Source organism: Equus asinus, chromosome 6 (genome assembly GCF_041296235.1).
Source record: "Equus asinus isolate D_3611 breed Donkey chromosome 6, EquAss-T2T_v2, whole genome shotgun sequence".
Classification (NCBI taxonomy): domain Eukaryota; kingdom Metazoa; phylum Chordata; class Mammalia; order Perissodactyla; family Equidae; genus Equus; species Equus asinus.
Window position 1 is genome coordinate 95,946,736 of NC_091795.1, and position 282,642 is coordinate 96,229,377.

Consider the following 282,642-nt stretch of genomic DNA (forward strand, 5'->3'; position numbering starts at 1 on the left):
CGTTGAACAAACGAGTCTAAAACATTGCTATGGTTGTTGTTTCAGATGTGCTTGCTGTATAAATATTCTCATCCAAATGATAGAAGAATAATGACAGTTCGTCTCTGCGCAGACTACTCGCGTCTCCTCCTGGGGATGGGGTGGGGTGGCGGCTGCCCGATGTCCGTGCGGCCTTTTGAACCAGCGCCTTCCCCACCCTCTGCCCTGTCCAGTTTTCTTTCCCTTCTCCCACTTCCCCCACCCTGCTCTATGTCTCTAGAAGCTTTCTTTTGAGGGAAGGCAGCCAACATTCATCAAACTCTTGACACAGCCAGACTCTGTCCCAAAGACTTTTTCCACATCCTTCCGTTGAGAGCTCATAACTCATGATTTTTTGGTTCCCATTTTGCAGATGAGCAAACTGAGACTTGAGGAGCGTACAGCGACTTGTCCCAGGTCATGCAGTCAGTCAGTCAGGGCTGGGGGAGCTTAGGGACAGTTGTTGGATGTTGGAGCCACTGGCAGCAGACAGAATGGCTGGAGGGGATGTGTGTGCACAAGAAATTGTGCACGCATGTCCACGGACACGTATATGCCTATGTGCACATGTGTGTGCTTGTGAGCTCATGGTGCGCCCATGTGGGCGCATGTATGCATGGAGCTGGGCTGGGTTGGGCAAGTCACCCTGTGACTGGAGATGCCACAGGAGCAGGTATTGGGGCCAAGTGTGGAGCACTGGGAACAAGGTGCTAAGGAGTCTGGCCATTGTCCTGAGGGCATGGGGAGACAAAGTGGCATTTTTAAGTGGGAAAGTGTGTGGTCGGGAGTGTGTTTCGGCAAGCTCACTCTGAGAGCAGTGTGGAGGATGGATTTGGGGGTAACGGTGGGAGGGGAGGACCAGGGGAAAGATCCCAGTTAGGAGGCCGTGGCAAAAAGCCAGGAGAAAGCTGCTGACGGCTGGTGGTGGGAGGCATCCACAGGGGAGGGCCTGGGTGCCCACCAGGAAGGAGGCAGAGTCTCTAGGACCAGGGAGCAAACTGGATGCGGGGCTGAGAGCCAGGGCCGTCCAGCATGGTGCTCAGGCTTCTCGCTAGGATGTTTGCATATGCACTGAGACCCCTCCCCAGGGTGGGGCACAGGTTGGGGAGGGGGGGTGGGCTTGGGGGCAAAGGGGCTTTGAACCCAGGTCTTTGAGGACTGAAGTACCTAATTCTCTCCATTCTATTGTTCTGAAGCTAAAGAATTGGGAGTGAGCACCCCATCCTTGGAGGTATTCAAGCCTAGTCAGATGGCCTCTCAGTGGGGGGTGTTTAGAGGGCTTCCTGTCCTGGGAGGGCAGGTGGAGGATGTCTTAGCCAGCTCAGGCTGCCATAATAAATTACTAATGACTGGGCAGCTTAAACAACAGAAAATTATTTCTCGCAGATCTGGAGGCTGGAGGTCCCAGATTAAGGTCTGGCGTGGCAGGGTTTGGGTGAGATCACAGAGGGTGATCTCTGGTCTCTCCTTTTCTTTTAAGGCCACCAATCAAACTGGATTAGGGCTTCACCCTTATGACCTCATTTACCTTAATGGCCTCCTAGAAGTCGCTTCCCCAAATACAGTCACACTGGGGGTTGGGGCTCCAACATTTGAATTATGGGGGGACACTTGGTCACGGGTCCTCAGAGCCCAGGACCTCTGTGAATGGAAGTCCCGCCTGTGTGTGCACTGGCCTCTGCCTGTGGCACTCAGCAATTAACTGTCCTGCGGAAGTCACTGTGGGCTGACAAGCTGTTTTTCAGCCCCCTGTCATTGCCAGTTGATGCATCTAATTAGCCCTGCCCTCCAGTTGACAAATATCAGCCCCTTCAACTAAAAGATGGTTTCCCCCAAGTGCTTCCCCTAGCAGAGCTAAGTATTAGTTATCTCCCTTTATTTTGCGATTATTCATGGGTGTCAATGTCACCACATTGAGGAGTGAGAAGTCAGCGCTGGGAGACGTGAAGAAGTGCTAAGTTGTGGTGAACTGCCCAGTAATCCTGGAGCACGTGCGGAGGCTACTGTTGGCCGGGGAGCTCGGGCCTGCTTGTTACTGGGTGCGCCCTGAACTGTGCCCGCTGCATGGGCTGCCGTCCCAGGTGGAATTGCAGGGTGGGAAGCAAACAGCAGCAGTTTGCTCAGCCAGGAAACTCAGGTGAGAGGCGCTCCCTTCGAACCAGAGTTGGAGGTAGTTTGTACATGATTCATCGGAGAAGGCAGCTGTGGTTCAGGAAAAAACATCCACAGAGGACCCAGGATGCTCCAGGCAACGTGCTGGCATGGAGATAGAGGAATGGGTCAGAAGATACGGGTTCATGCCAGAAAACATCCTTGGGGATGCGTGAGTTTGTGTGTATTCGCGTGTGTGTGGGCATTTTGCACCTTGGTGGTGGTCCCTAAACTGATAGAGAGTAAGAGAAATAGTGTCCTTTGATGAAAGATCCATTTCTCTGTGTGATGTACCTTCTTGGCACACAGGGTTCATGAACTCTCTGCTCATTGGTTGAGACCTGTGCTGGACCGGCTGCAGCTTGCTCCCTCAGCACTGGCATGTGTGTCCCTTGGAAAGGTGAGGGAGGTGGAGATTGGCAGTGTGAAGCCTGGACCCTCCAACCTGGCAGGCGGAGAGTACGTGCCAGCATTCTAATAATTTCCAAGACAGGGAGCAGGTCTGTAATTATCCTATCAGGTCATCTTAATTAGAATGACATAAAATACTGTCTAATCAGCCACTGTCCCATCTTTTAGAGACTTGTCATAGATTCAAACGGAAAAGCTTTCACTTCCTTGGTGGTGCACTTTTGGACTCTCAGCTGGTGTCCTCTCTCTCTCGTCCCTTGTCAAGTGACAGGACATCAAGCCACTGGCCTGCAGTAGGGCTCAAGCCTGTGTGCTGGCCCACCTTGGTACCATTTGCCTTGCAGGGGGAGAGGCAGGGGTGAAGGTAGCCTAGGGAGAAGCCAGGTGGGGTTTGGAGGGAAGACCAGTGTTCCCCCTAGCTCACGGGGCTCCTCCTTTCCCAAGAGAGAGTGTCATGGAGGATGGAAGACCCCCACTAGGAACCAGGACACCTGGGCTTCAACCCTGGACAGCTTTCAAGTACCAGGCCCACCTGTGAATGTGGCCTGTCTCTCTGACCCTCTGTTTCTTCCTCTGTGAAACGGAGCTGGTCTGTGAGTGGAGGCCAAAGAGGGAGGTCAGGACAGAGCAATGGTTGTAAAAACAAAGCTTCTGGAAACCTCCTTGGTCCTCAAGCTGGACTGAGGGGTTTTGCTGCTGGAACCAAAATAATAATATGTCCCCTTGGTTTGTACATACAGTGATATCAAACGCTACTAATGGCAAAGGACCCTAAGTCCTCCACTCGCCGTGGGTGGCACTCGTCCGCAGTGCCCCAGGGGCCCTGTCTGAGCCCCGTCTTGCGTGTCTGCAGGGGACTCAGGCTTCTCTGAAGATTCTGGGGAGTGAGCGCCTACCCCCATCTGGCTCACCCCAGTCACCTCCAGCCAGGCTGCCACCTTGGCTTTCCCACTAGCGGTCACAGTGTGTGTTGGCCCCACCCCCTCCGTCCTGCCCCTCTCCAAGAGTGACAGAGGCCTCAGTGTCCCCCAGGCTGCAACGTTCAGCTGGCTTCACGGAGGCTGATGACAGGCCGGGAGAAAGGAGACGGCGTCTGCTCGTGCTCCTGGTCTGTACCAGCCCTTCAGTCTCCTGCGCCTTCTTCCTATGGGACTGACGCCGCTCTCTTCCTCCAGACAAAGTGTCCCCTCCACACCTCCTGTGCCTGCCTTTGAGCCCCGGACACAGAGCTGTTAACGCCCGCCCCCGCCCACCCCCCCGCCCCGGAAGAATCTGCATGTGGGGTATTTCACCTTGCAGGGCTTCCCCCAATGCTGGGGAAATACTCGCCTCGCATCTGCATGAATCGAGGGTAATGTCAGAGCAGGTCTTTCCAGGGGACCGAGTGCTTGCAGAACGCAAAGCCGGGCAGTTACCAAAAATGGACCACTAAGTGAAAACCAAACTCACCTATTTGGTGTGAGGTCTCCGTATAGAATCGGAGGTTCTCAGTTTTAAGTTTCTCTTCCATAAATGTTTTAAATTGTGGCAAAATACATGTCACATAAAATTTACCTTCTTCACCATTTTTAAGTGTGCATTCAGTGGTGTGGAGTTTCCCTTCCACCATTTTTAATACTTCGTTCCTTGTTCCCACCTGACCATTCTGCCTTCTTCTAGGAGGAAGAACAAAATGACCCACTCGCCTATTTTCAGTGGCTGTGTCTGTGCTCCCACAAACAGCGCCGTTGCCCTCAGGTGTTGTCACCTCGGGGACACGTCTGGAGGCCTCGCCAGGTGCAGCTTTGGACTCCGCCCAGGTCTGAAGTTGGCCCCATTTCCTAGCTCTGTGAATTTGGACGGGTGTCTTCAGTTTCCTTGTCCATAAAATCTGAGCAGCGAGACTTCCCTTGGGGGGAGGAGAAAAGGCTAAGACAGTGACGCCCAGAGAGCACCAGCCCCCCCACCCTGGCCCCAGGAAAGCTCCATCTTGCTGTGACTGCCCTCGAGTGGTCATGAGTCGCTTCTTAGCTGAGCAGGAAGTGCTGAACAGGCTGAATCCTGTTAGAGCAGGTTAAAAAAATGAAAGCAACTCCAGCAAGGGAAACTGGGTGAAAACTACCCTGGCCTGAAGCCGATTGCTGACCTCCTGCTTCGCCAGGTTGACAAGGACTCTCCGTTTCCCCGTGTGCCTTCACTGAATAGGAAAGTCCCTGCAGGTGTGAGCTGAGACTCACAAAGAAGGTTGGGAGATAGCAGCCCTGGAAAAATAATTCCACCTATAAACACCTGTGTTAACAAGTGCTGTATTTGTACAGCGATTTTCTTTTTCAAATACTGTTTACACACACCTATTCTCTTACCCCACTCAGGTGTGCGTTGCATGGCATCTGGGGATCTGCTGGCGGGGGGCCAGCCTGCCCGTCGGAAATGTCTCCCCCCTCCGCCCGGCAGCTTGGGCGTGGAGGCCAGGCCTCCCCCTGGCCTGCTGAAGCTCTAGTGCTCCTGGGGTGACCACTGGGAGCACAGCCAAGTCCTGAGGAGTGTCAGGTCTGAGACCTCCGTGTAGCAGGAAGGGCCAACTTGGGACCCCCTAGGGGACAGTGACCCCAGCTGGATGAAAGAGGACACCTGCTCTTTTCCTAGCTGGCCCAGGTCACTTTGCATTTTCACACAGAGAGGAAATTTGAACCCCTCAACCACCTGATGACAACGGCAGCCATCCCGGGCACAGGAAGTGGGAGACACCGAAGATCCGACAATGACACCTTTAGAGATGTCGTGGGCAGGGGAAGAAGTCAGTTCAGTGCAGCTCTTTTTCATTCTACAAGAACTCTAGAATTTGTTCAGAATTGCATCTGACTCCATGGAAGGCCTTTGTGTTAACTCATGTCTTACCCTGGTGAGTGGGCTCAACTCTAACGGCATGGGAGACTCCCAGGGACCTTTGGAATGTCTGATGCTTGGGCCCCGGGCCCAGGGATTCCGTCGCTTGACCTGGAGCAGGCCCGGCTCCAGTGCTTGGAGAGCTCCCACTCGCCTAACGCGTGGGGAGTTGTGGATAGCCTGGGACGCTTGCCTGTTTCTTTACTAGAACCCTGTCGTTTAGAATAGCTGTGCGTTTACAGAAAAGTTGCAAAGATGGCACAGAGAATTCCCGACCCCTTCACTCCACAGTTTATTTGGGTTTTACGAGTGTCTGCTAAGTCTCTTTTCTACCCCAAGATCCCTCCCTACATTTGGTTGTCAGGCCTCCGTGGCAGCCCCTGGTCTGCGACTTTCCTTGCTTTGGACCGCCTTGACGGTGTCGAGGGCCGGGGTTTGTAGACTGCCCCGTGCTGCGGGCTCGTGTGGTGTTCTTCTGACCCTCAGACTGGGATACTGGGTCCTGGAAGGAAGACCACAGAGGCCAAGTGCCATTTCCATCACGTCGTGTGTAGGGCCCGTGCTGTCACCTGACTTGTCACTGTTGATGTGGCCTTGATCACTGGGCTGGGGCCGTGTCTGTCAGGGTTCTCTGCTGTGAAGTGACACCCGCCCCCACCTGTCCTCTCAGAGGCCCGACACAGAGCGTGGCCTGCACCGTGGTGGGAGGGTGGCTCCACTCCCCCCTCTTGGAGGGGGCAGTGTCTACATAAATTATTTGGAATTCTTCTGTAAGGGTGAATTGTCTCTTCTCCCCGTTATTTATGTTTTCAATCATTTGTTTATGTTGGTGTGGAAGCGTAGACATTTATTTTAAACTCTGGGTAATAATCCAATGCTACGTCACTTATTTTGTGGCTCGTATTGACCTGGTTTTGGCACTGCGAGCTCTTTCAGAAGGGCTCCTGTGTCCCTCTGACATGCCTCTGTCCTCTTGGTTTTCAGGCACTTTCTTACTTAAGAAGCAAGGCACCGGCTTTACTGAACACCTGCTGGCTTCTGTTTTAGGCACTTTATTTGCATTTTCATTGTTTAATAATAACCATCCATTCCTTTCGTTAGCACACACTCTCTCTCTTTCTCCCCTACCCAGTTTTCACTCTTGTCCCAGGAGCGGTGTCACCGATAGTGGAGGGACTCGGCTGGCAAGTCAGGAGGCCGAGGATGTACCCCAGCTCTGCTTCTCACCAGCTGGGTGAACTTGAGCAAATTCCTTAACATTCGCCAGCCTCCAGTCTCTGATCTATGACACGGAGACAGCACTGCCTAGCTCAAAGGAGCGTTGTGGGTAGTAGACACCAGTGTAGACAGTGCTTGACACAAGGAGGGGTGCTCATGTAAGTAGCTCAGTCATTCCTGGCCCTGGCTCTATCCCTAAGTGACTGTGTGACCATTGTGACCTCTTTGAACCTCAGTTTCCTTATCTGTAAAATCAGGGGACTAGACCAGACGGTCTCAGAAGAACCACCCAACCGTCCTGAGGTTCCACATGGGCCCAGGTGCACCTGGCTGGTGGGGATGGGAGAGTTGGGGAGAGAGCTAGACAGGGGCCAGCAGCCCAGCCCGTGGCCAGCCCCAGGCTCGTATCAGAATCAATTTTGCGGATCTGCTAATTAGGGAAGATGGCCTTTTACCCTAGAAGACAAAAATTAACCCTGTAAATGTAACCTGCATGTCTGGGCTGAGCAACCTCGCCCACCCCCGCCCCAATATGTGTTTCAGCTCTTAGCATGCCCTGGCTGGCTGGGCACAGGCTGGTGATCATAAACCAGTCCGATCTGATAGAATGTCAAATATGTTTGTTTTCATTGGTACACTACTATGCACGCGTGTTTCATATGTTCTTAGATATCTGTTCTTCCATCTCTTTGTGTCTCTCTCTACCCAGCAGTGGCATTTGTCAGCTTCTGTTGACAAGTGGGATTGGGGTTGGGGTGTGAGGCTGGGTTTCTGGTGTGAATTTCTGAGGTTGGTTACAGGTGCTGAAACCAGGGGCCGGAGCCTGGCAGTAGGTGGGGTGTGGCCCTCACTGCGTTTCCTGTGGGAGCTGGGCCTCAGTCAGTCATGTGGGCCAGTTCACCAGAGCAGGAAAGGGACAGATCAGGAGGGCCAGCTCTGGAAACAGCGCCTGGGTAGGGCAGGGCTCGGGGAGCGGACCTGGGTGCCCACAGCTCCTCTGGTCTGGCATGGGCAGGGGGGACGGGGACGGGCGGGAGGGAGAGTCTGCTTAGAGCAAGTCTGGGTTTCAGTCCCAGAGGAAGTTGGCTGAGTGCCACTCACCCAAACTAGGTCACAGGTTGGGGGGAGCCCAGGGCTCGGGCCTGGTGGTGGGTGCCCCAGCATTCAGGGCTGGGAAGGGGAGTGGAGGAGGAAGAGGGGAATCCAAGTGTGAGCCTTGGTGATGGTGGCCCTGGGGAGCAAAGGGGTCTCAGAAGTTCCAGTCAAGGGGGCAAGAGGCAGCAGGGACAGGACCCAAGGTGGAAGGTCTAGTGGTCTTCCTCTCCTACAGGTTACTGCACAATCTACCGCTCAGGTGTTCTCACCCATGGGCAGAGAGACGCATCTACTAGGATGTTTGTGGGGGTCTTGTTTGTAACAGGATAGAATTGAAACAATGAAATTGTCCATTAGCAGGGGACCTAGGGTATCTGTAATATATATCAACACAGAGTGAGATGCTCTGGGGATACTGGAAAGGAAGAGGTAGGCCTGTAGGAATTGGTACGGAAAACATTGCAAATACGTGTTGTGAGTGAGAAAAGCCAAGAGCAGAGCACAGAGAATAGTAGGCACCATTTGAACAAAAGTAGATCTACAAATGATGCTTGTATATTGTATCAATTAGGATGGGTTCTCCTGCAAGGAATAAAAAACCCAGCTAACAATGGTTAAAAAAATAAGGGTTTATTTTTTTCCTGTAACTCCACATCTGGAGGGAAGCAGTTGCTGCTTACCAAGCTTCTTTTCTGTGCCAGCTTCACGAAACTTGTTGGCTTTTTAATCCTTACACGTTTTTCCTCATGGTCCCAAAAAGGCTGCTGCAGGTGTGAACATCACATCCAAGTACAAAGAATGAAGAAGGGGACCGGACAGGACCAGAAACGATTGTCTTTTCTTAAAATCTGGAAATTGAGAGGTTCTCAGATGCCTCTCTGTTCCCTCCTGCCCCCACCAAGGGCCAACTCACGTCCACATCTCATTGTCTACGACAGGGTCACATGCCCGTCCCCAACCCCAGGGGCAGGGAAGGCTGGGAAAGCAGGTGTCTGGCTCTCCAGTCACTATAGCAAGGAAAGAGAGTCTGAAAAAGCTGTCACATTAGCCAGTCAATAGGGTCTGCCCTGTGCCTGCAAAGGACTTGGTGGGAAGGGTCCCCTGGGGCTCTTGATAGTGATGCCTCTGGGGAACAGGCTGTGGGATCTGAGATGGTAGAGTGGCTTACTTTTTTCATTATATATCCTTTCATGCTCTGACTTTCTTGTTACCATGTGTATGTGGGACTTTTTCAATTAAAAAAACTTAGTAATTAAAATCAAAAGCAAGCATCGTGAAATGCAGAGGGTGCAACGTGCCAGGCTGAGAGAGGCGATTCAGGAGACGGGGTCTGGGGAGAGCCCTGAGGCTCCTTCCTGTCTGTGGGGGCACGGCCATTTATGGGCTCCTGAGGCTGAGTCCGTGGGTGAGTGGGCTGATGAGGGAAGACCCTTGTGCTTGGCACCTGGGGGGTGGGAATGGGGGTGGAGCTCGCCCAGGACTGCACCTGGAGTGGGGAGAGAGGGGAGGCAGGGGCAGAGGGGCTGGGAGAGTCGGGTCCCCCGTCTTTCAGCCGTTTACTTACTGGGTGTCTCAGACTTTCTAGCTGCCTTGTCTTCCAGAGGGTAGTGTTGAAACCACTTTCTCAGGAAAATCCCTTCGTTCCTTGCTCTAGACTGATGCGTGTTTCTAACTCTGCTCACCAGCTGGACATGTGTCTTTGACGACACAGCATGAAGTGGAAATGGGAAGATGGTCTGAATCAGTCCTTGAATCAGATGACTGCGATGAAACTGGAAGAGAGTCACAGAGGCTGATGTCACTTACGCTGGGCAGGAGGGTGGGCCCAGAGACAAGGGAAGGCCAGTGGCGCAGGCCAAGGCCACTGGAGGGAGTCTTTCCCCATCTGATGAGTGGTCTGTAATGGCCCTGTGGGGGGTCGTGTCACAGCTGGACTAAGGACAGGACTTGCTCTGTGGACCAGGGAATCGGAGACCCTGGTCTCGCCCTGGTTTTAAAATTGAGCCCCTGTTCTCCATTCATCTATCTACAGGTGGTTCTTCCCTCCAGAAGTCTAAGACGGGAGAGAATTTAGTATGAGCCCCTGGACTTTTCCTTAGCAGAGGCTCAGTCTGTACCAGGTGTATGTGATTTGCTTGTGTGTGCAAGAGAAAGCACAGCGTCGCGTGAATCCTGATGCTCACGAATAGAACCGCCAGCTGAGGCTGACACTCCAGTGCCTCCCTGACAGTGTATCGGGACCAGTCATAGAGTCAGGAAGGACTTTATAGAGATTCATAGATTTTTCAGGTAGCCAATCCTTAAACTCACAGAGCACACAGATTGTCTAGATCTGAAAACCTAAAGGCAGATGTATCAGTCAGAGCTCATTGCAGGGAACGGAAACCATTCTAGAAATATTAAGTGGAAAGAGTCTTAATACAGAGAATTTTGTCTTTACAAAATGGTTGCAAAGGCTGAAGGAGCAGGTTCTCTGCTGGGCCGCTGGAAGGACTCCGAGAAGAATACAGACCCGGCCCCTGGGAGAGCTGCTGCCTCTGAGACTTCCCGAGAGAGGGGCTGCTGCGGCACCTGCTGCTCCTGGAGAACGCTGCCCAAGGCCCCAGTCCGATCCCGGGATCAGGAAGGTGCGAGCTGGGGAATGGAGACTGTGAGGTTGCTGCTGGAAACCCCGCCTCTCTGCGACCTAATTTGCAGCAGCGACCGTCAAGCTTTGCAGGAAGAGGGCATCTGGCTCACGTCCGCCTTCTACAGGTGTCCTTTGGTGCAAGCTAATTTGCATCCAGAACCCTAGCTGCAAGGAGGCCTGGGAAATGCCTCCCAATTCTTGCATCGGACAGAAGGAGAGGTCAAGTGGGCCATTCGAGAGAGTCCGGCTCACAGGTCAATGCCAGTGGGTGCTGGATGGCTTAAGTGGATTGATGCAATATTGACTCTTCAGGAAAAGTTTGACTCAGAAACGTGTTACACGTTGGGTGGTAAGTTCTGGAAAGCATCCATTTCTCCCAATTTCCACATGTGATACTAGATGCTTCTGGTCTCAGCTCTGTGGTATTTTGATATGTGGCCTTGAACAAGCCTCAGTTGCCCCATTTGTAAAACAGTGATGTGTGACAGGCCTGAAGGTGGCTTCCAGCTTCGGGCTATTTCTCACGGTATCATTTGGCGCACACTTTGGGTCCTGAGCTGGGCAAATCTTATAAGCACTTCTATGAACAGCCACTCTTTGTTCCTGGGGTTTCCAGACATCGAGTGCACTTCCCTGGGGGCTTTTCTGAGAGCTCGTGAAGATCAAAGAGAATTAGGAGGAAGAAAAACTTGTGGAAAGCTTGGTAAAGCCCAAGCAAAAGTGGCTTGTTGCCCCAGCACCAATGTCTGCTGTCGGATGTGGGGCTTCGTAATTTCCAAGGCCCTGTGCCATTTGCTGTTCCCAGCAGTGGCCTCTTTGCGGATGAGGAAACTAGGGCTTGGCCAGCTCTGTGACATTAGGGACGATGCTTCAGAGAGCACATGACTGGTGGGGCAAGGGGGAGAACACATGTCCCAGGGCTCTGCCAGCGATCAGAAAGGGCACTGTTCCCTGGGGACTCCACCAGTCCCTAGCTGGGCTCTCCACAGAGAGGGGAATCGAGGGTTGGGGATGAGATGAGACCCTCTTCTGTCTCTCTATCCATGGGCTCAGTGCTATGCCAGTAAATGTTTAACAACCGACCAAAAAAAAAAAAAAGAGACAAAATAAAAAGCCGTGTTTGCCCATTTCTGTCGTGTAAATACTCACACCATGCCCATTCCAAACTACCTATGAGACATCACCAAGGGCACATCTAGGAAGGATGCTCACATTTGGCTTTAGTGATGTGGGGAGGGCTGCCCTAGGTGGTCCGCCGCGATGCCTATTGGTGAAATCTCTCATTATTCATGAGAGAAGTGGTGGAGAGTGACTGACCAGCCTGAGGATCATGGAGACCGAGGGGAACACAGGCTGCCGGGCTTAATGGGTCCTGCCCCGAGGAGGCAGTGACATCACCCTGAGGCAGGAGATGGTCTGAGCTCATTCGTTGACTGTTCTCCAGAAGGAATGGTTTTCGGGTACCAGCCTAAACACTTCTTATCCACTGCCAGTGACCGCAGGGACTGGTCCAAGGCCACACAGCTGGTGCCTACCCATCCTGAGGCTCTCACCTCAGCTCTGTGAATAAGCCCTCATTTCTCAGAGGCCTCAGAGGGAGGGATGCTCGGCAGCTCTCCTTCCCCAGCAGGCCAGAGGGAAAAAGTAGGGTGTTGACCTGAGGCCTGGAGAGGACCCCCAGACTCTCAGCCCACCTGGAGTCATCTCCGCACTCCCCTGGCCCCGCTGGAAGCTCACTCTCCCTCACCCGTGGCCTGTTCTCCCTCTCTTCCCTTCTTCCAGACCCAGGAAGGAGCTAGTGTCCCAGGGCATGCAGGGGACATTCAGGGATTGCCCTGGGATTGTTGGAGAGAAATCCCTTCCACCACTGTGGCTGAGCGCGGCTGGCGCTGGGCCGGGGGGAGCCTGAGGAGGAAGTACGATGACCCCCGGCCACGCACCTCTGTGGCTTGTCACGGAGGACTCCAACAGGAAGTGACTCTTCACGCAGGGGGACCCATGCGTGCCCTTTGGAACTTGTCCCCACCTCACCCTTTAAAGAATTCAAGCAAAATCACAGAAACAATCCAAAATGGCGAATTGGTTAAAAATACAGATGCTGGAGCCAGATCGTCTGGCTTGGAACCCAGGCTGCACCGGATCCCAGCTGTGTGATATCAGGCAACTGTCTTCTCTCTTCTCCACCTCAGGGTTTTCGTCTATAAAATGCTAATAACAATAGTTAATAAGACCGACCTGTAAGGCTGTTGAGAGGATTAAATGGTTAGAGCCACCGTAACCACGTGGGCTGGTGTGTGTATAGCCCTGACACAGTCGGAAATCAATAGCTATCAGCTGTTCAAGTATTATCGATATTGTAGTTGGTGGCCTCTGAGTCCTGGGGTTTCTTTAAGTCTTTGGGGGTTTTGGCTTGTTTGGAGGGAGAAATTGTGCTTGTCATCCTGCCTGCCTGCCGGGATCCTCCATGCTGGCCCTGTGCAAGCAACGAGGGACAGACACATGCTTAATGGCAGTGATGGTGCGTTCTTTCACGGCAGGCTGGAGGAGGCACCTCCCTGATGTCTCTTTCTCAGCCTCTTGCACCATTGCACCCTTGGGAATATTGCCTTTATGACCCTCCAGGGGCATCCACGGTCTGGGGGAAGATGCTGAGGAGCAGAGTTCCGATGGACCTCGGTTCAACTGGACTTAGAATTCCAGATCTGCCACTACCAAGCTCTGTGACATTGAGCAGGTGAGTTCACCTCTCTAAGCCTTGGTTTCCTATCCATAGCAATGAAAGGAACTGTAGTTATTGATATTAATATTGGTCGTGAGAAGGAGGGAGGCATAACTATAAATATTAAATGAGATCGTGGGAATGTCCCAGGCCCAGGGTGGGAACACAGTCTCTCAAATCTTAGTGCCAAAGTGGGTTATGTGGTTTAGGCAATTATGTCCTTTCATTCTCATAAAAGCCTGTGAGCAGTCACATTTCTTAGTAACCCAGTGTACAGATGGTCTGATGGAGGCCGAGGGCCATGCCACCTGCCCAGGGCCGTAGAGTGCGGCCACTGCTGAGTGGGTGTCAGCCGGGCTCTGCTCCGAGCTCAGAGCTGCCCAGGAGCTCTGCCAGCTCCTACTGTGCCTTTCCTTTCTTTCTGCCATGTCTGAGGAACTCAGCCCAAGAACCACCAGCCACAGTCCTGAATGGGCCCTTTCTTCCTTGAGGACACCTGGATGGAGGCTGGGGCGCCCGGAGGCGGCAGAGTGACAGCAGGTGGAGATGGTTTCTGTTTGCCTCTTGGTTCTCAAGTGTTTCCTCTGATAACATTCATAGCGAGCCGCACTGCTGGACGTTTACAGCCCACCCTGAGGGCCGGAAGTGCCCTGGCCACGGAGGAGAAGAGGAAAGAGGAGGAGGGGATGGATGGGAAGGAGGAGGGGCAGGAATGAGGGGCAGCAGGAGAGGCGGCCACGGCCTAGTGGCTGAGCAGGGCCTGAGCGCACTGTTCCTGAAGGCGTTTAGAAAGTCTAGCTTTCTCCACCAGAGCTTCCTTTGGGCTAAGAAATTCCCGAGACATTTGCAATGTAAAGGGCGGCCGACCTCCGTGACGCAGGGGATGAGATACCATCAGAACGAGAGTATATTTAGAAGACAGGAAATGAGCCCTCCAGCCTGCCCTTGACTTCGAGCAGGCGTTTTGCCTTGTGAGCACCCGGAGTTGACCGAGAGGCTGCAGGGCAATGTGAGAGGAAATCGTTCTGGCTGTGCTGAGGCGCCCATTTCTTCCCTTTTTCTCCTCCCACCCCTCTTTCTGTTTCTGTGCTTGCAGGCTTGGCTGGGGTTGTCCCAAAGTGATGGGGAGAAATGACATTTTGCTGGGAACTGAGTCATTTTGCTGGATTTTTTCAGCCATGTCCCTGATTAGTAAACCTGTCTCAAGAATGGGAAAATGCACGGGGCTATTTTTAAGTGTTCTCAGCATCAATGATCCTAATTCCTAGAACAGACATCAATGGCCTTTCTAGTCTCAAGTGTAGATAAACACTTAGCAGCTGTGTGACCTTTGGCAAATGAGCCTTGCTGAGTGTCAGTTTGCTCATCTGTAAAATGGGGCTAACACTCCCTCCCTCACAGGCAGAGGATGAAATGATTGTGGGCACCCACTCCCTGCCTCCTTGCAGTGTGTGGTGCCTGTGGGCATTCAGTATGCTGAGGGTTCCTCTTGTTATTTCTACGATAAGACACTGTTCCAAGACCAGCATGGGGAGTGGGTGAATTCGCCCATGTGCCAAACACAGGTGTGTTTATCAGTTTAAAATCCACCTTTGCTCACCTAGTGGGGGTATCAAACTGAATCTTGTGCTTAAATCGGCAGCCAGGGGAAAAGTTGGCAGCTTCCTCCAGTAAATCAACATTTGCCCGGCTCCTCTGTGCCAGCCCTGTGAGGGCAACTAGAGGGAGAGAGATGCCACACGGCCATGGCCGGGGGACTCTGTCCCAGGTGGAGATGGACGCACAAATGATGACAAGAGCAGTGGTGAGAGTGGTGAGGGCAGGGGGCACCTAACTCAGAATGGGGACTTTGGGAATGGCTTCTCTGGGGATCTCATTGTCTGTTATTGAAATCCAAGGACACTCCAGGATGCAGTGGAATTAGAAGGACGAAGACAGTTAGGGCGTTTTTATAGGTGTGCTTGGTGCAGACGCTCTCTCAGAGTAAACTGTGTGGAATACGTTCCATTCCAAGAGAGACACGTCCATGTGTCTAATATAAATGTCACTACTCTCAGTGTCATGTTCGCTGAGTACTAGACGCCATGCACAGGGCTTTGCTCATTTCATCTTCACAGCAGCTCTGTGTCCACTTGCCTAAGGTCTTATAGTGGAGAGAGGGCAGAGCTGGGATGTAAACAGAGCTCTGTGACATGTCCCTTCCCGTCACCAAGACCCCTACGTGCGTGCATCCTTCCTGACTCAGACCTGACTGGCCACCGTGCAGAGGGGCAATTTTGCTGTGGTCACTTATTGCTCCAAATTGGCTATAACGAGATGGATGTCCTAATGATAATTCCTCTGTTGGTGAGGGCTGCTGGAGGACAAGAGTGTTGCCCTGCGTGCCGACAACAGTTCTCTCCGGAGTGGGACTCCCCAGTGCCCTGGAGAGCAGGGCTCTCTTGTCGCCTTTGTTCTCCATCTCCAACAGTTTTGGGTGGTGGGGTGGTGCACAGGCCTGCTCATTCCTCAGCAGCTGCCTCTGGGGTGGAAGCCTCAGAGCCCACAAGGTCTCTGGTCCCTGGTCTGGCATGGTTGTCAGCAGCTCAGGCTAAGGCTGGGAGACTGCGCCAGCTTCTGTGTGAAGGGCGGGGTGCTCAGGGGCCCACAGGAGGCTCACCTGGGCAGCGTGTGCCAAGAGCAGAGTGGGGTCAATCTGGCTGTGGAATGTCCAATGTGCTTAAAGAAAATACTTTTTTTAAGAACTTCAGCAGATTTATTGCTCCTCTGCAATATAATTCAATGTGTCCTATTATATGAACTTACGTGAAATATAATACACAATTAGGTACACAATAGTGCCCCCTTACCCTCAGGGGATATGTTCCAAGACCCCTGGTGGATGCCTGAAACCACGGATGGCACCAAACCCTCTATATACTACGTTTCTTCCTATTCATACACCTATGATAAAGTTTAATTTATAAATTGAGCACAGTAAGAGATTGACAAAAATAACTCGTAATAACATAGAACCATTATAACAATATACTGTAATAAAAGTTACCATAGACCTTAGCAACCTCAGCGTATGGTTTTTCCCTTTCCTTTTTAAGTTGAGAACTTTCACATTTTCACTTAGAGGAAGTGCTCTTCAGCTGCTCCTTGGCATATCCAAATTGCCACCATCACCACTCTTGTATTTTGGGGTCATTATGAAGTAAAATAAGTGTGACTTGAACACAGCACTGTGATACTGCAACAATCGATCTGATAACTGAGACGGCTACTAAGTGACTAACGGGCCGATAGCGTATACAGTGTGGATCCGCTGGACAGAGGGGTGATTCACGTCCTGGGAATTTCATCACACTGTGCAGAACAGTGTGCAATTTAAACCTTATGAATTGTTTGCTTTGGAATTTTCCATTTAATATTTTCACACTGGAGCTGAAACCATGGAAAGTGAAACCGTGGATAAGGGGGGACTATTGCATTATACTGTATAATTGGTGTCTCGGTTAACTTCCAGCTCTATAGCTTTCTTGCCAGAGGATCAGAGTTGAACTCAAATTAATCATTGTAGCTACTGGTTAGCATTTGTCATGAATTCAGAGAGGGGGTAATGGAAGCTATTGTTGGAAGGAATCATAGGTGAGCTTTGACACTGGGGAATTAGCATTTGAACTATTCACAAATGACCTGGAAAGTCCAGATGCTACAGTCTTAATGCAGTTGAAGTATAGCGTCTCAGGCTTGGGAGGCTGTATGCTGGTGAGGAGGGCCCCCCGGAAGTGTTCACCTGCGCCTCTCAGAGCAGATCAGCGTCTCATGCGTGAAGTGAGGAAAATCATATTTCTCTGCAAAGAAAAAAAAAAAATCCAGCACAGAAAGCTATCTGCTAAGGTGATGCTGAGGGATATGGAGCAGTGACAGTTCTCAGCCAGGTACAAGCCATCATGCAGGCTTCAGAGAGGGGTGATTGCTGGCGATGGCAGGGTCGAGGAGTCTGGAGATTTGTGGAAGTTCCAACATGCACTGAGGCCATTGGGCTTCCATCATCTGAGGACCCCCTGCACCTGCCCAGCAGCTGCCGCAGCCTCAGGAGAGGAGGCAGAGTTAGTGCTAAGGGCTTCCCTCCCTGGCCCGGGCCTCTGCGTTTGGCTTCTTTCCATGTTCTGCAGCCGAGTGCGGGTCCTGGAACGCAGCATCACTTAGAGCACCCGGAGGACCGAGGGAGACCCCAAGGCCTGTCCTGACACTTCCTGGTTGTCTGGAACCCAGGCAGATGCCTCACCTCTGGTGGGGGTGGGCAGTGGAGGGGCAGGGGCACACGGAGAGGCTGGCGTTGGTCCTGAACTCTAAGTCCAGCTGCGTGGCCTCAGACAAGTATTCAACCTCCCAGAGCCTCAATTTTATCTTCTCTCCAGTGGGGCTAATAATATTTCCCTCACAGAAGTGGGAAAGGAGTGAACGAGGCGCCCGGCACGGTGCCTGCCCACAGGGGGACTTGGTAAACAGAAGCCATTAGTAATAAAACGCTGCTGTTGGGGTAGCTGATTCTGCTTCTTTAAGAGAGCTGTCTTGGAGAGATTTTTACATCCTACTGTACTGTACCAAAGAGACAACTAAATTCCTGTTTACATATAAACCTAAACCCTCTTATTCTAACTGTGCCACCACCTTAAAAGACATATATTTATGCTTTCGGTTTTAGCCATTCATCTGTTTAGAAGCAGCACGCTCTTTCAGAGTGATTATGCTAATGCACATAAGGAGTGCAACAATCGCGCTGACTGCACTAACCATCTATTTGAACTACGTTGTACAAATAAGGTGTTATCTTAAATAAGCTCCTAATATAACTCAGTAATCACTATAATGCTTTTTGATGCAATTGTGGTGTTATTACTGAATTTAGCCATGAGTCTCAAATACTGAACCCTTGAGCAAACACCGGCAGTGCCCAGTTGCTGAATTCCCGACCTGGAGGAACTGGATGTGGCTGTCCTTGCAGGCTAGGGAGGGCAAGGGGTGGGCCGGCATTGTGCTTGGTCCCGGGACCAACACCCACAGCAGTAGGTGAAGAAGTGTGAAGGATTGCACCTGCCAGAGGTAGAGTCGTCCTTATCAGAAGCCTCATCAGAAAGAGGAGAAGGAACTATAAATATTGCACAGCGGGCACATTCCAGTGACAGTGGAGATATGAGCAGGCTTGGTCTGACTCACGGAGTGGAATGCAGACCAGGAAGGATTTCAGTCAGCTCCCGTCCTCTCTGCAGGGCTGACCCGACCTGCGTTGCCTCCTGACTCTCAAAGGAGGGTTGGAAAGGGACCGTGGGAACTTGTGGGGCAGGTGCATTTCTCTGGCAAGACTGAAAGAAGCACTCAGATCTCAAAGGAGAAACTCAGTTTATCCTCACATCTCATTAAAGAAGTAAGAAAATAGGACATCCATGTGAAAGTGGGGATTTAAAAATACGACTGTCCTTCCTTCCTTCTTCCCTGCCTCCTCCCTTCCTTCCTTCCTTCTTTCCCTCCTTCTTTTTATTTTAATAGTTGGGAGCATTTAGCTTAAAAAAGGGAAATGAGAGCCAATCTAGGAGAATGCTAGGAATCAAACGAGACGAACTTTAAGGAGAAGGTTGGAAGGACTGGTTAGCCAAGTAGTCTGAAGGCGGACATGAACGGCAGGTTCGCTGTCCCGGCCCGAACTTGTCAGCGCAGTTCTCATGCAAAGAAGGTCCCTGGACTTTTTCCAGGGGAGAAGAGCAGTGTTCCCTGTTCACTGTGGAAAGAGTCCTCGACCTGGAGTCAGCAGGTTGAGTCCATTGGTCACGATGCAGAGGGGCTCAGAAGCTGGGTCCGCCTTTCTCTTCACCCCCCGGCTGCAGAGAGGGACACTCACCTTCCCTCTCTGATGGTTATAGGTGAGCAACCAGGAGTCTGGAGATGGAGGTGCCACCTCATGAACCAGCGTACGCCAGGATCTGGAGCCTCAGGGCGTTTCCATCTTCTAGAACGCTGGTTGGCCTCATACGCTGCAGTCCCCGGTGAATGACACACTCAGGAAGATACTTCTGTAGAGGACAGAGAAAGCCGGCCTGCTGGGTCTATCCAGGGGTGTGGATGTCCGCACCTGGGGTGCTCGAACACTCTAGTGTCAGAACAAGTCTAGTGTCTTGAACACTCTAGAAGAATTGCAGAATGTGTCTTTCGTGGACACATAGAAACCCAAAGAGGCTGACCGAGTGTGGTCTGAAGGTGAGCTTAGGCAGAGGACTCATTTCAATGTCTCAGAACTACCTGTGACTTAATTTAAATTATTGCTGTTAAATTAAACTTCCAAATCATGTATAAAGTCTGTCCTCAGGTAGTTTCGTGTGTCTGGGAGCCCTCTTCATGCTTTCCTTTGACGGGGCCCACCATGCCTTCCTGTCCTGGCCCCAAGGTCCTTACCGAGACAGACCTCATGACTTCGGAATTTAGAATTAACCTCCCGTTTCACAGATGAGAATATTAGGCCTGGTGAGACAGGGCCGAGGAGAGCTTACAGGGTGACTCAAAGGATGGGGGAGGGGCAGAGGCCACAGCCTCAGGAACAAGCACACAACTCTGGCCTCTAACACCAATGTGCTCTGAGATCTACGAAAAGCCACAGCCTCTCTGGGTCTTGGCTTTCTCATCTATGAAATAACATTTTGGGCAATATTATGGCCTGAGTTGTGTCCCCCTAAATTTATACACTGAAGTCCTGACCCCCAGTCCCTCAGAATGTGACTGTGTATTTGGAGACAGAGTCTTTACAGACGTGATGAAGGTAAAATGAGGTCATGAAGTGGGCCCCAATCCAAAATGACTCCTGTCCTTATAAGAAGAGGATATTAGGACACAGACACACGCTTGGAAGACCAAGTGGGGACACAGAGAGAAGACAGCCATCTACGAGCCAAGGAGAGAGGCCTCAGGAGAAACCAGCCCTGCTGACACCTTGATCTCAGACTCCCAGCCTCCAGAACTGTGAGAAATAAATGTCTGTTGTTTAAGCCCCCAGTTTGTGGTTCTGTGTTATGGCCACCCTGGCAAACTCATAGAGACGAGATCATTCCATAGTATGTAGATGGAAAACACAAGCGTTTGTTCCTTGCTGCTGGTTAGTTACCGTGGACCCTTAAACTATCCATGGGCTGTGGTTGGCTGGGAGTTGAACAAATGAGATTGGGCCCTAAGAGGTTTCTGGAGCCTGAGGTCTTGGAATTGGCATTTATCCCTTCAGGAGACGCACTCTGCTGTGCTCTTTCCTCACCACCTCGCTGCCCTCTTGGCTGCCTCTCAGGGCCGAGCACATGCTGGTGGCTTCCTCTGCCCCAAACACTCCACATTCTTGCACATTTTGTCCAACGAGCAGGTCGATGTGACAGCAAGGAAAGCACAGCGACTTACTAAATGGTGTTGAAAGAGCAAAGAGAGAAATTGAAAACGGTCTACCATGGCCAGAGACCAGCCAACCGGGAGTGGAGGGAGTGGAACTCCTGGTTCCTGGCGGTGGGGCCAGAAGGCATTTAGGCAGCATCTCACCGGGACTGTGTGTTTCAAAGATGGGAGTCGGAGGTCCCAGAGGAAAAATGACTCAGCCAAGGTAGGGCTGAATCTAGACCACCCACCTCTTGAGCACCACTCCTGGTACTTGTCACTAGGTCGTACTCATTTGGGAAACAGGAAAGGAAAAAAAAGACTCTTCAGATTCAGAAGTGCCTAGTGGGAGAAAACAACACATTTGAACCCTAAAGGTCTTCTCCAAATGAAATTGCTTGTTTTTTAGATTCATTTTGCTGTCTGAAGGAGTTACTAGAAACAGTTAAACATTATCATCTGCCCATCATGTGAGAATGACCATGAAGGTCGGAGAAAAACACAACATGCTTGTCTTGACTCATCGGAAAGTTACCCTCATGGCCATGCTGTTCTTGTTCTATGGGAGCTGTGGTGTGGGTCACACGGGTACTTTCTTCAGGTGCTCCAAGGTGAGGGCCACAGAGGAGGGGCACAGGGTTGGTGCATTGTCACCTCCGTGGAAGGTGCTGGATGGCTTCCTCAAAAAACAAAACAAACAAACAAAAAGCAATGTATACTCATTGCTGCAAATTTAAAAATGAAAAAAGAGTAAAAACAAGAGAAGAAAAAGAAACTTCCTATATTTTCACAATCAGAAGTTCATTGCTATTACTCTTTGGTGTATTTTGTTTTTTCTATTTTTTTCCTGCATGTTAATTTTCTTACTTAGTTGTAATCATCCTTTGATTGTAGGTTTCAGTGGAGAGGATCTAAGTTTTTCTCATTTCTCATTTTATCTCTCATACTTGTAGAGTGCTTGGCATGCAGTTGGTTCTCAATAAATGGTTTTAAATCAGTTTGTAGAACAATAATATATATCCAATTTTGTAGTCTCCTATTCTCATTTTAAATTATAATGTAGTCTCCCATATTTTTACTGGCTTTTTCTAACTAGTGTCTCTTTAATAAATGCATGTAAAATCAGAGTTTAGTGTACTTCACCATTTCCCTACTGCTGGACATTTAGGTGTTTTCTAGGTTTTCAGAATGCAGTGTATTCTTAATAAATAATAAAGCAATGAACATCTTTGTGCATAAATATTTTTCCCCCATATTCTGGGATATTTCATTTGGATGGGTTCCCAGAAGGCATTAACAGGTCAAAGTATAGGAACATATTTATTTCAAATCCAGATGGCTACACACAATTTTTCAAAACGTTGAGCCGGCGTACACTCCCATCAGCAGGGTAGGAGGCTTGGGCAGACAGAACGTGAGGTCTGGGGTCCAGTCTCCTGGGCTTGAGTCCTGACTTGGTTATATACTTGCAGGTGACTTTGGGTAAGTTGCCTAACCTCTCTGGGCCTCGGTCTCCTCCTTTGTAGAGTGGAAGTGATAGTGATAGCTCATGAATTGTGGTGAGAATCAAATGAGCAAAGTTCGCAAAAGTGCTCCAGTCTGTAAGACTATGAAATGCGAGTTCTCTGGCTAAGGGCCTTGCTGTCAGGCAGGCATCCAGCCTGCAGCATCCTGGGTCAGAGGGGTATAGCATCCCAGGCCTTGGGGACATGGCACCCTGGGACTCAGCACAGAGTGCCCTGGGGCTCAGGTGTGCAGTACCTGGAGTTCAGGTGTGCAGTACCTGGAACTCAGGTGTATAGTACCTGGGGCTCAGGTGTGCTGTACTTGGAGTTCAGGTGGGAAATATCTGGAGCTCAGGTGTACAGTATCTGGTGCTCAGGTGTGCAATACCTGGAGTTCAGGTGTGCATTACCTGGGGCTCAGGTGTGCAGTACCTGGGGCTCAGGTGTGCAGTACCTGGAGTTCAGGTGTGCAGTACCTGGGGCTCAGGTGTGCAGTACCTGGGGATTGGGTGTGTAGTACCTGGAGCTCGGGTGTACAGTACCTGGCGCTTGGGTGTGCAGTACCTGGAGCTCAGGTGTGCAGTACCTGGGGATTGGGTGTGCAGTACCTGGGGCTCAAGTGTGCAGTACCTGGGGCTCAGTTGTGCAGTACCTGGGGCTCAAGTGTGCAGTACCTGGGGCTTGGGTGTGCAGTACCTGGAGCTCAGGTGTACAGTACCTGGAGCTCATGTGTACGGTACCTGGCGCTTGGGTGTGCAGTACCTGGAGCTTGGGTGTGCAGTACCTGGGGCTCGGGTGTGCAGTACCTGGGGATTGGGTGTGCAGTACCTGGGGATTGGGTGTGCAGTACCTGGGGCTCGGGTGTGCAGCACCTGGGGCTCGGGTGTGCAGTACCTGGAGCTCAGGAGCTGAGTCCTGAGGACACCATGTTGTGTGCTCCTGTCCACCTCCTCAACCTTGCTGAAACCTGAGCTACGGCTTCTTCTGTGTTCTAGTCCTAGGGACTCAGTTCACGGTTTGCTCCCCCGGCCTGAGCACACGGCTTCACTGTTCTGTTATTGGCAGCTTCCAAAGCACTGTTTGCCAAAGGATGGCGTCAAGAAGCCCTTGGAAGTAAACAGTGTAATTTCTTTTTCTGATTATATATGTTAAGGTGAAAACTACCCTAACAAATCGATTCCCAAAGTTGCAGAGGCAAAGGAAGAAACACATGCGCTAGACTGAAGTGCGTGGTTGGTGAGGAATAGATCAGAGGGAGGCAGGAAGCCAGCAGAGGGTCACAGCAGGGAGGGAACGTAGACTTTCCAGGAAACGATTTCATTTCCCCTCCCTCCTTCTCTTCTTATCTTCCTTCCTTTCCTTCTTTTGCTCATTTATCCAACATCCACTTGTTGCTGAGAACAAGAGGATTAGAAGATGCAGCCCCTGCTCTTGGAGGCTCTTGGTCCAGAGGAGACATCCGAGAGTGATAGAGCGGTGATAACAGTTGGCTGTGGGCTTCGACTGCATGCATGGGGCGCTCGGGAGCACAGACATAACCAACTCCTCCCAAAGGCATGTGGGGTCACATCAAGTCCCAGTGTAAGGATGTGCCTCTGGAGGCTGCCACATGGCAGGCATGTGGGCTCCGGGAGACAAGGAGAAGGCCTGGTATTGGGGGTGGGTGCTCGGGGAAGTGAGATGTTGGCTGGTCCAAGGGCAAGTTGCATGGCACCAAGTTCTGCTCCTGAAGGCTGAGGGGAACCAGGATCCCCTGGCTTGAGAACAGCTCTCTCGCAGATCCAAAGGGAATGGCAGAGATTCCTCTGTGGCTGTGCAGAGACCGTGCAGCACTCTCAGTATCCAGATGGAAGCTGCGTGGCTGCTCAAATACATTATCTTCCCATCTCATCTGACTCATGCACTAGGAACGGCACTCTCCCGAGTCAGTCGTGCTCTCACCGGGGGCTCCTCCATCCGGAAGAAGAGGGCTGCCCATTTGGGTCTGTACTATCAAGTGTGAGGAATCAGTCAGCTTTTCTTTCTTTTGTACTTTTGGACCTATACTCGACATTCTGTAAAAATGCCCAGGTCCTGTCGATTGCACATGTGTCACAGGAGAAGAGTATCGGGAGCTACACTATGTTGAGCACTCGGTACGCACCGGGCCCTAGACTTGCACGCTGATCTTGAGTTCTCAGGGGAAGCCCACGAGTTAGGGCTGTAACTTACCATTTTACAGAAGCCGATCCAAAGTTCGAAGATGTCAAGTGACTTGTTGCGGATCACAGAATTGGTAGAAGGCAGAGCAGGAATCTGCTCCCAGGTGGTCTGATTCTAGGACAAACACTCTTAGCCGCTGCTCTGTTCCCCTCCCAGCGGAAGAGACGGCGCAGTAGCGTATGTGGCATAAACGGCTTTCAGGGAGTTCTGCTTTGAGGAGCTGGGGTTGTAAGGCCCAACTCTGGAATTCTCCCCATTCATCACCAAAGTTCCTGTGGGTGACTATTTCCTTAGTTTGGGCCAGGCTCTGGGAACAGAGTCAGATAAGAGGAACAGGCTGACGACTTTCAAATGTCTGAAGGCAGATCAAAATAAAAAGAGATGAAAATAGTTATTGATGGACTGAGATGCAGAACAGAGGTCAGAGGGCGGAAAATATACCATGACAAAATTTAGCACAATAAAAATGAGGAGTCTTATTAATAATAAGATCAATAACAGAAGTGGAGTAAAGAAAAAAGTGATAAAAAAAAAAGAATAAAGTGATGTGATGGGCCAGTTCTAATTCCAGCTGCAGCACACATTAGTGACTTGGGTTATCTTAATTCTTCTGAGCCTCCCTGTCCTTATCTTTAATGGAAATGGTAACATGATGGATAATTCACAAGGTAGTTGTATGGATTAAAGAGAAAATACATCTGGAGGCCCCTAGACTGCTGGCGGACATAAGGAGCTCAATAAACAGTATTTCCTCCTCAACAGGGAGAACTAAGAATGGAATGACCTGCCTCCATGTGTGGGGAACATCCTTCACCGAAAAACTTTAAGACAAAGTTAGGTGACCTCTTGATGGGAGAAGGCAGAAGGAGGAGATGGTAATCCCCATCCGATGGTGCCGAGGGTCTGGTGGACGGGCCGGGCCTCTTACAGGGAGCGGGAGGTCTTCCAAACGGACAAGCAGCTGCTCTCTTGCCCACCTGCTGCCTGCGGGATGGTGTTCCTTGTGTTGAGGGCTGGGCCACATTAAACAGAGGGTTGGAGGGTGCAGGGGTTGGAGCAGGGCTGTGTCCTAGGTGAGGACCCTGGTCAGGGGAGGGGACAGGCATTGGGAGCCCTGGCCTGACCTTCCATCACAGCTGATACCAAAGCATGAGAAGCAGGTCCTGCCCCGATGTCAACGCCCTGCATTCTGCTTGGAGAGGAAGGTCTGAAGGGCAATGACAGTAGGTGACAATGTGTGATTGAGTGGCATTAAGTAAGAAGTCCGAAGTGGGCAGGATTGCTTTGTGTTGGGGTTTTGGGAAATGGATGTGCTCAATGGCCTTGAGTCATTGATAGGATCTGGACACCTACAATGGCGTGAGGCCAGAAATCCAGGCAGAGAGGCTGATGGGTGGAAAGATGCTGTGTTTCAGGGACTATCTGCTTCAGCGAGCAGCGAGTGAGAAAAGAGGCAGGAGAGAGATGTTAGATCCATGTTGTGGGGCCTCGTTTGCCCAGCTCCTCTTTCCTGGACAGCGATTCTTTGGCGGCCAGGCTGGTGTCTCATCCTTCTTTACTTCTGATGGTATCTGGACCAGGAGAGGCTCAATCCTTGCTGTGGGCTTGAATTTTCCAGTGTGCTGGAGAAGGTTTCGAGCAGAAGAAAGAGCCAGGTGATGGGAAGGTTCCTACGGCAGGAGGAAAGGGAAGGATAGAAGTCTGGACAGATACTGCAAAGGGAGGCTGCTTGCCTGTGAAGACAAGAAAGAGGGAAGTGGAGATGATGTCGACTTTTTCCAGGCTGGAGGATGCATGGGTTCTGGGAGAGAAGGGGGGGGGGGCACTGGCATGGGGCTGCTAACATCTACCAGGTGAGTTCCCTGTTTCTGTTGACAAATCAGGAGCCGAAGACGGCACTTTGGGCTGGTTGGGAATGCTGACAACTTTGGACCAACTGTGACCATTGGACGTGATAAGACAATCCTCGAGATAATTATCATTTACTGAGCACCAGCCATGCAGCAAGCACTGTTCAAGGGGCTTTACACACGTGATCTGTTGTAAAACCAGCTCTCAGGGAGGCGGATCAGTTCCTACTCCTTTGAGGAGATGGACAGGAAATGAAGCGGATCACTTGGTGCCAGTGGGCCAGCGAGCAGCTCTGGGACGGAGCCAGAACCACCCTGATCTCCCACCCCGATCTCCCACCCCGTCCCTAGCTCATGTGTGACAGAGCCTTCCTCGTGTTTGGGGGGTCCTGGGAACAACCTCCAGGTTCTGTGACAACCATTCCCTCTACTGCTCAGAGTTGGTCCTCGCACTGGTGGGGGAGCTCAGGGGCCGTCGGCCAGAAGCTGGTCCGGGGAGACGGGCTGGAATCAGCTGTCTCAGTGCCCGGCGGGTTCCCTGCTGAAGGGAGGGCAGCGGCTGCTGAGTGAGTGACCCCGAAGAGACCCTCCGGGCATCTCAGAGGATTCACAGGGCCGATGCTGGGCGTCAGGGCTCAGGGTTCTCTCTCCCAGACTCAGTCACGACGGGTCAGTCAGCCCTGAGTGAGCTGCTGTTTTAGCCAAGCTTCTGAATGGTCAGGGCACGTGTTCGCAAAGTGAGACCGTCCCAGATTCTTCAGGTCCTCCCAGCCTCCCGCCTCTCCCCACTCTAGAACGTCTTTCCTCCACCTTCTATCTAAGGACAGGAAGTATTACTGTCAGCTTGTGTGTTGGGTTGAGTAGGTGTCAGATCCCTCAACGTCGTTAAGCATTTATGGAGTGTCTGCCACTTGACAGGCACCGTGGGGAAAGTTAAAGCTCCAAAGAGCCCACAGAAAACCAAGAGCAATGAAAGTGTTTATTATTCTGGCATAAAGTAGAATGAAGGTGAGGGACAGGGAACTCAGTTTCTTTGTGGTCGAGGCCATGTGAGGAAAGTCTGGAGGGCCCTGAACCTGAAGCTGATGCTACAGATGGACGGGTTTTGAAAGCGCCGTGAGAGTGGGGAAGGGCTTTCCTGGGGGAAGGAACAGCATAAGCAAACTGCAGAGGTGGGCTCGTGAGGGAGGGTGGAGGCCCTTGGGTTGGCGCGTAAGGACAGTGTCAGGAGGTGAATCTGGAAAGGTACCAACTCACGGAAGCCCTGAAAGCCAGACCAGGGATGAGAACTTCATTCCCTCAGCAAAGAGGAGGCAGCGAAAGGTTTTGGTGGCAGTTATAGGTTGTGTTGTCCCCCTCGAAAAAGATATGTTGAAGTCCTAACCCCAGTACCTCAGAATGTGACCCTGATTTGGAAGTAGGGTCTCTGTAGATGTAATTAGTTAAGATGAGGTCATACTGGAGCAGGGTGGGCCCCTAATCCAGTTTGCCTAGTGTCCTTATAAGAAGAGGAGAGAGACACAGAGACAGAGCGGGAGGACGGCGTGCGATGATGGAGGCAGAGAGTGGAGGGCTATGGCTTCAAGCCGAGGAACACCGGTGTCTCAGCTCAGGCGGCTGTAACAGAATACCAGAGGCTGGGCGGCTTCTCAACAACAGAGGCTATGTGTTGAGTTCTGGGGCTGGAAGTCCAGATCAGGGTGCCGGCATGGTCAGGTTCCGGTGAGCACCTTTTTCTGGGTTGCAGGCCATCTTCCTGTGCATCCTCACGTGGCAGAGCGAGCGAGCTAGCTAGGTCTCTGGCCTCTTCTTAGGAGGACACTGATCCCATTCGTGCGGGCTCCATGCTTACAGCCTAATTCCCTCCCAAAGGCTCCCCCTCCAAATGCCATCACATTGGGATTAGGGTTTCAATATATGAATTTCGAGGGGACACAAACATTCAGTCCACAGCACTAAGGATTGCTGGCAAACCACACAACTAGGAAGAGATAAGGAAGAATTCTCTCCTGTAGGTTTCAGAGGGATCATGACCCTGTTGACACCTTCATTTTGGACTTGTGGTCTCTAGAACTGAGAGAATAAATCTGTGTCCTTTAAAGCCTGCTCCTGGGCAGTACTTTGCACGGCCATCCTAGTAAAGGAATACGGTAGAGCACGTCGATGCCACTAATGACCCCTCTCCTGGCTTGCTGCCTTCGCCCCGGGCCCCGTGCCGTGGGGATGGGTCACTTCCTAGTTCACTGCCCACCTCCAAGGTTGCAGGGGGTGGCCACTGACGTTTCCACCTTACCAGCTGGGCCAGCTAGTCCTGATAACATTGTGGGCTGGGTTGTTAAAAGCTTGAATAGTTTTGTTTGTTTGTTTTCTGGGAAAAGATACAGGCTTTGGGAAGAAATGAAACTGTACAAAGAAGGGGATTTTTCCGGTACAGAGTATTGAAGTCACTATGGGTGAATAGGTGGGACGTCCTTTTCAGAGGTACTGAGGCCAGAGAGCAGGGCAAGGAGGAGGCCCAGGTGGTCCAGCTGGCTGCACTTGTCAGTGAAGGTGCCGGGACTCTAGAGATGCCGCGGCCTGTCTGCGTCCCCTTGAGGAGAAACGCACTGTGCTTTTGGCTCTATGTGTTTCTGCTGAGGTCTGTGTAGCTGTTTCTACCCATGTTAGGAAAAACCAACAGAGCTGAGGGGCTGGTTTCAGCTGATGGCTGCAACCTGTTTGCACTTGGCTCGGCCAGCTTCATGCCAGTTGAGGGCGGGAGCTGCGTCTACTGAAAGAGAGCGTTGACATGGCTTTCCAGCACCCTGCTGTGTCCTGCTCAACCTTCCTCACTCCCAACCACCCTTCCCAGCTCCTCACAGCCTGTTTGTTCAGAAAAGGTGGAGAAAAAAGTCACTCTGTCTGGATATTGATAGACGGGCTGGCTGCGTCCCGCACACTGAGGACATTGTTTAAGACTATGCCACCTCTGTAAAAATATTGGTTCTGTAGCCTTGCCAGGAGTTCTGAGTTAGCTATCAACTAGCACTCCCTGTGCAAACTCAACCTGCCTCTGACAGCTTTAATCAGCGTGCAAGCCTTTTAGACTACGTTCCCTGGATTTGTGCACACGTCACCTCTGGGCCCTGCTCCCCACCAGCAGCCCTGGGGGTAGGAGTGGTGGGAAGGTGTCGTCTTGGGGCAGAATTGGGTAATTATAGCGGGATAAAGGGCAGGAGAATTCTTTCTTGAACAGGCTGGGAGAGATGTCATCTCTGTTTCATGCTGGTGTGTCTTTAGAGGAATTTTTAGCCAAAGATGAAAAGGACAAGTGTCCCTGTCGCTGGAGGAGATCTGTCGTTTGTGTTCGAACCTTCGGTGTTTAGATTCTGTTACTTTCATCAGTGCAGTCAAGATTTTGAACCACAGGTATCTGTTGGCTTGAAAAGGAAAGCTTAGTGGTATTTCCTTTGATGTGACCACCTTGGAAAACAGTGTTGCAATTCCGAGGCTCTAAGCAAACCCTGCAATCTGTTTTCTGTAATATAATTCTATACAGATATGTAGACTGACAGGTGAAATTTATCTGGGGATGAGGTTATTTTAGCCATTAATCTATTTGGGATTAGAAAAGATTATTTTCAAGTTCTAAAAATAAATAAAGAGCTCAAAACTTATGTAAACACTAGATTAACATTTAAACAAATTTAAGCATGGCAAGAAATTAGTAATAAAATATCCTGGACCTTTGAAGTAACTGATTTAATGTGTAGAGTACACAAAGAACAATAGTTTGATAGAATTATCAGGTAAATGTCCTCCTGCTTATCCTCACCTCCCCCAAGTTTCTTAAAAATATTTTGAATTATGATTTACAGACGGGAGGAAATTAATCGAGAAGTGTGTGCTTGGAGCAGTGGGCTGGGAAGTTAGCATTTGGACCTATTGCTTCTTTTCTGCTCTTGACTTACTGTGTGACCTTGGCCAAAGCAATTAGCCTCTCTGGGCCTCAGCCTCCATCTATGAAAGAGCGTTGGTTGTCGGATGCCAAACAGGGAGTAAGATGAACGTAATGGCACTAGGGAAGAGAAATGAGGACAAGGCTCAGGGATGTTTGGAGGAAAAACAGCAGAGGAACAAGCGGCTCCCGCTTGTCCCCACGCCTCTGGTTTTGGCCCCTTCTCAGGTCTGGTGTTTGTAATCTGTGGTACCATGTTGATTTGGCCTGTTACTCAAAAATATTGAGAGCAAATATTAACTCAAGATAATGCAACTCAGCAATGCGAAGGCCAAGTAACCTGGAAAGAGAAAATATCACCATATTTTAAAACGATGACACATGATGCTTCCAGAATTGCTCATAAATCCCTGTTTTGTGGCAGCAAGAACACGCTTGAGAAATTAATGCTGGGGTATCTCAGGGCCGCTTTATCATCATGTCAGATCTGTACACTGTCCCCCATTGCTACAAGTCTTCATGGCTGATAAGGTGCTTGTTAGAGAAATGGGAACTAAATTTATAGCTGGCTTTTGTGGAGCCAATTTACATGTTGTACTGCTGGAGCTTAGAACTAAAGGAAATGTGCTCGAAGCCAAAATTGGCTTTGTGGCTCCGGTTTCCTCTGCTCGGCACCACCTGCCTCCAATCAAACTGTCCAATTACAGGAAACAATTGTTTTCTTGCTTTCTGGGAAGTGAAGAAATTCAGCCAGTAAAGGACTGATTTCTAAATGTTTCTTTTTTTCCCCCTTTCAAAAGAAAAAAGAACAGAAAAAACAGCAAATCCACAACATCAACACTGTTTCGGGGGAGAAAGTGTTTCCCTAACGAATTGCATTCAAAGTTCAGAGATCAGGATGATGCAGTGCACGCGTGTCGGTGTTAGGGAGCACAGGCACCTGATCTGTAATTACCTCCCGTAATAACATTATTAGGCATTCGGAAGAAAGGTTCTTCCTTTTAAGATGAGGCGGTAATTAAGGGCTGTGAATTTCACAGGTGAAATCTTGCAGAAAGTACGATTTTGAAGTCAAAGAATTTAGTGATCCACCTCTGGTTAATTAAACTTTCTTCTCAAAATAAAATCTTGTATTTGAAACAATGCAATCGATGGCAATGATACTATTTATCGCTGGGCCCAAGTCTCATTTCTTTAAATTCTCATTTGACTTGCTAAAGCTCATTTCTCTAAAATGGTTAAAATAGCAGCAGAGAAGTTGAAGGGAAAATAAACCATCGGCTACATGTAGATGGTACTTAGCATGCACTGAGCACGGATGATAATTACAGGACAGACTCTCCTCTGGCAGGTAATATTTTAGTGGAACTAACAAACTTCACTTGATGTGTTTTTCTGTCATCTCTTAATGTTTTCTTTTTTAAAATAAAAACAGAACTGCTCAATATTTCACAATTCAATAAAAATAATGACCTCCTGAAAAACACTCATAGGCACTGTTCATCTCTTTCCCCTGCAACGCGGTTATATTTCTGAGGCTACTTCCAAAAGCTTTCACATACAACATTGACTTTTTGCCACGGTCAGAATCCACTTATATCATGGAACAACCCTGAGTTCTCCCATGCAGGGGACATCAGCTCCTAAGAATCACTGTTCTCCTCCTCCGGGAAGCCTTCCTTGGTCAGATCAGCTGGAGGCCATCGCACTCTCTGCCTTGCTCTAGTCCTGTTTCGGCTTCTGTCCCAGGCAGTGGTTTGCTCTTCTGTCCTGTGGAGAAGCCCTTTGGGAATATGAACTCCTCAGGGACCAGGCTATTTCTCTCCCATTTGGTAAAAAGGAAGGAGTGGATGCTTTCCCTCCTATTTTTCTGGGTATTTCCTCTGAGCTCCCTTTGAGACCTTTTCTCTTCTCCATCTCCCCTCGGTAGTGGGGGCACCAGGACTGCATCCTCAGCACCTTTTCCTTTCATTCTTCACACTCCCTGGGTGACCTCTGCACTCTTGTGACTTCACCTGTAACCTGTGGTCGCCAAATGCACTGGCCCGTGCTCTCATCCTTATACCTGACAGAAGCCTTGGCGTTGGGGGGCTAGGCACACAGGCTCTAGGGTTGGGTACCCTGTGCTGAGCTTGGGTCTTCCGCATACCAGTGAGTGACCTTGAGGCCGTTAACTCAACCTCCCTGAGTCTTAGTTTTCTTACCAAATGGCGTGGATCCCAGCGAGATCAAATCCCGTAGTCCTGAGAAGCCCCTCTTCATTCTCCAAATCTTGGCTCCCCAGGTATCATGGCCCAAGGCTCTCCCCGCCTGCATACCCCACCTCCGCCACCCCGGCCTCCTGCTGCCCCGGGGCCGCCTCTGGTTCTGTGCCCGGCCCGGCCTGGTGCCTGTTTTTCTCTGAGTACCTGGAAGGTGAGTTCTCTAGAGCAGGGCCTGAGCATCACTTAGTGCTCCCCCGGTGTCTGGAAGACGCTCAGGAAGCCTTTACTAAATGAACGGATCTGGTTTCAACAACAGATTCTGTGCTCCTTACCCACACCAGGCTCTTTATCCGCGAGAATGAAGTTTGGATACTGAAAATCTACCGCTTCATGGAGATCTGGTGACTCAGGGGGTAATTGTGGGCATGGGGGCTTTCCAGCAACCTAGTTAGATGAAACCACACAGCAACCTTCCCAGCCCACGGGGTGACCTATTTCTCAATTCCTGTCGTCTCAACATCCATCACCGCAGAATTCTGATGGGGCCGGGCCAGTTCACTGCTGGGATCTGATGAGAAAAGGGAATTGAAATGCAGGTGATTGATTTGGGCCTTGAGAATCCGATGGCATTTCATCTTGTTCTTTCCGACAATGGGAACTGGTCTGTGGAAAGGGAGCTTCCGGTGGCCCCTCCTGGGCCTGCCGGAAGTTCTGCTCCATCCCGGTGGAATGGAGCGGGCAGGCTGCCCTGTCACACAGTGCAAGAGATTGATTATCTGGGCTCTTGTGGCCTCTCTGGGTGAGTTCCCAATTAGAATGAAAAATCTCTAACAATTCTGTTTGCACCCAGATCCTCATTCTGCTTTTTAGAGCTGAAGTGAGAATCGAGCTCTGTGAGTCTTGCCTGACTGAGTTCATCTATGAGGCAATCGGGCTGGTCGCTGCCGCTCCTCCCGGCTGATGGGCAGATCTTCCTTCCTCCTCACGCCCTGCAGGACCGGTGGATGGGCAGAACCGGCCTCTCTGGTGGGTTGTGTTTTCTCAGCCCTGCAGCAGTAAGGAGAAGTGGAGACGCTGTAGTGGGCAGGTTTCTTTTTCTCCTCCCTTTTTCTCTCAGCTAGCTCTTACTCATCTTAAGTCCTCTCCTCTGTGACTCCTTTCCTGACAATTCCCGTCCCTCCCCAACCTTCCTCCTGTGACCTCTCTGGCACCCTGGGTGCCCTGTTGGGAAACTCCTCACGTTTTCTGCCTACCATTCATCCTCCCACCAGCCTGACCGTCCCTGGAGGGCAGGCGGTGTGTTGCTGACCATTGAAAGCTCAGGGCACAGTGCTGGGTGACCACTCTGGACGAATTTGCAAGGGATGAAAGGACCACACAGTGGTCATCAGCCCTCTGCCCAGTGGGCTATTAGAATCTTCTGAGGAATTTTTAAAAATAACGTGGTAGCTGGGGCCCCACCCTGGACGAATGGAATTAGAATGTGTGAGGGTGAGACCTGGGTGTCAGCATTTAAATAGCCACCCAGGTGGTTTCACTGCTCAGGCAGAGAGGAGAGCAACTCGAAGTGGCAGAAACTTGAAATGGCTTTGGGATCCGACTGCTGGGGCCTGGCGCTGGGCTTCCTTCCTGGCTGACTTTGGTTTCCTCACTTATAGGGGGGAGGCCCATGAGAGGAGGTTGCTGGGTTCTGGATACTGCATATAAAGTACCTACAAGAGACTGTGCACCTAGTAACTTTTAATCTTGTGGTTGCAAATGCTTGGTGCACATTGCCCTTAAGCCTATAGCATTTGGAGTGAGGCAAGGCTTGGTTTGAGTAGGTTACCAAATATTTGACTCTGGGTGGGCTACTTGACTTCCGTGAGGCTCAGTTGTCGCCTTTGTGAGACGGGTTTAATGCTATTACCCACATCACAGAGGTGTAAGGATTAAACGAGCTGAGATATTCAAGTAGTAATTTTGATAATCAGTAGCTACTTATTATTATTATCAGGTTATTGGATAAGCAGGTGAAGAACATAGGGTGAATGCTGACCCATGTTTACAGAAGAAAAAACAGTTAGATGATGATGTACGAATTGTGGCTGTTTGGACTTCTCTTCTAAAGCGTCTCTCTCTAAGCCTTGAACTTTAAGGAAAAGCTGTATGCCTTGCTTTCTGACCTTCAAAGATCAAAATATTGATGATTATGTAATGCCAGATTTGTAAATTTCCAAGACGCTTCTGGAGTGGAAATACGTTTTCATTTGCTAATTTCTGTTAACAAGGCAAAAAGCTTTCTTAAATAAACAATTACATTTTTAGAGAAGTGTAAATTAAAGCTCTCTTCTTAACTTTGCTAAAGTTGTCCTCCCTCTGACTGTAATTTGCTCTGGAGATCACACTGTCCCTGTAGCTGCTAAACTGTGAAGCTCTGAGCCAGCCCTTGGCTTCAGGTGTTAGATGAGGATGACTGTGGTGGAAGTTTTGTCTGAGGCCAGGAGTCAGACTTGGCAAGCTGGCAGGTGAGCCCCTTGCAGCCCCTGCCCTTCATTCCCCACCGAGGTTGCTGGGGTTAAGGAAGCTACCGTTCAAATGTGGGCAATTCAGCCTTCCAGTGTGAGGATGGATGGAGCAATGGACTCCGGCCATGAAAACCCAATTAAATGCTTAAAAATTATGGAGAAAAATTAGGAATATCTAATTCAGTTGTCTGTTGGCCCAAGAGCTGCTACCTGAGTGGTAATATGAGCCTCCTCTCAGAGGGCACCCAATTATTTCTGTTATTCCCCTGAAGACTTCCGCCAACCAGGTCACTCAGAGGCACTGGCATCTCTCATCCAGGGCTGCTGCCCGTGAATGAACCAGCAGGCGTCTTACCACTGCCATCGTCTGCCTCGAGAAGGCCACTGTCCAAGGCTGGGTGCGACTTCCAGGGGATCCTCAAATTCTCAGCCCTCAGAGGACCAGCAGGTGCCAGGTTTCCCACAGAGAGAGAGGGATGAGGCGGATCTGCTGCCCAGCCTCTCCCCGTGTGTCAAGTGAGCGATTCTGCGGCTCCCTTTCCCTTGGGGCGAAAACCTGGACCAGTTGGGGAAGATGCCACGTGGTCCCCTCTAGTCTCCTCCTGGCCCCTCCCACACTAAGCACCTCCTTACAAGACACAACTCCCTGCCTGTCCAAGGATGCAAGCAGGTGCTGATGTGTGAGTGTAGGAGAGGGAGAAGCGGGCCAGGCCTTAGCTCCGCCAGCTGAAAATTCCCTATTACACACGTAAAAGCCAAAGCAATCTCATTAAGCCACCGACAAAGACAGCATGACTTGGTAATGCCTTCCTAGAGGGCAATTTGGCAATATCGATCAAGAGTCTTAAAAATGTTCGCAGCCTTTTACTCAGTATTTTGACTCCTAGGAATTTAGTCTCAGAAACTATTCCAGTATGTTCATAAAGATCTATGTTCAAGGATTTCACTTGAAAATTCATCTCACTAATACACGAGCAAAATCGGAAATTAGCAAAATGGGAAATTAGCAACCTTAATGTCCAAAACAGAAGAATAACTCAGTTACTTCTGGTATTTACATACATATAGCAAAATATTTTAAATCCATTAAAATCACATTGAAGAGTAGTTCATAGGAAGACATTTACTTTGCAATGTTAGCTTTAAACTATTGCGTATAAAACTGTGGGTATAGCGCGAGCCCAACCATGTAAAAGCATACATACATATGGCATATATTTAGATGCGTGTGTGTACCACAAAAAAAAAGACTAGAAAGAATGCACCAAGAAATGGGCAGTGGCTATACCTGGGGAATGAGACAATTACAGATAATTTTTTTTCTTTTTCATAATACTCTGGCTTTTCCCTGATTTTCTATAGTGAGCATGTATGACCTAAAAAATACTTTAAGATGATTCAAGCAACAGCAGGTAACAGAAGCTCAGTGAGATAATGCCAGAGCTGAGAATGCGGGACGTGTTATTCCAGGTCTCCTTTGTGGGGACCTCCCAAGCCGGGTCTCCCCCTCACACGCCTCCTCCACATCTGATGCTGCAGACTTTGCCAAGGACACAGAGAAGCAAAGAGATGGACTTGTGCTGGCCTGAGCACTGAGCCCCCTGCGGCATCCTGGGGTGGTAGACAGTAGCAGATAGGAGCAGGGCTCTGGATTCAGCCAAGTCTACGCTGGCTTCCTAGTTCCACGACTTATGCACAGCTTCCCTACTTCCCTAGGCTCCCTACTTCCAAGAGCCTTAGTTTCCTCATCTGTAAAGTGGGGATAACAATACCACCCACAGGAATGTAGGTGAGTTGATATACAGAAAGAGCTTGGTGTTGTCCCTAACATGCAGTAAGTGCCCTGTAATTGTGTGTGTGCGTGTGCGCGCGTGCATAAATGTGTTCATGTGTGAATGTTTGTGTGTGTTTTCTCATCTGATAAATGGATCCAAGATCATTTTCACCACTCCTTTCTTTTTTGTTTTTATTTTTTGAGGAAGATTAGCCCTGAGCTAACATCCACTGCCAATCCTCCTCTTTGTGCTGAGGAAGACTGGCCCTGTGCTAACATCTGCGCCCATCTTCCTCTACTTTATATGTGGAACGCCTGCCACAGCATGGCTTGATGAGAAGTGCGTAGGTCCACACCCAGGATCCAAACTGGCAAACCCCGGGCCGCCGAAGCAGAGCACGTGAACTTAACCTGCTACACCACAGGGTCAACCCCCACCACTCCCTTCTTAAAGCTTTGGATTCATTTATCTAAGAACAGGGTTTTGTAACTTACTAGACCTATGCCAGGTGGAGCAAGTCGGTCTCTGTGTGCTGAGAAAGAGAAGGGGGTCACAGCATCTCCAGGAGGACAGAATTGGTGTTTCTCTCCTCCCTGCATAGCAGATGTGGGGGAGGGCTGCTGGTCCACCCTTAGAATCTTCCATGTCCACTCTCCTCACAGCCATGTGGCTGGACCCTGGCCTCCCATGGCTAGGCACACTTTGCTGAGTGGGAAACTCAATAAACAGTTGCAAATACAGTCTCACTCCCCTCAACAAGACAATCATACACTTGAGAGGAAGCTAACATCATCATCACATCACCAGCATCATCATCATCTCAATATCGGGCATGGATGAAGATGAAGTGCAGGTGTTTGCCTGGAAGTTCAGAGCCTGGCATGGCCCACACTCTCCCTTTGCCACTGGTTCCCTCCTTCTGGACTCCCCATGCTCAGAGCTGCCATTTGTGCACCTGACCATACCCCTTTCTGGAAACCACTGTCGAGGCTGTTAGGTGAGCTGGCTGGCAGGGAGGGTGTAACGAGCATGGCTCTATTGCCCTTGACTGAGGCCGTGCTGGGGCTTGTAGGCCGTCCTGGCTGCAGGCGGACGTGCCGTTGCAGAACAGTCTCATGCTTGCGCCGTGGGGATGGTGCCAGCGAGAAAAAGGCAGCATGAGGCCAAATGCAAATTGTTTTAAAACACACAAATGAGCTTGGTTCAGGGGGTGCCAAAGAGTTCTGGATTTGAGCAGAGAGTGATTTTGTGCATTTTTACTGCTATCATGCAATAAAAATGCCACCGTTCACAGAGCCTTTAAGTTGTAGTTTTAGGAGATGCTGTCAAGAAGAGCAGTCCACCAGTTTCACCTGATTTGCCAAACTGATTTTAGTTGGTTTTTTCAAAGTCATGTCAGACCTTCAAACCTGTGGGCTTTCTTTTTCTTTGTGAAATTGTTACTCTGAACATTTAGAATCAATCTGATTAAATGATACTCACCTTAAACCACTCAAAGTGCCATATGCCCCCAGGTAAGTGCTCTCGGATATGTGGTGTTATTCCTTATTTCAAGGAGCTGCTAGGAAAGACGGCATCAGATAAGACACTAAAGGGAAAACACGTGGCTCAGGCCGTAGGTACCATCAGGGATCAGAAAACAAAGAGATGATGTCGTCCACCGTGTATTGAGCGCCTACTCCATCCAGGGCCGCATTCACGGTGGGCGACCTGTGCAGCTGCACAGAGCCCCTTGCTTAGAAGGCTCCTGCCCTTGACTTAATGCTCTGTGTCACTGTTTTGAAATTCTTACTTGTAATGAGACTGGCGCCCTGTATTTTCATTTTGCGCCAAAGCTGTTTCCCTTCCCTTCTGGATACACAGCTGGAGTCCATCTCTCACCCTTCCTTGCAGCCAGGTGGGGTACATGGCTTAGTTTGGTCAAAGGAAGGTGAGTGTCATTTGCATGCCGGGCCCATTAGAACCTCTGGGCACCATCCTTATAAACACATACACATGAACTTGGTTCATGGTGCCAAAGGATTGGCGACATCAGCAGAGTTACTTGTGCACGTTTACTGCTAACATCCAACAACAACGCAGTTATTCCTGGGGTCTAAGCTGTGCTTCCAGGAGATGCTGTCAAGGAGGGCAGGCCAGCCTTATCCCCTTTGGCTAACTGGGGTGTGGCCCTGGGCGACTTTGGAAGCCTGTGTTGAAGATGGCGTAGCTGCCGTCAGCCTGGGTCTGAGTCTCTGAATAACTGCGTGGAGCAGAACAGCCTGTACCCTGCCTTCTCGCCCCAGCCGCTTGGAGCTGCCCTGGGCTCTCACGAGAGCAAAAAACAAACGTCTCTTGTTTTGAGAGAGGCCAGATTGAGACCTGTGGTTTCTGCAGCCCCTGGTGCTGCAAGGCCTCTTTTTCAGAGGAAGGAAGGCTTTCTCAGCAGCCTCCCAGCCCACCCCCTCTCTCGGCTTATTTGCCAGAACTGAGCAATTCCTGTCAAGGGGGAGGGAATTGCGTGATCAGCTTGGATAATAAGGACTTGCTCTTCAAGCCTGGGGAGGGGCCTGGCCACCCGAAGCCTGTGGCTCTCGCTACAGGAACACATATGACCTAAAAAATAGTGATGCATGGGCAGCTGGGCTTGGAGCCGTGGGGACTGAGAGAGACTTGCCACCCGGTGGGCAGCCAGGCAGTGTCTGCCGCAGGGGAGGAAAACAGAGGTGGGGTTTTCTTTTTCCCCAGCTTTATTGAGACAGAATTGACGTATAAGATTGTGTAAGTTTAATGTCTACAACATGATGATTTGATACACGTATATATTTGGAAATAATTACCTAATAAGGTTAGTTAACACATTCATCACCTCACATAATTACAATTTTTTTTGGTGGTGAGAACTTTTAAGATTTACTCTCTTGGCAACTTTCAAGTATAATATATATATATATATTTTAACAAACAGCAAATATTTGGTTTCAAGCTTCTGAAGAGAGAGAGTGACTATATCTTCTATTTCTTTTGGAGCAATGAATTATCCTCTGTCAGTTCTTATAAATTGGAGGATGAAAAAATTTACACATATTACATTGGAAAGAAAAACCTTCATTATAACTGTGAAGTTTATCTGGAATTAAGAACGCTCTGTGGAGATCGTCAACCATAACTACTAGCTTAACCCCTTGATTTTCCCACCTCAAACGGACACAGTGGACACAAAGGGAGCCCCCGGGAACTTGTGATTAATGTGGGCTGTGAAGCAAAGAGTGGTACAGCAGGGATGGAGTTCCTCAGGAGGAGTCTAAGGTTTTGGACAAACTGCTTTCCGTTTTGTGTTTGGTTTGTATGTCAGAAGGAACGTCAAAGGCTGCAAGTACAGTATTGTATCTCGCTCCTTGACTCTAGTGGTTTAAATAACGGGGGGTTTATTTTTCCTCAGAGAACAAGAAGACTGGAGCTAACTAGTTGCCGGCACTGGATCAGAAGCTTGACGATATTAGTGTCAACCTTCTGCAATTTTCTTGGTGTTCTCCTAACAGTTGCAATATGGCTGTTACAGCTCCAGCCATCACATCTGAAGCAGGATGAAGGTGGTGGGGCATTTTGAGCCCTGCTTTGTCCCATTTTAGCAAGAAAATGAAGTTTTCCAGACTTTTGCCCCAAAGCAGTGTCTGGCTTTATTCTCATGGCCAGAATTGGATGACACCCCTCCCACCCCCCCAACCTGACCCCCCGCCCCAGCTACCAGGGAGGCTGGGGAGTGAGGAGCAGAATGGTCCAGACTGACTTAGACCAATCATGGCCCATCACCTGGGCTGGACTATGGCTGCTCTGAACCAAAGTGGGGTTCTTCCAGCAGGAAACAGGAGGAATGGATACGGAATAGGCCATAAATAGTGTATGTTACCATCTGCAAAATACTTTGGGTAAGAGGAATGGTTTATAAAAATAAGGCAGGTGGGACTTGGACTTCTCCCGGCTGGGAGCTGGGAGGCTTGGGGTCTGGAACACTTCCTGATACAAATACAGCCCAGATCAAAGTGAAAACCAGAGCAGAGCTCGTGTCCGAGCTGCCACTGAGGTTCAGAACTGAATCCAGGGTTCTTCTTGCTGCCAATGCTTGTTCAACCGTTAATCCAGACCCCATGACCTTCTCAGGCTGTTATGAGGTCTCTATAGTAGAGGCCAGTAAGCATGGCAGGTTATCTGTCAATCAACTAGATCTCTGATTAGAAGGCTTGACCTTCACATTTGAGTTCTTTATGCCCGACGGCAGGATTTCACTCGCTTTCCCGCGGCCTCCCTTGGTGCTTCCTTCACTTTCTTTGCCTACCTATGTCACAGGGACAGCTCTGTTCCCTTGTCCTCCTCACCAGATCCGTGCCGCCAGAGCAGTGCTGTCCAGTCGAAGTATAATGTGAGCACATAAGTAACGTGAAACTGTCCAGCAGCCACATTTTAAAAAGTGAAATGAAACACATGAAAATAAATTAAAAACTGTATTTTAATTAATCCAATATGTTAAAGATATCATTTCAACAGTAATAATAGAAAAATTATCAGTGAGACATTTTTCACTCTTTTTTTTCATGCTAAATCCTTGACATCTGGTTTGTATTTTACACCTTACACATCTCAGTTCAGACTAGCCACATTTCAAGTGATCAATAGCCATGCGTAGCTAGTGGCTACCACATTAGAGAACACAGTTCTGGAGGACAGACACCATTCTATTCATCTCTCCATCTCTAGTGCCTACAGAATAGCAAGCCCTTAGTAAATGCTGAAAGAAGAAATAGGGCCACACTGCTAGGTATCTTCCTCAAACCTAGGTACCTGGGAGTTCCACCAGAAAGCCCCAGAGCAGTGTGCGTGGTAATCCGGAGCGGGGACTTGCATTCACACCCTGTGGGTGTGGCTTTATTAGCCGTTTAGCCAGATCAACCCATTTAGCCTCTTTACGTCTCTGTTTCCTCCTAGGTAAAGAGAGACAGCAACGTCTATCTTCCAAGTTGTCCAGAAGAATAAATGGGAAGGCAGACACAAAACGTGGAGTACTTGGCACGTAGTAAGCACTTAAGAAGGAGTCACTGTAGTTCTTTTTTTCCTCTCTCAGTTTTATTGAGATACAGATGACATATCTCACTGTGTAAGTTTGAGATGTATGTGGTTATTTTAGGCTGGATATTGTGTGAGTCACACGGAGAAGGTGGGTTTCAGTAGCAGTGGTACGGCTTGGCCAGGGCAGAGCTGGTCCTGGGGTTTGCTGTGTCCTAGTCACGGGACTCTTTTGGTATGGGTTCTCCCTGCTTTGGGAACTATCCTGGGGGGACGGCAAAGCAAGTTTTGGCTGTAGCTGGGCAAGTCACATGCCAACCGTAGGGTTTGGTAACCAAGGGCAAATGCCTAAAGAGGGTGCCCGTTGCTCTGGGTGTTGCTAACTGCTCATTGTCCCTTCACAGCCTGAGGGTTCAGCTTCCCAGGGGAACTTGATGACAGCCAGGCCCCTTCAGAGCGAGGTGAGCACCTGGGTCCCTGTCGCTCACTGTCTTCTGCTCCACTGGGCCATCCTCACACGCTCCACCCCTCCTCTCTGTGCGCCCACTGACATTTTTTCTCTCAATTGACTGCCTTGAAATATGGTTGTTTTAAGCAATGGAAACAAGTGTTTCATTATCGTACCCAGTTTTGAAAAGGAAAAATGGGCAAACAAGCCAGATACATAGTCACATTAAGAAAAGTACAGGCTAACTTTATTAAAAAGCTTCTTTGTGGTATCAGGCAGGAAGTGAAATGGCTTTAAACGGCAAACATTTCTCAATCATTTGATGCACCAGTAATCTTGGCATTCTTTCTCTTCTGTCCCCTAAAGAAAAAAAAAAAAAACAGTGCCCAGATATAACTCAGACAAGAGAGGAGAAAGGGACTGAGTCAGTCATAGTCACAGAGCCCCTCTGAAGGCTGCTCATCCCTTCCGTGAAGCCACGCAGGAGGGCCAGTGACGGACGTGTGTGTGGAGGAAGGTGCGCGTTTTGCTGTATGGTTGAGCCTGGGCTCCCCGATCAATTGTTGCCTTTCTGTTGGTACCACTGGCCGATGGATTCTCTCAAATCTGTCACTGTGGGAAATACCATAAAGGTCAAATTTTGGACTTTAGCTGGTAATTCCATTTTCTGGGGATGGTGAAACCTCAATCCCCACATATAACATTCACTCCTCTTGCCAAACGCCATTGTCCTTATTTCTACTACAAGTTAGTCTCTTTGCACAAAAGATAAAAACACAGAGCAGCATGACTGGTTAAATCTTTTCTTGAAGAAAAAATCGCACGCACTTAATAAGGACCAAACCAATAGAAATGAAAGGGGAAACCAGAAGATTGATGCCACCGATATAGTCTTGCTTAGTCGCACTTTTCAAGACTTATTTATAGATGTCAAACAGGATATGGCACATGGGAGGTGTTCAGTAAATACTCCTTAATTGATTAAAACAAAATATATTTGCGGATCTTTAAGGAAAAAGGTATACTTTTGAAAATAGCAGTTGGTGTTAATCAGTAACCAAAATGGTGCCAGATGGAATCATGGTGATCAGGACCAAAAGTCTGGCGAATACGAAATAGTTTCGAATGTCATGATTTCAGGATCTTTCCTAAAAATTCTCAGAATGATTTCCCACATCTTCTCAGTAAGCTTTGCACTGCTTTGCAGCGTCAGGCGGCAGGCACTAAAGAAGCACCAGCTGTGCCTCGAGGTGTGGCTGGAACTCACATTTCTGACTCGCAATATCATCCTTTCTTATCCTGGCTCCACCCGTCTCCATCCTGCAAAATCCCCCCCGTGCTTGAACCCGGGAGTGGAGGAGTTGGTTCCCTGTTCGCCTGCTCTTCCCCTTGATAGAGAGCTGGTCTCAGGTAATGTAATGGTTTCCTTAGTGTCTGCCTCTCTCATGGGAGCTCCTCAAGGGTGCAGACCTGCATTTATTCAGTTTTACGTCGCAGGAGCTCCCACAGCGTCTGGTGGGCAGTAGGTTATCACACACCGGTTGAATGCACGGAGGGCAGATATACTCCTTGGTGTTCGGGTTAATAACCCAGTTTGTTGCTGGTGTTCTTTGGGGTGTATTTCTACTCTTGCTCCCTGTAGTCCTTTTTCTCCCTAAGATAAATAATGAAACCAGACTTCTCACCTTGCAAAAGGTTAGTCCTGTTTCTAAAGCCATTTTGTGGCCTCTTTTGAGAGGCTAGAAATGTCTCTTATATCCCTGGGGAGAATCCTAGGTGAGGGGTTGGCAGATGTGGCCGCAAACCAAAAGAACTTGCCCTTGAAGTTAAATGAAAAGGGCATTGTGTCCCTTTTCTTTTAATTTCAATCCCTGTCATTGTCACTTGTCTGGCAGGGAACTATGCAGGTTGGGAAAGCCTGATCTCCCCCTCTAAGCTCCTTGTACCAGACAGAGCTTGTGATTTTCCCTCATTGGTTTTTCCTGCTTCAGTGTCCTTGGAACAACATTTTTGAATACGGCAGGGGCGTCCTCCTCAGCGTCCCTGCAGCGGGCGGGGGGGCGGCCCTTTAAGGCTGTGCTGTACTGATTTAGGAAAGTGTTTTTTTTAAGTCCTGACAAGTGGCTGCTCTCTCAGGTGGTGCTATTGCAGAAATGTTAGAAACAATGCCTACTTGTGGAGCCTTGCATGACTTCTTTGGCTCACATTTCTCCAGAGAGAGCTCACAGGCTGATGGCCTGGTTAAGGGCCTTCCTTGTTTCAATCCATCTGATTATTCTAGACCTCAGCAGACCTATGATTCCCTGTTTGATAAAGCCCCAACAGTTAAAGGGGAAGTATTCGTCATCTCGGCACCTGGTTTCAGGAACAAAGTACTCACCTCCCAGCCGAGGAAGCCATTTCACAATAACCTTCGTTCAGGGATGTGAAGAGCTGAGCAACTCAGCAGTGGGGTCTGTCCTGCTAGCCTGGCTGGGGCCCGTGGGGGCTAGGATTTCAGGTGGGCAGGGCTTAGCAGTTGCCACGGAGACCATCAAGCACTTGATGAAAACTGCTGGGATGGGGAGGGCTGAGAAACCACAAGAAGATCGCTGGCCTTCTAACAATTTGTGAGCCCCTAAGGTAGCAGTCAGGCTCAAGCCTGTGGAGGTGGTTATTGGGGGCACTTGATTCTGGAAACAGAGGGAAGCTAAGCATTGTAACTTCTCCTCAGAAATGCATCTGATTTGTGCATCAGGGGCATCAGGATCCCGTAGGCCCCCAGAGCCTAAGGCTAATCTTGTGTGTGCACCTGCTGGGGTGGGGAGTGCTCTGTGCCATATTTGCCCTGTTGGGCCCATACACACGACTTGGTGGCTGTAGGATTTCCTGGCTACCGTGGGGAATCCTGTTCTTGGGTTTTCTGTTTAGAAGCCTAGCAATAGATCTCTCCAGCTTCGAGTACTCGAAAGTGATGATAATAGCAGCTCACCTGTATTGAGGACCTACTGCGTGCCAAAGGCTTTACCCGCATCATCAACGTTAGTTCTTATGAAACCTTTGTAAGGCGTTGTTGTTAACTCCATTATACACAGGAGGAAACAAAGGTCCAAGGAATTGAAAAAACCTCTTTGAGGGCACAGAGCTAAGACTTCACATTAGTTGACAGTGAGTCGCGTGTTCTTCCAGGTGGCGCCCTTTCAGGGCATTTGGTGTGGGAACGCCCTCTGTGGTATCGCTAATAGGCAGTCATTTGTGGGGTTGCTTTGTTGGCAGTTCCTGCAGCCCCTGCCGGGGCACCCTCGTCCACCCCGTCTCCATTCTCGGCAGCCTTCATCCATGTGATGCATCCCCATTCCTTGAGAGGAGCCAGCCAGGACTGTCTCACCTGATAACACCTCCTGGGGGCAAGAGGGTCAGGACCTCAGGCGTTGGCCACCCCGGGCTCTGCCCAGGGCCAAATCCATCAGTCTAATTGGTTGACTCCGGAGTTCCGAGAGAGCCTCCTGTCTGAAGCATAGGACTCTGACTTTGCAAAATGTCTTACAACAGGACCACCGTGGACAGAACTGCACTTTGGTTGTTTTTTAGACCCTCAGCAGACTCATAAGTCTAGACAATCAGGCACTGCTCCGTGACTGAGTTGGAGAGGTCTGGGATGACTTGGGCTGTGTCCAGCTGCCCTGGGGAGGTCACCAAGACCATCATGGGGTTGTCACTGCCTGGTTAGGCTTGGGTTTCTTGACATGGGCTTCTTTTTCCTGTGGGAAGACTCCAGACTCCATGGACAGGCTGGTGCCCGGGGCCTCTGGCTACACTTCCCCTGGCTCTGTGTGTGCTTCTGCCTCTTTCCAAGGATATAGGTGTGGTCGTGCCCCTCAAGAAGGAACGTCTATAAGAGAGAAGAAAAGCCAGAGGCCTCTCAGTTCACCATCTCATCACAATACCTAGCAACACTTATGGCCTTAAAGCTCCTCCTTTCTTCTGGAACTACAATGTTGGGAGAGGGGTTATGGCAGTGGTGGTGGGACCAGACCACCTGCCTCGATGAGGTCTGTAAGGGGAGGTCATTTGAACCGCACACTTCACATCTGCCGGATGAGAACAAGTCTAACATCCATGTTGCAAGGGTGGGGAACAATGCACGTTTAGCACCCGCCACCAAGTAGACACTCCATGAATGATTATTGTTGTTATTGTCATATAACAATCTTATTATATAAAACCCAATTTTTTAAGGCCTTTCTAAGCTCATAGGAGTTGGAAGGGCTCAGCTCCAATGTTCCCTTCTTTTTACCTCATCCAAAAGGATCCCCTCTTTCTCTCCTTCTGCTCTTGGTTGTCTGGTCACAGGCTCCATCTAATACTCACCTTGTAATTGTATTTGAGTATAGACTGTGTCTTGTCTACTTACTAGACCGAAGCTCACAGAGGGTAAGGGCTCAAGACCACAGGCTAGTTGATGGTGCAGCTGGGGTTTCGACACTGACCCATATTCCTCATCCCAGGAAAAGGGGAAAATAGGGTTAGGTACCAAGTCCTAGGAAGGTGCCTGAGGAGTTTTCTCTCACATTTGCTTAGAGACGGGAACTAGCACTTCTGTGCCCTGCCTGGACGTGGGGAGCAGGACAGGCCTCCCAGTCTCCAGCGCACAGCAGATTTGATAGGAACCTACCAACTTGCGGGTGTCTCAATTGCGGGCTGCGTGGTGTAGAAACATCCCCTATTGATACGGGTGTTGAAAGTCCTGATAAAGAGGACAGGCATGGAGGAAGTGCTCAGAGGCTGCTGGGCTAGCAGGAAGCAGAAGCTGTTTCTAGCACAGAGGATGTGGCTCAAGACAAGGTATGAGAAATGAAAGTCAAGGAGGAAGTAGAAGTGGGATCGTAGGTGCCTCGAGGACAAGGAAGTGGCTTTGTTGGCAAAGGTGGAAGGAGAAAAAGTACCGAGGCTCAGCGTTGGGGTGGGCGTGGAAGCCGTTTCTCCTCTTACAACATCTGCCTGAGGGGAGATGTTGGAACCTGGAGGTTAGACGTTTGGCACATGGAGATTCTCAGTCAGCTCTCATGGAAACCGCTCTCCAGGAGAAGTTTAGCTTCTGAAGGCAACGGGACACTGAGTTCAAAGACGCTCAGTTGACTGGCTTGCGCTTGTGCTTTAGGTCTCCAGCGAGAGGTGAGGTCGACGGGGTGAGCTGGTGCCTGGAGCTGCTCGGGAGGCAGCTCTGGGTTTCCTTGATGTTGAGGGGTGCACATGGCCTACCATCCACTGAGCACCATGACGCGCTGCGGTTTACAGATAGGAACGAATTTCGTCCTCAGAATAACACATGTTTTACTGAGATGAGGCCTCTGAGAGTCACAGTATCCAGGTAACTTGTCCAAAGCAGAGTTCAGCTGGCAAGTTGACTTCAACCAGGTCTCTCTGATGCCAGAATCCAGATTCTTTCTGCCAAGTGGCTTGTTCACACGCAGGTCTGGCTTGGAAATTTTTCTCCCCTGCATATGAACAAGGAGCATAATCAGAGGCCATTTTTTGGGGTCCAAGTTCCCTTTGAAAATCAGATGAAAGCTAGGATACAAGAATACATATACCCTACATTTTTAGGTGTTAAGGGCCCTCTGGAGTGTATCTCTGATCCTCAGCTCAGGAACTCCTGAGATAAGGAAAAGGAAGCCAGAAGAATTTGGAAAAGAACGAACCCTCCACAGAAACGGATTGAAACATTGAATTGTCAGTACTACTAGCACATTCTGGATTTGTTGCCTTGATCAGAACAAGCTTAAATAAACATGGCTGTGTTGGCCCAGATAAATGTTTTTCTTGTTTGTAATGTACATGTGAAAATGGACAACTCATTTGAACATTCTGTAGGTTGATATTTTTGCCTACCGTAAAAGCCAAATATAAAATAACTTAAAACGGTATACTGGAAAACTTTATAGCATCGCTTTCCTCTCCTTTCTTGCTCAGGTGTTCTATGCTCAGGTATGGTATTTTGTCCATTTGTATAAGCCATGCAGGGATGACTTCCATGAAATCACCTGGAATGACTGCAAGGTTGTTATAGTAATCTTAAGAGGACTTGCTTTTCATTGGAATATAGTGCTTTATATATGTTTTACTAGATTTATTATTTATTTTATACCACTTTTGAACAACACTTAAAAATGCTCATGCACAGAGAATCATAGGCTATCAGAGGTGGAAGGGAGCTCAGAGATCATGCAGTCAAACCCTCTTCTTTGCAGATGGGGAAACTGAGGCAAAGAGAGGAGAAACTGACAGACTCAAGGCTACTGGTTGAGTTGGTGGCAGAGCTGGGACTAGAACCCTAGTGTCTTGACCTCCTTGAGGGCTCAGTTCATTGCAACACGTGTGTCCCACTGACACTCAATACATATCTGTTAAATGTGTGGTCAGATGGAATTTTCTTCTGATGTCACTCCCTGCTTCCTTCTGCCCCACAGTCCTGGTAGGGAGGGGATCTTTGGTCACACGGGGGAGGGAACAGAGGCTTTGCTTAGCAAAGAGACCCCACACTCATGATGAGGGCCATGGCCATGGTCAGAGAAAGGTGTGCTGGTCTGGGATGTATAGGTAGGACCTACCTCTGCCTCTGGCGATGGGGCTAGAAATAATGGTCATCACCACACCAAGCACTGTGGGGAGCAGCTCCAGGATGGGGTGGTGTCCCAGGGGGCCAGAAAGGCCCAAAGGCATGTGGGGCAGGGAGAGAAGTGAGGTGGACCCTAGAGGAAAGGACTCCCAGGAACTCCCTGAAGGACACCCTCTGTGGTTTGAAAGGTGACTTGATGGGAAAGGGGAAACCATGTGGCTTAGTGTCCTATGCCTCTGTGTGTGTTTGGGACCATTTGGGCCGAAGGGGAGAGCTGCGCTGTCAACATGTATGAAGTGCCTGCGTGAGCATGTTTGGACTAGGCGCTGTGGGAAGTTATACAGGAGTAGAAGTCAGGGTCTCCACTTTCAAGTTTCTTAACCTCAGAGGTTGATGTGGTTAGGCGCCAGATTTAGCTGCTTAACCTTCACTGCTTTGTATTTTCAGACGTTTCCCCCTTTCAATTGGATTAAAACCTGCCTTGAAATTCAGTTCAGGCGATCGCTCTCTGGGCAACCGTGGATAAGGGAGTCCCTTAACTTCTTTGGGCCTCAATTTCCTTGCTGCCCAAATGGAGCTTATTCCTGTCCCCAACAAAGTGGAAGTAACCCACTTTAAAAATTAAACTGTAATTCCAATTAGGGGAGCAAAACACCTGACTCCAATCAGATCACAGTGTGATCATGACCAAGGAAAGAGTGTGTGTTTCCGAAGGAGAGCGGGTCATCTTGGAAGCAGAGGGAAGGGACCCAGGGAGCAGACACTGAGGCCCGTCCACCTCAGGGAGAGTCCCAGCCGGGGATCGTCGCCCTCCCATGCCGACAATGCCCTGTTTTGGAAATAAGTACACCTGACGTCAGGACACATTCAAATCATAAACTGCTCCCCCAGCTCTGGCTCTGAGGTCACTGAGAAAACTTCTGATGATAATTTGGCTTCCTGTGCAATTTGCATACATGGAGCAAATGTTTGGCCATAGGAAGTACGTGCTGGTGCCCTTGGCAGTCAAATTCTGTCTTAACAATAAATTAGCCCATTGGCGGCCTGGTTTCTGCGCCTGGTTTCCTGCTGGGTTCGTGAGTGTGAGTCAGGGCATCTTTTACCCGCACAGAATTCTGAGCCCCAACGCTGCATCCTTCCACCCTCCCCACACGCTCTTTCCTCTGGCTGCGCCTCTGCCCCTCTTCACCGACCACACACAAAGGCTTGAAGCCAATTTCACCTCCCAAGGGATGGCTCTGGGTCTTTGCTCAGCCCCTAAGCTGCATCCTATTGCAGGGTAGGAGGAGGAACTGTGCCCACAACTTGAGCCAAAAGGCCTGTTGGCACTCAAAAGTACTACCTGAATGAGTGAGTGACTTAATCCCTGGGCTTATGCAGACAGATGATGGAAGGCACTGCTCTGTCATTCGGAGGGGTGGGAGTCCCTATCTGAAGTTAGTGGAAGAAGCATTAGGCAGGGGGCTTTGAGGTTCCAGGCTCGGCTCTTCCTCTGACTCTCTGTATGGTCGTGGGAACGTCAATGGGGTCCTTATTTGTAAAACAAAGCAATTGGAGTTGGGACCTTGTTATCATGGATGAAAATGTACAGTATCACAAAGGTTTGAGTACACACTTAATGTTAATCTATAAATTCAATGCAGTTCATGAAACTCAAATAGAGAATCCTGAGATTCACATGCAAGCATAAAGGACCAAAAATAGATAAGACAGTTTTAAGGGAAAATAATATGATGTGGGCCTTCCTCTCTAAATATTAAGACTTATTAAAAGAGCTGTTGTAATTAAGACAGTGCAGTGAGGCAAGAATAGAAAGTGGATCAATTGAAAAGACCAGAAAACCCAGAAACTGACCCACATGGAAGTTGGTCTAGGACAGAGGTGGAATTACAAGTTAGTGGAGAGTGCACGGGTTTGCTATTTGGGACATTTAGCAATCCATACGGGAAAAAGTTGGATTAGATCGTTACCTCACAACATACAAAGAGGTCAATTCAGGGAGAGTCAATACTTACACGAGAAAAGGGGAAATACAGGAGAATATCTTCTAACATTGGGCTGGGAAAGTATCTTAAATCAGATACAAGAAGCAAAAGCCATAAAGGAAAGAGTCGTAAGTTTCACATTACAGTTAAAATCCCTGTACAATAAAGACAGCCAGGTACTGGAGGAAGATATTTTCAACAAATATAACCAATAAAAGACAAGTGTTGGGAGTATATAAATAGGAAAACAGTATGGTAGCTCCTCAAAAAATTAAACATAGAATTGTCGTAGGATCCAGCAGTTCTATTTCGGGGTATATGTGCAAAATAAGTGAAAGCAAAGACTCAAATATATGTTTGTACACCCGTGTTTACAGCAGCATAATATACAAAAGGTGGAGACAACCCAAGTGTCTATCAATGGATGAATGGATAAACAAAATGTGGTATACCTGTACAATGGAGTATTGTTTCGTCTTAAAAAGGAAGGAAATTCTGACACATGCTACAACGTGGAGGATCCTTGAAGACATTATGCTGAGTGAAGTAAGCCAGTCACAAAAGGACAAATATTGTATGTTCTCACTTATATGAGGTCCACAGAGCAGTCAAATTCATACAGACAGAAAGTAGGATGGGGTTGCCAGGCGCTGGGGGAGGAGCAACGAGGAGTTGTTGTTCAATGGGTGCAGAGTTTCAGCTGGGAAGACGGAGAGTTCTGGAGATGGCTGGTGGTGACATGGTGTCACCGTGGACTTAACGGCATTGAATGGCATGCTTAAGCATGGTTAAAATGTGAAATTTTGTGTGACTTATACTTTAGCACAATAAACAAAATAAATGAAGCACGGATACATGTCACAGCGTGGACGAACCTTGAAAACATGTTAAGTGAAAGAAGCCAGTTACCAAAGAACCCATGTTGTATGATTCCAGTTAGACGAAATGTCCAGAATAAGCAAATCTATAGAGACAAAAAAAAAAAAAAAAGATTGGTGGTTGCCTGGGGCTGTGGGAAATGGGACTGGGGGGTGATGGCTAAAGTGTACACAGTTTTTGGGGGGTGCTAATGAAAAATTTCTGGAATTCTAGAACTTGATTCTAGAATTGAGTTTAGTGATGGATGCACTGCTCTGGGAATGTACTGAAAGCCACTGAATTGTACACTTTGAGTGACCTGTATGGTATGAGAATTATATCTCAATGAAGATGTTTCAAAAATAAGAACAGATAAATAACTCTTTCAAAATAAGGAAAGGCAAATGACAATGAGAAAAATGGGCGAAGAATATGATTAGACAATCCACGAGGACAGCAAAGACAGGAGGACAAGCTCAACCCCTGGGAAATGCAAATTGGAGCAATAGTGAGGTTCTCTCTCACGCTTATCAGACTGGCAAAAATTCAAGTCTTTGAACATCCGATATTGGGGAAGATGTGAAGTAATGAGAAGTGTCACACAACACTGTGTGGAAATGCAGATTGGTACAGATCTTTGGAGAACAATTTGGCAATATCTGGCAAAGGTGGAGAGTTGCACCCTTTGACTCAGAAATTCTCCTTCTAGGGACGTGCCCCAGGGAATTTCTCATGCCTGTGCCCGAGAAGTTATGTGCAAAAACATCAACGCAGCTTTTTAGTCATAGCCAAAACTTGGAAACATCCTAAATGTCTATCCCAGGCTAAGGGATAAACAGATTGTCATATAATCAAGCAGTGGGATATTCTACAACAGTTAAAATGTACTCTGTGTGGACTGGATTAATATAAATGAATCTTTCAAGTAAAATATTAAGTGAAGAAAGCTGATTATTGAAAGATCAATGCACACATTTATATAATGTTTACAAACAAGCAAAACAATATTCATATCATTTATAAAAAGGGCTTCAATTATATCTGAACTGTCTTATTTAAAATATCTTTTTCCCTTATCAAATGAGAGGTCTGAAAGAAATATGTGAAAAGGTTAAGAAATACTAGGTCTCACAGGTGTCTGTATGGGTGTATGTTATGTTGTTTGTATAATTTTCTATATTTTTGAAATACTTCATAATTCAAAAGACATTTCAAAGACACACAAACTGCTACAGGATTGAAGTCGAGTACATTATTTTGGAAAGTATATGCTTCCTTGCATTTCATTAATGGTAACCCAACTAGGAAGTCTGCTCGGCCAGAGAGTGAGTGCTCGAGTCTGAGTCACCCTATGCAAACAGTCAAACAGCCAACATTTATCAAACATCCCCCATATGAGCACTTGACAGCATGTCCTGGGTCCTCCCCAGCACTGTTCCTCATGCCTGGCGTAGCACACGGCATAAATGACCGCTGGGCTGGGGAACCAGTACCAGAAGCACTCGATAGTAAGTGTTGACCGAGACCTGAAGAACTGATGGGGGTTTAGAGATGAGGGTTTCTTAAACACCTCTGTGGGCTCTGCCTGTTGGATCAGAAAGCTGTCCTTATGAGATATGCAGCTTCTGCCCATTGTTCCAGATTAAAGTGTAAATCTGCATGCCACAGGCCACTTGAGCAGGGTTACTTACTCTCATGGAGGACACTTCTTTTATTTCTAATTTTTAAAATAAAAATTGTATATATTTAAGGTGTATAGCACGATGATTTGATATGCATACACATAGCGCAGTGATTACTACAGTCAAGCTAATTAATATCTCCTCCTCCCAAAGCTGCCATATTTCTTTTGTCATGAGAGCACCTGAAACCTACTCTCTTAGCAAATTTCCAGTATTCAACACAGTGTTATTAACTCTCATCACGATGCTGTACATTAGGTCTCTAGACTTATTCACCCTACGCAACTGCAACTTTGTACCTTTGACCAACATCTCCCCACTTCCCCCACCTCCCCATTCCTGACCCTGGTAATCACTGTTCTACTTTCTGCCTCTCTGTATTCCACTCTTTTAGATTCCATGTGAGATCACACGTTTATTTTTCTTCCTGTGTCTGGCTTATTTCACTTGGTGTAATGTCCTCCAGGTTATCCATGTTGTTGCAAATGGCAGGATCGCCCTTTTTAAAGGCTGAATAATATTCCATTGTGTGTGTGTGTATGCAAATATACACCTACATAGACATATGCATGCATGTATATACATCTACATATATACACATATGCGTATACACACACACCATGATTTCTACATCCATTCATTCTTGGAAGATACTTCTTTACCACGTGTGCAATCACAACCCCTCCGATTTGTGACTTGGCAATAACAGTGAAGTAACGTTCATTAAAAGAGTAATGTAAAATGCCGTCTGCCTCCCTTTCTTAAAGATGAAAACACTTTCCTCCTTTCAGGCCAGATTCTAAGGTCGGCAGGAGGGCCCCTGCTAAGCTGAGCTGAGCCGAGACGCTGCGCTTTGCCTGCAAGTGGCAGAAAGAAAAAACGAGGGCTTCTGTTTCGCTGATGTGATTATTTTCCTGCTGTGGACAAGAGACAGCTGATGGTTACAGAAATGAGAGAGGAGGCAGTTTTGCAGGGAGAGGTATGTGTGTGTTTGTGTGCCTGCATGTGTGTGTGTGCAGGTAAGTGAAGACAGAATGTTTTCCCTCTTCAAACTAAATTGTCTGATTTTGCCCTCATGAGCATAGCTCGATGCCTGCTGCCCTGTCAATGAACCCATGGCCGTCTTGTTTCTGGGCCATCAGAACATACAAGGCATCGTCTCAACTGAGCGCTGAGGCACCAGGAAAGCCTGCAGCGCCCTTGATGAAGGCCTTGCTCTCCCCGTTTCTGTGCAGAGGAAGTTTCACAATCACCACCTTAGCAGCTGAGATCCACGCGGAGGATTTCCAAGTGTTGACAGCTTCTGAAAAGTGTTTGCTTGGCCTCTAAGTAACGACTGAGAACATATTCAATTTAATGCAGAAAATCTGAAAATAGCATCCAATTAGTTTAGTGTGGAAGACTGTGATAATATTTTAATAATATGGACTTTATGCAAAAATTTGCTTTCGTCTGAGTAATTAGGACTAAGTGAAAGGTTTAATGTGTATTTATTGAGCACATAGTAAGAACAGTGCGTGAACCGAATAACAAGGCAACATGGATGCATTAGGGGCTTTTTCTTTTCAGTTCACTGAAAGTTGAGTCCTTTTCTCATAATGTCTGTCATGCTGAACAATAAGATTGGCTCTAAACTGAAATTAGAATGGCTCAGTGTCCAGCCCAAGCGTATGAGAAAAATCACGTTGGTAGAACACTGACTTCCCTTGAAACGCTTTTGGGAAGACGGTTTCTTTAAATTGGCCTTGCAGAGTCTTTGAAAATATCCTCAGTACTGCAAAAGCTTTCTTTAAGAAAGCCCACAGATCTTTTGCTATCCTTCGTTCTTACCAGTGGAGACAGTGACATACTGCAGAATATGAGTCTACTTTAGTTTTTAATTTTAAAATACTTTGTGTAAAATATTTCTTTCATTTTGGTTCATCTCCCCCCCTCTAAAAAGTAATGCATCCCTGAGAGAATTGGTTTAGTAGGATTTTGCCTCTCTGTTCCCAGAGGGGAATTCCTCTCCATGGATGTCACACGACAGGTAACTGTCAAATGGTAGGTGGGGTCTGACAGAATAAGGGGCGGTGCGTGGTCTCTCCCGGCTGGAAGTCCATTTATAATGGGCTGGTGTAGCCTGACTGAGGCAGGCAGGCAGCCAGCCCTCCCACAGGCCCCAGGGCCGGGATACATTCGCATGGCTGCTTTAAATGGTAGAATCAGTGTCAAATCCACAGAGAAGCCACAACGTGTGACCAGAGTGAAAAACTAGGGAAAAATTCAGAGCCATGTCTCTAGTTCATTCTTTGACCTTAGCAGTTAACATTAATTTCTCTCCTAAGTAGGCGATTTGAATGCAGCTGATCAGAGGATTTTTTTTTCGGTCCCCGTGGTGCCTTTTATGCAGCTTTTTTTTTCTTTTTCTTTTTCCCACTAAGTGCTTAAAGAGGCACGACTTTGAGAAAATAGCCCTCTCTCTGGGATTCATCTCAGCTGAAGTCATCAGAAACGGCATCCAGCAAGGCGGTGGGAATTCAGTAACCGGCCAGAGGGGGACTCAGCTTGTCATAGAGGCGGGGCTACTGTTTCCTGGCCTGACAGTGTGGCCTGACTGCAGAGGGTAGATCCATGATATTTCCCCATGACTTTGACCTGGATTGTCTTGGCCATCTTTGCTCGGCGTCCGAACTGGCAGTGAGGTAGCCTGAGTGAGCTTCTTCTCCTCCCACCTGTAGCGGCGTGCTCCGCCTTGTACCTGGTTCCTAGGTGAGGAGGAGAGGCTGGGCCTTTGGGCCCTGCCACTTAGCTTCTTAGTTGCTCCAAGGGTTCAGCCCAAACTTTCTCCCTGGTCCTCCTTGTAGTTTATTTTTAACACTTTCAGGGGCTCTTCTTTCTTGAAACTCTGTCCTCCTCCCATTGATTCCCTGCTTCTCATTCTCTGACCTCTTTCACTGCAGATTCACTCTCTTTCGCCCCTTCCTTGTTCCCCTCTAGCCTGCCAAACATGGACATCCTATTTGGTTCTGCCCTTAACTAACGTCTCCTTATCCTCCACATTTGCTCCCACTGGATCTCATCCACAACTCTAGGTTTCAGTTTTTATTTCTATGCAATATTCCTCTCCCTCCCTCCTGACCCTCAGCTTCACATTTTTATTTCTCATTGGATTTTTCCATCCAGACACCTTGCCAACCCTAAAACTGAATACCCTCTCCATCCTTTCCTTTCTCACAGCCTCCCTATCCAGCCTGCATGTCATGAAAAGCCAATTCCTGTGGATGCTTCCTTTTCACTTTCTCTCACGTCTCTCCCTTTCTTTCCTTCTCTCTCCTCGCTGTCTCACTAGCACAGCCTGAGTCCTTGCAATGGCATCCAAGCTGCTTCCCCTATTTCCATCTCAGCCCTCTCCTATTCTGACTACTGCAGCTTTCACAGGGTCTCCCCCAAAAGAAGCCCCCTTTTCCCTGCCTGGCTTCTGAACATGTTAAGAACTAAGACAGTGAGTAGAGATGGAGGCATCTTTATTCCTGATGGAGACCACGTGGGAGGATATAGCTTTGGGTGTGTGGGCTAAGTGGCTTGCTGGACTGACTTCAGTTTAGGCCAACTTAGCCAGCCAGTCCTTGCAGCACTGGCCTGAAGCAGGTGTATGCTGGTCCAGATATATGACTGCTGGACAGATGTGCCCTGATGGATGGAGTCAACCCCAGGTATGACTAACAGCCCAGAGCAGCATCCGAGAACTCATGTCCTTCTCAAATCGAGGGGAAAAAGAAGGGCAGAGCTGAACCAAGCTTGCTCAGTTATGCTTCCTAAAATACCAGCCAGATAGATATCTCTATCCCCAGGTGGGCAGTAAGAAAGGCTACCAGGAGGAAGCATCAGGAGAGGGCAAGAGTATTTCTCTCCCTTAGGAGAACAGACTAATCTTATAAAGTACAAGGGCTCATCCTCTTGGTCTCTTACTCAGATACCTTCTAGTCCTCAATTTTTGCACCCACAATTTTATTCTGCAAAAGGAAATAGCTTACAGAACTCTGTTTCATCTAGATCAGTCAAAGTTCGATAAACTTATCTTGAGGTTTTCCTTCTTCATCTTTGTTAAATTGGAGCCATTGAAAGTCTTCAAAGACTTCAAGGACAAGTTCAACTAGTACAGCGATCACTGCAGAGGCTGCAACCCCAGCCATAGCATTAGCATCGCAATTCTGTGTGCCACAGCAGAGTGCTGGATGCTTTAGACATGCCACCTCATCCAATTCTCAAGTGTCAGAAAACCTACCCCAAACTGACTTAAGCAAATATGGAATTTATTGGGTCACGTAATTAAACAGTTTCTTCCACTTAGCTTCGTTTATACAAGCTTGAAGAAGATCACCATAAGGGGCCGTTACATCTTCATTACTGTCTTTACCTGCTCCATAGTCCATTTTCAGGTCTCAAGTAGTCATAAGATGGTTCACAGCGGTAACAACCCAACACCCTCTATAAGATGGTTCACAGGAGTGACAACCCCAACACCCTCTGTAAGATGGTTCACAGGAGTGACAACCCCAATACCCTGTATAAGATGGTTCACAACAGTGACAACCCCACCACCCTCCATGAGATGGTACACAGCAGTGACGACCTCAATGTCCTCTATCGTGACAACCCCAATACCCTCTATAAGATGGTTCACAGCAGTGATAACCCAATATCCTTTCTCCTTATCTTGAGAGGAAAAGCAAGTCAGCTTTCCCAAGTAACCAAACACCAGCCCTGGCTTTATCTTATTGACTCTGATTGGCCTGACCTGGGCTACGTGCCCATTCATGGACTAGCTGCTGTAGCCTGGGAGATGGAATGCACTGATTGGCTTCATTCCAGGCCCTGACCACTTGGTAAGTGATTTACAAGGAAGGAGTTGTTCCTCCAAAGCAAACTGGAGGCCCTATTTGCCATAAGAAGAAGTGGATGCTGGGGGCAGCAATAACTATCATCCCATATAGTAGGCTTCTCAAACCTTACCGTGCACGTGAATCATCATAGGACTTATTAAAATGCAGATTCTCATCCAGAAGGCTCAGGTGGGGCCTGAGGCTCAGAGTTTGTGATAAGCTCCCAGGTCTCGCCCGTGACCCCGACCACACTGTGAGGAGCAAAGCCATGCAGTGCCTAAGGTCATACACCTGCCAGATGACTGAGCCATGGCTTGAGTCCTGGTCTGATTGATTCCGCACTTGGGTACCTTCTGCCACTGCCTCCCTCCTGTCCAACCTGCCCCATCACCTCTGGTGAAAATTCTCTTTTTCTCTGAGCCCTACGAGCATTTTCTGTTTCTTTCAAAGTACTTGTGTTCCATATCTTATTCTAGTTGTTGGGTAGGTGGTACAATGCATTGCGAGTAACCATTGCTCACTATTTTCCCCTTGAACTTCGCCACTAGAATCCATGAAAAGGTAGTACAGTTGGGCCACATGTGGTTGTAATGAGGTCAGGGCAGAAGCCACCTGCGGGTACTGACAGCAGATTCCTGCCTCGGAGACCGACCGCTGGTGAAAAGATCTAATCAACCAATCAGCAAGGACATTTGAACCCCTCCTACCGTTCTGTCTACACCTGCTCCTCTTGGGCAGAACCCAGAAAAATAAAAAGACATGAAGACATGGGCCCTGCCCACTCTGATCCATGTTGGGAAGCCAGAATAATCCACTTGGAAGCATGGAGAACAAAACAAGACAGCCTTATAATTAAATGCTAATTTGAAGGACTGGAATTGATCTTGGATCCAGAGGCAGAAGAGATTCAGGAGAGCTGGAGCAGGCTAGAAAAACTTTATGGAGAAGGTGGGACCTGAATTGAAGTTGGAAAGATGGGCAAGATTTGGAGCAGGGCAGAGGGCCTTTTAGGCTGGGGAAACAAATAGCTCAAAACACTGGCTTCTTCATGTCTGGGAGACAGGACATCTCTGTAGCGTTGTTTGGGTTGGGCACTCTGATGTCATGGTAGGTAACCTCCATGGCTGCCAAAAGTGACTTGATATTTATTCAGACTTTAAAATAGACTGGCCTATTACATCAGGTGTAAGGAATCTCATCTGGACAGTGACTAGATTTGAAGGGTCCAGTTCCTTTGCGAGTTTTTAAAATTCAATGACTAAGCCAATGAATCAAAATTAGATTGAAAACTGAAAATTAATTCAATTTTTTAAAAATGATGTCTAAAACAAGTGACCTAGGAACACAGGGAGAAAAGTACAGCAAGGAAGAGGGACAATTGGCAGTAGCTTTCTTTATTCTTTGATTTATTTGTTCATGCACTCGGAGATATTACTGGCCTCGGAGACCACAGTTTTTATTGAACTTGAGCCACTTCAGACCTTTGAGGAGATAAGGGGGAAAATAGTTCTGTTTTGGGGGGAGGTGAATCTCAAGGCTGCCTGCTCGCTGACTCAGAGGAACCCGGGTTCCTACTTTTGTGGAATCCAGCTGCAGGCTCGCTTATGTTGATCAGGACGGGCTAGCTTTCATACGGTGGGTTTCCTCAGGGATGAAGGAAGAGTGAGGGGGTGGAAGAGAATCAGGAACCAAAACAAACCTATTAGCTCTTAGGGACATTCAAATTGAAGAACTGTAGGGGAAATAAGAGGCTCTCCCAGTCCTTGCGGGTCCAACAAGAGATGTTTACTGAGCACTGAGCATGGGCCAGGCGCTAAGCTACATATATCGCAGGGCACTGAAGAATGATGCTTATCTCACCAACAGCACAGCATAAGCAGTGTTTCAAAGACCAAATGAAATCACAAAGTAGTCCAAAATCACTCCCTCCTTTCTCATTGCTTTAGGGAATCAGTAGTTGAGAAGGACACTTGGATGAATTTGGTGTCTGGGATGCATATGTGTGCACGTGTGGAGAGTAGTGGAAAGAAACCTGCAGGACGGGATGGGAGGACATGACATTTCTAAGGTGGAAGGGACTAGTGCAACTACAAGAGCCAAATAGAAGTTTGGGGCCCCACTGGTTTTTGAAAATTCCATTTGCAAGGCTAATGTGGTTTATGCCACTGATCCAAATATTATGCAACTCATTGCGAAATTCTGCCTGGTTGAGTCAGTGTGTTTGGCAGTTGTGGCTCAGGTGGTGAGGTGGGTGGGATTTAAGGCCCAAATGTTGCCTGCAGGCCTGAGTTGGAACCCTGATGTCAGTCCAGAGTCAGAACTCCATTAGGCCAACTTGCGGAAGCTGGTCTGGTCACAGACTGGCGCTGGAGTAGGAGCTGACGGGCTGTGCAGGGTGTGGGGCCTGGGCTGACGTGCTTCCTCCTTCTGGCTTGGCATCTGCGTGAGCATGAGCATTTCACATTGATGTCCTTCGTACACTCTACTGTGTCATTTAGTAATGGTGTGAGCAAAGTAATAATCCTCATTTCAGTATGAAATATGTCGTAAACACAAAGCTAACCTCTGAAACCAGAGGAGCAGGCAGGCAGATAAATGGCAAGTCAGTCTACAGCATGGCTGGTCACCCAGTTCCCACCTGGAGTAACAAATCCGTAGAAAGGAAAAAGTTACTCAAGTCGCCTCTTCATCCCATTAACTTGCTTGCATGTCACATTTAAAATGCATTCATTCTCTCAGCTGGAAATCAGGATTTTCAAGTAATACACTAAAAATCAATCAGTAACTAAACATTGCAACGGTGGGGCCAGGATCCCTGGGAGTTCAAAAGAAATAACATAGAAACCAGACAGAAAATGCAAGGTATTTTCCTGTGGTGTAACCCAGCACTTAATTTTTATGCTGATGATATAATTATTATTCAGTGTTACTTAACACCTGGAAAATTGACTTTATTTTACTTGTTAAAAGAGGGTAGACTGTGGGAAGGAGGTGGGGAGAATGGCTCACAGGTCTTAAGTGGAATTAAAGCTGTTCACTTACATCAACAAGAAAAGTAACAAGAAAAACACCCACCAGCACAAAAGGCTGGGGAATCCTATGAGATGCTAAATAGTATAGCAGGTACTAAAGGATAAATATTTCTAGCAAGTAAAAGCCAAGAAGATAAATACCAGGTCGGCGGCACCTGTTGTTATCTAACCTTTTAGGAATGCTATCGCTATTTTCCTGTTGGTCGGCGCCTCCAGCTGAGGAAGGAGATTGTTCCGTGGGGAGATTCTGTTGCTGTCGCTTCTGGACATCCCCTTCCACGAGGCTCTGGCTTTTCCGTTTAATTTCACATTATGGATTTACCCCCCGTGAGGAAAGCCATTAAAACCTGGCTTGGGGCGTGTAATTGGATTTATTTTCAGTTATTTATTTAATACACTTAAATAGGTAAATGAGACCCTACTTATTTCTCAACACTTCTTTCTGCAAAGACTATATATAAGCATTCAACAAAGTTAGTCAAGATAGGAAGGCGTGAGGACTTCTGGCTGCGGCACAGACCTGCACTGGGGTGCTCAGCCTCACTCCCTGTCTCCACCCCCTGGGGCTGGGACTGGAGCCGGGCTCCAGGGTCCAGGCGCGCGGGGCAGGGACCCAGAAGTTTTGCGGAGAAAGGGGCGGGGGGTGGGAGGCGTGAAGAGAGGGGAGGGCGCCCAGCTGCCATGCAGGTGCTGCAGTCACCCCGGGCGTGGGTGCAGCCTGGTGACCGGCGCCGTCGCCCCACCCCCGCGCCGCCACCCTCGGCATCTTGAGCCCCCGCGCCCCCACCCCGGGCCCGACAGGGACCTCCAGGCCGCCCGGCGTGCCCCAGGCTGCCCCCTGTACCCGGGCAGGCGCGGGGCGGTGCACTCCCACCAGCTCGGCGGGTGACCTCGGGCTAAACTTCCTATCAGTCCCCAGCGCGCGCGAGAGCGCCCGTTGGACTGAGTTCTTAGAAACCCTCTGGCCACCAGGACTCAGTTTCCCCTGTGGCCAGTTCCGAGGCAGCGCAGCCCCGGGGCTGGGGAGGCCAGCGCCCCAAGCTCGTGGTCGACGAGGCTGCAGCTGGGGCCTGGCCCGGCGTCCTGCCGCCCCTGCCAGGAGCCCCTCCAGGGGCCCCTGCGCGGGCGCCACCCACTGCAGTCCGGGCGCGCCCCCCTCCTTATTCCCGGGCGGTTCTAATGAAGTCTGAAAAGCATCACCAGCAATACAAGTTTTTAACGGCCTGCGTTGCCCCTTGGCCCGAGCAGTGAAAGGACCCATTGCCCACCTCAAAATGAGCAACGAAACAGCCACGGGCAAGGTCGCTGCCTCGGTTGACAGCGCTCAGCCGGGCTGCGAACCGCGCGGTTGAGGCTTGCTCAGAGGAGCGGCCCAGCCCTCCAGAGCCTGGCTTTGGAAGATCACAGAATCTCAGACCTGCTACTTTACCAACAAAACCCGCTTTCTCTGCGGTCCCCCTCCCTTTGCGCTCGCTGAGAGTGAGGCTGCAGAGCTGGGAGGTGGGGGTGGCGGGAGGAGCGAGGCCTGCAGAAGGCGGGGGAAGGGGGCTCTGCGTGAAGGCACCCGCAGCCCTGATAGGGCTTTTCCGGGAGCAGGCGGTTGAGTTTCAGAGACCAGACTGGTTTCGTTTTCTTGGTTGCCTTCATCAAGACACCTCACTCTTTGACATTTCCTGCCCAGAAACCTTTGAACCATATTCTTTTTTGCTGATTGTGTGTCGTGCTCTCCAGTTCCATTGCCTAGCACTGTGCCAAACCGTGAAAGGTGGAAAGGATGGAAGCCAGAGATTCAATGATATTGGACGGGTGTCTCAGGCCTTCAGGCACCTTTGAGACATGGCGATGCCCTCCCTATGCCATCAGACTGGCCGGGGAGAGCCTGACCTAGTTTAGAGAACTCAGGGAAAATATCCTAATGTCCTCCTTGGACAGGCTCTGCTGCATAAACGCGTCTGTTAGCCGGTTGCCCCCTGCCTTTTAGATCTGAGCACGTCTCCGTGAGTAAGCGTCTCAGCACTTGGCCAACATCGAGAAGCTTCCACTGAGCTCTGTCAGTTGTGCTGTATTTAGTATCTGGGTCAAGACGGAAAACAGTTTTTCTGTTAAAAGGTTCTTTACGAGTCATTAATGAGGACATACTCTGCGGTGTTCAATGAAAATGTTAAACCCGTGCTGACGATTGGACCTGGGGGAAATTCCCACAGAGCTTAGGATGTTCTCTGGTCTACCACTTTTCACGGACACCTCTGCTGTGATTGTGGGTGGCATCGTCTCAAGGTCTGTCCTGGTAACCTGTCTTTGTGTCTTTCCAACCTGGAGGTGGCAACAGGGACTGGGCCTTTGCCCCGGCTGGCATCTTTCCTGTGTTTGTGTGAACATGGTTCGCTGAGGGTGAGTTGGCCTGATGCTCCGCTGCCTCCAGTAGTGGCTTCTAGCCTTGGAATGTGGTGGAGGCAAGAGGCAGCCAGGCCTAGCGTCCAGCCAGCGGCCTCTTTTTTCATATGCTTTGGCCTGAGTATGGATGGCCTCCGCTGACAGGATGCCTGGGTTCAGCAGGATGTGTCGAGAGGAACTCCTGTGAGGTGGTGCTAGGGTACTAGGGACCTTCAAATGCAAATGGCCCTAAGAGTGACGGCAGAGACATTGACTTCCCTCATCTCCATAGAGGAAGTACCCTTCTTCTCCCTATCAAAGTCCCAATTCTCAGTATGAAGATGCGTTATTATTCTGGGCATCTTGAGGTTGGGTACCATGAAGCGCCATATTGAATGGAAGAAAGATGGAATGAGTAAACCTCCCTGAGTGAGGTGATGTGTGGGGATGATTGGATGCTGCTGCCTTAGAAAGGGCTGTGGCTTTTGACAGGTTGTTTAAAATGTCTATAATGACAGTTATGCTTCCAAAAATTCTCTTCCTTTACTTTAGAACTCTTTTTGTCTTCAGCTCAGCATCCAGAGCTGCCCTGTTCTACTTCTTGAACATCTGTCTTCAAAAGCATAAACTCAGGAGCCAGACGCCTAGGTTGGAATCCAGGCTTTGCTAATAGTTGTGTGACTTAAGTGTCTTTGTGCCTCAGTTTCCTCATTTGTCAATTGAGGCTAATCGTGATATCGACTTCATAGGGTCGTTGTGAGCATTAGAGTTAATGTCAGTGAAGCCCTTGGAATGGAGCCTGTAGACTAGTCGCTATGGAAGTGAGGGCTCAGCTATTACTCTATCCCTGTGTTGTTTGGCTAAGCCCTCGATCTTAATCCAGCTCTTGATGTGGGACTTGGAACTTTCTTGTTTAAAGAGAGAGAGAGAGAGAAAAAATGTAATTGACCTATTTCACTATTAGACCAAATGGAAACCATTTGCTAATGTGCTTTCTGGGGTTCTCAGTTACTTAATGGGTTCATATTGGAATAACTGGATTAACTTCATGTGAGTTTCTAGGTCTTTAGACAGTTTGGAATGGTGAGGCTTGAGTAGAGTTCTGGAAGAAACTGGATCTGAACACTGGTACCGTGAACTGTTTACCCTGGCGGGGGTTCTACTGAAGGGAAACTATTCCAGGAGGTGTTGGTCTGGGCATAGTCAATACTAGCTCCAAGTTTATATAAAATGCAGTTTTAGCAGGCTGTCAGTCAAAAACCCCTCAGTCTTATGAATATGAAAAATGAGAAAGTGTGGTAGTTATGTCAGTTTGATTACTCAGTACCAGTACCTGAAAACAGCACACCTTGTCAAAGGTGAAATCTCTGGAATACCCAGATGGAGCCAAGGGCTGGGCAAAAGTCTGCTGTGTGCTTCTGACCAGTGTGAGTGCTGGGCAGCAAGTCAGGCTGGGACACATCCGGCAGGATGTGCATGGGGCCCCATGCAGCTGCAGCTGTTCTCACTCGGACTGTCCCTCCGTGCTTGGAAGCATTCTCAGGTGCAGTTCCTGCTGATGTGTTCTAAAATTCTTTCTCCTCCTGGAAGCCCCTTCTGGCAACAATTCTGAGTCGAGAACTCTTGGGAGTCTGCATTTTTAACATCCGGGTGAGAATTGCGGGAGCAAGTGCTGAATCAGGGAGGGTGATGGAAACCCCTGGTTTGCGCCACGTACATAATGGGTCATAACTCAGAGCGGTTGTGCTACAGATTCAGTCTTGGTAAGACAAGTGGTTTGAGTTGTTTTTCTAGAAATGGAAACAGGCTTGCTCTGAGTCATACCCTTGCCAAATCGCTTTCGTTAGTCATCATTCACATTTCCTAGATAATCTTACACATGTAGGCTTCTTTCAAACACATCTTCCTCCACGTGGCCTGTGTAGTGACCACTATTGTGACCTGGTGTCTCCTTACTAACACTATGCAAGCTGGTAAACCCAGATGGATGTCAGGTGGAAATTTCACAATCTTAAAAATGCTATTAATGATGATACAGAAGAGAAGGGTTTAAATGATGGCTGCTATTTATTGTACAACGACTATACAGACGCACTTGCTAAGGGCTTATGTCCCCTATCTGCAATCTTGGTAAATAGAGAGTGCTCTCTGCCGGCTACAGATCAGGACAGGGAAGCTCGGGGAGGACACAGTCATCTTGTGGCTGCCTTCAGAGTCAGAGGAAGTGTTACTGACACGCCATTAGTGGGTTGTGTTCTCCCCCTGGGAGGGGTGATGGCGTGTGCTCTCTAGTCTCCTGTGTTTCTGGATCTCCTCTTCGTGGCTGGCATTTGAAACCTGACAGGGTCTGGGGGTAAGAGTGTGGCAATGAACAAGCAGTGTGGTCCCGCCATGGACCATGTGAGGACTCAAGCTGAGCTGGCACCTTGATTTTGGTGAGGTAGAGTCACATTTGAGCTATTGCTCTTCGTTACTGTTCCCTGCTCTTCTACTTTGGAAGCTAGGCGTTCATTGCCCCAGGGGAGGTGAAGCACAGCAGAACAGGGAACTCAGTTCTTGGCTTTTGAATTTCAAAAGAACTCAGGGTATGAACAGTACATTTGGAAGAACACTAGCTCAGGGCCAGTTTTTGTTCCATGTTGCCCTAAGATTAAGTAAAGGTTCTGGAGGTTGGAGAAAGGGAGAAGAGTTCTGGGGAGGTGTCCAGAACTCTGTCTTCATCCACACACCCCTCAGTAGTTGTGGGTCCTCGGTGGGAGGGGCTGGTGAAGGGTTCCTATAGAAACGCCGGATATGTCTGAGAACTCCTAGAGGACTCTGGTCACTCCTGAAATCCCCTGGGTAGAGCCTCAGAAAATAGCCTTAATGCAGAGTCTCCCTGGTCCGAGCAGGTGAAATATTTCATCAGCTGTTTAGGTAGACAGGCCTGAAGCAGCCTCCTCACGGGTCCCCCCTTGTGCCCACTCTCACCCGCTTGGAGAGCAAGCAACAACACAGAATGTTGAGTTTGTGGCCAGAGAGGCCTAGGGGGCCACTGTGCCTGAAGAGGGCCCACCATTGGGACAAGGAGGATGTTGAGGTAAATTGCGTGAACTGACACCAGGAGACCAGACGGAAGGAGAATACTGATAAATGGCAAGAAGTGAAGGCCGCGTGCACGCATGCTCCAGCCCCACTTCGCTGTCCTGGTACTAGGTGCTCCAGGCCTCAGAGTGATCCTATAGAGGAGAAAATGAGACTCTGAAATTAAATCCAGTTGTCAGAAAAATATGTAAACTATGTTTCTTGTGCACTCAAATCTGTAGGCCAAGATTTGTAGCCACTGCCTGGGTTAACCAGCCGTGGCTTTGCCCTCAGAGAGGCATTGGCAATTAGAGGTCTTCGTCCTGGGGAGGGTTTCAGGCATGCCTTTAGTGACCATGCTGCAAGGTCATGGGGAGAAGGGTCATGGCAGGTTGGAAGCCTGAGGTTTTGCTTCTGACTTTCACCTTTACTCAGAGCCACGTTGATTCACCATTCTGCACCTCAGTTTTTTCATTTATAAATTAATATTGGGTTAAATGATCCTTTATGTACCTTAGAGTTCCAATTTTGTAAGACCACAAAATTAAATTAAAACCAGATCCAAAATTCATTTCAAATGGGGAGAGGAAAACATCACATGAGCTCCCTCTCCCCCCTCACTTATATTATCAACCAACGCACAGTCTTTTCATTTAGACCCTATTTTGTGCTTACTTTTTATGGAGCCCTGTAAACCGTCACTTAAAGTGTGTGGACAAGGTGATTTGGTCCCGTTCTATCCCACGTCTCATTGGTGACATTTCTCTTAGGTGACTGCCTAGGAATTTCTGATATTTGCAGTGGTGCTTGGTCCTCTAGCATTCTGCACCTGGTCTTAAAATAGGCACATACTTTATCATGTGCCGACCTACTAATGTGAAGAAATCTCCAGTGTCAATGAGGTTTAAAAAGGGAGCCGCAGGAAGAGCACAGTGTTCTTGACCCTGGTGACAGCCATTAAGTTTGCAGCCTTCCTCATGTGAACATCTGTCCTTGAAGGTAAGCTTTGTTCTTTTAAAAGAAGCATGGAACTAGCAAGACCAAGACAGAGAGTTTTTGGTATACGAGTTATTCCCAAAACAAGTACCGTTATGTAAATCAGAAGATGTATGAATTCTGACATTTCATATTTTCACTAATGTCCTAATCATTGAATGCATATGTTTATTTAGTCCCAATGAATGACTTCATAAGGACGCCAAGACACATAGTTGCACCTCCATCCTGTGGGCTTCATTCTATGCCTATGTCCTACAGATGATAATCAATAGTTTAAGAGTTCAATGATACAAAAAGTGACTTTGCAGAAGTAGTGGTACTTTCTCCTGTGATTGTAATGGCCATCTGCCTGCCTCAATGCAGTATTCAGTGCCCATCTTCTGTGCTCCTTTGGCACGCTCAACTTGCCATTTCATGTCGCATTTCTCACCCTTTCCTATGATTTCTGTTGTCCACTTTCCACAACAGATGGTCAGCTCCTTTAAGACAAGAATGAGGTCTTTCGTTATTGTAATCCCACTGCCTAGCAAAGGTTGAATGGGTGGAAGGATGGCTGGGTGGATGGGTGATGGGTGACGAGCAGAGGGAGAGAGTAAGAGAAGGAACAGAACCTGAGTGACCATTATTTGGCACAATGGACTAACATCAAGTAGTGCCTGAAGTTAAGCTGTGCAAGTGAGCTGTGTGATCAGTGGGAAGCAATCTATAGAGCAAAAGTACTGCAAATAGCTAGAATCCCTGATTTGCATGCAAATTTCAAAGAAGATACAGACAATTCATCCTGTAAACAACTTGCCTGCCCATGATGATGTAAGGCATATTTGTCCATTTACCAACTTGATCACTGAAATGTTTTAGGAAGTCCGGTTTGGTTCATTTAAAATAGAAGACCAATTATAAGAAGGACGTCTGATTTGAAACTCTGCTACGCTTGTTTCAAATAGATCAAGTTCATTATTGTATAGCAGTGGTTCTCAAACTTGGTTATACGTTAGAATCACCTGGGAAGCTTAAAAAAATCCTGATTCTCAAGCTGTGCCCTAGACATTGTCTCAGACGCCCTGGAGGCGGGACCCAGGCATCAACGGCTTTTAAATCTTCCCAGGTGATTGCAATAGGCATCATGACCACTTACCTGGCTGTAATACATATGACGATACTAGACTACAAATTGCAGGAAGGAATCGGTCCAGATATGACAAGAATTTGGTCTGGAGCTTAAAACTGGATACCTTGAAAAAGTATCTTCAAATAATAATAATTTAAAAGCTCATATATACTAAAAATAGAGTGAAAATGTTCTGCAAGTCAATTTTATTGTTTTGAATTCATTATTAGCTAGAACCATTGTTTTATACCCAATTTAATTGGATTTCATGCACTAAACTGAGTTTTCTCTGTGCTTGGAAGGGTGAAGACTTTTCCAGCACAGTGTATACATAGCGTGCACGGGACACAAGACGGTTTCCTGGCTCAGCTGCCACTCACTTTGGAAACCACCATCTCAAATGCCACCGGTGTGGCAGGCCAAATCTTTTAATGCCACTTCCACCCCTGGGAATTAAATTCATTCCCAGAGAAAAGGGATTCATAAATCCTGGGCCTGCCTTCCAAACAGCAGTCTGATTTCACCAGGGTGATAAATTGCTCCTATCAAAACAGACATCAAGTCTCCCAGGGAAATAATGGGTTCCAACAGTCCCGAGGGGAGCAGCTTAAGCGCCTATGAACGGGGGACTAGTGGTGAAAAACCGTGTCTTGGGAAATCAGTGACTATGTTTTTTTTGAACCTCTCCTAAATTGTAAGAGCTACAGAAGAGCAGATGAAAAGGATAATGAAAAAAATCCATCATAAAAATGTCCCTGGGAACCCATTTGTTTGAGGGTGTGGGGTTGGGCTGGGGTTGGGCTGGTTGGCGGAAAGGTGTGTAGGGTTCTGTTTTACAGAATCTCTCGGGCTCGATTCCTGGGGTGGGGTTGGCAGCTGTCAGGAAGAGGTGACTTAGTGCTCTCGGAGGCGCTCCCGCCTGAGAACGCCATCCTGCCTACCGCCCTAGTTACCTACGGTTCTCACGTTACTGTGAGCCAAGTGAGGGCTCTGGTGAAAATGCAAATGTTATCTGGACGGAAAACCCATGAAACCACTACCAGCGAGGAACAATTTATCTCAGATCATTTTCCCCAAAGAGCCAATTAGCCTCTTAAGTGGGCCTAGAAATAAATGGAAGAATGGAACTTAGTTATTCTCTTTTCTCAATTTCATAACACACTGTCTTGCTGGACCTTAGACCTAGCTGTACTAAAACAACAGACTTTTCCCCAACTCACAGTGTGTGGCTGTTTCTTTGGGCTGGAGATCTCTTGGCTGCATCTTCCAGGACCGGGCTCAACACTCTGGGCAACCTTTCGGAACGTCCCAGGAGTATTCTCCGCTGCTTTCACAGCTCTTTGCATGTCCTCTAACATAGAGCAGAGAGCAGTCGTGTGAGCGCACGGGAGACTCATATTCACTCCTGCGTTCATTCAGCAGGTACTGATTGAATTCCCACTATGTGCCAGGCACCGTGCCATGTGCCCAGGATAGAAGAGAGAGCCCAGACAGATCTGTCCCTGGAGATACCCAGATCTGTATGCTTTGTGTCGAATTCCAATGGCGCTGTGGGCTCTTGGGGAGCCCTGGATCTGGGCTGGTTTGCTGCTGGAGGAGGGGCCCGGGAGCCAGCTCCCCTTGCTGGGGCCTCACTTTCTTCATTAGTGAGAGAGTTGGAAGAGATAACACTGCAAGTTTCTTCCAATTCTGAGATTCTGTGAACTGGAGTAATCTAAAACAGGAATATTTTTTAAAAATGTGATTTCTTGGCGCTCGCCTGGTGATGCAGCAGTTAAGTTCACGGGCCCGGAACCTGGGTGTGGGCCTACACGAGGCTCATCAAGCCATTCTGTGGCAGCGTCCCACATACAACATAGAGGAGCATGCCACAGATGTTAGCTCAGGGCAAATCTTCCTCACTCCAAAATAAATGAATAAATAACGTTTTTTAAAAAAAGAAAAAAATGTGATTTCTTTTGTCTTCTTAATTACTAAAGTAAACTACCTTCTTTGTGGAAGGTTTACACATACTGAGAATCAGAAGGAAAATAAAATCATCATAATTCTACTACTTAGGAATAATAACCATTAACATTCTACTTTGATAATCAGTTTTATTATTTGTTTATTCCTTTAACGAGGTCAAACAGTGACTTTGTTGTTTCCCCGTTAATTCCCACAGGGATGTTTTTCCGTTAGTATGGCGTCCCCTTCAACATGATGTTTGTGGTTACAGTTACTACCACTGCTACCATTATTATTATTACTCTTATTACTAAGTTGCATTTTTCAAGATTTACAACGTGTCAGGCTCTGTGCTGAGCGTCTCATGCATCCTGGGCCCTCTAATGCCCCAAGGACCAGATGAGGCAGGTACTGGTCCTGCCAGTTTGCAAAGGAGGATGTCGAGGGTGACGGTGCTCACACCCTTGTAAGTGGGTGTCTGGGCTGTGGAACCCAGATGTCCATGGGTCACACGACCCATCACTGCACATCTTGTCCGTGTCTGAGCCATCCCCTGTTGTCAGCCCTTGAGATTGTTTCCAGTTTCCCACAGTTATAATCAATACCCTGATTAAATCCTTGTGGCTAAAAATTTACACAGCATCCATTCTTATTTGCTTTAGATAAATCCCAGCTGTCGAGCTGCAAAGTCAAAGGCCCTGTTAACTCTTGAATATATGCTGCCGAACTGCTCCTCTTTCCATAATTAGGGGTGTAACAATTTCCACTCCCCGCCAGTGGTACTTGAGGTGCCCCAAATCCGGTAATGAGCAGAGAAAGGGAACCAATGCAACGCTGAAGCAGAGATGAAAAGATCAGACACATCCCAGGAGAGACAAGGATGCCAGGTACGGAGGGACGCTGCTTACCACAGACCCACAGACTCCCAGTTTTGTTGGTACCAGGGACCCTTGATTTATAGCAGGTAAAGGGACAACCCTATAGATTATGGATTTCACCTAGCCACATCATCTAAAGTTACTGATATTAAACAAATGCTGACTTTTTATTTGCCTTTAGTTAAAAAAAATAACATACGCCTTTATTGTCTTTCTCTACCATAGCCAAGCCTGATGCTTATGCCAACTTCTCTCATGTAGAAATGTCAGATGAAATTCCAGTGCCATCAAACGAGACCTTTATTCCTCCACCTGCACATTATGACTTTAATAAACACGTTATCAGCTCATGAAAATGATGGCAAACAGGTGACTGAAGGATTTGATAAGTCAGCAGCAAAGATTAACAGTTCTTTTCAGAGAAAGCTGTGAGAGGTTCCCCCATTTAAAACAATCGTGGCGTGTGAATTTACAGCACTTAAATCATTATCGGCAATTAGTCCTTGTCAAAAAGGTTGCAGCTGGCTTCAATTACAGGTAAGATTTTTATAATCTGAACCTAGTAGTGCGTCTGATAAGTAGGACTCAGAGGAACACCCTTAGGGAGATTCACAATTTGAGAAAAACTTCAAGGCGTTTCAAAATTTAAAAATTCATTATTTTCAGCAATGCTTTGCTATTGACATCTATTATTAGGCTCTAGAAAAATTTCCATAGATTTCATCCTTCAGCTGTTTTCTTCCCTAACAGAAAAATTGCTGATGATTAAAAAGTTGCTTTTTAAATTACAAAAGCACTACATGCACATTATAAAAAACGTTCTGAGCAGCAGAGGATACAAAATAAAAATAAGTCTCTTTCTAGACATCCCTTCAGCCTTGGTCCCCCATGCCCTAAAGATAAGCACTTTTGCTTTTAATTCTTCTAGAAATTACCACCACAACTTCATCTAGAATTATTTTTACCCCTGTATCTTGATCAGTCAACTTTGGACCGTGTGTATTAACTAGGAAAGATAGAGAAATTGATGCCTTTCAGACTCCTCCATCTCTCTTTCATATGTTGACTTGCTGATTTATGTATCTTTCAGGTTTTTCTGTAGCTCAAATCTTTAGGTAATATGCTTATTTATTTCTTTATCCATCAACTTTAGATTTTTGCCATTTTAGTAGGTGTATAAGTGGTATCTCGTTTTTTAATTTGCGTTTCCTTGATGACATGCGATGTGGAGCATCTTTTCATGTGCTTATTCGCCATCTGTATGTCTTCCTTGGTGAAGTGTCTGTTCTGTCATTTTGCCCATTTTTCAGTCGGTCGTCTCTTTTCTTATTGTTGAGTGTTAAGTATTCTTTGTCTGTCTTGGGGAACAGTTCTCTCTCTGATATGTCTTTTGCAAATATTTTCTCCCAGTCTGTGGCTTGTCTTCTCATTCTCTTGACGATGTCTTTCACAGACCGGAAGTTCTTGCTTTTAATGAAGTCCGGCTTATTAATTATTTCTTTCGTGGATCATATCTTTGGTGTTGTAGATCTATTAACTTTAGATATTATCTGTTGATTCTCTGTTAAGAAAAATGAGGAAATTAGCATCTTTATAGTTCTCATCTTTCTTTCCTCTTTGTCCAGCTATGCCATTATATTTTGATATTATATTTATATGTTTTACTGTAACCATAATGAACTTTTCTGTGTTTCTAATGACATTCTAAAAATAAAAAGTTAAAAAACAGCATTTATATTATAGTGCTTGTTTAATATTTTTCACTGGAAAACAAATTAAGGAAAAGTTATTTCTATGTTACTGAACTGGTGCTATTTGAAGGATAATCTCCTAAGAGTTAAGAGTAAGTGTATTTTTCTTTTCCTAAAAGAAATTGGGGCACCTGTGAATCTGCCTTATATTTAGGCCATGGGTGTTTTGCACAGCTCTCTTCCCCTCCCTGTTACACCCTGGTGTTTCTTGTTTTCTTTGTAATTTTCTTTTGTCTTTTGAAGTTTTGGTAACCATTGATTGAGGGCACACATGCATAGGCATGCCTTTTAGACTTTTCAGGTTCTCTTTCATACAATATAAGTAATTGGATTTGTTTCTCTCTTGAAGACCTTCTTCATGAGGTCTTACTTTCTCTTTTAATTGGTCCTTTGCTTTCTAGACACACTGCACAGCTGTCAACCTCGGATTTCTTTCCAATGATCTCCTCCTTAGTTCACTGTGAGCTAAATTTTATAGCATCTTGTTTCTTCAGTTCCTTTTTCTTTTTGCCAGAGCGTAAACTCTCTGTGCCATAATTTCTTCATCTATAAATTTAGGGTAAAAATAATGTCATAGGGTTGATGTGAAGATTCAGAGTTAGTACATGCAAAGTGCCAAGGAGAGTACCTTGCAATTATTTACTGCTCTGCAATTTTTTCAGAAAGGGAAGTAAAACTTTCTGAGTCCTTCAACTCTTAAAATATCTTTATTTTTGACCACCCCACTTGGTTGATAGTTTGGAATAGAATTTTAGTTTCAAAATAACTCTCCCTTAAGGTCTTGACTGTCTTTCTCCTTTCTTCTCCAAATTACATTCTATTGAGAGGTCTGAGGTCAGTTTAGTTCTTGTCCTTTGTGGTTAGTCTGGGTTTTTCTTCATTCTAGAGGCACCTAGAATTCTTATTTAGTCTCTGGAATCCTGAAATGTTAACAGAGTGTAAATGTGTTTTTTTATTCCCTTTCACTCATCCTGTGTGGCACTTGGTATACCCTTTCTATTGGAAACACCAGGTCTCTCTTTAATTTAGAGAATATTCTCCTGTTTTATTTCTCTATTTTCTGCTCTTTATTGTCTTTGTTCTCTGCTTCTGGAAATCTCTCCAAGGATGCCTCTAAAATAAAAAAAAATTTCTATTCTTTTCCAATAACTATTTCTCTTTTCACTAGGATCAGTTGCCTATTTCTTTCTTTGAAATATTTTATTTTTTTTTTCTTTCTTAAATACCTGGTGATTTTTGGTTGAATCTTCATGAATGAAGGACTACGTTGGTGAGCAAAGGTAGTTGATGTGGTTTCCTTTGCAAATGTGTTGGTCTGTAAAGCAGAAGCATCTCCCTCTTGACCCGGAAGGCTGCCTGCAGGCTCTGCACACGTGGGCAGTTCTGGTGACAGATGTGGTTCCCCAGAGGTACTAGAGCAGAGAACAGGCGGGCCTGGGACCTTCCACGACTGACACTGTCCCCAAATTATCCCAATTCCTCAGAGTTAAGAAATGCATCAAGTAAAATAAGAGCAATTGTTTCGTTGTTTCATCGTGTAAATCCATGCGTTAACTGAATTTTATCTTCTTTCATTGTTGAGGGGAGAAGGCAGCAAAGCACGTGACAAGGGACTGCATTGTAATGAAGAGATTAGACAGACAATTCATAGAGCAGCATAAATGTTTATAGAGATGAAGCACCGCTGCCCTTCTCCAGTCACGATTGCCTACGGTTCATCCATCCTTTTGCTGTTATTGACGCTGACACTGTGATGGGCCTTCACGAGGACCCCTCCATTTGTTCCCAGCGGCATCACTTATTCAGATCCTCTTAGCTGAGTCAATGTGATAGTCTCTTCCTACCTGGGCCCCATCTCTGGGGTCTCTTTACAATGTTCTGATCCTCCTATGATCACTCCTAGTGTCAGCTGTCACCTCCGTGCTGATAAATCTCCTTCTCTATCCCAGGTCTCTCTCAAGTTCCACATGGGGGTCCCACAGGCTTCTCACACTCGGTCCCAAAGCTGCGGTTGGCATTTTTCCTGCTCTCCTCTTTCCAGGGTCCTAATCTGCTTTGTGGTTCCCTATCTATCCAGTTGCCCAAGTCTGAAGGCAGGACACACAGAGCCCGTTCATCTCCTACATCCCAGTAATGACATCATCCTGTCTTTCTTAGGCAGTTGGGGCTGCTATAGCATGGTGCAAATACCATGCACCGGGTAGCTTAAACAACAGAGGTTTATTTCTTACAGTCTGGAGGCCAGAAGTCCGAGATCAGGGTGCCAGCAGGGTCGGGTGGAGGCCCTCTTCCTAGTTTGCAGATGCACACCTTCTTGCTGTGTCCTCAGGTGGTGGAGAGCAAGGTCATCTCTCCTGTGTCTCTTCTTGTAAGGGCACTGATCTCATCAGGAATGCATTACTCTGTGTCCATTACTCTCTCTGGCTCAGGCGCCTCTGGCTGCCACCCCAGCTGTGTTGCCCGATTATAACTGTGTCCCCCTTGCTTCTGGTTAAATGCCACACTAGCCTCTATTATTTCAAGATTCCATCAGCCCATTTCCATTAAGGAGTCCAGTTCTGTAATAACAGGATGGCCACCTCTGAAATTTTCAACAATGCGCCTCTCAGCAAGGCTTTTTTTTTTTTTTAATCAATTTGACAAATTCGGAGTTTCCTGGGCTTTCTTGGTGAGTGTGGTTGGTTGGTTGGTTTTCTGACCTCACTGATATATCTCCTCTGGAATGCCCACTTCCCTGAGCCTTTTCCTCCCTTCCTCCTCCATCTGGGTGGCCCCCCTGGCATTTCTGCTTCCTCCATGTGGACCATGGCTTTCTCCAAGTTACTCTGAGCCATCCTAGCAGCATGTTAGCATTGCCTGGGGGCCTTGCTGAGTTTAATGCTCTGTATTATGAAAGAGTTCTCCCACATGGATGAACTCTCCCTCTTGCACAGTTCGGTTACGCCCATCTTCGTCCAGCCCCACGTGTTCCCCTGGGTCCTGTCAATACCTCCTGGCTGGGTCCTACAGCTCCTTTCCTGCCATAGCAGGCCCAGAACTTCCCCAGCTGGGTGCTGCCGTGACTTGGACATCCTCATTATTGGTCTATGAGGGAGGGCAAGTGGACTTGTTTCAAAAGACAGGAGTGGCTAAAGACTAGACAAATGAAGGTAAAGACAGACAAGATTTGAAGAAACTAATAAATAAATAATTAGCCTTTGTATCTCATAGAACTTTATATATTTTTTAACATACAATCAATCCTTTCATTCTCATTGTCAAACTAATAAACAAAATCACACTATTCTCCATCACTTGCCTTAGGAAAGACCTTGGAACAATTTCTTGAGACATGACGCATGACACGCACCAATCCCACTTCTGATCCCACCCCAACCCTACTCATTCCACCCTTTCTGTTTCCTCCCTCCCTTTTCCCCTCTCTCCTTGCCTGCCTCCCTTTCTTCTTTCCATCTACATTTATTGAGTGCCTACCCCATGCCAGGCACCCTTATAGTTGTGGGATCACAGAACTAGAAGGTTCTGTTTTGTCCTTTTCCATTGGCCTCACCGGTGTGGGGATGAACTTCCGAGAATTTACGATTTCCAGAAGCATGCAGCCATGGTAGCTGTCTTTTTTTTTTTTTAAATGCAAAAGCCAATGCATATAGCAATTAATCTTTGTTTACTTGAAACTTTCACATTCAAAATGTTTAATTTTTGCATCCAAGCTTCCTGCTTTTTTGTGCACTGAATAGTGCGCTATGCTTCTAATTACTTAGCCTTACTGAGACTTTTGAATACTGCTTTTCTTCTCTCCCCTTCCTCTTTTTCTAAGAAGTGCTCATGGAAAGCAGAATCCTTATTTTCACTGGTTTGATGTCACTGTTGTGTGGGGTGGTCTCTGTTTGGCCCCCTGCTCTCTCTTCTCTGTGTTTGTACAACTATAGTGTAGATATGGTCTACTCAAGATTCCTACTGGCAAGGATCTGCTTTTTGTAACCAATCCTTTCAAGCCAGATTTTTTTTTTAATAACAAAAATAATTTATAAGAAGCCTCCCCTGGGAGCAGCTGTCAGGCCACACAGCTTGTAATTACGAGGGATGTCTGAAGCGGTCACTCCACTTTCACGTGCTCCAGCTGATCTCTTTTTAGACATGTTGCTTTAATTAAGTTTGGACACTCTGGGAAATAGACAGTCTTGCGTTAATGTTATTGGGAAAGTAATGAAATAAACCAGGTATGAGGTTGCCTGCCCTAAGTGTTTGACCCATAGAAGGAAGGCTTGGTAGCATCCTCGTCTTTGAATTGTCAGGGTTTGGCACACACTCAGGGCTCTGTCGTGAACTGGAGAAACAAAAGAATGGATGATTAAAAGAATGAGTGGGTGAACAGTAGGTGTGCAATAAATGTTGTTTGCATTAACTGTGCAATTACAGCTGTACAGCATGCAGAGGCGTGCTCTGCCTGCCTAGCACTTCCTCCATTTGGTTAGAATTTCACTCACTTAAATTTCCCTTCCTTCCTTCCTTCCTGACTCTGTCCTCCTTCCTTTCCTTCTTTCCTTCCTTCTTTCTTTCCTTCCTCTCTTCCTTCCTTCCTCTCCTTCTCCTTTGGACCAGGATCTGTCTGTGAGCCATGTGCTCCCACATATTGAACCATTCACTTTAAAACTCCATTAAGAATTCCTTTCTCTCATCAACCATGTCTGCACCCTTACCTTTATATAACATCCCAAAGAAGAGCAGATTTATTCATTAGGTACTGTAGGGACCATGCCTGAGGCCCATGACAAACTTTTAGAGTCCTATGAAATGTTTTAACTTTTTTTTGGAGTCAGTATCGAAATAAGAAACTTTGGATTAAAGTATCTTAATATATAATATTCACATATTCATCTCTTTACTAACACATAAAAAATATAACTTTTAATATTATTTGATAGAGGAAAGGACCATGGAGGCAAAACTGCCAAGAGCTCATGAAAGTCATAATGAGGCTCAGCCCCAAAGGCTTCCTATCTTTTGATACAGCCGCTGGTTCTTGATCCTGGCTGGACATTGCAGTCACCTGGGAAATTTTCTTAAAAGGCCCAACACCCTCCCCCCCCTTAGGGATTCTGAATTAATATGTCACAGATCGGGCTCAGGCATTGGCTATTGAAAAGCCCCTCAGATTATTGGAATGTGCAGTCAGGGCCGAAACCGCTGGTTTAGGTTTTAGGTGCTTTCAAACTCTCTTGTGTAGGTAGCGGTCCCCTGGGGTCTTGGTGACCTGCAGATTCTGATTCACTTGGCCTGGGGAGGGGCCAAGAGTCTGCATTTCTACCAAGCTCCCAGGTGATAGTGATGCTGCGGGCCCACGGCCCACCTTCCAGGAGTGGAGGTCTAGCGTATGGGCTCTGCACGGAAGGACCATGCCATTCTCTGCCTGTAGGCCCTGTGCCTTCGTGACTCTATAGCTGTGATTTATTGAGCACCCACTATTTGCTAGCCGCTAGGTGTGTTTTGCACACTATTTCTAATGTTACGGCCACCTTATGAGGGAGGTGTATTATCCCGAGTCTATGCTGAAAAAAATTGAGGTTTGGAAAAGTTAAGACTGGAGTCCATGATCCCAACGAGACTAAACTGGTGGTGCTGGGACTGGAATCAAATCTGAGCAGCTCCAAGTCCATGGTCTTTCCCCACTGCCATGTTGCCTCCAGCATCTTGCGTGGTCTCCCTTGCAGAATGCTGAGCACCTGCAACCCAAGGGTCATGGCATTCCGGCCACTGTTACAAATGAAGTAACTGTAGTTTAAAGAGTGAAAAAAATAAAAGTCAGAAAGTACTTAGTTAGTGATATTATTTTTCATGTTTCCTAACTCCAGCCTGCTTTGCCTCCTAATGCTCAGTCAATGCCCCCACCATTGCTCTCATGGCATCACTTGCCTGCTTGTATTCTGGCTAAACCACTTTGGTGGCCCAGGGTTCACAGGTTTGGATCCTGGGCGTGGACCTGCTCATGGCTCATTAAGCCATGCTGTGGAGGCTTCTCACATAGAACTAGAAGGATCAACAACTAGGACAGACAACTATGCACTGGGACTTTGGGGAGAAAAAAAAAAAAAGAGGAAGATTGGCAACAGATGTTAGCTCAGGGCCAATCTTAAAAAAAAAACCAAACAGTGACGATCTAAATGCTTAAAATATCAGATGCAATTGTTTTCAAAGTATGCAACATTTGAATACATTTTCATTAAAGTATAAATTCACAAAACAAAATTCAAGATATTAAAGTTATTTTTACATATGTTTTCAAAGAGTGGTTTTTCTTCCAACTTATTTAAAATTATCTGTTTAAAAACAAGGTGTAGATTATAATTCACGCATTTTGACAATTAACATCAAAATTATTTTAATATAACTGAAACCTTTAATTCCTCTTTGAAAAATAAATTGAATCTTATTATAGATTTTAATAGCAATAAAAGCCTTCGCAATTCTGGTGTTCAGTATTCACTTGGCTGGCCATGTAAAGAATTATATTTATGACTATTGTCTATATCTTCATATATACAAACGTAAGAGTAAGAGGAATCATTTAAAATTGCACAGTGTTCCTCAGTCACCATGTACAACCGCTACCAATACCACACTGCTGTGTGTGTCCCTCTGCATCTTGAACTGGGAGATGAAGAGAGGAAAATCAAAGGATAGTTGGCACCTCTAGGAAGCTATTGTAGACGTGCCCTTTGAGAGGATGGACGAGAACATTAATCTGTCTTTTCTCTCCCCCAACTGCTTCCACTGCTCCATCCTTTCCTTCACTTCAAAGCAGTGTGGGTATCCAGCCCTCAGACCTTCATGGCCTTTGAATTCATCTCTCTTGTAACTCAAAGAGATAGGTTTGGACAGGTGTCCCAGGTGTGGACAGGCGCAACCTCGGGGCCTGAACGGTGTTATCAAGGGAGCAGATGTTCAAGGATGACGTGTTAAGTTCCTATTGCTTCTGTAACAGGTTACCCCTACTGGGTGGCTGACAACAACAGAAAGGTTGTTGTTGTAGAACTGTTCTCTCAGTTCTAGAGGCCAGAAGTCTGAAATCTGTATCACCAGGCCGAAGTTGAGGTGTTGGCAGGGTCACTCCCCCTCAGGACGCTCCAGGGGAGAATCTGTTCCTTGCCTCTTCCAGCTTCAGGTGGCAGTTGATGTATCTTGGCTTGCGGCCACATCACTCCACTCTCTGTCTCCACGCACACAGTGCTTCCTCCTCTGCACATGTGTCAAATCTCCCCCTGCCTCTCTCTTATAAGAACCCTTGTGATTGCATTTAGGGCCCACCCTGAAAATCCAGGATAATCTCCCCATCTCAAGATCCCTGATTTAATCAAGTCTGCAAAATCCCGTGTAAGGTAACATTTAGAGGTTTGAGGGATTAAAATGTGGACATTTGGGGGGCCATTATGCAGTGTTGAGTGCCAGATCGTGAGTGACAAGGTGCTCGTGTGTTCTTTATTAACTTAGATTTGTTTTGTATTGTGGTATGTTGGATCCTAAAACTGGGTCCTCCGCAGGAGCTCCTCTTCCCTCTCGGCTGTCCTGAGTGCAGTGTTGGCTGCCTAGGCTGCGATCGCTCAGTGGTTTGGACAGTGCCTGGCACACAGTAAGAGCTATGTAAATGTTGGCTTTTATAGTTAGGACCATGTAATGTCGATGATCCTACTAGGCACAAGCCCTTTCCAGGTATCTCTTTCTTCACTGCTTTCAATCCCCTCTTGGGACTGCTTGTTCCCAAGGTTACATCGCTCTGTTTTCTTGAATATCTGTGGGTCTTTGGGAATCTGGAAGCTATCAGAGTCTGAGCACCACTTCTGGGAGCCTCTCAGGCACATGCCCAGGAGCACTGGGAGGCTCTGGGAACCACCCGCTCTGACATACCCCTACCCCAATGCTCTGGGCTCCTGCTGCCTGCTAGGACCACCCCCCCCCCCCCCCCCCGCGACCACCACTCCCCACCCTCCGGGAAGCCCAGCAGGTCCTCATGCTCAGATTTTCTGCAGGCACCTTGAGTGTCTGCTTCCAGTGTGTCTGGAATCTGGAATCGATTCTCTACTTTCCTGTCCACTAGCAAACTACTTTTATTTCCACTCTCTCACACTATTATCTCTTCCATAAAATTCAAAAGTGTATTTTTATTTTCCAAATCCAAGAATTAGCTCTTTTCTTCCCCTCTCCAATATTGAGGCAATATTCCCACTCTAAGGCTGTGGCTGTGTCCACGTCTGGCTGCTTGAGTGGGGTAAGGAGCTTGAGAAATGCAGAGAAAACCACTTTGGTTAAACTGCACCCTCTCTGCAAGTTCTTGAACTTGATTTGTGAGCCCACACAGCCTGACCTCTTCCCACGTGTCAGATCTTCTACCACGCTGCCACACCCACTCCTCTCAAGCCAAACCAAACTGTTCATGGCGTCTTGAATGGGGTCTTCCATTACCTCTGCCTGGAAGGCTCATCTTCTATCTACTTGCTTTTTTTTTTTTTTTTTTGCCAGAAGAACCAGCTCTAGCTTCTTTGCTTCTGGAAAAGCAGGATTGATTCTACTTTCCTTTGAACCACCACCACCTATGGCAGGAACAAGCTGTAAACGTAAGAGAATAGAGCCCTTGAGAAATGGAAGGGTGTCTGGAAGCTTAGCACGACTGGGGCTCCCTGATCCCCGGTCTCCGTTCTGCTGGTTGCATGTCTCTGAGTTCCAGCTGGGACAGTCCATTCCTCTCAGTACCTCTATGTTGTCCAAAGTACATAGGTGGCCACTGTCCACCGGAACCTGCTCTGTGAAAGGGTGACCTCAGTGCCCGGAGCATGACCTTCCCTGCCCCGGTAGATGCCACACGCCCTCGCATTGGCACAATTGAACCACCGCATGCCGGGCACCATGCTGGAAACAGAAGCTCAAAGATGAGGGAGACTTGGTCTCCGCCTCAAGAAGCTCGTGGTTTGGTGCAGCGTTTCTCAAACTCAACAAACGTAGCGACTCCTTTTAAAAGAAAAAAAAAAAAAAGAATCTCAATCAACTGGTGTTATTTTAAACAAGTTCTATTTGTACGAACACAGCTAGGAGTCGACCTTTTTCTGCTTTTGGCTCCCACACTTTTAGAAATCAAAACAATTTTTCTGATTAGTTGTGAACCAAACCGAAACCCACTGAAGTTCAAGCTCGTGTGATGATGTTGCGCTGACGTGAACGGTCGTGGTGCTGGCAGTGGGGCCAGGCCCTGGCGAGTGTGGCCGTTGCTTACTGCCCCGTCTTGGGTGACTCAGCTCTCCCACTGGATCTTCTATTTGAACTGCTGTGACACTTTGATTCATACAGCGGTCTGTGATGTCGTCTGACCTTTTGCTCTGCCCAACTTCATTAATCGTGTATCAAGTTGGCCTCTATTCTTTTCTTGTTAGCCTGCATCCATTACAGCACAGCTATTAGCACCAGCCCCATAAACACAGGAGTGACCTAGGTGACGAGACAGCCTGGTCATTAGGAAATTTGCCAGGTGGTGCAGAATACACAAATATTAGTGTCTTCTTTTAAGATGATGATCACAATGAAAACCGAACATTTTAACTTGTTCAAAGAAAAGCCACAGACTGTGGAGAATACATCCAGGTATGTGACTCTGGGAAATTCCAAGCCAGTGACTATATCTCACGTTTTCCAGGTCGATTCCCATTTCAAACATTCTGCTTCCATGTCTGTCTGTTTGCTACGCGATACCTCTCGGGTTTTGGCTTGAAGGACTGTGGCCCCAGACCCAGTGCTGACCACCAATCTTGGGTCAGCTGTTTTGTGCCTCTGCTCACACCCTTCCCTCCATCCTGGGATGCTCCTGTCCCATTATCACCGTCGAAATTTTCTCAGCTTTCAGGGAGGCCAGCTCAGATTCGCTTTCTTCCAGGAAGCACTCACAGCCCTTGACTTGTTCTTTCCTATCATGACACTGACCATGAGTGGCGGCATGTGATCTGTCCCCCGCTCTCTGTTATATCCTCCTGGTGACTTGCTCTGAATCCCCTCTGCACCCCACAGTCCCTGGCAGAGTGTCTGCACACACCAGGTGCTCAGTACACCTCTGGAATTCAGCTGGATTTGTGGGTCTCTCTTCTGCATTGTGAGTCAATCGTGGAAGTGGTGACAGGCTGTTGTGGGAACAGGAGTTGCCGCCATCGTGTCCCTAGGCTAGGTTTCATAAAACTTTGCAACACTGACATCGTGAAGAAGACTCAGGAAGATTCTTGAAAGGGGCAGATCTGGCACAAGCTGTGTGTGCCGGTGAGTGTGATATGCCTGTGAATGTGTGTGTACGTGTAACCGTACCTGCAAGTAGAGGTGAGGATGACAGTGGGACATTCTTCTCACCCAGGGAGGTGCCCCTCCCCAGCTCCCCCCTTTTCCTTCCCCGTGCTGTCTCCTGCTTCCTCCTGCGGGATTACGATGAATAAATGGGCGATAGGATGCTCTGGAGGAACTGTTCTCATTGGCACTGTCATTTAAAATGAATTGTGTGAAACGATTTCCTGGGTGAGCTCCTCGCCCCCTCCTTTGATGTGGGACACCCTAATCACACCCTCAGGGGTTGCCAGACACGGGGACTTCTGAGCATCTCTCATTCCCAAGTGGTGTGATTTCATCTCAGACTATTTGCAATGCTCCAGGGTTGTTTTATGCTAGTATAAATAAATCAATTATTTAAGGCAATCGCTTTGATCATTAGGAGCTGCTGGTTGACAGTGGAAAACTTCAGCTGTTCTCGGAGAGGCCCCTCTCCTCCCATGATGCGGTGTAGCCCTGCCCTTGAGGGCCACCTTTGCCTCCTGGCGCTGTGCTGTATGCAGCAGTTTTGAAGTCGATCACTGGCGCCCCTCTGAACACAGAGCACTCTGTGGGCTGCATGGAGTTCCCCAGGTGACCCTTCATCTGGGACGTGGCAGTGGGTGGTCTATGTGGAGTGGACACAGAGTGCAGCCGTGGTCCGGCTCCTTCAAAGGAGCTATGCAGGCAGGAGTGCGCATGTTTTCTGAAACCACACTTAGACTAGTTTGGCGAAAGGAATTTGGGGGTCACTTGGGAGCTGTATAAATTAGCATTTATATGATATTGATGCTGTACTAATTGCTCTTGCAACCTTTTTAATGCAAATTAATCTAGTCCTGTTTGCATTGTCATGTACCCAGTGTAATACCTTCTAGCCTTTCTATTATTGTCAAAGCAATTAGTGGTGAGCCCGTTAACGAGTAACATGTTTCACATCTGCTCGCCATGACGCACCAGGTGTCTTTCTAGGGGAACAAGATGGTTCTAACACTGTTAGGGTCCTTTTAAAGTTACAGTCTCTCCCAGAGAGAGGGACATTTGAAAGGTGCTGCAGTGACAACTGCATGTGGAATCTGCACAGGTGGCATCGGCCCACAGGAGGCTGTGAACTCGCTAAGGCCATCGGTGGTCTTCTTCCTTGTTCCATCTCCTCTCTGCTTTCTATTGTGGACTAAACCCTGAGCTGTTTGAGCAAGTGGCCAAAGTGGGGCCTGAATCCTGCACGCCGCCAGCAGCCGTGTACTTAGCAAAACGTGTTCCAGTATTTGTAACCCAGCAGAAAAAGTGAATGGAAGCTCTGTTATCACAAACCACAGCTTTATACAAAGCACCGCATTGCCCAATCTGTCTGCACCCCACTGTCAACCCTCATGGGACTGTCTGGAGGGGGTGCAAAGGCCAAGGGGGCCAAGATCTATGGCTGGTTGGAAACTCCCATTTCAGAAACCTCCCAATGGTGAACCAACCAACCAACCAACCAACCACCTGTCTTTATTTAAAATTTTTGATATTTGCTCACCGTGGATTTTTTTGCATTATTTCTTTCTTGAATATTGCATTGAAAGGAGCTGGCCCTGTGGCCGAGTGGCTAAGTTCCCATGCTCCGCTTCAGCAGCTCAGAGTTCATCTGTTTGGATCTGCGGCATGGACCAATGCACCGCTCAGCAAGCTGTGCTGTGGAGGTGTCCCACATAGAAGAACTAGAATGACCTACAACTAACATGCACAACTATGCACTGGGGCTTTGGAGAGAAAAAAAAAAAAAGGAGGAAAGATTGGCAACAAATGTTAGCTCAGGGCCAATCATAAAAAAAAAAATGGTTAAAAAGATAAGCTTCATGTTAAAAAAAATGTTGCATTAAAAATCATTTATCTTGAGGACTGAGATTTCTGGCCCCTCCTTCCGTGGTGTCTCACTGGCCTCACCCCAGTCGTGGTCCCAAGCTGCTGAATGAGTGACTTTGTTGATTTTGTGGCAAGGATGAGAACCCTGGTTTAGACAGAGTATTGCAAGAGGAATTTGGGATTCTGGATCTGCCCTGGACCTCCCACCTTCTTATACAGTTGGGAAAAATCCCAACATCTTCATTACCTTTGAAACTGAGGGGCAGGTCATTCAGCTGGGTAGCTGGTGACAGGGTTTTTTAGAGGTGGCTATTTTGAAATCTTCTTAGATATAGCTGGGGTATTATAAATAATAAAAATAATTCTTCACATAAAATTTGAGCCATCTGAACACGCGTGATATTGAAGACAGACTTTGGATGTAGGTAGTGTTTGGATTTTAATTTGGCTCTTCCACTTTTTAGTTGATGGATCTTAGATGAGTTATTCAAGATGATTGAATGTCCATTTTCTTATCAGTAAATGAAAATAATGCCTATTTATAGGGTTGTTGTAAGGATTAAATAAAACGATTTAGGCAAAGAATCCTGCATACATTAGACTCTACAAATTTCTAGTTCCCCTCTTATCTAAAAAGACCTTGTTCACAAATGAATTTTCAATTCAGTGCTCCAACAAATGGTGCTTTGGTCTTTCATTTGTTGTATCACACGGTTAGTCGATTCTAGTTGCTGGAGGTCACTGTGTTTCCCCAAGATCGCAAGCCCTGAGATTACAGCACAATCTCCCACTACAGCAGGACCTCCAGCACAGGCAGAGATCTCAGCTATTCCTGCAAGAACTCCCAGATCCTTATGGTTCGTGGCCCTCCCTTCTCTTCTCCCTGTGGCATCTCCCTTTATCCTCCTTTCCTGCTCAGGCTCCTTTGCGTGCACAAAGCTTCTTTCAGGCTTCAAGAGTGGCTCTGTGGGGCACCCCAGTGCTGGGGGAGGAGGGAAAACCTGTCACCACGTGAGGTGGTCCTCAGTGTGTTCAAGTCACTCTGTGTTCTTTGCAGACGTAGGAGGAAGCCACTTGCCTGGTTTGGGAATGTGGGTACGCTGCTTACTCTAAAACCGAGTCCTGTGTTCCAGGACCCCCCTTGGGGCACATACTACTGGCCGGTGGTCCCAGCCTCCATTTCCAATCCCTGTTATCTTTGCTACCTACAGCTAGGAGTGGCCATGTGGCACAATGCTGGCCAAAGAGACAAGAGGAAACAAAGTTTGCTTAGAGTTCCTGAAAACTGCTACAGGGTTGACTTCCTCCTCTTTCTGATGGAACGAACGCAGGTGTGGTAGGTGGGGCCGTTCTCACCAACCGGAGACCATGAGGGAAAGGCCACAGCAGTCTCAGAATGGGGCCACTGAACCAGAAAAATACGTCCCTTATTTGTTTAAGCCACTGTGGTTAGACTTTCTGTCACTTTCAGCCAAAAGCCTTCCTCTCTGGTTCACCACCAACTCCTGTAATCCAGGTGCACCCAAGAACCTCTGGAGGGTGACCAGGAGACAAGACCACTTGAGCGCTCAGATGGAGCCCGGGGTCCCGGTCTTCTCTAAGCTTTGGGTGAGCACCCTGGAGGCCCTTTGGTTCCTGATGTAGAAGAGCTGTGGAAAGTCCACCCCACCTGTCAGCCAGACCTGTCCAGGCATGTTGGTCACAACTGCAGACTCTGCTTGGTCTCCAGCGGGGCCTCCTGCTTCTGGGATTGCATCACAAAGCTCTGGATTGGGAAAAGATGTGGTTTCAGCAGGGTAAACACTCAAGAAAGGGGCCAAGGTGGGCTTCTCTGATGTCATCACTAAATATGGCCAAAATACAGCTTTGTTGCAAGAAATTCTTAAAAACCTACCCCTATCCATTTAAAGTTTGTTGACGAAATGGCACACAGTAACTTTTGTAAAATTGGAGGAAAGGGCGTGGCAGAGACAGAAGTTATGAACTGCGATTTTCAATGAGGGTGCTTTCCAAGTGGATCGAGTGTGTCGGAGGGAGAGATGTCGTATTTCGCCTACTTCTTGGCCACACCAGGTGCTGGGATGAAGGTAGTGAGGCTGGGCTCCTCAGGCTGCTTGTTCAGTTGCACTTCCTCTTGGACTCTGTGGCACTGCCTGGCCCTGGGGTCCCTCTGGCCTCCTTTGTCCCTCCTTCCAGCTGGGTCCTGCCCATCACCAGTTGTTGACAACTGAGCTGATCACTAAAGTCTCCAGCAGGTGAATGTATAGCTGATGTATATTCAGTTTCCCAAAGATCCTGTAAGATTTAACCCAAAGGTGGGAACAGAATTTGAGGCGCCAGAATAGACTTAGTTGGGCTGGGGGCTGATGAGCATTGCTGAGTGGTGGGAGAATGGCACCTTTTATCAAATGGTAAAATGCATAACGCTCTTCAGAAATCTTGGGTATATGCAAGGGTGACATATGATTATCTAGAATAGCTCCTGATGAATCTGCTTTTTAAGAAGCTTTAGACAAAAACAGTCTTCTGTAGGTTGTGGCAACTGTGGGGATGCTAATTTTATGATGAGCCATAAATTGATTGACAGGAGGCAAAACAATAACAGGGTGGAAGACACTTGGCTCAGAGACAGAAGCTGGCAACTTAGAGGGGATGAGTGAGCGGCTGGCCGAGGTGGCTGAAGGTACTCAAAGCAGATACCAGGAATAAGTGTGAGGAGGAGTTCCAACCAGGCATCAGAAGGCTTAATCAAGGGCTCTGGTGGGGCTTGGAAGAGCAGAAAGGCCTGGAAGTTGACCTGGCTGCACGCTTGAGTGGGGAGCCTTGTTGAAGGGCTGTCTGGGGTTGGACGCTGGGGAAGGATGTGCTTCCTGAGTGGAGGCAGAGGGACCTATAGCTCAGGCACAGAGACCCATGATGCCGTGACTGCCAGAGAGCTCCAGAAAAAACCTCATTGGTCCAGGAGAAGTGGCAGAATGAGAAGAAGAGCCCAATCTCTGGCTTTGCCAGTTTCATCTTTATCCCCAGAGTTGGGCTACCTTTGAGTAATTTGTTACTTGACCTCAACATCAAGACTCAAGTGATTGCATCACGGGGGTGGGGTCTTTTCACTCTGCTGTCTCCAGGTGAAGCCTGATGCTTTGCACATGGTGCCCCCATGAGTGTTTGCTGACTGAATGGAAAAACTTCCCTTGGCAGACTGGAATGGGCATTGGGATCTAAGAGAGGAGAAGCTCTTATTTCTCCCTCGGTGGCGCTGGAGGAATTCGCCTCTGGTTTGGGAAATTTCCTGCTGTAAGAGTCTTTCTGCCACCAGTAAATTCAACCCTCTTGTGACAAACAGGTGAGAGAAAAGCATGTCACTTTCCAGGCAGGACCTCTGCCTGTGGGGCTGCCACCCCAGCCGACAGTTATAGAAATGAAAAGGGCATGATTTGGGCACATTTTCTCAGGCGTTTTCATGAATTCTCTTGGTTGGGAACATTTGGACCCCATTCCGAGTGTGGTTTTGAATTCACTCGAATTTTTTGGATCTACTTTTTAAAGTGGGCCCCATTTGTAGAGTTGATTTGCAAACTCAGACTGACCACCCCCTGCCCTGTGGGCCCCACTGTATCAGCTTCCCTCGGAGCACCAACACGTCCAATTCGCTTTGCTGTCCTTGTCGTGTGGTGGCCCCGCCGACAAGACAGGGACATCTTTTTGCCACCCACACCTTCTGCAGCACCTAGCACATAGTCAGCACTCATAGACACCTTGCTGAAAATGCCTTCAAAGCTGAAGACTCCTCTAAAGTGCATCTTTCATATATGGTGGAAAGCAGATGCTTCAATTACCCAGCTCTTTCAAACCAAGAAATTCACCTTGACTTCAACTGTCTCTGTGTCTTACGACAAAATTTATTTTTGACTTGAAGCATATGGATAACCACCCTCCCCACATTGCCCAAATAAACAGATCATTGGTCTTTCCAGGTACAGTGTAGTCTGTGTGTGACACTGCGTGAAGAATTCACAAAACAAGATGTGTATCTAACTATAATTCAATACTTCCCTTTGGCTGTCCCTCCCCTGTGTGCCTGTGTGCACGCCTGTGCACGTGTGTGTGACTGGATGTGTGCGTGTGTGTGTTCTGATGGCATCCATGCACATTCCATTACATGTGTTATGTGGTACCTCTCTGCCAGGCTTGTCCCCAAGCTTCTTGCTGCCTTGGGTGGAAGGCCTTCTCACAAGAAGCAGGATTGTGCACAAAGGTTTAGAAAATCCTGGAAGCCTGCTATGGAAAGAGAAACGAGAAGCCGTATTTGTGTTCAGCAATGTATTGTAGTAACTAAAATATTTTTTAAATGACAGAAAGTTGGGTTACAGTGTGAATCTAACAAATTAAATCAATTACCAGTTAGTGATTACCTTCTCTGACGGGTTAAAGGTGAATCAGGAATGGTATCTGCTCCCAAGAAGCTGACACTCAATTAAAGGAGGAAGATATAGATAAATATAGACATGTAGAGACAGATAAAGAGGAAGAGAGATAAAGTGCTCATTTGGTTGAGTGTTTATGTAGTGCGCCAGGCGCTGATGCCTTAACTACATCATCGCCATGAATCTTCACGACCCTCCCGTGGGGCAGGTATGATGACTATTGCTTTTACACCTGAGTAACTGAGGCACAGAAAGGTAGCGAAACCTGTGAAGGCATAAGCAGTGCATAAGCAGGAAAGCCAGGATTCAAAGCCAGATTTGCTGACTGTGAAGTCAATGGCTCTCCCCATGTGCCATATTAGCACTGTGTCATTTGTACTTCCTGTTTAGCTTGCTCATCTCTGTAGATAGCCCAGGATGTGGTTGACCAATTGACTGAGGAAGATACTGTTGGAGAGGTGGCCAACATTATAGAAATTTGGGGGCCATTGGAATCTGTGTTTCTGGGCACAAGGAAGCTGGCTTTCTGGGTGTCTTGCCCACACAGGGCCAAGAGGAAGCGCGGGGAAGTGGGAGAGCGCAGACAGGCCCCTTCTCCCTGGTGGCAGCACCACGAGGAGGTCCTGGCATGGCAGAGGCAGAGCCAGGCGCAGATCCTCAACTCCCCACTCCACTTATTAAACACACCCACACGCTGGCAGGGTAGGAGTTTCAGAGGACTTTCTTAACAATCGAAGCACAGTTCAGAATCCAGTTTAATCTGAATGTGGAGGGTTAGAACCTGGTCAAGGTAGAGGAGTGATTCACACTTTGGAAACAGAATGAATCAACCACATGAAGTTATGAAAGGTTAAAGACTGATTAGTTTTCAGTTAAAATAAGATTTGGAGTCGGAATACAGGTTCTTTGGCAACAGATGTCTTGGGGAGGGTGACAATAGAAAACCTGAGTCAGAAAGGAATTAAGGCCAGCTGACAGCTTCGTTCAGCTAAGTGGAAACATAAACTCTGTATGAAAAGAAGGCAGCTAGAAATCCTTTCGTGCTGTGGTCATGCACGAAATCTTCCCGCTGTATTCCAGGGGGTCTCCATGCTAGCCCACCTTGAGAGCATCTGTTCTTGGTTCTCCTGCAGGGATTGTGTGTGATGCTGGATTTCCTCTTGCTGGAAGACGGACTTATTGTCATGAACAGGTAGTGTCATGTAAGAAATGTCGTTGCCGTGGAGGTGATTACAGATGTTTGAAGATGAGGTGGCAGTTGAGAGAGGCCACCTGAATGTGGGGCACAGCCTTGCACGATGTAAAAATGCCTGAGAAATCGCAGATGTGGGTCACGGGAACCGGAAGCTCGCTTGTCCATTCAGCTGAGGGACTTTCCACTCTGGGGGACTGATAGCACCTTTGCAACTGCCTAGTATAGCTGACATTTTAAAATGATGTCTAGATTCCACAGGGCTGCAAAAACTGTGATGCAGGTGGGCTGCTGGGCAAAAATGTGGCAGCCCTGATTTGCTACTTAATTTCTGAAAGCCGGGAAGTTTCCACGAAAAACAGAACATGGGAAAAGGTATATTCATTCATTCATTCATTCAGCAAAGCACTATTGAGAGTTTAATTTGTTCCTGGTTCCTGGAAAGATGCTGACAACTCCCAGTGACACAGGCTTGGTCCACAGCTAGTCGTGGAGAAAGACAACTAGACACACTATGATGTGAAGTGTCACCTGCAATGGCAGGGGCTTGCACAATATGCAGGCAAGTGGCAGACATACTGATGCTATAATTAGAATAAGGGGACCAGGGCCTCAAGGGGGCCCCCATGTAGGAGTCATTGAGCTGAGTCTTCCAGAGTGCACAGGTACCTGGAGGGGGTGGCGAAGGATTTGCCTGGCATGTGCAATGTCCTGGAGGCTTGAAACAGCCTCCTGACTCAGGGATGTATTCTGCTCAAGCTCTTGCCTTTCTGAGATTTTCTATTTTGCTTGGATTCAGTGCCATAGACACGGGATCCGATTATTCTCCTAAGTTCTAGTCTTGCCTTCCCAATTAGATTCACATCTCCTATAGGGCACAGAGCATGGGATTGGACACAAATCCCAATGTGCTCAGTGGCAGAGCAGTTGGAAACGTGTGGATCTGCACTTTCAAAAATAAAAAGCAGCTCTGTCAATAGCTTCTTATTGGGGACTGATATGGAACACTGTAAAATGCAGTTGTTGGTGTTCATTAGACATAGCGCTCTTCCTTTCAGATTGAATGAGATGACACTCATTTGCAATAATTCAGGGAACAACCAGTGCCAATTTTAGACTATTTTAAAGAGTCACAGTAACACATCTAAGATAGAAACGTTGCCTTTTAGGAGTCTTCAGGGAGCTGCGATAGTGAATATTTAACAATGACTTATTTCCTGTAACAATTATTTGCAGTGAGCGCTTTGGATGTGTTGAAACAATGTATTCTCTGATGTGTTTTGACACTTCCCCCCAAATACTGTTTATAAATTTAAATTGCCATATGAAAGAAGAAAAGGATTACTGGGCAAACTTAAACTTCAGCCTAGTATGAATGATATCAGATCAGCGAATTCCGAGTTAATGAAATGTTACCTTAGCTCCCATTAATAGGTTTTGCTCTGTCACAGTGTGAAATGTGCTCGGGGAAGGAGAAGCAGTGGAGGCAACACTTTGGAGCATTAATAGATTGGATGCAGCCAGTCAATGGAAAACAGAACTCAGGGAGCTTTGGTTTCCTCCACAGGGCACACCCGCAGCATCCATGAATCAAACATTAGTGTGCTCGTGCAGCATCGGAGCGCACAGCTGCCTGCTTTTTCCACAGTGTCTCCTCTAAGGAGTAGCAGAGTCCTGGCCTTGTTTCAAGGGAACAAAGGACTTGCTCAGGATCTGTAGATGTGCTGAGCCCAGAAGGCCTGCCCACCAGTGCTGTGTGCCCTGTGCAGGCTGCCTGGAAGCCGGGGGTCCTGGCTCACAGCTTGGCAATGGCCTCGCTGCAGGGCAGAGGAGCAGCTCCTTCTTCCTACCGTGAACATCTCGACAATGCCTTCCTCTTTAATCTTCGCCACCAGTAGCATCATACCAGGTGACTGTATTAGGGCAGAGAAGTGGGATGGTGGGAAGCTCCTTTATTCCTTTAGGTTTGCATTTGGCGATGGGTCAAGAGGACTTGGGTCTATTTTTTATGAAGGATCCAGGAGTAAAAAATTGGTTGGTGAATAGAAGAAAATGCTGCAAGATAACCCTCTTGATTTTACTTTTAAAATCATGGTCTCTCTGACTTCAGATTTTTTAGGGTGATTTACTTGGGGTGGGGGCTGGGTTGGAAGAAAGCCAGGCTCACATTACCTGTCCTTGAAGTAACAGACGAGCAGTGCTGTGGAATCAGCCAGTTCTGAAGTTCCTAAGGAAGCTTTGAAGTTGCCAGCGCATATGTTATGTATCCGTTTCTCACCTCTCTTTCAAAATCACCTGATTGGAATACAAATTATTTTTGCGATGCAGAGACACTTGGACATGTGGAGCAAAGCTTTACTTTTATGGGCTTATTTTTAAAGGGGAGAAGCGCTGATGTGTGCCAGATGACAGTCACCTTTGAATCATCTGGTTGCATCTCTAGCCAGCTTGCACACCTCTTGCTAAATGTTTTCCTGTTTGTGGAAGCATGCTGGTGTGTTGAAAGAATTTCACAAGAGTGCTGGCCCAGTTCTCTTATAGTTCTTCCCATATTTTATTGCCTGCTTTTGCTGATAAAAAATGCCTATGTAATTTGGGTTGAAACTGCATCAGGGAAGAGTGGAAGAATGGAGTCCAGAGAGAGCTTCTGTAAACAATACGTTTGGCCTTGATAAGCAAGCTGCCCTTTGTCCTCTGCACTTGAGGATTTAATTCACAGAGCAGGTGACTCAGAGTTAGGTGACCATGCTCGCTCATTTGCCTGGGTGGAACTGGTTAACATCTAGTTGGCCAGGTGTCATTTGTAATAATTTTTCGCTTTGCTCTGAAAAATGTCCTGGCTTAGATATCATATCATATCATATTATATTATATGGGCTCACAGATATTTTGAAACACTCAGAGTTTCTCCAGTCTCTACACATTGCGTTTACTCTGCATTTTCCAAGATGCATCTTTACAGCTGGTCCTGTGTGGGAAAATAATCCCATTCATTTCAAAGTCATGCATGGTATAGTGACCACATTTGTTACCCCTTGATCCTTTAGAAAAAACCAAAATGTCAAAAAGTCTTGGCGTCTCTTGACCAGGCTTCAACTGTAAACTTAGAACAGGGAGGTGTGTTTCGCCTGTTTCTCGTGCCCTTGAACGCCTATGCTGTGCAGGATCTTTGAAGCAGTATTGAGGGGGGTTGAGAATGTCCGGATGTTGGGGTGTGTCCGGGCAGCCTGCCTGACAAGTGGCTCTCCAGAGCTCTTCCTTGCATGAGCAACGTTTGTGTGTCGCTGGGATGTGATAACAGAGCTTGTTATTCTATCCCGCCGTCTGTTGCAGTTTTAGGATGCAATTTCCGCAGATTCCGTGAGGAACGTTGCATCACAAAGGCCTGCTCTTGCAGGGCCTGAGGGAGTTTCCCCCACGCTTTTATGGCTCCGCGCTGAATGAACTTTTCTTGGCTGTTTCACCCGTCAGCCTTTAAAGTCCACTGGTGAATGTTGGTTGGCTTTCTCTGCGCTAAACTGGACCATTCAGCGGCAATTATAGTCCTTAATCACCATGAGAAATTTGAGGGAAAGGTAGACCTTCCAAAATGCTGTCAATGCAGCAGCAGGAGGTAAGTCTGGCAGAAAAAAGGAGGGGAAACTAAGGTCTATTCTATTCTTGTGAGACAGTAGGTGGCATATACTGGAAAGTTCTACAGAAATAAAGCCAAAAGGAAAAAAAGAGATGCCACATTGACTTCTCTCTTTGCGAGTATTGTTTATTCTACATGGTTGGCATTTGATCCATTCATTTGCGGGATAATAAATCATTAATGCAATGCCTACTTTAGACCAGGCAGTCCTAGGCATTATTCCAGAGACTTCTAGATAATTATGAATGACTCTGAACTTCAGGGAGCTCTGAGATGAGTGGGGATGACCAGCAGTGAACTGACCCTCAGGGAATAGTCTCTGAAGGGGAACAGACTTGGGGGTCCTGAAGGCACAGAGGGACCCCCGTCTCAGCTGGGGAGGTCCTGGGAAGCAGAGGATCAAGCAGGCAGCCAGCTGCAGGAGGTGAGGGCCGGCCAACGCCTGTCTTCCAGGATGACATGCCTCGGGAATCAGAAAAAGTTCAGAGTGGCCAGAGGAAAGGTTCTTACGGGAAACCTATGGAGGATTCATTCATTCATTCATTCATTCATTCCACAGGTGTTTATTGAGAGCCTGCTCTGGGCTAAGTGTGTGAAGCACACATTCATGAAGATGAGGCTGGATAGCAGGAGAGATCATCAAAGGCCTTAGATGCTGATGGAAGGAGTATAGATGTTCTGGAGGGCCATGAGAGCCCTGGGAGGGTTTACCCAGCAGGGTGATGGGATTACACTTGTGAGCTGGCTGTCGGGAGACCATCAGAGGGGAAGCAGCCTGGAGGCAGAGGGGAAGGACAGATGAAAAATGATAAGGCGATGGGAGCCGGAGTGGAGAGGAGGTCACCCACCAAGAAGTTTTGAGTAAATCAGATCTGTTTATTGGATGGAAAATGAGGCAAGTCTAGGATGACCGTCCGAATTCTCTTTTGGGTAACTGCTGGATGTTATTCACCCAGATCAGGGAGAAAAGAGGAAAGGTTGAAGGAAGTCGCTGAATTCCGTTTTAGACGGGTCTGAAATATTTGAGGTGCCTGTCGGAATTGTGGGAGTTACCGGGTGATGTCCACAGGCTGTTGGATTTTCAGGGCTGGTCACGAGGAAAGAGAGATGAGCTGCAGATATAGACTGAAAGCTTATCCGCTTATAAATTATGATGGAGCCATGGGTGTGGATGAACTCACTTAGTAATGAAATATAAGTAATAATAACTAAAGTTTGTGAGGACTCAGCTGTGCTCAGTGTCCTATGAGTCATGCGCCTGTTTTATCTTCAGTAGGACCCTATGAGAAATACTGTTCTTAATCGTTCCCATTTTACAAAGGGGGCATTTGAGACAAGGAGAAGTTAAATAGCTTGCCCAGGGCTGCGCAGCATGTTAGAAAGGTGGGCGGCTGGGCTTGGAGTTTGAGGCATTCAGAGGAGAAGAGTAGAAGGACAGAGGTGCCCTGCAGGATTCTGAAAAGGAAGTGCCCTGATGAAAGCTGAGAGGCAATTGTGCAAGCCCGTGGGGTAGAGCCCATCTCTCTTGCCTGGCACTCCCCCGGGTTCCTGGTCTGGTTGCTGCCCCAGTAAATGCTGAATGCTGATGCCCTCTTTGCAGGACAGAGGCCACAGCTCCAGATACCCCTCGTCTTAAGAGAGCACAGAATGCTGCTCAGGGGAGTGCTGCCCTCAGGCCATGAGATTTCCTCCTTCAAACCAGCAGTCCATGGAAGCAAGCTCTGTACCTGCCTTTATTCTCTCTTAAGACCCAAGAGTTCTGCCCAAACTCACCTTCCATCTTGGCTACTGAAATCCCGCTTGCCTTGGAGGCTCATTGCAAAGGCAGCTTCTCCCTACGCTCCCCTGGGGGCTTTGTGGGACCGAATAACTTATCACCAACTCTTTTCCACAGTCAGTTGTGTTTTTGTCTTGATATCTTGGAGGGCAGAACCGATACTTTATTTATTTGTGTGTCTTGCATGTAGTAGGTGGTTAATAAATAATTGTATTAGTAGGTATTCTATAGATGGATTTGAATGAAGGGAGAAAAGGTCCTGGAAGCCTTTGCTTTCTCCCTTCACTTTCCCCTTTCTGGATGGTTTTGCAACACCGCTATCCTTGCAGGCTGCCTCCTGATATTTCTTTGTTCGCTCTCTCTCTATTCCCAGAGGTCTTTACTGCTTCCCCGTTTGGGCCTTCCTCCGCCTGACATCGGTTAGAATTAGCTGTGTCTCTGTGTGTCTGGGATGCCCTGACTGTGAGGCTGGGTTGAGGGCTGGGTTCTTATTCTCCTCTAAGTGCCAAGTCCGGTACCTGGCGCTCAGTGGAAGCACGTAAGTGGCAGCAAGGAGGGATGGGGTTCCAGGCCCTGGAAACCCCTCGCCAATCTTCTCTTGCCCACCCCCGTGCACACCCCATTCTCCCTGGGCCAGCCAGCTGCACCCTTTCATCTCAACCTAATGGGGAGCAGGTGGCCCAGCCTTGCTCCATGTCCCCTCTCTGCTGCTTCCTGGTCTTCCAGACCCAGGCTCACACATGATGTTGTGATGATATGAGCTTCAGCTTTGATCAAAGCTGAAAACTGCAGCTGAGACCTGAACTGGCTGGTAAATGAGCAAAGACTACTTCAGCCAGTTGGGCTGGAGTCTGCAAATAGGCGGTGCCAAAAGCTTTTGCCACAATTACAAGTCAGAACCTTCTGAGCTCTTCCTTAAAGAGGACACACGATGGGGGAGCTAAGGGGTGTGTTGCAGATGTAGGGTGATATCTAGAGGCCTCCCTGTGACCCAGAGGAGAGCAATTGCATTTGTCATTGTTGACTGTCTGCCAGTTTGCTCGCACTTGCTCACTAGGAGTGGAGGATGAGGTAGGAGAAGAGAAAAAGAAAGGGAGAGAGCGAGTGTATTCCTGTTGCTTATTTCCAATGTAAACATTACAAGCAAGCTCATTAGGGTAATATTTTCAGTGGAAACACGTACTTCTGCTGGACACAATGCAAGAATTTTTTGCTCATGGAATTTTCACTCAACAATAGGGAAAAAAATTGTTTTCACACAGGCAGTTTTGGCTTCAAATATGGATTTGACAAGTGTTTCCCCAAATGCCACCAGGACTGAAGTATGCAGCTGCTATGGAAATTTCAGGACTCTCAAAAGAACCCCAAATGCATTTTAAAAAAATTTCCTAAATCACATGTTTAGATTGTGCTTTCTATTGTTGCTAACAACATTTGAGTATGATCGTTAGAACTTGGCGATCTCGTCTGAGAGACCTTAAACATCATCGAGCTGCCTAACTTCCTGCACTTTCTTTTAGCATCATGGCGAAATACAAGTAGTAGTCGGGCTGGTTTCACATCCTATTCGTTGTCAGTTTTACTTTCTGGGCCTAGGACATTGATGTTTGGGTTTTCAGAACAGAAAGATGATCTTGAAGATGAAACTCATCTATCTTCGTAACATTTTTTTTGGAAATCTCCCCACTCGTCTCTGTACCCCATGTCAGAAGCCATCCAATGTGTCTCCCCCTTGTCTGATGTGATTTCTGGTTAGTTTAACGCAGCTGTGATAAAGCACGCCCCCAAAATCAAAGAAGGGCGGTGTCTCCTACTCTGCGTGACAGTGTTTTCAACTCGGCCTGATGACGCCTGTCACTAAGGGCTGGGTGTAATTGATTGGCTCATGGAAGAAGAGAATTATGTGACCCCCTCTTATGATGGTGCTGGGGGACTTCCATGGGGCCTTGAAATTCTGTCAAAGATGACTCAGCTCTCTCATGGTTATAGTTTTTGAGCGTTTTTCACTTGGGCTTGACAATGGTTTTCTCTCTCAGTTCCTTCTGGTTAATCTTATTATCTTCAAAATGTAAAACAGCCCTGCTTGATTTTAAAGTAATTTACATGCTGGAGATTTTTTTTAGGTGACTTTCTGTTACGATGACATCCGGCAGAGAGAGATCCTGCTGACTTCTTGAGTCCATCCTGGGATTCGTTGGCAATTCAGTTTACACACATCAAAAGTCTATATAAAAGGCTCCCTCGATAGTCACGTTAACTGATTAGTATGGCTTTTCGAAGGTAAATGGGCAACCTTGTAAGGATAGAAACGAGAGGTCTCGTTGGCTTTATAGTCTAAGTACGCGTCCCCAGTACAGTAAGGAGATGGTAGGATTAAAGAGCAGCCTGAGAATGACTTTCCACTGTGAATTTTCCTAATTTGTAGTGTTGCGCCTGTAGAACTTTGACTCAATTTTACCTTTTTCCAATCACCTGAATTGGCCTTGTCACTGGAATCTTATTTAACATAACTGTATAAATCAAATTCCGCTCTCTTTTGACAATTAGGGGTTGGGAAGTTCACTTCGGTTAAATTGGGAGGTGGCAAAATCTGCAGCTCATAGAAAAAGTTCCTATTGTGAGGCCCAGGAATTACTTTTAGTGAATTGTTGATTACGGGGAAAACTGAAAGTGGGAGTGATGACTTTGAACATAAGCTTGTGTGAGCAGACTGCTCACTGCTGTGGACAAGACGGTGGGTGTCAGACGGAGGAGATAGAGAATATGAATACAAGTGAAGTGGACGACAGAGGAGTGGCAGCATGAGGCTGGCCATAGGAAGTCCTGGAATGTGGCCAGACCAGCAGCCTAGAGCCTCTGGACATGAGCTTGGGCTGGGGACAGAGAGAGGGAGGTGGATGGCATGGCAGGGCCAGAGGGAGGGGCCCGTGAGGGACAGGGCCTGGGAGAGCTCATGAGGTGGAAAGGCAGTGGATGGCCAGCCTCACAGGCTAGCTTCAGAAACTGGGGCCACTTATAGCAAAGACTTCGGCTCAAACACAAGTTTAAAATAATTCACCCCTAATCAAAGACGACATTTTTGTGAGCCCGGAGGGGAAAGGTGCTTACCCATCCTTACTGCCTCGCCCACTGATGCTACTCATCCTGGAGAGGGGAAAAGGGCTGGAATTGACAGCAAAGGACGGGCATGCTCAGAAAAGAAACAGAAGGGGGAGAAGTAAGAGGAGATGGTCAAACCAGCACAATCAGGCTGGAAGAATGGATGTGGCCTTAGCACAATGGGCAAGGAGTGGAAGGAATGCTTAATGGAGTTCCAGTGTGAGAATTTGCTGCCAGGGAGAGGATCTCCTTTTACTTCTTCTCGTAGGCCTGGTTTCTGACATTGTTGGTCAAACTGTGATTTAATTGACGGAGAGCCCAGACACACTGGTGCTGTGAAGCCGCTCTCCAGCACTGCAAACGTTGTTGTTTCATTGAAAAGAGAAGCCTGGGCCAATTTCTTTTTGAACTTTTAGGGCTATAATTAGTCTCCCTCTTGGGTACTCCCCTAAGATTTTCCTTTTCCCTTCTGATTTCCATCATCAGGCATGCTGGGTATTGGGGTTAAGTGAGTAACTGAGTTTGGGTTGCTTCCAAAGTGATGGATCCAGGGCTAGTCTCAGTGGGAAGAGCACACGGGTTTCACACCAGATGCCCAGTGTCGGGTCAACAGTCATTGGCTGTTTTATTCCTCTCCGTCTACTCCAAGTAGATGACGTCTGAGCCAAACGGCAGAGCAGAATATACGTTAGAAAGGGAGACTGAGATGAAGCTTCCAACCAGCAGATGCTGAGCGGAGACCCTGGATGTCTCTGCCCTCTTTGGGAATTTCGTTATGAGCTGACTCAGAGAGGCTGCCCATTCAAGAATGTGCTGATCACCAAGGGACCTACAGGCAACAGGGCCGCTTACTTCTAGGACAAGTGATGAAAGACTCTGGGCGAAATTATGATTTACAGTTGCCAGTTGGCACACAACCGGGAACCTGGGTGGAGGGGCAGGTGGGAGGAGATTTGCTTTAATGAATTTAAGCTTTCTCTAAATGGTGTCCGAACAACATACTGAAACAAGCTTGTGAGAGTCGTGGAGGAAGGGAGAAGCTTGTGGTTAAAGTGAGTCTGCAGTCATTGAAGGGAGACCTTCTCCAGCACCGCGGTTGGGGCCGAGGTCACCTCTCTCTCCAGGGAGTGCCAGGGAGCTTCAGGGGTGCAGCCTCCCCACCTGGAGCAATGGCCCCGCCTGGCCAGCTCGCCCAGGGGTCCTGTCGCTGAGAGTGGTGACTGCTGTGGATGTGAAAGACAATAGCCTCTTTCCTCGTATGCATACTTGGCCGCACATTCGCTTCCAAGAAATGACTGAACTCTGTGGGTGGGTGGCTGCAGGCCCAGAGCCCCTGAGTCCCTCTGTGGACAGGCCATGCATGAAGATGAAAGAAAGTCCTGGTTGTAGCGTCGTCCTGTATTCTTGTCTGTGGGCAGCCAGTGGGCGCTGCATTTGGATCCCCAGTTCAGGAATGGGGCAGCCCTGCCTCTGTCCTCACTGCAGGGAGAGGGCAGGGGCCCAGACACAGGGTGGGGTGCTCCAGGATCTTTGGGGTCCAAATGCACAGATGCACATGCTGAGGTTTTGCTAGAAGGGCAGGCAAGAGGGCTTCACTTTCAGGCAGAGTCCAGAGCAGCTATCATTTACCAGCCCCGCTCCTTGTTCTCAGGCAGCCCCCTCCTCTCCTCTCTGCTTGGCTTCTTTCAAACCCAAGTCTGCATCAGGCCCCTTACTGGGTGCTCTGGTTTCCGTGCACTTTCCTGTCCTCAATAAGTCCTCTCCAGTCCACAGAACTTCTGGTTGCACTCTGCCTTCCAGCCCTGCTCCCTGTGGGTTGCAGATAACCCCTCTTTCAGCCAAGGCCCCAAGAAACCAGCCAGCTCGGCTTCCCCCAAACTGTGTGTGTCTGCCCTGTCTGCAGTTGCGGGAGGTGGAGCTCACAGTTGGAGAATGACATTCCTAAGAAATCAAGGTGAAAAACCCATCCTGTGGTTTGTTTCCAGGCTGATCCATAATACTGTTAAATCAATGTAGTCAGAGTAAGAGGACATTTGTGAGGTAGCCTGGAAGATGAACCATGTCTTCTAATTTTTCCATGGGACATTACAGTCTGAAATGAAAAATATCAACAAACAAATGCACTTTTAGGACAGGGTCTTTTTGGACCACTTAGAATTTTCACAGTTAACTTTGACCCGAGAAAGTATTACAAGTGCAATGTAAAATTCAACAAGGAGAAACACGCTCTCCCGCCCTCCTAAGGCATCTACTGTTCCGCCTCATAGCTGGTTTACCCCCCATCCATCAAGACTTTACATCTTTGCAATCTTGGTGCTGATAGAATATCGTATATTGCTTTTTCACTTAGTTTTGAATTCTAACCTGGCTTGATGTCGTTGGGGAGTCCTGGCAACCGTCACTCACAGCCAGTGAATGACATGGTCCTGAATGAATGGGCCGTGATTCCCTCAGGTCATCCGGACAGAGTCTGTGAACTGGGAGGTGCCTATCGTTAGAAGTTTCAGTGATAGCATCATTCAAAGTTCTAAAAGGAAAGGAAAAATTAGATTTTGAGTCAAGGGAAGAGGAAAAATCAAGGTGTCTGGGTGTGTCCTCAGACCTAGTCAGGCCACTCGCAGTGTCAGCCGTCACTGCTAGAAAGGGCTGTGGAGTCTGTGGGGTTGGAAGGGCGGGCTCAGGGCAGCTGCACGATAAACCTGGGATCTGGCAGTGTCTTTTGGTGGGTTTCCTCCCACCCGCCTTCCCTCCCCCATGGTAGATGTGAGTCCTTGCTTCTTTCCCCACTCTTCCCGTCCCAGCCTTTCCCCCTTCCATTTGTGCATCTGGGAATCCAGGCTGTACAATGGGGCTCTTAAGGAGAGTGCGCATGCGCCCCATTCCCCTTCCTCCCTGGCTCCATCTGCAGGAATTGGGAGGGAGCTTCCATAGGACATGTTTGCCCAGATCTTTTCTGTGACTGCCTAAGATATTGCATTATCTAGTAGCAGAAACTTGGCTCCCCCCTTTTTTTTTGGTGAGGAAGATTGTCCCTGAGCTAACATCTGTGGCAATCTTCCTTTGTTTTGTACGTGGCACACTGCCACAGCACGGCTTGATGAGCAGTGTGTAGGTCCGCGCCTGGGATCAGAACCTGTGAACCCCAGACTGCTGAAGTGGAATGCATGAACTTAATCACTATGCCACTGGGTGGGCCCCAACACTGCCTTTTTGAAAAAACATAATTTGGGTGCAGAACCTTGTATGAGAATATACACCCAAGTGGCATTTGGGGACCATCACTGTGGATATTATTTTCTGATGAACCTTATTTTCTTGGAGAGAAGAGCTGCTTCCTGACATGTGAGGAGCTGATTCTGGCGACTTCGACATCTTTACCATCTAGGAGCGCTCACTGTGATTCTGGTCCTGTACCCTGAAGTATGTAGAAGGCAAGAAGAGTCCTTAGACATGAGATTTTTAAAAAAATTTTATTTTATTTTATTGCAGTAATATTGGTTTATAACATTATACAAATTTCAGGTGTACATCATTATATTTTGATTTCTGTGTAGATTACAACATGTTCACCACCCACAGACTAATTGCAATCCATCACCACACATATGTGCCTAATCCCCCCTTTCATCCTCCTGCCTCCCCCCTTCCCTCTGGTAACCACGAATCCAATCTTTGTCTCTTTGTCGTTGTTTGTTGTTGTTTTTATCTTCTGCTTATGAGTGAGATTGTAGGATATTTGACTTTCTCCCTCTGACTTATTTTGCTTAGCATAATACCCTTAAGGTCCTTCCATGTTGTCACAAATGGCCAGACTTCATCCTTTTTAATGGCTGAGTAGTATTGCATTGTGTACATATACCACATCTTCTTTATCTGTTTGCCCCTTGATGGGTACCTATGTTGCTTCCAAGTCTTGGCTATTGTGAATAATGCCATAATGAACATAGCAGTGCATGTATCTTTACGCATTCATGCTTTCATGTTCTTTGGATAAATACCCAGCAGTGGAATAGCTGGATCATATGGTAGTCCTAGTCTTAATTTTTTTTTTTTCTCTTAAAAGATTGGCACCTGATGGGGCTGGCCCCGTGGCCGAGTGGTTAAGTTCGCGCGCTCCGCTGCAGGCGGCCCAGTGTTTCGTTGGTTCGAATCCTGGGCGTGGACATGGCACTGCTCATCAAACCACGCTGAGGCAGCGTCCCACATACCACAACTAGAAGAATCCACAACGAAGAATATACAACTATGTACCGGGGGGCTTTGGGGAGAAAAAGGAAATAATAAAATCTTTAAAAAAAAAAAAAAAAAAAAAGATTGGCACCTGAACCAACATCTGTTGCCAATCTTGGTTTTTTTTTTCTTCTCCACAAAGCTCCCCCCTGCTCAGCCCCAGTACATAGTTGTATATTTTCAGTTGTGCGTCCTTCTAGTTGTGGCATGTGGGATGCTGCCTCAGCATGGCCTGATGAGCGGTGCCATGTCCTCGCCCAGGATATGAACCAGCGAAATCCCGGGCTGCTGAGGCCCTAGCACGCGAACTTAACCACTCGGCCATGCGGCTGGCCCCCCTAGTCTTAATTTTTTGAGGAATCTCCATACTGTTTTCCATAGTGGCTGCACCAGTTTGCACTCCCACCAGCAGTGTATGAGGGTTCCCTTCTCTCCACATCCTCTCCAATGCTTGTTATTTCCTGTCTTGTTAATTATGGCCATTCTGACAGGAGTGAGGTGACATCTCATTGTAGTTTTGATTGTGTTTCCCTGATAGTTAGTGATGTTGAACATCTTTTCATGGGCCTGTTGGCCACTAGACATGAGATTGTAGGAGAACCCGGGGAGAGAGGGATAAGAGGAGAGCTTTGGTCTAGGGAGGTGACGGTTCAGCAAATTATTGTTGGATAGACTTGAGGTGAATTTGGAGTTGAGAGAAGTGACCAAAGGTGGTGGCTGGTGGACCTGACAGGCACTGTGCTAAGAGCTGCATTTGGGTCCCCTCATTAAGTCCTACCAACGGCCTGGCGAGGCCACTGTCATGATCCCAACTTCCTGTTGCAGAAATGGCTCTCTAGAAAGTGAACTGATCCTTCCACTGCCCAGAGGCAGAGCTGAGCTTCCACCCGGGGTCTGGGTGACTCTGTTTGAAAGAAAGATTCTGCCAGCAGCTTCCTCCTGTGTGCTGAGGGGGAAAGCAGGGAAAATAGGTGAGAGGAGAAAGATCTGTGGGTAGGCAATATGACTTAGGGCCTAAGTGGCTTGTCTATTTTCAGAGGGTCTGCTAATTCCCACTCTGCAGAGCCTGGGAATGTCACACAAGCCCTAAAACTGAGACCCGTCAGCCCCCGTATCTCCTGCAGTTCCATCTGGTTCACAGAACAGAGCGCACAGCCCAGCTCTGCTTTCTGCGTTGCTTTCAAAGCAATTAAACAGGATTGAACTGTGGTCCCAGAAACAAATAATTTAAGACTGATTTCCTACCGAACAGGTAATGTAATTTACGCACTATGCAGAATATATCTCATATTTTTAAGTACAGAACAAAATGAATAAAGTCTGCTTAAAATTTCATAAAGCCGCCTTGGCATGCATTTTAAGATGTTGAGCTCTGTACTGCAATGAACCTAAATTTAGAGACGAAAAATTAGAACAAAGCTTCCTATTTATTACCTCACCACTGCAATGAAGGGCTGTATTTTGGGTTGGTCTCTGGATGGTTGACACACATTATGTTTCCCATTGAAACCGTAGAATTTACATTTTCTTGAGTATCCTGCCTTTGATTAACTTTCTTGTACAATAGTCCCCCATTATCCACGGTTTCAGTTACCCGCAGTCAACTGCCATCCAAAAATATTAAATGGAAAATTCCAGAAATAAACAATTCATAAGTTTTAAGTTGTGCACTATCCTGAGTAGTTGATGAAATCTCTCACGGTCCAGCTCTGTTCTGCCCAGGATGGGAATCACCCCTTTGTCCAGTGGATCCACACTGTGTATGCTCCCTGCCCGTTAGTCACTTCCTAGCCGTCCGGGTTATCAGATCGACTGCCGAGGTATCCCAGTGCTTGGGTTCAAGTCACCCTTATTTCACTCCATAATGGCCCCAAAGCGCAGGACGAGTGATGCCGGCAATTTGGATATGCCAAAGAGAAGCCCTAAAGTGCTTCCTTTAAGTGAAAAAGTGAAAGTTCTCAACTTAAGGAAAGAAAACAAAAATGGTATACTGAGGTTGCTAAGATTCGCGGTAACTTTTATTATGGTATATTGTTATAATTGTTCTATTTTATTATTGGTTACCGTTAATCTCTTACTGTGCCTAATTTATAAGTTACACTTTATTATAGCTATGTATATATAGGAAGAAACCTAGTACATGCAGAGTTCAGTACTATCCGCGGTTTCAGGCATCCACTGGGGGTCTTGGAACGTATCCCCCACAAATAAGGGGTGACGACTGTGTGCTCCATTTTAGGAGCTGTGTTTCCTTTTCATCCTATTCCTTTACTAAGTGTCTATTTCCGAGGTTTTACACTTTTCCACGATGGAAACAACATGCTCTCACGGTGAGCCTGTCCATGTTCTCAGGTGTAGCGTGAGTACTGGCTGCTGGTTACTCTCATTGAGGGACACTGGAAGGCTTATTTTAAAAGCATTTCTCCTTGTAAAACTGACACACAGAAAGGCCTTCATGATGGTCAGTCCAGTGCTAGAGGAGGGGCGGCCTGCCCTGAGGCCGAGCAGCTTCCTTACTTCCAAACAAACGCTGAGAGCCCCAAAAAGCCAGACTCAGAAACAGCCTTTCCGGTGACTGACCGCAGAGTGAAGGATAACATCCGCTCAACATCCCATGCTGCAAGGGGGGCTCAGGGCTGCAGGAGAAGGAAGATCCTGAAAGTGGGATGTGTCTCCACCGGGAGCCAGTGCTTAAATTTTAAAAACCATAGAAGGTGATCAAATATCTGAAGAGGGTAAAAAGGGAGGATGAGTCATTCATTCATTCATTCGTTGTATTTAAAATATTTGCCTAATGGTTGTTTAGGTGATACTTAGATAAAACCAGAGTTTGGATATTTATAGGATTTTAACTGCAATTCCATTCGTGGAACAGTCAGCCGTTAAGAGCACGGCAGCCTTTGGGGTCAGATGGCACGTGCCTTTCCTCGCGGGCCCTGGTCAGGTTATTTCGCATCTCTAAGGTCTCAGTTCTTCTGCCCTCAAGTTGCTTGTAGTCAATGGAGATAAAAGAACCAAACAATGACACAAGTAAAGCCTGTAAAATCGCAACTGAGCAGTGCTTAGAGAGGCTGGAGCAGGTGCTCTAAGAGGATGTTACAGGTGCGGGGAGCGAGAAAGCTTCCAGGAGAGGGGATGCGGAGCTGATATCTGAAGGACAACGAGGAACAGCCGAGTGGGGTGTGGCGAGGAAAGGGTATTTTCAGCAGAGGCAGCAGCGCAGGTAAAGGCCCTGTGGTCAGAGGGAGTGAGGCGACAGTGAGGGACTGCAAGGCCTGTGTGCTTGGAGGGCAGAGGGTGAATGAGAGGGACCAGAACACAGAGGGTCTTGTACGCCAAGTTCACAAGTTGTGTTTTACCTTAAGAGCACTGGAAAGCTGGTGATGGGCTGCAAGCAGTATGCGTTCCTGTGTGTGCACGTGTGTGAGTATGCAGGCAGGCTGAGGTGAGCGTCCCATCATGACTCCACGTGCATTTGGTGGGATCCCTGTGGCCACAGGTCAGAGAGAGCCGAGTGGGTATGGGACGTCTGCTGAGCGTCTACCGCAGTGGTCCAGGGTAGAGAGAGTGGCAATCTGGGCAAGGGCGTGGTATAGGGATTGAGGAGAAGTGGATGGATTTGAGAGTATTTTGGAAGTTAACCACAGGGTTGGGTGGCGGTTTGGTTACAGCCCGTTGGGAAGACTAAAGGGTAAAGAATGACCTGCAGGCTCCACCCACAGCAGGGTAAATGGGGGTCATTCCCGAGCCAGCCAGGGAGCGCTGGAATAGAACAGGTCTAGGAGGGAGATTACGGACTCAGGGTACGTTTCAGGCCCTGGTCTGAGTTGCCTTCGAGATGTCCTAAGGAGAGGAGAGCCAGGCAGTCAGAGGGGTGTGGAATACAGAGAGCTTCGGGCTGGAATCCTGCATTCTGAGTTGTCCATGCTGGGAAGTGGTTGAGGCTGAGGTGTGGCCAAGCTTTCCCAGCAAAGAGCCCAGCAGTGGAGGAGAGAGGAGCTGGCCTCGGGCCTTGAGGACCCCTGTGGTGACTGGTTTGGGGAGGTTCTGTGGAGATGGCAGAGGAGGTGACATGAGAGAGGTGGCAGGTGAATGGAGTCAGAGAGGGTTTCCCAGGTGGGAACGTGGCGGGCAGGGCTGAGTGCTGCCCAGGAGTTAAGTGAGATGAGGGCGAAACATCTTTGATTGGATTTGGGGACACTGAGGTCGTTGACAATTTTTGATCATACTAGGATTTTGTAGAACCCTAACTTTCAGGTCATATCAGAAGAGAACATTTCTGACAGAGGCAGGATTAAATGAGATAAGCTCAGCTGGTGCCGGTGTGTTCAGAGCACTCAGGTACAGAGAACTGGTACCTCTTATCCTCTATGAGGAGAGGTCGTGATTGGCGTATCAGAGTTTCTTGCCCTCAGGCCTGGACAGTCTGTGCAGATGATTCCTGGTTGTGGGGGCTGTCCTGTCCCTTGTAGCATGTCTAGCAGCATCCCCGCCTCTACCCATTAGATGCCAGTATATCTCCCCTTCTCCAGGAGCGACAACCGAAAGTGACATTGTTAAATGTCTCCTGGGGGCAGAGGGCAAAATTAGCCCTGGTTGAGAACCACTGGTTTAAATAAAATAATTTTTAGAAATGAATTTGATATGCTCATAGTTCTTCTTACTTTTCTAAAGAAATAGCTCTAAGGGTTTGGCATCCTTGCAATGGCTACTATGTCACAAATATAAGTCAAAGGAGGAGCAAAAAATCATTGACTTAGCATCCGAATATCTTAGCCGCCACCAAATATACAGCTACTGTGAGAAACAAAATTAAAAGTATGGATGGGCCGATTCTACACGTTTCCTGATTCTTTAGGAAGCATGAAAGCAGACAGTGTATGTAATACAGGAGCCCGCTCTCCCCAGGTAGGCACAGGCCACACCTGGGGACACAATCTGCCAGCTGACCCCCCCTCCTCCCTACTTTGGGGCTTATGCTTTGCAACAAACTTTTGTTAACATTTATGAAGCGGCTTAATGCCCTTCCGTCTCAAAAAAAAAAAAAAAATCTAAATGAACATCAGTAACAGGACGGCGCCCTATCTCCTAAAACGTATAATCCCCTTTCTGGAGTTGGCCAAGTTTGCAAAATAAATCTCATCCACTGCCACACACTGACTGGAGTGTTTATCTTTGACACCCTGTGCTATTGAAATTCTTAACGCCTTACAGCTGACCTCAGCAAACAAATTTAACAACCTAGTTAAAACCAAATAGTTTTATAGAGATGCTGTAACTTCTTTTTTAAGTTATAGCAGGACAGATTTAGGGAGGCAGACAATAAAAGTCCTGTATTTGCTCATGTACTATATATCGCTGTAGAACATTAATGCCTAACACCAACCTGAGCGGCAGCCGGGACGGCTGGGCTGGGCTGGGCCTTTAGAAGCCAGCGCTCCCTTCACCAGTGTCCTCTGGGCTGGAACAAAGGGCGTTTCAACTTCCTGCTGTATGATTTTTTTACCCTAAATGAACTATAACAGGAATTCACGGATAGACTCGGATAGGACGCTGTGAGGAAGGGAGCACACCTTCCAACAGGATGAGATAGAATTCTTTTTCTTTTCCTGGAGAAGCCGTTGGTTCACACCAGAACAGGTGCTTTAGACTGTTCAGGGCGGGCGGCTCACGCAATAAGTCTCCTGAGCCCTGGGATGGGGCGTCAAGACTTCGCCTTGCCTTTCTCCTTCTCTCAGCTAGTCTGAAGAAGCCTGTCTCTTTTTGTGCCAAGAGGTGTGGACTTGACATCCTACCTCCTAGCTCAATTTCTGGGTTGATTCAGCCTCATTAGGTTACAAATACTGAGCATTCTGTATGGAAATGATGGAGAATCTGCTGTAGGATTATAATCCAGAATTCCTAAGGAAATGTGAAGGGAGGGAAGGAAGGAAGGGAGAGGAGGAAGGGTTAGTTTTTTCCAAGTCTCCACTTTGCAGCCATGGCTCACAAGGGCAGAGTTCTTCCAGCGTCTCTAGAGTGGCATGCAAGAAGTTGTCCTCATTCTCATGAAGACAATTGAAACCCCCTCGTGGGGTCATCTGGACCATGAATCTCTTGGTGGGTGTGTTAGTCAGAGTTCTCCAGAGGAACAGAACCAACAGGATACACATAAATCTATAGGAAGGTATTTATTATAGGGAATTGGCTCATGCGGTTCTTGAGGCTGAGCAGACCCACGATCTGCCTTTGGGAGCTGGGCACACAGGGAAGCTGGTGGTGTAGTTCAGTCTGAGTCCGAAGGCCTGGGAACCAGGGGAACAGATTTTGTGCATTCCAGTCTTGGTCTGAAGGCCTGAGAAGCAGATGCCCCAAGGGCAGGAGAAGACCAATGTCCCAGCCCATGAGTCAGGCAGAAAGAGCCAAGTTCTTCCTTCCTCCATCTTTTTGTTCTACTCAGGCCCTCAAGGGATTGGATGATGCCCCCGCATTGAGGGGGTGATCTACTTTACTGAGTCCACAATTCCACTGCTCATCTCATCTGGAAACAGTCTCAAAGACACCCTCATGAATAATGTTTAGTCAAATTTCTGGGCACCCTGTGATCCAGTCAAACTGATACCAAAAATCAGCCAGCATGATGGGTCTTTTGGGAAAGCTGATTCTAACGATGCCAGGATTTCTATCACGGAATAAAGGGTACTGTTGTTGAAAGGAGCCTTATTGAGCTTCAAATGCAGCTAGCTCGTGGGACGGATAGGGAAACTGAGGCTCAGAGAGATGATGTGAGTTACCCCAATTCACACACTACGTGGGACAGAGGGAGACCAGGACTCTGGTCTTTTGAATCCTAAGCAGTGTCGTCATTGCAGTAACGCCTTGGGTTGATAGTTTGGCATGGTACCCCAAAAAGACAAATGGCAAAATGGCAAAGGAGCTGTGGGACCACCAGGGCCTGGGAGGGTCCACATGTTTCACTTGTGGACATGTGGTTGGCACTCCCTTGTGGCCTGTGACCCAACTGTGAGGTGATAATGTTGCCTTCTTTGTGCCCAATGGAGCCACCCACGCCCTTTCTCTCCTTTTTCCCCCATCTTTGTCTTAGAGACATCAGCCATTCACGTCTCAGAAATTAGGTTAGTTACGTCTCCCAGGGACATTTGCATGTGGAGCCTTTCTTCTCACTGGATTCTGGCATTGATTTGAGTCAAAGCTGAGCCACCTGTGAAGCCCTGAGGCGAGGTTCTCTGTGGAGAGACTGCAGGGTGCTGGTGAAGGGCAGGTCTGAGTCTGAAAACCAAGGAGGCCCTTTTGCATCTCTCGACCTCAACTTCCTTGCTGCTCTCCACTTCCTCCTTCCCTGTGCTGACCTCACGACTTCCCCCAAACCTACCCGGCAAGCTAGAAACCTGCTGCGGGAGCTCTCAGCCTGCAGAGGGGGAAGGGAGCCATGCCGTTTCCTGTTCAGAAAGACGGCGCCCATTGAGAGCTTCTGCAAAAGACCCTGCTAATTGCATTCGGTTCCCTTTCAAAGAGAGGGCTCCTCTGTGCCAGTCCTGAGCAAGTTATCCAGGAAGAAGAAGATCGCCAGGCCTGCTTTTGCCTGAGTTTAGCAGCTGGAGCAAATGCACAGGAAGATGTTTGCAACATATGCAATGATTTTCCAAAGAGAGCTTTAGCTTTGCCTCACCCCGTTTAGGACGTTTAACCTTTGCACTGCAGATGTGAATTTTTCGCAAAGGAACTTCCAATTTGTTAGTTCCTTTCATTCCGAATCTTTTCAATATGTTCAAATACATTTTTTTAAATCAGCAAGTATTTATTGAGCATCTAATACAGGGTACCTATTATGGAGATTCAAAGGCGTGTGGGACACGGTGCTGCCTTCAGGGGGCTTCTCATCCAGAAGAAAAGTGAGGATGAGGCCGGGACAAGTCAAGTGACAGTAAAGTAGCCGTGATTTCAGTAAACATGATTTCCCAGAGCAGTCAGAGGGCCAGAGGTTGCAAGCGCTGTGGTTTCCGAGGCGAGTGGTGTCTGTCCGGGATGCTGGGTCTTCAAACTACCCTAGAGGGATGAGCACAGAGAGGAATCCTTCCGCTGTGCCTGCACAGTGAACGTGCCTTCCACTTCATTTCTTGTTTGCTCAATATTGGGTTCCACCTTATAATTTCAGACTGTTGTATCGTCAAAATAGTCTTGTGCGGAGCTTTCCAGGAGACCAACTCCCACCCTCCTCAGGAGGCTCCCAGGACCTGTGAAATGGGGACTCTGGACTCACCGCTGAGGCCGCTGTGTGCGATGACTGAGTTCACGCATGTAAAGCTTCTGGAATAGCTCCCACTGCCTGGCCAGCCCAGTCAAAGCCAGCTGTTATGGTCACCATTGCCTTCGTAAGCCTCACAAAGACCCTGCAGGATAGGGACTTATATTCCCATGTCACACACAAGGGAGGTGAGAGCCAAGATTGCGAGCCCTGCTCACGTGCATCCTGTGGCAGACACAGGTCTGCTTCATTACCTTCCTCCACCCTGAATTTCTGTCTTGGCAGATAAATCAGCAGCCCGGGAAAGTGTTTAAATAATCACTTCAGTTTTCAGGTTACAAAATGCCCCATTTCATTACTGATGGCCAAGTCAGTGTCAAGAGAGAAACAAGCTTCAGGCGCCTTCACGGTTGTACTCAATTTTGGCTAGAACATCTTTCTTTTTTTCCCTTCAGATCAAGACAGTGCTTTCCCCTGTAAGTACTAAAAGAAGAATTAACCTTTTTTTCTTCCCAAAATATACTTTATAACCTATTTTGATGTCCTTGCTCCGGAAGCATTCTGAAGTAGTTTGGCCCTGGGGCACAAAGGTGCAGTGACAAGGACAGAATGGCCCTTAGGGAAGGAGTCAGTTCTGCTCAGAAGTGGGAGATAGGTGCCTCGGATCCAAGCTGTTCTGGGACTGTCATGCTAACTTTTTATATCCTTCATAGATGTCTCCTCCTGCCTGCTCCCCCACATCTTTGTTGAGGGCATCGCTGTGTCCTGTGCGACCCAGGCTGGAGACCTGGACACTGTTTGACGCCTGCCCCTTGCACTGCGCATCAAGCAGTTGCTGAATTTTCACCCCTCCAGTCTCTCTCTTGGGCTTTCCCTCCCCAGAACCAGCGCCCGGCGGACACCTTCCCTGGCCTTTCAGTAGGCTTGCCAAAGAGAGGGGAGGGTGCAGGAATAAAGTAGATGAGGGGAGGAACCGACAGAAGGACACCCAGAAGACAGCCAAGGCCAGTGGGAGTGAGTAGAGTGGATGCCGTGGGGCCAAGGACCCTGAGGAGAGCCAGGCAGGGTGGGCTCTTCCTAGAGCCCCAGCGTGGTCTCAGCAGTTGTGGCTGGTTGCCGGGGCCCTCCCTTCCTGCACACTGGGGTCTCTGGGGCCTCCTGGACAGGAAATCTCTGTATCTGCCCCCTGACCTGGCACTGGAGCTTGGGCCTGAAATAATTGGATTGACTATAATTGAGTTCTGGGCATCCCACACTTCCTTAGCAGGGAGTACGCAGTTCTGGAACTTCGGATCTGCACAGGTCATTTGCCTCTCCCCTTTCAATACCCTTGTTGGGGACTTCTGCTCAGGGACAGGCTGCAAGGAGACCCTCCCTCGGGCCTCCCCGGGGCCTGCAGTGTTAGTTGGCATTCGGAGGCTAGCTTGTGCCCAGGGAAATACATCGTCTGTGTGTTCCCATCGAGTGCGCCTTGCTCTGCCTGGTGGACGGTGTTCAAAGGAGTCCTTTCACCCAGCGAATCTGCCTAGCCCCCTGCCGGGCAGTATCTTTCAGGAGCTCTTGATTCCTCGGAGTGTGCTTTGAGGTGGGCACTACACAAGACAAACACCAAGCACTTTTCATCTCTAAAATCCTGTGATTCTTTGATTCTAAAAAGGGGTTTCCTTATAAGGAGTTTGCCTAAGGTAAGTGCATCCCGACTGTCCAGGGCATTAAAATGTCCCTAAGTAGTTTCCTGTGCAGGTGGTGACCCCACCGGGACCCCCACGTTAGCTTGCCTTAGGATGGAGGCCAGTTCACAAACTCCTCAGATGCCTGTCTGCCCATAAAGGGTCCACATGGCTTCGGCCCCCTCCCAGGAGGGGGAGCGAGGACTGTCCTGGGAGTGATGGCCACAGGCCTGAGGAGCAGGGCTGATGTCAAAGGGGATGCAATGAGATCTGAAGTCCCATCTGACCTGGGCACTTGTCTCTCTTGAAAGCGGCAGAGGACCTCCAGGTGGGTAGCGCAGGAGGAATCCTCTCCCTCTGGAACATTCTGTTTGTTGCATAGAAGGGCTTTCTTGATTGTTTTAGCCAGATGTGACATTTTTTCAAGTTTGAGGGCCCAGAGAAGGTTTGCCATTTCTTGATCCTTTGGGGCGGGACCAAGTTCTCCTGGTTGAGAGGCTGACCTGAGAGCAGCTGCTGTGTTTAGGTCCAAGCTGCCTCTTCCTGGCTCCGCCCCGACTTCCGGGCCTCAGGGACTTCACTGATGGCAGGTGTCAGGGGACCTCTGAGGCACCCCCACCGTGGACACTACGAGGGAACTGGAATCTTATCCTGCTGTTTGTAAGCCTTGAAGACAAATTCAAACCTGAGCTACATTCTCAAGAGAAAAAAGCCAACCTTGTCCTTGTACTTCACCTCTTCGAGGTACCTGGAGGAAAGAAATAATGATTGAGGCATGCAAGCTACTGAGCATCAAGGGCCCCTAACCTCCTCGTCACCCCCCATGTCCAGACATCCCTGGGACTCCCGTTTCCTGAACCAGCTGTGCACTCTGCATACCCCATCCCCTTCTTCTGGAACTCCCTTTGGTTCAGCCCGTGCCATCTGACCTCGTCCCCTCCTCATTTATTAGACATCTTCATGTAAGCAGATTGTCTCATGGCCGAGAGACCTGCCTCCAGTGTGCACACCCACCACCAACTAGATGTCTGTGGGCGGCTGTTAACCTCTCTCAGCCTCAGTGTTCTCACCTCTAAAAGGGGGCTTTCCAAGGTGATCCCACTCTTGCAGGCAGGCGAATGGCAGGCACGTAGTACCTATAGGAGCTGCTCTTTTCTTGTCCTCAGTGCTCTCACCTCTAAAAGGGGGCTTTCCAAGGTGATCCCACTCTTGCAGGCAGGCGAATGGCAGGCACGTAGTACCTATAGGAGCTGCTCTTTTCTTGTCCTCATTGGCAGCATCTGTCCTCTCCACCAGGCGAGAACTCAGCCCAGTGACCAAGGTCCTGGCCATGTCCTCAAGCCTTTTCTCATGCCCCCAACCAGACTTTAGATTTATGTTCTACCTGGGCTTCAGGAGAGATAATAAAAAATTGAATTAGAAAAAAACAGGGGTTAAATACTATTTATAGCTTCTCAACTGCTTCAACAGTGTCCACCCTTGTTGAGGGAGCTGGGGGTGGGGCTGCTTTCTCAGGCTCGCTCTGTGGCTGCTTTACTGTCCGCATTTCCATCTAGCTGTTTGAACTAGATGTTTCTCACAAAAGCGTCAGCTACTCAGAGCAGGAGGAAGGAAAGAGGGAGGGAATAAATGAATGGGACTGCGTTCATGATGCTTGACCCAAGATCTACAAAGTGATTGCTACACCCAGCTAGCCTCTTCTTTTCCAGTTAGGGTTGATGGTCCTCCACTGTGCAACACTTTATTTTGTTTAATTTTAGGGAACTTACAACTGAAGCTGTCTCAGATTCATCTAGAAGAATAAATTTCATATTAGTTTTTTCTCTGAATGTTGGGATGAAGGTTCTGGATGTGGACCCTGGGTTGGAATCTGCAAAGGGATCAAAGGATGCGCTTTCTGACTGCTCAGCTCCTATTTGCAGCACTGCCTGACTTTCCTTCACTACCAGCCAAGGTGCAATTTAAATGATTGTCCTGGAGAGGAATTCGTTCTCTCTGCCATCCTGCCTCAGTCCCTCCCTCTCTCTTCTGCTCTCTTTTCCTGTTCAGTTCCTATTATGATCTTTCTTTGTCAAGGACATTTCTGGTGATTAAGTGCTTGTATCTGCTGCTCCCCAGCATATCCATTTGGATAGATTTAGGGCAGATAAAAATCCTAAGGATAGCCTGGTTTCCCTTTACTCTAGACAGAAACTCAAGAAAGATTTTTAACTATTGGCATTTGACTTGTTTCAATTATTACAAATTTATCTAGCTTTGAGTTCTAGAGTTCTCTGAAAATCTAGATCTTCTTGGAATTAAAGAAAACATGAGAAGCTGGAGTGAAGTACCTACTTCATCCTTTCTGTTTTCTAGAGATTGAGGACAGCAGGCCATTGGAAGACACACAAGAAAACAAAAGGGACTCGGATCTTGGGCTGGCCCCTGAGTCTGCGTGAACAGGTGATGGTGTTGCTAAGAATTTCTTGCTTTAAGCCAGTTTCATTCTGGATAATGTCTGTCCTTGAAGTTCCTCTGTCAACCTGACTATGTCTGCAGGTGGGCAGAGCTGGGGGAGAGCCTTGACCAGCAGCCCTCCCACCTTGGGTCCCTTTCTATAACCACGAGATCTGCATGGAAGTGCAACTCTCGGTCCTGTGGAAGTGAAAACCGCAGTGGCAGCCCCCTGTGTCTATTTTGAGGTTTCTGACTTGGGACTCCTTTCACCTAGCTGAAGGGCTGGCTCAAAAGTGGACTTATTTAGGACCTTTCTTTGTAGACCTCAAAAGCTTCTGTTTGTAGCCTAATCTTGTTTATCCTCAGAAGATCTGTCAGCATTAAAAGCAAAGCTGTCTTCAACTACAGTTTTCCATAACTTGCATTTTGCCCCAAGTTCTGTGGTCATTGGCCCACCTGCACTGAGTCCTGGTCTTATTGCCAGAATGCAGCCTGAGTCTGAAGACCTGGGATGAAGAATGTCTGATTTGGTGGGGCTGGGCCCCTGGCTTATATCCTACCTGTATCAAGAGAGAGGCAATCTGAAACATAGACAATAATTACTGCTGTCTTCACTCTCCCATCCTTTGGAAGGGGCAGAAACTCAACTTGAAGCAGCTGAAAAGCTGTAAAAAGTATTTAACTCCTGTTTTTCAATTATGATGTTTTGATTTTCCCTTCTGGTTCAGTTGGAACATAATATGGAATTTTATTCGAGAAGAAATGGTGTAACTTGTGCAGCCTGGTTCAGCCACTTCAGATACAACTGTGGTAATATCACTTTCATATTCCCAATTAATTCATTGCACGTACATACACCCCTATATACCTGAGTCTTGAGGGGATCCTCTAAAATGTATGTAAACTTGAGGAGGAGGGGTTGCTTGCTCCAAAGAGGTTCAGTCAATTCTGCTTCCAAATGTCAGCCATAGAGAGAACCAGAAATTGGCTCCATCTCCATTATTGCAGTTGTCCCTTACTACCACATGGTGTCACTGTTGAAGATTGGTCCTGCACAGTCCTGTGGATGCTTGTCCATTATGTGTTGATGCCTTCATGTTCTCCATCCCTGCACAGGCTGCGGTGATGGTCCATGAATGGCCTCCCAGCGTACAATTCTTAGTTCACACAGATAGGCTTAGCCAGGGTTTTCCTGGAGCAGCCCACAGTAGGTGGCCATGCTCTTAGGAGTTACTAGCACAAGCTGTGCCAGACCCAGCCTTCACCAACAAGCCTCAGGCCGTGTATTGAGCCCAAGGCAATAAACAGACTCTCAGTGACTTCCTGCTGAATTCCTCTTTGGGACCCTTGATGTCTTTTCTTAGAGACCTTGGATCAGGCCCACCCCTGTTCTTCCCAACAGGTCTTTAATTTTGAATTTCTGGCTCTGCCTTTTTTCCCCAATTGGATTTGGGCTTCTTTTACAGATCTTTCAACTCCATCTTCAGTGGCCAGTTCCTGATGCCAAGGAGGGAGGAGTTGTTGGCTTTTGTGGGAATGCAAAATGTTCATTAGTTCCTAAAGGGGACACGCAAGCGACTCTTCATTGAACAAAGACGAGGTGTTCTGAAGTAGACTGATGATGTTTTCACCCTGACAAAGAAGGATGTGTGTGTCAGTGGTGAAGGGTAGTGGGTTGGTTGGGTAGCAAACAGTTTTGACATTCAGTTGCAGAAGATTCAAAACCACATAGATAATTGTTTGAATACTGCTATGGAAGACATAATGTCTTTACAAACTCTGTTCAATATCAGAAAAGCCTCACTAGTTATTTGCTGGTAAATTGACTCATATTTCTAAAGTTCCAAAATTGGTTTCTAAAATGTCAGTACTTCCTTTTCACAAGAACAAATCCTTTAAAATTGCTGGTGGGGGGGGGGGGTGGAATGTTTCTTTAAAAAGGACTTCTGAATTTCTAATATTAAAAAGTAGACCTATGTTAAAGGATAATTTTTAAAAAGGGTTAAAATCATCACCCTAAGACAAATAGAAGTGAATGCCTGTCAAAGATTTTAGTTAACAAATTAATTAACGAAGGAACAAAAAAGGTGTGAACAACCAGTTCAAAAGAGCATTCAGAACACATCCAGAGGCCACGAGAAACCCTGAAGTGAATTTACAAATAGACGCAACAGTGGCCAAAATCCGCAGAGCAATAATCGATTGCGTTGCCACCAAACACAATTTGCATTTCTATGGAAAGGGTCATTTGCGTTACTATCAGTTTTCTACAACTATTGCTGTTTGTGCAGCTATTGTAAAATGGCTCAAGGACAGTAAAAGGTGGAGATACCCTAAAAGATCAACTAGACAAGCCACACAGTCATCTTTTTTTTTTTGGTCCATTTCAAAGTCTTACACAATTTTTATAAACACTTGCCTCGTTCTAAGTTCGGAAAAGGGATAATGAATAGCTCATAGAATATCTTAATGATGGCGATAGTTGACTTTGGTACCCAAATTTTAAATCAATAACTGTGTAATCAAAATAGTAAATTTCTGATATGCTAATTTTGGATTATTCTTAGCCACTCTCGTGTTGCACTCTATGTGTTCCTCAGTTTCTGTACAGCATGGTGGCAAGGGTACCAGATTTGGAGGAGGGGTTTCATTCTCAGTGATTTACTTGTTGCTGCAGCTCTAGTAAACTCAACCTATCTGAGGCTCAGTGTTTCCTCTGGAAAACGGGGATAATATTTACTCTGTGCACCTCACCACATTTGTTGGTTACCAGATTAAATGAGATGATGTATGGTGATAAGTACAAAGGTGCGCCTCCCTCAGATCTTGCCAACAAGTGTCAGACCACATGTCCAGTTGTCTTTCTACAGCTGCGCTTGGATGTGTTATAGTCATCTCAGAATTAACAAGGCCAAAACTTAACTCTTGATTCCCACTTCCACTCCGCAAAACTTGTCTTCTAGTCTTATTTATTTCAATTAATGGTGCCACCATCCACCCAGTTGCTTAGTCCAGATACCCAGGATTCATCTTTGATTGTCTGTTTCACATCAAATCTAACACCAAGTCTTATTAGCTTTACTCCCAAATGATCCTTCTAATCTAACCACTTCCCATAATTTTCAATGTTATCACCCTGGACCAAGCCATCACCAGTTCTTTTCTGGATTCAGTTATTGTCTCTTAGTCTTGAGTTGGTCTTTCTACATCCAGTCTTTCCTACCTAAATTCCTTTCCCCCAAAGCAGCCAGATGACCTTTTAAAAAGTGTATGGCAGAGCATATCACCCTTCTGCTTAAAATCTTCCAATGGATTTGTATTGCATTTATCAGAAAAATCCAGGTCATCCCTCCCCCACCCTGCATGTCTTAAAGGCCTAAGTCTGACTCTCTGACCGTTTCCTTCATGTTCCTTTGGCTTCCTGGCTCCAGTCACCCAAGTTTTCCTGTTCTTGACTAGGCCATGCGCATTCCTGCTGCAAGGACCTCTCATTTGCTGTGTCCTCTGCTGAGAACATTCCTTCTCAAGATTCAGGTCTCAGATCAGATGTCACCTTGTCAAAGAGGCCTTCCTTGACCACCTTGTAGGATTTATTATTGCTTTTGTCTGGCTCTCTGACTTTACATTTCAACCTCCTTTTGCTAACCCTTCCCTCCTCTCCTTTTCCCGTTGGTTTTTCATCTACTTCCTCCCTTTGCTTCCATCCTCTTATTTATAAACCATACATAGCACACCACTGTGCTTGCCTATTGTTTGTGGCTTTTACTGAAATAATTTTATATGACTCATTCTTAACTTTAAAGGCAATGAGTAAAATTATTCAAACTAACTTGTGTCTAAAAAGCTGTGCACACCCAACTTACATAAATTGATTTTAACATGTTATAGCTCTCAATGCATGTTTCTGTAAGTCAATGGCTCTTAATGGAAAAATAACTACAGCAAAAAGACGCTTCATTGATATTCTATACATAGACTTTAGTTCCCAGACTTAAAATAAGAAACTCTAGAGCAGCAAATTTCTATTATGAGTGGAAAAATGGAATAAAAGGTGTTCTTTCAAAACAAGCTCTAACTTACCTTCGTATGTTCTTGAACTTGGCCTATTTTCCTTTGCTGATTGCTGCAGTGACAGGCTCTCTTTTACACAATTATTACTTTTTTTCTCCCCTAGGAAAATAAAAAGTCTTCTCATGATGCACGTCCGTTTTAGGATCCTTAAAATAATTAGAGAAACGAGGTGAGATAAATTTAGAAGTCATTAAAAAATTTGTAGAGTGGCTTGACTTTAGAAGAACTTTATACTTAAAATCTTTCTTTGGCGATACTGGCTGAATCAAAACAAACAATTAAACGTGGAAATGAACAGTAAAGAAAGGTGAACATATTGCTACTGGGAAAAGTCATTGTGTAAAGTTTATAAAACGTGGTCTTGTCTGAAGTGTCCGTGGGCTGCTCCCTGTAGCATGGTGAGATGCGTAAGCCTTTCCCGTGGGGTCTGCCATGCATAGTATTGTGAAGTGTGAACACGGCTTTAATTCAGTTGAAGTTTATAAATGGTCTTGCTGTATAATTCAGCTTGGTTTACACTGACTAGACAATATACCGTAATGCAGAGTTTGTGTTATTCTGGAATGGAGCCCTTTGTACTGCTCTGACACAAACATTCTAACCGTCAGTTTAACCTTGGATTTCGGGAATTTTCTCCACATACGCTTCACCAGAAGAGTCTTTGTTTCACTATGAGGAGTTGGGTGCCTTTGGAAAGCCATTTGAATCTCAGAAGTCATGTGTCTCTTGCAAATCTGTGTGTGGATGACGTAAAATTGTGAGTCAAAGAAGAATGAGCCAGAGCAGGAGTTTTATGGCTTAAAATACAGTTCTAGGGGCCATTTTAAAAATATTTTTTTTCCTGGATTTTATTGGAGGGTTTTTAGTTGTGACTGTTGTTTTAAGGTTTTGTTTTTGTTTTCTGTCTCCACCTGTGTTTCACTCTTCTGTTCGTACCTGCTCTCTCGACTGCGTTGGTTGGGAATGCGAGTTTGGCCTCCTCACCAGCCTGTGTCCTCTTGGAGCCCAGGGCATCAGTCTTGTGCACAAGAGAGCAGTTTGGTGCCTTGCTCAGGATCTGGCACAGATAAAACTCCTGGTGAATGTTTACTGAATAAATGACAGTGCATCTCAGTGATGTACGGCTTAGAGGCCAAAATGGAGATTTTGTATTTAAGTACCAAATCAAGTTTAGTCTGTGATCTGAGAAGACACAGTACTGTTCTAATTTCCCTGTGTTTTGGGTTATAATACGTTAATGTTGCTATTTATGTTTGGAAAATGTCCAAAATCAGCACCATAGTGAAGGTACTTTCATTTGAGAATAGACTGAAGGTAGGATGGAAGGTAGGACCAAATAGACAACGTCAAGAAGAGAAGGGGCCGAGTGAAAACCATTAGAGGTTATTTAGGCCGCAAACCACACAGTTCCTCTGAAGTCTGGACGAGAGCTCAGGCTGCCGACTGTAGCCAGCTGTCCTTGCACTCATCATGCTCACTCCCTCAATCCCTGAGGACTGGAAAGTGGGACTTGAAGGAAGAAGTGTAGTGACAGTTGTGGTGTAGTGAGAAGACCACTTTGCTTGCAATCAGAAGGTTACAGAACCAAGATTTGCCCTTCTAGTTGTGCAAACTTGAACCCTTAGCAAAGTGGGGAGAATACCATTGAATTCACAGAGTGGTTTTTCTGTGGATTAAATAAAACAGTGTACGTGAAGACATATCTGGTACGTAAGATTGGACCATGACCTGACTTGGGTGTTGCGTCTTTCATTACTTCAGTGTTGCCTTTTATATTTATTCATCCCCAAGTCCAGCTGGACCTACCAAGGATATGCAACGAACCAGGGCTGCTCCAGGAGCTGGGAATATAAAGATAAGAGTAGCATCCTATGCCAGCCTATGCCGGTGGGGGGCAGGGGTGGTTGGTGTCACACCTTCTTCACCATCCCTAACGCACCGAGACCCCAAGGACACAGGTGAGGCTACAGCCCAAGTAGGCAGGAACCCCCGGTGCTGGTTCTGAGAGGCTCCTCCAGAGAAGCAAGAGATTCTCCAAAATCTCATTAAGAGGGGAGGGATCCTATGATCTGCATGCGGAACAGTATTGCCTTTGTCTGCCTCTCACCTGTGTGGACAACCTATAGATTTAGTAAAAGAGTGTCATTTGATCAAAAGCATCCTGAGCTCCAGTTCAAGATTTCCCCGAGTATGTTCCTTTAGTATGTTCCCTTAGAACAGAACAGTACTCTCACAAGACACGGACCTGGGAGGTGCTCTGTGAAAAAAAGGTGCCGGGGTCAAACAACTGGGAGCATGTTCTTGCTTCATGCCCCTCCTAGGGAGTCAGGATCCGTAAAGGTTTTAGGAGGATACACAGACCTACCGAACTTGTGCTGGTTGCCTCTAGGGGGTGAGATTGGAGTAGAGAAGGTGAGATTATCAATATTTATTTTATAAACCTCTATATTGTTTGTTTACAAGGATCATGTCATTTTTGTAAGTTAAAGAATCCTATAAAATAAAAAAATGTAGTTAAATAAGGAGACCTGAAAAAGATTCTGAGAAGTCCCGTCATAAGGAAACGTAGCACTTCCCAAATGTTTCTGGTTGTGAAACCCTTAAGTGGCTCTCTGGAGCATTCTCTGGGAAGCGCTGCTCTCATAAACATCCATCTTCCCTGACTGCATAAGTCTTAGAAGGACGTAACTTCAGAGTTAGAGGGAGTTCAAACATAACCTATATGCCTCATTGTACTAGAAAATAAAGTGAGTCCCAGAGGCGACATGGCTCAGAGGTGGCAATGGGGTGGGCTCCCCATCTCCTTCACCAGGGAGGAGAAGCCTCCGTGGCCCACTCCTGGGGCCGTGACACGCTCATCATCATAGCATCAGACATCAGCAACAGAGGCAGTGGAAACAGGGGTGCGTCCTGGGCACTCAGAACACCAGCTTGTATCGTTGAGCATCTTTAGCCCTTCTAAACCATAAATAAGTTTGTAGACCTGGGCTCAGGGACCTGCTGTCACTGCCCTGGGCTACAAGAGCATGTTGTCACCCTTTTCTCTCCTGATGCCGTGTCCTCCAGCAGGAGAGTCTGGCGAGGGCTGCCTGCGTCTTAGCTCTCCCAGGCTGGCAGCTGCGATCTTGCATCCTTAGTTCCTTGACACGCTTCTGCCTGGCTTCCCAGAGACTCCACAGACGCTGGACAGAAGCAGGAGGCACAGGAATTGACCTACTTTGAGCATTTCTTACCTAACTCCCCACAGGACATTTCGCAGGAAACTTTTGTGGGTATCAACCGGCTTCCTCTACGAAATGAGAGGGCCGTGCGCCCCCAGGGCTCCGGGCTATTGCAAAGGCCAGACTTCTGCCCCCATCCATGCCCCAGGAAAGAAACTTAAAGGAACTGTGCCTACAAGGGAGGGGACAAGTGGCACAGCTGTATTTCTACAGCCAGCCAAGTACAGGGGGCAAAGCCATAGATTTTAATTTTGTAACTTTGACGTTCCTTAATTTAAAAAATAAAAACAAACAGAACACAACTGGCATGCTTGCAAAAACTGGGTCTGAAGTCCCTGTGGGAATAGGAGCAAAGGAAGAGAGAATGCAGGAGGGGACAGGGGACCCATCAGGCGGCTCTCGATGGGAGGTCACCGCAAGTCATTTATAAAAGGTAAGTGCGCAGTGCCTGGAGAGCTGAGCGCCACACCGCAGGTGTGATTTATGAGGAAGAGACCAGCTATAAATCAAACCCCCTTGTTGTAAGTAGTGGTTACAGTGCAGTGGGTCAATTTACATGCAAAGAGAATGAGGAAAAATTGTGCTATCTTATAATCTATGGATAACATAGAATTAGATTTCAAGCTGGAATGAAGTTTTCCGCTCTTTGACAAGGTGACCTTGCATGGAGTTCTTTGGGGGGCAGTGAACAGACAGTGACTGTTGGGGGTTCTCCAGGTCACAGGGAGGACGGCTTGATGGGCCCCAGCAGGAGGGTCTTCCGAGCTGGAAACCCAGGCCTTCATCCCTGCTGAAGCTGGGTCCCCTGCCGCCCAGGGCTCGCAGAGCATTTTGCTTAGTAAGAAATCTCGGGCTGTCATTGTTTTCCCCACCGTTTTCGCACCTTGCCATATTGCTGCTCCTGGTGCTAACTACATCATGCAGGAGGGAAAGACAGGACTCGAGGCTGGTTCTCCTCGGCTCCCATGTAGCTGGTGATGAGAGAGAAGCTCCGACTGGAGGACACGCAGCCAGCACTCAGAATTTCTATAATATGTTGTTCTACTTATTGGAACACTTGATACCATTTACTGTCTTAACGTTCATAATTATTTCGCATGTGTAGACCTGGTATCTCTCAAGAGATGAAAAACTCCCCGAGAGCAGGGCTCAAACCTGTGGTCCTCTCGTATTTCTCAAAACGCCTAGTGCTTTGTTTGGGAAATAATAGATTCTGGGATGTACTTGTTGGCTTGGATCAAATATCTGTGGAGACTGGGAAGAGCCATTGCATGAATAATCAAAACCCCGGGGTTATTCAAAGCCCTCATTTCAGCTGTGAAATTTGCTCTCTTTCCCCTCAAGCCTTTTATCATAAATACCGCTAGAAAAAAAAAAAAGGATCATGATATCATCTCTTTCTGCTCCTCGTGCCCTCCTGCTGGTATTGAAATGATCAAGAGAGTGAAAAAGCGGCCAGAAAAACGCAGAAAGGAAGAGATGCAAAAGGCTCAGAGAACCACAAACAGAAGGATGGCCCTAGAATGACTGGGACCAACCCAGTCTAAGCACCTGCCTATTTCTTGAGAAGCTATCAAGTCTCAAAGTTGACAAGACGACAGGGGCTCCTTTTGGCTTTCCCGGTCAGTGGGGAGAGCTCATTTTTACCCATTTGCATATGTTTCCATGTTAGGGTTTCAGGCTGACTTTGAAGTTCATTCTTTCAAGGACAGAAGGGAATTCCTAATCGTTACTGACAGTAAAGTTCATGACAGAGAGCTTCATCTGCATGCCTTGGCTGTAGATTTGAGTGTTCTTGGAGATTTTTATTCCTTTTGCTCTAAAAGAAAATCTTTGTTTTGAATACAAATGTTCTGTTTCTAATAAATTTATTAAGCATTATATGCACCTGTTAGAGGGTGGTATGGCCTAAAGATGACCAACAAATTATCAATATTTTCTAGATTGTCTTAATTGCTGGTGGGGAGGACCAGGCCATAGTACCTGTGGGTGGCCACAGTGGATTTCAGCTAAGGCTGAGATAGTGCTGTACAAACCCTCGAGGGGACAATATGAGCCTGACCTGGGTAAAGGGAAAGCCAGGAAGTTTCTAGAATTGCTCATTCCTTCTTTCATCAACCACTGACTGAGTGTGCTGAGAGTATGGTGACTGAGGACCATGCAGTCTGTGCCCTCAAGGATTCCAGGCCTTTGGGGCAGAGGGGCAGTGATAACAGCTGTGTTCAGGGGTTTGGAAAGGATCCCCCAGAGTGGTGGGGACAGGTAGGGAGGGGCCAAGGGAGGGAGGTGCTGGAGGAAGGCAGCTTGTTGGGACAGAGATTTGACTCGCTTTTGAGTGAGTGTTCTCCAGGCAGAGAATGGGGAAGGGTGTTCCAGCTTTGCAGCTGGATGCCAGGATTTGGAAAGAAAATATTTGTGTGAGGTGCGCTGGCAAAAAAACCAAATATGACATAAGATCAAACCCTCTTTAATCTTAAGACATTGATTATGGGCATGTTGGAGGAGGTGCTACACTGTGAATTGCTCAAAAGCGTGACCTCTGGCACCCCTTTTTGTGTACCCAACAGTGAACACTGTCCCTGGCACAGACGAGGGGCTCAGTCTGTGTTTGGGAAGAACCAGTGAACCTCTTAGATTTTTATTTCTTCGTCTCCTTCTTTTAACTCTGAGCCGTGAGCAGCAGTGGAAGACAATGTAGCTGTAGCTTACAATTTAATAGCTCCCTTCGAGATAAAGTTGAGATTTTTAGTCTTTAAGAAAGTTTACTCTGTTTACATACTAATTTTCTCTACATAAATCAGTAAGATTCTTCTAAGGTGACAAATCATTTTGCTAAGTGATCTACTGCGGTGGTTTTTATTTTTGAGAGTGAAAATTTTAAAATACGAGAAGTCCGTAAGCTGTGGGTTCCCTTTGTGCCAAACTCAGAAGTGGAGCACAGGTGTCTGGCTTTTCAATCTTCTTACCTTCTCACACAGAGAAACCACAAACAGGGAATTAGGACCAAAAGAGTCAGGCGACGCACGCACGCACGCTGTGGGCTGACTCCCTCAGCAGGCAGCCGAAGGGGACCCTCGCCTTTCAGAAGAACTGAACCGAGCCCCCAAGTCTGAAAATAATTGGAGCTCCGCTTGTGTTCCACTTACCATGGGCTAGGCGCTCTTCCGGTGCTCTACAAGAATTAACTCATTTAGTCCTCACAACAGACTTACGGGGAGGAAACCATGATCATCTTCATTTTACAGTTGGGGAGTCTGAGGCATGAGGAGGTTAAAAATTCACTCGAGGTCACCAGGTGGTAAATACCAGGGCGAGACTTTGAGTCCTGGCAGACTGTCTGTGCAGGGTGAATGTGCAGACTACCCTACCTCTGTTCTGACAAGGCGAAGTGCTATAAAATACAGGGGACAATCACAACATAATGATGCTAATATGTTTTGTGGTTAAAAACAGTAGAGTGGGCCAGCCCCAGTGGCCATCGGTTAAGTCTGGTGCATTCCGCTTTGGCAGCCCGCGTTCAGTTCCCAGGCGTGGACCTACACCACTCATCCGTCAGTGGCCATGCTGTTGCAGTGGCTCACATGCAAAAAAAGAGGAAGATTGGCAGGGGATGTTAGCGCAGGGCAAATCTTCCTCAGCAAAAAAAAAAACAAAAAACCAACATGGAAATATACAGATATATGACAGTATGTTCTTTTGGTTTAAAACAACTTTAAATGTTTTTATAAGAGAATAACAATTAGAACAGTTCTTACTTTTTTTTTCAACAGTAACTGAGATATGAGTTTTGAGACCCGGAATTGTTATGAGCATTTTAAGGCTCCAAAGATAAGAATCCTTAAGAACTAACCATGAAATGAGAAACGCTGCCAGTAAGCATATATTCCCTTCATATTGATTAAAATAGATTTTGCTTATATTTTGGATAGTTCTTACATGCATAGGATACAATATACAAAAGAGAATACAGTGAAAAGTGAGCCTCTCCTCCATTTCTGATGGAGGTGACGAGAATCAGGTTTTCTTGTATAACCTTCTAGAGGTATCTATGCAGATAAGAGCTTATGTCTCTACATAGTTTATTTTTGGGGAGAGTAGGGCACAAATGATAACTTACTATGTCTAAAGACTTCATCGCTTTGCGATTTGTACCGAAGTTCAATATCAGCTTGGTGCATATTGAATCTCATCAAAGTCATTATTTATAAAAGCATTGATTTCTCTTTATAAAATTTGTATCCAGCCATCTTACTAAATTATCTTCTTGTTTGTAATAGTTTTTCAATGACTTCCTTGTCTTTTCCAAATCAGAGGTCCTTTAAGGTGAATTCCTCTTTCTAATTTTTATGCTTCATATGTGTTTTTCATCAGATTGGATGGGCTATTACTGCTAGAACCGTGTCCCTAATTGTGACAATGGGCGTTTTTATTTTTTTCTTGACTGGATTGGAAGCTACTAGTTTTTCTCTAGTAAGCATGATGCTAACGTTTGGGTTGACACACACACAAAAACTAACTACACCTGTACACATTCTTAATTGAAATTTTTTGTAGATGTTGTACCTTTACATTATATTAAGCAATTATCCACCTTTTCCTGTTTAAGAATATTTATTAAAAATTGCTGAGGCTAGGGGCTGGCCCCGTGGCCGAGTGGTTAAGTTCGCAAGCTCTGCTGCAGGCGGCCCAGTGTTTCGTTGGTTCGAATCCTGGGCGCGGACATGGCACTGCTCGTCAGACCACGCTGAGGCAGCATCCCACATGCCACAACTAGAGGAACCCACAACGAAGAATGCACAACTATGTACCGGGGGGATTTGGGGAGAAAAAGGAAAAAAAAAAAAATTGCTGAGGCTGGCCCCGTGGCCGAGTGGTTAAGTTCACGTGCTCTTGCCTTCGGTGGCCCAGGGTTTCACTGGTTCGGATCCTGGGAGTGGACATGGCACCACTCATCAGGCCATGCTGAGGCGGCGTCCCACATAGCACAACTAGAAGAACGCACAACTAAAAATATACAGCTATGTACTGTGGGGTTTGGGGGAGAAAAAGCAGGGGGGACAAAAAAGAAGAAGATTGGTAACAGTTGTTAGTTCAGGTGCCAATCTTTAAAAAAAAAAATGGTTGGTAACTTATGTAAAATGCCTCTTCATCTTATATGGAGATGATCATTTAATTTTCCCCCCTTTTTCTCCCAAAGCCCCCCGGTACATAGTTGTGTGTTTTTTAGTTGTGGGTCCTTCTAGTTGTGGCATGCGGGATGCTTCCTCAGCATGGTCTCATGAGTGTGCCATGTCTGCGCCCAGGATCCAAACCAGTGAAACCCTGGGCCGCCGAAGCAGAGTGTGCGAACTTAACCACTTGGCCATGGGGCTGACCCCTGATTTTTTTCTTTTGATATATTCGTATGATGATTTATGTTAATAGACTCAATAAATTTTTAATCATTTTTGTATTTTGAGATTACTGTTACTTGGTCATTGTATATTGTTCTTTTACTATTTTGCTAAGGATTTTTCATTGATATTCATAAATGAGAGGTTTTTGTCATGTTCTTTTTGTTGTTGTTAATTAATACTATGCTAGCTTAAAAAAAGAATTGAGGGTCTTTGTTATTTTTCCATGATCTAGAATAGTTTGAAAGAACACTGGAGGTATCTGTTTCTTAAAGATTTGATAGAATTCTCTTGCCAAATCACCTAAACTCACTGCTTTGGGGGAGGTTTTAGCACTTTAACAATTTTCTCTATTTCCTCTAGAATAATTGATCTACTTGAATTCCTAATTTTTTGATGTAAGTTTTGGTAATTTATATTTTCCAGAAAATAATCTCTTTAACTCAGATTCTTAGAACCATATAGAGTTCAGAAAAGTGGTGTTGTATGATTCCTAAAATGTCTCCCCTTATCATTTCCTATAGTGTTTATTTGTGTTTTCTTATTTGTCAAAATTAGGCTAAAGTTGACTTTACGTAAATTCTTGGATTTATCATTGCTATCATTTTCAGTTTTCTAATTAATTAATTTCACATTTGATTCTTACTAATAAATTCCTTCCTTCTGTTATTCTTGGCTGCATTTTCTTATCTATTTTCTATCATCATTCATTGGATGATCTATATATGTATTTTTGTTTTTCTTTGGTTGTTAATATATATACCAGGCTATGCATTTTCTCTGAGCTCTGCTGTAGACGTAACCCATAGGTTCTGCTATGCATCCTTTTCATTATTTCTGCTGTTTTCTATTTATAATGGAATTCCAGTTTTGGTTCCTTCTTTGATTATGAATTGAGAAAGAGTCTTTAAGTTTCCAAGTATAGAGATTTATCTGTTTGTTTTTGTGTTTTAGTTTCATTATTAATTTCGAGTTTGTTCCTTATGCTTAGGGCATTTTGTCTCATTATTTCTACTTTTGGGAATTACTTGAGGTTTTCTTTGTGGCCTAATATTTTGATATAGGTATATTTCTTTCAATATTTCCCAAGGTTTATACATTTGTTCTAATGTTGCTTTATATTACTGTATGGAATATACTTACTCCTCTATTTCTTCAAAATATCTATTGACCCTGTCACTTTTTTCTGGGACATGTCTTTTGATTCTGCAGATTAAAATCTTTTATTATGGAAAAATTTCTTAACATATCTGTTTAAATATACGTATTTAACTCTATTCCATCTTAGGGATACCAACTAGGCAGATGTGGGATCTCTTGGTTTGTCTTCCTTATCTTTCATTTTCTATCTAGTCCTTTTTAATTCTTTGCTTACTTTAATTTTATTTTGATTGTGCTTCTCTGTCTTGTGACGGCTATGTCTTTTCCTCGGTTTTCAGCAGTTTCTTTACTCCTCAGAGCTGGTCCTACTAACTGCAAAGTAACACTGAGGAGGGCAGGCTGCGGGCGTGTTAGCAGGGATTCTTTATGAGACACAGGGCTTCCTGTTTGAGAGCCTTCTTGCCAGTCTTGCTTTCAAAGTCATCCGAAATGTTCAGAGGCAACTCTGCCCATAATGCTGAATTTCTTTGCTGCTTCCTGAATATATGGTGGGCCTGATTGATTTCCCATCCAACCCAGCACATCCTGCTTTCCTTTTGCGCCAGACTCAGTCCATGGGAGCTGCTCACTCCCCACCTCTGCCTGCTGTCCCAGAGAAGGGAGGTGGGATTGCCCCCTAGGGTTGCCACTTTCTCTGGGACCTTCACCCTCTCACCCTTGTCTAAAGTCTGTAGCCATGGAGTCCCCCTCCTGCTTGACCAGTCACTACATTTCACTTCCACTTCTTGTATATTATGGTTTGGGGATGCCTATGCCTCTGAGTTTTGTCAAAACTTGTGGGTGGGTTTTGCACGAGGGTTGAAATATCTTTACTCTTCTGTATTAAACTGGAGGTCTCTGTCGTGTTTTAAAAATATTTGTATTTTAAATATAGAGAAATTCAAATTTGGGAAAAGATTTTGCACTGCAATACATGTAATCTTTTCGTATTCTCTCTTGGCGTATATTTCTTAGCAATTCAAAAATTTTTGTTAAATGCATAATCTCGTATGGCTTATATATTTAACTTTATTGTTAAATAAAATATTTTATGTATGAAGAAATAATGATGTGATTTGTGAGTTCTTATATTTAGTTGGTTATATTTTCCTATATAGATACAATTTTAGTAGATTTTACAGGAAACTCTTTTTAAAAATTCAATTTCTAAGAAAATTGATGTCACATGCTAAAATCTTCAAAATGTTTTACGTTGCAAAATATGTATATTCACATGAAAAAAATTATAATTTCCCTTTGCATGATTCAAATATTAAGGCCCATTCTCATCTCTCTTTTGTACCATCAGGTGGTGCTAAATATGTCACATTCTTAGTGTTAAAATTTTCAGAAATATTATCTACATATAGTTAATGAAGTTGAGGTCTTTGGGTAGATTGACATGCTTATTTCAGCAAAATTACATAAAAATAGCATGATTACAAAGTATAACAGTTTAATATAGTTACATAAGCTGTAGAGATATATTGAGTATCAACAACATTTTTACTGTCTCAGTATGAATAACATCCTTTGCAATGGCATCGGTCGCCTTTGTAAAGTACTCTTTGAGTCCCTGTTCCCACGTTTAACAGAGGAAGGTAACCTTCCTTCAAGACTATTTTCCTCTTGTTCTTTGGTAAGTTAAAGTTTGCTTAGTTTGTTGAGCTAACATCAGCCTATCTGATTTCTCCGTGTCATATTTGATTTGAGTTTATTGCATTAATCTCAACCCTTGGATGAAAAACGCTCTCTACAGTCTGCTTAGCTGCAGAACCTGGACGAGGAGCTTCACAGGCCACAACCTCAGCACATTCTTTCTCTTACATTTACACTTCTGCTCATCACAGAGGTAGAAATGTGACAGATCTTCAAAGGGCAGCAGGTGACATTTAGTGTCTCTTGATTGAATTTCAGAGGCCAGACAGTGTATTGAAGAGTTTGCATGTAGCAGCAACATAATTACTAAATTTCTTTAGAAAGGGGGAAGCAGAGAGAGAGGTCCTTCTTACTGATTTCCAAGTCCCTGAGGAGTGCGTGCGTTTGCTCCATGCTGTATCCTTTTAACAGATTTTCTCCTTAAAAAATAAATGTTCACTTCTTACATTTCAAAAACTATAACTAGGAACGCAAATATTTGGTGATTCTCCATGATCTCATTTTTAGTAAGTGTCTTTTAAGTCGTTAAAGGGTTCACAGCCTCCTCTCATCGTGGGAGGCAGCTGAGAGCTGGACGTGTAAACTGCAAATACGGTGAGTGGCTAGCTGAGCCGGAGGGGAGCCGGTTTAGGGGAGAGTGTGGGCATAAAAAGGGGGTCGTCAGTGTTGCTTCTTACACATGGGTGGCTCATATACAGAAAGGATGGCCTGGAGACTTGCAAATTAACCCCCTTTCCATCTCAGTTTTCATATCTTCTCCAGGGCACTCCCTGGGCCACCCTCTGTGGCACAGCCCCTGTGCCTCTTGTCCCCTTCCCTCCTCTTCTGACTCCCTGGGTGCTTGGTCTCAACCTGTGCTCCCTGCGCCTTCCTAAAGGACCCACCCATCACCCGCAGACTGTGCCTCGCTGATGTGCCCGTGACACAGAGGCCAGACAAGTGTTGCCCCAGCCTCTCCCGCAGTAAATACCCGTTTCACCCCCCTGCATTTGGGCCCTGAGGACTCTGCCGGCCAGGTGGTAAACACAGGGGAGATAGCTTCTCCCTCCTATTCATTCCTGGGGAGACCGAGCACCTGCGGCTCGCACGATAGGGGTTTTATTCCGGGCCTGAGTGCTGGGCTGTCACGGTGGGGAGATGTTCAAGCTCAGTGGCCTCCAGGTGCCCCTGAAATCACAGTCTTGGCAGCTGCCGTCTGCTTGAGCCCAAGGCTCCACTCGCCTGTGTGCTTTCACGAGGAGCTTTTCCAACAGGTGGATCTGCTGGGCAGCCTAGCCAAGAGGAGTTTATCACGCAGCTAGAGAGCATCTGAACGGATCCTGAGGCTGGCCCTTTCCCAAAGGACAGTCGTCATGTGCAGGCCACCGTATGACACGCATGTGGAGATCAGCATTAAAATAAAGCTCATGCCTTTTAACCAATTCTCCCTACGGGAGACATTTCATTCATTCATTATTTTAGTTCTACCAACTTCTCTGGAGTGTTTCTGCACCCTCGGCTTTTTGGCATCAGTCCCTGTTCTGGGCACTACATTTTAAGGAGGAAATGAAGGGATTGAGCAGCACTCAGATTTTACATGGTGACTAGTGGCTGGAGATGAACCCTAGTGGAGGGAGAGAGGGGAGCTGGCAAGGTCTCCAGCTTGCCTGCAAGGGAGGGACTGGATGGCCCCTGGGGTCAATGAGGGCGGCAACTTGGAAGAAGGGATGCAGAGCGCCCCTGAGCAGCCTGGGAGGGATTTACGAGCAGAAGGCCAGACTTGGAAACTCAAATGAAGACACTGGGAGCCGGCTTAGGGTGGTCTGGAGAGGATCAGTGGAATTAAACTTGAAAGCCGGAAAGATTAAGGTAGTTTCAGTTTGAGAGCTTAGCCGTGGGTGAGAGGAGGCAGTGGGAACACAGAGGCTGGAACAGAGTCGGCTGGAGGAGCAGCAAGGCCAGGCCAATGGCCTGGGTGACAGGCAGAGTGGGGGTGGGGCTGCGAGGGGGGTTTGGAAATGCCCACCACTCCGTAGGTTTTGTTCTGTGGAGACCAGGAGTGCCCTGGACAATCCAGGAGTGGGCCATGGCTGGAAGATGGGTATAGCCCTCAGCGCTGGTCCTTTATAAGCTTGAAATAGATTAAACTTTTCTTTGGGCAATTCCACTCCCTGCTCTGAACCCCGGGCATCTGTCACGGTGTCTATGTTAGTTAGCTCAGGCTGCCATAGCAATATACCATAGCGTGGCTTCAACAACAGATATTTGTTTTCTCACAGTTCTGGAGGCTGCAAGTCCGAGATCAAGGTGCCAGCATGGTCAGCTTCCTCTCAGGCCTCTCTCCTCGGCTTGCAGATGGCCACCCTCTCGCTGCTTGTTCCATGGTCACCCTTCTGTACTCACAGGCCCCTGGTGTCTCTTTCTCTCCTTTTAAGGATGCCCATTATATTGGATTTAGGCCCACCCTGAGGACCTTATTTTAATTTAATCACCTCTTTACAGGCCTTGTCTCCAAAGATGGTTGCCTTCTGAGGTGCTAGGGGTTGAGACTTCAACAAATGAATTTTGTGGGGGCGCCATCAGCTCCTAAGAGCATCTCAGTCTCTTGCAGCTCCAGGGGAATGTTCCAGTTAGGGAACTGGCATTCATGCCTTTGTAATCTTGTTAGACTAAACCCTGATAAGTGTTCTCCAAAATAGTCATGCATAATTCCCCATTCTAGGGTTGAAAACTAAGGGATGCATCTCCACTGATAAATCAGGAATGGGATTTCTTTTGATAGGGCTGCAATGTCTCAAAGCCACAAGCGGATCCAGTTGCCGTGGGGTCTAAAGCTTATACAGTGTTTGGTACCCTCTTTAACAAAGAGAATACTAAATAATGAATATAAAATTAGGGATGAAGACAAAATTTGTTTAGGATGGGGGAAATCACAACAAATTTGAATCTAAAAAATGGACAAATACCACAATCGTGACAAAAATCCAGAATAATAGTATATTATTATTAGTTAACTGCCTGACACACCTCCATAATATCTTTTTTCCCCAGGGTTTTTGGCCTGGTGTTCTTTGATTGCCTCTTCATCTGACAACAATTTTGTGGTGTTACTTTCTTTTGAGTGAGTAGAAAGAGAGTTCAGTCTTTCTCCCAGTGCAGCTGATGGATTCTTGTTTTGGATCATCGGCAGTTTAGGGAAGTCTCCTTCAGCGCTGAGGCTCTGCTGGTGATGACAGTGTGGGACCGACTCTGCAGAGCTGCCTCTCAGGGTTGGCCTTGGAGAATTGCAGCTTTTGCCTCTCCCCAGGGAGGGGCTGGTGCATGACTGCCTTAGCAGCTGGTCCTGCTCAGCCAGGTCCCTGCACCTCCCTTGTCCCCAAGTCCGAGCATTGTTGGTGGTAAGCTGGCCCTTACGACTGGGCTGTGACAGTCCCAAGCATGGAGCAGTGCCAGCAGGACAGACAGCTTCTGTTCAGACCCTTCTCATTGTCAGACACAGGGCGTGGATGCATAGCTGGTGCCAGCTTGTGGCAGTGGGTTGGACACTGTGGCCACAGGGCTGCAGCCTGTAGCTTCTGCCCATCCTCACGACCATCAACAGGGCAGAGAGAGAGACCCCCACGCAAGGCTGAGCTGCCTGCTTCCAGGGTGGGGCTGGAGGTGCTGCTTCATCCCCACATCTGGAAGGAGAACATGCAGGGCTTTGGAAGGGGCCCATGCAAATGAGGGGCCCTGAAGCTTACGTTGCACAAGCAGATGACATCTGCTTAGAAAGCCATCCTTGGCTTTCATGACCCTCCCTGAAGGTGAAGATGGATGAGGGATTTTTTCTTTCCTGAGCCTATCACACGGCAACAGAGATGAGATGGGTAAATGTGGAGCTTAGTTTCTGTCTCATGGTAACTGTTCAATGACTGGCAGCTATTATGGTTATTAGTAAATTACCATCTGCTTTAGTCATTCTCCTGTGAGTCTTATCTGAACCTATTAGTTTCCCAGAAACTGCTCATGCTTGGGAGAACTCACAAGGCTGAGGACCAGCAAAAGCCAGGGCTCTCCAGGCCCTGTTGTTGATACCCCATCTTGAGCAGGGTTGTGGATCCTGCTTGGTGAGCAGCCTGTGAATTACCCTGCAATGTCATGATCTGGGTGGTTCATCCTCGGAGTCCGAGTTTACTGAGTGGGTTCTCCAGGAGCACCATGCGAGGTCCAGTGGAGGAGACAGAAAAGGATAAATGGCTCTTGCCCTAAGTGATGACCCCAGAGTTGAGGGCATTCAACACATTCTTAATTTAGATGCTTGGATTGCATGAGACAGAGAGGGAGGGGAGACAAAGCCTGGTCGGTGTCCCTGATGAGATGGTTCTGATGGGCGTGCCCTCCCAGGGGTTAGCATCCTAGGCTCTTCATCCACTGGAACTTACAGGTTGGGGATGCACAATGAAGACTTCAAAAATGTATGCTGCGGGGCTGGCCCTGTGGCTTAGTGATTGAGTTGCCTGCTCCACTTTGGAGGCCCAAGGTCCCTGGGTTTGGATCCTGGGTGCAGAACTGGCAGCACTCAACAAGCCATGCTGGGGCGGCATCCCACATAAAACAGAGGAGGATTGGCAGAGATGTTAGTTCAGGGCCAATTTTCCTCACACACACACAAAAATTGTGTGCTGCTTTAAAGTGTTCCCAGGCCCTTTACTGGTGGGTCCCTTGTCTCTGGTGCACAGTAAGTCACCCTTGACACCTGGCCCTTACCATTTACATCTGACTCTTAACATCTGGGGCTCAGAATGTAAGCTGCACTCTGCAAGCGCTGTGACCCTGCCCTCTTCCGCACACTGCTCCAGCTGAGGTGGCAGGGTCCACTTCCTTGGCAGACGGCCTTGTCCTGCTCAGAGAGAACTTGCACAACTACCCCTATTCCAGGGGTTGATCACATAGACGCACCCTTCTCTCCATCTCCCTGCTCCATGATACTTTCTTCTGGAAGGACTTTGAATGGAAGTATGAGGTTATATACATAAATTAGCAGAGATGCTGAATCAAAGTGCGAATATTCTATACGTCATATTGTTGTCAATGGCAGAGACAAAGTCTTATAAGGAGCCTCCTATAACTGTGTGTCAACTTTTCAGATTGATCTTTAAAAAATTTTTATTAGTTATCTTCCCAAGTCAATACCGGGAGTTACCCTTACACCTGTCTTCCCCTCATGCTCCGTACCAATCAATCACCAGGTCTAATCACTTTCACATCCTTCAGACCTCTGGAATTGCTTCTTGTTTGGATTTCTTATCCAAATCACCTAACTTGTCCCTCTGCCTTCAGTTCTGCTTTCCTCCAATTCCTTTTCCAGGCTTGGGCCAGAGTGATCCTACTGAAACCCCATGCACCTAACACCGTTGCTGGCTTTTCCTAACCTTAGGGGACCTGTGCAGCCCCCAGGAACTCATCTCTGCCTCCCTCTGTGGTCTTGGCTCTCCCCTGCTCCCTAGAACTGGATCCTTTGAGAGGAAAGCAATTGGCCTTCTGGCAGAGGGCCACTAGGATCACCTGATCTTTGGATCTTCTGGAGTTCCTCCTTCTAAAGCTCCCAGGTTTAGGGCATCACAGAATCAGAGGCTGCCTGATGCCTGCGGCTTCCAGGGGAGGCAGGAGAATTTTTGCTCCTAACTGCCCACCTTTGCAGTGAATGTCTCCCCAGGCTTTCCCCCAGGAGCCAAGATGAGGCCGGCCACTCTCTTCTCATCCTGATTTCTCTAACCTGCCCGGAAAGGTCTGTGTTTGGCTCTCTTAACTTTGGCACCCTCCGTTTTATCTTATCAACCTAAACTGGCAACAGGTGTCACAGTACCTGGCAGAGTTGGAGTTCAATGTCAATGCCAGTTTCCATTCAGCCCAACTTCCCATTGGTTGCATGTTCTTCTGCCTGTCTTTATGTCTTCCATAAACGTAAGGTGTGACCTTGTTTGTGCTCATCTGAGTTATTGACCAAAATCTGGATGCCAGCTATGCTGGGGACAGTCCTCTGTGCCTAAGTTCAGACTTTGCTCTGGCTTAACAGAAATCCCTTAATCACACTCACAGGGCTCAGTCTGCAGCCAGCTGAACCTATATTTCTTTTCTTTTCAAGAAAATCATAAGCAATTATGTCAAATTAATTGCTCAACTCCAGAAATCCCGCGTCTAGAGAATAGATAGGTGTCTGATGGAGCTGGGTTTGAATCACAGCTGCCCGACATGGACCTGTGTGAGCCTCGACAAGTAGGGAGTGTTTCCCAGCATTCCAAAGTCTTCCCTCTGGGAGCGATGACCTGGGTTTAGGTTCTGGCTCCACCAATGTTCGGCGGCAAGATTTTTGCTAAGTATTAGTGTCATCGTGCACAGTGGGGTAATAACCCGTGCAAATGGCTCCAGAAATGCAGCCCATAAAAAACACACACAAGTGTTAGCTCTTGTTGTGGTTACAGTTATTATTACTTAACTTCTAAACACCTCAGATCCCCAAGCACAAGATGGGACTATGCTACCAAAAACCCTTGTAGTGCTGCTGTTCGAGAAACGTGGGGAAATGTCCCAGCCAGCATCCAGCCTGGTGTAAATCCTTACCGGTGGTACTGGTCAGCTCACAGCACTCTCCTGAGCCGTCACTGCTGCAACATTATAGGCAAAAAGAAATGGTACCAGAGGGGTGTGGTAGGAAAGGGACACTGTGTGTGCGTGCGTGTGTGTGTGTTAGTGCTCTATTGTAACAGATTTCCTCTTGTGTTTTGAGAAATCTGATGGCTCCTTGATTTCACAAGTTCAATTTTTTCAGTACACGGCATCACAAGCTGGTAATTATATCCTTGGCAATCGGTATTCCCTAAGGATTAATGTTTGATGCCAGCTTTAATGTTAGAGCCATAATTAGAATATTCATTATGCTAATAATGTTACACCATTCCTCTTATGTATATTTATGTATGAGAAGATATGATAATTCTATGTAACTTAGCCGGGGAGCAGGTAGGCTAGTGTACCATGGGAAACATTCTTTTCCTGATCAGCTGAGACAGAAAGGAGGAGGAAATTAACATTAACCTTAACATTGACAGGGGAGCTGCGAGGCACGAAGACCTGGGTTAGGTGCTCTGAAGACGTGATTTTGCTGAACCCGCACAGTTGTGTTCTGGAACATGCATTGCTATTATTTGCATTTTAAGGGTGAAGGAGCAGAGGTTTGGGACAGGGAGTAACCTACTCCATGTCAGAGTAGTTCATTGGTGCTTAGGTCAAGAGTTGAACCCAAAGCCCCTTCACCGCAGTGTGAATCAGGACACCACTGCTCTGCCCAGCTCAGAGGGCCCGGGAAGAAGACCTCTGTTTCCTTCTCCCTCCATTGTCGCCTTCTTCGTGACAGGAGGGATATTTGGAAAGCAACTGGGAGTCGTCTGCAAGAGAGGGACCGAGGCAAACACGAAACACTGTTTAAAGACGTGCAGGATCCCATCCCTTAAGTTCTTAGTAAAGGAGCAGAAATGTGTTAATTAGCGCAAACCCGAAGCAGGGCTCAGCATAACGGCTGGATGCTCCGTCTGGGTAATTTTTAACAGACTTCCAGCAGCGACGTAGTCTTCTCCGTCACTGTGACTATAGGGCAAGGAGAGTCAGGTGAAGGACTGGAGGGAACCGGGAGGGGATTTCAGTCATTCATCTTCCAGGTGGTGAATTCTGAGCACAGGACCTTGGTCACCCCTCAGTCCACACAGGTGAGCTGGAGGCGGCCTGTGCAGCAGGAGGCCCCCAAGTGGGTGTCGGGAGTCCTGGGGCCTCCTTGTGGCAGCCATGGGCAGCTGTTTCACCTGTCTGAGCTTCTCTCTCCCGTCTTGTAAAATGAGACCATGCTCGTGGGGATTCTTTCAGTTGCAAATGAAAGAAACCCAGGTAATCTGAGCTTAAGCTTCTGTCTTTATCTTAGCCTGCAGAAGGCCTTCCTAGAGTGGTGAGAGACTTGGCGGTCAGCACCTGTAGGCTTACCTGTCCCAGTTTAGGGCCCCAGAGAAGAGAGGGCTGTCCTCTCCGAGTACCCAGACCTAAAATCCCCAGGAAGGACCTGGATGGCCTGTCCTGGGTCACAGTTTTACTCATGGGACTGTGGCCAAGAGGATGGGATTCTATGGCTGATTTTTATCAGAAGAAGGTAGGGAGCAGGGATGCTGGGCCGACAATAGCAGTTGAAGTCTGCCAAAGAGAGAATAATCATTGTGAATTCCAAAAGAAGCCAAAATATGTTTGCCTGTTTTGACAGCTAAATATTTACTAATTTCTCCCAACAAAAACTTTCCCCGTTATTTTCTTTCCTCTTCAGTGTGAACAAAATTATTTTTGGAGTAGGAGGGAGTTTGATCTCCCTGTTCAGCATTTCTTCTGCTGGAGATTCGTTCGCTAGCTGGCTGGCTTCTCTTCCCCTGAGCGGGTGCAGAAGGTGACCCCGTAGGTCATGGGCATCTGCCCAGCAGTTGGGACTGCTCCCAGTATGTGCAGGAGGCCCCTGCCTCAACAGAGTGAACTTGGCTCCTCTCTCCCCACCTTGTTAACGTGTATGCAGTGGGAAAAAGACCAACTTTAAAATATTAACTTTTATTGTATAATTCTATTTTCAAAAGAATCTGAAGCTACTTACCCCTAAACACTCACACTCATACATACAACTCACACACACACACAAATGGCAAACCAACCAATCAACCAACCAACACAACAAGAACAACTCAGCCAATTTAACAAAGATGAGATAGAAATAGAAATTTAAGGGAATAAAGAAGAAGGCTGGGTGAAACATAAGGGTGATAATAGTAACTAACGGTGGTGTGACATCACTTTCAGCTGGGGGGTTCTCGGCGGCCAGGACAAAGAGAGACATTTGGTGACCTTAGAGAGTGTACCAGTTCCTCAGGGGCAATAAGGATTGTCCCCCTGAGGTAGGCATTGGTATAGCCATCTTTTCTAGCACTATACGCTAAAGGAGATTTCATGTCTGAATTTCTATAAATATCTATGGATGGCACAAGGGACTATTTTCTCAACTATAGAAACAGGCTGCTCGTGGCAGGTTCTAGCCACGCCTTTTGATAGGAAACATGACAGGAAGTCACGACATTGAGGACTTCTGGTCAGCCTGACCAGGTCCAGACATAGAATTCACTTGGGGGGGTTTGAGGGGCCCTTGTTTCAGAAACCAGGATACAGTTACACGTGTCCGTGATTGCTTGGTTCCAGGCACATCCATCTGGGCGATTGCACATCTCCCCTGTGGCCATGTGCCTCGCTTCCTTTCTGAAATGCCCTGATGCCCTTGACATCCTTCAAATGCCACTTCTGGGGAGGTTCTTGGATTTCTCCCCATCCTAGCAGGTGCAGCTTCCACACGTTTGTCTTCCTGTACACTCAGCCCTTTGAGAGCCCAGCCTGTCTGCAATACGGCTCTCATGGGGCCTGGCATAGTCCAGTACCTCAGCTATTATTTGTCTAATGAACAGATAAAGTCTGAAGGTCTTTAGACAATAGAATAAGAGAATAAGAGACACTACTTAGGCAAATTTCAGGTGAGCTACCATAGGATCTTGAAGTAGATACCGTTTTTAATGCACATGGGGTGGGATGGATAAAAATCTGTCTGCCAGGGAATCAGAAGTAGGAACTTTCCAAAAGACTCAGTATATTTTTGTTTGAGCCATTTGGCTACCAAGAGCTAAAACAGTGGTGATGTTGGAAGAATCCATTGGTCATTGGATGGTATTGATTGACTGCTTACGATAGGTTGGCACAATTCTAGGTGTTGGGGACCCATCAAGGATCAGAAGGCAAATCCCCCATTTCTAATGAGGGACACATGATCAGACAGGTAATGTCATTTCAGGCCGTGATAAATAGTCTAAAGATAATGTAGAGGCGAGGACACTGGGGGCCACAGGTGAGGAAGGAGGCAGCTCTGGTGTGAGAGTCCTGGCTGGCTCTGGGAGGAGATGGCTTTGGAACTGAGACTTGAATGAGGAGGAAAGACGGCCACGTGAAGAAGCAGGAGAGAGTTCTTAGTACAGGGAGGGACATGCAAATCCTGGAGCTGGAATGAGGTTGGTCTGTGCGGGACAGAAGGAAGGCCAGTGTGGCCGGCACTCAGAGAGCAGGAGGAAAAGTGAAGGAGAGCTGGAGGAGCAGGAAGAGCTGAATTACGCAGGGCCTGGTGGGCCCGCTGGTTTGGATTTTGTTCTGAATGTGTCAGGAAATCACTGGAAAGTTTTGAGCTGGGAGTGACAAGATCTGACATAGGCTTTACACAGATTACTGTGGGTGCTGGGTGCAGAACAGCAAGAGTGAGGTGAGAGGAAGGGGGGAGACCGGATGGAAGCAGTGCAGCCGCTCAGGCTAGTGACAATGGCCGGTGGCCGAGAGGAGAAGCATGGCGGAGCAGAGTTCGGTGAGTGGTGGCAGGACTGCTGATCCATTCTGGAGCTCCTGCTCACAGGACCCGCTGCTCCTGTTTCTGCCTAAACTGCTGGTTGGTGGTGGGGCTGTTTCCTGGGGGAGAAAAGGCGAAGGCAGGAGCTGGTTTGGTGGTGATGGGTTTATAGGGAAGGGAACAGGCAGGAGGGAGGGCCACTTATTAGATTTTTCTTGACCACGTCACATTTGAGATGCCTATTGGGCATCCAAGTTGGTTATAACTAATGGGAAGCTGCTTAATTACGAGCGCATCTTTTAAAGATCTTGGAATACACTGTATTCTCCTTTTACGGAAGTCTTAATTTTATTGGATTCTAGGCAACTAAATGCTGCTTCCCTCGTGACTTCATTACCCTTCTGATTCTTTCATCCCTTTCTTTCATTTAGTTTGTTTCCTTTCTGTTGATTTGGAGGGAAAATAATAAACCCTGTCCCTTTCCACTGCTCTCAGCTATGGTATTTTAATACGGCAAATGCTTTCGATGCATTCATTCGCTCGTTCATTCAATCAACAGACTCTGTACTTGGCTAACATAAGAAGTCGAAGAAGGTAGAGACAGAAGGAAGCAAAGAGAATTTGGAGTGAGGTAGAGGAGGCGGAGTGGGAAACACACAATCACGACACTCACAGGCTACCCATGGAGGAGCCACTCTGGGGGACGCTGGAAGGCTTCTCAGAGAAGTGTCTTTGAGGTCCTCCTTGAAGAATGGGAAGTTCGTGAAGAGAGGAGTGCGGAGCAGGCTGGAGCCAGGCTGGAAGAGCCATGGGTGCCGACCTAAGGAATTTGGACTTGAGATGTTGGAGCTGGTCAAAGTTTAAGATAATAACGGAACGACACCATCAGGTTGAACAATATCTTACCTGCTGATTCCACAGAAACCTGGTGTCTGGGAAGAAATTCACACTGCTCTCCTGTGTCCCAGTGGGACCAAAGGTTCCAGAACCGTCTGCCCCTGCAGTCGCCTTCATCCTGGGGACATGGTTGCTTGCTCTCTGGACCCCTGTTACGCTCACCCTCGCTTCCAATTCTAGAAGGAATAAAGCGTCAAAACTACCGTTGGTGGTAAGATTGCTCATTGTTTTCTGTGGCCAAAATAGTGGGGGTTCCATCTGCCAGCATTTCGAAATAAGTCCTCCATTTTTACATCTGGTCGGCCCCACCCAGGCGGTGATGCACAAATGCACGTGTTAATGATATTTTATATTTGTATTGTGGGTGTGCGTGAGTGTTGAGTGTGAGCATGTGAGTGGGAGTGTGTGAGAGTGTGTGTGAGTGTGTGAGTATGCGTGTGTGAGCGCGTGAGTGTTTTTGTGTGTATGTGTGCATCAAGCTGACTACTCTGGCAGTCATAGCCAACCTACTCTGAAAGGACTCCTGTCAAGGTAAAGATAAAATGCTTGCAAAGATGATTCACAGGCAAAGAGAAGGACGGTTTTCGTCATAAGAGAATTTTCAGGGAGTTTAGAACGAGAAGCCTCCAGACATGGTTGAAAGCTGTGTTGGGTATGAAATGAAAACCTCCGTCGCGACCCTCATGTGAAGGGCACGTCCACCATGAATATTTAGCATGATTAAATGCAAGTATTTATTAAAAACACAAGGCCTTATTTTAGACGATTTCTGGGCTTATTGTACTTAATGTCAACCAACGTTCATGTGTACAGCTGGAGCCTTCAGAGGAAGGTTCGAGAGCGGGCATTTTGTGAGGTCTGTACACCTACACACTGCAGATGGTTTCGTCTTATAAGAGATGAAACTGCATTTGGTGGAACTGATTAAATATAAAAACACCACCATCTGCCATTTATTCTAATATAAAATGGTTTGGGCAGATGCTGACATCTTTCGAGATGATTGATTCATCCCTGACAAGAGAGGATGCTGAGGGGTTCCAGCTGCCCACTGCTCACATAGTCCTGGTTTACAGGGCTGGTGCTAACCGGAGCAGTTGGATCTGGACAGAGCAGGTGAACAGACAACGCTTTAGTGAAGAGCAACTGGGAATTTCTAAGCACATTGACTGTCTTCTCCCCACTCCCCACCTCCCTTGACTTCTGGCCCATGTTTAACTGGAAGAATATTCTACATGCACTCTGAATTCTACTAAGTGCCTGACACCCAGCTCTGGGCTGGCTGGAGGAGTCTATTCTCATTTTAGTATTGAAAACTTTCAAATGCTCTATACATATGCTACTGCTGGGTATAGAATTATTTTTGCTAAGTGGACTGCAGAGTTTCACTAAAAAATATATTATTTACAAAGAGGGCATGCCACCTGTGACAGACTGACTTAGAAACAGCTGTGTCCATATTTGCTTGAACACCTATGGCGATCTGATGCCCTTTACAGAAGTGGTAATAAATTGTATCTTTGTGTGGGAATATTTTCCTAACATTTCTTTTAACAACGTAAATACTGTTAGAAAGAAAATTTAGACATCAAGACACTTATTTGGTGCTAAGTTTATAAAATGTCTTTTTTTAATGTAGTAATTGTTAGATATAAAATGATTTTTTTCTCTAATAGAATTAAAGCCAGAAGTGAAGCTAGATTTTTCCCGTCTTATTCATCAGGTTTTTAAATATTTGAATTCTTTATGAATAGTTAAGCAGAGTCATCTTAGACTATTTTTTGGTATTATTTTCAATTAAATGCAGCAAACCTATGAACATCACCGTGCACCTGTGCCGTGATCACATGGATGCACATGCATGTAATTGTGCGTGTTTGTGCAGATATGCTTCCATTTTGATGCTCATAGAAAATTCTGTTCTTTTGATTCAGATGCTCATCCACTTATCTTCTTTCCATTTCCTGTTGTCCATTTCTTCTACTAGCTTTGGAGCCTGGTAATCAAAGTAGGAGGCGCTGATTTCGTCTCTTTCTCTGCCAGCATTTTAAGTGATGCTTGCAGTCAGAGTTACTAGAAATGTCATCTTCAGTTCACATTCCAGCATATCTTCTCTGCTTCCTCTCTTTTCTTCTACTCACACTTCAGTCTTTAAACCACTTTTCATATCCTGCCTACATCTCCCCTGCACTTGACCATTGGGCTTCTCTATACCATTTGTTATCTTATTCTTTCTTATTCCTCCAGATTTGAAGAATACTAGGATTCACCTTTTCAAAGTAGTAGGAAACTCTGATGGGTGGTTACCTCACTACTTAGCCATAGTTAGCCCCACGACGTTTTCCTTCTGTCCAAACTTTCTGTCACTCTGTCTCTGTTACTGGGCAAGGGCCCACTGTCCGATGTGCATAGAAGCCAATACTATGGTACCAGCTTTTGAGAGAAGAAAGAGATTTACTGCATAGCCGACCAGCAAGGAGACAGGAGGCAAAGCTCAAATCTGTCTCCAGGAGCTAAGAGGGGACAGACTTTTAAGGAGATTAGAGTAGGAGTGGTTATGCAAAATGCTAACTTGGCAGAATCTGATTGGATGGTGGGAGTGTAACAGTATAAGTCTGGTATGCTACAAATCAAGGGACCCCTCACTTTTTATTATGTTTCCCTTGCCACTTTCTCATCACATTAAGTTCCATAGTTAAGGAACTTTTCCTAGGTGGCTTGAGATCATCTGAGGACAAGGTTGCCATCTTCTGAGCATGCTCCACTGACACCACTTGCAGGTTTTGCCCCTGCAAGATAACTGTGATATTTTGTTATTGATAGAAATTGATACAATAGGGCCAGTTTGAATTGGTCTATGACAGTTACATCTATCTCTTGGCCCTGTCTCTCACCTTCCCTCCCTCCTTCTCTCCCTTTCTAGAGCATCTGCTTGCTGAGAGCTGGAAACACCCAGAAGAATAAGATGTTCTTAGATGGAGAATTGTGGCCTGCCTCCCCAATTTATATGTTGGAGTCTTAACCCCTAATATATCAGAATTTGACCAGTTTGGAGAGAGGGTCTTTAAAGAGGTAATCAACTTAAGGCAAGGTCATTAGGTTGGGCCCTAGTCCAATCTGACTGTGTCCTTCTAAGAGAACATCTGGACAGAGACTCACCCAGAGGGAGGGAAGATGACAATGTGAAACTCAGGAAGGAGACAGCCATCTGTAAGCCAAGGAGAGAGCCTTCAGAAGGCACAAACCCTGCCGACATCCCGATCTTGGACTTTTGGCCTCCAGAATTGTGAGAAAATAAATTTCTGTTGTTTGTGATACTTTGACATACCAGCCCCAGGAAACGAATACAGAGCCCATCCCTGCCCTCAAGGGCGCCACTGGAAGGGAGATAAAGAGGCAAAAAGCAATCATGAGACAGTGACAGGCACTCTAATGAAGTTCCGTAGAGAGTGAGAGTTTAGGGAAGGCCGTCTGAAAGGGCCAGGAAGGCTTCTTGGAGGAGGCGGCAAGTAAGGAGTTTCAGGCAGACATTTAGAGACATTTGCCCGTTCCCTGGGGCAAAGTAGAAAACATGTGCAAACTGAGGAGGATGCAGGAGAACCATGCTCAAGGATGAGTTTTGTCCAGTCACTCAGGCAACGATGGCAACCCATGTGGTACCTTTTCCCGGCATCCTCCTGTCCTTCACGGCATGACACTACCTCCTGCCTCTGCACCCTCCTCCGTTATGAAGGCCGGTCTCTGTTCAGTGGGCAAGTATACTCGTCTCTGGGATCCAAGTAGTGTTTCAAACCTCGGTTGAAACGTGAGTGGAGCATGGGTCCTGCTGTCTCTTGCTGCATAACTTAGAGGTTTAGAACAATAATATATTGTTATGTCTCAGAGCTCTGTGGCTTGCTTGAGTTCATGGGCAGTCCTCTCTTGGGGTCTCACACACTTACGGTCAGGACATGACTGGAACTGGAACTCATCTGAAAGCTTTCCTGGGTGGGGGGTCCCACTCAGCTTCTTCACTCAGGCATCTGGCACCCAGCTCGGACAGCTGGCACAGCTGCAGTCACCTGGCTCTGCCTCTCCACGCTGCTTTTCCATGTGCTGGCTTGGGCTTCCTCACAGCGTGGTGGTCGAGGGTGTTCAGACTTCTTGCACAGGGCTTGGCTTTCTCCAGAACAAGCCTTTCAAGAGACAAAGGCAGAAACTTGCACCCCAGCCTCAGAAGCATGCGGCAATGCTTCTTTCACATTTGGTTGGCTGTACCAGGCCAGCCACGAGTCAAAGGGCGAGGGCTTCGGAAGGGCGTGAATGTTGCAAGGTGTTTTTAATTAGAGGGTAGTCACCACAAGGATATTTCAGGGGGCAATACTGGCTTCGCGTTGAGTCCCACCCTCCTTGTGGCTAGTGAGGGGACCCGGAGAGATCGTTGTCAAGAACCCGAACGAGCAACTGGCACCACGAAATATATTTTCTTTTCATGAGAAAACGGGGCCAAGAGAGCATTCAATTTAATAATTAGGTCCCCTTGGCCAGAGCCAGGATGACTGCATGGAGATGTCACAGTCCGGAGCCCCCCTAGACAGCCCAACTGGGGCCAAAGTTTACAAGTACCCAAGATCAGAAACACTCTTCTAGCTGGTTTGATTGCTACAAGGTGACTCAAGGAATAAAGAGCTTATTGATAAAGCTATTAAGCCTGCCTTTAACAAAGGAGGCCCTGGTAGCGCGACTGTTCGGCCTCCTTCAGGGGAGAACCTGCAGGCCGTCTGATTCCATGACCCCCGCGTCATGATGGGAAGGCATTCAAAGAAATCCTCTCTGAGGCCAGAGCAACTGAAATGCAAGTTAAGGTGAAAAATTAAACTGGCTGCTAATTCCTTTTCTGTGAAGTATCTTTCAAACCTTAAAAGGACTAAGTCTTCATAGCGAGGAGACTTGTTTGCTAAATCGTTGCAAGAGATGCAAACATCAGCAGGGGCAGGATAGTAGGATTTTAAGTTGCAGGCAGAAGCCAAGGGTGATCTGAATGTCCAGCACGCAGCGCTCGTCCCTAGGGCCCGCCCACCGTGCGACCAGCTCCCAGCTCCTGTTCCTCAGGTTGGCATCACTCTGCCCATAGACTCTCAGATGGGTCTAAGGTTTTCCCTGTGATATTAGTTTTCATTTTCTTTTCCTGTGAGCAGATTTCTTCTGCCATATGCTCATTTAATTCTAATTGTGGTGCATGAACATCTTATGTAGTAAGTGGCCGTGTCCCTGGAGGCTCCACGAAGCTCAGCGCCGTGTGACCCGTGAAACAGTGTCAATATGAGAATCTCGTTGGGCAGGTCCCCACAACTTGGATCCCCCATTCCTCACTGAAAATAGTGCATGTCCAGAATTTTTTTGTTCTTTTAATAGGAAGGCCATACTGTTTGCTCCCAAATTGCATCATGCTTACACATCTGTCAGGAAAAAAATCCGCAATATGATGCGTTTATAGAAGTTCACTTTTCCTGAGTACAGGACCACAAAGTTTGAAACTGGCAAGTCAGGGCTGAAAGAAGGAACGGCAATTTTTAACTTCCTCATAAGCAGGAGTAGGAGTTTCTCAGGCCTGACAAGTTGACAAGATGTTGATGATCCTCGCCAGCAGGTCTTTTCAAGAACATCCAAGGTGTGCTTGCTCTCAGTTGTGCCCCTTGTCAATGGAAAGGTTGGCCTCTGTCTGCTCAGTGTCACCTCCCCGGCACTGCAGGCAAAGGGAGGGGAAGGAGGGGACTAAGAATGACAACCTGCCTCGAGATGCTGAGTTCCTGCCTCAGAGTGGCACAGGGGACTGATTTCAGTTTGGAGTACTTTATGCAGAACCGTTCAATGCCTCTCTGTTCGTAGTTTGGCCAATGGTCCGTCTTCCTTTCCTCTTAGTGCTCCTTGTGTCGCCTGTCCCTCCCGGGAGGCACTCTTGGACTTTGGAGCTCTTTGGATGGACATGCAGAGTTCCTATTGTTTGCAGTGTGGTCTCTGCCCTCAGGAGGGGTGGGTGGTACACACTTTGTTATTCATTCAGCCCCTGGTGGCTCACCGAAGGCTGTGAGTTCAAATCTGTCATGGGAGCAATTTAATATGAAGAGGTGTTCTGTTTTTTTAAATAAACACGAACCTGGGATTTTTGTGGGCTCTCTCAGTCTCAAATCCTCTTCTCTGAAAACTCCTACTCATTCCTAAAAAATCCCACAGCTAGATTTGTCACCTTCCCTGCAGGCTGTGTATATGTCTACATTTTAATGTTCTCCCTCTGTGTGTCTGCTTTAGTGCGTCCCTAGGCCTCAATCGGTTCGCTTCTTTAATCTGATCTAGTTTATTCCCAAGAGCTATGTGTCATCAACCGTGTTGATGTTGACAGACGTTTTTTGTTTACGTTCATGATCATGGACAGAAGCACTTTGAACTTTCAAGGAATAGCCTACGCTAAGAGTTTGAAGTCACTCTTGGTTGTTAAAGCCTTCCTTCAAATTGGCCACAGTGGAAGTATTTACACCACGAACATTGGCAAACACTACAAATTGGAGCTTTTTAAAAAATTTTATTTTAATGGAGAGCCAGTTTGCTGTTGCATCTTTAGTTATGATGGATCATTTTGATTCCCATGGGCTCATATGTACAACTGAGATCAGCCTACAGTTCACGAAACATTGGTATTCTGTGAGACTGTGATAGGCGCTCACTCAGATAAGAGTTTTTGAACAATTAAAGATGGTTTTTTACGTCAAAGAACTTCTTATTGGCTGTAAAAATGATAATGTGCATTGTGAATATTCAAGGTGGGGGAGATATTGAATGACCTGTTTCCCTAAATTATTTAACCAAAGAACCCTCTCCCCCCAGAATACCTTCCTATTATTATGTCACTGGCCCCTGAGAGGTCCTGGTTTAGATTTTTTCTCCTGAAAGTAGTATCTTAGACTTATCTCATTTATTTCTGTTTTAAGCGGGTTTGTGAAGGCTTTCCCAAGATGGAGGCGCCACAGGAATGAAAGGAGCTCAAAGCCTTCAGGGCGTGTGTCCTTCCTCAGTCCGCGTTCTTCCAGTCTTGTCTTTCCCAGTTCTTACTCATTGTCCCTTTTGTAACAGGAACATTCTTGTTGGTAATACACAACCTTTGGAACTTGATGAAAATCTTTTTTGAAAGTCTAGGTAAATTTGTTGCGTTTCTTTTTCCTCAAGTGCTGTTCTCGCTTCTCTGAAACCCTAATTTGTTGGATCCTGCTGTAAGAAAAATGCACCGCGCCCCCCGTGATTGTGCTGGGTGACCACTCTTGATTGCACGTTATGTCTGTGCGTGATGCGCGCAGTGGCTCTGATCTAATCCCACTGCAGCCACGTGGCTTCTCATCTTATAACCGTGACTCAGTGCCTGTGTTTGCACAAGGCTGGGACTGTTCATTCTCCTTAAATTCAGTCAGACAATGGAGGTCATATCAATGTTCTCTGTCAAGCAATTTTTTTTGTATGTTATTAGATTTTTTTGGTGGTCCATTGATATGAATTGTGAGAAACAGAAGCCACGTTCAAAAGGAGTATTCACAAATACCAAGAAAAGATTTTAATATAGAAGTAAGAATCAGAAGAGAACAACTCTGAATAAATACACAAAAATTTTCTCAAGATATTGTTTGCATGGTTCCTGAATTCTGTGCTCCGGCAATTTGTAAGTCTTTCTTACTGAGATTTTACTGAGGGGTGAAGGGCAGAAGCAATGAGCGGCCTGAGACCCCTTATGGATGGCCTAGACAAGTGAAGTTCCAAGTGACAGACACTCACGAGGTCAAAGAGCTGTTGAGAGACAGGACCTCTCGCATGAATATTCACGAGGGGGAGAGCTGCTGCCTGAAGTTCAGTTTGGCAACAGATAAGACTAAAACTAACAACTGAAAATGGGCTTAGATCTGCTGATTTCACTTTTAGGAGCTTGGGTTAAGGAAATAGCGTACAAGGATGTTTACTGGAGCACCATTTATAAATCCAAGAAAATGGAAAAACTTTAATGTCTTGCAATTGTAAAGCATGTTATGGCAGGTGTGTAAAATAAGTACTATACTAATCATTTAAGATGATATTGATTTATATTTATTCACGTAGAAAATATGCATCACATATTGTTAGGTGAAAAAAGCTGTTCATAAAAGGGTCTGTTAGTATAGATACATTTTTGGGGGTAAAATTTATATTTGTACATACGTAAACCCCACAAACACATGTGTATATGCACATAAGAAAAACAGAGACGTTTATATACCATGGTGTTAATCATGGATTTCTTTTATGGGAAGGAACATGGGTTAACTTTCTTCTTTGTGTTTTCTGTATTATCCGATTTTTGTAACATCATGTCTTTGTTATTTTATTTTAAAGACGAAAACAACCCCGAAGCTGTTGGTTCTATCCATCAGGACTGGGTGTCTTTCTGAGGCCCTGAAGTCCCATGCTTTACCCTATTGGGGACTGCTTTCCGCCACTGCTTGCCCAGTCCTGTCTGTTCCTGTGCCAGGGCCAGCCTCAGGGATACCTGAGCTGCACATTCTGGAACTCCAGGGGCCTGCCCCGTCTGCCTATCTTGAATTCTGCCTTGTCCCTGAGTCCAGCACTGGTCCTTGTTTTTTTCTGATTCTTGTCCTTGAGGCCTCACCTTGCGACCTCCAGCATCCTGGCTCTTCCCGTGCTATCTTGTCTTTGTTGGCCTTCCCTGGCGTTAGCTGCGGGCTCACCCTCAGCTGTGGTTGCTGGGGTCCCGCTACTGCTGACAGACCCTCTGCAGGACTCCCTTCTTAGGACCCATCACCCTTCAACATGGTTACCTCGCTGCCCACCTACTGTATGCCCAGGATATGTGCTACGTCCCAGACTGGACTGCCGCTCAGGTGCTGCAGGGGGTCCTGCCCACTGCACTGGTGGCTCTCTTTCCTGCTCAGGCCTGCCCCTTTCTGCCCAGCAACTATATCCCTTCTCAGGTATGAACCCAGGGAGGTTCCACCCCATTAGGCCCCATGGCCCTAGACAAACCAGCTCAGAACCGATGCTAGATAGATGTGTATGTAACTATTGATAGATCTGAATGAACGTACCCATTTCATGAGAATTCTGTTAGAACCAACGAAATATCAGGAAGAGGAAATCTTATATAAGAATCGTTAGAATAGTTGAGGATTTGGTGGAGGCATTCACTCGCTGTCACGTCTTCCTCCTGCCCATCCCCCAGGGGCCTGCCTTCTGATAGGAATTGAAGGAAGCTTTGCCAATGGGCATGGACCTGGATGACTTGGGAGCAAGGGTTTTTCTTTGAACGAGGTCCTCCTGGACACTGTGTCCCAGCCCCAAGGTAGACGGGTGATGCTGGGCAGGTACAATTCATCGTTATTCCACATGGAGTGTTACCTCCTCTGCTCTTCCCTGGCAGGCCTCTCTAAGTGCCAGCTTCAGTCCATGAGCTTGACTTCTGGTCTCGTCTCCTCCGTCCTGTAAAAAAAAATCACTGTTTTTTAATATGGAAACAAGGCCTAGGGGGCTTCAGTGCGAGATTGAAGGTCCCTTGGCTGGTGGGGGAGGGAGGAGGCCAGGTCGAGGCCCGTTTCAGGCCCCTGGGCCTCCCCGCATCCTGTGACTGCTTTGTCTGTGTCTTGTCCCAGCAAGAATAGATTTACTGATGAGTGAGCTCAGAATCGAGGTATTTTTTCAGGTAGGAGATGTAATATGCATGGGCTGGTGCAGAATAAGTGAAAACAAGTGACTCAAAAGGCCCAAACCGGCCTGAAAACCACCATTAATGGGTTCTCATAATTACCAGTATCTTCTCTTTAGTCAAACTGATTGCAGTGTGATTTCCATCATATTGAGATTAGCTTGGAAAGCACACCACTTCTGCTTTTGAAAGGGTAGGGAAGTTCTCTCTTCCACTCAGGTGACTCTGGAGGATGTTGTCCTCTCTTCTGCCATTCTCCCTCCTCACTTTGTCCCTCCATTCATGTCACAGCCAGCCCGGGCAAGGCTTCTCCTTCTGTGCCAGGTAGCTGCCCTTTCCTCTGGCTTGGTCGAATGTCCTGATAAATAACACACAGTCTACAGCTGTTCAAATGATGTGGCTTTTTCGAAGTAACACCTCCGTGTTCATTTCCACCCTTACAGGCTTCATCGCAATAGGCAAATAAGATACGATGGGACATGGTGTTAAACAAAATCGAATGAGTGGGCGGTGGGAACTGAACATGAGCTGTGACTGCCCTGGAGCAATGACCGGCCACTCTCTTCTTGCTGTGGCCAAGATACTCCTCTGGCAGTCTCTGCCTACAACTTACTTAAGATCTTTGTTTTGCTCTGGCTTCCTGCCCCTCCCCCTTCTGAAATTCATTTTGTAGGTCAACACTATGTCTCCAGTGTCAAATAATTGACACAAATGCCTCTTCTTATTTAGAGATCATTTGCAGAAAGGGAAATCACTTCTCTGATGAAGATAAGACTTTACAAATTTCACCAGGTTATCAGCTCTAGAGACGGTGTATTAGAAAATGCATTGTAAATTACGCAAGTACAACGCTTTGTTTGTTAACGTCTCACTTTACTGTGTGAAGCAATTTTTGGCGATTGCAAATGTGGCTTGTTTATTTTGTGTCACTGTGTGGTTTCTGCCATTGAGTGGAGGTCCCTAAAGAAGTCTTAAAGTTAGACGCACGGAGTGAAACTGAACTGTGTGTGAACACCTGAGAAATTCGCATTGCAAGTATAATGTCATTGTCTCCTACTCATCAACAGCAAGGAAAAAATAAAGGAACATCCATAGAAATTTGGAATAGGAGTTAAGCAGACACAGCAAGCCTCCCGCTCTTCCTCCCACTGTCTCAGTTGTTGACCCTGCCACTGAATCCTATCCAGCTCTGTGCCTCAGTTTCCGCCTCTGCCCCTGTATCATGGGATGTTTGGAAGGTTAAGTGAAATAGCATGCATAAAGTGTTTAAAAGAGTGCCTGGCATACAGTAAGCACGCGATTGATGTTAGGTATTGTAATCACTATTATAATTCCACTAGAACCCAGACTCACATGGGTCCTCCTCCTCAAACGGGATGCTCAGCAGAGCTCTGTTTATGTCACACTGGGCCTTCCCTAACCGCCGGCTGCCTCCTGAGCCATAGGGGGCAGTGCCTGGGAACGTATATAACCAAGTGTGGGATGATTTACAAATTGGACATTCACGCTTCTTGGAGTCTGAGGGCCGTAAAATCTGCTTTAAGCAAAGCCCGCTCAGAGTTGTCAGGATAACCTGAATCAGATGCCCTCCAACCATACATGGAGAGATGGGATCCTGGCAGAAATTGCATATATTTTGATCATTTTATACAAAACCTCCCAAATTTTATGACTTGAACCTCGCGTGTCAATCTTATTAATATATACACTGTCAGATCACGATGACGTATTTTGACAGCAACATCTGTCACCCCTTCCATGGCCTATGTTTATTTGGTTAATGTAGCCGACTATGTAGGCTCCCATTCTTCCTGTTACTTTATGTCCACCTTCCCAAACTTCGTGCACTCTCTGAATCAATGCTGCTTCAGGTGGAAGAGGAAGGACCTCTGGCCTCAGCTACTACCTCTAATCACGTGCCCACAACCTGTCTGCCAAATGCGGGATTGCATTACAGTCATCAAAAAACAATTGAACATTCCTCACGCACAAGGCCTTTGGGAAGAGTAAAAGCACGGGGTTCGTAATGTGACTTGGTCACCGTTGCAGTAAGGGGAGAATTATAATAAAATCCGAAGCCAAAGCTCATTTCTATGAGAATGTGCAGCCGCCTCTCGCAAACCACATTTGTACCAAAGTTGTTAACAAGTCCATCTATGGACATGTGTTAGTTTCATTTGTAGTAAGATGATGCGTGGGGCCTTTCTTGTGCAACTAGGACCCATGGGTAGAAAACAAAACTTGTTAAGTGCTCTCATATTCTAAAGAGAGTGCTAGAAGTTGGGGTCAGACACCTCCACAGGCCCTACTAACACCACCCACCACCCTGCCACACACATCCCCAGGCTGTATGAGAAGAGGAATGGGGAGAGGAGGGCAAGCCTGGGGGCTGGGCTTCTGGGGAGCACAGAGTCTGAGGTGGTGGTTGTGGGGCCCTTTCCTCCCTGCCATGGTGGAGGATGGTGTCTCCGTCCTTGAAGTCGAGGGCAAGTCTCCAAAGAAAGCCTCAGAGTCGATGGAAGTGTCTGCAGAACCAGGAGCCCGGCAGCTCATCCCTCTCCTGATGCTTGCTGAGCTCCATAAACCCCTGGGCCCATTCTGGTGCTGCTGTCAAAGTGGATATGGGGAGAGGTCTGAGTTCTCGACACAGGCTCTCTGCATTTGAAGATGTGCTTGATCATATTGACTATTGCCTGTTTCGGTTGCAGAGATTTCTGAAGGCAGAAGGCAAGCTGGACTATAGTGTTATGGGCCTTGGAGAAATACGGGGCTGACCACCACCTATTCCAGCTTCCCAAGGCAGTCAGCAGGCATAGAAGAGAGGACACTAGGGTTCTTGTGGTTCCGTAGGGAGGACCCTGGAAGTTAATGAAGGCACAGGATGCTGGGACTAGCGGTTGGGGCCCCCAGAGAAGGTGTGATTTCCCTTACTTGGGAGGCGAGGGTGGAGCTGAATACCATCCCGAGGAAATGACAGAGACCAACCGTTTAGCAGAGGGTGCACGCAGCAAGCTGGCGACCTCCTCATCTGCCGCATTTGTAACCACTGTGTCCAGCCATGCTGACCCCTGGCTGTCCTTCTTTCCTTGGACGGCCTCTCCATCTGTGTCCACCATTGGTCTTCTGTCTTCATTTAGGATGCTGCTGACAAGTCTCCTCCGAGACACCTTCCTTGGGCACTTTATCTATAAAAGCGCCTCCTGTTCCTCTGAGTTCCCTTGTCCTGCTTTATTTGTCTATATACCTGACAACTGCCCAGCAGTACACTAGCCGTTCATCTGGTCCCCTATCCAGACACCGGGCATGTAGGGTCAAGAGAAGAGTGGCTTTGTTTGGTTCCCCCTCTATCTCCACTGCCTAGAAGAGTGTACAGTGGCGGCAGGTGCTCGATGAATATCTCTTGGATGAATGAATGAATGAGCTGGCCTGATCCTCCCTCCAAGGTCAGGCAGTTAGTTAAGGGAGACAGTACCCAGTGTTAGTTGCTCTCCTTTTGCATCTCCAGAAGCATCATCTGCCTTTCTTGGGCCTGACCTGTGCCTCAGGCTAGTGATTAGGGCTGGGTTTGACCAGGAGAGAGAGTTAGAGGTATTTACTTCCCAGGCCCCTCCTTCCTGGGCTGTGCATGACAGTGGCTGTGTCCCTCCCCTGAAGCCACAATGCCTTCCAGGTGTGCCCTCTCTCATGGCAGGAGCTCCCTCCTCATCCCCCTCAGACCTAGGTAATGGCCTCCTGTCACAGCTAGTTCCTGGTCTTTACATACCTGGCGATTGCCTTAACCTGCCCACCGTTCTGAGAACAGTCTCTTCGTTAAGTTCACTGCCAACCACTTGAATGTGCCATCTCTTTCCTGCCAGGACCTGACTGATGTGCCAGCCTGTTCACTAACCCTCCTTCATCCTGAGCTGACCACAGGAACCTCCCCACCCCGATGCCGTCCTCAGGCCAGCAGCATTGGCAGGACCTGGGAGTTTGTTAGAAGTGCAGAATCTCCGGTTCCCCATTCTGATGGAGTCAGAGCCTGTACTTTAAGAAGATCCGGGTGATCTGCATGCGAGTCTGTGGAGCACTGACTGGAGAGGGGGAGGCGGTGTTGGGTAAAGACGGGACTACGCCCCACCCTGACATGGTGTGTTTGTAAACTAGCAAGGCAGGCTCCTCACACAGCAGCTCCACACTTCTTCTTCCCTCTGCCTCCCGTGGGCAGAGAATGGGGGAAGCTCATCCATTCTGGATTCCAGTTGCCTGGGTTCCAATCTTGCCTCTCCCGTCACTACCTGTGCAACTCAGGGTGCGTTTCTCACCATCTCTGTTTCCCTGTTTGTCCAGTGGGGATGGTAATGGTGCTGCCTGTCAGGCTGGGATGATTAAACCACATGATGCAGAAGAAGCGAGGGAACAAGCCAGGTGGATATACGTGGGAAGGATGAGTGAGGAAGAATATGGAGGTAAGGGAGAATAGTGGGGCAGCCAGTGCCTCATGCCGGTGCCACCCACAGGGTCGCTAAGGAGTGTTGGTGGTGGTGGTGGCCATGTCATTTTGGGTAGGAGCGGAGGCAGTACGTTTAGGTAATATATAAGCTGGAAAATCCATTCGTGTATTTCTGCTCATAAAAACAAGACAGTCACCTGAAATGATAGTCATCACAGCATCTGTATTTGCTTGAGAGCTTACAAGGCCCTTTCAAAGACATCATACAGATATTTAAGAGTATGAGAAGCAAAGCCCTGGAAAACCCATTCCAGGCGGTGCTCAGGAAGATGGAGACCTTTCAGAAGAAAGCTGACTGTAAATGAACCCCTGCTTCCAAGCGTCATTCTGCAGATGCACTTTGATTTCACAGCCATTGATCAATAATTCATTTGGCTGGTGACTGCCGATGACATGATTTAATATGTCCAGCTAAATTATGTTCCCATAGGAACACTCATGCATACCAAAGGAAAAATGACAATCGCCACAGTGCTGGCCCCTAATTGAAGCAAGCCTGCATACATGCCTGGACCTGCTGTTTGAGGGAGAGAAGGGCTTGTGTCCAATCAATAGAGGTGCTAAAGCAGAGAGATCTCCTGGAGTCCAGGATGAGCGAAAGAACTTCTAGCCATGTCACCTCTAACCAGGGGCACCTCGCAGTGGTCGACGTTTATAATACCCACCAGCAAGATCAGAACTGGAAAGACCAAAGTGAGGCACACCCAGGAAAGTAAAAATTGCTTGAGAGTAATTCCAAGTATTTATTCAGACTTTCAGAGAGACTCTTTCAGCATCTTTGCCATCCGTGGGCGTTTCTGCCTGTTTCTCTGTGTCTTCTTTTGGCCTCCCCTTGTTTAGCGAGAGAGATGTCGGTGAACTAGCAGAAGCAGCAAGCACATGTCTGAGGCTACAGTGACGGCAGGTGTGTTACACGAACGAAGTCAAAATACCCCGAGGCTTGGTTTCTAACCAAAAAGGGAAACTGCCATCCAGGAGATTCTGTGAGACGAAGTTAAATACTAAAAGGAGCCGGGATGATCATATACTGTAATCACAGCAGCAAACAGTAGCTGGGAGCACTGGGCTTGACGTCAGGCTGCTCGGGTTCAGCTTGTGACTCCACTGCTCACTGGCTGTGTGATCTTGGAAAGTTACTTTACCTGTCTCTGCTTCGGTTTTCATGTCTCTTAGGCATAATAATATTTTCTTACTCCTATGGTTGTTGTGAATATTAAATGAGCTCTGATGCAATTACATTTTTAGTGCAGTGCTTCATATATACTTACGATCCAATAAATGGTAATAATGTATATTCTTTATCATTATTATTACCAGTGGTTTCCTAATTGGTCAACTTACCTCCAATTTTTCTGTCCCAATCAACCACTGTTTACGCTACTGCCACACTAAAATTCTGGAAGACTCACTCTGATTAAAAAACCCTAATGGCTTCCCAATTCCTATAAAATAAAGATCAGGATTTTTAGAATAATATACAAAACATCCAGACATCCATGGTCTTGTCCTGCTTATCTTTACACCTCTCTCCGGCTGTGTTAGCCTATTCTCAAGTTCTTAAAAGTCCTGCATTTGTCAACCTGTGTGTTCATACTATCCCTTCCTTCCACCCATCCATCCATCCACCCATCCACCCGTCCACCCATACATCCAACAAATACTTATCGGATGCTTACTCTGTGCTAGGTACTATACTAGGCATAGAGGATGCAATGATGAACAAGCAAAGAAAAAACTAAAATTTTGGGGATAACGACAACTGTTATGAAGAGTGTAGCAAGGTCCTGTGGGTGGAGGGTGTTCTTTAGATAGGGTAGTGAGAAAGCCCTCTGTGGGTAAAAGGCATTTGAGCTGAGACTTGGGGAGGCTGCAATGGAAATATCTCGAGTGAGAATGTTCTAGGCGGGGTAACAGCTGATGCACAGGTTTTGCAGTAAGCCAACTGTTGCAGCAAACAACCCCAAATCTCAGTGGCTCAACACGGTTAGTGTTTTTCTTTCTCACTTTAAAACCTAGCGTGTGGGGGGACACCGCTCCACCCAGTCACACCGGTGATGCGACGCCACGGCCTTCAGTGGCTCAGCGTCTTGTGCCTTCCGCTGTCAGATGGGAACAGAGAGAGAGTGTGGATGATCGCAGGGGCAGCGGCTAGAAGGGTCAAATACCAGGCTTTACCCGTTCTGTGGGCACAGACTCTGAGCTGACTGCAAGGGAGTTTCTAAACGTAACCTCTCTGTGGGACTACGGAGAAAAAAGACAGGACTTGGTGACTCATTCTGCTCTCTGTCCCAGGCCTCGAGGCAGGAAGAGCTTGGACTGTTTGGGGAACAGAGCTTAGAGTGTGGTGGGGAGAGTGGAAAGACGTGAGGACAAAGGGAAGGCTGGAACAGGGCCTGCAGCTATTTTAAGGAATTTGGATTTTATTTTAATATCAAATGGAAACCTTTATAAAGAGTTTTATGCCGAGGAGGGACACGGACAAATTTATAAGTTAAAGAGACCTTGTTAATGTGGAGAAAGAATTGAGGGGATGTGTTAGTTCCCTCTTGCTGTTGTTACAAATTACCACCAATTTAGTGGCTTAAACCAGTACACGTTACTGTACTACAGCCTGGAGGTCAGAGGTCAAAAATCTCAGTGTCTGAAGGGCCGTGTTCCTCCTGGAGGAGCTTCCGGGGAGAAGCTCTGTCCTTGCCTTTCCAGCTTCTAGAGGCCACCTGCATTCCTAGGCTCTCAGCCTCTTCCTCCATCTTCAGGGTGCCTCACTCCCACCTCTTGTTCTGGCCTCACATCACCACCTGTCTCTCTGACTAATCCTACTACTCCCTCTATATGAACCCTTGGGATCACATGGGCTCACCAGACAATCCCAGGTGACCTCCCCATCTCAAAGTCCTTCACTTAATCACTGCTGCAAAGTCCCTTTTGTCATGTAGGGTAACATGCTCACAGGGTCAATGGATTAGGACATAGAGATCTTTGTGGGCCATTGTTCAAATGACCACAGGGTGCAAAAATGATAAGACGACCAGTAAAAAGATCGTGGCCACGGTCCTAAGCTCAGACAGTTGTGATGGGGTATATGGATTTGAAGGAGAAAGGCATGGATTTGAACACCGTTTGGGGGCCAGGATCCACAAGTGGTGGTCATTGACTGGTCCTGGGAGATAATGAAGGAGGAACCAAAGAGGGGCCCACGTTTCTTGCTTGGGTGTAATTGATGAAATAATGACCGGAATCATTCAAAGAGTCTATTCAGTAACCAGTGATAAGCAAAAATTCTAAAATTGTCTATAATTTATAAGACTTGTGACAAGGAAAGAACTCATAATTACAAACTGGTTGTCACTGGATCTTACATACTGATTTTTGTCTGAATCATTAATTAGCAAGTGAATCAACAGCTGTTGATATCTCATAAACAAGCTATTCTAATTTATTTTTTAAAAAGTACCATGTAGTTAAAGGGAAGCGCCACAGAGGTGAAGATTGAGAAATATTCCTTAGAATTATTTCTACATTTCAGGGTGTATTTTAAAAATGGTGTTTGTGAGCCACCAACTTGCACTCAATAAGCTACAGCAAAGGTTGAGCTACAATAAACTAAACACTTTAATTTAAAAATTGACATGAAATAAACAGTTGCATATTTTCCAATGTCTGAAACACTTTTGAGATCTTCATCACTCTTCAAAATGGTGGGTTTTGGCCACTACTTCGGTTTTCTCCCTTCTGTCTTTCTCAGTTCTTTTCCGGTTCTCTATTGCTGCATGGCGAACTCTGCTACAGAGGCTGAAGACAATGACCGTTATTATGGATTATGATTGTGTGGGTTGGGATTTCGGGCAGAGCTCCCTGATGATTCTTCTGCATCCTTTAGTGTAGACTAGGATGGCTCAGTCGTGTTTGTCAGGTGCTGGTCTGGTCTGGACCATCTCAGGCAGCTTCACTCACATCCTTGGCCCCTTGGCGGGGTGGGCTGCATGGATGGGTCCAATGGGCCCTCCCTGCCATGTCCTTTCAGGCTTATCCATGCAGCAGGTTAGTTCAGGTGTGTTATGTGACTACTCAAGGCTCCAAGGGATCAAGGCAGAAGCTTCCAGTTCTCTCAAAGGCTAGTCTTGGAACTTGAATAAGGTTGCCAGATTTAGAAAATAAAACTACAGAATGCCCAGTTCAATCTGAATTTCAGATAAATGACAATAATTATTAGTATAAGTATGTCTCAAGTGTTGCATGGGGCATACTCACACAAAAAGAGTTATGTTTCTGAAATTCAAATTGAACTGGGCGACCTGCATTTTTTCTGACAACTGTTGCCTGGAATCACTTTCACTATCATCTATTTGTCAAAGGAGCCACCTGCCAGCCCAGACCCAAGGGGGAGGGCAGAGGACCCACCTCTCTGTGAGGGAAGTGTCAAGGAGTGTGTGGCCTTCTTCAATTCACCACCGACACTGCAGTCTGGGCTTTGGTCCGTTTTGATGTAGGGACTGCCAGTGCCGATGCTCTCCATGGCCTTCCTGAATGAGCTGAGGTGCTTGGTGCCACCATTCACCTCAAATCCCACCGACCTTGGCACAGCAGGCAACATGGCACATAGCGGAAGGATCCGGATAGACCTGTGTGTGAATCCTGTGTTACCTGAGGCAAGTGCCTCATTCTCTCTGAGCCTCGGTTCCCCCACGTGTTACATGCTTATCACCATAATACAGTGGGTTGCAGTAAGGATTAAACAAGGTGACAAATGAATATAAGACAAATTACCAGAAAACAGAACACGTTCTGCATCAATAGCAGCAGCCCCTGCGATGGTAGAAGAGCTGTAAAATGGGAGGATTGAACTTCAGCGACCAGGAAATTCGTGAGCCGAGCAAACTGCTCAATGACTTGCCTTTGCTCTGAGGACTTTGCATCCATGAACTTTTGGCTCCTTTTTGTACTAAACACGCCTGGTCTCTGACTGGGATAAATACAAAAGCGAATGCAACTCTTAGCGCCTTTCGCCAAGGAGTCCCTTCAGGAATAATACTGTAAATATTGTAATATTTTAAAATCAGGCTTGGAGAACACTGATTTTCTTTAGCCCCACTCAAGCCCCTCAGTGGATCCTAAATTGCTATAAATATCAACGTATTTATCTCCTTAACCTTTCAGGTGATTTTATTCTGCCCGTCGCACTGCAGCTGTCCAAGCGAAAACAGCAAAGACCTTCTCTGTGCATGAAAGTGCGTCTCCATGCGGCCCCTCGGGGCGGGGGGTGAGGGCAGACTCTCGCGCCCACCCTGGGCTTGACCCTCCTCGCTCCTGCTCGTTGCCTCGGAGCTCGGCGTAGCTCCCCGGGTGGAGCCTTGGAGAAGGATGGTCAGATTTATTTGTGGTCTAAACATGGATGAAATTAAACATAGGCAAAATATTTGACAAAATGCATTTTGAAAAACAAAAACGAGTTTTAAGGACTGTCACAGCCAATAAATTCACTTAGATGAAGGACTCTATGTGTAATAAAAATGTCCCATTTAAGAAATTAAACGATCTTGTCATTTGTAACAAGGATTAATAGAATTTTAAAATGGAATGAGCTACTGTGAAGCTTGGTGAGTCACAATGGCCTTTCACATTTGCAATATTCCTAAGATTTATTAATTAACACACCAGAAATGATTTTAATGTAACATTATGGTACAGATTTAAACACCCAAATGGAAAATGCTTCTTATTAAGGTTTCTCATCCTTTCTTAAAATTAAAATGCTAAACTAATTAAAACCAAAGGTACTTTAAAAACAGTTTGCTTCCAAACAGATTTTTAATATACACCAAGCCAAGTATGAACCTAGAGGTATTTTTTTGGGGAGATAGAATCAGAAATCTATTAAAAATAGAATTTCTAATAGGTGTTCTAACGGTCTCTTCTCTGTCTGCATGTGTTCTGCATGGCAATAGTGCTGTTTAAGGCAGAATTTGGGCCCAGGTTGTGAATTTCATAAGAGCATTAGGCAAAACTTTCTAAAGCATGTCACACTTTATCACAGTTTTGCTTAAGCTACTCCCAAGATCTTCCACTGCCCTAGCGTAAATTTCGTTTTCTTTGTTACAACCTACAAAGCTGTCTGCAATCCCGTCTCCACCTGTTTTTTCTCCCTCCTCTCAGTGTTGTTGTATTTCAGCTATTTTAGCCCCCTTTTACTTTCTTTGAACGTGCGAAGCTTGTTCCTCCTGTAAAGTCTTTGTATTTTCAATTCCTTCTAGAATGTTCTTACCCTAAGTCATCACATAGCCTATTCCTTCTCACTATTCTGGGTTCTGATTGTCCTACCTAAGATGCTTCTAATCTAGCCCATTACCCTGCATTATTCTCTTTAGGGCACTCATCACACTCTAAAGTATCTTAATGTTGTCTCCTTGTTTATTGTCTGTCTCTTTCAACCAGAAGACAAGGTCCACGAGGTCCTGGTCTGCCTTGTTCCAGCCGGAATCCTCGGTGCCTAGAACAAAGCTCGGTCAACGGCTGTTGAAGGAACGCAGGCACTGTGGCATCCAGAGGCGACAAGAAGCGGTGACTACCAGACAGCTGGGTAGGAAAATTGTATCGGTTTTTAGAGAAGTTGCCGGTGTCTCGTTGTGAGACCTTAAAGAAATTGAGATAAAAGCTTGTGGGCAGGAAGTGGGAAACATACGTATTAATATGCTCGGCTAATCTCTGAATCAAAGAGAAAGACAAAGGAAAGAATGATGACATTGAAATAAGAAGGCTGATAGCAGCGAGGGGCCTGAGTGCTTGATGTTAAGAGATGGAGGCTGACTTTTTTTGATGTTTTTTTCAATCTGAGAATTTTTTTTAAAAGGTCTAATTAATTTTCTTTCTAGGTTTGGAAGCGTTCAAGAAATGCCTGTCAGTGTTTATTTGGGAGTCCCAATTTTCTCTTTCTTCTTATTCCTCATACCTAGTGTCGATTCACATGAACTCACAATTGTGAATAAATGGCTTATTTACAATATGACAAGACTCTTCCATTTTGTCCTGTCTCTTCTCTCTTCTTTGGTGTAAAAGTCCCTCTGGCCTTCTCCATCACCTCTGCTCCCTCTCGCCTTCTGCCTTGGCAGCCTCTGGTACCCAGGAATTTATCTGACAATGTGTTGGTGGATCTTAGAGTTCTGTGGAAACTTGCTGGTGTTCCAGAAGAACATTCTTCAGGAAAACCGCCTTAGAAGTTTGGGTGAAATGATAATATTTTTTTGTATTTTAGAATTGTGTGAGTGTCTTTTTTCCTTCTCTGTCTAAACTACTTTCCTATACTTAGCCTGAAGTCGTGAGTTTGTTGCTAATTTATCAGGATGCTGTAAACCAGCAAGCAGTACATGCAGTCATCAACACGTTAAAAATGAGCCCGGCATACCGAACGGCTCACTGTATGATACCTATTGATAATAACAGTGAGTATAGCTAAACTAGCTAAAGAGAAAGAAAACTTACCAGAACCCTTATTACCTTCTCATGGCTCTACAAGACATAGTGATTATTATAGTTTTCCTTCACAATGGATCTACTGTAATTTAGAAAAAATGCGTTTAAATCAAAGCCAATCTATGTGTCTATATAAGTGTACACCTATACTAAACAGGCAATTCAACAAACACGTCGACTGTGTGTATGCCAGGACGTGTGCACCAGTAGGCAGTGATGCCTGCCCCAGGGGACGTCCCCTGTGGTTGAGAATGTGTATTGACCAGGAATTGTCTCTATCACTTCATCAGCTTTCCGAAATTTTTAAAATATGGTTTCTGATTTCAAAACAGTGAGTAACCACTCTGCGTTCACACGTTATAAAATTTTGCTGAGGAAGATTTGCCCTGAGCTGACATGTGTGCCAACCTTCCTCTATTTTTAGTACATGGGCCCCCAGCACAGCGTGATGGCTAACAGAGCAGCGTAGGTCCGTGCCTGGGAACCGAACCCGGGACACCGAAGTGGAGTACGCTAAACTTAACTGCTAGGCCATTGGGGACGGCCCAGGAATCCCAGATTTTAAGAGTGCAGAGAAGTCCTGAGACCAAAAAGTCTGAGAACTGTTGATCTGTTCGATGGGGTTTTAGCTCAGCTGGGGATTCTTTCTTGTTCACTTGTTGAGTTATTTAACAAACCTAACCGGGCATCTACTTTGTGTAAATTATTTGACTGTTTTGGGGGGGCCAGAGCAATGGGTGATCCATTGCTCCCTCCTTCAGGAAGCTGACTGCGAGTCTGTGTGGATGGAGGGAAATGGCCCTCTGTCTGTTAGGAGGTTGATTACTAACACTGTTGCCCACTTTGCAGCATGATTTTCAGGCCGCAAAGCTGGTGGATGAGCACTTGTCTTTCCGGGGAGTGTGCATGACAGTTGAGACGGCGACACTGGTGACACACACGTGAGCAACTGCTATTTCTGCTTTATCTGCTTGTGGGTCAGCCCGAGTGTTCTGGGCTCCTTCGTGGTAGCCCTAGGTTAGCAGTCCCTTGCACAGAAGGCCGAGGGGTGCACCCGTGTGACGCTGACCACTGACCACACTGCCAACAGATAACCATCTCCATCCCCCGCTCTGCCTGGAACTAAAATTGTCAACAGGGCTCTGAACGCAGTTTGGGTTCTGCGGTCTTAGGTTGGTAACTGCTTTTCTACACTCTGCTCCTCTTTGAAACAAGCGCTTGCAGGACGGCCCTCAAAATAGCTGCCCCTGAGGTGGAGTTTTCTGCTTCTTTTACCACTTGCGGTTCGAGAGGCCATCTCTGTCGCCAGAGAACTACTCTCTCCCCTCGGCCTGTTGGCAGCCTCTCTCTCTCCGGTTGAATGCATGACCCAGTTTGCTTTCCTTTCAATGGGTAGCAAAGGGGAATAGGAACAAAGGAGCATTTTCAATAATGTGAGGAAATTCAGGACCGGGGGAGACTCCCCGCTGGTTCAGCCGCTGGGAAATTTCGTCTTGTGTCAGTTTACACTGGATTTTCTAAATGACTTCCAGAATTTTGATAGGCGCCTCCCTATTTGATGAGTGACATCATTTTATGGAAAGTAGTCATAGGAGAGGACTGAGCACAGAAACAGGCATGGAGTTTGGACTAGTTTTTGCTTTCCTTACTATTCAGGATCCTGTCTCGGGGGGGAGTGTGGTCTGATAAATACAATATTATATTGCAGCAATGTACACCTCTCTTCCCATTCTCAATACAATGATAATAGTAATAGCGATAATCGTTTGCATTAAGGGTTCAGCAGTTTGCACTTAAGTCTTTTCGTTTCATTTTACCTTGAAAGCAGTACCAGAAATACAGCAAACCGCACAGTGCCTCCCCGGTGCCAGCCTTGTTTGAGCACTTCACTGACAGTGACTCATTCAGTCCTCCTCGTGACCCTGGGAGGTACGGTTCATTCTCCCCCATTTTACAGGTAAGAAAACTGAGCCATGACAGGTTAAATGTCTTGCCCAGGTTACATAGCTAGCGCTGTGGTGGAGCAAGATTCCATTTTGCTGCCTACATCCCAGGCCCACAATTGTAACCATAAAGCTCTTTGAAGGATCATCTTGTGGATCAAGTATCACCTATCAGATCACAGAGCACTGAGTGGATCACTGAGCACCAAGTGGATCACTGAGTGCCTAGCATATTTCCAATCTCCTAGAGGGTCACAGATCAATTAGTGGATCAAAGCTCACCTAGTGATCGCTGAGCACCAGGTGGATCACTGAGTGCCTAGCACATTTTGAATCACCTAGAGGATCACAGATCACTTAGTGATCACGGCTCACCTAGTGATCACCAAGCACCTAGTGGATCATGGAGCGTCTGCATAGCATCCCTCAGGCAGGGTCTGGATGCAGAGGGTTAAATGTTTGCTGGGTGTCCACATTATACAGACCAGGATATTTACTTATTTTCAGGATCCTTGCCCCGCTCCCATGTACTAGGCTCCTCCCCTGCTCATTTCTGAGACTGAAATTGCTGAAACATTGCATGATGGACTGGATGGAGATAAGAAGAGGAAAGGTCCCCGGGAAGGAATGCTGGGCACAGCATCACCCACATCCACCGCATGGCATCCTCTGAATGGAGAGAACAGTGATTCTGTGAGAACATTGGCCCTGGAGAGCTCAGTGTGGACCCCAAGTGCCAGGCCCTGGCACCTGCTCTGACCACCAGGCAGTGACCTTTCCCACAGGGCTCACCTTTAGGAGTTGGAGGTAGGATTTTCCTTTCCTTCCTCACATCCCCTAATAATAGACTGAAGAAAGTACTGCCATTGGGGAATCGTGTGCCTTTTTTATTCTATAAAACACTAAATATTTAAAGGTCACACAATAAGTGTGTTTTTCTGTGTAACCCAGAGAGCTGCGGCCATGGAGCAGGCTTGTATGGGGCGCACCATTGGACGGCCCTGGTGAGTAGGGACCTGCACAGCTGGGGCTGCCTTGCCTGGTGAGGTCCCTCCATCTGCACAGATGTTCTGTGGCCCGAAGCTCCATAGTTTGTAGCTTGCTCTGCTTTTGATGCATCATTTATGGACTAGCCTGATTCCAGGGCACATCACAGCCCGCCTGTCTCCTAGCCAAGAGCCTCAGCTGTCTGGGGCATTTCTGACAACTGTGTAGCCACAACCAAGCCGGCTTTGCACTGTTGCCTAGAGCGCTTGCAACGTGTGTGCTCACTCTCCTATTGGTTTACCCAGCACTATTGCACTCTCTTCTTTCGTATCAGGGACCTTCGGTCAAGTGCAGAGTGGCAACACCTGGATGCTTCCCATCCTGATGCTAGGATGCTAAGACAAGGGTGCCATCGAAATCACACTGCGGACTGTGCATGGAATACCTGTTATATGCCGGGTGCGCTTTACCTAACTATTTTATTTAATCCTCACGACAACCCTCAGAGGAATATAGAACTATCCTGATTTTTACAGGTGAGGAAATCAAGGTCAAGAGAGGGTAAGTAAAGTAACTGAGATATGGTCACACTGCTAGTAGTTAAGTGACAAAGTGAGGATTCTTGTAAGTCCAGAACTGGCAGTGGCACTGGTCACCATCTGGGTCCTTTCATGGGTGCTCCCATGGCCACTTCCTATGGCTGGAGACCAGAGCAAGGACCAGTGAACTTGGGACTTCCCTGAGTACGCTGGGATGCTCGTGCATCCAAAGGAGCACAGAGAACTTGCAAACAGGGATTGAAGTCAAACTGGAGTGCGTGCAGTTCATCTCTCCAGCTAGCAGCTCTTGGGTTTTCTCTCAGCAGCGTGAGCATCACTGTGTCTGACGCTCAGCCCACAGTGGGCTCAGCACGTGAAGGCCCCACGGGAGGGCGTGAGGAATCCTTGCTCTGGCCTGTGTGGGAAGGGGCGGGGGCCAGCCAGCGCCTCCCATGGTTGCCTCGGCTGTGCCTCGTCCCAGGGCCTGGAGTAGGTGCCCAGAAAATACTCCTTCGCTGAACAAGTTAATGAAAAGTGATACTGGCTGCTGCTGGCTTCTCTCCCAGCCCCAGCAAAGTCCTCTGCAGCCTCAAGGCGGTTGGGGAGGGGTCCCTGGCGGGAGGGCAGCCAGGGAGGATGCTGCCTCCGGCCATCAGGCGCACTCTGCTCCTTTGGTTCTGATGACTCCCTCACCCACCTCCACGTCCTGGGTTCAGTCCCAGCACCTATTCTCAGAGAAAGGATCCCTTGAGAAAATGATGCATTCGAAATAGGCAAAGGGAAGGCAGAGGGAGAGTCGGGAACGGGGATATGGGAAGACGGTCAGTCCTCACTGGGGGGTTCCTGGAAGATGAACTGAAGGATGGTGTCTAGTCGGTCTTCAAAAAACAGGTGTTTAATTCCCTTTGGTGCTGGAGGGGTGGCCCATGTCAATAACCTTTTTGAGATGCTAGTGAGAGCGATGCAACCCTCACGAGGAGAGGAGAGCAGGCACACACGATTTCAAGAGCCCCCAGGACCCCCTGGACTGGTCTGGCTTTAGAAACTTTGCATTAGAGAGAAGAAAAGGGGCTGTCACCTGTAAGCCCTGCGAAATGAACAACAGCGAAAGCATCCAGACTGTCCATTCGTTGTCCTTTTAAAATTTGCATCATTTGATGAACTTACAGTCTTTAGCATGAAAAAATGATCACAAGAATGCCAGTGCTTTCTGTGTATCAACTCTTTTCATCCCTTTGACCGAACTAAAGTTTACCTGGAAAAAAATTCTGTACCCTTCAAACATAAAGAACTTGAAATGTCGTCCAAGGTCGCTTGTTGGGGGAGAGATGACTAAGCGAGGGGGGGACTCGCTCCCTCACTCACTTCCCTCTGAAGATCACGGGAGAGGTGTACATCTTATTGAATTTCTTCAAGTTCTTCCCTAAACCTGCCTGGGACCCCTGTGAAATGGTCATAGAACACCACCGTCACCCTTCCTGCTGCTGCTCCGAGGCATTTACGTGCATTATCTAGATTCTTCACAGCTAGGAAGAGGATGTGGGGCTCAGAGGGGCTGACTTGCCCCAGGCCACAGAGTCAGGCCAGGGCTGGGACAAGGGAATTTTGAGACTCCTGACAAAGCCTGTCTGGCCTCATCCTGTATTTGGTATTTTTTTTTTTTTTCCTTTTTCTCCCCCAAAGCCCCCTGGTACATAGTTGTGTATTCTTCGTTGTGGTTTCTTCTAGTTGTGGCATGTGGGACGCTGCCTCAGCGTGGTCTGATGAGCAGTGCCATGTCCGCGCCCAGGATTCGAACCAACGAAACACTGGGCCGCCTGCAGCGGAGCGCGCGAACTTAACCACTCGGCCACGGGGCCAGCCCCTGTATTTGGTATTTTTAACCAAATCAAGCTGTTTGTCAACCTTTCTGCAACAGGAAGCAGTCACGTAGCAGAGCCTCTGACCCCCGCTCTGGTCTGGGTGCTGGGCGTGGGTGGAACAGGAGCTGCTGGGCTGGGAGGCCCAGGGGTTTGCCTGGCGGCAGCAGGACTGTGACTCCTGCAGGGACGTTTGCCGAGCAGCATCTGTCCCCTACGCCTGCCTTCCTGGACCGAGTCTCTCTGTGGTCAGCTGTGGCCCCGAGATCCTGGCCAGCACCGGGGGCAGTGGGAGGGGTGGTGGGAACGGCCGGGCTGTGTTAACACACCTGCGTTGGCCTCCCAGCTGTTTGCTTCACAACAGGGCTGCTGTTAGCAATTGCGAAACATTTTCACACCACCCACCCGCTCCCCACTGCTCTGTAACATTTGTTGGCACTCACCATCGGGGTTGAACTGCTTTATTTTATTTATTTTTATTGAGAAAGGGACACTAGAATTCTTTATGTCTGGGAATAAGCCAGCCTGGCCCAGTGTGGAGTGCGGAAATATTCCATCTCCCTTCTGTGCCCAGAATTATTTTTGTTTTCTTCGATACACAACCTAGATACGCTACAGCAAGGAAATCGGTTGATTTTCGAAACCAAAACTCTTTTCCTGTTTATCAGGGTTGAAAAAAAAGATTCCACCGTTGTCGATCACGGTGCCAGCTTATCTTTGTGGGTGGTGTTTGATTCATTTTCTTTTTCATCTGCTGCGTGTTCCTAATATTGTTCCAAAGGAAGTGGCCGTTATATCTTCAAGCCAAGATTAGTGAATTAATATTATTATTAGGATGGATACGAATCGCTGACACACGAGGGACCTGGTGATGGACAGCACGTGGGCTTCGGCATCAGCTCAGCTTGGTCCTTAGGAGTTCAGCGGCTGCAGGTGGGCACCTTGCTAACTCCCGTGAGCCTCAGGAAGCCACACTGTGAAATGAGCAGCGTGCCACACGGTGGGCGCTCATCACTGATGGTGGTGGGCACTCTTCCTGCCACTCAGTTTAGTACCGTCTTGTGTGTTTTCCACCAATAGAATGCAAGCTCTGTGAGGGCAGTGTCTCCCGCCCGTTGTCTTCATTGCTGTACCTACAGAGTCGGGTGCCCAACGCTGGGCAGACACTCAACAAACATTTGTTGAATAAATGAATGAATGAGTGAACAAGTGAATACCAGGGTCTGTTTTGGAACAGCCACCTTCCAGAAACAGTTATTTTCATCAGCCAGGCAAAGGGAATGCCTTAGGACAGACACACAGTGGAGGAAAAGGAAATACCCAAAGTCTAGGAGAATTTTGTGCCTGCCCACCCTCTCCTGCCTGCCTCTCCATTTTTCCTGCCCCTGAGGATAAATGAGGCATTGGGCATATGTTGCAGCACAGGGCAGCAGAAGGTGCTGGAAAGAGGTTCAGTAAGAGGAGAACATGGCCCCGAAAATTTGCAGGCATCCAGGGCAGGAGTTCAAATGGAGGCCCAAATATTAAAGATCTTAGTATTTAAAACGACACATTTGGCTTAATAATTGTTGAGTGAAGTAGTTTCTCTCCTCCTGCCTTGACCTCAAGGACCAGCTTCAAATCTGGAATTCAGACTCCTTGAGGCTCAGTGCCAGCACATGGCCGCAGAGGGAGAGCTGGCTTCCAGCCCCTCCCCAGCCTTTTCCTCTCCACGCCCAGCCCTCTTGCGGCCCCTCCCTGGAGCTCACTGCCCTCCCAGGGGCCTCCTGCTGCGTGTGGGTGCTCCCGCCCATGCATCCCGGCTCCACTGTCACCACCCACAATGGGGGCCTTGGTCTCCCTGGACTCATGGGTGGACACGACACAGCGGATTTCCTGGAGGACGACATAAGACTTAGGGGAGGGGCAACATAGGCCCTGAAGTGGGCTTGGTGACATCTAGGCCAGGAATCTTCGGGTCCTGGGCACCCAGAACATGGTGTTGGTGGGGTCATGTCCCCTTGGGGTGGGCGCATATTCCTGGCCCCATCAACTTCTGCCCCCATGGAGAGAGGTGCAGCAGGGGGGGACAGTCAAATGGGGCCTCCTAAGGATGTGACCAGGACCCATTGAAGGGCTGTGTGGGTTCAGGGAATGCCCCTCTCCCAAAGTGCAATAAGTGGTAGGACTGGGAGAGGAAGAAGCCTGTGGAAGGGCTGGCCTCTGTTTCCCTCAGACATGAAGTGTTGGGCAAGGATTGAGGCCAGGGCGTCCAAGCCTTGCCTCCATCTCTGCCCTCCAGAGAATCTGAGTTGCCTCAAGCCCCACGGTAGCTGTTGCTGGGCTCTCACAGTCTGCAGAGACGGCCCCTCTCTGACTGCTGCTTCTGGGCTTCTACTCCAGCATTCGCGATCCTTTGTAAAATTTCTTCCACTCCAGGAAACCACTGGGGTGGGGTTGGGGCTGCACAGGCATGGGGCTCTGACCTCCGCCTCTCCTAGGCCAGGCTCTGAGGCTACCTGGAGAAGCCAGGTGACGCCCTGGGAAGTGTAGGTGTTCACTGCTTGTGGTGTGGTTGTGACTCCTGAGGACTGGAGGGGCAACAACCCCCCTACATTGCTCCCTTGGGTGGGCCAGTGCTGGGCTGGGTTGTTCTGTGCAGCTGTTTCTAGATGTCCCATGTGGCATGGGGACCCTTACTGCCTCTTGGTGGCCGGTAGAGCAGGACTGCTTGGCAAGTCAGCACCTTGTGTCTGCTTCCCTTCCTTGCCCCTCTTGCTCCCCTCTGCCCTCACCGTGGTCCAGGAAACCAGGAGCGTCCAAGCCTTGCCTCCATCTCTGCCCTCCAGAGAATCTGAGTTGCCTCAAGCCCCACGGTAGCTGTTGCTGGGCTCTCACAGTCTGCAGAGACGGCCCCTCTCTGACTGCTGCTTCTGGGCTTCTACTCCAGCATTCGCGATCCTTTGTAAAATTTCTTCCACTCAAGCGTCCCTGGTGAAAAACAAAACAAAAACGAACCACAGGGTGATAGAGTCTCGGATGGAAACACTGACTCACCAGCTTTGTTGGAGGAGTCAGTGTGTCACAGTGCTCAGGACGGTGGCCTCAACAGTCAGACTGTCTTCACGTGCGTCACAGCACTTACTGTGTGATCTTGGGGAAGTTACTCAACCTTTCTGGACCTTAGCATCATCTTCTGGAAAATCGAGATAATGACAACATTTACCCCATAGGATTGTTGAGTAGATTAAATGAAATAAAGTCAAGGCTAGGGCCATAATAAGCACTCAATAAATGTTGGCTATCATCTTGAGCTACTCAAAACAAGTCTACCCTCTCTGACTCGACAGCTCTTAAAATAGCCAACAGTGGTTACCATTTATTGAGTGTCTTCCAGACACTCGGAACTCTGCCCAAGCTCTTTGATTGAACTCCTTGGCATTCTACAGTGAGAACACCGAGGCTCGAGGTGAGCCAGAGGACGAACGTCTTAAGCTGGAAGTCGTACCCAGGTCTGCCTGATGCCAAAGCCCATATTCTTTTCACTGTGTGGCACTGAAGGGCATTCCACTCTTTTCTTTCTTCCAGGAGCACCTGCACCTTCTTTTCACCATGAAGCTTCCACAGCTGACCTTTGAAGTGCCAAGAGGAAAGGACAGATGTGAAGCCACAGTGAATGGGTTCTACCAGGAGGGGAAGGTTCCGGGCTGGAAGCAGCAAGAAGCAAGCTTATGGCTGGTGTCACCACACACAACCGGCCTTTCCTAATGGGCCAAAGGAGAAGTGAAAACTGACAAATAGGTTTGGCTTCACATGAAGGTGCAAAGAGAACAGCCCAGCTCCGAGAGACATTTCCATCCACCCGAGGTGCAAGGGTGCTGGCTCCCATGATGCGGGAAGTGCTGTGGTAGCACCCAAGTTGGAGGGTGGCTGAAGTCCTGCACGTGGACAGTCCAGTCAGCCTGTCTGTGGTGCCTTTCTGGAAGCCACAGACATGTCTCCCTTCTTGCGAGCCCATGTCCTAATGTGGTGGTTTGCTTCCTGGCAAGTGTGAGCAGCTGTGAGGAAGGTGGCCTTGAGAGAGTCCCGCTGACCGGTGTGGTTGAGCCCCGCCAGTCACTCCCCACGGGGAGAAGCTGTCCTGTCATTAAGCAGTGGAAGCACAACTGTTGTTAGTATCTTTTCTTTTTAAGTTGATGTGGAAAAGGACTTCTTTTACCACCTTGGATGCGTGGTCATCTTGAGTGAGGCGCAAGGGCCGGGTGAGGTTGTGGCCATCATGGGTGGCTCCTTTGGTCAGCTCCTTCCACTGCTCAGAGGTGGCAGCCACCAAGGGGAACATCAGGGCACTCCAGGAGGCTGTTGGGGTTATGAGGCTCATTCACCTTCAAAGCACTTTGCAGTCGTGAACTAAACGCCCGCCCCTAATTATGGCCCAGGCCAAGCTTGGCCATGGTCTTCAAATGCAGCGTGGCTCGCTACCCCACCTCCACTCTCAGCCTCAAGGAACATGCTTTCACTGGCACCTACAATAACATCTGGGGTTTTACCTATCCTTTTTTTCTTAACTTTACTGGAGTTGATTGCCTAACTCACTCTTTCAGTAGCTTACTGAGATTTATCCCTTTTGCTAAACTGTGATAACCACAGTTTAATTCTAGGCAGCTGTGGATGCAGCTGTAAGGGCTGGGAGATGAGATGACACAATCTTGGGTGATTTTCAGGTATTACAAAGGGCCTTTTGATTTGCTTTTTAGAGGAAATGTGAAGGTCTTTATCAGTATAGGTAATACTATAGAGCCGAGTGAAATGCACATGAAATTCCCAGGTGTAATTTTTCAACTTCCCTTTGGTATTTGTGAATTTTAGAAGTAGGATCAGCTGGGTTCATCTCCAGAAAACTCCTTCTTGTAATTGCTGATCTTCTGCTGCTGTTAAGAAGTGTGCTTTTTTTTTCATTGAAAACAAACAAACAAACAAAAAACGTGTGCTTTGGTGCAAAGGAGAAATGTTTTGAAGATAGATCTGGATACGAATTTTGGTTCAGATTTTTAGTGACAGTGGGACCCCAGGCAAGTGAATTTCTGAGCTTCGATTTCCTCCTCTATGAAAGGGGAATAATAATAGATGCCGCAAAGGGCTGTAAAGATCAGCAGTAATATTCATGGAAAGAGGCTAGAGAGTAGTTTCTGTTAGTTTACTTTTACTGAGCCAGAATGGCTGGCAGGCCAGCAGAGAGTGAAAGCAAAGTCGCTAGATAGTGAAAGTACAGAGGGAGCTCCATCGCCGCTCGCTGCTGCTGTATTTCTCCCACAGAAGGCAGAGCGAAGGAGCAGATACGGGCAGCACCTGTCAGTGATGAATCAAACCACCCCAATGGCAAGAAACAAGATAAGAGCCTTGCAGGGCCCGCACTGACTGCTGAGTCTCGGTTCAAAGGGAAGGAGCATCTGATAACTTCCGAAGGAGACTGTGCCTCCGCGGCAAGGGCTGCATGTCTGAGCGGATTTGATCCCCTAGAGACTCTGGAAACACTTTCTGGATAGCTTCCAACCCAGAACAGGGCATCACAGATGACAGATACTTGCTTGTTAAGTTTTCTTAAGCCGATCGTTGAGCTTTCTGAAACTTCTCCGAAAGCAAGAGCAGGGGGCTGCGAGTTCTTGCTCTTCCCAAATGCATCACTTCAGCCCCTGGGTGTACATTTCCTCACATGTGGGTGAAGGTTTGGACTGAGCGATGCCTTGGTGCCTTCGTGCTCTAGGATTCTACTGTCTTTGATCTTAGGACCATCTTCCCTTTCACTGACACCCAGTTACAAAGTCCTGCCATCAAAACGCATCCATCCTAAACCTCATTACTAAGTAATTGCCGAAGTGAAGAAAATTAGAATCAATACACATAAATTTGAAAAATATAAATAAATCAGAAGAAATTGGAAGGGAAAAATTCTTTCATCTTTTCACTAATAATTAGGGATGCCTAGTTTTCTTGTGCAAGGTTCAGAAGCCAGTTAATTCCAAAGACAGACAGTATATGGTGTATAGAAAGATTTCTGTTTTCTTGTAAGCTGAAGATAAGAATGTCTGTTTCAGAGTTGTAGATAAATATTACCATAAGAAAGTTTGTAGATCTTTTAAAGTTTGTGCTACATTTTTAAGTAACAAAAATGCTGAATTTCAAAGTAAGATTCCCTCGTGTGTGCTCAAGGCTTTCAACTCTTTCATAGCACTTTCGCATACATGATCTTATTTCATTCTTCCAATCTCATGAGGGTGGTAGACCAGGAGTTATACCCATTTTATAGAATGTCAGTACCTTGAGTTAAAAAAACCTTGTCTATTTCATTCTCCATTTTGTCTTCATGGTTAGCACAGTTTCCAGAACGTGGAAAGAACTTAAAAAAATGTGATCATGTGACTGGCTGACTTACTGAACGAATGAATGAGAAACTGAAGCACACGCACAAAATTAAGTGATGTGTCCAATATCATTTGGTATCAGTGCCAAGATTTTAATGCAAGAGACAAAAATGTTGTGTTCTTCCGAAATCAAACCTCAGAATGTCCCAGGATCCTGTTGCAGCAATGAGCAGTTAAACAGAGCACTGCAAGAGCCCTGCCATGGTATTAGTCCTTTAATGCCCTAATCATGCTGCATAACAAAAAACTTAAAAATCTCAGTGGCTTGTAACAAACATTTGTCTGTTGCAGACATGGGTCTGCGGGTTGGCTCAGGTTCTGCTGATCTCATATCTTGGCCAGGCTTGGTCCCAGGCTCAGGGCAGGCTCAGGTTTGCTCCATGAGTCTCATTCTGGGGCCCACATTAGAGGGGAAGTGGCTGCCTGGGCCACATTCTTCTCGTGCTGGAGCACAGGAGCACAAAAGAACAAGCCAATCATGCACACACATTTAAAACCTCTGCTTCCATCATGTTTGCTCACATCCCTTTGGCAGAACAAGCAGCTGGCTAATCCCATAGTCAGTGGGGCAGGAATGTATGCTCCACTCCAAGGTGGAGGGGGAGTGACTATTGCTAAAACATAATTCAATTTATCATTGACAATCTGAAAGCAAGGAATTTAATTAAACAAATTCTCAAGCTCTCCGTCAGCTTTGTGTTTCTCCAGTTCATGTATAAAACACTCAAGGGAGCTTAACCCTTCACTAGTAGAAACTGCCTAGTCATACCCTGATCAAAATTCAAGGTCAAGCAGGGACTATTATTGGAGCCATAGATTTAGCTGTTTGGTATTTACACATCCCTAATGATCTTGGAAAGTATAATGTTTTCTAACAGCTGTAAAGACAAGAGATTCTAACATGATCAACTATACATAATGTCCTTGAAATTACATTGAATAATGTAATGATGTGTTATGCTGTCATTAACACGTTATGAATACCTAATTTGAAAGGTTAATGAAATTGAAAAACATATGAACACTGTGGGTATCATCAATACCGCTTAATGACAAATCTCTTATTTTCATTTATGAAATCGTTTATGAAATGGGAAGACTCTACTCCTAACTACACTTTTTTGGGTCATAAATTAAAAAGAGTCTTCACAATATGTTTTATTTTAATTTGGAGTGTAGGGTTATAAAGTAATTTATGCTTCAGGTCTATGTATAAATAATATTTAATATAATAAGATCATAATTACTTGAAATGACTGTTTTGTGGTTTTTCTGAAAAAGGGTTACACTTGCTAAGGGGGAGTAGTTTTTGTTGGACAGATCAAAGAAAGTGTCAGGACCAAGGACAGCTGCCGTGGGGATGGTAGTTCTCAACAGCCAGTGTATTCCTGCAGAAGGACTCTCCCGTCTGGCCTGAAGGATCTGTAGTTTTTCATCTTAAAACTGGGAAGAATGATCTGGGGAGACTATTTTCTTTCTCTCCATACCCCTGGGTAAGCTTTTAGTGTAACTGATTGGTTTTAAGGCAGTTGGATCCACATTAATAGGCTAATGAATGCCAATAAAACTCAAACACATAGAAGGGGCCCAGTTTATTTTCATTTCCTATATAACAGTCCTAAAAAATGGATACCATCTGTGTTAACATTTTCATATAAAGAAAAATTGTAAATATGTTTTGTTCTTGAGTGTCCAGGTTACGTCTACATCAATAACACTAACACGAATATGAATACTACACCATCAACAAGAGTAACGGCAACATGGATGCCTCTACTTTATACAAGGTACCTTACATACATCATCAGTTTGACTCTTTCAGAAATCCAGTGAAATTACTGAGTAATATTGTAACTCCATTTTGTCAATGATGAAATGAGGTCTGGAGAGGTTAAATGACTTGCCCCAAGTATGACAGTCAGGATGTGGCAAGACTGTGACTTTTTAATTCTGTGCTTTTTCCATTATGCGTCACAGCTTTTCTGTCTCCAGAAGCCACAGCTTTCTTTTCCTTTCCTTTTCTTTTTTTTTTTTTTAAAGATTGGCCATGAGCTAACATCTGTTGCCAATATTTTTTTTCCTTCTTCTTCTCCCCAAAGCCCCCTAGTACATAGTTGTGCATCCTAGTTGTGAGTGCCTCTGATTGTACTATGTGGGATGCCACCTCAGCATGGCTTGATGAGTGGTGCCATGTCCATGCCCAGGATCTGAACTGGCAAAATCCTGGGCCACCGAAGCAGAGTGTGTGAACTTAACCACTCGTTCACGGGGCCGGTCCAGCCACAGCTTTCTGTTAGCCATTTGGAGTTACATATCATTTCTGTTTGAAATGATTATTTTTTTCTGATTATCAAAATAACAAGTTGTCATTGTAGAAAATTTGAAAATATAGACGAATATAAGGAAAAAATAATAACCACTCATTTCTGCAATCCAATCATGCAGAAATAACACATAACTCTTTTCAGTGTATACATGTGTACACGTGAAAAAACTCCACTCTTCTTTGTCCTGGGTTCTGTCAGATGGTTGGATGTGACCAATGAGGACATTGCAGAATATCAAGTCATAAAACTGACCCCAGTCCTGAGCCTCATGGAATGACAGAATCTGGAGGTAAAAGAGACAAACTGTAGGAATTGCCTTTGCAATATCCCAGGAAAATGGTCTTCCAGCTTCTGTTGGTGAGCCTCAGGTGATGCGAAGCCTACTGCGAATGCACCAACTGTCCCTCTGATGGTCATCTCAGGCTGTTCTGTGGCTACACTCTGGGTGGGGAGGTCTTCATGGAGAGTTCCAAAAAGGGTGAACATTCCCTACTTATTCCTCAGACTCTCAAAGTCCACTTCACAACCAATCTCAGGTCACTCAGCCCCTCTTTGCCTTAGTTTCTTTGTCTATCATGAGATGATATGAGTACTAGATTAACTAATACATGGAAAGCACCTAGAACAGTACCCAACCAGGTCATCCTCAATAGTGTTCATTATTGTGATTGTTGTCCTCATGGTTAGTATTATTATCACAATCACTCCTGCACCCTCTGCATAGCTCCTTGGCTTGGATTGGGTTCACGAGTACTCACTGGTCCCCAGACACACCACACACCTGCATGTCTCCCCCTGGTTCCTGCACTTTCCTCCCTAGATAGGCTCCTGGAACACCCTCCTTCCCAACCCATCGCCCACACCACACCCTCTCCTGCCCTCCCTGAGAACTCCAACTCACCTACAGGAACTCAGCTCCAACCCCTTTGCCCCGGGGCACCCCGACCTCAGCACAGGAGCCCAGCGACTGGGCTGAGGGTAAGGGCCCAGCCTCCACTCTTAGAACTCTGTGCTTTTGGAATATTTACTTCACCTCTGTAAGCCTCAGTGTTCCTATTCTTAAACCAGAGATAATGCTTTTTGGAAGATTGTTTTGCACTTGAAATGAGATGAGATATTGCAGTTTTGTGTTATATAGTAGGCATGCTTGGAATGTCTGCCATTGCCTCCTTCAAACACCTTTCCCCACTTGGTCCTCACTGCAGACTCGAGGCAGGGATCGCTACAGGGGAAAACACTGAGCTTTGGGGGAGAAATGACAAGCTCAGGGCCACCCAGTTACTTAAGGAACTGAGATCAGACTTGAATCCAGGACTTAAGACTTTAGATCCAATGTGTTATCCAGTGCCAATTTGCGAAAGTATTACTGGCTGATGTAGTGGGCTCTCAAACTTCCTTGAATTAAATCAATGGAATCAAACAGCACAATACTATGATATTCAAATCTTTTACTTACTTAATTTATTTCTTTGCATTTATGCTGAGATTTAGTTGTAAGACTACCTGGAGAAATCAACAAGACTTTTATTATAAAGGAAGAAAAAATAGATAGATAGATAAGTTGCTTTCTCATAGTGGCACCAAAGGGGGTTTCCTAGGCTGCTTATTTTCTGGGAGCTTGAGACCCTGAACGCTGTAACATAGGCATTCAAAAGCCCAAAAGATGAAGTAGACTCTTCTGACAAGTTAATGATGTTTCCTGTCACTGGAATCTGTGCATGGGAGTAAAAGCAATACATATATGTTGAAAAAGTACTTTACTCCGTACAGAATATTTTTTGCAGCCCTGCACATTGGTTGATGTAAGCCAGCCAGCAACTCTCTGTGTGTGCATGTCTGTGTGTGTGCGTGGCGCATGGCTTTCTGTCCCCAGCCCACCCCGGCTCTACCTTTCAGCTCAGAGGGACTCTCTCCATCCCCAGATTTGGTGTCACAGCTCGCCCTTCAGCTTCTGAAATCTCCTCAGGTACGATTCTGTCTCGAAGACTGGGGATCTGACTTGAAAAGGAGCCAGCTCTCCTAGCGTCATTCCTGACAGATTTCTTAATTAATCTGCTCAGACTGTCAATAATGTAATTCACTGTTGATTTAGAAACTAGTTCTATGAGCACTGCTAGTGCCATTGTGGGAAAACATCTGAATAATTCAGCTAATAGATGGGAAACTCACCCAGATTGCTGGGGCACAGTGAGGGAACAGCTAATTCAAATGAGATGAGCTCAAGCAGGGTGATTCCAGCAAATTCCAGGGAGCGGGAGAGGTTGTCATATTACTGGGGGCAGCAGCTGCCTAGTTTAATTATTGTCATTTTGGTTTTTGGAAAAAAGAACATGAGCTTCACACTCTCGCAGGCAGAGGCCATTAGCACACCCTTGAAATACACCGTGGGATTTCAGTCTAAAGGATGTGATCTAGTTGATTACTAACTCTGAGCTACCTTCACATGTTAGTGGGTCTTATTCATGCTATATATTGCAATTTTTATATGGTTTTTGTTTGAGATGTGTGCGCTTAGTAATAAATATCATCAAAAGAATATAAAAATGACTTCTTTTTTTTCTGGGAGATTCATAGTTATTTGGGTGTTTCCCAGAATTGGATAGATGTGTCTTGAGATTATGGTGATGACTCTATTTACACCAAAACTTGGGGCTGTATTGAAAATGAAGTTTATAGATGGGTGAGTCTAATTATGTGAAGAGTCTTACATAAACATAAAAACTCAATCACTTTTAGTTATATACTTAACATTTCATTTTTATTGAAAATAATAAAATTATATGGATTTGAGCTGTTATACTAAATTTTTTGCTAGGGTGGTTAGAGTTTTAACAACCCTTAAGTGCAGATGAGTTAGTGCTTGAATATAAATGTTACTGAGAATCATGGTGCTTTTGATAGGAAATGTTAATTCAGTCGCATTTTTCTGCAGTGTCACACTTTATTTCTGTTTCCGTCTCTCTCTTCCTCTCCCCCAACATCCTCACATGTATGAGAGCTTCTGTGCACACACACATCTTCACACACACACCCCCCGCTGCACACACACACACACACACTTCCTTCTCTGTCACATCTCTTCCAAATTTCTATCCTAAGGCCTTCAAAAAGAGGGAAAGATCAAACAGTATCCAGTTCTTATGTTTTGACAGTGACAAAGATCAGGCATGGAAGAGTCGTTCTCCTTGGGACCTGTTGCCTAATATTTTAATAAAGTCAGGACTGATTTGACATCCTAGATTGCATTGGGAACCTTAGGGGACAGAGTTGCCTTTAGTGGGGGGGTTGGTGAACAGAACCTCAGCAAATAATTCCTGAATGGATCGAGAAAAGAGTAACAAGCGTGCTGTCTGTAAAGAAGCTCTGTGTTTCGGCTGTCTGGGCCTCTCTGGCTGTATAGACTGTGGGAAGCATGGCATTGGTTGGGGTTAGGTTTGGCTGCATATCACAGAACAACCAATCACAGCCAAATGAAGGAGCAGTGGCTCAGACGAGATAAAGGCTAGCTCTCTCTCGTACTAAAGAAGTCTGGTGCAGGCAACCGAGGCCTGGGGTGGCTGCTCCACAGTCGTCAGGGACTCAGGCTCCTCCTGTCTTCCTGCTCCACCTCCCCACCGCATGGTTTGCTTAATTCTCATCGTTACTTCATGGTCAAGAAATTTGTCAGCGTTTGAGATATCACATCCATATTTCAGAGAGCAGAAAAGAGGAAGAGGAGAAAAGAGCAGCCCTCCCTTCCCTTCTGCTTTTATTAAGCAGCCGTCCTGGAAGCCTGCTCTTGCCCCACTTACACGCATTTCATCTTGCACATCCTTGGGCAGAGCTCAGAGGGCCACCCCTAGCTGCAGAGGGGCTGGCAAACATTGTCTTTTCTGCTGGACACAAATAACATTGAAGTTCTGTTATGGGGAGGGTGGGGGACTGGCTATTCGACAGTAGCCTGAGGGCTATGTCATGAGACCTAACTGACTCCTGAAAAAGTGGATGCTTTAGAACAAGTGGTTATTATACCTCTGATGAAACCACAAATAAATGCTTCCTATTTTTACTGAGTGCCAAGTATTTTGAATTGAGAAAATGGTTTGAAAAGAGTTTGTTTAATGATAGCCTAAGACGAGAGAGCATCCATCATGGCTTTCTGTTCCCTTCACGGTGTACCTCCCCAGCTCCAACCAGAGACAAAGTGCTGAGAAACGCCCTCAGTTGTGGGTAGAATGGGTGACAGGTCTCTGAGTTTCCTAATGACATTGGTTATTTGAAGAATGGTTTGCCTTTTATTGAAAAAATAATTAGTTGTTATTTACATGTGTAATGCTAGCACTCTGATGATGAATTCCCTGAGAATCCAATTTGTAAATAATTACTTAAAAGAATGGAAGTGGCTGGAAAATTCTGAATAGGCAGAAGCGAGTTCAGAAGCAGGCCCTTTAAGGGGGATTTTTGCTGAAAGGCCCTGCTCCTACATCTCTCAGCAGTTAGCAACTAATAAGGTCTCTAGTCGAAAGAACGGCTTCTTGGCTGCAGACACACTGGACACACACACTCCAGCAGAGGTGCTGGGAGCAGCTGGCCTACTTGGAGAGATGATGAAATGCTTTTCCTGCTTCACCTCTCCACAGACGGAGAACAGAGGAGGCCAGGGCAGATAGGGTTGTTCTCCCGTGTGTGAACAGGGAGGGGGCGTGTCTGGGCTGGGGAAGGAGGTGCCATGAACTGAATGTTTGTGTGTCCCCCCACTGGCCCTCCAAATGCGTATGTTGAAGCCCTAACCCCAGTGTAACTGTGTTTGGTGATGGGGCCTCTAAGGAAGTAACTAAGGTTAAACGAGGTCATAGGCTGGGGCCCTGATCCAATAGGATTAGTGTCTTTGTAAGAAGAGGAGGAGACAGCAGAGCTCTCTGTGCACACACCTGGGAAAGGTCACGTGAGGACAGTGAGAAGGTGGCTGTTTACAAGCCAGGAAAAGAGCCCTCATCAGAAATTGATCCCGCCACACCGCGGTCTCGGACTTCCAGCCTCCAGAACTGCGAGAAAACAAATGTCTGTCGTTTAAGCTGGCCCGTTTGTGGTATTTCGTTACAGAAACACAAGAAGACCAATATAGGCTGGTGGAACAGAGCTGGTGCCTCAGAAAGAGTGTCAAAGCCAGATCCTGGCAGCGGCCCTCCCGGGAGCCTTCCTGTGGCTGCCACTTTAGCTGTCGTCCAACACGGATGCTCCTGTTCCCACCCACTGGGAGCACGCTCCGCCCCAAACCTCCCCACCTGACGTGCTCTCTGCAGTGAATGCCTGGCTTTTCCTCCTCTTGTTGATGCATTCTTTGGATTGTTCATTTCAACAGAGTCACTGAGCACCTGGGAAGTCCCAACACTGTGCTACACTCACATCTCCAACAACAGCCCCGGTTCCTGTGGGGACCAGAAAAAGGGGCAAATAGAGGCCACAAGGCCAGTATTAGTTGCCGCTTAGTAGCACTTGCTGTGGGCTAGGTGCTGTAGTCAGCACTCAGCGCGCATTAAATCATTTGAGGCCCACAGTAACTCTACAAGGCAGAGGCTGGTACTGCCCTACTTCACAGGGAAAGAAAGAGGCTCAGAAGCTGAAGTGGCTTCTCTAAGCACACGCAGCTTGTAAGTGGCAGAGCTAGGAGTCAGGGCCGAGTAGTCTGTACCAGGACCCCTCCTCAGCTCTGCTGTAAAACCAGGTCATTAAACCCAGCTGAGAGGTACTTCCATGGCTTAAGACCAGGACCCTGTGGGAGCACGACAGGGGGGACCCTCTTGGGTCTGGCAGGTCAGGGAAAGTCTCCCAAAAAGTCATGTCCAAGCAGAGATCTGGATGGCAGGAGCTAACCAAGTGTAAAGAACGAGAGAGGGTGTTGCAGGCAGTGGGGGCAGGAGGAGCCCTGAGGCGTGCCGAGAGCGTAGAATGCAGGAGGTGGGGATGGCAAGGACCAGGTGGCGAGGCAGTGGGTCTGTATCATGGTGGGAACTGAAAACCACAGACAATCATCAAAGAGTTTAATCAGAGTGATGATGTGATCATACTGCATTTTAGAAAGATTACCATGGCTACACTGTGGAGAACGGGTGGGCGAAGTGGGAGGAGGGGCCACCACTGTTGAGGCAGGGGGACTGGTGAGAAGGACGGCGTAATTCCTTGCAGAGATATGATGGCAGCTTGACCAGGGTTGTAGAGGTAAAGGAAGGGATAACCCAGTGGTGTACAGGAGAGCTTATCATTAAATTTTCAGGAAATTTGGGAGCTGGTTATTAAACATAGCCATTATTAAAAATTAAATTACAAAAATCTACAATTAAATTGTAGTAAAAACAAAGATAATAAATACTTGAGTTTATCACTTATTATTTTACTACCATCTATTCTCTAGTGGGTATTTACGGCCACTGCGTCTGTATGGTGGACACATGGTGTGCTACTGTGTATGTCTTCCCAACTCTGCACTCAGTGATGTCACACCGGTAGCTTGAAATTTGTTATTATACAGTGGGAGCAATTACACCAAGGAAGTTGGCAAGCATTACAAGTCAAGTTTTTTCTTTTCAGTACACCTCTGAGATAAAGAACATAAAATGACACTATTTATCCTTCCAGGCTCCACCCGGAAGCCTTCTCCAGCCTCTCTCTCCTCTGGAGCCTCCTGGCATGCTCTGCACACATTCCTTATAGCACTCGTCTCTTATAACTGTTACTTGTGTCTGCTTTTCCTTCCATTCTGCAAGCATCTTCAGTCTTCTGTGGAACAGACCTTAGCACAAAGTTGGGGTTCATTCTGCACTTGTGAAATGAATGAACACATAAACGAGTGAGTAAAAGTGGCCTTTCTTCCACACTTGTGTCCACTTGGCCTTTGGGACGAGACCTTCCTCGCTAATGGGAAGAACACTAAGATCACGATAACTCTGAACTGCTTTTGGCCTCAGAAGCAGCCCAGTGACTAAAGTGACATTTTACATAAACGTGTGTACAGCTTGATGCTGAGATGTCTCCCGAGAAACTACTTAAAAAAGGCTGCTTTTGAAAGAAACTACTTTGAAAACTACTTGAAAGTCAACTGAGCCAAGGAAAATGTACCCAGGGAGCTAGGACCGCACATCAAAGGCATTCTGAAGGACGATTTGAAAGGACAGTCCAGCGCCCGATCACCTTGGGGGAAGTTGTCTTTGTAACCGATCTGAGTCAAGGGTGATAGGGCACAAGGACATCAGATTTGTTTGAAGAAAACAGCATCCTGTTAGTCTCGGAAAATAGTTGCACGAAGCCACCAGAGTGCCACTTCCTCCCCCCACACACGCTCCCCGCCAAATAGGACTTTGTACATCAAAGATCCTTCCAGCCCTGTGTGCCTTGCTTGTCACCTCGTGAACCATTTGAAGGCAAGTGCTCAGAACATCGATATGAGGGGGTTGGAAAGAGCCCCCCCACCCCTCCCTCAGTCCTCTGTGCCCCCTTCTCTCGGGCTCCCGCACCCCAGGCTTGCTTTGGCAATTTTTCTAGATCACAGCAGTCAGGACACCTCAGCCCATGGGCTAGCTCCACAGCCTCGCCTGGGAGCCTGGGCAGATCATTTCTGAGGCTTTGCCCCCGATCTGTAGGATGAGGTCATTCGGTCAGCTTGCCCACCTGTCAGAGCTTCTGGGAGGTCTGAAGACCTAACTCATCACAGGCTCCACAGAGCTGGGACCTGCTCTTCCTGGCCTTCTCAATGCCATTACTAGTGTCTTAGTCCCCTCTCGTTTGCACGAGGAACCTAAGGCCCAGAGATGTGAAGTGACTTGACAAGGTCCCACCCAAGGCCTTTATGGGTGGACCTGGGAGTGAGGCCCTATGCTCCTTAGAAAACATCCTGCTCTGGGCAGCCTGTCTCAACTCTTAACTTATCAGTCCCTTGGCAAGTAAGCAGTCTAATAATATGAAACAATCGCCACCCGTTTCGCTATAAATTTCCATCCAGAGAATGCAGATGCCCCCAACCCACACCCTCTGCCACTTGGTTTTAGGATGAGTAGAAATAAATGCTCTTTTAACATAGCCATGTTAACTCGGTCTGTGTTCTCTCTCATCATTTAATACAGTATAAAATTAGATTTTGCATATGTCCTCCTTGTTACATGTCCTCTCTTACTATACGAATCATCCTCACCATAGTAATAATCACAACAACATGCATAGCGCTGACTATGTGCCAGATCATTCTCAGTGATTTGCATACATTACCTCATTTAATTCCCACAACTCTGTTAGGTAGGTATTATTATTATTCCCATTTTCAAATGAGGAAACTGAGGTACAGAGAGGGTAGGTAATTTGCCCAAGGTCTTATAGTCGGTATGTGACAGTCAGGATTTGAACCCAAGCAGCCTAGTTTCCAAATTTACCTGCCCCAGGCATGGCTGTGCCACGCTTGATACACAAGACCACGTGGATGCTGTATGTCAGGGTGCTGTGAAGGGTTGTCAAGATTCTGACAAGCCAACTGCAGACCCAGCCCCATCGTATTGTCACAAGACAGACTTCAGACCGGTAGCTCGTCCCAGGAGGCTGAGAATAGACAAAGTGAATCAGGCACGGACGTCCCTGGCCCTGGCCTGCGGCTGTGACACAGTCTCTCTTATTCCAGGTTACTGCTGCTGTTTTCCTCTGTTCCTCTGCTTGCTTTTTCTGCCTCTCAACCTTCATTCTGTCCCTTCTGTACATTGGGCACTCAGGAATACAGCTCTTTGGCCACCTAAGTGGCCTGGTCTCACACGGATCCCAACCAGTCTCCATCAGCTTCTGGCCCTTTCCCTGGGGAAGCGTATCATTTCCGTGCTAAACATTTCAAAGCATCTCCCAGGGCCAGAGGCGCTCACATGAGCACTTGCTGTGCTCACTTGCACGCTCACTGGTTTAGCCAGGGGGACAAGATAGGCACAGAACTAATGATGGTAGAATACTCCAGTGAGTGCCTAGAGGGGTGGCCAGCCTTTCAATGGGGGCGCAGGCTGGAATGTCCCTGTTCCCCTCCCCCTCCACTCTGGGTGTCCCACTGTCCCTTTGGTCCAGCAACAGACTTGGCTCTCAGTAAAGCTTATTGGATGAATGCATTCCTTTTCAGGTTTGTTCATTCATTCGTTCAATTAGTCTTTCATTCAACTTTTACTGCGTGCTGACCATGCGCTAGGCACTGTACTGAGTCTGAAAGTGCAGAGACCAAGTGGACACACACCCTGCCTCAAAGAACCTCATCCCAACGGGGGTGAGGTGGGGGGAGATATATGCAGAGAATCACTTTGCAAAGAAGTGAGTGCAGCAATGGAGACATGAACAGCATTGAGGAGAGCTGGACTCGGGGGAAGGGAAGGGTAGGACGTGTGAGGGCGGAGGAGGGATCAGGGAAGACCCCTCGGAGGAGGGAGGCCAAGAAGTCGCCCTGAGGCAGGAGAGCCAGACAGCAGGGTGCCCCCGGGTTTGCTGCAGTTTACTCCCCAAGGTCCATGGTGAGCCATCTTTTCAGGACGGACGTTGCCTCTCCCAGCACTAGTTTTCCCCCAAAGCTTCTTGCTCTGGCTTCTGCGGTGACACTTGGGCAAGAACAGAGCTCCTGTGTTTGGCCACCTGACTCTCTCCCCTTCTTCCTACCTTTCTTTTCTTTGTTGACAGCTTTCAAGGGGGCTCCGGAAAGTCAGCCCGCAATCTCCACCCTCATCCCTGGAGTCCATGGTCCAATTACTGGGACACGCTCAGAACGCTGCTGGTTGCAGAAGTCCTTCACTACCCGGTGGACCTCCATAATCGCCTGCTCTTCCTGAAGAGGAGTGGCCCTTTACTGCAGCTTTGACATGCAATCCTCAGAGAGAAGATTTCGAGCGGCTTTAAAGTGCTGTGGGTCTCCGAGTGTGTTTCAGCTCCATGTAAATCAGAAGCCGTTCAGAAATAGCGAAGCCCACTGCCGGCACGCAGAGCCGGTATCCACCACACTCCTGAAGAATTGTCCATTTTTTTCCATCCCAGTGGATTAAAAGCAGAGTCTGGGATGGGCAGATTTAGGGGGAGCTCCTTCTGATGCTGGGTTCTTGGGAACAAGCTCACATAGAAGCATAAAAGCCAAACCTGGATCTCACACTTGGTTCAAAGTCCTGATCTCGTAGATAAGGAAATTGAGGTCAGGAGAAGTTCAAAGAAGCTCCTGAGTCAAAGCAACCGTGTGTGAGTGACAGCCTGGAGCCCGGGGCCTTGCCCTCAGCCAGAGTGCTTGTCACCACATTTCATCCATGGGCCTCAGCACAGTAACTTTGAATTCAGTTGTTCAAACAGTATGGTATCTACGTGACAAGCATTGTACCGGGTGTCAGTAGGATGACACCACTAAAGGATGCAGAGCCTAGGTCCTTAGATACATTACAGGCTAGTGGGGACAAAAGCTCCTTTAAACTCACATTCAAGGCCGAATGACATCATTGCTAAGTAGAGAGGTACAAGGGGCTACACACTCCGAAGGGTTTCTTTGCAAAAAGTACTTGGACCAGGACCTACACACCATGCTGACAGAGGGGGGAAGAGGTGGCAGAGAGCTCCTCACAATGCCAGCCCTGAAAATGCACTTGGAAATAAAGAATTCTTTTAAAATCACTATTTCAACTATAATTTTAACAGTTGTTCTTGTATTTTATTTCTAAACAAAACAGAAGTTTTGGGCTCCGTTTTCTTCTTCTTTTCCATTTTCCTGGAATGGGCAGTGTTGTTTAAAGCTGTGAGCATGCACACACACTCACACACACTCTCTGTGAGCTTTCCTTTCAGGAAGTAGCAGCGACAGTCAACAAGGAGCATTCTGTGCTGTAAGCTCTTCCTCAGCTGGATTATACACAGGACAAGTGTTGACTTTCAATTTGTACCTCTGACATGAGTCATTGAGTTCTCTGATTCTAGTTCATTTGTTCTGTCTTCAGTAAAATGGATTGAATGTAGGGTTACCCAACCATGATGTGGCACCTTGATGTCTCCAATATGGGACTGATGAAACCTGAGTGCCTGGCACTATCTTACAGGGAGATAAAAACTTGATTTGGTCTGTAGCCAGCTTCCCTCTTGCTCTGGACACCGGTGGAACATCTGGGGAAAACACTCAACTCATTAGCCCCAGCCATGGACATCTGCATAATACCTGATCTGTCAGCATCTGACTCCACATGTCCAGTTGGCCTCAGAAATAGCTTATATGCCTATCACAAGAATGAATCTTGCTTTAATATCTTCCATCTTTTATTTTTTTGAGGTATTATATAGAATTATGACTCAAGTTTTTAAAGCTCAGAATGAGATAGCTGTGTTTATTTCTAAACTAGAACTTCAGATTTCCAAACTTCCCCAGCTGCTGTATTTTTTGCTTCTCTTTCAGAGAAACTATTCTGGAGAGATCTCTTCCTGGAGCTGAGAGTTTTAAGCCCATCCCGCATGCCAGGCAGAAAGGATTCTCTTGATCCTCGCTCACACTCTGTGCATAAACTCTCTGTGTTTATGAGCCTTTGCATATGTTTCTAGAGAGAAGGTCCACATGCTCATCAGATACACATAGTGACCCATGGCCCCAAGGGGTGAAAACCTGTCGTAGAGAGAGTTGCCATGTTTTGGAAACTAGACAGCATCTGAGATGCCACTTAATAGAAACTCTCACTTCACAGATGGGGAAACTGAGGCCTAGAGAGACGTAATTATTTTTCCCAGACCAAATGCAATAAGATAGTGACAAAACAGCACAGGAGTCTGGGAGCGGAAATTTGATTTCCTTTAATCTGTACATCTAAGCGCCTTCCTTGGTTTCAGGAGGCGTGGTGATCTCTGTGCGTTGGCAGTTAGGACATTAGATGGATTTTGAATGGACTGTTTTCCTCATTTGCCTTTTTTGATCATTTACTCTGGCCGCTGGCAGGTATCTTATCCCACAGGCCTGTCTAGGAAATCCCGTTTACACTGTTAAACCCCCCACCCCCGCGAATACTCAGTGCAGTTCTTTTAGCCATTAGGGATCCTCGCACTTGGGGCAGCGCTCCACTGTGTGTGTGTGTGCCGTTGTAGTACACATGTGTGTGGGTGTGCACAAGCTAGTGCAATTGCAAAGCAAACAGCAAATGCCCATAATAGGGAATCAAGAGAAAATGTCTCAAGTTCCACTTTTGTTTAACACTTGGCTTCCTGGAGGTTTTTTAAGACTGTGTCTGTTTAGGGAACATCTTCTTCAGTCTGGATGTGTGCGTTAGAAACGAGAGAGCCAACTCTACCTTGCTTTCTGCTAGGGGATGCAAGCCTGGTGAAACTCAGACACACTGGACGTTCACTAATGAGCTATCATCACAGCCAGGGACAAAGACACTCCCTGAGGGAGCCTTCCGCATGGGGAGGACGTGACCAGGTGGATTGGGAGAGGTGTAGTGGACCTCAGGAGAGACTAGCCACACACACAGCCATCTCTGCTCCATCAGACGCTGTGTTTAACGGAAGCACAGGCTCAAAAATTGTTAGACTGGAAGACGGCTCAGAGAACATGGAGTGTGAAACCTGTATTTTGCCAGTGAATGACACTGAGAGCCACAGAGAAGTGACCGGCTCAGCGCAGGCAGAGATGAAAGCCCCAAGCTCGGGGTCTTGCCCTTGTGTGGTGATGTCTAGTGACATCGGCCTGCGTTAGGTGGCATCACAGAGTGAGCACCCGGGGCATACACGTTAATCATCCTCTCGGTACTGCAATTCTCAAAAACCCTGCAAAATTGACTCAATAACAACAATAACAATGGCAGCATGGTGGGCAGTGTGCTAAGCACTCCACAAGAATTGTCCTATTTAATCTTTAAACAATATTATGAGGTAGGTAGTCTCGTTATCACTGTCATTTTACGGATGAGGAAACAGGTCTGGGAGGTTAAGACACTCGCCCAAATATGTAATTAGTGAGTGGCCGGGCTGGAATTCCGAAGCGAGAGTTTGTAAAGGGCATGCTCTACCAGACTCCCATGGCCCTTCTCCATCTGTCTGTCTGTTCTGCTTTCCCCTAGAGCACACCCAGACTTCTCTGACTTTCCTGTCTCAGGGAGCAGGATGTGTTAAGGGCTTTTGTTTCTACTGGGCAGAAACGTGAGCCAATCAACACTCAGCCTGGATTCCTGGGGCCTGCGGTGCCCCTGGTGGGCGGGTCCATCCCAGGCAGGACAGGGTCTGACTTACAGCTTCTAGATTCCCTCCTATTTACTGCCTGCTCCTCTGGCATCCCCTATCGGTAGGGCGTTAAGCCCTTGGACCAGAGGGCTTTTACAGCAATCTATGAATCACTTTGTAGCAATTGGACTATTATTCTTTGTAATAATTTGCATTTTATTTCTAAATAAAATAACAATTTAAGATCCTTTTTCTTCTTTTCCTTTTGGGTTCATAGTCGTTCAAGTCAGATTTTGTCATGCCAAGTTCACTGACTCCTCGCCTACTTTCATCCGAGCGCCTCCTCCTTCAAGGCACGGGGGCTCAGGGCTCAGCACAGAGATGTTTTTTTTTCCTTCTTTGGACTGTTAAGAACACAAGTAAAACTGCAGTCAATATCTTGGTTTGTACTCTGTCAACCAAATGCTTTTGGTTGACGGGGTGTGAGCGGCCTTCATTACTCCTTGGATGCAGTCCCTGTCTTACCCGTAGGCCCATCTGCCCTTTGGGCTAGAGGGCCCCTCTCTGAGAGGAATCAAGAGTGGTTTGGTGGTAAGGGGAGGTGACTTCACAGAGGCCATGTGTCCTGTGTGCCAGGCCCTGGAGAAGTGGAGGTGAACATGACCCAGCCCTGACCTCGCGTCTGCATCTTACATTCACTTTGATTCCTGACTAATGGGTGGGAGGGGACCAAACACTGAGAGGAACAGAAACCAGAGATCTGGGCACAGTAGGACCCTCCCTGTTAACCTCAGAACTGCCTGGGCGTCTTCTTGGTTTCCTGTCACTCGCCGTAAGGAGCAGGGTTTGAACTGGTTTCTCCATGGGTCACATGTGGCTGCCCTTTGGGTGGGTCTGACCCATGTTGGCTCAGCGGCGAATGTGCCCAGGGTTTGGGCTGTCCTGGAGCAAACCCTAGGGTCTGCTCACTGCGTGGGAAGGTCAAGGGGTGGACCTGGCCCTGCTCTGGTGGTGACAGTGGGACACAGGGCGAGTGGTGGCGGGAGGTGCCCAGCCTTACAGAGAGGCTGGGTCTCTTGAAAGGATGAATCTCACGACGTGGCCTTCGTTGTCAGGGTTGTGCGGGTATCAGCGTTCTTGCCCCTTAGCCCTGACCTTGGGGCTCCTCGGTCAGGCACACAATTCCCAAGGCTGCTCTGGAGAAGCCTCCACTCGTAGCCCAGGGCCTGGCTGGTTGGGAAGGGTGCACGCAAAGCAGGGGACACAGCTGATTTCAGCCCAACGTTACCGCCATCTACAGTTTTTAGATTTTCTTCCCTTAAAGCAAAATCAAAATACCAGCAAAAGTCAAGCCTTCCTGGTAGCTAATGATAAAGAGTGTGACCTTTTAACTTATGGCAAATGACTGATTTAAACATTAGGGGAAAAAAACAAAACAAAAAAGAGAAGGACCTCTAGATTAACAACTAGCGTTCTTTGGAAGGATCTCAGAATCTTAAAACAACTTCATAATTTCTGTTATTCTGTAATAACAGATGAACGTCAATGCTCTGTACACATTATACGTTTTAGCCCTTATAACAAAATCGTGAGTTTGGTGTTCCTAACCCCTTTCAGCAATGGGGAAGCTGAGCGATAAGGAGTTTAAGCAGAAGCTCTCCCACCAGGAACCAACAGGGCCAGAACTGAACCAGTGTGTGACGAGTGCTCAGGTCCCTGTCCCCAGCTTTCTCCCATGGGGAGCTCATCCAGACAGAAGCACCCCAGGGAAACTCTTTGCACGGGGAGAGTGGAGGTTAACTACTGTCCTTGCGTGGGTGGCAGCTGTAGCCTTTGCCTTATAACTTATACACAGCTCTCCCTTGACCTGTGTGAGGACCCTGTGAGACATTGCATGTCACTTTTATGATCCCGCTTTGCAGATGTGGAACAGAGCCTCAGAGCGGGGAGTGACTGGCTCCGACAAGGCTAGTTCCTGATTCTTCACTCTGGGTCTCCACGGCAAACCTTTTGGTTCCAAGCCAGGGTTCTGCCCAGCTGATCACCCTGCCCAGGGCAGATCCACCTGCCCTCCCTTTCTGGGAACGATTGTTGCTGACAGCTTGTGACCGGGGGTCCCTGCTGACCGACTGCACTGAGCACACTTGGCTGTGTTTCCATCTTCAGCTGTCTGCACTTGCATCACTACAACAGGCTTATTATATTTTTCCTTTTCTTGTTTTAGAAAATAGCATGGCCTCTTCAGGTCTTTTCTTCAAATTAGTTGCACTGCCTGGTATCTGAACTTTTTCCTTGAATGTCTGTGGAAAGAGCCGTGGGCTTTGGGAACATGTGGAAATCCTTTCAGTGAAGAAGGCTGATGGGATAAAAAGGGGTTCATTTGAAATATGGCCCTGGAGGAGAGCTCTGCAGATACCCTGGCCTGCCGGGAAGACGAGCAGGTGGGTCCCAGAGCAAAGTAAGCCTGTACTATCGCTGTAGGCAAAAATGATAAAACAGAGGCTGTCCTCCTGTGGGCACATCATGAGAAGGCAGGATTCTCTGGAAATGACAATAATGCTGGGAAAAGTAGAAGGCAGGAGGAAAAGAGGACCCAAATATGAGATGGAGTGACTCTGTAAAGGAAGCCGTGGGCATGGTCTGTGGGAGCCACGTAGGGCTGTTGAGGACAGGACACTGCGGACCTCGCTCATTCTTGGGTCACTGGGAGCTGGAGCTGACTTGACAACACGCAACAACAACAAACATCTCCAGTCCCTTCCATTTGGCACAGAACCGCATAACTGGCCAGAGGAACATGAGTGACTCGCTTGATGATTTCACTTATTCATTCAACACTTGGTGCTACCAAGCAAGGCACTGAAGGTGCTGGGATGTGTAGGACAATTACAGCCGTTGAGACAGTTCAGTGTGGTGGGAAAGAGTGTGTCACAAAAGGAGGAACCGTATCTGGGGAGTGCAGAAAAGGCAGTGGGAGTCTTAGCGAACTGTGGAGTTGGTGCGGTAGGGTAATGGTTTGAAATGTTAATTGAAGTTTTCCTCTTTCATCCTGGAAGTCTTTGCTCCCTTTGCCTTTCTGTGTCTCCTGTCCAAACAGGACCTTTCTCTGCATTATCTTAGGTAGGGGGTGTCGTATGAGAGCAGAAAGAAGAGAACAAAAAGCAGTCCTGTTTTGGCTGACATGGATACCGGGGTGCTCTGCCCAGATCCCACTTCAGGGCTGATCCACCACACTCCCTTGCTGGGAATGATGGCTCATGGTTGAGCCACTCCCTGGATATCACCTGCTGCCAGGAACTGCCTTGTTCAAGGCTACGTGCCCGCGCAGGGTGACCGAGCTCAGTAATGGGCTGAGGCAGGAATACAAAGGCTTGGCTCCCTCAGCCCAGTTTGGGCCAGCTCTGATGGATGGGGCATTTCAGCTCCAGAGCACTGTCAGGACTGGCTGCAGGTGGCCTCAGTTGCAACCTCATTGTGAGTCAGCGTCTCCTACTGAAAAATCCTATCTTTCTCACTTCTTTACAGGGGAATCTCCCAAGAACCCTACCCAATAAATCTTCTGCTTGAAATTTTCCATCTCAGATTCTGTTTCCAGGGAACCTTTAAAGCAGTCGACACAGGAAGTGCTTGGGAGAAGTGGGCTCTCAATGGAAAATTGGAGATGGAGCACATGGCTGGCTGACAAGGACCCTGTCACTGGTGGTAAGTGGAGCATGGATGACGCTTGAGAGGCATTAGGGAAGTGGTAACGGGAAGCTCTGTGGGATCGGGCGGCTGTGGCTGAGTGCTATTGATTTGTTGACAAGAGAGAGCAACAGGCTTGCAGTGACTCATCGCAGTTTAAGGCAAACTGTGAAAGTTGGAGTACCTCCTTGACAGCATTCAAGAAAATCCCAATGTTCTGCAGCTGGAAGGCAAGTCAGCTGGAGGGCCAGTCTTAATGCTAAGAGTGGCAGTGGTTTATAGAAGGTTAAGCTCTCAGCCCTCCAAGGTCAGGGTCCTAAAAGGGAAGGGGTGGGACCCCAATACTTGGAGTGGGGGACCTGGACAGTTGAGGCTTGGACTTGCCCCTTCCATTCCCCTGAATCCTCTGAGCTTGCAGAAGTGGCCAACTCCTCACCCCTTGTAGAAGATTTTCTATTCCCCTTTCTTGAAGATTCTACAGAGGCCTCAAATGAGGCAAGTGTCTTATAGAACAAGGCTTGACCCCTCAGGATCCAGCCCCATCTTCCTCCCTGGCACCCAGGTGAATGACAAGGCCAAATCTCAGCATAGCCCAACTGGGGCTGAGCCAGGCTGACAAAGGCAAAAGAGGTACACGGTGGAGGAGCTATAAGATCTGCCTACTGTGTCCCAGAGGGACCCAGGAGAGTACTCATGGGATTGGGACAAAGAATATAGAATATAAAGTTGAGTAAGGGAGAATTTAGTGATGGGGGGCACTCTACATTGGTACAGGATTTCACATCTTGGTCAAGATCCCTGGGGAGACAACGTTGACACTCTGCTAGGATGGTGCTTGAGACCCGGGAGGAAGCAAGGACCCACACTCAGGCAGATGGTGGAGGAAAGGACCAAACGGCTCAGAGAATGGGCATGCTACAGTGGATATGTTCCTGAGATGGCCCAGAGAACCTCCCATTTACAAAGGGTTAACATCGTCTCCCTAGGGATCCTGACCAAGATGTGAACTGGTGAGAGTGGCCCCAGAATCACTGAGAAGCTCAGGAATGGCCATGCTCTGTAGGTCAGAGCTGATGATAGGTGATGAAACCACAGACGGGTTCTTGGGGGCAATAGGATGATAGGGTCCTGAGATGATGGAGGCCAGGTAGCGTGTTCACCTTCAGAAGCAAGGTGGAGGCAATGATCACAAACAGGGGCAAGATCAGTGGAGCACCCAGGGGGTATCCTGTCCTGCAGAAAGCTATGGAGATGGTCAATAGACACATTGCTCCTAGAAATAAGAAAGATTGGCAGCCAATGAGGGTAACGTTTAATTTATGTAATTAAAAGAAATCAAGTATGGAAGATCAGGAGGATGAGCAAAACCACGCCAAGCAATAGTCAGGATCTCTTGCCCAATTGAGCTAATTCTCACATCCAGAACCCATGGACTGAAGGAGAAGCAGAGTTCCTCCCAGGGAGGACTCTACAACATTACAGGCAAATGCACATGGGGGGAAGAGGAATACCTAAGCTTTCCGGAGATTTTGAACTGACATTGAGACTTGGGGAGACAGAGTGACACCATGGCCCCTTTGTTAGAGTAGAGACCAAGGAGGCAGGTAACGAAAGAAATCCTGGCTCATGTCCAGCTCACAGGCCCTGGATCCACTGGCTGTCACTTGGGTCCTCGAGTACAATGGGGAAGGGATGTATTTGGTCTTTGGCAGAAACTCCCCATTGGTTCCTTTGCCTCAAATAAAGAAATGTTGTAGTGGGGAAGACCCTCCCCCCCATTAGATAGTAGGTTATAAACATGATCACATATCATTTTGGGGGCAGGAAGGCCAGAGGTGAGCGCCACCCTCAAAGACAGAGAATGACGGAGTTGTGGTCCTTGTCATAGCCCCGCTTACTTCACCTTCTGGCCACTACACAAACCATGTGAACCATGAAAGAAGACAGGGAACTTCCACCAAGTGAGTCAAGTAGTGGTTCCCCTCGCAGCTGCTCTGCCAGATGTGGTATTTTTTGTTAAAGAAGATCAACCCAGTCTCTGGCCTGTGGAAGGAAGCCATTGATTTGGGGAACATGTTCTTTTCGATCTCTGAGAAAAGGGGGATCAGTAGCTTTCATATTCACATAGAACAAACAAAGGATACTCTTATGGTTCTGCTCCCGGTCCCTGTTAACTCGTTCACTCTTTGCCATTGTTAGTCTGAAATCGCCTAACTATCTGGACATTCCACAGAATATCACATTTATCAACTACATTGATGTGTCCAGCTGAGCAAGATGTGGTAAGTAGGCTAGAGGCCTTGGTAAGACACATGCACATCAAAAGTTGGGAGATAAACCCCATGAATACCCAGAGGCCTGCCACATCAGTGACATTTGTAGGGATCCAAGGACTTGGGGCTTACTGGGATCGCCCCTCCAAAGTAAGCAATGATTGCATCTTATGCAGTATACCACTAAAAAGAAGCACAATGCTTAGCAGGCCTCTTTGGATTTCGGAGGCAGCATGTTCTGCCCTTGTGAATACTGCTTCACTTCATTTTCTAGGTGATATGGAAGGCTGTCATCTTTGAGTAGGACCCAGACAGGAAAGCACTCTGCAGAAGGTCAGGCGGTGGTGCAAGTGACCCTGTTGTTTGTGCTGTACAACCTGGCTGACCCTATGGTACTCACTGGTAGATATGGTATAGTACGGCAGATATCTCTGGTGCTAGAGAGATGTATGATGGGGAAAGACACCATGCAGAGCTTATGGCAAGCCCTGGGAGAGTCACAAGGTAACTACTGGCATTCTGGAGAAAGGCTATGTCATCAGCAGCAGAGAAGTATGAGTCATTTGAAAAGCAGCTCCTGGCAAGCTTCTCAATCCTGGCAGAGGTGGAACATGTCACTATGGGAAGTCAAGGAACCACATGGCCAGGCTGAGTTCTGTGAGACTCACTGCCTTACAAGATTGGATGGACTTATTATAAGAGGAAGTGGGATATCCAGGACTGGGTGTGAGCAGGGCCAGAGAGAATGAGGAAGTTGCAGGGACAATCGGCTGTGCCCACTATCATACACCACTGTAGGCTTCGTATTTCTCCCGCAGTTCACACCGATAGTCCTCTATGGAGCCAGGAAGACTTGACTCGTTGGTGCATGTCAATAGGAGACTACACGCAACACCACTCAGGGATGGCTTTGAAAGATAGCAGTGAGGGGAAATCCTCCACAGGACATATATCTGGGTAGGCCATCTGGTCATCCACTTTGTAGGGAAAGAGAAATGGCCTGAGATAAGAATATGTGCCACGTGACATTTATGGCAAAGCTCATGGACAGGGGTGAATGTTCTGGAAAGGGAAAGATTGGCCTATGGGAGGCAAGGAAGTCTGGGGAAGAGGCCCTTGGATGGACTTATAGGAGTGAGCACAGAGTGTGAAGATCTGTGTATCACATGGTGATGCCTGGAAAAGTATATTCACCATGGAAGAGGGAGTATACAACCAAATGGACAGAATGACTCAGCCAGTTGACATCAGTCAACCTGTCATCAGCTACCTTAGCACAGGTACAATGGATGCCATAGTGGCAGAGAGGAAAGGCTACACATGAGTCCATCAGTATAGGCTTCCATTCACCCAGGCTATCTAACTACTGTTGCTGTCAGATGTCTAATCTGCCAGCAACAGAGACTAGCAACACCGAGCCCGCATTAAGAGTCTCTCAAGGGGACCAAACAGCCATTTGATAGAAAGCTGACTACCCGGACCTTGTCTACCATGGATGGGACAGAGACGAATCTTGACTGGAATCATTAGTCTTGGCATAGATGTCTTTCCTGCCTGCAGGGCCTAAGCCAGCACTATGATGCACCAATGTAGGATTCCATATAACATCGCTTCAGGTCAAGGCACCCACTTTATCACAATGGGGGTGTTGTAGTAGGGACATGACCATGGGATCCACTGTTTCCATCACGCATGACATCACCCAGAAGCTGCCAGCCTGACAGAGAGGTGGAAAAGCCTCTTATAAATTTAACTGAGGTTGCGAATTAGAGATAATACTCTATGAGAGTGGGGCATTATCATCCAGGACAAGAATACATGCCATGTGGATGAGGCGGTGTCCCTAGTAGGTAGAAAACCTGGGTCTGGGAACCAAAGGAGAGTAGCAGGAGTGGCCTTCCTTACCATCACTCCCAGTGACCCACTCAGGGAATCTGTGGTTTCTCTCCCTGCCATATTAGGTCCTGGGGCTTCCAGGGGGAGAATGCTTCTACCAGAGGACAGTGTCATTTACACCCATTAAACTGTAATCTACACTCACCACCTGGTCACTTAAGAGTTTCTCATGACAAGTGACCAGCAGACAAGAAAAGGAGTTTCATCCTAGCAGTTATGGTTGACCCCAGTTTCAAGGAGAGTAGGGATGTAGATGCACAATGAGGCCAGGGAAGACTGAGTCTGGTGCTTGGAGGATGAACCGAGATGTCTCTCGATGCTCCTATGCTCGGTTTTACTGCAGATGGACAAGTACAGAAGTCGTAGCCTGAGAAGGGAGTGACAACCAGGGCTTCAGACTCTTCAGAGATAATGACTTGGTTGCCCCACCAGGCAAGCTGCCTAGACCAGCAGAGCTGCAAGTTGACGGTGTGGGGACTCTTGAATTGGTGGCAGAGGAGGGGTGGAGGAATGTCACTTGCAGCCTTGACATCAACTGCAGTGGTGAGGGCTGTTGGTTATTCTCGAAACCTTCTCTTCTAAGTTTCCCAGGTAACCAGTCCAACCCGAATCCTGGAGGAGCTGTTCCCTGATGGGCACACTTAGGTGTGAATCTGAAGCAAGCATGGACTGCGGTGACATGGTGGAGCTCTAGGCAGATCTCCATTCAGGCCAGCACATCTGGGAATTGCCCTCAGCCATAAGGAACCGCCTCACTCAAGCCTCCCTCACCTCCCAGAGGACGGCCCCTGTTCAATTACTGGCTGATACGGGGTACAAAGGCCTGGCCCCCTCACCTGCCTTAGCTTGGGACACACCTGAGGGGCCATTCTCAGCTCCAGAGCTTGCAGTAGGAGGAGGCTGAAGTCTCAGACACAGCCCTGTTGAGTCATCTCCTCCCTGTGCCTGATTCTCCCTTCTTCCCCTCCTTAAAGACATGTCTTCTGAGGACACTCCCCAGGCGGCCTTCTCGGTGCAGTTCTGCGTCTCCCACTTTGTTTCAGGGAACGCAAACTGGCTTTTGAGTTCCAGAGCCCAGGCCTTTAGGATATCAGAAGGGCGTCATGGAATATATAAGGTTTGGGGAAAACTCATGAGCAACAGTAACAATAGCCCCTTCCAAACGAAAACAAAACAAAACATAAAATTAGAGAAAAATGTTCCCCAGTGCATTTTCTTTTATTTTTATGTTGTAACTCTCTTTATCCCTATTGTTGTTTCTGCTTTAAAATTTACTTTTTTTCCTGATGTCGAGCTACTCTGGTTTTATTGGTGACATTTGCCTGGAAAGTCCAAAAGTCTTCAAGCTATGAATTTTGTTTTAGTTAATGTTAACTTGAATTAATTTGGGTAGAAAGCTTATTTTTCATTACGAATTCTTGAAGCCTTCCCCTGCTCCCAGCCCAGGCTTCCCAGCACTGAGGTGGTCTCCTGCGGGTGTGAGTGTGGCGTTTGCTCCCCAACCCCTTACGGTAGGGCTGTCCTTGGGATCCCGGCTCTAAGGAAGGAGGGTCTCCTGCCGGACTCTCCACTTTGTAAGGGACCTGGGCTTCTTCATCGAGGCCGGGAAGATGAAAGCTCACCAGATTTGCTCTCAAGGCAGAAGTCATTTCATTGCTACTGTTTCTTCTCTTGTTTCCAGCTTTCCCTTCGAGGTTGGCCTGGTAATTCTGTATTATGTCATAAAGATGTTTTTAGGAATTAAAAAAAAAATTAATCCGTGATTTTTAGCTGTTTTCAGTGTTTAGTTTGAACACTTGGCCTGCCATGTTACTGGAAGCAGAACTCCTAGAGGTAATTTTTTAAAGAAAGAAATATTTGAAAATGGTGAAATTTCAGCCTCCATTCATCCTGCATATGCAGAGTACTTGCTTAGCTGATGTGATGCAAATATCCCCTTTGAAATTGGCAGGATGGACGATAGGATTCCGCACTTCCATCAGGTTCATTGTAATTCACTTCATGTAGGAGGGAGAGAGAGAGAAAGAGTGAGAGAGACTCTTCAATATTTATTGGATGGATGCATGTTACCAATTTTAACAATTGGTTTGCATTATACAGTTGAGACAATAAAATCAAAAATAAATTAAAGCCACTTAAACAACTGTTTTGTGGAACAAATATGTAAGATTTGAATATTTATGATGGTAAATCAGATGAAGTGGCTGAACACTTTTTCTAATCTGCCACCAGTGATGCAAAGCTCTCAGGAGTAAGTTATCAAGTTTTTGTAGTGTGTTTTGATTAAATATAAATAAACTAATCACATTTTCCTGGTTATAAAATAGTTCATCAAATGAGGGAGGCAGTGAACGCAGCCTTTTCCAGAAACATATGGTAGCGATATAGACTTAGGAAAATTGAGTCATAGTTCAACATTTAAATTAAATAAAATACCCAAAGGCTAAGAAATGATAACAGATTTTGTGTAGCTTGTGATAAAGCTTCATGTTGAATTTAAAAAAGCTGAAAACTAAGTTTTAATGTTTCAAGATTGACCCCAAAGAATCTTGAGTTTGTTGTGCTTGTTAATTGTTTGGGACTGTCCTTTCTACTATCAAAAGTCTAGAAACACGGTTTGCCTTTAAGATTCTTTTCTTTTTCACCAAAACACAAGGTAAGACAGGACAATTTTTAAGTTTTTTGCTAGGGAAAATAAACCTATCTTTTCTTTTATTGGCCTATTGCTGCTTCCATTTTTTTGTTGTTGTTGTTGGTGAGGAAGACTGTTGCTGAGCTAACATCTCTGCCAATCTTCCTCTATATTGTATGTGGGATGCTGTCTCAGCATGGCTTGATGAGCGGTGAATAAGTTTGCGCCCAGGATCTGAAGCCCCCAACCCTGGGCTGCCGAAGTGGAACACGCAAAACTTAACCACTATGCCACAGGGCCAGCCCCCGCTGCTTGCATTTTGAAGGGGATTCTGTACTTAAGAAACACCCAGCTGAAGGATGGGACTGGAAGGGAGGGAGGGCAATAGAAACTGGATGACTGCTTTCTCTTGCGCTGTTAGGTGCTAGGCACGTTTTTCCTCTGCCCAATGACAATTTCACAGCTTCTTGTTACCTCCAGCCTCCAGACCCCTCCCCTTCCCTTCTGCGCCATGCCGTCTCAACTGATCACCCAAATTCCCAAGTTCCTGAGCTGGTAGAAGTGCTCAAAGTCTTTGTCTTCTCACCCACGTCGCCCTATATGTGTGCTGCCCACACTCCCCGCCTCCCTCCAGCGGCTCCTCTCCAGGCTCCCATCTTGGAGAGTGCCCTGGAGTTCCCCCCTACCAGCAGTCCAGGGCTTTCCTTCTACAAGATCAGTTCTTCTGTTTCTATTGGTGTGTTTCCATTGCATTCAAACTCAGCTAAAGTCGATGCTCAAGCTGTGTTTGGCGCATGTCCCTCTCTGGCTCCTTACAGGAACCTCACTGAGGTGTTGTCTATACCCCCTGCACGGCCTCACCTCTGGCCCGCTCTTTAACCGACTCCACTCCAAGTGGGGTTGAAGCCTACTCTCTAGGAAGCGACTTTGTCAGCAACAACCTTTATTTTAGCAAATCCAGCAGTCAGATCTTTCTCCCCGTGGACAGTATCTCTCAGCGATGCTTCATGCAGAGCTCCACTCCTTCCTTTTGGAAATACTCTCACCATTTGACTTGTGGAACACAAATAACCTCATGTCTGCTGCCCTCTTGGGATCTCAGCTGCTGTTTTTCGGACACCTTTAGCAACTCCCTGTGTTAGTTTCCTACTGCTGCTGTGAAAAGTTACCACAAACTTAGTGGCTTAAGTCAACATGGGTTTATTATCTTACAGTTCTGCAGGTTCGAAGTCCAAGACAAATATCTCTGGAAAAAAATCAAGTTGTTCGCAGAACTGCCTTCCTTCTGGAGGCTCCAGGGGAGAATTCGTTTCCTGGCCTTTTCCAGAGTCCACAGGTTGCCTGCATTCCTTCACTTGTGACCCCTTCCTCCACCTTCAATGCTAGCAGCGTAGCTTCTTTTCTCCTCTTTGACCTCTGCTTCTGTTCTTACATCTCTTTCTGTCTCTAACTCTTTCGCCTCCCTTATAAAGACTCCTGAATAATCCAGGATAATCTCTCTACCTCAACAATCTTAACTTAATCACATCTGCTAAGTCCCTTTTACCTGGTAAGATAACGTATTCACCACTTCTGGGGACTAGGATGTGGACATTTTTGAGGGGCCATTGTTCAGCCCACCACACTCTCCCTACTCAGATTCACCTCTTAATTTTGAAGCTCCTCAAACTCAGTCCTTGGCCTGCTTCTCATCTCCGTCCATGCTCTCTAAGAAGAAACTCTCACTGAGGTCCCACATGTGATACTTAAGCTGATGACTTCAGCTCATCATGTCTCTGGTCTTGACCTCACCTCTGAGCTCAAAGCTTGTATCTGCATCCAATCTGCCTACATGGTCTATACAACAACTCACTTGGATATTTAATAATGATCTCAAACTGAAAATAGCCACAAAACACTCTTGATTTGTGCCCCTAGCCTGTTCTTCCCAATTTCTTTCAGTTAATGGCTCCATCATTGCCTCCAACATTGATCAGTTACCCAGATCAAAAACCTAGGAATCATTCTGTGTTCTTCCTCATTATTTTACCCAACTTCCACATCTAATCTATTAGCAAAACATTTCCGCTGTCACCACTCTGTTCCAAATCTCCACTACCTCCAGCCTGGGGTCATCAAAGAGCCTCCTCTAGTCTCTTTGCCTACCTACATCCCCTCTCTACTCTACCCTGCACCCAAGAGTGAGTTTTAGAGACAATGTTATTAATATAAAGTATTTAAAGCAATCCAGAAAGTAAAGAGAACAATAAAGTGAACACTCAGGTATTCAGCACCCAGGAGTAATAGTGTTAACATTTTCTTTATATAATCTTTGTTTAAGAAATAAAACATCGCAAGATTGTGAAGTCTTCTATCTACACCTCTTTAATCCCGTTATCCTTCCTCATCCCACTTCCCAGAGGAAACCACCATCCTGAAAATGTGTGTGCTTAACGTGCTTTTCTACTGCACCATATATATGTACTCATAATACTTTACAGAAGTGTTTTACATTCTATGTTTCTGTCACTTGATATTCTTAGCATTATATTTGAACTGTGTCTATGTTAATATACACATATTTAGTTAATTCATTTTAATCACTGAATAGGTATGCGTATCATTACATGAATATCACAGACTATAGTTAATCATTTTCCTATTGTTAGGCATTTACTGGCAAAATTTTGCCAATGAAATGCTACAACAGTGAACAGCTATGTGCGTAAATCTTTTTGCACATGTATAAGAAATTGTAAATTTTTAGAGTAGCTACGTTTATCAATCTTTTTCTAAAATGTTAGTGTTTTATAACTTGCTTAAGAAATCTCTTCCCAATGTTCTGAAAACATTCTTTAGATGTTTTTCTAAAATTTTCACTTTTAAATTGATGTCAATCCTTCTGGAGTGTGCATGTGTGCATGTGTGTGCGTGCGTGTGTGTGCTTGATATGGTTAGCTAATTGTTCCATCACCATTTAATGAATATTCTAGCCTTTACCTACTGAATTTTAAGACCACCTCATAGAATACCGCGTTTCTAAAAGAGATGGTACAGCAGAGGTTACAGAAGCGTACTGCGTGGGTTTCTAAACCCAGCTCCATTTCTTAAGAGGTGTGTCATCTTCATCAAGTTAGATAATCTCTCTGCATCTCCACCTTAGCTCCCCTTACCTGCAAAACAGAGATAATATTAGTGAATACCTTTTGAGGATTAACTGAGCAATACTGCTCTTTTATTCCTTCACACATAACCTGGCCCATAATAAATACTCACTGAATATTAGCTCTCATATGTAAATTTTTATTATTTTATTTTACGTGTGAGTCTATTTCAGGACTCTCTATTCTGCATGATTGGTTTATTAGACCGCACCTATGTCAGTGACAAGTAATTTACGTATTATAGCTTTAAGGTGATCTTGATCTCTGGGGGGCACATACTGCTATTTGTTGGTTTGTCAGGTTCTGAGAAAAGCAATATGGGAATTTGGATTGCAATGTACTGAATTTATAGATTGGTTTGAGAGAATTGACATATATTGTTAGGTCTTTTAACACATAAATATGCCACATTTCTCTACTTATTTTGGCCTTCACGTCTTTGAATAATGCTCTATGATGTTCCTCATACATGTTGTATACATCTTTTATTAGATTATTTTTAGACACCTTTTATCTTGTTGTTACTGAAGAAGGCGGTACTTTTTTTCAACTTTTTAAAAATTGTATTGGTTATTGCTGGCATTGATTTTTACAATTGGTTTTGTATTCCAGCAACCTCATATCTAATAATTTATTGTGGTTTTCTAGAATTTTTTGTAGCATCTTGTCTGTTTCTTTCCACTTATTCTATTTCTTTTAAAAATATATATCTGTACACTAATAATAATCATAGAGTGTTTTGTAAGTGCTAGATACTCTTCTGAACACTTTGCATGTATTAACTGTTTCCACTCTCATGACAACAAGTAAGGTAAGTAATATTATCATTCCTATTTCACTGGTCGTGTTAGAGAAAAATTTATTCTTACACTTGTTAAAATGGTAAGGAAAACTTTCTTCAGGACCATTGCAATGGTGTCAAGACTATTGCCATAAGGGAAAAAGATCAGGCTCAACTCTGAAGATAACAAGGACAAGCGGGGGCTTACAGCTGAGGAGCAGGCTGGGGGTTGGTAGATGGAAAATTACTCCAGGGAGTCTTGCTAAACAGACTTAATAGGATTCTTGCTGGAGGCTGGTCAAGGACCTAGACGTCAAAGGAGGGGGCTGGAGAACTTGATCAGATCTCCAGGATGGGAGGATTTTCCCTAAACTGATTTATCAGGATTCTTGCTACAACTGGACCAGGCAGGCCCAAGACAGGGCCGAGGACAAGGATGAGTTGAGAAGAGGGCTCAGAGAAGCCTGACTAAAGTTTGGTTAAGGAGGGAGTCTTTGTCAGTAGGCAATTGAAGTAGAGAAAATACAAACTTGCCCAAGATGGCACAACTGGTAAGAAGCAGAGCCAGCTGGAGCCCTGATAATTTGGCTCTAGGGTCAGTCCTTTCCATCCCTCTCATATTAATAGTAGTGGCAACTGTGGGGACTCTTGCCTTCTTACAGATATTAATGGGAATAAGGCTCAGTTTGCACTATTTACTATGATATTAACATTTGGTGAAAGTATGGCTAAATACCATTTATGTAGTTAAGGAAATTTTTGTATATTGCTATGAAGGTTTTTGTCTTAATCTTAAAGGAGTTTTGAATTTTATTTAATAATGTTTCTGCATCCATTGAGCTAATCTTGTGACTTTTCTTCCCTTAAATCTGTTAATGTGGTGAATCACACTGATAGATTTTCTGATATTGAACAATTGTTGTATACCTAGGATAAACCCTAATGGATCATAGTAGAAATAAATTTATTAACAACTCTAAATATCTTAATTTAACTTGGATTTTTGAAACATAGTTCCAAGTTTTGTTTTCCTTTAAGAGTGCTTGAGAAGCTGTTGACCAAGTATTTTTGTGAGTGCAAAGCACAAAATTATCGTTATCCATTGTTTAGAAAGATAAGAAAGGAAGACACTGATTATTTCTGTTTAACATTAGCATAATGTTTAGGGTAATCTATGTTGATTTTGTATTTTATCTCCAAAAAGTTGAGTAAAGTGGTGAAGGTCTTTCCTCTGTTTAAAGAATTGTTCAATTAGTTCCAACTTCTGTCGCAGAGAATGTGAGAACTCTAAGGGTGCTCTTGCCATTTGTTTTGCTTTGTGGAAATTTTACAAGCACTCCTGACCATACAGTAATAGTATGAAGGGACCCATTGCTGTGTGTCACTTGTTGGAGATGTCACTGTGGCACTGGGCCAGGAGGTCTGCAGTCATGCATTTAGAAGACCCAGATTGGAGACTTCTCTTTGCCGTAACTCCTAACTGTGTGTAACCTAGCGTAGCCTCAGACCCTCAGCACTGTTGGCTGGAAAGTGAGAGTGACCACAACCACCGTCCAGCCCAACATGTGGCATGTTGCTGAGATTCGATGAGATTGGGCACGTGCGGAAAAGTCCTCTGAAACTCTCCCCAAATGTAAGATGCTGCCTTCACCTTGGACCTGGTCAGTGGGAGGAGAAGCAAGAAGCTTGATGTCCGAGAATCAGGTCGACAGAAAGCTTCCTTCCCATCCACATTCCTGCTGGCTGGCCTCTCTCTGCAGCCCTCCTGCTGCTGCAGAATCTCTGCTCCTGAGCAGGCAGTGGGCTGAGCCACATGATTTCCTTCATTTTGCTAAAAGGGTCCTGAGATTGAGATCCTGGTCAGACTGTTCTTGCTCTTCTGGTTGCATTCAGATCCTATGAATTGACACAATGAGTTTCCAAACCCTAGGATTATCTTTCTCCTTTTCCCCTGTTACTTTTCTTCTTCTCCTTCTAAAGTGCCTTTGCCGGGCACACATGGCAGCATTCTACCTTTGAGCTCCTTCCCTGGGGCCCCAACCCTTCCTGCGCCTGAATCCTGTCATTCTGACAATGTCCTGCTCTGATTTGGCAACTGGGATTCTTATCAAGGGGCTCAATTTTATTAATTCCTATGTTCTGGTTTTATTTGTTCAAAGGGAAAAAAATTTAAAAGAAACTCACTTTCCAGTTGAGAATCACGATGAGGCACAGAGTCCAGAACCACTTGGCAGAGGCGTCCCCATCTCTGTTCAGATGCACGTAGACCAGGCTTCTCACCACACTTCCTCCTGGCTTTTTACTTCCCAATGGTTGGATCGATATTCCCAGAAGCCTGCTGTGATGGAGGGTTACCCAGGACCTGCAGAAGATCTGCTACCTTGTGAGCCTTCTCCTAATTGTTTTTATTATGATGAATGTCATCATAGTGTCAATGTGTTTTAATGGGGACGTTTGTCTTCTCGCTGTTTGTGTGCGTCACAAATCTGAAGAGGGAGACGTGGAAACAGAAGGGTGTGTATCTTTACAAGTGAGTTTGGAGGCAAACCAAATGGTGCATTTCTTTTCAGATGCTTTCGGATTTTTGGTCCAGGACTTTCAGAATAAAAATAGGATGCCTTCTTTCTCTAAAGGGTGGCTAATGTGACTCCTCCCTGGGCTGGTTTTATTGGTATAAAAGGTGACACCTGGATGTATTGCCTCATTAGTCATTAAGGAATTTACTCCTTGGCACTAAAGAATAATGTAATTCAGGTTCAATGACAGTGAAAGCTTAAAGTTGGTGTTCATGTAATGGTCCACTCAACTTTCAGTTATCCTTGAGGCTGACAGAGGGGGTGGCATGGATAATCCAAATTAACGAACGGCCTGGAATACAGTGTACTTTTCTCCCTAAATTCATCAGGATTGCTGCTCTAACTTTCCACACAAGGGGTTAACGTTGACATGATCATGAGTTGATTTCAGGGAAAGCTGGGCCCTACCATGAGGAAGAAAAGTCATGACCTGCCAAATGTGCCTTGAAATGTCACAACTACCTGTGAGGAAGGTGTCACCATCCACAGTTACAGGTGAGGAAACAGAGGCAGAGCTGACAGACTCCTCCCAGGTCATTTATCAGAAATTAGTAGGATAAGTGGTTCTGTGTTTCTCAGTACAACCCATGTGTTGAGCAGAGGAAGAAAAAGGTTTGAATCTAAACCTGAATTGTAATGCACAGTGGAAATTCTCTTCTGAGTATATGCTGATTTCTTTTTAAGCAAAATTCTTGCTTGGGATAAAGGCATACGTACAAATACCTGGCATAGTGGTGTTCGTGGGTTTGTTCAGAGGCAGAGGAAAGAGAACCCCTGGGAGGTTGGGGGTGCGAGGGGTGGACAAGAGCTGTGTATTAGGGTTCTCCAGAAAACGGAACCAATAGGGTGGAGATATATATATATATAAAGAGAGAGAGAGATTTATTATGAGGAATTGGCTCATGCGGTTACAGAGGCTGAGAAGTCCCCGTGATCTGCTGTCTGCAAACTGAAGACCCAAAAACCTGGTGGTGTAATTCCGTCTGAGTCTGAAGGCCTGAGGACTGGGGAGCCCATGCTGCGAATGGCAGGCGGAGGGCGGGAGAAGATAAGATGTCCAAGTACAGCAGTGAGGCAGGAAAGCAGGGTTGAATGCCACCTGCCTCTGCCTTTGGGTCTATTCAGGCCCTCAAAGGATTGGACATGGCCACCTGCAGGGTGTAGATGACCTACTTTACTGAATCCACTGACTCAAATGCTGATGTGGTCAGGAAATACCCTCACAGACACACCTAGAATAATGTCTGCTCAGGGCTCCCTCGGCAAGTCACATTGACGCATAAAGTGAACCATCACAAGCTGCCTGCGAAAATGTAGGCCACCAGGGATTGAAAGCTTCCTTAGAGAGGGAAGAAGGAAGTGAAAGACACTTTATGTAAGTCTTCAAGGGCAGGCTGACTTCAGAAGGCATGTGGTTTACATGCTATAGACAGCCCAACAAAGTAATTGGGTACCAACTAGTTATCAGCTTATTTTGAGTCAGTAGGTTAAGAGCTATGGAGATACTACCCTATTGCATCCTAGAACCTCGCTACTCGAAGAGTGGTCCCTGGGCCAGAGCAAGGTACCATCTGGGAGCTCGTTAGAAGTGCAGAATCTCAGACCTACTGAACCTGAGTCTTCGTGCAAACAAATTCCTGGAATAGCCTCAGATGATGCACGTGCTCATGAAAGTCTGAGAAGAGCTGCCTGGAACACGTGGGTGTCTGGGCAGAATGAGGAGAGGTCTGAGTAGAAGGCTGGAGTGAGGGTCACGATGGGGCAGTTGAATTTAAAGTGTTTGCCAGGGATTGCCTACAGTGATTAGGCATCATTCAGAGGTGAGAGTGGAATGTACAATCCTTAAGTCCAACGAAGCGTAGAATCACAGGCTGGTGGTAGCCCGGGTGGCCAGCCTTCCCATGTCCTGAGCCTCCTGCCTCCAGACTAAGTCCCCTCATTATGATCTAGTCACCTTCTGCATCCCATCTCTCCTCACGCTCCTCTCTAGAAGCCCAGCCTGCAGGGGGAAATATTTGTTCTTGTTTCTCTTCCTTTTCTGCATCCTCGCATTCCAAGTGCGTCTGTGTGGTCACATTTATTGTTTAGCTCATGGGTCACTGTCTGTGAGGAATCAAGGCATACGTGTATGTGTGTTGTGTTGTGTTTCTTATGTAGCTAAATGATAGGAATCAGTTGATTAATTTTGGGCATCCTGCTCAGCTCGTCTCTCCCTGTTTTGGGGGAAGCTTCTTGGGCTCACCGGGGATGGGTTTGGACTAGGTGACCCTCTTTCTCTGACCAAGACTGATTCAACTGACCTGCCCTTTTGTCTGGGGCAGTCAGACACTGGGGGAGCTGAACCTCGGAACAGAGAGGCCCTTTGGGATGATTGCAGCTGAATCACACTGATCCCACTCCAGGAGTGCTGTCCGTGCTTTGATGGAGCAGGATGATAGCTGAGAAAATAACAGCCGACCCTGCATGTCCTTCCACTCGTCTGGGCCCCTGTGTTTTTCATTCATGACGTATTTATGGAATGTTTACTACCTGCTGGTTCCTGTGCTGGAACTGAAGCATATCTGGCCTTTGCTCCTTGGAACTTACTGTCTCGTGAAGAAGATGGATATTAATGAATGACCACCGAAATCAATGTAAACTGATAGCTGCAGTAAGAGATATGAAAGGAAGGGTGCAGAAGGCTATGAAAGGTAGAAAAGAAGAGTGACCCCATGGGGGAGACCAAGGAAGGAAGGATCCCGGGGAGAGTGGCAGCTTATGGGAGTCTGAGGGATGAGGAGAGGCACCAGGAGTGCAGCGGGGAGAGGGTGCTCCGGGGGGGGCCAGTGCACATGCAGGGCTCTGTGCCAGAAGGCAATGCAGCATGCTGCAGGAGCTGAAAGTGGGCCAGCGGGGCTGAAGCCCAGACAGCTAGGGGAGTTGGTGGGAAGGCAGTGGGCTGGGAGAAGTAGGGAGGGACCATCTGAAAGGACTTTTTTTTCCCATAAGAGCAATGAGAAGCGGCTGAAGTAATTCAAGCAGAAGGTGGTAGCTAGTGGTGACTGGTCGGATTTGTCTTGGAACAAGGGAGGATTAGGAAGAAATGAGTAACTTGATATTTAGGGTGGTTTTTGCAACGTAGAGGGAAAAGATTAACACAGAAGCCAAGTACGTAACAAACCTTTTAAAGATCAAGGCAAAACTGTGGGGCAAGTAAAACAACTGCGCACCTGGGGTGTTTATTGCTATAAACACATGTGAGAGAGGGCCACAAAGATAAAATGCTCTGAGCTGCTGTCACAGGCTCCTGCAAGGCACAGGAATACAGTTTTCAGTGACAGAGTTTTCAGTGTTAAGAAAACTACAACTATATAGGGTGCATTATTCTTTCTTACGTAAAGTGGGAAGAAATTTTCTTTTGCCAGGGGATCTGCAACTTCATTCCTCTAAGCAAAAGTCAAGGTTTGATTACCGTTTCAAGATGATTATTTACGGCTTAGCAGACAATCCTGCGTGCCCTTGGCTCCGGCATTGCTTTTGCTCTATCCCTTTGCTGTCTCCTGAATTTATTGATTTCATTAGGAGATAAGAGTGACAAGGATGGCTTATAATACTTGGGAGAAATGTAAAACCATTAGCAGGTCATTGTTGAAGTCAGGACATGCCCTGGTAAGCTTCTTAGGAAGCCAGTGGCAGCCAACGATACAGAGATGAACCTGCCTGGGTGTGTGCGTCCCTGTGTGTGTGTGCACGTGCTCAGGCCGTGGACCAGGTCTGCCATGAAGGACTTGTATAGGATAAGCTCTGACACAGAGCGGTGGATACATGGATTCTTGATACACTCAATTACTTTTTCCCTGCCTATCCTTTCCTTTCTTCCTAGACTTGAGGTTCCAGTTCAAAATGTGTAACCTGAGGGCTGCATTTTGGTGGGCGGGGGAGAAGACTCTGCTAACCAGTGGGGGTCAGAGGGTGTAATGGGAGAGACGACCAGCTGCTCCTGTGTGATACACCCGGTGGCCAGAGGGGCATCGTGTGCTACGATGTGGCCTCTGAGAGGCTCTTTCTGATACTGTTCCCTCAAACGGGAGCACCAACCAAAGGGTCAGTTTCTTCTGACCTTTCCTCATGGGACAAGAAGGGGGAGGGGCTGGCTCACGAGTTGGAGGGGATGGTCACTGAAGTCTGGAGATGATCCTTCAAACCAGATGGAAGAGATTTTTCTCACCTTAAAGGATATAGTGTTTATGGGGAGGTTGGAGAGCAGGAAGGGAATTTACTTACGTCTCTGTTGTTCTTGCTTATTCTGCTTGGTGTTGGCGGTGTGACAACTTGCGGATGCTGCACAGGGATGCTCCGAAGATCGTGAGGTGGAGGGACTTTCAACCATGGTTTGATGCATGTGTATGGAGCTGTTATGCTCGGAGATAGGCAGGCAGCGTGTCAGGTATCTGAGGACAGGGCAAGAAGAAAGCGGCTCCAAGGACAGTAACCAAAGAGTGAGGCCTCGTGCAGAATGGTGGACAAGGGGACGTTTGTCTTTATGCTCAGGCTGCTAAACCAAATACCATAGACTGAGTGGCTTAAACAATATTTATTTCTCATAGTTCCGGAAGCTGGAAGTCCAAGATCAAAGTGCCAGCAGATTTGGTGTCTGGTGAGGGCCTGCTTCCTGCCTCATAGATGGCCATCTTCTCACTGTGTCCTCACGTGGCAGAAAGGGCAAGATTGCTCTCTGTGGTCTCTTTATAATGATACTGATCCCATTCATGACGGCTCCACCCTCACAACCTAATCACCTCCCAAAGGCCCCGCCTCCTAACGCCATCACCTTGGGGTTAGGCTTCAGCAGGACTTCTGGGGGACACAGACCTTCAGTCCACAGCACATCCATGGGATCCCGGCCGGGTGCTCCAAGGCCAACCTCCGTCCTCACCACTCCGAGTGCGACTGGCTGAACGAGGAGTGGGATCTTGGCTTTTGACGACTTGCCTTTCCTGAGGGTGTGATTTATAAAGCAGGATTATTTTCATTATTCAGCTAGCCACACTAACTGACATTTTTAAAATTCCAGACTTTAGAGTGAGAGATTGAAACCTGAGAGTCAACTTCCACCCCTAGCAGCACTGTGGGCCCCTAAAAGTCAACCTAGAAGCTGAACTATGTGCCTTCCAATCCTGACCATATCAGGTGACCTTCAGTAATTGCCACTGTCAGCGCTTATCTTGTCTGCCTGTAACTAAGCCTGTTTCTCTCACATGGTGGTTATGAGAACTCGGAGATAATACATGCTAAAATGCAGAGAAAAGCGTCGAGTGCAGTATCAGCCTTGGCTGATAGCCTCATTGTTGGGCGCGTAAGAAAAGTCCTTCTATGGAGGTCGAGGAGGCTCCTCTGCCTTTACTTTATCTTTTGCGCTGTGGATGTTCGTTTGTGAGTCCTGGTAAAGAAGTGACTCTTGAAGGTGAATTCAGCACGAGTCAAATTTAACATAGCGTGAAGACCCTTTCTAGGAATTTGCCCCTCATAATACAAGTATTGTAGTCTTCAGTGTCCGGCACGATGATTCATTCGAGAAGGGTGGCCAGGTGAAATAGAGGACACTCAGTTGTATTCCAGTTTCAGATAAACCACGAACAATTTTTCAGTATAGGTATGTCCCATGTAATATCTGAGACATACTCATACTGAAAAATTATTTGTTGTGTATCTGGAGTTCAAATGTGACTGGGTGTCCTGTGTTTTTATTTGCTAACCCTGGCCACCCCACACTGGAGATGTGGGCTGCCGGCAGACGTACAAGAGTGAAATTCCACTCCAGTATGAACTGCTTTTGCTTTTTTTTTTTTAACATAAATATGAATCACTGAATTAGCATTGGCACATTGGGTCCCTTCTTCGAGCCTCTAGTTTTTTATCTGTAAAATGGAGAGAATATTACCTTACTAAGCCGTTCTCACTCTTGGCTGCTGATTAGATTACCTGGGGACCGTTTACAACTCCCGACACCCCAGTATCTGAGAACAAGGCCATCAGGATCTCGGGTGGGGTGGAACCCATGGGGTGTTACATTTTGAAGCTCCCCTAGGTGACTCCAGTGGGGCAGCGAGGTTGAGAACCACTGGAGTCACTCCTAGGTGGCTGTGGGCGAGGTGACACAGCTTCTGCAGAGCACCTCACAGAGGCTCTGGCATGTGTAAGAATGCCCCACAGTCCCTGCATTATGCTGGGAAGAAAGGCTACAGAGTGGAAGTGGGAAGGGACAAGAAAGAGTGTCCATGTGGGGTGGTAGGCTATGCAGTGGCAGAGTCTTGTAAGCAGGTGGCTTGTATAGGAAATTACAGGTCCGTCTGTGTGGATCTGTGTGGCTGGAGCACAGCTTCTGGGGACAGCAAGAAACATGTGGAAGGTTGGCGGAGGCAAGGGTATGGAGCCCGTGGGCCACAGTGAGGAGTCTGTGCTTCATCTCAAGAGCCATGGGGAGCCATTCGCTGTGCTCTCACTCCTGAAGGTAAGAGTTTGTGTGGAAGCCCAGGTGTGGCCATCTCCTTATATTTGTGCATCTCATGGGAAGATATGGGCCATGTGGGATCAACGGGATGTAACATTCCCAGAGTAGGAGTCTCATCTATCTTGCTCTGTGTGTATCCTCCATGCGAGGAATGGTGCCTGGTGCATAGTAGGAACTCAGTCAGTGGTGTTGATTGAGAGAGTAAGTGGAAAAATCACAGGACAAGCTCAACAGAGGCAGCGTGGTGTGGCAGGATGGCCGTGATGTGAAGGCAGAGTTCTCTACCCTGCTCTGACCTGGGGTGAAGCTGGACAAATCATGGCCCCTTCTTGGCCTCTGTTTCTCATCCCTTGAAGGCAAGGTGTGGCCCTTCGAGCTCCTCGGGCCACTGAGAATTAAATTCTTCTGGTCTTTGGTGAGTTAGTGACCTTCCTACTGATATTGTGGTCCTTGGTGAAAAATCCCTTTGAGGCTGTTGGTGTTTCGTGAGTTCTGGGAGCTGGGCCCCCAGACCGCAGAGTCATAGCAGCTCACCGTGGCCGCTAGAGGGAACTTGAGTGAGGTGTCCCCACATCGGGGCAGTAGCGGGACCAGATCCCCAGGAGCCATTTTCGGGGTTGTAGGTACAAGTGGTGTGACGGTGGACAGAGGTCCAAGGCACAGCCTGGACAGCCAAGGGGCTCCCGGGTGAGGAGGAGCAGTGGCCAGTTCTCCTCTTGGCTGCTATATCTCAGCTCTGCGGCTCCAGGCAAGCCATTTCATCTGTTGGCATTTTAGTTTTTCTACTTGTAAAATGAAGCGTTTATATTAAGTTAACTCTACAGGCCATTTTTGGCTTTCAACTGCTCAGATTCCATAGTGTGCTCTTGAGTTTCTTTTATCCTTTATCTTTATCTCTGTACCTTTGTTTCTAAAAGACCCAGGCCCCCGGGACACTTCTCCCCCCCACCCCGTGTACAGAGATGAGAGTCGAAAAGCTGACTCTGCACCTCTGGGTGCTGCGGAGCTTTTTGCACAGAAAGAAGGGAAAGCTGGATAGTTTTTTTTCTTCTTCTTTAACAGATATTTTTAGCTTTTCTAAAAGCTTCTCACTCTGAGCCTTAAAAAGAAATAAGAATCTCTTCCAGAAATGCACATGCTCTGGCAGGAAGAGAGGTGTTTTCAATCTTCCCTGAACAATTGTTTTCTCTTCCATTGACATTCCCGGGACACAGGGGCGAAGGCTGGGGGTGCAGAGGGGGAGGTGGGAGGGTGTTGTGGCAACCACAATGACGCTGTGGCCAGCACGAGTCCTTTCCTTGGGCTGGCCCATGGTATGTGTGCTATGGACTGGCTTTCCTGAATCAGGCATTTGTTCGAATTGCTCCTGAAGACTCCTGGGTGGGGTAGTGGGTTGCTCTATATGTTTAGAATGTTGTGATTCTCGACAGAGCCCTGAGATGAAGTGGAGAGTTCTTCATCCCCAGCCAGCCCCCAGCCTCACTCAGGCTTTGAAAATCAGTGGGAGCTGTTGGTGGCGCTCAGAGATGAGCAGAGGCATCCATGCCCCAAGGGAGATGTGAAAATGAGAGTAAAGTGGAGTTCCAGTTGTCTTAGTTTGTGTCCCCAGCTTTAAATTTTCCTTATTTGAAGCCCATTATGTTCCGCTAGCTATTTGAAGTCTCTTGTCCCCAGTGCTGTCACTTCCTCTAATGTCTCCCCATAGCACCAAGTTCACAGCTTGAGAGAACAGCCAACAAGGAAGGAATGATAAGTTGTATCCATGTCTGCTTCCCAGGAGAAGGACAGGGAAAGGAGAAGAGGACCGCCTGACACGCGGCCATATTCTAGGCGCCTGAACATCTATTACTCCGCTCACTCTTTACAACAATCTTGCAATTATGTCAAATTCATATTTTTGATTTGCTAGCATCTAGCTCATAGTAGATGCTCACTATCTGTTCAATTGTCTGATCTCAGACTTTTCATTTATGTCTTTCAGAGTTAATTCAAAGTTTGCTTATATTCTGAAATAATGATTTGGCCAAAAACTTTGTTGAAAAACAACACAATTTGGTTCCATTTATGCCAAATTCATGGAACTCTTGTGAATGTAGCCTCTTTAAGGGGATATTTAATATACTCCAGCTTGCAATTATTTGGCAGCAAGTGATTATGTTGACATAATGATCTGAAAATGAAGGGCAGCACCCTCCAGCCCTTACGCACTGGGTCACAGTTCTCAGGATGTTAGAGATAGAGAGGAACAAGGCAATGAGACCACTTTCATACGCTGCAGCTTCTGTAAGCAGAGCTCAGCTACCCTGCAACTGAAACTCAGGTCTAAGGGCTACATCCAGGGAATCGTGGGTCAATCAGGAAAAGCCCATGAGAATGTAGACCTTTCACTGGTTTTCTTAGAGAGACTGGAGCCCCGCTATTTGTAACTGAGGAAACTGATTGATCTGGAAGGAAAGTGATGATTCAGATATTAATTTGGCCTTGGCTTCTTAAGGGCTGGGACCAGAGTGCCTATTTCTTCTCTTCCGCCTTCTGCTCTGCCCACCATCATCCCCCACCCTGCCACTGACTTGGATAAATAGTGTTTAATTGGTCCTCTGGGCATTACTGACTTATTATTTACTCCACTGGATTGAAAGGCTATAAGAAGATAGAAATGAACCCAGTCATCACTGAATATCAAATGTGAGTTGAGCCAACTCTCCCTCAATAATTTTGAGGCATAATGGAGAAAGATGCTGTAATCGTGCTGGGTGACACACAAATCTTTTGTTTCTGACAGCAGTACCATCGTTCAACTGAGTAACTCCAAGGGGGAGGGAGCCACGAAAAGGAACACAGTCACATTCAAACTGTGATTCCTTTTTTTTAAAATAGAATATTCCTCCATAATACCACCCAGTAGTGTTCTAAATATTGATGTGTTCAGAAGATGACTATCGGCTAGCAGGAAAGAGAGATGGAATGAGAATAAGGAACAGAATTAGAGACAGATTAAAAAAATATACATTAGACATTCATTGAGCAGTGACTGTGGACTGGTTTCACATGCACTAGCTCATCTAATTCTCTCATGGGTGTGAGGGGTGGGACACTGTTATGCCCATCTTATGGGTAAGGAAACTGAGGCTCAGAAAGGTTGAGTAACTTGCTCAGGGTCATGACATTAGTGTCAGACTGAGAATTCAAATCCAGCTCAGCCTGACACTGAAGTCTGAGTTCCTTCCACTACTGAAGAGAAATGCCCACTGGCCCTCAGTTTGATGAATAAGGTTAACCTTTGCTTAGCACGGGGCTGGGCGCTTTGGAATTCCAGGACATATACAGCACTGTCCGTGACCTCAAAGAGCACGATTGTGACGTGGTTGAGGTAGGCTAGATCCACATGACACGTTCAGTAAGAGTTCAGCCAGGTTGTCATTAAATGTTAAAGTTTCGGTTCCAGCCCATAAGTCCAGAGAGGTTCATGGTGGCTTCAAGTGCGGAGGGAAGGCCGGCTCAGGGAGTTTGCCCCCACTTGTTGGTATAATGAGGGTCTGGATCTGGACTGGTGGCTGGTGGAGAGTGGTCTTTCCAAATGGGCAGCAAGACCAGCCCAAAAAAGGAAGGACTGGCTAGAAATAGGGCTTTTATTCAACAAAAGGCCCCTGGCTTGGCTCAGTGGCTGCTAGGCGCTGGCTGTTGGGAAGGCAGATGGGGAGAAATGGAAAAATATGGTTTTTGAAACATAGTGCAGTTTGTGTCCACAGCACTGAGCGCCTGCCCTGCAGATGAGAAAACAAGGACCCACCCTAATAATCTTGCTTTAGCTTGATGACCTCTATATAAAGAACTTATTTCCAAATAAGGTTACATTCTAAGCTCCTGGGGGTTAGGACTCCCACCTATCTTTTTTAGGGGGATACTATTCAATCTGTAACACCTGGTAAGCTTATACTTTATTTTATTATTATAATATTTTTTTTGCTTGAGGAAGATTCGCCCTTAGCTAACATCCCTGCCAGGCTTCCTCTATTTTGTATGTGGGTCACCACCACAGCATGGCTGACGAGAGGCATAGGTCCATCCCCAGGAACCAAACCTGGGCTGCTGAAGTGGAGTGTGCCGAACTTAACCACTCGGCCACCGGGGCTGCCTCCTATACTTTATTTTAAACAGTTAAGTTGTGCCTGAAAAACTTGCATTCATAAAAGTGTTAGTAGAAGCGTTATTTATAAATTGGTCTCTGGGAAGCCCCTCCAATCTTTTTCCAGTGAGAATCAGTCCGTGTTCCTACAGTGTCTATAGAAAGTTTCTCCCACCTTTCTTTAGCTCATATTTATTCCAGCCTGTGTAATGGTTGCCATGGCAGATTCTCACAGAAAACTGAAAGTTTATCAGGGAAGAAATGTTCTCACTGACGTTTTTGTCCACTTCCTTTCATGACAACTCCTTACCTTTCCACCTGCCAGTCCCAAACATCTTAAGAGTCTTCTTCTACATGGTAGATGACCAACAAATACAGCTTGAATTCAATTAACCTTTTTATCAAGTGTAGAATCCTTGCCTAAAGTTAATTATCTTTGTGCCAATCTCTGAAATCTATCGGTTGCCTTCGGGCAAGCCGGTGTGCACGTCTGCAGTCTCTCCCTCTAGTCCATCATTATTTTTCCCACAGTTCTTAAAGGAGAACCAAAAGCATTTGCTAGTACGTGTTCAGGCTCACAGAGCTTTACTTAATTAAGCAGAATTTGGCGAACATCTGGGGTGGGGACACGTTTCCCCACAGAAAATTGCCTTGTTCACTCCGGATGAGTCACGTCCCTCAGGCTTGGCCGGGAGTGGGAGCTGCAGGGAATTGCGTCCCAGCCTCCAATGACCATGAAATGCTCTTTCTGTAAGTGGCAGAATTTTCGAATGATGCAGAAGCACCTGCATATCTCTCCCGGCTTTGGAGGAAGGCGTATTTTCCTGAGTGTCATGGAGACTTTTAATTTAAACCTTCAGAGTTCCTGCCTATCTGCTGACTTGCGTGCAAGCCAGTGAGGGAATTTGCGATTAGTACCTATGCCTTACTGTTGGTATTGTTACTTGTTTTGGCTTTATTAACTACCTCTACTTGCTGTTTTAGAAGAGGCTATGATTTTCCAGCTTACTGTTAACTATTTTGCTTTATATCAGGATTCAATCAACTCCAGCAGACGTCTGTTGCTACCTACGTGTATTACCAAATAGCAAATGAGAAAAGATAAATTTCTTTCAATCTATTTGCCACTTGTAGCCTGCCCATCAGCTGGATTCACCATGTGTTTTTGTTACCCCGAAGTTGTATATTTCCCTTTGAGAACAAGAACGAGTCAGACCATGAGCCCTTCTGATCAACGTACTTGGAGCACTGGAATTCCTCTGCCTTTTTCACTCAAAAAATTTATCCCAGAGAGTTGGCCAAGGAAATTCACTCCATTTTGGATCAACCACACTTTTCCATGCGTAGTGTGTAGCAGTGTGGGAAAGACACTTGGACTTTTACCTCTTTTTCAGTAAAATGGGCATGAATGGCATTTTTCCCCTTACCCAAAAGTGGCCCCTTAATAACTGGCTGAAATATTTTTTTACCTATAAATAAACTTCAAGACAACCAAATAAGGATCTATCAAAGTGTCTGATGTGTAGTAACCCACATTCATAGTACATCTATTGTGCCAGAACTTCACAGTTATCTCATTTAATCCTTATAATGAACTTTTTATTTTTTCGTGAGGAAGATTGGCCCTGACCTAACTTCTGTTGCCAATCCTCCTCTGTTTGCTTGAGGAAGATTGACTCTGAGCTAACATCTGTGCCACTCTTCCTCTATTTTGTATATGGGACCCTGCCATAGCATGGCTTGATGAGTGGTGGGTAGGTCTGTGCCTGGGGTCTGAACTGGTGAACCCTAGGCCACCGAAGTGGCGTGTGCAAACTTAACTACTACACCACCAGGCTGGCCGCTGAGCTTTTTTCTTTTTTAAATTCATAAATAAGGAAATTGATGCACAGAGAGGTTAAGTAACTTGCCAAAGTTCACACAACTGTGAGTGGCAGACCCAGGATCAGAAGCCAGGGATGCCCAAACCTGGAACTCTTGCTCTTTGCTCTGTTCCGGTGCCCACAGGCTTTCAGCAGTGTTGCCCTCCTCTGCCCATTTCAAGAGTTTAGGGGTTTGTCCACCACATTGGACTTTCAAAATGGACTGTGTCTAATACAAATAAAGATTGCCAGGCTGCCTCACCACACAACCCTCGTGTCTGTAATGTGCTACCACATGTTGGAGGAGTTGCTTCACGTGATGACGTAATGGAAACATTCCATTTTGCTTCAACAAATGACCTTTGATTCGTTTGAGAGAGCAGCTTACATCCCAGTGATTCAGTATCGAAAAGCAGAATTATTTGTTTTCGAGAAGGCTCACCACCCACCTGTGTGTTCCCTTCCGCTCGCCCCCTCCCTCAGACTCCAAGACAGCGAGTTGCAGGGGATAAAACATAAGGCCTTGTTAATTGCAGATTAATAGTGCCAGGAATGGATGCAGATGGCACCTGAAGTCGGGCGCTGACAGCCGCATATTCTGGTTAATGTTTTTCTTTCCTGTGACACAACTGTGCACCGGGCGCAGGCGGAGTGCCCTCCCGTTCTTGTTGAGGTCTGAGTTTCTGAAGGACGGGATCCCTGTTCTTGGCTTACCACCATTCTTATCTTACAAATTCAGTGGTTTTTGCTTTTATTTACTCGTTCGTTTTAACCAGTTCCAGGCTTTGGTTGTTTGCAGGACGCAGGTTTGCTGTGTCTCTTAGACTCCACTGGCTTAGCCGGTAAATACTATGCTGTATTGTTTGCTCACTCTCAAGCAATCAATCGTGAGCCTCCTGTGTCCTAACAGGTCCTTGGGGACCGTTTGTGCTTTGCTTGGCACTTAGATCAAATTCATCAAATAATCTCTTTTTTTTCCTTTAAGGCTGACATTCCAGTAAATTTTTTGTTTTGGTGGTTGTTTTTTTGCTGAGGAAGATTGGCCCTGAGCTAACATCTGTGCAGTCTTCCTCCACTTTATATGTGTGTCGCTGCCACAGCATGGCTGAGAAGTGGTGTAGGTCCGCATCCTAGATGTGAACCCGCAACCCTGATCTGCCGAAGCAGAGCACACCAAACTTAACCACTAGGCCACGGGCCAGCCCCTTTAGTAGGTTTTTTGAAAGTTGCGTGCCAACTGCCAGAGTCAATTAAGGAAATACAAAGCCAAGATCTGTAGGAAAGAATGATCATTGTACCAAACTGGGTGACCTGGGGTAAATGAGGCATCCTCTTGCCTTCCCAAAGTACAGAGAAGATCACTTTAAACTCTGACTTTGAACTAATTATATATATGAACAGTTACTTAGAACATAAAGCATGAGCCAGGATTTTCACAAAACCTTGGGCCTCACATTTTAGGACAAGTGGCAGCACCATTTATGATACTGTGACCAACCACGGCTGGGCAACTGGACCCCAACCCAGAGTGAGCTTCTACAATATCCGTCCATGTTCCCAATCTTTGCGATTAATCCTTCTAGAGAAGGAGAGTGGGGTCAGATCCAAGTCTGTCTGGCTGTAAAATCTTGGATCTGGAGTGACAATTCAAACATCCTATATGGTAACCCCCTCTTTTCTAGGGAAGCAGAAGTCCCTGAGTGGGTCCCTGACACTTGTGTGTCACGAACACATGCTGGCCTGGGAATGGGCACATGTGCTGAGGATCGGTGTGACTCAGGTCAAGGCCAAGCCAGGTACCCTGGGACCTGTAAGCCCGTAGGAGGTCCTCAGTGGAAGCTGGAAGTCGCAAGACTGGCCGAAGCGATTGGCAGTGGGTGGGAAATCTGAAGACGGGCAAGGCTTGGCTCCGAGTGAACCAATTCATGCCCACCTCTCAGGATGTTAAGATGGATCCAGTCAGGATCAGCCATGGGCATTCATGGCTTGTTACGCTCCTGTAATTAAAAGTGCTCCCCAAACTCTGAATGGTAGCAGGGAGACAAGTTTAAATTCTTGGCCCTCCTCCAGCCGGGTACCCCACAAAATGCCCTTTCCACGGGTCACATCTCCTCCAAGGCCCCTTTGCAACGTGTCTCTCGTTTTGCTGTGTGGGTGTACCCCACCCACCTCTGCATGCTCGGGAGAGCATCTCTTCCCACCTCCCAGAGAGCTGATTATACTGGAGGGAGTCTCAGCCCCAGGCGGGCCTGTGGGAGGCGTTCATGGGCAGAGAGCCTTTTGGCCCACTTTGCTCCACGCCATCGAGATAACTACTGCCTGCCCCATGACTAGATGCAGAACTCGCCCCTATGAGCAGTATTGTGCCCAGAGAGACGCTGCTGGGAGAGGGAGGGAAGGCAGACCTGGGCGGCGGTGTGGGGTTTGTGGGACAGGAGGCTGGAAGCATGGCGGCCCACACTGCATAAAGCAATGGGCTGTCCTATCCTCTTGTTCAGAATGTTCCAATGGCTGGCTCTTGGTCCCATGTTCCTCTTGCAGGACATTAATTAGGAGACTTCATGAGATTCACGCCGGTGGAAAGGAGGGGACAAAATCAAGACCGGGCAGAGGGAGAGACTGAATTGAGATGCAGGCCCGGTGAAGGCTGTGGAGAGCGCTAGAGCTGGGCTGGCCCTTCAGAGAAGTCTGGCGTCTCCACCACGGGCAGGGTCTGCTGTTGAGACGTGGGATACAGACTGCCCCGGGAAGGAGGCGTGAACGTGGGCGAGGCAAGTTCGGCCATCCCCACACGCACTATGTGGAGCACTGAGCCTCTGCACCTTACTCTACTACTCAAGTGCCTTCTTCGTCTCTTACTGACAAGGGAAATTCAGCCAGCGTTAACTGGACAGTTACCACGTGCGACAACTCTGTCAAGTGCTGAAGGGATTTTCTTTTTAATAAGCAGGAAATACAGCATCTGACATCCCAGAATATGTAGACCAGTGTGTGTGCGTGCGCATGTGTGTGTATCTTTGCACAAAGACAAGATTGAACATAAATACCAACAGGAGACAGAAATAATCCTGTGGGGTTTTATAAAGGAAGGGAAGACAGCATCTAGCCGTGGAAGGTCAGGAGAGATTCCTGGAGCAAGCTGGCTCAGGCATTTGGATTGGCCAGGCAGGGTGAGAAGGATTTAGATGGGAGAGGGGCAGTCAAGGGCATTCCAAACAAAATGGTGCATTCAGAGGCACAGATATGGGACAATATGGGACACTTGTGAGGGCAGATGTGGTGTGCATGCGTATCGGGATGAGCACATGGCTGATGACTTAGTTTGGCCAAATAATAAGGTAATAAGTAATAGGACAGAGGTAAAGCCAGTTTATCTTTTTCCTCCCCTCCCCAACCCACTCTCCACTGCCCCCCGACTCCAAGCAGAAATGTACTCCAAGGTTGTTTTATGGGTGCTGCACCAGGCACGGGGGATGCTCCGTAAACCCCTGTGGACAACACTCAGGGGTCTTCCAATCCCTCTAAGTGACAAAAAAAGTAGATGGGACGTGAAATATCTGTCCTCTTGCTTCCCCGCTGCCCATGGAGGCTCTTTGTGATCTGACCTTCCTCCAGCCAGAGGATAGGTGTTTTTTAAGGCATCCCCTGTTGAATCCTACAGCTATTGGCACATAAAAGGAGTCTGAAATAAAGCAGCGACTTCACACATGGAAGAAGTAGACCTGCTCAGCTTCTTCCAGGCTTTGCCGGGAAAGACTGCCTCGTGAGCCTGAACCCTGGGCACCCAGCTGTGTGGGGCTGGTCCCTCACTCTCTGGGGCTGGTTTTCTGGGCTGTACCATTAAAGATAGTAATAGTCCAGCAGACCATTGTTGTGCAAATTAACTGAGAAGGTGTGTGCTAAAGGACATAGGAGGGACTGCAGAAAGGCAAGCTTAGGTTTGAGACCAAATGCTGGTAATCAAGATACTTCCCAGAGGATATGAGTTCCCGGATGGCATCCTTCCAGAAGAAGGGGCGTGCCTGGGGGCCATCAAATAACAAGGTCAGCTAATGGTTGAATTCTATTACAGTGTTTAGCTGACAGAATGGTCAAATCCTGGTGATTTTCGTTTGCTGTTGATAGTCTATCAGGAATTGGGCAGGAGCTAACGAGCAGGCCAGGGGAAGCCAGCCAGCCATGAGGGCTGCAGCTGGCACAGTCCAGGCACACAGCTCAGAGAATGCTTTACGCTCCCCGTGGAAACGTCCACCATGAGGCAGTGCTGAGCTGTGACTCCATTTCTGCTTCGGTTCTTGTTGCCCCCACTCCCCGACCCCGCCTCCAGCACCCTGGGCTTTCAGAGAAGAGGAATGCCATTATTCACGTGCAGGCCTTTGGTCCACAAATACACATCAGAAATCCATGTATACAGGAAGGTTATAAATAAGGGGTCCCTGCACGCCCCTCCCACCACCTTGCCTGGCATACAGAGGACCTCGGTAAGTATTTAGCCATTGAATGAGTGTGTTTAGAATTGGGGGAGTGGAGTTTGGGCAGGCAGGATCAGGAAGTTTTGGAGGAGACAGTGCCCACATGGGTGCTGAGAGATGAGAGAATTTGGGTGAAGGGAGGAGGAAGGCATAGCGTTGCTGGACTCGCTCTGCAGCCCAGAGAGCTCCAGGGGAGGGTCTTAGGGTCCATTCCAGCCTTTGGAGGGCTCCCCAGGCAGCAGGCAGCAGGGGAGGTCTCTATGGAGATGAAGGAGGAGTATTTGCTTACAGGAGACTGTTCTGTGATGTGTGCTTGGTGGACTAGAGTCGGAGAGGCCAGAGGAGCCTGATGTGGAGTTTTGGTCTATGGTATTTCCTGCCATACATGGGGCTCCTAAAACCTGGAGTTTGAGGACAGTCCGGAATTGCCCAGGCGGTACTCTTAGTTTTCTCTTGTTGACTCTATGACTCATTTGGCTCAAGAGCCCTCAAGGGCTGCACTCTGTCTTTATGCTGTAGTTCTTTAAACCAATCTGATCTGATATTTTCACTTTTGGGGAAAGAGTGACTAGCCAACAACCCCCAAGATCTACCCTCCCCTTCTCTGGAGGGCTTTGTTTGTGCCAAGATGACTTTGCCTGATTACCTGTTCCCAGTTTACAAAAGGCCTTTAACCTCTTGTAAACTGGGAGTGCTGGCAGGCCAGTTAACCTCTTTGTCTTCAGTTTCGCCATCAGCAAAACCATACCCACCTCCCAGGATTGGAGTGGGGTCAACATGACTATTGTTGTGAGAGCGCTGTTCGCTTTGTCAGGAAGAACAACTTTGCGGGTGACAAAGGCATTCTGTCCTTTGAAGATGCTTTCCTGTTTTATTCTTTTGAGTGCTCTTTGAAATGACTTTGAGTGCGCCCTTTCAAGGGGAACCCAAGATGGCTTGGGATGAAGTTTTGAGAGTGCGATTCCTTTGCATCCCTGAGTGTAGCTGAAGGTTTGAAGGTGGTCAAGGTAGGAAGGCACCTCGTGAGAGGATCCCGTTGCAGAGATGAGCAGAGTACAGAGGAGGAGGAGGGGAATCTGTATTTGTCGAGTCTTTTACTCTGGGCACCTAGAATTCTAGTGAGGGCATCCTATTTAAACTGACTTTCTCATTGATCCAGGAGCCTGTAGAGCTGGTGTCATGAATTCAAACAATCAACAAATAGGTTTGCAAGCCCGATAGTTACCGTAAGAGACATTTGAGAAGTGCTTTCAAATGTAGGAAATTATCTTTACTCTTATCACAGTTTGATCCTTTCAACAGCCGTTTGGGACTGGAATTATTGGGATCCTTCTTTAACATCCCTTTCTAAAAAAAATTGAGGTACAGAAAGGAGACATCGTTTGCTCAAGAGGTGGAACCCATCCACCCCGTTTCTTTCTCTTCATGTTGATATTGTCCACCCTGTGGTCCAGGTTCACAAAGAGCTTACAATTTAGTAAAAGGGGCATGACCTGGACAGGTGAAAATGTAACTATTGGGCCATCTATGTCTTTAAGAGTGACATGGGGACCTACTGACGTACATTGTCAATAACAGTTCCAGGCCTGACTGCATGGCAGCCCATGAAGCGTTTATATGGCTTAAACCATTGATACCTCAAAACAGCCCTGTTTAGCAGACACGTTACTACCTCTGTTTTCATATTTGAAAATGGGGGTGTAGGAAGTGAGAGCATCGAGCCTAAGGTCACACAATGAGCAAATGGCAGCAGATCGGATTTGCTTCACAGGGAATCTGCGTGCAGGGCGCCGCCGGGCCTCTGTGTTTTATAGCCTTCCTTGTTGGAGGCCAGCAGCAGGAGAGCTGCAGAGTTAGAGCAGGAACCACAGGGAAGGGAGATGTGACTCCTTTTCTCCTCCTTGCTCTTCCTGACGCATAATCAGATTCTGGAGTAAGATCTTGTCGCAGCACTGAAAAGATGGGAAACTGCTGTCTTCCCCTGCCAGCTCTGCCTGGCAGCCTGAGAGCACAGTCTGGTCTTTGCCTGCCTTTTATGTGGCGTGTTGGAGCCACGCTCAGCATCGGGGGCTCTTCTCAGTGCACAGGAGGGTGTGGTTCCCAGGCCTGGGAAACAGCTGCACCCCAGACGTGCGGAGCCGATGGCACAGATAACGCATGACCTTCCAACCCTCCCTCTGCACCCAATGCCCCAAAACCACTTTTGAGAGGCAAGTCCTGAATAATACAGCTGCGCCCCAGAATGTCTTGGAATTTTCCCCGATCCAATAGAGAATAAATATACTGCTATGGCTGCAATTCGGCTGCTGATAAGGCCGTCCCTGGTGCTGGTCAGGTAGTCTTTTTTTCTAGGAGTTATGTAAAAATCAGACCAGCCTAAGGCACTGCCCGGGCCAGACTGCTTTAAGCCTGGCAAATGGAGTGATAAATCTTTAGTCTGCAGAAAGTGCCATTTTGTCCTTTACTGCCTTTCAACAATCAAATTAAACTTTCCTCACTGTGGAGAGGAAAAAGTGCCATTGAAAAAAATCATCTCACTCCTAAATGAACAGATAAGGGTCTACCTGCTGACACAATGCCAAGCGGAAGGAAACATTCAATCTCTTTATCACAGCAAAGTCATTTTTCATAAACTGGGGAAATAGGCGTAGGTTGGGATGCAGTAATGTTTTCTCCTTGTCGATGTAGGTTTTTAGTCTGAGATCTAAAGCTAAAACTGAAACGAGCACTTGTTTGTAAATGACAGTGCTGTTCTCCTTTAGATTATACCACATTTATTCAATTTTTCTGAGGATTTATAAAGTTGCCCAAGGAATAAAAGTTACGCTTGTGATAGCAGAGCAGAATGATGGGGCTATTTCTTAATAGCATATTCAACGTATTAATTGTTGTGTAGATAACAGTCCTGCTTCTTCAGGGCCTTGGTTTGGGTTTCAGAGATGGCAAATTGATACAGTCATTATACAGCCAAAACCTGGATCACTCACTAGTTCGTTATTGTTCAAATTAAAATTCCTACTTTTCCGGATCTCCCCAGGGTTAACACTAGATAGGGAAGTTTATCATTCTGCAAAATAATTTCTCCTGGTTCTCTCTCCTCTGTGTTAAGAGAAACAGTCAGTCACATTACATTAATTTTCATAGTAATAGGTCCCGTGCTGGAGAGCTAGCCGAGGCTCTGTCTGGTTCCACCCCACGGCTTCTTCTGGGACTCTGCCACCTGCACAGAGATAGAGTGGAAGCCCCAACTTCTTGCCCTTCCCCAAATCTCACGTTACTGTTGTGTAAATGACTCAGCTTCATTTTCAGTCAAAAGACCGAGCTATCTCCTAATTTTCAGATTACGACTCCTCAAAAATGGATGCAATCTTGCAAACTTGGGTTCTGCTGGAAGAGCTGCTCAACAGAGCCGGGGCGGGGGGGTGGCGTGTCTAAACAACGCTGACTGAGCCCTCCACACAGTGTGGGTTCTGAGTGATCTGCAGAGAGAGGGGGATTAGGAAGCTATAAAAAATATCCAGTTCCAGTTTTTTACAGATTAGTGCGTTTTCAACCAAGTGCAGCTTCCCACGTCATGTAACCAATTTTACTCTTATTCTAACTTTTAGCTTTTTAAGATTTTGATTAACCAACATTTTATCTGAACAAATAACATTACAAATTTGAGGTCAAAATCTGAAAGGGTTTTTTCCTTTAGAATTATGAGCAGGGGCAGGAGAGGGGCTTCTTGATTTCCAAGAGGATTGTACTCTATCTGAATCGCTGAGCAGCATCCCTCATTTTCTCTCTTCTTCTTGCCGGCATTTGCCCCCTCCATTTGTACCTGATGCCCGTTGGAACTTTAGAGCAACATAAATGTGGAAGTTTACACAGCCGAATCACAAGCAACACCATGCTTCAGATGGAACATTTTTCCCTAGAATTTTTCAGCAGCCAGAGAAACAATATGATCATTTCACTCCTACCACCAAGTAAGAGGCAGCTCTGGAAGGTTCCAGAGAAGGTGCTGCTGGCTCCATATGTAGAAACCTTAGCTGGTTTGTGTTTAGGGGACAGATCTTAACACCTTTCTGAAGCCGCCATGTGGTTTTCTTAACTGTGAAGACATGAAGCTCAGATGCCTCATCCCATTCATCCGGACTCCTCGTTCTAGGACACCACCTACATTTCCGCATATGACTTTACGCCATGCTTTCTTTTCTTCTGAGTGAACTGAATCATCAACATGTTCCCAGACTGGGCCTCTCAACATTGCCATGGTTTCAGAATCCATGCAAAGAACATTTGTGTCTTGTTTAGACAATCCATGATTTCCTCCATTGCTTTTATAGTATAACTTTTTATATCAAACACCACTCATCATATGAGTTCCTTTGCTAGAAAGACAATGGTATGAAGACCCTTTCTATAAAAGCTATTCCAGGAAATGATATGCTGCCATGGATGATGAGAATTCCATCCCATGGGGACAAATTATAATGACTGACATCAGTCTAATTTGAATCGTTTTCAAATTTATCCTATTGGCAAAAAGTTGTTTTTAAGATGAAACAAGATTCAATTCAGCAACCCAAGTTGGCGCCAATGTGCTGAGACTCCATTTGATAGTTCTTGGTAGATGAAAGTATTTATAACTTCTTAGCTTACTGCCCCAAGTTACAAGAAATGAAATTCTGCTTGGGTTTCCCAGTGCTGTGGTCTCTCATTTTCAGTGTGGAATAGCTGTTGAGCTGTGTGGGGATAATAACTTTGCTAAGGAGTTTATACTGATGCATGCTTCGAGTTCTCAAATCAACTCTGGGGCATTGGAGCACAGCCAAACACATTTTTCTGCTATGTGATTTGTTATGAAGAAGTTTCCTTTTCAGATATCGGCTCTGATGGGTGCTATTATTTTTATTTACATGTGGAATGAGAATCTACTAAAGTGAAGGTCCGGCAAGATGCATATGGTATTGGTAAAAATGTAGATCTGGACTAAATTCATTCTAAAATTGAATTGGATGTTTTCTTTGTGGACTGGCCTGGAATGTGCTTTATTGAATCACTCCTTTTCTAAAAGTGTTTGTTCTTATTTTAGTGGAGATGGAAGCAGGGGCAGCACGCAGGATCAGAGAATAGCACCTTTTGTAGCAATTCATGCTCTTGAAAGGGAAAAACAAGAATTGACAAGAGGTGGACATGGGCCTGTCTTCTTTGGACTGTTCCCAAATCAGGTCAGACAATCTGATATTGTCTTCTCTTCCCCCTTCTTGTTGAGAAAAGGGGCACAGCAGATGGTTTTACGCACACAGATCCATTAAAGAAACCACTCACTAGCCTGGGACTTAGTTTCTTCAGCCATTAAATGGAGATAATTTAATAATTAGGCCTTATAGGGTTGTTATAGGGCTAATGATGGATGTTAAGAGTTTAGAACATAGTTAGCACTAAATACACGCTAACTGCCATTCTGCTACAACTATGATCATCATCATTACTATTAATCATACCTAAACTGCTTTCTGGAGGCCATAGGTATTTTCAACAGAATCTGCATAAATCCATGACTCCAAGTGCATCTTGAGTCAGACTACTTCCACTCCTTTCCTGCTGGTTCTGTAATTTGGAGCAACTTACTCAAACTCTGTAAATCTGTTTCTTCACCCATAAATGGAAATAATGATAGATTCCGCCTCACGGGGTTGTTGGAGATTTCAGTGATTTTGTGTATCTAGTGCTGTGTCAGCATGGGTTAGCTACGGTGGTTGCTGATGTTTTTTCATTCACGTTCAAGTCACATGTCATTCCCACTCACTCTGTGCTCTTGCTACAGAGTTGTCTTCTGAGCGTCTTCTTTGAGGCAAGGATGTTGCCTCACTCATTTCACGCCAGTTTCTGACCTAGAGCTGCACCTTTACATTGACCTGGGATTTTATACATCAGAGTGAAGCTAAGATAGGAGGAAAAATTTTCCGTGTCCATTAGGCATTAGTTAACTACATCGACAGTTGATTTTCCTATAATGGCCGTGCTCATCCTTCTGAATTTAAGAGTCACAACTGGCTTCTTTTTGTTTATCAGCATGACAAATTATCCCCCCAAAGTTAACATGGTGATATGCCTCTTTTCCTGTAAAGATGCCTAGGAGTTAAGAGTTAGGACCTAGAGGAGAAAAGCAAACGAGATAAGATAACTATTCCAAGGGTAACTTTGGGCGAAATTGATCCATGTTGGCCATCAAGTCAACAGCATTAAGGATGAGCAATGCGTCTTGGGTGTCTGTTGATTGCCCTGATTAGAGAGACTGAGAGTTACACTTCTTGGAGTCATTCATATGCCTCCTTCTAACCTCTCTCTAAAGGGAAGAGGCTTAGTAGAGACCTAGCATATGGCGCCAAGTCTGTGCTCATCAATATTCGTTGAATAAGCATCTTGTAATCTAATCAGAGTTTTGTTTCCAGGGGTTCATATCAGAAGACATGGCCTGACTTTCAGGACAGATCCAAACCCCCATCATAATAAGTTCAGTGCCTTTCACGTCTCTCTCCCCATCTCCTTTATTTAAAAACAAGTGCATTGAAGCTTTGGAATCTCTGACCAAGAAGGTGAATGGACTGGAGTCTGTTCCTGACTCTGCCGCTCTCGTCTTGCAGCCTGGCATTGTCTTGACCTTTCTTCCCTTCCCTTCCCCTGAGGAAGATGCCTGCTGTGTACAGACCCCACGGGGGCGTTGGGAGGGTTTCAGGAGTAAATACAACTATCTTGGGTTATAATATGATGCTGCCAACTACTTTGAGGCCGGGGGATGAAAGGTGCTGTGTGCATTGTTATTACATTTTGTTAAAAATATGGATCAAAGGCTGGCTATACAGTAAGAGCTAAATGTTAATTATTGTTATAATATCATAACAAAGCAGATGCCAGAATGCTAGATCCCATGAGAAAACCTATTATAATAAACCAGTGTGAAATGTACATATTACAAAGATATTTGGCAAGGAGGCAGATTTGGTTTTAAAATCTCAATGAACAATTAAGCAGAATAAAAAATAACTTTTAATGCTATGAAAAATATAAGTGTCTTGACAACTCTTTAACAGAGAAATAAGAAGCTGCCTTTTCCCCATAGAAAAGAGGCAGCATTATTGCTTTTTTCCCCCCAGCAGAAGATATATTTGTGGCATCCTTGGATATAGAAAATAAAAGGCAATATTATTCCTTACAATGACCCCTAAAATAACTCTCTTTACAACAGAGATGAATTGGGAGAAAATTCTCTACGTTTATAATAGAGCGATGAGTAAATCTAATTTTTTTTAACTTGAAATGAGTTCATCTTCCACTGCCTGTTTCTCCTTCCTCCTCCACATGCATGTTCTGTCTGATGACATTAGAGAATGGACTTCTGCAAGCATTCATAAATGCCACCGGCTTCTCCCAGCTCAAGCTTTTCACATATTCTCAGATCTAGAGAGCAGAGTACATCATGTAATATCAGCTGGGAAGAGGAGGCGGGAGAGGGCAGGAAGGCAGAGGAAGATGCATTTAGAAAAAGAGCCCTGTCCTAAAAAAAACAAGGTCAAGAGAAAATAATTTCTGTGTCCTTGTGCTTTTTAAGAATGGAGTGTGTGTGATCTTACCTGGCATACTCAATCTTTTTTTCAGAACATTGTAAGAAATGAATAACCAACTCTCAGGGGAAAGTAAAAGCCTATATTTGCATTGGGAAATGTTTTACCTTCGGGGAAGAAAGGGAGAAAGAAGGAGGGCTGCCCAGCTCAGGACAAACTTACGGTAGATTACGTGCCCTCAGCTGCTAGTGTTACGGCCAGATTACAATTAAATTACCTTGGCTCCAGCTCCTTGTTTATCTGCCCTGACACACACCCAGCTGCCTGGCTGCTATTAATTCATTCAACGCTAACTTCAGTTTTTTCTTTTGACTTTTTCCCCTATCACTCTAACTTTTTAAAGTGCATCTGTTACTAGAAAAAAAGCAAGCACTATATTTGTTGGTCAGTCGTGTCACGTGTTCTTTCGTGTGAAAGGAGAAGTCAAGAAATCAAATGTAGTAAAATGAACTTTTTTGGAATTTGAGTTGAAATGTGAAACAATCTAGACTTTATCATTAAAAAAAAAATTTCAGGATGGCTTGTGGTAGAACCTAAGGAAAACCACGCTCCTGCACCTGTGTGCTCAAAGGGAACAAACCTCTAAAACACACCTGTCTTTGGAAGGAGGTGGCCACGGCCCAGGAAACATATGCTCCAGCTGGGACTGCATGGGCTGGGGAGGCACTGGCATCTTGCCTTCCTCAGGACACAGGAGTTGTTTTCCTGGCCTCTGTGATGTCAAGGAGATTTCAGGAGTGATTTGGAGGCCACTTGTTAAAAAATAATTGGGGACTGGAATGACATCCTGTCATCAGGATTTTGGAGAGTGAAGCAGGGATGTGAGCAGAGCAAGGTGAGGAGGGTGAGCAGATGAGGAGAAGCTGGAGGTAAGGCCGGGGGTGGGGGTGGGGGTTGTTCCTCTTCTAATTTGGCATTTCCCTCCAATCCCCATTGGATTGTGGCCTCTCTGGGCAGGTAATTCCCAGGAAGTAGCCCAGAGTTGCTGAATAGCAGAGAGTAAAAGCCAGTGAAATATCTTTTTGGTGTTCAGGATTTATAGCTCTCTCATTGTCTGCTCATCAGCGATTGGTTTAAAAACTAGGGACTTTTTAAATGATGATTTGGGGTTTGAATCTTACGGTATTTCATTCATTTTACAACCAATGTCATCTGTGAAAGTGCATCTACCATGTGCCAGGCAGAAAGGATGTAAAGTTAGATAAGACCCAGCCATTGTCCTTGGAAGGCTGGAGGTCAGGCCATCTATCAGAGAGGAATGGCCTTTGATCTGGGTCTTACAAGATGAGCAGGGGAGTTCATCAGGTGAATTGGGCCTCATGGTGGGTGTCATGGGCTGAATTGTGTCTCCCCAAAACTCATATGTTGAAGTCCTAACCCCAGTATCTCATAATCTGCCCATATTTGGAGATAAGGTATTTATAGAGGGAATCAAGTTAAAATGAGGACTTTAGTGGGGGTCCTGATCGAATACGACTGGTGTCCTTATAAAAAGGGGAAATTTGGATGCAGAGACATGCACAGAGGGAAGATGATGTGAAGAGACACACGTAGAAGAAGGTCATCTGCAAGCCAAGGAGAGAATGAATCTTTCCGTCACAGCCCTCGGAAGGAGCCAATCCTGCTGACACCTTGATCTCAGACTCCAGAACTGTGAGAAAATAAATTTCTGTTGTGTAAACTACTCACATTTTGGTACTTTGTTAGGCCAGCCCCAGGAAACTAACAATGAGGGTGAGCAGTCTGACTTCTCACACTTCAATGTGTTTGTATACCACCTCGCATCTGATTCAAATGGTGGTGTGGGGTGGGGCTGGGATTATTACTAAGAAACCTGCAGGTCTGAGAGCATACTTTGGGGAACAGAGCCCCAGATCGATGGTTTTGAAACCAAGATTCATGTTAGAATCTCCTGGCAAGCTTTTAACAAGTCCTGATGCAGGAGGACTCCGCCAAAGATCAACGTGATGCAGCTGTCCACCAAGACCACCAAGACGTGGGAGCCCACCAAGACCAATGCCATTAAACGTAGACTGGGGCTGGGCCTCACTCTTCTCCTCCCCTCCAGGGGAGTCTAACTTGCACTTGGAGTTGAGAATTACTTGACTTAGGAAATCACCGAAGGGTGTTGTATAGCAGAAGAGATGGGGGCAGCGCTGTGTTCTAGAAGGTTCACCGGGCCAGGCTGTGTGGGTAAATGGCAGCAGGCAGTGGATGTGTAGCCCTATTCAGCCTTTCAGTTTCACCTCAGAAAAACCATAACCATAAACTCACAAACCTCGTAAACAAGGCACATGACTTTAAGGAAATAGATTGGGACGGTTACAGCCAGGGAAGGGAGTAGGGATGGGAAAACAAAACCAGCTGTGCCCCTGGGGCAGAAACACCATGGCCCCTGGCCCAAGCCCACTGAAAGGCTGACTCCTGAGGAGGTTGTGGAAAAGGGCCCCCTGTGCACTGTTGGTGGGAATGTAAACTGGTGTGGCCACTATGGAGAACAGTGTGGAAGCTCCTCAGAAAATTGAAAATAGAATCACCATAGGATTCAGCAATCCCACTTCTGGGAATACATCCAAAGGAAATGGAAACAGGACCCTAAAGAGACATCTGCACTCCTCGTTCACTGCAGCATTATTCACAGTAGCCAAGTATGGAAACGACCTAAGTGTCCATCAACAGATGAACGATAGAGAAGATATTGTAGACACACACACACACACACACACACACACACACACACACACACACTGGAATATTATCCAGCCATGAGAAAGAAGGAGATCCTGCCATTTGAGACAACATGGATGAACCCGGGGGGCATTATGCTAAGTAAAGTAAGTCAGACAGAAAGACGCATGGTATCACTTACATGTGGAATCTTAAAAAACAAAACCAAACAGTCAAACTCACAGAGAGCAGGAAAGTGGTTACCAGGGGCTGGGGGCATGGGGGAAATAGAGAAAGTTGGTCAAAGGGCACAAACTTTCAGCTGTAAGATGGATAAGATCTGAGGATCTAAGGTAAAACGTGACTGCAGTTAATAGCACTGTATTATATAACTGAAATTTGCTAAGAGAGTAGAACTGAAATGTTCTCACACACAAAAAAGATAAATACGTGAGGTGATTGATGTGTTAATTAACTAGATTGTGGGACTGCTTTCACAGTGTATATGTATATCAAGTCACTGCAATGTACATTTTAAATATCTTGCAATTTTATTTGTCAAATATGTGTTAATAAAGCTGAAGAAAAAAAAAAAGATTTTAGAACATGCCCCTCCCTCCCTTATGACCCTCCCCGCCACCTTCCCACTGACAGCGTCCAGTGTACCAACAGTGGATTAAGCTGAAAGGTTTGTAAGACACAGATCCTACCTGAGAGTCAGAGCCAAGAGAGACACAAAAAAGGACACTAGAGGGATCTGAATTCTCTGTACCTACAGCTACAACACACCTTGGACACAGCCCACCCCCGGCCAGATTCACACGAAGCTGAGATTGTTCTGTTACATGCCAAAAGCCCACGTTCTTCCCACCAGAAAAATGCCCATGAGTTACTGTACCAAATTATTTCAACAACCAACCAAGTCTTTTTAAATGATCAAAACGAAGATGAAAATCAGACTTAACCAGCCTCAAAAATTTCATCAAGAATTCTATGTCTGCTGTTAGGAGAGTGGCAACCATGTTGTAGATGCGCGTGGTATCATTTTTAATCCTCATTTATTGTAATTATTTTCAGTTTGTTGATAAGGTTGGGAAAGGTGAAGTCACCAGGCGAAAGTCATACATAGACAGTATTGTTGGAGCTGAACAGGAAGCCAGATTTACTGTGGCTCAAGCTTGTGTTTACACTGCCATATTTGCTGCTTTCCGCAGGAGCTTCAGCTGTAAAAGTGGACAGTCCTATTATTTGGTAAAAATTATGGAATCCAAATTGTGCTCCATAGTTTCCTCTCCAGTTCTGATGCTTTGGCAAAGCCACTCCACACCTCAATCACTGGTCAGAGGGACCAAGTGCGTGGAAGCCTGTTGCAAAGAAAACGAGGGGAGCGGGTGTGGTCTCCCGGGAGTGTTGGCTCCCAGAAGGCAGTGGAGACCCTTGTCCAAGAGAGAGGCAAGTCTGCAGCACTGGCTGCAAGTTGACATTTTGTGACACTTCATGAAGAAGAATTAAGCGCTTGGGTTTTCCCAGGAGGAGGACTCTTTGCAAAGTGTTATGGGGCTCCATTGTCATAGGGCTGGGGGTCGTTCCAAGTCTCTGGGCAAAACTCGGCCTGCAGGGTTTTGGTTAGCTTTCAGGATGTTTTCAATTGAAAATGCTACGAGTAGAAACAACCCAGGGCATTTTCTGAGCCCTATTGAACCACTCATCACCCGCAGCGTGTGTGACGCATGAGATCATAACAAAGACAAGGGCCTTAGTGTTTTCTTGAGGAGACTGAGATGGGATCTAGAGGGTATAGGGCTTAAAGGTTAGATTCTCTGGGGACAACCCAGAGTGACATTGGGAGAATCTGGAAGCAATGGCTTTACCTTTATATTTGCATCTGTAAAAGCCGCTGATACTTTTACATTTGTCTACTTGTTTGCTTTCCTGCTGTATTTATCTGTCTTCCCACTGGCTCTCAGCTTCACGAGGCAGGGACTACCATGGTGGGCTGTCAGCCCGTGGGGGGAGCAGCCGTGTAGGGAGGGAGGGGGCTGAGCCTTAAGCAGGAGGACCTGTGGGCCAAGGAGATGTCCTCAAGGAGCCTTATTACTTTGAGTATGTTCTCTTGGTCCCATCCAGTTCAGGTAAGTGCGTAGCTTTTGTGGATGTGGATAGTCGTTTCATGTAGGGATGCAAATTTCATCTTTGGATGAATATTTTACCTTTGGATGAATTTCTCTTTGGATGCTGGGTCTGCTATTTCAGTTCCAGAAGAAGTTTAACTACAAAATTTAGTTTTCTAAAAGCAAGGAGTAATAATTCTTTTCTTTACAAGGCCAATATGCAGAAATCTATCACAGAGTAGTTTTCAGGATCTTTGTTTATAAAGTAGAACTGTTTATAAAGTAAGCATTTTCTTTGGTCCACAGTGGGTAAAAGTGGAGACTAGCCTGAGGATGGATTCGGGAGTGTTTATTCTTTTTTGTCTACACACCAATTAGTGGAGTAAGACCTTTAGGTTGCTGGCAAACACCAGTGAAGGGCTTCTAGAAGGATACGAGTCCTTCACAGGATTCAGAGCTGCAGCTTAGCGGGAAGCCACCCTTCCCTTACCCCAGAGCTCTGTTTAGTCAGAAGCCAGCTCATGATCGGAACATTTGACATCACCTCTCAGCCCGGCTGGGCCAGTGCCCCAGCACCGCTTCTGGCCAGAAGGACTGGTGGCTGGCAGCAACGTGTCCTCCAGCACATCACTCTTGACCTTTGAAGAGTCACGCTGCCGGTCCCTCCATGACACAGCATGCTGGAGACGCAGACCCGAACTTCCTGAGGGCATCTCAGCGCCGAAGCTGGTCCAGATTCTGCACATGGACACAACTGAAGGCATACCGATTAGGACAATCAGATTGTCTTGGATGAATGACCCTTGGCAACGCTCCACTCAGAACCGTGGTGCCTGTAGCAGGACCTGGCAGGCGAACGAGATTCTAAATTCGCTCTTTCCCTCAAAACCACTTGAGCAAAGCTGGTGGGGAGGCTGTGAGCTCTCGGAGACTCACCCATGGCTTCAAAAAAGGAAAAAGTTTCAACTTCTCATTTCTAAAACAGATACGCTGTTGGCTGACGAGTCTCTTTTGCTTGGAGAAAATGTCATTGATAAGTTCTGAAGCTAAATGTAGAAACTCTGGAGAGAGAAAAATAATGAGTGGATCAGATCTGTTTTTAAAGCTAGAGAAAATGTACTGGAAAATTCCGAGTAACCAAAACTAACTTTTGTGAAGCCAAGAACTTCCAAACTAAACACGTCTGCTAATCCAATCCTCTGTTGAGTAATTCTTGGTGAACTGGTTTGAGCGTAGCCATCCAATAAAATTGGGTCTCTGCCATGCAAATGAGCGAGGGCTATTATGGGTGACAATCAAGCGAAGTTTATCTCAGAATCAGGTGTTAGCCGAATGGAAGAATTTTCTTTCTTTTTTGGCAGTCCTAGGAAAGCATCAACATCCCAGTAGGTCTGACCGAGTGCTGGGGTCTGAGAGCGAGGTAACAGACAGTCTCTGGCTTCATGCTTATATTCTACGCCCGGGACATAGACTGGATTCAAAAATAAAGTATGCGTTTGATTTATCCGTCATTTCCTGTCTATGCTCTGTTCCCTGGGGGAAAGAAAGATGGGCAGGGCGCAGGAATGTGGGAAAGGCCTCTCTTTGCTGGCCGAGTTTGACAAAGGTGGTATGGTGTGTGTGCAGGTAACATGCACGGGGGGCTTGTTGAGACGAGGACTCAGCTTGCATGTTGCCAAATGGAGCGTGTTTGAGGACGGGGTGCAGCTGGAGGGAAGGAGAGCTCATATGGGCAGACCTGAGACCCTCTGTCTTCTAGAAAGCCTGTGGTGTCCTCTGGGCACATTCCTGTGGGTGGCACGGCCTGGGTGCAAGTGGACACCTCCTCTCCTCACTAAAGTGCCCTTAGCACCTCGGCCCTCCTGACCTCTGCCGGGCTGGCCTGGTGTGACAGCAGTGGGCAGAGCTAGCTTTCTCCTCCAACCCATCGCTGCTCCTTCTCTTTTCCCAGAGGGAAGAGGCTGCCCACAGGAGCCCGTGGCTGATTTATAGTACTTCTTCATATTCCAAGAGCTGCCATCACTCCCACCCTTATGCAATGCTGACCATTGCTGATCTCACTCTTACTTCTCACTTTTAACTGGCCACAGCCAGCATGGGTGATGTCCAACATAATAGAACAACTGGCATAGCGTGGCCATGGCCAATCAATCAGAAAAGGCACCAGTCACCATGGGCTTCTGGTCCTGCCATCCGGTACATCCCAGGGGCATGCCCTGGTTAGAGCCTCATCTAGTGTATTTGAGAACAGAGGAACATAGACTCACACCCTGATCCTCAGTCTTGCCTTTTGTTTCTGACCCTTTCACGTTAACTCTTCGAGTCAGGAATAGTCAGGATGGAGTGGCGCAGAAGTCACTTGCTTACCTGAATTACAAGACTTTGTGGGTCTGCATGAGGGCAGGGTGGGAGTCTGATGGGCACAGGCTGGCAGGAAAGACCCCATCTGTACTCCTAGGCAACTCAGAGCTTAGGGGAGGGAAGAAACCTGAGCCCGGGGCCATGTGGGATGGAAGTACACTGAGGTTGGAAGTCTGATCCTGAACAAGGCCATCCTGGAGCACATTTAGGCAGCTGGACTTGGTACCTATGTGATCAGAGAGCTGGGAGATGCAGGGTCCAGGGTGGGTGGTCTGGAATAATACCAGAGGCGGTGGGGAGAGGAGAGGAGGCGAGACGCTTGAGTCAGGCGACAAGCCACAGCTGGTGTTCCTGTGGCCTGCTGTGTAGTTTTCTCTCAGGGACTGGCATAAGGAGAACCTTCTGTTCTGTCTGCATTCACAGACCCTTTCTGACTCTGTCTGGCTAGTGTGCCCCTGGCTGAGAATGGTCCTGGCCTTTTTCCTTAGATGTGGATGATAACCTTTCCAATGTACACCTCATCTGATCCCAGTGTAAATGTTTGCAGGGAAAAACCAGCTTGTTATTTCAGCTACAGTATTTATACCCACCAATAAAACTACACATGGAAATGACAAACAAATTTGTTTGCCATTTTTGAAAATTTGGCCCTTAAAGGGCATTAGCAAGAACATTGTGCCATTAGCACAGATTGTTTTTAAAACACTTAAAAAGATCCAAATTCTGCTGAATTTGGGGGCCAAGTAGATTGAAAATTATATCTTGTATCCCAGGATCTACAAGCAATTTTGTTGCATGCACATCAGAAAAGAGTGCCATTCAGGAATGACCTGTGTCATGCAAGATGATTGGATCCTGGCCACATTTCTATCAGTGTATCCAGATGTCCCTGGTCCACAGAAGGCCACCCCGTGGATACCTCCTGGAGGAGATCAGAGTGTCTGATGGCCTGGGTCCTCCTGTGGAGGCTGGGTCCGGGGTGGGATAAGTGGACTTGTTCCGGGCTTGAATCCTGATGATCCCTTCTGAGGAAGGATGCCATATCTGTGTCCCCGGAACAGAGCTCTATGCTCCCGTCTTATCACCCTTGAAGAGTTTCCCACTGCGCACGGGATAGAATCCAAAGTCCTTTCCATTCTGCCCCTCCAGCTGTACCAAGCCTCCTGGGTTGCCTCTCAAACCATGGTCTGTCCGTGCCCATGTCTGGAATGTTCTTGCAAAGCAGGATGGCTGAGCCTCATCTCCCAGGGCCTCATCCCTGTGATGGCTCCTGCCCTAAGCTGGCCAAGCAGAATCTCTGTCCTGGGAATTACACAAGTTGATTGGAGCCTAACCTGCTACTGTCTGGAGCAGAGCCGTCCTCTCTGGACAGCTGCCCTGGCTCTGGCCCTCCTGTGGCTTGATTTTCAGTCTTCCTTCTGCTCTGGGACCTATCTTTGTAAAGTCTTCCCTTTTCCTTCACAATAATGTACAGTTATCTAGAGCTTACGATGTACTTTGCTAAGCACTTTACATACAGTATTTTTCTTCAGAAACTCTTATTAGGTCCATGTCGCAGATGAGGAAGCTGAGGCTCAGAAAGCTTATATAACTCCCTTAAGCAAATAAAGTCAGTGTTTTAGTGTCTATGCCATGTAGCCCCTTGAGGAATTTCAATCATGTTGTCAGTTTCTGTGTCTTGTGAACAAAAGACCCTAAAGGGACTCATCTTCTCTCATGCCTTACCCAGATTGGCATTAAGACTAGCTTCAGATGACCTCTGTGAAGTCCTTCCTGACTGGGTCATGCAGAGTTGGACACTTCCCATTCTCTACTCCAATGGGACATGGTTCATATTTATCCGATATCATTGGTTTACTTCTCTCTTCTCTGCAAGTCTATGACTTCCTCAATGATAGAATCCCAGAATTATTTGTGTCTGTCGCCTGGAGCAGAGTAGGAGTTCAATGAATCTTTGTTGAATGGGTGGGTGACTCCTTCTTACCTCGAGTGTATGAATAAGAGGGAAAGAGAAAGAAAAGAGAACAGGTGAGTGACATCAGTAGGCCACCATCTGTATATTTCAACACATATCCTAGGACAGGGGTACACGGACTGAGGAATGAGAGTTATTTTGAATGCTATATTCTAATAAGATCACAACGCTTGATTTGAATCATTAGTTGAATTAATTTAGGAAATACATGTTGGCGATCTCACCAAGTCTCAGCCAATACCGGGGCCCGTGGAGGCGGGAGGGAGGTGGGTCTCTGGATCCAGGGAGCCTGCGATCTACACGTGTGGGCTGGCCAGTGTCAAAGGTGGTCTGACAGGGGCCACCAGAGAGTAAAGAAGAGCAGAGAGGAAGGAGTGGTTTGTTATGCCTGGGAGCACCCAAAGTCTCCACGGAGAAACGGCATCAGGGGTCAAGTTCAATAGCAAAGGGGGTGTCACCTGTGGGATGCAGGCCCCTAGGGCGGAGTAGCAGGGTGGATGCCTGGAAAGCTGTCCTGTGTGCAGGGGAAGGAAAGGCTGGTGGTGAGGATGTGAGTCCCTGTCCTTGGAAAGGGAGCAAAGTTCAACTTTGCCCAAGTGGATGTGGCAGAAGGTTTTATCAGCCTCTTCATTCGCTCCTCCCGTTTTTATGAGGAAGGAAGGAAAGTACTGCTATTTTCTAGGTTGGCTACATTTTCTGCTGGTGATTTTAAAACTGCAGCTCTTGGTTACCAGGATGCTTTTGAAATGCAGGTTCCTAAACTTCCCTACAGAAACTGTAATTCACTGGGCTGGGGTGGAGCCCAGGAGCCTGCATTTGTATCAGGCACCCCAGGAGATTCTGAGGCAACGGATTCTTCCAACCCAGTTTGTAAAGCATTTCCCAGAGGCCCTACGGGTTTAGGAAAATGTGAAGGGAACTTTTGGTTGTTTGATGGGATCCTGGTTCTGGGGAGAGTCTTGTGCTGGGAGCTTGAGTTCACGGGGTTTCACCGTTTTGTATAGAAAGAACGCAGGTGCCTCCTTGGGGTCAGGAGGGAGGTTGTTTTTCTATAAAATGATTAGGGGCTTCTTAAGGGCAAGTTCTAGAAATGGGAGTTGCAGCTGGGACTTGTGGTGGACAGTGGGCTAAGCGCTCTGGGGAAGGAGCTGGCCCTGCAGCAAGGTGACAGCCTGGGACCTACGCCTGGTGAGGTCCACTGGGTTTCTTCTGCCGATGAGCTTTACCAGCAGGCACATTGAGTATTAGTTTTGGTTCTGTGAGGTAATTGCCCCCTTTTATGCCATAACCTTCAGTAAAAGTCTGTTCCATACGACAGCACCGGGTTAGGAGTATTCCTGAGAATTTAAGACCTGGATCCACATTTGCCTTTAGAGCAGAGTGTGGGAGAGGAAGGATGTGGCTGAGGTGGTGTATTCTTTCCTGGGGCAGCCGTAACAAAGTACCCCAAACTGAGTGGCTTGAAAAATGGAAATTTATTCTCTTGTTTCTGGAGGCGACAAGTCTGAAGTGAAGGTGTTAGCAGAGCCACGCTCCCTCTGAGAGCTGTAGGGGAATCCTTCCTTGTCTCTTCCTAGCTTCTGGTGGTGACCATTAATCCCTGGCATGCCTTGGCTTGCAGCTGTGTCACTCCAGTCTCTGCCTCTGGCATCACATGGCATTCTCCGTGGGTGTCTGTGTCCAAGTTTTCCTCTTCTTAGAGAGACACCTGCTAGAGTGGTTGGGGCCCACCCTAATGATCTCCTTTAAGCTTGAATCATCTGCAAAGACCTATTTCCAAGTAAGGTCACATTCACAGGTACCAGGGGTTAGGACTTGAACATATATCTTTTGGGGGACACAATTCAGCCTATAACAGATGGCCAGATGTGAGAGTATATCCCCTCTATTCCTCACCCTCCCTCAGAATCTTCAGAAATATTTTGGAGGGGGACTGAATTATTGGAAGAAATATCAGCAATTCGTAAGTTTGAAGTTGGGGTATTTTATCAGGATATGGACTTGGGCCCACTCCAGTTCCATATGTGTCACGAGTGGTTAGTGCTTAGCGCACTGTTTGCCACATGAACCACCTAACTTCCCTTGTACGGCAGCCAGCTCTGTGTCACCGTCACAGGAGTCAGGTCCGGCTTGTCTAGGGCCAAGCTCTGTTCTCTATGCAGAGAGATACTTAAATGCTTCCAGTGTTCAGACAATTCGATGAAATTACTGTGGGGCTGTTAGGTTCTCAGACAAAAAAATTGCTATGCAAAGTCAGAGCCTCATTATTTCACCCAAGGTTGGAAAAAGAAGAAGAGACCTGGTTACATAGTCCCCTTGGCTGGCAGTCATCGTGCTTGGGACACGGGTCACATGCTCGTGTCTGCTTGATCATAAACACCTGGTCCTGGAAGCATCCTCAGTTTCCTTTTCAGAGACGGGGATGGCAAATTTAAAATTCAAATTCTTCTGAACAGCGGAGAGAATGTAGCTACGAAAGTGTATCAGACGATAGTGTTTTAAATGAAGGTTAATTTTCTGATAAAATAGAAAATGAAGGAAAAATTATCTTGCTGCACGCAAGCATGGTTTAGAATACTATAGCTCAATTAGATGTTCTGATCATGCAAACCATCGGCTTCGTGTCTTGTTAAACTTCTCCTTTTCAAATTAGGAAGCTTTTCCATGCTAAGATTAGCAGCAGTATTAAGGGTACAGCAGATAAACGATCCCTTTGAGCTAGAAGGAAAGTTATAACTTAAGAGAGTTCAAAACTAAATGAGAACTCCCTAAACTGCCGTGGTGTATCCAACGTTGTTAAAAACATTGTCCAGCATGGAAATTAACTGCTAGACTCAGAGGAAAGAAAAGTTATTACTCTGTGCTTTTTTCCCAAAAAATATCGAGTACTTTTTCTTAATGGAATTTTACTTTGTGCATACTGAGATATACATCGAGCATGTTAGTCAGACCTATATCAGGTATTATTTGCAAAATAGTTTTGGAATATAGAATGTTTACTCCTTATGGGCTGGGTTTACAAGAAAGGGAAGCAAAGACCATTGGAATTTCCCAGCTTTTGCTGCAAATGAAAGTTGATATTGTAAGTTTTAATAGGTACATCATTTTTCTGATTCATCCTCAAATCTTTTTATTCAGCTCTCCCTGGGTTTCATCTGGAACAGAGAGATGTGCTGTCATTTTGTACCGAGTCTTGTTTATGTTCAGTGCTGATAGTAAAGTCACAAAATGTGGCAACACATACTCTGTGGCACTTAATGGAGTGTGTTCCCTGAGTGAACGAATGGTGCCTCGTCTTGGTAAGACAGTTGGTTACTGTCACGCCTGTCTCCCTTCTCATTAATGCTCTCAGTGTTCAATTCTTCGTCCCCTGTGCTGGCACTGTGGTCGTGACCCGCTAACTGCTCTCCCTTCCTCGGAGCTCTCCCCTCTGACCCGCTCCCTCCTGCAGGCCCAGGGCACAGTGCTCAGCCTGTGACTTGGCCGTCCCGATTGCCAGCCTTGCACCATCGCCGTGCCTTCCTGTGTGGCTTCTTTTGAACTCTCTTCTGGTTTTCTTCACAGGCCTTGTGCCAGCTCAGAGATCATATGTTCCAGGAAGCTTTCCCTGATCCTGGTTTCCCCCCGATGCCTGTGTGTCCTCCCTCAGGAGCGCGTTTCACACTGTCTGGTTGTCGCCTGCTCCTCGTCTGTCTCCTCCTGAACCATCAAGTCTAAGGGCAACATCTGGGTCTTGTTCGCCTGGATGTTTCTGGCATGTGGCCCAGTACTTGACACGTAGTGGGTGCTTGACCAACGCTTGTTTGCTCCTCATGTAAGTAATAATTGGATATATTTGGGGTCTCAGGGAATATACAGGCTCTTTGAAGATGAGATGCACCCTCACTGAAACCCTAAAAATTGTGACCCTAGAAGTCTAGGACTGAGGGGCTGTGCCGAGGTTGCCTGGGCCAAAGATTCATCACACCCTCATTCTCCAGGTTGGGATGGGGTTGTGCCTGGTTGAGTGGAGGAAGAAATCTTAGGTGGATCAGTGGCCAGCAGTTTGGCAGATTCTGTCACTTAAATTGGGGCCAATGCAATAAATTATTGAATGTGATAGTGGATGACATATCATCTTATCTCAGAAAAGGGAACTGAGAAGCACTGTCCTGGATACCTTAAACATTAAGACATCATTTTCTGAAGCAGGTCCAGTTACTTGCATTTTATAGTGAAGGACTTTAGGGTGCTGGTCCAGAAAAGAACACTGGAGTCAGACAGCCTACATGCAAACATCGTCACATTTATTAGCTGAAAGATCTAGAAAAAGGGCTAATCTCTGAGTGTGTCAGCTTTTTCACGTGTAATATGGGATTAAAGAAAGCACCCTGAAGTTGTAGTGAAGCTAAAATGAGATAATATGTGCAAACACTTAGCACGGTGCTTCGCTCTAAGTCTCAGTGAATACCTTATTTAAAACAGAGAAACTGAGGTTGGAAGGATTTAAATCCAAGATGTGATCACTTAGCTAGGGGGGAGTGACTTAGCTAGAGAGGATTTCTGAATCCAGTTTTGTCTGTCTTACAAAAAAACAGGACTTTTCCTGCTCTACCGGATGGTTTTGTTAGAACCCAGTCTTGCATCCTTGACATTGGTGTCTGGAGCCTTTCTGACCCCTGTAGTTTGCCGCAGTGTTTGTCGGGATCTCCCCGTCAGCCCGTGCACTGCCCATACATTGTCTCGTCAGTTACCCGACACCATGGACATTTTCACGGAACTCCAAACTAGATGTTGCTCCGAAATTTTTAGTTTTCAAAGGACATTCCTGGACCCAGCTGCAGAATCCTATAAATTAAATTGAAATCAGTCACATTTATGATGAGGTTGTTAAAAAGCTGTAAGTGTTATGAATTTATGACTCTGTGCTCACATTCAGCTGTTCACTGCTTCTGCTTCTAGGTCTTTCTATCCTGTGTGGGATAAAATTTATATATGTGGGTGAGATCATTATAAATCTTTTATGCACCACAAGTGCGAGCTTAAATGTCTGCAAGGATGGAGAACCAGGCCCATGAGATAGCTGCTATATTTCGTGGGTTACGGCTCTTGTATTAACTACCAAAAAGAAAATCTCTCAAACCAAACCCAAACACTGAAGTTTATAACCAGCACCTACTGAACTCAATGAAGAGGGAATGCTTTATGATGGAGCTAAACTTCGATTCCGTGGAGACTATTTTAAATTTTTCTTCTTTTTCACATTAAATAAGTAATTCATTGATGACCATCCTTCCAAATGTCCCTTACAGACTTCCAGCTGAGCCCAGTGAGAAAGGAACAGTTTCTCTGCACCAGGATTTGGTGGCCCCATTGCGCTGGTCAGTAGGGAAAGTGAGGTCAGCACAGAGCAGCTGGGAGCCCTTTCCTCATTACTTTTTGGAATATTGACCCTGAACTTGTGTGTCAGAGAAGTCAAAGTGTCAAAGAAAATGCAGACATCTGGCAAAGCCTTTAAGAAAACTATCACAAAAGTGAAAATGTATGTTTATCTTTTGCGAGGGGACAGCTGGAGGCTAGGTGCCAACCACACTGGGTGACTTCATGAGCTGTACCATGGCAGGGCGAGGCCTTATTGCCATTCTGAGAGAAACCGGGAAATAAACCCATTAGAATGATGTGATCAAATTAAAAAGGATAAGAGAATGTGGCAAAGGATCATTAGAAGCAAATACTGAGGTAGATTGAATGTTCGCGAACATTCTGTGCTGACTCCGTGCTTTGGAGCATGGGGCTCCCTGTTTTGCTGTGTTGTCAGTAGGAAATGACTCCTAAATTAATCCAGGCAACAGAATCATCTGGAGGAACTTTAATAAAAAATGCATGTTCAGGGTCCCGTCTCAGATCTGAATCAGAATTCCTAAAGCCGTGGCACATGTCTCTTTTTAATGAAATCCTTGGGTTGATTTTTGAGAACCAGAACCCAGTTTGGTAGTCACACATTCTCTATATCCTTTTGAAAATGTGTGTGAATTACTTTGGGCTTATCTCTTCTAGGAAAGAATTCTAAGTAAGTTGTGATTTTAGAGATTCTCACCTCCCTTCTGCAAACAGAGAACTGAAGCCCAGAAAGGTTGGCGCTGTGATCTAAGGTTGCACATCTCATTGGGAGCCGCAGCAGAGCTTGCACTCAGGCCTGTGGCTGCCCAGCCCAGGGATCTTTCACTAGACCTGTGATCCCCACTCTGAGCTCTGAAGCAGCCCAGGGCGCTACAGTGAACTCACACGATCCCTGCAGGACATTTAATATCTTCAGTTTTCTGAGGAAACAGTGATGCTCTGTGTCTGTCAGGCAATAATGTGTGTGCTACTAGCTTGAGATAGCTCGGTTTCAACTTTGGGTCATGCTGCATTCTTTTTAATGACGTGACTTCTCAATCTGAGTTTCTGAAGATCATTAAGATAAAAAGCAACTATTTCAGGAAAATCAGTATGAAACAGGAAATGAGGGCGGCAATGTCCACTAAGTCCGAGGATTGAGAAGATGTGCTAAGCCCAATAAGTGCACATATCTACTAGTAAGTGGCTGTTTTAGAATGAAGAAAATGTTATTTTATCTTTCAATTTGTGCATTATTTTTTAAATGGCTACTAACTTCTTAGGACATAAATGCTTATAAACTAATTATTCAGTAGGCATAACTATTAGATATTTCTTTTGTCACAGGAACACTGTGAAAAAATTACTGAGACACTAAGGACACCATGAAAGAAGAAAGATTAAGAACTTCATCACACTGTCTTCCTGTTGTCACACACTGGATTTTGACTCGGGCATTCCAAAGCTTTGGTTTCCTGAGTTTCAAAAAAAACCCTTGATATCTTCTCTTCTTTTGGTGTCATTGTTCTCACCATTTATTTCAGACTACTTGTTTCCAGAAGAATCTATATATGAAAGAGTTTCAGATGACAAGAGTTTTTGTTTCAGCAGCAAAACTACACTTGTCCTGAAATGAGATTATATTCAGAGCTGTCTTATTGGAGGAGTAGGGCGCTGACGACATGAACACAGGGCAGTTCATCCGTCCAAAATATCAACTCTACTGCATGTCATTCTACCATCATGGCCCCATTCCTTTGGGTTCTGTAGACAGTAGGGGCTTCTAGAAACCCCCATTGAGATGCAGGTGTTTCTTGGCCGACTTCTCTTAGAAGCCTTAGTCGTCATAAAGAGTCAGACTGGAGAAACAGCACGCAGTTTACCTGATCCTGGAGGTAGAAAGCAACAGGAGGGAAACTGAAATGGGAAGACAGATGCTCATGTTGCTTATGGAGCAGATTTCCTAGGACTGACGGGCTTTGTGTCAGATGTTGGGGAAAACAATCCCCAAGAACCTAGGGAGGAGCTCTGATTCTTTAGCTAATTCAGATTTTACCAAGATAATCCACGTCACTTTTTGGTCATTTTGTTTAATTGGTAGAAACAGCCCTTTCCATTTGTCTAGTGCATTACCTTTCTGGAAGCTTTTTGTAGCCTAATCTCATTTGGTTTTCACCACATCCCTCGGAGGATTGTTATTCTCATTTTTAACAGATGAGGAACCTGAGGCCAAGGGAGGTGCTATGCCTTGAGCTGGTTAACGAAAGAGAAGGTTGGGACTCTGGGCTTCTGGCTCTTAGTTCCTTTCCTTTCCTGCCACATCTTTATGGGTTTAAGAAAATTCAATAATGGGTGTAGTCAAAGCCATTATGAACACTAAAGAGGCTAGAGGCCATGGTTGTTCATCTTCGCTTAATGTCATGGCTCAGTACTGCAGTTACCCTGAGGGTCCTTGGTTCAACCCCAGCGCTCATCTTACTCCTGTCACTTCTATGACCATTGTGACCATTGGCACAGAATTCAGCTCTATGTATCATTGTATTTCCCAAAATGTGAATTCAGATGCTTTCTGTATTTGTCTCCTTCCATGAGGAATAAAAGGGACTTGCTGCATATCGTGAATCTGTCTGTCTGAGAGCTGTGAGTTTTCCCGGGTCCACAGGGCCTCTCCTCCTTGTCTCCTTTGTGCACCATACACGTGTGAAATCCAAGCAGAGGCCGACTTGTTTTGTTGTAAGGGAGACAGTGCATTAAGGAAATGTTTTCACAACTGCAGTGCAGGGAGAACAATAAAGCCCATCCCACAGAGAGGAAGCGCACAGGGTGTCTCCAGGTCTCAAATGGAATAAATCATTTGCAGGGGCTGTGGTTAATGTTTGGTCTGAACGAGGCCCACACAGCTGGGACACTCAGTACTTTTGATCTGGCCTTTCAAGCTAGGGTGATGCCAGGAAATTGCATTTAATGGACTGAAGGCTGCAGTGTAGAAAACGGGAAAGGATTGTTATAAAAACAATAGAGACCATTTCACCACCCTCCCTCCACCGCACCTGTTGTTCCTCTGGAGTCCCTGAGTCTCTGCTCTACAAGGGGAGCCTGAGACTGGCCGGCTGGGAGCCCCAGGGACACGCGGCCCCAGACTGATCTGCTTGTGGTTAGAGACCTTCTCCAGGGCTACAGCACGCACTGACTGTGTCAGATTATGACACATGTCACTGACTCATCTCCGCCAGGCCAGTCATTTCAGCACAGGAAGCCATGCACCTGCACTTCTTTGTGGTGAAAATAACTAATTTGGGGGAAGTGTTCAGCTAGTCTTGTCAGAGTTCAATTGATTAAGTTCGTACTCATGGCCACACCCAACCCTTGAGCATTGGGTGTATAAATAACCCCAGAAATGATACTGCAAACTAGCTTTACCTCTTCATGATAGGACTGGAGAGTTGATTTCAATAAAAGAGGAGGGAGGGAAAACCATCACATACTCATTGGATCCCCACACCTGTCAGATGGACCTGAAGAAGCGTTTCCTTCCTTCCTCTCATTCTTCCCATTGTGGAACTGAGCAGCAGGGTGGACTTTCCACATGGCTTACAGTGTTGGGGGCAGGTGCAAAAGCAGAAGGGCATAGAAAACAGCTGATTTGGCTGGAGAGATTAGAAATACTTGCTAGCTTCCTATTTCCATATGACTGTATGTCATCAGGGACTGACGTTTTCAGGACAAAATCCCCCTCTTGTGATAGAAGTATTGACATTAAGTAGTTGCACATCATCGGGATGAGTGAACTGATTAATGCAGAGGTGGTTTGCTAATTCTGTGTAAGAAATTCGAGTACTCAACTGCATTTGATCTTTGACACAGAGGAAGCAAGTATCAGTATCATCTCCCATTATTCAAATGGGAACAGTGAGTCTCAGAGTGTTACACAGCAGGTCAAAGAAAGGTGGATTTGGAGCTGAAGGGCAATAAATTAATCAGAGGCTGAATTACGTGGCCAAGGTCTTCAACTAGTATGTGATACTGGAAGCGGTAGGGGGATAGGAGGAAGAAAATCACTTGCTATATGAGATATCGATACTCTTTTCAACTAGAATAGTCAAGAGTAGAGGCATTAGGTAAAAGTTAGAGTGCTTGGGACAAATTTTATCTTGGTGATTTTAGTTTTAGGGAACTAATTCCAATGGCCTGTTTTCAAGTATCTTCTATGGTTAACTCTTTGAATAAAGGCGTGCTTGATTATTCTCTTAGCCTCATAATTTACCCTTCTTTAAAAAATTATTCAGCAAATAGATAACAGTAAGGAGATCACCACCCCACTGCCTATGAGTTTTTCTGGTGAACGTCCCTTTTCCTTTCACGTGTTTGGCCAGATCTGCTTGGGGGAAGTATGATGAAGATCTTTACTGTTTGGCAACATTCTTTTAGGGTGCTTGGGAAACTGAATGCGCTTTCTTACCGTCATCATATTCTAGTGGTAGATATTGGACAAAAATGAAAAGCTCCATTAAAAAGGCACTACTTTAGCTACCGAGAGTGATTTGACAGCACACAAGGCATGGTCTTGGTTGGCCCTTGCTCTAGAACCAGTAAGAAATGACTTTGGTATGAAAAAAATATTGGACTGATGAACACTGTCATTTTCCCTTCCTGGGCACCAGTTTCTGCTTATGCATCTGTTAAGGTAACACTAGCTGCTGTCACAGGTAAACCCTCTAAGTCCCAGTGGCTTAACATAGTAAGGGTGTCCTGCTTTCATAGAGGACAGCTGAGTGTTCTCATTGCTTGCCAGACTTCCACATGCTCTCTCGGTGATCGAGGATCTTTCTATATTATAGCTCTGCCCTGTCATCTTTGTTATTGAGTTGGTGGATGAGAAAAGAGTTGAAGATTATGTAGGAAGTACTTTTTAATAGGCATGTGTCATATCCATTCATATTTCATTGGCCATAACTCAATCACATGGCCATACTTAATTGCATATGAGGCTGGTTAATGCATTCTAGTGTTCTGCCAAGAGGACAAAACAGATTTGATGAACAATTAGTTAGTTCCTACTCCACCTTTAAAAATGAGGGGTTGGACTAGATGACCTGTTACATTCTCTTTTTGATCTAAATTCAACCACTGCAAGATTCTAAGATCCCTACCTTTCATGGACTCATGATCTTTTGTGTGAATTGATCCACATATGACATTCCAAGGACGAAATATATTCTTAGTCATATGAAAGATGACCAGTCCTTTAAGGATGAAGTTTGACAAGGACACTTTGATCAAGATAATTCAGTGAGTCCAGATACATCAATGACCAATAAAATGTTGCTTTTTTTAAATAGGCAGTCATGATGGAGTAACCCGTACCATACACAAATAGAAAATTGGATCAAATATATGAAATAACTCTTTGCAGACACTGGAGAAGAGACTGCAGATAACGAAAGAAACAAGGTGAACCAAGAGCTCTGGATTTCCACCTAGTTGCGCTTTCTGGCCACAGTGTAGGGGGGAGTGCCAAGCAGAGACTGGCGGTGTTGATAGAAGTCAGGGTTCAGGGAGGTGGAGGTGCTGGAGTTGGTGGTACAGAATACCAGAGAGGCAGAAGCTATGCAAGGAAAGGGGGCAAGAGCTCTGCGTTGTTTCCCCTTGGTTCTCTTGCCAATGACTAAACTGAACATGCAAAATACGAAATTCCATGATTCTAGGCAAGAAGGACTGGGAAGATGTAAGATAAAGAATTCTTAGAGTTTATATGGGACTAGGAGATGTTCAGGTTCCAACCAGCCAAAGTCAACAGTGGTCGCTGGATGCCTGGGCCGTTCAGTACAGTCACCAACTGCGTGATGACTTAGTAGTAGGACTTCACTAGCCCTGGAGTAAGTCCACTTGAATGCGTCTTTTCAGTTCTCGAGTAGAATGTTCTACCTATGCTAATTAAATCATTTGTTGTTTCTGTTGTTCACATTTTCGGTATCTCTACTAATACTCATGGCTGCTTGTTCTTTCGGTTACTGAAGAGCTGTGTTACACTCTTCAACAGTGATTGTGGGTTTCTCTTTCCATTTGCCTTCAGTTCTGTAAATTTTTTTAATCTATATATTTTTGAGGTTATATTATTAGGTGTATTCAAATTTAGGCTTGTTATATCTTCTTGTTGGATAGATCCCGTTATTCTAATGAAATATACCCTTTTATCTCTACTGTTATCAGTATGATCAGAATAGCTTTCTTTTTATTAGTGTTTCATGGTGTACATTTTTCCATCTGTTTACCTTTAAATTTTGTGTATCCTTCTGGTTAAGGTATGTCTCTCGTAGGCAATGTATATATTTATGTATATATGTTTATATATGTGTTATATACATGACTACATATATATAGTTATGAACATATATAGTTATACATACATATAGTTGAATTTTTCTTTTTGTAAATTCTGTCTGACAATCTTTGTCTTTTACTTACTGATTATCTGGCTTTAAATCTGTTACCTGGTTAAATCAACTTCTGTGGCTCTTGAAGCAATATATATGTTTGTGTTCATTTATCAAAACATTTAGTTTAACCCAACTAATAAAGAGGAATAATCTTAAAAAGAGAAAAGGAAAGTAGTTATTCTTTTTAAGGCAACTTGTGGAATGAGATCCAGCATTATTGGATGGCATTTTATCTTTGATGCCCGGCGGGAGATTACATTCTTGAGTGAGCATACATCGGACATCTCTTTGCTTTGACGCCTTGTCATTTTCCCACCCGCTCAGAGCGCCGTCACCCGGTGAGGTCCTCCCAGTCTCCTACAGGCAGCGGGAGGTGCTTCATCCTCTGCTCCTACCCCTCCGTCTCTCCAATTATTGCATCTTATTGCATCTGCTCGTTTACATGTGGTGGGAGAATCTGAGCTTCTTAGCAGGGCTCATGTTCTATGAACTCTTCTGTCTCAGCCTCTGACTCCTAAACAGCTCTCAATTGTTGTTGAATAAATGATGCATGCATGGTAGTGTCTGGATTAACCCCAGTGGCATAAGTTTACATGGGAGGAGTGATTCAAGGTCTGCTAAGGCCAGGAGTGGCCTTACAAGGTCTAAGACGATCCTGAGTGTTCCCTTCGTCAAAGGGTTCTAAAGGAAGTTGAGTTAAGTCCGAAATCGGACTTTGCTCTTTTGTTGACCCAAGCTCACAAGTGGGGCCTGGAATTAAACCAGTCTCTTCTTTTGTGGTGACAGACAATTAGTTTGGGAAAGAAATTTTTCCAGAGGCTTTCCTATTATTTATCAATTTTGGGGTCTATGAATAGTTTGAATACAAAATTGCAAGTGAAAATCGTTGTGTCTGCTATTGAATAATTGACTGATCTGTCACTCACAGCCTCTGAATGAAGGGTCCTGGTTAATTGCACCTGCTAGCTACTGATTGCACCTGCAATTAGGCAATTGTGGGGGCAGTTTTTCTGTTTCCGTTTAATTGCCTGGGCTAAAATGGAGAGTACCCTTTACAAATGTGGTCTATTATCTCATTGTGAGCCTTTGCAAATATAAGATGACCCCAGGAAGAGATGGAGAAAATATATAGTTTTGTTTGTTGCACGCAAATTAATGTCAGTAATCTAGCCAACATTCCTATGCTTTTCCTTCTAGTAAGACATTTAAGAACATTGGAATCAGTTGATACCCCCAATATAACTTACCTCTGCAGCATTTAGTTTTGCTATTTTTTCGTAACACGAATATCCAAAGTGGTTTTAATTCATAAAAATCTTCCATGGTCACATTGTACTTGTCAGGGAGGCTTCTGAATGTGATTATTATAGTTCTGTTGCTTTCAGAGAGGAACACAAGACCCCGCCGAGAAGATCCGGCCCTTGAGTAATTAACTTCATACTGGGGTATATTTTCTGACCTGACCCTGACTCCAAGTTGTAAAAGCCTACTCCACCCATTGTATAAAGTACTTCTTTTAACAAGAGTACTAGTTAAAATTCTGTGGATTTGGGGGCGATTTTGCCTATTTACTGAATTTTTGTTTTTCTTTTTTGGTCATTTTTGCTATGTAGTGCAACAGAGATGTGCTGCTCAGAGGCCCTTTTCAAAATGGACTTGCTCCCCACTGTAATGAGTGTGGGTGACTGACAGCCTCCGGCCATTAGTTTCGTGGAGATCCGCCTCAGTTTTCCAGCTGTGGGCTTGCTGATGCCCAAGAGAAGTGGTGGAAGAAGGTCTTATCCCTTTCCATGTAACATAGGACTCTCCTAAGGTCAACCTTGCCCTGGAGCTCCCTGGGGGAGACTTTGCCATGTCATTTGTCCTTGCAGTCTGCCAGCTCCTCAGCCCAATCCGGCATGCTTCCTTTTCTTTCTTGATAGATGTTACTCCCCAATAAACCTTTTGTGCTCTCAACTCCATCCCGGCATCTGCTTCCTGGAGAATCCAGTCAATAACCACCATCAAATAAAGATGAATTAGGAATAGCTCAGAGGGTGTTTATTTTATTGCATCCAAGGCTTTGAACCAAAAACAGTTTTCAAGGAAATCTATTTTTCTATGAGATTATAAGAGTTACTTCTTTTTTATTTCTGTGTTTTATTTCTTTTTTCCCTCTACCAATCAAGGGAAAGGTATGTAAAATGATTTAGAGCCAAAAAATACAGTTTGTAATTTTAGAACCTGTATTTCAAAGGATTTTTGTTTGACTTAAGGAACTGTTATTTGTAGTAGTTATTATTAAATAATATTATTTTTAGAGACCAAACTTCCAAATATTTCTAAGTGAAATGGAAGTTATCTCTAAACAGGTGCTAACAATTGGGAGAGACTTTTTACCTTTATATTATTACATCAGCAAAGCAATGTAGCGTTCGTTTTATAGACTTTATTCATCTTCAGTTAAACTTCTTTAAATGCCTTTTCATATTAACTTTTATTCCAAGGATGGATAGTGTATTTGGCAAAAATTCTACTTCCTGCCTGCCAAAATCTACATTGCAAATCGTGTGCCCTTTCTTCCATAACCATTGGGTTTCATATTTCCAAACTCCCAACAAGTATTAATGTTTGGGATCTGAGAATGAGACATCGGAATTCCTGGGAATGCTAGGGAATCCCTGAAATTATTTTAGTCTGTATTTTTCATAATATTTTTATATGTATTTTAAATGAATAATGAGTGACCTTAATAATAAACAGCAAATAATTTTTATTGTAATAGGGTTATACTAAAAGTTTCAAAAGATTTCCATAAACAAAAGATACCATAAGAAATGCACGGCTTATTACTCGTATATGAACTGATATCTTGTGACATGTAAAAGTGATCCCTTCCTGATAGGAATGTTTGATCATAGAAAACATTAAAAGGAGTACATTAACACAAAATGTACACCAAATAAAAGTCCAAATAAAACCAAGTAAACAAAATAAAACCAAAAATCCAAGTAAAAATCATTTAAAAATGGAAAGATATTATCCCAAATATTTAATATTTAAAAATTGCCATTCTTAAAAGTAATGTTTTAAACTATCCAAAGCATCAATTGCCTCATGTGCTAGTCTTGATCTTTGCTTTGTAACAAATATTCCATACATAGACAATTTTCTTTCATTTTGTGTTGAGCTGGTCTAACTATTCTGCGTCTAAAAGCACATATGACTCGGGTGCTAGGGCCTAGGTTACTAGTTTTCTTTGCTAACAGTGAAAATGTCGACTTGCTCTGATTTTGGTTTTGCTGTTGAAATCAATATTACTTATGCTAATCAGTTTCTGATTTCATGTAATATTCCATAGCATTGGCATTTTCTCTTTGCATTTTTCCGTTAAAATATTTACAAAAAACTGTAGCCTATAGCAAATACTCAAATACTGGAAAACACTATAGAATATTATTGGGTGTTATTTGAACAATATAACAGTTAGATCTCTTAGCATGGTTAACAACATTATTCAGAATGAGTGTCAGTATTGCCAGTTTAAGTATTTATTTTGTTTCCTTCCCAAACTTGTTATTTCCTGGAACACCACTCCTAGGATTTGTGTAAAGTATACTCTGTGTATAAACGTATTAATATTTATTTTATTGACAATAGTGGTGCACCATTAGCAGTAGACATGGCCGGAACACACTCTTGTAAAATGCCAATGGCTACAAGCAACACCAACTGACTCAATGATCACACTCCTCTCTTCCTTGCTCTTGTCTCAGTTTTCAGAAACTTTGATCTTAATCTTGGACTCCATATATGGCATTTCCTACTCTTGCTTTTGATTTCAATCAGAGACTTACATCTAACCAATAACGTCTTACTTGTTAACTCTGTTTCTTTTAGGAAAAGTGTAATAATTATTCCTGTTTTCCTATTTTCACAATTGATTTTTCTTAGGATTTGGAATTCAGAAAAACGTAAATTTCCTAAGAAAAACAGGGAAGGAATTTCTGCATTAAAACACCGATTGTTATCTTTGGTTGAGTAATGGAATTTGTTGGGAATTCCGTCAGAAGAAGACTGAGTTTTTCTCCCTTTGTGATCTGTGGTCATGGAACGGTGCTGTGAACATTGGAGATATTTGTTGACAAGTGTGATGGTGTCTTTTTGGGCTCGTGGCAATCACAATTAATGCTATACTATGGATGCCAAAGCAGCTAAGTGTGAAATTCCTGTTCTTTGTGGTCAACCAGACCAATTAAAAAACATTCATGAGGGTTGGGCTGGGAAGGGATCTGAGGTCTAGCAAACTGACAGTACCAAGGAGAATTGATTGGACAAGGGGAAACCTTTAGCAGAATCTCCTTTGTAAATGCTATCGTTGAAGAGAGAAGGATTCACCACTTTGGTGAGGTGACAAGGATTATAGAAGGGGAGGCCAGGAGCTCAGGCATCTGTCCTTTGACAATCCTCGTCATTCGCATGCATATCCTCCTAGCACGAGAGGAAAAAGGAAGCCAAGTGTGTGGAGGTGTGGACTGAAAACCACTTCCTGAGGCCTGAGCACCCAGGTGGAGGCAGTCCTCCTCTACCTGACTCTCTCTGCCTCATTCTGCACAAAAGGAGCCTGCTCCACCAGGCCTTCATGAAGGGTTGAGAAAATTTTCTCCATTGCCACAACATATATGTGTTAATAAGAAAAAAGTCAACCTTCTAATTATTCCTACAGGACTTAGCTTAATATAGTTCCAGTGTGAACATCACAGTCAAATGCTTACCCACCAGGCAGACACTGAAAGATGCTCTGAGAGCTGGCATGCATATGTACGAGTTTTGTTTTTTAGGAAACTAAGTTTATGAAACTGATGATCTTTCAATGGAGGAAAATTTTACCTCAGTTAGTTGGATGACTAGAGCTCTGTAATGGATATTTTCTTTTATATACTTTGGATCCTGGTGTTTTTCTTCATTGTTCTGAAGTTGAATGTTATGGAAACTTTTTAACAGGTAAATGTAATTTTGTACATTTAGATAGCGTTCTACTTTCATAAATTTATCAAATAAACATGTACATAGGAGATGAGGCTGGTATTCATTTTAAAGTGTCTTGTTGGCCCGTTAATGTAAAGTTATTTGAGTGAATACACTGTCATTATGAGTCACATACATGGGTTGGTAGAATATATATTAGACAGTTGATTAAATTACCCTAAATATAATAAGCTTATTTCCTATGTATTTTATTATAGGGGTGTAGCATCGGAGGTGATGATATGTGTGTGAACGCGTGGAAAGGATGTTTTTTGCTTGAAACTGTAATTTAGTGCTCACTCAAATGCCATAAAGACTGCTTTGGGCTAGGGGAAATCATGGAATTTATCTTTGATTTAAACTGTGAGTTGAATTTTAGACCAGAAGGTGTTTTTATATCTTTGCAAGTTGCAGTCTAACTGGTTACCTTCATTAGTCCGCCCCGGCGAGAACCTCTCCAAATGATGGCAGACCGTGGTGCAATGGCCAGTCTCTGGACCGGGGCTGGGAGAACCCAACCCTGCTTCATGGCGGCAGGACAACTTGGCTCCGTGGCGCTGAGCACGTCCCTTGCCTCCCTGGGCCTGCTTCTGGGCTTTGGATGTCTCAGGGCTCATTCCAGTTCAGAAATCTTGTAATTCTCTCATCTGAATTATGTCCTTGAGCAAGCATACGATTCCCTGGACAATAAGCTTCGGCATTCCCAAACCTTGTCCTAGATGGTGCATAAGATGTTACAAGAGGAATAAAGAGACAGCCCATATCAGTGCCTGACCAGGGGATCACTCTTAATTTGAGGCACATCCGTGTAAATGATTGATCCGACGTTTACACGTGTGTTTTGTTTTTCCCAGTTCATGGGACTCTCATAAACATAGAGGCCCCTGGAACGGCACCTGCAGTGGCTTCCTCTCAGCCTTGGCTGTTTCCTGAGGCAGAAGAGCAGTGGCTGGTCTCTTGGCAGGAGCTAACATCGCCCGCCCTTTCCTATTCTGCCCTCCAGACAGTGCTGTGCTTTGTAATGGGTGTGAGCCAGGGCAGGGAGGGGCGGTCGGTTGGGCTGTGGATGCTGTCAGCCTCTGGGGTCCACAGGGAAAGACTCAAAATAGAACAGCAAATGATTTTTTCCAGAAGTCCATTTGTTTCACGCCAAAAACAGACATGGATTTTTTAAAAAAGATTATCTCTGAAATACAATAGTTTCTCTCTAAGTGTTTATAGAGAACCGCTGATCCATCCATCCATTCATTCACTTGAGTATTTATTGAGCACCTGCAAAGTGCCAGGTCCTCTGCACTGTGATGACGATAGAGCTTCACCAGACAGCTCCAGTCCTGCTGCAGTGGGTAATTTTATGTGTCACTGTGGCTGGGCCGTCTTCCCCAGAATTTAGGCAAACGCCAGTCTAGATGTTGCCAAGAAGGTCTTCTCAGATGAGGTTAACATTTAAATCAGTAGACTTGGAGGGAAGCAGATGACCCTCCCTAATGCGGTGGGCCTCATCCAGTCAGTTGAAGGCCTTAAGAGAAAAAGATTGATGTCCCCTGAAGAGGATGGAAGCGTGCCTCCAGACTGCTCTCAGCAACTCCAGACCGCAGCATCGTCTCCAGACTGTGACATCAGCTCTTCCCCGGGTCGCCAGCCGGGATTGTCTGTTCACCTGGGTTTCTGAGCGTCATACGTAACTGGTCCCTCTCAATAGCAATAAAAATAGCAGTCGTAATAAACAGTTAATGTTAATTGAAGCCTGCTCTAGGGCTTTAAAAGTGTTGACTCATTTAATCCCAAGAAGTGGAGGAAGGTGATCACCTCCTTTTCATGGATGAGGGAACTGAGGCACAGAGAGGTGAAGTGACCTCTCCAACCAGTAAAGGGTTGAGTGGGGATCACGATGCAGATGTCTCTCCAGCTGCAGAGCTGGTGTCCTTAACGAGGCACCATCTGCCTCTGTCCCTGCTGCTCTGACTGCTTCTGCTCCTGCCGGCCGCGCAGCCATACGGCACCTTAGGTCCTATCCCCCTGTTACATCCATTTCCTCGTGTAATCCTTGCAAGAATCCCATGAAGTAGGAAGGACTGCTGGTGTCATTCCCCACCAAGTGAAGAAAAGTGAAGAAACTGAGGCTCAGAGAATTTGCATGGCCAGTGCCCCGTCCCGGGACCGCTAGTCACTGTGGCGGCTTTGTCTCCTGACACCAGGTGGGTGCAGTTTTTGCTACCCTGTGCCTTTTCCTCCGAGGCTTGCTGTATACGCTGAGGTTGGAAATGGGCAATTTCCCAGCTCCTCGGGCTCCCAGGCCCTGGTACCACATGAAGGAGGCAAAATTGCAACCGGTGAGGTGGACATGCGTTTCAATGTCCTCCTGTTTCCTCGTGTCTTCTGAGGCTGTCTCCACTGGGGCTCCCTTTTGGAGAATCCAATTTTCTTCTCTCCATCTGCATAGTTGTCCCTGGTTTGTGGGCTCAGCTTAAATCAATCCTTCTAGAACCTTCCCTGATGGCACCTCCCTCTGTTCTTTCCTTCCGCGTTAGGTGTTCTTAGCTGGATGTCTCGTTTGTTAATTAACCTTTGGCACAATTCTCATAGGATTGAGGAGCTCTGAGAAGCTTCTCCAGGTTTCTTTACGCCTCCTGGTCGAGGCCAGAGCCTGGCACACAGGAGGTGTGGAGCTTGTGTTTGTGCATTTGATGTGATTAAATATGGTTGAAAACGTGGGTCAGTCAAATTGGAAATGACCCAATCACCTAATAGTGTCTCAAAGGGAGGCAGGGCAGGCAGCCCACTGGCCTGGTGAAATCCCCAGCAGGAGCACTCCAGTCCCTGCTGTGACCTCCTGGAATCAGGTCCAAAGCTCAATAGGAATTTTAGTGGGTGTAATAATGACCCTGTGATTCAGAAGTTCAGCTTGAACACAAGCAATTTCCTCAATTCAGTTCCCCACCAGGGAGCATTTCCTGGTGAGCACTTGGAGTTTCTTTTGTAACACCTACCTTAATTTGGGTACTTTCTAATTCAAACCCTGTGCAGGCAGCCCGAGCTCACAGCACCTCTCTCTGAGCAGGCTGCTTATGGCAGCCCCTGAATTTCTTTTGCAGCAATTGTAGAAAGGGGCAAAACCAAGGTCATTGCTGCACTGAATTGGGAGCTACGGTGGGGAAGAAGGATTGAATGGTGTACATCAATGGCAGAGCAGGGGAGAAAATGACAAGCAGGGGACAGTCACTAACCGTTGGCTTTGGGAAGGTTGGGTAGGACTTGTAGAGCTACAGAAGGAGAAGCCAGGAAATAAAGGAGTCACTGGTATCACTTGACCCCATGTAGTTTGGCTGCACTGAGACCCCAGGGCCCTCATCCTAGAAATTTTACAACTTGGATCAGTGAATTGTTTTTTTTTTTTTTAAAGATTGGCACCTGAGCTAACATCTGTTGCCAATGTTTTGTTTTTCTTCTCCTCCTGAAAGCCCCCCAGTACTTAGCTGTATATTCTAGTTGCAGGTCCTTCTAGTTCTGCTATGCGGCATGCCACCTCAGCGTGGCCTAATGAGTGTTGCTAGGTCCGCATCCAGGATCCAAACTGGTGAAACCCTGGGCTGCCGAAGCAGAGCGTGAGAACTTAACCATTCGACCACGGGGCCAGGCCCTGGGTCAGTGAATTCTTAATCTGTAAATGGTCCTGGATGCCATCAAAGCCAAGGCTTTTATCTGAGATAAGGGTACAGAAGCACAGAATGGACTGGCCTTATCATGGCGGGGCCTGCGTGGGAATCCTTTCCCACTCCCCTCCCAGCCCGGAGCTCCTTCCACCGCCCAATGAAGGGCCAGCCCTGAGTCCTTGTTTGGCATCAAATGAGCGAACTCTGAGTGCAGATTCAGCAAGTCCTTTGTGGCTTCAGCTGTCAACGACCTGGAGCCATGCGGAGAGGAGGAACAAGGATTCTACCACTCTCCACAGCAGCGCAGGTTTGTCTGGGTTTCATGTTAGCATTTATAGCGCACTTGGAATGTACTGAGGGTTTTTCTTACACATTTAATCCTCACAAAATCCTCTGAAAATGACCGCATTGTTACTTCCATTTTGCAGCTAGATGGGGGTGGACATTGGATTGTCACCCAGCTCTCCCGAGCTCCCGTGCCACTTACTTCATTCCCCTACATGCCTGCCACGTGGTGCTGTCCTTTATTAAAACACAGCTCTCCCCTTCCAGGTGGTCAAATCCCCATTTCTCGGTTAAACGGCCATCTAACTTGTCCTTTCTGTGCCTCGGCTGCTGGCTGTATTCCTTGGTCTAGGAGTTCAGGTCACCGAAAGTGTGCAGGTGTTCGCTTGTCTGTTACGTGTCAAGGACCGAGCCACAGAGGGGATATGGGGGGATCCTTTCCTTCAAGAATTAATGATTCACATGGCAATTTGGGAAATCGCTTCCAGCCGACAGACAGGGACGCTTCCAGGGAGAAGCAGCGTGTGGATGGGTCCTTGATGGATAGGCAGAATTTGGACAAGGGTGGAGGAGGGACCAAGAGGCAAGGCTGAGCATCCAGGGGGGAAGTGTGAGCGTTGTGCAGGGATGACGGTGGACACGCTGTGCTCCCGACCTGCCTGCTCCTTCATGCTGACTGATGGGGAGAACGACTGCGCCTGTCACTCTGTTATCAAATGCAAACTGCAAAAAGCGTGAGCAACATCAGAGCGCGGAGAGAGGTTCCTGGAATCACCAGACTATTTGGGGTCCTTTTGTCTCCTCCTACTTTTCCTCTGCCCATAGAACCCTCCTCACTGCTCGTCCGTTTCCATCTTAACAGGGCGCAGCGCTTCCGCCATGCCCAGGAGCTCTTCTCTCAAGCGCCTGCTTGGGATAAACGCCTCTCTTTTGCGCTTACCTCCAGCTGACGACTTCCTCTCTTCCTGATCAAAAACTTGTCAGTCAGATAGTTAGGGTGCAGTGGGGCCAAACAAGTCATACTGAGCAAAACTTTAAGTAGAGACAGAGTATAAAAAGTAGCTGGAGACACTGAGGTCTTCTGGCATACATTATAATTTTGGCGTCTTACTGGTACTGGATCCCAAAATGGATTTAAAGGTAGCGGTAGTACAAAAGATCAGCTAGGGTGCATGAACCAGACCAAACGAAGCAAAATCCTGCCCGGCACTGGCGTCAGATGGAACTGAGTTCAAATTCTGGTTCTTTTGCTTATTAAAGAGGAGACTGTGAGGAACTTATTAATTTAGCTTAAGTTCCTACTTCACAGAATTCCTGGGTGCAAAGTGCCCAGCCCACAGCTCCATAAATAGATCTGTTCTCACGTCGACGGGCTGTGGTCTGTTTCTGCAGCATCATGACTTCTTATTTCTGAAGTCTTATTCCAGGCTGTGACCTAAACCAGCATCTGAACGGTGCTTGAAGTGCTGTGGGAACATTCAGAGACGGCTATGTCTGGTGCGCCGGCTGTTGGCCCCAGTGTGACAATGTTAAATATAACATCTGATAATTCTGAAGAGCGTGGTGAAGAGGCAGCGCCTGCCAGTATTGCACCCGCTGGTGCCTCAGCAGCCCACCATCCTGTCCTTGCAGTGGTGGCCAGCTGGCCCGTTGGCCTGAGCCTCCTAATGGTGAAGTGAGAGCGCTAGAGGGGGCCTCTGAGGGGCTGTCCAGCTCTGGAAGCAGGAGCACACTAGCAGGAGGGCAGAGGTCCAGACTGCTGTTGCCACTCCTTTCCATATTTCAGGCTCAAGTGCCATCATCTCATGAGTGCGTTGTTGGAGCAGGCGCTGGCTCCAGGTAGCTGTGTGGACCTGTGGTGAGGGTTAGACATATCGGGTTCAGAAGCTGCCCTGGGGCCTGGATGTGGGCGTAGGTGGCAGAGTGGGAAGCAGACCAGGTCCCCAGCCGCCCAGGCCTGCGCTTGTCTGGGGCACCGTGGCAGCTCCCACGTTGCAGGGGCTGTTTCTCAGGGCTTCTCCCTGCTGAGCTGACACAGCCAGCATCCACCACTCCCAGGCTGGATTTCTTGTTGCTGCCAGCCACTCTGCGCCGGGAGGGGTGCAGGTTAGGCTCGGGGGCACCCTACTTCCCTGGGAGACAGTTTTAAACAGGCTCAGCTGACTGGGGGGAGTCCCTACATGGTGTTCAGGGCTGAAATAAGTAAAATAATATCCACCACCAGCCCAGGAAAAACAGGCCAAATATACACTACAGAATCTCAAATGCTTTTTTCTGAAAATGATGTTCCTGTTGGTTGCCTTTCATGGAAACACCTACTCACCCTCGGGACCCATTGAGCACCCTCCATCATTCTCTTTCACAGACTCAGTTTACCAACACATCTTGCAAAGCCAATTTGTCCAGGGCCATGAGCTGCATGGTGGAGTTAACAAAATGAACCCCACACGCTCTCTTCAGGTCATGACCACTGGCCATGTCCTCATAGTCCTTGCACTACATTGTCACCTGACTTCAGCTGAGTAGACAAGTATATGTGAAAATGCTGACTACGGACAAGGCACTTAGTTAGCACTACTGGCTTTTGTTGCTGACTTCTTTTGTGTTCCTAAGACTTAGTTCTGCAGTGAGAGTCTGAGTTCCGAGAGGGCAGAAACTTCTCTCTGTATCCACATCCCACAATATCCAGACAACAGGGGTTTATTAAATATTTGTTATAGTGTTTAAAAAATAGTAACAGTAACAACCCAAATACTGGGCTGAAAAAACAGTAGCGACATATACGTGACGAGAAGTTTCACCCAAGGAAAATAAGCTTTATTTCTAGTGGAGAAAATGGCATAATAGCCACAGCTGCCACTTCATGTGGCACACATTCCTTACCTTGGATGATCTCACCAGTCCTTCATGGTGGGTGTTATTAGCCCATTTTATTTATTTATTTATTTATTTATTTATTTTTCAAGGAAGATTAGCCCTGAGCAAACATCTGCCAATCCTCCTCTTTTTGCTGAGGAAGACTGGCCCTGAGCTAACATCCGTGCCCATCTTCCTCTACTCTATATGTGGGATGCCTGCCACAGCATGGCGTGCCAAGTGGTGCCATGTCTGCACCCAGGATTGGACCGGCGAACCCTGGGCCGCAGAGAAGTGGAACTTGCGCACTTAACTGCTGCGCCACCGGGCCAGCTCCTATTGTCCCGTTTTGAAGATGAGAAACCCAAGTCCTGATCAGAGTCACAAATGTAGTAACTTGTGCTGTGAATTATGGTGTAGGTCTTTTAGACTCCAAAGCTGTGATCTGTTTGTTAAGCCATACTGCTGAGTGTTTTCACCCATTGTGTTCAGTGCCCGGTGAGATTTAATGTAAGAGATCTGTGTGCAGATATTTCTGGTGCCTGCATTATGAGAGGACACAAACAAGCGCAGATAAATCAGAGAGACCTTATCGTCGTGGAGGGATGTGCACTCATATGATGAACAGGTCAAAGTGTGTGATAACCGCCAGATAAGAGGCCCAGAGGACGTGTGTGTTGTGCAGAATAGCTTTGTTGAGTATCTGTGTTTCTTTATAAAGCTGGCAGCACAGTTGGAAACTGGTGTCTGGGACATTTTCGAGAACTAGATTCTGCTTCCTCCTCTCTTGCTGGCAATTTTGACCTCATGGTCCTACAGTTAATTATCTATGAAATATGTGCAGTATACCTTGCCCAGCCCAACTCAGCCTGATTATTTCCCTTTTAGCTAATAGAATCCATCGTTTCTGAAAGAGCCCATCTATGCGGTTCATGCTTTGGGAGTGGAGAGGTGTTGGTTCTTTAGGTGTGGTCAGGCTGAGCTGAACTGCGGTGTTGAATGAAAAGACAGCATTCCATTAGGTTCGTAGCTTTTCCTTACCTCTGACAGAAAGGGAGGAGAATATTAATGATGAGGGCACCCCCTTTTAGTAAATGAAATACCCCCCTCCAAGACCTCTATGCGTCCAAACCTTGGGAGTCGGAGGTCACCCACCTGCACAGGCTAATAAGATTCATTAACACCAGGAGACCAGAGAGGTTCGCAAAGGGACATTATTGTGGCTCTTCTCTCCTTCAACAAAGGAGCCTCCCTTGTCCCTTTGCCTTCCTTCTGTCTGTGTCTATCCTTAAAACAAAAGTGGGGGCGGGGCTTGAGCGACGAAGCCTTCCACTAACTGCTTCCTGGAAACTCTTAAGAGTCTCAGCTGTTCTGTGGACAAAAACGAATGCCGTGCGTGGCGCGTAGCTGGATGGCTGTTCCTCACGACTGGGGGAGACTGCCAGTCCAGGTGGATTCAGAATCCTTCCGGATGCACGGAACTCTCAGGGGATGGTGGCTGCTGTTTTGGCATCCTGTCCCTCTTTAGGATGGAGACTTCATATGGGTCCTTGGAAATAGCGCATGTTCCCTCTCGCTGGCTGGAGGAGGTGGCTCTGAAATACAAGCTGTTAGGGATCTTTCTGAAAGATCTTGGGCCCTCCCCAGAAGACACAGGTGATGACTGGGACAGCGTGCCCAGCAGGGTAGCAGGAGACTTCCGCACCTTTAATGTTTGACAAAAGGATGAAAACATTGAAAACAAGCAGAGCACTTCTCCAGTAGCAGGGGGTTTTTGTCTGCTGTGAGGCTGGGATGACCTGCATCTACCTAGCAGTGACAGAGGGCATCTAGCCAAACCTGCCTATCCTGTCTTTGCGGGTCTGATGGAGTTTGCCCAGTTAACAGAGGCCGTTTCTTAGAGTACTATATGTGGGCTTCCCATGATTTAAAAAATATCAAAGATTTTCACTTGGGGGATGGAGACGGCAAAGAGGAAATGGACGGATGATATTACTCAAACTTTTGTTTAAAATGCTTTCAGGGAGCTATTCGTCTTTTGGCTGCTGTTACTTTTTTCCTGTTTGTTTCTTTTTTGTAATAAAAGTGTTTTAAAAGTAATTATGCTCGTCGAAGAAAGTGTGGAAAGTTCTAGAAAGTATAAAGAATCCAAGAAAAAAGTAATCTGTGATGGTACCATCAAGTGGCAAGCATAATGAATATTTTGGTTCATTCATCTCTAGTCTTTTGAGGAGGGAGATTATATGGGGGGAGGTGGGAGTCATTTTTTACAAAACTTATATTATGGATTTAACTTGAATCCTCTCTTTTGAACTCAGTACTATGGAATAAGCCTTCTTTATGTTATTAAAGACTTTTTGCCACATATTTTTTTTTCTGGTTTAAAAATACTCCTTTCCCTACCACATGTTTTTTTGAGAGAGATTAAAAAACAAACCTACCTTGATGGGACCTTTAGTTTGAATATAAACAACCCAGTTGTTTCAAAGCGTTCTTCCCCCCAAGGAGAAACATTCCAATTGTTTCTGTTTATGAGATGCAAAATATTTCATCCCTTTATCACTTTTTTTGGGTGTGGGTTCAAGATTGTGAAACTACGTTGGTTGTTTGATTTGATGATCCTTGTGGGTGAAATTGTGTTGCCTAAATTCTTTTCAACAAATGCACTCTTTCCCAAATCTAATCTCTGTTTGGATTTCTCAATGAAATTCTCATCATCTTATTTATTATTCCTCATTGAACAGTGTTTTGTTTTTTAAAGTGATTTTCATGGAACGTCAATTCCCTTTATGTAAAAGTCTGAAACCTAGGTCAGCTCCATGCGCAGTCCCCAGTGGGAGAGTCCACCTGTTTCCCCACATCTCATGTGATGCTTGATAGTCTTTTTCCCTCTTCCCTCCCTTATACACTTTTGGCTGGAACAGAACGTTTCCAAGCAGGTGTGTCCTAACCCAGAAGCCTGGGTTTAAGGATGCTTTCGTAAAAACAAATGAGCAATGAGTATATTCAGTGCCATACAATTAGATCTCAAAATAGAGTCTCTAGATTTTTTAAAATAAAAGATATCATACTCAGTGGAAATGACATGATTCCAAAAACACCTACGGTATAACGTTTCTACATTAGTCAAAAAAAAAAAAAATAAAGATACAATTAAAGAAGTATTGGCAAAGAGAAATAGAAAGTGGTGCAATTTAGGCAGGAGCTAACTCACTTAGAAAAACATTGACCAGAGATAAAAACAGGGAAGTGACCAGAGAAGAATTTTTTCTTTAGAAACACCTGCATGATGAATGCCGAGGAATGGGAAAGAAAATGAAATAAGCCACAGAATTAATCAGCTTTTATCTTTATTGTAAAATGATTCCTGCATTGAAATAAAGTTTTAGCAATAGGAAGCTTCCAGTCGGTGTGACCACACGTCCTGTTTGCTCAGGGCAGTCTCTGTTCTTGCCTCAGATCCTTGCATAATTATTAATAAGATTGCCTTTTGTTCTCAAAACTGTAGCAGTTTGGACACTATTATATGGTCTCTTTATAATAGCAAAACTGAAATGTTTGTGATATGATAAACAATTAGTAAACACACTAGTTTCACACATGGATTTTGAAATGTGAGTTGGAAGTGACAACACAAAATTCAACACATTTACATCCACAGCTCAGATCTACAGTGACGTCGGAAGGTTGGCTGAATGAGGATTTCAGGAGAACATGGAGTATAGAATGAGGTATGGAGGACTAAGGTTATTTTTATAATTATAATAATGATATTTTACATCCGTAGGGTAATTTACAGTTTCCAGAGACCTTCCATATCCCTGGACTCATGTGTCCTCCTGTGACTTTGAGTGGTCTGGAAGGAGGGGATAACAACAATGATGGAGGAGACGCCAACCCACCTCTGCTCTCGGGTTTTGGTGACCCCACGCTGGGAGTGGATGTCGTCCCTTACTGATACTGGAGGGAAGGGAATGAGAACAGCCTGGAGCACGTTCAAAGAAGGAGTAGGGCCTCAAAGGCAGGAATTTATTCGGAAAATCTTAGCGAGTGAAATCTGCATATCGATGCTGAGTTATGACCCATGGCAACTCCAGCTTTGGAAAAACAACTTAGGGATCTGCTTTTAGTGAAGATGAATAGTTTCCTGTGATTAATAGAAAAAAGATCAAGTGAGGAAAAGTAGCTCCTTATGAGAGCATTTTGAAGTGATGGGATTGATCATCATGAAAAAGGTGGCTCGTACCCAAACTCTTCAAATGTGTTACCGGAAAATTAAATTAATTCTGTAGAGTTTTGGTTTTTTTCTCCCTATTATCCACTATTAATATTAACAGGATAATATTATCCACTGTTAATATTATAATATTACCCCCTACTAATATTAATTAATAATTATTTAAAATATAAAATAATAATATAATTATCATTAATAATTAATATAAATAGTGGATAATATTATCCAAAAACCCACTTTTTTCCCCGCTAGAGAAATAATTGAAAAGAAATGAATATTCAGGAGCAAGGGGCCTACCATTCAAATGTGTATATTTGGCATTTGGGGGGAGGCGAATTGCTTAAGCAGTTGCCTAAGTGACTGCGGGTGTCAGTTAATACTGGCTGATGAGGGTTTTACTCCCATTAGCAGAAAGATAGGTTCAGTTATTCAGTTTTAATCCATTTAGGAATGACTGTGGCAAGTGAGCCAGCCCTGTTTGCATGCATTCCAAGAAGAGAGCACGTCTCAGGCGATTGGCTCCTTCTCCCCAGGAGAAATCAGGACACACAGAAACTGTGACTTGCATGGTGACCCTGTTCCTCTTTCTGAGTCATCCAGGAAGTAAAGTGGGATATAAGGAAAAGTCTGACCTAGGCTTGATTTCCAATGTCACTTTACCAAGGCTGAGGTCTCAGGTCTGTTTCTTAAGCTGGGGAGGCATAGGAAGATTTACTGAGGAATTCGGATGAGTTACTGTATTGAAAGTACTTCAAGCTCTGCGTGGAGCCTGTTGCCTGCAATTGCTTCTGCTGAGGTCTATTGCCCTCGCTGGTATTTTGCTCTGATTGGGAAGCCTCCAGGCTCGTCTCCTTCCTGGGCGAGGGGCAAGGCTGCTGCAGAATTGAGAGAACTCTGAGGGACAGGCCCAGAGGGTACCACAGTCTCTCCACCAAACAGCTCAATGGTCTCTATGGTTTGATTCCTATTAATCCCTCTATACCAAAGTAGATTTTAGTCTAGTAGTGAGGTGGTCTTTTATTTAAACCTTTGGAAGAAAGTTAAATTAGATTGTTACTGCACAAAATTGGGGTTCTCTTGCCTGATGTACATAAAAAAAGCCAATTATTATGGCATCAGCTTTTGGGAAAAGAAATCAGCTTTATTTTGCGAGATCGATCTGCAAGGGGTCAGGGGCGTATGCTCTCAGATCTGTCTCCCCGATCCGGGGCTTGGGACACAATTTATGGGACGAAGGGCAGGGAGGTCTCAGGTGTGGAGATAGATGATTGGAGGTGAGGAGAGGTGAGGTAAGTGGTGATCTGGGCAAGTGTAGTCAAGCTTCATGTCTCTTCACAGGACGCATGTTCGCAAAATGGCGGCATTATCGTCATCTGAGGCTGGAGTTTTTAGCTCTTTGACATCAAAAAGGTCACTTCCCAAGCATTTGCACAGGCCCAGTTGATGGGGCGGTGGTCTCAGCTGGCCTGAACCAGACAGGGGGTCTCAGTTCCTCAAAACTCACTCTTAGTTACTCTGTTGATAAGATGGGGTCAGTTGAACTGGTCATGGAGGGCCTGAGGTTACAGAATGAGCTGTAATAAATGACATAATGCAGCTTAATTTTAAATTTCCTGTTACCACAAATAAATAGAACTGCTTTTCTTAAGACGTATACCCATTTTTTAAACTTTGATTAATTAAGTGATTGATAGACATGCTGCCTGTGCCTTTCGATGTGAACCCTTTACCGTGTTCCCAGATGGCTGCGAGCTTCCGGCTCCTCTAGGCAACTCCTTGAAGGCAGGGATTTTACTAAAGATTTTGTGGGGAGACAGAAAATGGTTTTTGTTGCACACCAAATGGCGAAACCTTGAAAATCCTCCTGGAATCTTTCTAAGCCTTCTCCTGAGGCTCTTTCTAAACAGCATTTGTTCCCAAATCACTTTCTCCATGCCCTCTTCTGCCTTTCCCTCAGGCAGCCTCTGCATTTTCCGAACTCCCGCCTCTTCCTTCTAGATCTTTCCCTGGCTTCTATTCACTCTCCTATTTATGGAGTAATTAAGTCCTTTCTTTTCTTCTCCAGTTTATCTTCTCCCAGGCCTTGCCCTTTTCTCTCCCACCTCAGAAAACGCAGGACTTTCTTTAGGACCCACTGTCTTTAGACCCAAGTGGCAAAGACAAAGAATTTTTATTGACAAATAAATCACAAAGAATTTTTGAAAAATTCCTATGACAATAAAATGACTCAATGACATTTATTGGCCCTCAGGACTGATTAGCTAGTTGTACCAAATATCATAAAATGTAAAATTCTCTGGGACAAGAATACTTCCATGTGTGTTGCAATTTTAAAAAGATTTCATTTACAAAAACAGAATGGGGAAAGATTCAGAACTCTATTTACTTTCATGGCCTAGACATTTTTTTCCAGTTTCTTCTGTTGGTTTACAAAATGGAAACTTATATTTCTATCTGCTCTGAATTAACAATTGTCTATTAACTGATAGCTCCTGTCAAGAGAATTGGAGAAACAGGAGAGAAAAGGGGAGAGGAAGGGAGGGTTCAGGGTCCAACTGTGGGGTCTGGATGCCTCTTCAAACACTTATTGGCTTGTAACCTTCCATGAATTCCTTAATGTCTCTCCAACTTAGTTTCCTAAAATGAGAATAACAATACTACCAAATATATGGCTTCCATGGGAAAATAGATAATACGTACTTAGAATTGTGTCTGACACATTATAAATGCTCAATAAATGTCAGCCATCATTATTTTTGCAGAAGGGTACAACGTTATTGATATTTTCAAAAAGCAAACCCGATGACATGCTTCCTAAGGAAGGATTGTGGTGGCAAGTGCTAGGTAGGTCTGCGTTGTCTCCACGTTTCTTGAAGATGTTAGGATCAGAGCCAGGCATGGCCCCTGTGAACTGTTGCAGCATGGGTGTAAGCCACGTCTCAGGCCTGGGCAGGACCCTGCCCCACTGAGTTCCTCCCTGTTTCAGTCTGGCATGCCCTGTTCTGTCAAAGTTGCTCTGCAGTTGACGTCTCTGCTTGACCTGTTCAACAGAGATTCGAGCATCTGCCGTCCAACACGCACTGCTTCGGTTTAGGAAACAGAGGTGACCCCAATGGACAGCATCTTGGCTCTTGTCACTTGCATTTCTGGCAGTAGCGGTGGGAAGACAGAAAATAAACAGATAAATATGCAGTCTGTAAGTCTTTGCACTTTTAAAAATTATACTATTTTCTATTAGCTTTTTATTTTCAGATCATTATAGATTCACATGCAGTTGTAAGAAATAATACGGAAAGATCCCGTGTCCCCTTGACCCAATTTTCCTGATTGACAGCATTTTACAAAACTATAATACAATATTACAATCAGGACATTGACACTGACTCAGCAAAGATGCAGAATGTCTCCATCTCCACAAGCGTCCCTTATACGGCCCGCTAGAGCCACACTTTTCTCCCACCCTCGCCCACTCCCTAATCTCTGCAAGCCACTAATTTGTTCTCCATTTCTCTAATTTTGTCATTTCAAGAACATCATGTAAATGGAATCATACAATATGTCACATTTGGGATTGGCTTTTTGCACTCAGCATGGTCCTTTGGAGATTCCTTCAGGTTGTGGCATGCATTCATAGTGCATTCCTTTCACTGCTGAGTAGTATTCCACGGTGCGGATGTGCCACACTATGTTTAAATGTTTACCTGTTGAAGGACATCTAGGCTACGTCCAGATTTTTACTGTTATGAATAAAGCTGCTAAGAGCATTGGTGTACATGTTTCGAATGAACATGAGTTTTTGTTTCTCTGGGGTAAATGTCCTGGAGTACAATGGCTGGGCGTATGGTAGTTTATTTTTTTAAGAAATATTTATTTTTTTAAGAAAGTGCCCAACTGTTTTCCAGAGGGGTTGTACCATTTGACATTGCCATGAGCAACGTATGGTTGATTAAGCTTCTCCACATCCTTGCCAGCACTTGCTGTTGTCTCCATTTTTTTAAATCTTCTGTTGGATATGTGGTGATACTTCATTGTGGTTTTATTTTGTATTCCCCTAATGGATGATTGTGCTAAACATCTTTTCATGTGCTGTTTGCCATCTGTATATCCTCGCCAGTGAAATGTCAGTTCACGTCTTGTGTATATTTTGTATTTGGATTGTTTGTTTTCTACTGTTGAGTTGAGAGCTGTTTACGTACGCTAGAGATGAGTCCTTTGTTGGACATGTGGATTGCAAATGTTTTCTCTCAGTCTGTACCTTGTCTCTCTATCCTCTTAATAGAGTCTTTCACAGAGCAAAAGCTTTTAATTTTGATGACATCCATTTTATCAACTTTTCCTTTTATAGATTGTGCTTTTGATGTCAAGTCTAAGAAATCTTTACTCAGCCCAAGATCCCAAAGATTTTCTCTTGTCTTTTTTCTATAAATTTTCCAGTTTTACATTTAAGCCTGTGATCCATTTTGAGTTACTTATATACGTTACGAACTTCAGGTTGAAAAAATCGTAGGAATGCATTGATTTTTGCATGTTTATCTTGTATCCTGTAGTCCTGATGAACTGTTATTAGTGCCAGGAGATTTTTGGAGATAACTTGGCTTTTTTTTTTTTGCCCATGAATGTCCAGTTACTCTAGTACTGCTTGTCAAAAAGGCTACCTTTCCTACGTTGAATTGCTTTTGCATGTTTGTCAAAAATCAGTTGGGTACATTTGTGTGTGTCTATCTCTGGCTTCTCTGTTGTCTTCCATTGAGTTATATGTCTGTCACCAACCACTACCACACAGTATTGATTACTGTAGCTGTATAATGTCTTGAAATTGTGTAGACTGATTCCTCCCACTGTATATTTCTTTAACAAAATTGTTTCAGCTACCATGCTTCTTTTGCTTTTTCACATAAATTTTAGAATAATCTTATCTGTATCTGCAAAAAATCTTGCTGGGACTTTGCTAACCAATACATTAAACCTATATATCGATTTGGGGAGAATCGACATCTTTGCTGTGTTGTCTTCTAATCCACGAACATGATAAGTCTCTCCATTTATTTCTATCTTCTTTGATTTCTTTCATCGGTGTTTTTTAGTTTTTAGCCTGTAAGTCCTCTATATGTTTTGTTACATTTATACCTAAGTGGCTCTTATTTTTTGAGAAATTATAAATAATATTGTATTTTTAATTTCAGTGTCCACACGTTCATTGAGAGTATATAGAAATACAATTGATTTTTGAATATTTGCCTTGTGTCCTGTGATCTTGCTGAACTAACTAAGCATTGTTTTTTTGGAGATTCCTTGGAATTTTTTTAAGTAGATAATCATATCTACTGCAAATAGAGATAGTTTAGTTTCTTCATCTCTGACATATATGCCTTTTATTTCTTTTTCTTGCCTCATTTAATTGGCTAGATCTCCTAGCACTATGCTGAATAAGAGTGGTGAGAGTGGACATCTTTGCCTTGTTCCCAATCTTAGGGGAAAAAAACATTCAATCTTTTATGATTAAGTATAATATAAATTCTAGGTTTTCTGTAGATGTCGTTTGTCAAGTTGAGAAATTTCCCTGCTATTCCTACTTTTCTGAGAGATTTTTACTGTAAATGGGTGTTGAGTTTTGTCAAATGATTTTTCTACATTAAGTGATATGATCTTTGGATTTTTCTTCTTTAGATTGCGAACATGGCAGATTACATTGATTGATTTTCAAATGTTGAACTAGCCTTGCATACCTGGGTAAAAACCTTACTTGGTTATGGTAAATAATTCTCTTTATATATTGATGAATTCTATTTGCTAATATTTTGTTAAGGAGTTTTACATCTATATTGAGGAGGAACGTTGGTTAATAGTTCCTCTTTTTCTGCTGTCTTTGTCTGGTTTTGATATCAGGATAATGAGAATAGCTTCATAAAATGAATTGAGAAGTATTCCTTCCTCTTCTGTTTTCTGGAAGAGATTGTATAGAATTAGTGTTAGTTATTCTTTAAACATTTGGTAGAATTCTCTGGTGAAACTATCTGGGCTCAGAGATTTCTACTCTGATACTTTTAAAATCACACATTTAATTTCTCTAATAGTTATAGTGCTATTCAAATAACGTATTTGATATTGGGAGAATTGTAGTAGCTTGATTTTTTGAGTAATTGGTCCATTTCATCTAAGTTGTTAAACCTGTGCGTGCTGAGTTGTTCATAGCATTCTTTTATTATGCTTTTGGTGTCTCCTGGGTCTGTAGTAATATTCTATGTTTCCTGCCTGAAGTTGGTCATTTGCGTCTTCTGACTTGCTGGAGGTTTGTCAATTTTATTGATCTTTTCAAAGAAACAATTTCTTCATTTCATTGATTTTCTCTATTTTCTGTATTTAATGTCATTGATTTCTGCTCTTTTCTTGAGTATTTCCTTCCATTTTCTTGTTTTGAGTTTATTTTTCTCCTCCCTTTCTAGGTTCTTGAGAGGAGAGCATAGATTATTGATTTGAGACTTTTCCTCTTTCATAATAAATTTCTCTTTCAACATTGCTTTGGTTATGTCCCAAAAATTTTGGTGGGCTACATTTTCATTTTTATTCAATTCAATTTCTTAAACTTTTTCTTGAGACTTCCTCTTTGACCCATGGGTTATTTAGAAGTCTGTTGTTTAGTTTCTAGGCGTTTAGATGTTTTTCTGTTATCTTTATGTTATTGATTTCTGTTTTGATTCCATTGTGGTCAGATAACCCGCTATGTATAATTTCAATACTTTTTGATTTGTTGAGGGCTGTTTTATGGTCCAGGATATGGTCTATGTTGATATTATCTTCTGAGAATTCTTGAAAAGTCTGTGTGTTCTGTTGTTTTTGCCAGACTGTTGCATAAATGCCTATTAGAGCCTTTTGTTTTAGTTCTTCTCTATCCTTGATGATTTTCTGTCTAGTTCTATCACTTGTCAAGGGTGGGGTGTTGAAATCTCCAGCTGTCATTGTGATTGTCTATTTATCCTTTCAATTCTATCAGTTCTTGCTTCACACATTCTACAGCTTGTTGTTTGATGCACACATTTATGATTTCTATGTCTTTTGGTGAATTCATCATTTTGTTATTACATAATGTCTTGGGTGGGAGGGTGGGAGTGCCTCATTATCACTCCTCGCGCGGCCTCCACAGCGGTGTGGGAGGTGGCTTTGTTACCACCGGGTGCCTCCCTCGTAGGCCTCCTTTGATGCTGCCTCTCTTGGGAAGGGGAGGAATGCCTTATTAGGGCCACTTTGGAGAGAATTCCAGGCTCCCCGTGTGGTCTCCATTGACACTATGGGGAGTCCCTACTCACCCTTCTCTGAGCCACCCCAGGATGTTTCATTACAGCCAGTCCAGGGTAGGAGTCTAGTTTCCTTCCTCTGCCTTTGTTGGCGGGGGTAGGGGGGGCACAGTTTTTCTGTTGTTTGTCTAGAATAGGGCAGGTATTGTGTAAGTGTTTTCTATTTTTCTAGGCTGCCCTTTTTCTGGTCCTTAGGCTAGAGAGAGCAGGCTTTTTGGGGAGGCTTTGTTGCCTGTGCTCTTTGCTATTCCTAGGTTGCTGGCTTCTTCAGCTCCAAGTCTGGGATATAAGAGATAAAAAGGACTCCAGAGAGCTCATACCACATTGTTCCTTCGGTTGTGAGGTCCCCAGACTGCCTGTCATATTCTATCAACATTTTAGAGTTTTCTTTTCTGTCTTACATATAAATATTCAAGATATTTAGTTGTGCTTAGCAAGGAGAATAGGGAAAAATCCATCTACATCATCTTTGAGGAAGCCTAACGCAGTATGTCATTTATCAACTATGAAGAAAAAGGAAGCATGGTTGGGGGGTGATGATGTGGCAGTGAATGTTGTTGCTTTTATATAGGGAGATCAGAGAAGGACTTTTTGGTAATGGTTTGAGTTGACCTCTAAATAAATTTAAGAAAGGGTCATGTAGATATCTAAGGGAGGTGCATTCTAGGAAGACGGAATAGCAAATGGAAAGGTGTTGGGATGAGATCTTACTTGGCATTCAAAGATTTGCAATATAGGCTGGCTAAAAGGCAGGGCAAGGGCAGAGTGATGGGCACTGAGAACTGGGAGGTGGTATGTGATTAGACCCTGTCAGACTTTATAGGCCATTTTAAAGATTTTAGCTTTCACTTGGAAGGAGATGGGAGCCAAAGAGCAACCATGAGCTGATTTAGGTTTCAACTTGATCACTCTGGGTGCTATGTAGAGAATAAATTGAGGGTGTGGGAGATGAGGCTAGGAGCAGGAAAACCAATTTAAAGCAATTGTATTAGCCTAGAGGAGAGTCCCAACTCCCAGACAGCCTAGAACTTTCATTTTTTTAAATTAATTTTAATTTTTTTTTTTTGAGGAAGACTAGCCCCCAGCTAACGTCTGCCAATCCTCCTCTTTTTGCTGAGGAAGACTGGCCCTGAGCTAACATCTGTGCCTATCTTCCTCTATTTTTTTATATGTGGGACGCCTACCACAGCATGGCTCGCCTAGTGGTGCCATGTCTGCACCCGGGATTCAAACCGGCGAACCCCGGGCCACCGAAGCAGAACATGCTCACTTAACCGCTGTGCCACCGGGCCGGGCCCTAGAACTTTCATTTTTGTATAGAGGATGATATGCATTAATGAAAAAATTCTGGGTAATTTTGTCAGGATCGTTTTAAGTGGATTCCTTAAAATCTGGGTTGGCAAATTTAGAAAAAAATTCTCGAATTCAAAGGCTCTATGATAAATTTCTTCTGAGTAATTACACTGGTGCCTAGGCACTATTTGATCTATTTATGAGTGTCTGCATCTTACTGGCAAGTCTCTTTTCAGGGTCAGCACAGATACGGCACAATGACTTGTCTCCCAAAGTTTCTTCATTCTTCCTCTCTTTTTTGGAGCTGTTGCCTGAAATATTAAATAGCTGTATCTGCAATTGGGATGTGTTTGTTGTAACTTCCAATTACGTCATCTGCTGCCATTGGAAAAACATGGGTTATTACATCAGAATTGTTACTGACTTTTTGGGTTAAGGTACATTTATCAATTGGTCATGACAACCAAGATGCTCCCTGAACGGCAGGGTGGAGTTCTGGCACATTAGCCTATCTGAGCATGATATTTACAATCTATTGTCTATTTTCTGGTGTGTTCAGAGAAGATTCTGTGATTTTTACAATAGGCATACTCAGGGTCAGCTGGAAGACACTGAAAGGCACTGTTGTAGGCCTCAGCTATGCACCCCTGGTTGCCTATATTTGGGCATATAGGTTGGTCATTGCTTTCAATTATTCCCCTGAGTAAATCACGGCTGTCAACCGTCTCTCACCAGGCTTAGTCAATTACCTTTGCTGATTCTCGGATGGGGAGCATCTTGGAAATGTAAGAGTAGCATTCAGTGGTGTCTGGGAAGATGACTTTAGTGTACCAGGGCCATCATGGGCTACATGAGGAGCAGCCGGGGAAGACCCTATCTGAGGGCCTGTTGACCTTGTCCAGACTCCCCACTCCCCATCATGAACAGCTCTCCTTGACTTCCCACTGGCCGAGTTCTAACTTTCTTTCCCCTGCTCCTGGTGCCAGCATCCCTGAGCCACTGGAGGCCACCAAGTACCAAGCCTGGTTTACACTTTCCCTCTTCTCAATATCTACCCCAGCCTGGAGGAAAATCAAAGGTGGAGTTTTATTGCACGGTATAAGATAAACCTGTTGTATACCTTTGTGAGCCAAATTTGAAATAGAGATTAAAAAGCATACTTCCGGGATAAAACCAGAATGGCAATTTGAAGGAAGGGCTCTGAAGCAGGACTTGCTTTTGAAGTAGTTTCTGCACATTCTCTTCCCCTGTAGTATGATGACAAAATTTACCCCCTGTGATTAGACGAGGAGTAAATGAGATGCAGCAAGGTTGATACTCAACGTGTGATGATGCATCACGGGGGCCACAACACCCGTCACGTTTTGTCGACGATGACAGTACTTCACAAATCTGGTTGAATGAACCTGGAGTCCATCTGACTGATCTGGGGGCTTTCTCACAGGCGGTTTTCAGAACGTCCTTTGGCTTTTATGGTCATGCTATTTAAAAAAAAAAAAACAAAACCAAAACTATAAACCTGTAATTGTTATCTTAAAACACTTTAAATAAAAGAGGCAAAAAGTTTATTTAATAACTGTGGCCTATCCGTTTGTGGGTCAGATTATTTTTCAAGCTATAAGTGATAGAATGTAAATAACATAGATCTTTACAGAACACACTCTTAAGGTTAGAAAGGGCCTTAGTTTTTTCACTTAAGCCATCTCTCACTTGAGGTAGAAATGGATTCTATGGTATTTCAGGCACAGCTTGAATACACTATTCATTCATTCATTCAACAAGCATGTATTGTGTGTTTATTATAGTTGAGGTGCTTTTCTAGGCATTGGGTAAAAAGGCCCTTAAGACATTTAAAATGGAGTGGAAGAGACATGTGAAGCTGTCAGAACCTGCATTAAGTGTTGTCATATCCAGTGTTTAGTGTGTGTTTATGGAGGACTGGCCTCTTAGCATTCCTGTCTCTCAGCTGAGGAAGGGTAAGACTACTGTTGCGGCGGGGGGGAGGGGGGGTGGTCCAACCCAGGCAGTCTGAACCCAGAATCTGGGCTTCTAATGACTATACTCAGAAAGAGGCACCCAGTTGCTTGGGGGCTGGCGTGGTCCAGGCTTGCTTCCTATAAAGCAGACTCTAGAACCCGGGCGTGGGGAACTTACTCTTTCTAGAGAAAGGCCATTGGACATTTCCTGAATGTATTCCTGAAAAATAAAATACAAAACTAAACACTTCTAAATGTTATAAAAGGAGGGAGGAAGGGAGTGGGAGGGAGTAACCCAGGGAACAGTAGGCTGTGGGGAGATAAGAGAGCGGTCGGCGAGAGTGGTGAGTCCTTTTTTCACTTTCATGACTGTCGCATTGAGACATATGCTCCAGCACTTTTCCAGTCTTTCCATTTGCCGAGATCCACCCCCTCCACCCACCAGCCTCCACACAGGCCGTTCCCTCTGCCGGAGACACTCACCCCACTGGTGGGGGGCGGTGAGGAGCACTCACCCTCGGTGTTATTTCCTGGGGGAAGGGGTCCTGATCCCCTAGATTGTTTTCATCCCTCCATTATACATTTTCCCATAACCCTGTCTAGTCTTTCTCACAATTGCAGTTGGGTAATTATTTGGGTAATTCTTTAAGTGCCTGTTAAATATCTGTCCCTTTGCCCTGATTCTAAGCTCTATGAGGAGAAGGATGGTCTCATTTTTATTCATCCTTATCCTGCTGGTACCTAGTATAGTGCCAAGGTCAAAATAAGTGCCTGTTAGGGGTTGCATTGTGTCCTTCTCCTCAAAAAGGATATGTCGGAGTCCTAACCCCCAGGACCATAGAATATGACCCTATTGAGAGATGAGGCCTTTACAGAAGGAATCATGTGAAGATGGAGTCATTAGGGTGGGCCTGATCCAATATGACTAGTGTCCTTGTAAAAAGGGGAGATTTGGACATAGTCATGCACACGGGAGAACACCGTGTGAAGATGAAGGAAGAGACCTACAAGCCAAGGAATGCCCATGACTGCCAGCAAACCACCAGAAGCTAGGAGACAGGTAGGCAGTAGATTCTCCCTCACGGACCTCAGCGGGTACCAAGCCTGCCAACACCTTGATCTCAGGGTTCCCGTCTCCAGAACCGTGGGACGGTACATTTCAGTTAAGTCACCCAGTTTGTGGTACTTTGTTAAGGTGGTGCTGGAGACTCATATGGTGCCTAATAAATACCCATTCACTACAAGAAAGAAACAGCAATATGCGGCAGCACACACTCATTTCCCATCCTTGGAATAGGGGCTTAGTCAATGTTTGTTGCTACTATGAAGTTTAACATGTGCCACTTTTTTTGTTTGTTTTTATTTTTGTTTGTTTTATTTCTCATTGTTAATTTCACAACTAGAAGAGTTTAGCTCTCTGTATAATTCTCAAAAAACCTCAAATGGTGTTTTAACCTCCCAAATGTTTTGATTATTCTTCTCCTCCTGGATCTTTGACCTGAGAGAAGGGAATTGGACAGAAGTGGCTGGTGTCACCTGAGACCATGTGTGACACCAGCTATAAGCGTAAAATCTCAAAAATCACATATCGTAGAACCAGCATTAAATTGTAGGGGAAATGTGAGTCATCCATGCATTTGTGATGATCTTGTTATGCACGGATTGGTACCTGGCAGGCTTCGTTTTCTCTAGGATTTCTGCCACCAACTGTCACTACATACTTTTCAATTTGCACAATCTCGTCACTGCCAAGAAAGAAATACCTCGGTGCGTCTTGTAATTACAGAGCTGCTCCTGTCGCCCCCTCCCCAGATCCCTGGAGGTTAAATTTGCACATCCTGACAAAGTAATTTCTTGATTTTGTTTTCTGTACGAATCATTGAAGGTTTCCTGAACAGCTTCGTTCAAACAGTGAGTCAGTGT

General features: G+C 46.3%; 1 long non-coding RNA gene across 4 annotated transcripts; it reads left to right on the top strand.

Annotated features, from left to right (window-relative positions):
- Positions 1-1,190: 1,190 nt before the first annotated feature.
- On the top strand, positions 1,191-178,065 carry LOC106847496 (uncharacterized). 4 transcript variants are annotated; one of them, XR_011504226.1, is made up of 12 exons: positions 1,191-7,616; positions 9,444-10,736; positions 13,010-13,121; positions 41,441-41,979; positions 53,881-54,068; positions 115,909-115,995; positions 163,421-163,565; positions 165,305-165,396; positions 166,284-166,412; positions 166,906-167,205; positions 167,350-167,402; positions 167,720-178,065. It is a non-coding gene; the product is annotated as an uncharacterized lncRNA (long non-coding RNA). The 4 variants fall into 4 exon arrangements; XR_011504228.1 differs by lacking the exons at positions 1,191-7,616; positions 9,444-10,736; positions 13,010-13,121 and adding an exon at positions 26,938-33,222 and having other exon boundaries at positions 41,441-41,528; positions 41,923-41,979; XR_011504225.1 differs by lacking the exons at positions 1,191-7,616; positions 9,444-10,736; positions 13,010-13,121 and adding an exon at positions 26,936-33,222.
- Positions 178,066-282,642: the final 104,577 nt, after the last annotated feature.